Source organism: Phacochoerus africanus, chromosome 15 (assembly GCF_016906955.1).
Source record: "Phacochoerus africanus isolate WHEZ1 chromosome 15, ROS_Pafr_v1, whole genome shotgun sequence".
Taxonomy (NCBI): Eukaryota; Metazoa; Chordata; class Mammalia; order Artiodactyla; family Suidae; genus Phacochoerus; species Phacochoerus africanus.
The window spans coordinates 115,526,312-115,814,669 of NC_062558.1; the positions used below are offsets into that span (position 1 = coordinate 115,526,312).

The following is a 288,358-nucleotide window of genomic DNA, read 5'->3' on the forward strand; positions in this document are numbered from 1 at the left end:
CATACTTTTATTTTTGCATAATATAATAACCAGGCACTACAGTTTAAGGACATATCCAAAAAATATTTGTTCACTGTACAATTCTGAGTGCCTAATTATTGCAAGGCACTGTGCTAGCAGTATGGGAGATAGAAAGTAAGATGTGGTCCATATGCTTCAGATGATTAATTTGGTAACAGACCAAAAACAAATGCTTGGGTAGATATAAACGATCTGTCTACAATGTAGGATGTTACAATGCAGGGACCTGAGAAAAACTACAGATGTTTTATAAAATGGTTTGGTGTTTATTAGTCAGATAATATTCTCAGTTCTTCTCCTTGCAAAACCATAATTACAAATTCATTTAAATTTTCAGAAATATACTATTTGTGCTTGGTTTTCAAAGAATGTTATTTGGCGTCTGCCTAATAGTTAATAGTTATTTCCATGTATTATAAGTAAATTTTTTATTAAAGTATTATATGCAGAGATTTACCCAAAGCATAAGAGTACAGCTTGATAAATTTTTACAAAATGAACAGGGCCATGAAACTAGTACCCATATCAAGACATAGAATATTAGTTTTGGCTGATTTTGGGAGCGGGAGCTGCACCCATGACATGTGGAAGTTCCTAGACCAGGGATCCAACATGCACCATAGCAGTCACTGGAGCTGCTGCGGTGAAAATGCCAGATCCTTAACCCACTGCACGACAAGAGAACTCCTAGTTTTGTATAGTTTTATACCTTATACAAAAGGAATCATATAATGTGCACTCTTTTGGATCTAGCTTGTTTCATGCAGTTATAGGTTTGTGAGGATCATCTATGTTATGTACAGTTCATTCCTATTCTTTTTACAGTGTTCCAACATATAACTATTGCCCAGTTTATCCATTTTACTCCTTCCTGATGGACAGTAAACATTTCCCTTTTTGGGTTATTACAAATAGTGCTGCAATGAACATTCTTACATCTATTTTTTGTGAATATATGTTCACATTTCTGAGGAGTATATTTACTGGGTTAAGGGTATGCATGCACTCAGCTTTAGTAGATACAGTTAAAATAAGGTTGTACCAATTTAAATTCCTATCAACAGTAGTTCTACACCCTTACCTACTTTGTCTTGTTCATTTTAGCCATTCTGGTGGTTGTGAAGTGGAATGACATTTTGTTTCTAAATTGCCTTTTCCTGATAACTAATGAAGCTGAGAATCTTTTCAAATGGATGGATTTGGACCTCCTCTTTTGTGAAGTTCAAGTCTTGCCAATTTTCTGATGGCCTGTTTGCCTTTTTCTTATTTGATTTTGATGAGTTCTTCTCTATATTCTGAATACCAATCCTTTGTTGGAATATCTGTTACGAATATCTTGTACTCTGTAGTTTGTTTGATGTTTCTCCATTTTCCAGTTTTTATTGTGTTGTTTTGCTTCATCACAAACCAAAAAATTCTAAAGCTTAAACTAATCAGATAAAAAGCCAACTTGTAACTGTCCGGATAAAAGATCCTACTTTCGCTTGCTTAACTTGCCTTTATCATTTCTGAAAATGAATTTTACCAGATGCACAAATAAGAAGTACTCTTATGCTGTTTAATGTTCAGGTTCTGACCAAAAAGAAGACAACATACTTTGGTGGAAGTTCTCTCTCTATGATTGATTACCTCATCTGGCCCTGGTTTGAAAGGCTGGAAGCCCTGGGGTTAAATGAGTAAGACATTTGAATACCTTGTGCATAAATTGGGACAATGACAACTGGAATAGTACATATATTGACCTCTTTTATAAACAGTAATTAAAATACCTCATTCACCTAGCTTGAATGGGAACAAGCAGACAGGAGGGGTCTTGGACTTTCCAGGGCATGCTATCCACCCGGCCTCACCATTCTTCCCCCATCCCTGGGGGTGGGGAATTCTGTGCCATGGGGTAAAATGTTTTAAAAGCAATTTAGTCCTTCCCTCCTGGTTAAAAATCCTTAAGGATGTACATTTTTATAAGGATGTTATGCAGGACTGTGTGCCTAATGCCAGCACCCATTTATCAGCAAGAGTCCCGCACTCTTGTCCAAACTCCATGTTTTGAAGTTTGGCAGCTACCTTGGCTTACTCCCACTTCTTAGAGCTCAGAGCTATTCAGGGTAACATTTAGATACAATCTAACCAGAGAATACTAAGTATATAAGAACATATCAGTTGCCTTTTTTGTTCTCATTTAAGAAACCTATCAGTCTCTCAGTTTGGACAAGTTCTCACACCAAACTGAGCAAGTCACTTCACTCTAGTCTTAGATGCCTCTTCAACAGAACCAAGACCTCTCCAGTATCTTCCAAATCTCATATTTGATGATTCTGTGCACTTTAAATAAGTATTTTATAACATTTGTAAAAGGTTAGAAGAAAACAAAATGAAACAGCAGAGTGGTAATGATGATATAGAGGAGACTTTGCAATGCCTTCCTATTTAGCCTTGCTCACACCTCCATCCTTTCCATCTCTCACAGGTGTGTAGACCACACTCCAAAACTTAAGCTCTGGATGGCAGCCATGATGAAAGATCCGGCAGTAATAGCCCTCCTCATTGAACCAAGGACCCTTCAAGGTTTCTTTGACCTCTATTTGCAAAGCAGCCTTGAGGCCTGTGACTATGGGCTCTGACAGTGGCAGGAGTCAGCAATTAAGATATATCTGATATTTTCTTTCACTAATATGAAAATAGCATGCCTTTACGTTATCAAGTCCTCTCACGTCTCATTCTACCCACCTAATCAGGTTAGATACTGTGGCCTAAGTATAGGCTTTTCTCAAAGCCCTCCTGCAGAAATATAAACATATTTTCTAACTTAGGATGCTCAGATGACTCTAAGGGCTCTACGAGTCCATGCTAATGGACTGGATAATAAACTATAGGGTCACTTATTTAGAAGGCTGCTCCTGAGCTGGCCTCAGACTGTCCCTCCAGGCTTGCCTCTCATGGATGATCTCTTGTTCTTATCATTATGATCTCTTATTTTCTCTGATCTTTTGGCCTTTGCACACACATTTCCTCTGCTTGGAATCCACTTCCTCCTCCTCCTCCTCTTTACAAAGCTGATTCCTACTCATCCTTTAAGTATCGGTGTTCATTGAACTGTGTCCCCCAAATGCACAGGTTGATGTCCTAAACCTCAGTATCTCAGAACATGACGTGGTCTGGAAGGACCAGCTTTACTAAGTTGGATGAGGTCATTTAGTGTGGCCCTACTCCAACATGACTAGTATCCTTATAGAAAGGGGAAACTGGGAGAAAGCTACACATAGAAGAACACCATGTGAACATGAAGATAATTATTCACAAGCCAAGGAGAGAGGCCTGGCACAGATTCTCCCTTACAGCCCTCAGAAGGAACCAACCGTGCTGATACCTTGTTCTCAGATTTCTGGCCTCCAGAACTATGAGACAATAAATTTCTGTGTTTAAGCCACTCAGTCTGTGGTACTTGCTTCATGGTAGCCCTAGCAAATTAATATATCCATTGACAAATGAGTAAGTAAACTGTGGTATATCCATACCATGGAATAGAAAGGAACAAACTTCCCTTGAAACGCACACAGCAGCATGAGAGAATTTCAAAGGAATTGTGCTGCATGAAAAGAAGCCTGACAATGAATGAGTATATGATGGATGTGCAATTCTAGAAAACACAAACTAATCTAGAGTGAGGAAAACACATCAGTGGCTGCCTGGGGGTGAGCGGCAGGGCCACAATGGTGAAAGCAAGATGTGTGGCAAGAGCCAACAAGGAAGGATCCGAAGAAGCACAAGGAAACTTTGGGGGGGGGGGTGATGGTAGATTCATTATCCTGATATGGTGATGGCTTCATGGCTAAGTCAAAGTTATCATGTTGTGTATATGTACCTATGAGAAATTTATTATATGTCAGTTATACCTTAGTAAAGCTTTTTTTAGGGGTAACTGCATAAGTTAAATGTGGCTCTCTGAACCTAAACTGTTACATTTTTCTATGAGAAATGCTGGCATGTAAGCAATAGCCTCAATCATTCCTGGGACATTTTGTACTTCCCCTTAATAAGACAAATTTCCCCCAGAGGAGTTTATATGTTGATGAAAGAGTGAGTGCAGCTTTGCAGCTGGCTGCAAGAAGTGCCCAGCAAAGACCATAGGTGTGTCTTACACACAAGTATTTCCTAAACAAGAGGCAAATGGGATATGATGTTCTACTCTCTGAACATTCTAATGTCTCTAAAAACAATTACTTCAAACTGAGCTCTAATATAGAGAGAGACCTCCCTAATTTCAACATTAGTGGAAAATATGAAAATAATTCAAAGGTACCAATTGTTTTTTAAAGAGATGAAACTATGTACTTACCCATGTATTCTTTACCCAGCAAAGAAAATATAACATGTTAATAAAAAGAGAAAGATGGTAGTTAATCTCTTTTAGCTTTTGCTCTGCCAAATTTCTGCCTAAAAGTAGCAACTAGATTAAATTTATGATTAGGACTTTTATTCCTTCCACTTTTCCATATGCATAGCACCTTTGATAAAATCCAGAGGACAAGATTAAAATGTGACCCAATGAAAGGAATTCTGCAGAAGGCTGCAACTTACCAGAGGGCCAGTTCAAAGCTGGGAGGGAGGAGTAACTTGCCAGGTAGGTGCCACAGTAACTGAAGGAAAGTAAGGTGTAATCCAGAAGAACATTGCCTAAAATATAAAATCCATTACAAGGATTAGTCATCATGTTCAGAGTAACTATAGTTGTATAGTTAAACTTCCCATGCCTAATAATTTTCTGTAATTCAAAAACATTTAGCTCCTGGAATAAGAGATGTCTCAGCTGATTTCTAAATATGAACAGAAAAGTAAAAGCAAAGTTAAGATCTATTTTAAAAAGTTTTTAGAGTGAATTAAGACCATGAGGTCACTGTCTCTAGTGTCAAACTGAGCACACTGCACCATGTATATCCCCATGTATCCCACGTTGCTGTGGCTGTGGCACAGGCCGGCAGCTGTAGTTTTGATTCAACCCCTAGCCTGGGAACCTCCATAGTACACTGCACCATGTATGTCCCCAAGAACCATAAAATATTCCATAAATATATGAAACAAGGTAAGTTTAAAAGTTTTTCAAACAACTTGAAATACCTCAGGGTTTCTGTGATCCAATGGAGCATTATAGCCCTGTGCTTCTCAAGTTTAATGTGCCTATGACCCCCCTCTGGGGAATTTGGTTAAAATACCAATTACAATTCAGTAGATCCCTAATGAAAGCAGAGTTTTTTCATATATAACAAGCATACTAGGTGATGCAAAGTTGACTGTAAGCAGACCACAATTTGAGTAGCAGGGTTCTAGCCCACTTAATTAAATTCACTGTGATGAGCCTAATTCCTTCCTTATAAAGGTGTATTATCAAAAAAAAAAAAAGGAAATAAACAAACTGAAATTCCCACCACAATGAAAAAAAAAACCTTCAAAAAGCCAAGAAAACCCTTCATTTATAAGAGCTAGATCTGGGCACATCTTAGAACTAAATCCTTCAGTCATGGCAGAAGAAAGGTCTTACAAGATACCTTTTAATTTGGTCCTATGTCAATCCAGGAAAGTTGTATATGTAGATGAGGAGTCTTAGCCAACAGTCAGAGAAAGCCACACTTCATAAGGAATGTGAGTTTCCAGGATGCCCACAGTTCCATTCATAAACTTCAGTACAGTCCTAATTTCCATGGTAATAAGTATTATGCAATTCCCACAAGGGTAGCAAATGGTGCTGTCCTTGACACAACATTCTGCTTAGGAATCCTTGCACGCATCTAGGAAAAGATATGTCGCCATCAATAGATCATATTTCAAATTCTTTTTATTTTCTTGTTACTTTACTTTATTTATTTATTTTGGCTGTGGTCACTGCATGTGGAAGTTCCCAGGCCAGGGATCAAACCCTTGCCGCAGCAGTGACAATGCCAGATCTTTAATCTGCTGCACCACAAGAAAACTCTTCTTAGAGTTCCCGTCATAGTGCAGCAGAAACCAATCCGACTAGGAACCATGAGGCTTCGGGTTCAATTCCTGGCCTCGCTCAGTGGGTTAAGGATCTGGTATTGCCGTGAGCTGTGGTGTGGATCACAGAAGCAGCTCGAATCCCATGTTGCTGTGGCTGTGGCATAGGCTGGCAGCCGTAGCTCTGGTTCAACCCCTAGCCTGGGAACCTCCATAGGCTGTGGATGGGGCCCTAAAAAGCAGAAAATAAAATGAAAAAGTAAAGTAAAATAAAATAAAAGTCTTTTCTTAAAAAAAGCAAACAAAAATCAAGAAATCTTTGAAACACAAGGATTGTCTTTCCACACATCTAATCTCTTTTCACTCCCATTCTGCCCAAAACAATCTCAAAGATAAAAGAACACACGTGCCAACGGTGAGACCAGTTTGAGTGCAGGCATTCCAGAAACTTAAATGCAGATGGGAAAGTTCCATTAAGTCTAAGAGCCCTCCTCAGAGAGCTTTTCCAATGAAGGAAAACCTCTGTTCAAACCTGAGAAAATCTCAGAAGGATTTCTGGGGTCTTGCATGCTGGGAAAGAAAAAGTCAAAACAGAGAAAAGAGCTTGATCTCAATAGAAAACAGGGTGCATCCTGGGCCTTTGCTTTATAACTAGTTTTGATTTTAAAAATAAACTGTAAAAAACATCTTTGAATAGGACAGCTTGCTTTGTGGTTGTGAACCCAGAAGGAAAATTGCTTCTTTACAAAGATGGAACGTGTGTAGCCATATTTTAGATCAAACCAGAGATAAATGCAGAAAGGAAAAGGAATAAGTCAACATGAATAAAAAGGTCAGAACATGAAAGGAACATATTTTATACCATTAAATATTTTATACAGCATCATAAAAAGAATAACTTAACTGGTAAGAATAACAAAAATAATACACCCTCTGAAAATAAGTAAAATCTAAAATGCATAAATTGGTTAAAAAACAGGGTAACTATATAAATATGTCCTCACAATTTGTTACATCTTATTGATTCTTCAATATAGGCATTACACCATTCTAGGTAATGTGATAAACAATATGCATTTATTTATTATGAGATATATTTATTCTCCAGAGATTCCTTGTTTGTGTATCAATTGTAGATTTTTGGTTTGCAGTTCCAAAGGAACATATTTTAAAGTAAGAAATGTGTGGTGAATGTAAGCTAGATGGAGGAGTCTGGGGTGAGGGGAGCCTCTATCTCTATTTAATTATTAAAATATGCTTAAAGAAAAATGTCAAGGGAATGGAGAGTACAGCCGGGCTGGTGCAGGAGGCCCCGTGGAACAGAGTGCCGGGAACACTCTAGAATGTGGAAGGAACGAAATGCCAACTTACATCCTTGCAGATGCTTACGATCACCACAAATGCAAATAAACCCAAAGTCCACGGACGGGAGTTAAAGGGAAGGGATTGAGGTCATTAAGTTTGGGGAAAGTCACCAAAGACGTGGAAAGAGCTGGAAATGTGTTCAGTGAAAAAGGGGACGGAGTGGGGTTGGGGGTGGAGCGGAGAGCATTCACAGAGAACGGAAGTCTGCAGGAGGGCTTGGGGTTGAAGGAGAAGAGGTCGAATTTGTGGGAGAGCAGGTCTACAGGAGAGGAAGCTGCGGGTACAGCTGAGGGAAAAATTTCCTCAAGACCGAGTCAGTTAGGAGGCGGGCGACAGTGAACCTCACGGACGCGGCGCTTCGGGCTACGTCTCGTTCCCGGCCTTGTACCATGGGCCGTGAGCCTCGCAGCTGGGCCACCCGCGGCAAACGTGGAACCCAACTAGGGTCTGCAGGGTTATTCCGAAGCCCCAGCCCGCCCGCCCGAGTTGCCTCCACTGTTTACCGTTTTGTAACCCCTGCGCCCATTGGCTCTGTCCTTTGGGACGCTCATGTTTGAGTCAAGCGGATTGGTGAAAATTCTGGGGGTGGAGGGGTCTCGACGAATGGAGAGCGACGCGTGAAGCGCGGGGCGGGTACTGGAATGGCCCAGCCCGCGGCAAATAATTAACAAAGTTGCTAAGTCTCAGCACTAGAATGAAATGTTGAGGGCTGACTGTCCAAGATTCGTGCGGGTATAATTTTATATAATATTCAAATCCTCATCAGCTCCACTTTACAGAAAAGGAAAGGGAGGATAAGAGAAATAATTTCCTCAAGGCTACAAAGCTGAGTGGGATTTTTAAAGCCAACTCTAGAGGAAGTTCCCAGCTGCTGAGCAGCGGAAAGGGATCTGACTAGTATCCACGAGGATGTGGGTTTGATCCGTGGCCTCACTCAGTGGGTTGAGAATCCAGCGTTGCCCTGAGCTGTGGAGAAGGTCGCAGACACAGCTCTGATCCGGAGTTGCTGTGACTGTGGCACAAGGCCAGCAACTGTAGCTTTCATTTCACCCCTAGCCTGGGAACTTACATATGCTGTACCAGCGGCCCTAAAAAGCAAATAAATAAATAAATAAAGCCAACTCTAGTCTACATCTGGAGTGCCAAACCTTTAATTACTTTATTACACTTTCTGATGTACCCTCAGCTATTTCAAGGAGACAGACAGCTCCTAGAAATAACTGATGGGAAGGGCAGCAGTTTGTCCTTGCTTCTGCCCTCCCCTCTCATGCTCTCCCCTCTCATGCTCTCCCCTGCCCGCTGCCCTTTGCCTTCTTTCGTTCTCTCTAGACCTATCCTCTTCCCTTCTTTAGGTCACTCCTTTCCTTCCCATCTTGTCACCTTCTCTTCTTTTCATCCAGAAATATTTACCAAGTATCTCATGTGCTAGTCATTTGGAACTGTAAAGGGAAATAATCAATAAACGAATCTATCCTAGGAATGGAAAAGAATTTTATTTGAACCACACCGAGGACGATAAGCTAGGACACACAGATTCAAGAACCGCTTAAATTGCTTAAAATTATTCAAATTACATTCCTGAAAATCCACAGAAGAATGTTGTATCAAGTGGGTATATATGGTCTGCAAAAGCAGGTGGTACTTAGAAGGAAGAAAACTATCACAAGTCTTTCAACTCTTGATCTTCAACCAGCAGAATCAGTTCAGTTTAGCTCCTTCAGGTCAATTGCTGACAATTACAGCTGCAAAAAAATGTGAAATGCTCTGCCCTTTACCTGTGGCTAACAGCAGTGTGTATCCAGATGTTCATATACGATGCACACAACCACAAAGGGCTTGGAGCTGATCCAATGTGATGCAGAGCAGCACTACAGAGCAGTGGTTTCCTGGGACAGTACCTTTTGTTTTTAATTTCTTTCTCTGAGGAAGTTACTTTATTGATGAATTGGATCTTTCTAATCATTACAACAAATTGTTACACTTTTCGTACTAATTAGAGGATGAGCTATTCCAAATCAAAGTTCTCAAATAATCCCTACACCTGAAATCCTTAGTTTGGCCAATCAGAAATTTTGCCTGGCCAAGTTTAACTTTATAGGGTTAATTTCCATATCATTAATGTGCTAAAGACCTTCTAAAAATTAATTTTCTAAAAAAGTTAAGCAAAAGCCATGTTTTAGCAAAAATGTGGTCTATTTTTTAATTTAGTATCTATAATAATAACATTTATTTAACACTCATTCTGTGCTAAGAATGTGTTTGTTTTTTTGTTTGTTTGTTTTAGTCTTTTGTCTTTTTAGGGCTGCACCTGTGGCATATGAAGTTTTCCAGGCTAGGTGTTGAATCGAAGCTACAGCTGCCGACTGACACCACAGCCACAGCAATGCCAGATCCTTAATCCTCTGAGCAAGGCCAGGGATCAAACCCAAATCTTCATGGATACTAGTCGAGTTCATTAACCACTGAGCCAAGAGGGGAACTCCTGTTTTCTATTTATTAACTAATTTAATCTTTCTTCAGTCTCTATAAGAGAGGTATTAAGTTTTCACCACTCCATTTTACAAATGAGGAGATTGAAATACAGATAGAACTTGCCCACATTCACACATTACTAAGGGGCTATTGTAACTCATATGGTTTTATAATAAATTCATATGTTGAATTATGAATTCATAGATTCATATGTTGAAGCTCTATATCCCCAGCACCTCAAAATGTGATCTTATTTGAAAATAGGTTCATTGCAGTGCAGTTGTAATTAGTTAATTAAGATGGATGGGCACCAATCTGATATGACAGGTACTTTTATAAAGAAGAGACATTTGCACAGGAACATGCTCACAGGGGAAGACCATATGAAGATGAAGCAGAGATAAGGCTTCTATGCTCCAAGGAGTCCCAAAGATTGCCAGCAAACTGCCAGACTCTAGATGAGAGGCATGGAACATATTCTCTCTCACAGTCTTGAAAAGGTACCAACCCTGCTGACACCTTGATCTTAGACTTCCAGCCTTCAGAGCTGTGAGAATAAATTTCCTTTGTTTAAGCCACTCAGTTTGTGGCACTATGACATAGCAGCCCTAGCAAACTAATACAAGAGTGGAGTTAGGATCAAACCCAGGCAGGAAGGCTCTGAGATGGATTTGTTTATCACCTCACTCTGCCTCTCACAAGACAGAACTTATCAAAATAAAAATACTACCCAGCTCCCCCACCACCACTTGCCCTCAATAAATGGCACAGGAGTTACTAGCTTGAAAATATATTCGGACAAACAAAACATTGACTACCCTTTTCCAGTATCTGTACCATGTACCCTAGAATCCCCTCTTTCCCAACCTCTAAATTAAGAGGAGCTAATAAAGCAGTGGCTCTGGCCAGATGTTATTCATAGACTTGTGGACTAAATTCACTAACCCACCTGCCTAACTCTGAGTCTATTAGGGCTTCAATTTCTCCATATTTAATTTTTGAAAGCAGACCATCCTTCTGAGGTTAGCAATATCCAGATATGGGCTGTTTTCTTTGGGTGAAAATTAAAAGTGTAATGGACCAAGACTGTATGAGGCTGTTACTGTAGAAAAGAATAATGGGACATTCTTTTCCCTGCTAATAAAAAGGGAAAACAAAGTAAATGGCTGTGGGAACAGCAAAAACAGGCCTTAAGGAGTTAAGCAGCCCTAATTTTAACTGTTTTTAGCTATTGCTAATCTTTAGTTCATGTAACTAGATTTGTCCTTCACAGAGCTAGTTCCTTAATCACTCTCTGAATTATTTCCAGCACCTGGCATTCCTTTCTCCTCACACTCCCTTGTAGTATTCTTCATTTCAGAGAAGAAAGTCTCAGGCTGATAACCTCAGAGACAGCAGAACCAGTTACTGATCTACCTGATGCGAGCTGTGACTGGATGTTTTGTAGGAGGGAAAAGGATGCGAGGCTGACACAGCTTTGATCTCAATCACCTATCCCTAGGCAATGAGCCCTGACTCTAGGACTTCTTCCTTTTCCCAAGGATGGGGAACACAGTCTGTGACAATGGCCTACTGTGTTCCCTCTTCGCCTGGCAAATACATAAAGCTACTCTTTCTATTTCCTCCAAAACTCTGTCTTCATATTTTTATTTGGCATCAGTGCACAGAGGCAGCAGAGATTTCAGTAAAAGGTGACAGGGTGAGAGGAGAGACAGCAGCCTTCCCAGTAGTTATATTAGGCTAGTACCAACAGAAAAAGGAAAAGGCTCTCCAGGTGGCTGGGCGACCTGGTCTCAGGTCCTGGAAAAAGGAAACTCTGGAGAACATATTCTGGAATCCTGGGTGTGCACTGGGTCTGGGGCCACAGGCCCTAAAGTTAGGGAGGCCTCGGGGCAGAGGGAGAGCAGCGACCAGGTCGGAGTAATGTGAGGGCTGCCAGGGAGCACCTCCCTGCGGCCTGGGCACTGGCTGAGGGAGATGAGAGTCAGAGTCAGGGTCAGGCGCGGACCCCAGCAGGGTGGACCGGAGACCACCATCGCTCGGGGTCAGAAAAGGCTCTTGAGGATTTAGATCTTCTATTGTGCATCTCGAAGTGCGTGCACCTCATGGCCAGCATGATGAACTGTGGCATAACAGCCACCTGCGGTGTTTTAAGCCTCGCTCTCACTAAACCAGGAAGGCCAGCCCTGGGTGGAATTGCTCCAGGCGGGCATCTCCGCCGGCCGCAATCCGCCTCCAGGCGCCCGGGTTGAGGGCGGCGCCTTCCTTTAAGCGCTGGGTGAGAAGGAGCCTGTGTGCTGGTCGGGCCGCCACTGGGCTCTTGCGCGCCTGTTTGCTTCCAGCGTGGGCGGAGCGCGAGGTCCTGGGCACACCTCCCTAAAGAGCAAGTGTGCCCAAAAGTGGCCTTTCGGGAGGGCACTTCTGAAAGAGGGAGGGAGGGAGTGGCGACCGACTTCCCGAATCGCCGGGCAACTCAGGAAGCGAGCTCAACCCCTGCTGCGCCAAGATGTCTGGAGGATCAGCCAGAAGCCTGGGGAAGGGTAAGGCCGGCCCACCACGATCTGCGGGAAAAATCTGAGCGACCCTCGGCCACGTGTCCGGGAGCCGCTGCTCTGGAGCTGAGCCAGCCGGGGGGGCCCCCACCTGGGAGAATCGGCCCTGGCCTCAGCGAGCTAGGGCCAGGCCCGAGGTCTGCGGGAGGCCACGGGTCCCAGATACTCTCTGGGCTGTAACTGCCTCCCCTTCTCCCCAACAGGAAGTGCGCCCCCGGGGCCGGTCCCCGAGGGCCTGATCCGTGTCTACAGCATGAGATTCTGTCCTTTCGCCCAGAGGACGCTCCTGGTCCTGAATGCCAAGGGAATCCGGTGAGAACCAAGGCAGCAGCAGCTCTCCTCTCAGGCCAAGAACCAGCTGCTGCAGGCGGCGCGAGTGGGCATCTCAGACAGGGTCCCCACAGCTGCTTTTACTGCAAAATAAATTATTCTCAGACTTTTGGGGGACATGTAAAGCTATGAACCTAATTCTTTCCTCCGAGGGCAGTGGGAATGCTACAGACTCCACCAGTCTAGAACACCGCATTTAGATTAACAATTTAATGGATCCAGAAAGCTGGAGCTTCAGTAAAGTTAGTGATAGGCTGGGATCACTCGACTGGTATTCAGGTGAGGCTCTTTTAGCTCTGGTAGATTCCTGATTCCTGGTGCACTGTCTTTTCCCTTTCACCCCATTTCTCCATTCTTATCTGGCTTATTTGATATCCTTTCCTGTTATTCTGAAGATAAGATCCCTTCCTGAATTGTTGATTCACCCCAGTCCAGAGTCCAGACCTTGACCTTCCTCCTGGCAGAGTGCTGACTTAACTGTACTTTGTATATTTCTAAAGGTTGGATTGTTTGCTGAGTCACAGAAAGTGTCTATGCCTAAAAATTCAGACTTTGGGGAAGAGTCATTGAAACCTGTATGGTGATGACAAATGGGTTATCCGCAGGAAATATGCAAGTCACTTCAGTTTTCTCTGTTAAATATCCATTGTCACTACCTCTCTTCCAATGACTTTTGGAATCTGTTGCACAGACATTAGATGTGGAGGTTTAAAACCAGCCCCCATTCTTAAGAAAATCTCCATTTATGTGCTTAGAGTTCGTAAATTAATTTTAGTTTTCTAGGTGGAGAATTAGGCAAGCAATTCTTTTCCCTAAAAGAAACATAAGATGAGGAGTTCCCTTCATGGTGCAGGGGAAACAAATCCGACTAGGAACCATGGGGTTGTGGGTTCGATCCCTCGCCTCACTCAGTGGGTTAAGGATCCAGCGTTGCTGTGAGCTGTGATGTAGGTTGCAGATGAGGCTCGGATCCCAAATTGCTGTGGCTGTGGGGTAGGCCAGCAGCTGTGGCTCCGATTAGATCCCTAGCCTGGGAGCCTCCGCAGGTGCGGCCCTAAAAGGACAAAAGACAAAAAAAAAAAAAAGAAGAAGAAGAAATGTAAGATGTGCTCTTAAAAAAATAAATTATTTTTGGATTAGCTATCACTTCAGTAAAATTTGCATCTTATTTGAATGAAACTGATTCTAAACACATAGCAAAATACTCAATATTTGGTGAAATTTATCCAAAACTATTTTTATCCAAATACAGTAATATTTCCTGTATTAGTTAGTATTCATTTATTGCAAGAAAGGGAAATACAATTAAAATTTGATTTAAAAAAAAGCACCATATCTTCTGCTCATACAATTATAAAGTAAGTCCAGAAGCAAGACACAGCTATTATGCTGTGGCACTAAGTCCTGGGTTAGTGTCTTTCTGGAACTCTAGGTTGAAGACAACCCTACCTTGTTTACTGAGACAGTTTTCCAAAGGAAAACTGAAGTGATTATACCATGTACATGTGTGTATATGGAAGGTAAAGAGTAATAACAGCTGCTAAGTAGCACAAACAGAGGTCTACTATGTTCATGGATTAGTTTTGAGTCCCAGGAGATTTCCATTAGTGTAATTGATTTTACCACCTGATAGACTCTAATAAAGCATGGTTTTCTCTAAAGGCACATCTTCCAACTTGTTTGGCAGGGACCTTGACTTGTTGGCTCATGTTGCCAAGTTACCAAGATGCATGTGTGTTCTGAGAACCTTCTTTATTACAAAAGCCCAGTATTTACCTTTCTGTTTCATGGTAAAAAAAAAAAAAAAAAAAATTTCAGAAATGATAATTTCCTTGGCAAGGAGATTAGTTTTTCTTGCAGTGGCTTGTATCTGTGTGTTCAGTGGTCTGTAAGCACATGAACCTTTTGGCACACAGAGGCCAGTGTTCAATCCATGGCCGGGTGAGGGGTGGGGTGTTGCATATTTAAATCCTCAAGCTAAATGCTGTTCTAGCTACTGAGGTGGATGGGGAAATAGGAAATAAGAGCTGTTACTGTATATTATTTTTGAGTAAATAATATGTTCTATTGGACACTTGTCCAGTTTTGACAATTACATGAATCTGACTTTAGTGATTATATGAAACTTTCCTTTCTCTTATTTGCCCTAAAATCTCTCAGACAAGATAAGAGTTAGATCTAAAAACAGTCTTAATACAGCCTGGACTTCACCTGTTTTCTTTTTTATGGGTTTACCTAGTGTAATTTACCCATGTACATTTTTTTGAAAACATCAGCCAATGGAGATTTAATCTGAAAGGTTTTTTTTTTTTTTTTGATTCCCTTAATATTCTGGTAGAAAGAGAGGAAATTTCTTTCTTTTTTTTTTTTTTTGCTTTTTCAGGGCCATATTTGTGGCATATGGAAGTTCCCAGGCTAGGGGTTGAATCATAACTGTACTTGGGGAAAAAAAAAAAAAAGTAAGGAATTTTCTATTTAGATTAGCAAAAGGAATTGAATTTTATCATGTTGATTCTCAAGTAGTGGGGTGTAGACACAATTCAATTAGTTGCCTCATATAATATACAGTTAAAATACTTCTTAGCCCCACATGGAATATCTTACTAACAATCTTAAAGCATTTCCACCTATTTCTTCAACAAATACATACTGAATAACTATCTAAAACTGCTTATATTTCTTCATAGCATTTAAATCTATTTAAAATTTTGCTCAATTACATGTTTGCTTATGAATATGACCAAGACTCACAAGATCCCTGGTTTCATGGACCTTATATTCTAGGGAGGTGACATAATAAAAGTATAATTGAGCAAAGTGATTTCAAATACATACTAGTTCAGTGACGAACGTCATACAAGGAATATAAATGGGGCCAGTGTGGCCAGATCATAATGACCAGATGGAAAGTCATAGGAAAGAGATATTAACAGATAAGCAGAAGACAGATAAAATGGCATGCAGGGGGGTCTAGAGTTTAATCCTACTGCAGTGAGGAGCAGCTGAGGGCTTGTAAGCAAGCAGGAGGGTCACTGATCCAGTTTGCTGATCCAGTGCATGGAGGATGGACTGTAAGGAGGCCACTGTGGAAGCAGAGGGACCAGGGGGACTACTGTAGAGGTCCAGGTGGCAGATAATGTCCTAGACAAGGTGGCAGTGTTAAAGCTGAGAAGTAGATAAAGCCAGAATGTGATCTGGAGGTCTAGCTGACAGGTCTGGCTGACCCATCTGATTTCAGGAAGACGGGACAGAGGGAAGGAATCAAGGCTGAGCTGACTCCTGAATTTGGGGTCTGATCAGAGAGATAAGTGGGTGGTGGAACCAGTGAAGCTTTCTTCAGGAGTACAAAAGAAATGTTACTCTCTTGACCGTCTTCTATGTGTCTTTCAGGCATCAAGTCATCAACATCAACCTGAAAAATAAGCCCGAGTGGTTCTTCCAGAAGAATCCCTTAGGTCTGGTGCCAGTTCTGGAAAACAGTCGGGGTCAAGTGATCTATGAATCTGCCATCACTTGTGAGTACCTGGATGAAGCATATCCAGGGAAGAAGCTGTTGCCAGATGACCCCTATGAGAAAGCTTGCCAAAAGATGGTCTTTGAGTTGTTTTCTAAGGTGTGTGTGTAAGACATTTCAGTTCCCATTTGAAACACCTTTGGTTGTGAAGCTAAATCAGTGTTGTCACTCATGGTTCAATGATTTGGGAGTGGCAAACCAACAGGGTGATGCTCTTGTCAGCTCTGCCATGTGCTGCAAGCCCTTTCACGGTCTGGATCCTGTTTACCTCTCCAAAGGTATGCCTCTTCACTCTTCTGACCCGGTATATTCCTGCCACGCTGAATGTTTTTCTTTTTTCCAAACTTGCCACCTTCTTCTCAACTTGCTGGAAGACTCTTCCTCCTTCTCTCTCTGCCTGATTGTCTCCAAGTCCTCTTTGCTATGTAGTCGGCGTTTCTGTATAAGCGGAACCCTCAGACGTTGAGGGCTCACTTTACTGTGCCGATGTATACAACATCCTTTGATTTTGGTATGGGGGGGTGTCCTCAAACACCCACCACCCCCACAGAGGATACCAATGGACCACTGTACCTGCCCAGATACTCCTGTCTTCTAGAAACTTGTCCAGGCTGGGTTAATGCCCAGCTGTGTGTTCCTACATATGCTAACTTTCCCCTGTGGTAACTGCCTACCTTCTTGCCTGTGTGTTGCCCCTGGGCTATGACCCTCTTGAAGGTTGGGCTATATTTCCATCACTCTCAGCTCACTGCCTAGGCATGTGACCAGCTCTGCCACTTCCTAGTTATGTGACTCTGAGCAAGTATTTAATACTTTACTTCTGTGCCTCAGCCCATAATTTGTAAAATGAGTATGAGAATTGTTCCCTCCCCATAGATAAAAATCATCAGAGCAGAAGCCTACACAGCGAAAATACTGTGTTAGTTGTTTTAGACACATAGTGTCTAGCAGTTAGCATCTCCTGTGTGTTGGCAATAGCTCCTTGCTGACTGAGTTATTGGCATTACTGTAGAAGAGCTGTCTGTATTTTCATTAGCATCAATGTTACAGGTTAGTTTAAAAAATTACTGTATACAAGGAAGTGAAAAAATAAGGAAATGAATCAACAGTAGACAACAATAAAGGCAACATCCGGTTATATCCTGTTGTATAGTCACCTTGTCAGGATATATGTCCACATATAAAGAGATCTCTAATCTGTAGAGAAAGAAATGGTCAGAGAAATACCTAGAAGATGAGACCTATAGGGAGAATATATTGTTTAAGGAGACACTGCAATGAGAATCCAGTGGGGAAGGAAGAGGGTGTTGTCTGTTTGGCAGAATGAGAGTGGAAAAATACTAGAAATGGCTGCCATCAAAGACGGTGAAGAGGGAATATGGTATTTACAAGAAAGATGCTGGATTATCAAAAATAATAACAAGAGGTTGACTGTATTCTCTAGAAAGAAAATGAGCTAAAAGTTAGAGATGCCCACTGTTACTTTTCTGCTCACATTCAGGGAAGAGGTGGCCTTAGAAGCATATGACCCCACCATCCTGGCCACAGCTTAGCAAATCAGAAATGCCCCCAGCTGTACCCTCAGACCAATCATCTTCTCTCCTGGGGATTTGAAAGTGAGACGCAGAGACTAAGACAATGTATGTGTTAAGACTTTGGAACCTTGGAGACTTGACAAACAAAAGCTACATAAAAAGTGAATTTTTAGGAAAGCAAAAATTAAGAGCATTGCAAAGGGAATCGATATATGGAAAGTAATGTGGAACAGACATTTAGGAAGAAGCAGAGATGAACGTCCCAAATGGAAAAGTGGAAGGAAGGGCTGTCTGCCCACATCCAGTTCCAATGAAGGCAAGCTCTACAAACATGGATGGGGTTTCAGGACATTCTGTCTTTACAAGTGTCTGTTTACTTACACTGGGACGAGTGGACTTCTGTCTCTTGTGGCGACACACTATCAAAGACCAAAGTATTAAAACACACAAACTTCTCCATCACAAGTGGTAAAGCATCTGACACACCACCTGTCAAATCTTCAGGTCGTCAACCACTTTGAACTGTCTTCTCATGCCCTCCCCAAGGTATAAATCAGGAAAGTCTCTTCCCCAGCTCCCTTTGCACCTGGGGCTAAGGCCTGACAGCAAGGTTCTTTTTCTCAGACACACACATGGTATAGTTCAATTTTGAATTGAGCAATGTGGGTAAACAGACTTGGTGTGAGGCCCTGGTTCTGCTGGTGAGAGTGGCTGGTGGCAGAGCTCCTGGCTTTCAGGAACCAAGGTGGTTGCAAGGTTAAATTGCAGGGTGGCATTGGTTACCTCAGAGTTCAACTTCTGGCAGTGGCACAACTTTAGCATCCAGTGCTCAGCTCTGTGGCAGCAATGGGTGCTTCCCATCAGTTCAGTTCTGAGCATGACTTGGGAAAGTTTCAGCTTAGTTCCAAACCTGTTTGTTCAAAAGTCTCTCAACAATACTACAAGCCACTCAGGGTCCTTTTAAGACATTTTTGACTCAAACTCTCCAAAGAGGTTCTCTTATTTGCAGCTTATAAAATTCTAACCAATGCAGCATCTTAGGCTACAAAACTGTTTCTAAAATCAGGATGTGATCTCTGTGAACACAGGAATTGGTGCACTTTTGAGGTTTCTAGAACATCCTGACACTGGGACTATGAGGGTTCTATCATGCTTTTGTATGAGGGGGCTGAATAGTTAGCCTCACACTGATGAACTAAAAAATTATTTTCTGTCTAGGTACCGCCTTTGCTAATACGCTTTATTAGAAGGGAAAATGAGGCAGACTGCTCTGGCCTAAAAGAAGAATTACGTAAAGAATTCAGCAAGCTAGAGGAGGTAATCAATTGTTTCTCTTTGCTTTTATGGAGAGTAAATGGTACATTATATTCACTCTTGGCTTCCTTCTACTCTTTCCTTCTTTCATAGAATTATAGGTTTGTGAGGTTCATCTATGTTATGTGTAGTTCATTCCTACTCCTTGTATAATGTTCCAAGATATGGCCGTTGTAGAATTTATTTATCCATTTTATTCCTGAAATAGTAATCATTTCCTTTTTGGGCTATTATAAGTAGAGCTGCAATGAACTTTTTTTTTTTTTTTTGGCTGTGCTCATGGCATGCGGAAGTTCTCAGGTCAAGGATCAAACCTGTGCCACAGCAGGAGTTCCTGTCTTGGCTCAGTGGAAACCAATCTGACTTGTATCCATGAGGACACAGATTCAATCCCTGGCCTCTCAATGGGTTAAGGATCTGGCATTGCTAGGAGCTGTGGTGTAGGTCACAGACATGGCTCAGATCCTGAGTTGCTGTGGTGGTGGTAGAGGCTGGCAGCTACAGCTCCAATTCGACCCCTGTACTGGGAATCACCATATGCCACAGGTGCGGCCCCTAAAAGACAGGAAAAACCCCCTGTGCTACAGCATCGACCCAAGCCGCTGTAGTGACTCTGCAGTGGATTAACCTCCTGAGCCACAAGGGAACTGTAATGAAGGTTTTTATACCTATTTTTTTGTAAATATATGTTCACATTTCTTTTTTTTTCTTTTTGTCTTTTGTCTTTTTAGAGCTGCACCTGCAGCATATGGAGGTTCCCAGGCTATGGGTCTAATCAGAGCTGTAGCTGCTGGCCTACACCACAGCCACAGCAATTCGGGATCTGAGCCGCGTCTGCGACCTATATCACAACTCACGGCAATGCCGGATCCTTAACCCACTGAGCAAGGTCAGGGATAGAACCTGCGTCCTCATGGATGCTAGTCAGATTCAGTAACCACTGTGCCATGATGGGAACCCCTACGTTCACATTTCTGACTAATAAAATTACTGGTTTACTATTATGCATGCACTCGGCTTAGCAGATACTGTTAAAACATGGTTGTACCAATTTACATTCCTCTCAACAGTGATTCCACCTATACTTTGTTTTGTTCATTTTAAACATTTTGATGATTGTGAAGTGGAATGATATTTTGGTTCTAATTTGAATTTCCCTGATGACTAATGAAGTTGAGCACCTTCTCAAATGGTTATTGGCCTTTGGACTCCCCCCCCCACCTTTTTTTAATATGTGTGTGTATATATATATTTTTTTCTTTTTTTATTTCTAATGATTTTTATTTTTCCATTATAGTTGGTTTACGGTGTTCTGTCAATTTCTACTGTACGCCAAAGTGACCCAGTCACACATATTATACATTCTTTTTCTCACATTATCCTCCATCATGTTCTATCACAAGTGACTAGATATAGTTCCCTGTGTTTGACTCCTCCTTTGTGAAGTTCAAGTCTTGGCCCAATTTCTTGATAGGTGTTTTCATATTGATTCCCTGGTCTTCCTACATTCTGAATACCAGTCCTTTTGCGGGGGGGGGGGGGCATTTGTATTACAAAGATCTTTTACTCTGTGGCTTGTTTTATTTTTCTCTACTTTACAGTTTATTTTGATGATTGTTTTGCTTCATCCCAAACCAAGAGATCCTAAATCTTAAACTGATCATACTTGGAAAAGCTAACTTGGATATGTCACTTGCTTAACTTAACTTGCCTTTATCATTTCTGAAAATGAATTTTACCAGATGCACAAATAAGAAGTACTCTTATGCTGTTTAATGTTCAGGTTCTGACCAAAAAGAAGACAACATACTTTGGTGGAAGTTCTCTCTCTATGATTGATTACCTCATCTGGCCCTGGTTTGAAAGGCTGGAAGCCCTGGAGTTAAATGAGTAAGACATTTGAATACCTTGTGCATAAATTGGGACAATGACAACTGGAATAGTATATATTGACCTCTTTTATAAACAGTAATTAAAATACCTCATTCACCTAGCTTGAATGGGAACAAGCAGACAGGAGGGGTCTTGGACTTTCCAGGGCATGCTATCCACCCGGCCTCACCATTCTTCCCCCATCCCTGGGGGTGGGGAATTCTGTGCCATGGGGTAAAATGTTTTAAAAGCAATTTAGTCCTTCCCTCCTGGTTAAAAATCCTTAAGGATGTACATTTTTATAAGGATGTTATGCAGGACTCTGTGCCTAATGCCAGCACCCATTTATCAGCAAGAGTCCCGCACTCTTGTCCAAACTCCATGTTTTGAAGTTTGGCAGCTACCTTGGCTTACTCCCACTTCTTAGAGCTCAGAGCTATTCAGGGTAATATTTAGATACGATCTGACCAGAAAATGCTAATTATATACCATATTGGTTTCCTTTCTTGTTCTCATTTAAGAAACCTATCAGTCTCTCAGTTTGGACAAGTTCTCACACCAAACTGAGCAAGTCACTTCACTCTAGTCTTAGATGCCTCTTCAACAGAACCAAGACCTCTCCAATATCTTCCAAGTCTCATATTCAATGATTTTGTATACTTTAAAGAGATATTCAAAGACATTTGTGGGAGTTCCCATCATGGCTCAGGGGAAATGAATCTGACTAGTATCCATGAGGACACAGGTTGTATCCCTGGCCTCTCTCAGTGGGTTAAGGATCTGGCATTGCTGTGAGCCGTGATGTAGGTTGTAGACATGGCTCAGATCTAGCATTTCTGTGGCTGTGGCATAGGCCTGCAGCTATAGCTCCAGTTTGACCCCTAGCCTGGGAACCTCCATATGCTGCAAGTGTGGCCCTAAAAAAAAGAGAAATTTGTGAAAGGTTAGAAAAACACAAAAGGAGGCTGCAGACTGGTACTAATGATATAGAGGAGACTTTGCAATGCTTTCCTATTTAGCCTTGCTCACACCTCCATCCTTTCCATCTCTCACAGGTGTGTAGACCACACTCCAAAACTTAAGCTCTGGATGGCAGCCATGATGAAAGATCCGGCGGTATCAGCCCTCCACATTGAACCGAGGGCCCTTCGAGCTTTCTATGACCTCTACTTGCAGAACAGCCCAGAGGCCTGTGACTATGGGCTCTGATGGGGACAGGAGTCAGCAATTATGATATACCTGATATTTTCCTTCACTAAATATGAATAATAACATGTGAAATAAAAACATACTTTTCCAGTGCTCTCATTATCTCATTGGATCACCTTCTCTCATTAGACACTATGGTCTAACTGTGGGGTTTCCTCAGGGCCCTTCTGCAGAAATGTAAACACATTTCTAGGATGCTGGAACTCTAAGGGTTCTAACATAGAACATGCTGAAAACCTCTAAATCATCTCTAGTGAGAGCTGGACTTCAATCTACACTTCTAACTGCCCACAGGACATTTCTACTTAGACACGGTGTTCTCATTTCAAGAGATGCCCTTTCAAGTTTGTCTTGAAAGTTGAGAGACTTTGCTCATTCTGTCCTTTCCATCGCCTACATAATTCCATTACCTTTCTTATTCCCATTGTTGCTGCTGAAGAGCAGACCCACATCCACTCAAAGCCAAGGGACTAGGTGGCCTCTTACTTGTTTTCCCAGTCTCCAATCACTAACTCCTTCAAAGCCTTTGCTAGACACAGGTGACCCATATATGTAATTAAATACTGTGAAGACCTCATCCATCAATTGTGTATATAAGTCTGGATAAGTAATTCAGAAATATTAATGTCATCTTCTAGTCATTTCCATAGCCCACTGCACTTCTCACTATTTATCATATCACCTCCATGAAAAGGTAGGTCAGAGAGCACCATTTCATTCTACAAATGATTCAACTCAGTTCCTGAGGTTAAGTGAGGCCTTAAGATGCTGGCAGAAAGATATGGAGAACAATCACAGCACAAGGTTCTTACATCGAACTAGGGGGCTGTCGACCTGTCCTAATATAGTCTGGTTTCCTCTCTCTCTTTTTTTTCCTAGCGCCGCATCCGCAGCATATGGAGGTTCCCAGGCTAGGAGTCCAATCGAAACTGGCAGCCGGCCTATGCCACAGCCACAGCAACGCTGGATCCGAGCCGCATCTGCGACCTACACAACAGCTGATGACAACCCGGATCCTTAACCCACTGAGCGAGGCCAGGGGTCGGAACCACAAGCTCACGGTTCCTAGTGGGATTAGCTAACCACCGAGACACGACGGGAACTCCTCCTCTACTTAAAGAGCGCCTAACGGTCACCTAAGGCTCACCTCTGTTCTGCGATTAGGTAGATCGGGGTGGGCCAGGTAGTTCACATTTGAAAGGAGCCCCCGCCCCATGGTGATGCAGGCGACCAGGGGGCCGCACCCTGAGAAGCCGCTGATAACCGGTTGACTTCACAAACGGCGTCATGCTGCGCACCCTCGGCACCACCAACGCCCAGGCTCCGGGCCGACCCATCTCTGCCGGCGTCCGCCTGCCCCACCCAACACGCCCGGGTGGGCTGCGGGCGGACTTCAGTCGGATGTAGACCTGGGCGTTGAAGTGCCACGGCCGGCCACTCCCTGGCTTCCACTTCGGCCAGCCACCGACACCCGCCAAGACCCGAAACTTGGGGACCCAGGAGCCTGTAACGCGGCCTCGCATTGGCTCAGTTCGGCACCGCTTGGCTGGAACGCTTCTAAAGGCTTTGAGGATTGGCTGAAGCTCCGGGCGACGCGTCCAGTGGCGGATAGGATCGTGTTCTAAGGGGCGGGTTTCGCCTGGACCCCGCCTCCCCCTGCGGCCCGCTTGGCTCCACATCAGCTTCCGTCAGCTTCCGTCAGCCTCGCTTCTGAAGGTGCCTCCCGGTGTTTCTTTTCTCCAGCACAGGGTTGGTCGCTGAGGCATGAGTAGCATTTGAAGGGAAGAGGGGTTTGAGGTCTCTTCGGAATTTGGGGATTTTCTCACGAATTTGCGGACCCAGAATAGGATTGCCAACTTTTAAATTTGCCTAACACTTTTAAAAGAAAACCCAATTACTTATCTTCATCAAAGTTTCATCAAAGATTTTAACATTGGAAAAAAAAAAGAAAGAAGTACAGGTCTTTAAAGCGAATACCTTTAACTTAAAGGGGGGAAAAGCCATTAAATTGTTCTTACTTTGTGATTTGACTGGATACAGGTAAATACGACCCCAGGTCACTGTGGGCCCCGCATTGGGCACCACTAATTTAGCTAACATTATAGAGCACTGGCAGGCAGGGGCATTTTGTCCCCAGGAATGTTCTGTCTTGTCAGAACTATGCATCTTCCCAGCTATATTCAAATAATAAAAATAATAGCTAATGTGGAATGCTTACTAGGTAATAGAGGGGTGATAAATATTAAATGCTTTTCACCCAGTATTTGCAATAATTCTCTCCAAACCACATGATGTATTGGTGCCTTTAGCTCTGAATAACAGATGAGAACACCAAGGACAGAAAGTTGTGATTTGTCCAAGGGCACCCAGCTAGTAAATGCTGAAGAGGAGATTCAAATCCTGAATCTCTGAAGTCTAGTCATTCAGACCATTCTTGAAATGAGAGTTCAGGTATGTCTCTGCTCCAGTCTCTTTATTCATTAACTTTTAGGTTTTAGAGATTGAGCCAGATTGAGCCAGATTGAGCCAGGAGAGGTCTGTGTCCACTTGTTTGTTTGTTTGTTTGTTTTTGGTCTTTTTTGTCTTATTAGGCCCTTAACCCACCGCATATGGAGATTCCCAGGCTAGGGAGCTGTAGCTGCTGACCTACACCACAGCTCGAAGCAATGCCAGATCCTTAACCCACTGAGGCCAGGGATGGAACCCGAGTCTTAATGGATGCTAGTTGGGTTTGCTAACTGCTGAGCCATGATGGGAACTCCTGTGTCCACCTTTTTGACACATCACTCTTATGCCTGGGATATAATGGGAAGTGCTGACATTCCTCTTTGACTCAGTGTGTTTTGTTTGATTTTGGCTTATTTCAGAATCTTGAGAATCTGCCATTGCTTCTTCAAATGTTATTATATAAAACTTAAAATTTTTTCTTTGATACTTTAAGCTATAAAATAGGGATAGGAAAGCAAAATCAAGTAATTAAAAAGAAAGCCTTCTTTGACCCTGCTTTCCCCCGTGGAAAGATGAAATTCCTCCTTTGACAACTTAAGTAATCTTACGTAATGTCCCAAGGACATTAGAACACACTATTTCCTATGATCCCAACTTGTAAAAAAGTCCTGAGTCTAGGGCCATTTCAAAAAGAGCCCTTCTCATTTGTCTAACTCTTTACACTTTGTGAACAATAGTGGAACTCCCCGTAGCATAATCTATCATGTAAATTAGGCTTCTGAAATTTTAATAGGAATGTCCTCTAAGTTCTGCCACTATCAGAGATTGGTATGACAAAAAAATTTTGAAAAATCGCAAAATGCAAACCTTAATTCCTCTCCTCTTCACAAAACAGAGACTCTTGTGTCAATAGAGTGAAAGATTATTTCTGCGGTGGCATTGTTCCTAGAAGGCGCAAGTCATTATCCCCCATGGCCAAAGAGCCCCACATTGTCAAAACAGATCTGATTATATTTCAAGTAGCTCGAGAAATCAGTTTGGAGTAGGTTTAATACAGCCTTATTACCATCTATGTCTTGCTTGAGTGACTCAATATAATAGAGGTGTAAACATGATATAGTAACCTACAAGGAAAATTTGCAAAGAGGATTTCAAAGAGGTACTTACTGGGTTTTAAAGAAGAAGTAGTGTTAAGCTTAAAGGTCATAATTAAAGTCTTTCTAGGGAAACCATAGTGTTCAGTGGTAAGATTAAAAACCGTATTACTGAAATGTAGCCTATGGCATTCAAACTATTCAATTGGCATTAAACTGGTAATTGGCGAAATAAGTATTCTGTGTTGAATTTTAATTCTAATGTGCTTGACAAAGCTGAATTGCAGTGCTTTTTATCTTTATGGATATAAAATCAGAAGGCACTATGCTATTAAAAACATGTTCTTATTCACTAGTATTAGTCATTAATTTTGAAATACACTGAACTCTTACTACACTGAGGATAGCTGCCTACAGGATTTCATTCAATATGCAAAACCCGTCAAGTAGGTACTCGGTGTTCTTGTTTTATAGATGTGGAAGATGCAGGTCAAAGAGGTTAGAGATCTTGCCTAAGTGCCAAAGCCAGGGTTTGAATATAGTGCCATATGAGAACCTTGTCGTGATACTGCCTCCCTTCAGAGGAAAAACTCTTTCCATCCCTTTGTTCATTCTCCCGACTACACCAAATAGACTTGCATCTCAGCACATGACTTCCCAGAAACAGGTATACTGTTGACTCTTGAACAACATGGGTTTGAATTGCAAGGGTCTATTTATATATGTGGATTTTTTTTTTTTCACTGAATACATACCACAGAACAATATGATCCACAGTTGATTAAATCTGCAGGGGCAGAACCACGGATGCGAGGGCTGACTATAAAGTTATATGTGGATTTTCTTCTGTGTGGTGGATGTATCCCAAATCCCCTGGTTGTTTAAGGGTCAGCTGTACTTTTAATAAGCAATATTTCCCAACTCTCAGAGTTGGTTTCCTTTAGAAGGTGGGCATGAGGACACACAACATGAAAATATGTTCTCTTCTGGCATAGTAGAAATGTGGGTCCAGGCGCCTTTTACTTTACAAATGGAATCCTCATTTTGACTATTGCTAGTTCAGTCATTGTCAATACCAGGGATGGGCAAACTAAGGCCAGTGGGCCAAGTCCAGCCTGCTGCTCATTTCAATTCAAGAGCTAAGAATGGTTGGGAGAAAAATCAAATGAAGAATTATAATTTGTAACACGTAAAAACCATGTGAAACCCACCAAAAGTGAGCCTTAATGTAAATTGTGGACTTTGGGTGGTAATAATATTTCAATATAGGTTCGTCAGTTGTGAGAAATGTACCACTTTGATGCAGGATGTTGATGGTGGGGGAGGCTGTTTGCATGTGTGTAGGTAGGAGTTTAATGGGAAATCTCTATATATTCTGCTAGATTTTGCTGTGAACCTAAAACTGCTCTAAAAAATAAAGTCTATTAAAAATAGACCTTATATATGAAATTCAGGAAGTTGACACTGTAGCTCAGCAGTAATGAACCCTACTAGTAAACCATGAGGATTCAGGTTTGATCCCTGGCCTCGCTCAGTGGGTTAAGTGTCTGGTGTTGCCGGGAGCTGTGGTGTAGCCATGAGATGTGGCTCAGATCCTGCGTTGCTATGGCTGTGAGGTAGGATGGCAGCTCCGATTCACCCCCTAGCCTGGGAACTTCCATATGCCCAGTGGGTGGCCCTAAAAATATATATATTCAAATTCAGTATTCATAAATAATATTTTATTGGAACACATACACACATTTATTTATGTATTATTTATGGCTGTTTTCACCCTTCACGGGTAGAGTTGAATAGTTGAGACAAGATGGCTTGAAAAGCCTAAAATATTTACTGTCTCGACCTTTACAGAAAAAGTTTGCCCATCTCTGGTATAGATTAAGATCCTGGTTGGCGTGCTGTCTCTGGAGTCAAACTTCCAGGCTTCATAATCCTCCCTCTACCTCTTCCTAGTTGTGAGGCTTTTGACAGGTAACTTAACCTTGATAGCCTCAGTTTACTTGCCTTTTAAAATGAGGTAAGATAATAGTACTATTTTAAGGATTAAATAAATTAATACACATACAGCAGCAAATACATGTTAGTACAGTTTATTTTGATCTTTGAGAATTTAACATTCCTCATATGGCCTTCCCTTTTAGAGTCTGGATTATGTTTAAACTATTTGAAATACACTTTCTTTGGCATTCCCTAGAGATTAATGAACCTGAGTGGCATCCATGTGGATGTGGGTTTGATCCCTGGGCCTTGAGTTAAGGATCCGGCATTGCCGTGAGCTGCAGTGTAGTTTGCAGACACAGCTCGGATCCAGCGGCGGTTTCAGCTCCGATTTGACCCCTAGCCTGGGAACCTCTACATGCCTTGGGTGTGGTACTAAAAAGACCGAAAAAAAAAAAAAAAGCAGAGAGAGAGAACACTTACTTTTTTAATGTGAGTGTTCCATTTGTCTGATCAGTATTCATCTGGTCTACCAGAAGCTTTCATACGACATGGTTATATTGATTGTTTCTATTTTAGCATTCAGTTTGTCCTTTTTGTGCAAAATAAGCTCCAGAATAGTAGTTATCCTATTACTTTCTCTGTCTTTCAAATGCAAAACTGTCAGCATGGCAAATCAAGAACCAGTTTGTCTTTCCAATGCCAGATTTCTTACTGACATATATGCATTTTCTTTTCAGAGAACATTTTTTTCAAACATTTTTCCATTCTCCCCCATTCTTATAAAGTCACGACTTGCCATATCTCACATGAAATCACTCTGAGTGACTTAGGAAGGAACGTAGTTGAATCCACTCACTATTCTGAAGATTTTTAAAGATTCTTATTTAGCAGAAAAACATGTTAATACTGTTGGCCAAGAATTTTGGGTGGGTTGGAATTCCCAAAGGCCAAAAAGTGCCCATTCATGAGCTATATAATTAGATTCTGTCATTTTAATAAGGGGTATTTAGATTCAGCTAACATTTGTTGAGCAGCTATTATGTGCTGCGTCTTTTGGGGGATTTATATCTTTTCCTCTCCACGCTGTTACCAGCTTTAGGGGCCAAATCAATGAGGCAGACTTCGGACTTTTAAAGTTCTTCAACCCTACTAGCTGGTCACTTTGGGCAAATAATTTTATTTTTCTGAGATTATTTTCTAACTTGTAAAATAGGAAGAATAATAATAGCTGACTGAGCTGAATCATTAAGTCACTTTGAATGAAATGTAATCCTTTTCTTTCTTTACCTGTCAACCCCATAAAAATGCATTTATAAGCAATTCCCATTTTAGCTCTACAAGGTAAAAATTAAAATAATTATCTCTCCATCTACCAAATATTGGGATCTCAGCTTCTTAGGGTCAGAGCAAAGGCTAGCTACCTCCTTTATCTCATGTTGATGGAAGAGCTGTCCAAGGAGCCTCTGTATTGCTGGGCTGTTGGCAGTGTGTCCTTGGTAATTAAGAAGGGTCTTTTCTGAAATTTGTACTAGGGGTTGGAAAGAGCTCACAAATTTATCTTTGCCTCTAGGGATCTTGTTTCTGTTCATTACCAATTTTTTGTAGCTTGGGTAAAATCGCATAAATAGGATCAGAACTAGGGTGAGGCAGTGAGGGCACAAAATTTAATGAGACCCTTTTAGGGTCATGCAAGATCTTAACATCTGTAAGTTTTTCTTCTTATCTGCTAGATCAGGAAAAAGTTTGGCCTTATTTTTTAAAAAGCACTCCTTATACACAGGGTATGGCTAGCTGTCTTAGATATGCATAAGCGAGGGCTTAAAATGGGAAAGAAGACGTTAGCATCACCCTAGTCAATTTTTATTAAACTCCCTTGAAATAAGTGGAGATTCAATGCCCATACTTCACAGATTCTTGATGTAGAGGAGATTGAACCGGATGTTGTGCCCCCTGAGTTCAAAGCAAGGGGTACTTTTCAGGTTTCATCCATCCATTTCCCCCCCCCCCCCCCCGCCCCCGCCACTCCTAGTACTCCAGCTTCTGAATCTGGGGCTCTGTTTCTCCAGGTTGAATTATCCTAGCTGCCGTCCTGGATCACTTCTCCTCCGCCCCGCTAGGGCCCTGTTGCTCCAAGGTTGAATTTGGGGCAAGAACGGGGCGAGGGCACCAGAGTTCCGTTGTCCTTGGAGGCTGCGGTAGCAGCAGCAAGCCACATGGCCGCGACTGTGAGCGCTGGCCACTGCGCAAACATCGGGAGAACGTGACTGACGATGCCACCAGGACCTTGGGGAAAGGTGAGTCCTCTTGACAGCTGTCCACGGGCTGGGGGCACCATGTGGCCGGATGTTGGATCCCAGACTGGCATGGCGAGTGGGGACTTGAAGGGGTCCTCTGCAAAACAGCCACATGAAAGAAAAGAAAAAAAGAAAAAAAAAAAGTCCTCTCTGGGATTAGGAGGTGGCCCTCTTAGGGTCCTGGGGAGGGAAGTGAGCCTCTGACCCCATGGGCTAATCCTCCTCCTTGTACCTCCTCCGCCCGCAGGGAGCCTCCCCCCTGGGCCAGTCCCAGAGGGCCTGATCCGCATCTACAGCATGAGGTTCTGCCCCTATGCGCACAGGACCCGTCTGGTCCTCAGGGCCAAAGGCATCAGGTGAGAAGGGGGAGGCCTGCGCCCCAGACACGCCTGGGTATGTCTAACATCTGGGGGTGCCCTGCTCAGATTGCAGAGGCTCCCTGCCTCTTTCTTCCGAGGCAAAGTCAGTAAACGGTTAGCAGAGGGCAGGTTCTTGAGCAGCCTTGCTGAAATGTAGTCAGGTCTGTGCAGGAAACATTTAGGACAATTGAGAGCAAACAGAATGACGACTCTGGTGAGCATGTTTCTTCCCTAAGGCTTGTGACGGGCACTCCAGAGACTACGGAGGCCTCTGCTGACTGTTCCATGAACCATAGCCCCCACCCTACCCTAGACATCTTCAGGTCAAATCTCCTCTTTTTTCTTTGTGCTTGTGGCAGCCAACATTTTCTTATTTGCTTGTAGTCTTTTCTCCACACCTCCCAGCCACACTTCCACTGCCCCACCCCTGCCCCAGACACACATACACACACAAATGTAAGTTCTTGAGGGTAGGAACTTTATCTTTTATTCATGGTCTGGAAGAGAACCCAGCACATAGTAGGTGCTTAAAACTACTTTTTGAATAAATAAACAAATAGTTCCAAACTGTGAAATATAGGGATACTATCAAGAGGTGTCTGGAAGGGACCAATATATCTTAGAAATGGGTACACACCTCTCCAGAAGGATCTTGCAAGACTAGCTCCTGCAAAGGAGATTTGGATTTGGAAGGTATAGAGATCTTGCTGGGATTGGGAATGGCTGGATGGAATTGGCTCCAAGCTAAAGTGCTGAGAAAGTGTTTCTCCAGCCTTTTGACTCTGGGCTTGGAAAGTCCGTCCCTAGGGGATGACTTAAGAGTATCTGATTCAAGTAAAGAGATGCAGTGACTAATACAGAGATCTTTTAAATGAAATTATGTAATTCTGTTTTGTTAAGTGTATATGGCTTATATTTCCAGATTCTTCCCTTCTGCTCAATTCTAGTCGGCCTAACATTATCTTTTTTTTTTTTTTAAAAAAAAGAAAATAAAAATAGATCAAATTTTTTTTTTTTTTTTAATGGCCACACTCACACCACATGGAAGTTCCTAAGCCAGGGATTGAATCTGAGCAGTAACTGTGACCTATGCCATAGCTGTGGCAGCACCGGATCCTTTAAGCCACTGTGCCAGGGCGAGAATTCAGCCTGTCCCCCGTCACAGCAACCTGAGCCACCACAGTTGGATTCTTAACCCACTGCACCACAGCCAGAACGCCTAGACCAATGTTTTACTATAGTGACTAAGGAGCAGCTTAGGAACTGATACAAATACTTCTTTTTAAAAATTTTATTGAGGTATGATTGATTTAAATATTGTGTTAGTTTCTGATGTATATAGCAAAATGACTCAGATATATGCACATATTCATATTCTTTTTCATAATGGTTTGTTATCAGATATTGAATATAGTTCCCTGTGCTATACAGTAGGACCTTGTTGTTTATCTGTTTTTATTGTTTATTTATTTTATAGTAGTGTGTATTTACTAATCCCAAACTCCCGATTTATCCCCTTCCCCCACCGCCTTTCCCCTTTGGTAACCATAAATTTATTTTCTGTGTCTGTGAGTCTGTTTGTTTCATAAATAAGTTCATTTGCGTTATATTTTAGATTCTCTATATAAGTGATATCATATGGTATTTGTCTTTCTCTTTCTGACTTACTTCCCTTAGTGTGATGATCTCTAGGTTCATCCATAGTGCTGTGTATGGCATTATTTCATTCTTTTTTATGGCTGAGTAGCATTGCATTGCATATATACCACAGCTTCTTTATCCATTCATTTGTTGATGGATATTTAGGTTGTTTCCAAGTTTTGGCTATTATGAATAGTGCTGCTGCGAACATTGAGATGCATATATCTTTTCAAATTAAAGTTTTCTTTGGATATACGCTCAGGAGTGGGATTCCTGGATCCCATGGCAACCCTATTTTTAGCTTTTTGAGAACCCTCCATATGTTTTCCATAGTGGCTCCGTCAATTTACATTCCCACCAACAGTGTAGGAGGGTTCTTCACATCCTTTCCAGCATTTGCTATTTGTAGACTTTTTAATGATGGTTATTCTGACCAGTGTGAGGTAGTACCTCATTGTAGTTTTGATTTACATTTCTCTAATAATTAGCAATGCTGATTATTAGAGAAATGCCTGTTTCTTGTGCCTATTTTCATGTGCCTGTTTGCCTTCTGTATGTCTTCTTTGAAGAAATGTCTATTTAGATCTTCTGCCCACTTTCTGATTGCATTTTTGTTGTTGTTGTTGTTGTTATTGAGCTGCATGAGTAAATACTTGTTTAGGGCAGGGTTTCTCACTCTTGGCACTTTTGACATTTGGGGCCAGATAATTTTTATCTGTGTGTGTATTTGGTGACGGGGAAGGACTGTCCTATGCTCTGTTGGATGTCTAGCAGCATCCCTGGCCTCTACCCATAGGATGGCAGTAGACTCCCCCCAACAAGTTATGGCAACCAAAACTTGTGTGCAGACATTAGATAAAAATTTTCAAACCCTGGTGAAGCTTGGGGACTCTGAGTCAGACTGCTCGGGCTCTATCTTGGCTCTGCTACTTTTTAGTGGGTGATATCGGACAGGAGAGTCAACCTCAAGGAGCCTCAGTTCTCAGAAGGGATGTGTTAAGTGTTTTCTGTACCTCGTGTGTTCTTCATGATGATCCCCCAGTTTACCTCAAAGGGAATCCGGAGGAGCCAATGGGGTAAGGCATAAAAAACATTCAATGTAGCTTCCTGGATGTAGGAAGACAATGACCTCGTTATGTATTTTTCTTTGTACAAACCTAACTTAAAAAAAAAAACTTATTGCAAATTATACTTTTATAGATTGATGGCTTTTGCGTTCAAGATGAGCATCTACCTGCCTAAGCCTCTCATTTGTTTTTCTGTCTTGTTTCCCATTTGCTTTGTAAGACATGAAGTTGTCAACATTAACCTGAGAAACAAGCCTGAATGGTACTTTACAAAGCACCCTTTTGGCCAAATTCCTGTCCTGGAGAACAGCAAATGTCAACTGATCTACGAATCTGTCATTGCTTGCGAGTACCTGGATGATGCTTATCCTGGAAGGAAGCTATATCCATATGACCCTTATGAGCGAGCTCGCCAAAAGATGCTATTGGAGCTATTCTATAAGGTATACCCATTTTTTTTTTTTTTCAGAAAGCCACTTGCACTCAATTTTACTTTATATGTCTTGCCCAAGCTTTGATCTGTTTAAAAAGTCAAATCATTGATGAAATTCATTTGCTTTGATATATGTATGTGCCTTTAGGAGGATAACTGGTATGGAATTATAGTAGAGCAGTGGCCTCTGACATTAAAGTTTGAAGGCTTAGCCTTTACCATTTGAACTAGTAGTCTCAAGAGTTATGGTTATGACTGTAACTTGAGACAGGAATACTGAAAGGGTTGAAAACTGGTGATACTTTAAAGGGACTCTTCCTAAGCTTTCAGGTAAAAAAAAATATTGGGGTAGCTGTAAAAGGTAATGTGTACAGAAGAGAATTGTCCTTTAATGGGGAACGAGAGTGCCAACTGTTCAGGAAAATGTGAAGACGAGAGAAAGGGCGATATTGTTGATAATGGGAGAGAAAATGATGGAGAAATTCTAAGATAATTCTCTTTGAAAAGAAACAAAAATAATCAGATTTATAGCTGAAATCTCTTGAGCACTTAGAATGTGCCAAGCACTATTCTAACTGCTTTATAAAGGTTACCTCGTTGAATTCTCGCCCCTGCCCTTTAAGGTGGGTACTATTATTGTATCCATTTCTCAGATGAGAACACTGAGGCTTAGAGAAGGTAAGTGCCCCACCTAAGACTGTACATCATGGAAGTAGCTGACCAAATAAGGAGCACCAGAGAGTCCTCCTTTATAGCACCTTGTTTACCAGGGTGCTGTGAAGCCACAGAGATGGCCCTCAGAGGGAGCTGGGGAGCCTGGGTGTGGGAGCCAGACTAAGCTCCGGCTGCATTTTTAGGGAGCACTGGGTGCCCTAAGAATTCTCCACTAAGAACCTGTGTCCTCTGATCAGGTCCCACATTTGACAAAGGAGTGTCTGGTAGCCTTGAGATGTGGGAGAGAATGCGCTGATCTGAAGCTAGCCCTGCGTCAGGAGTTCTGCAACCTGGAAGAGGTACTAAACGGAGCCCCCTCCTGGACAGATGCAGTGGGAGAAGTGATTCAGGTCCCCACCCTGGTCACCCGGACACCCTCTGTTTTCACAGACTTTGATAAGTTCAGCCGCTAGTCATATGACTTTAACTTGTGGGTATTTGCCCCCCACTAACCTGCTCTGGAATTATTCTTAAAAATCTGGCAAAAAGTGGGAGAGGGCAAGTGATGAATTTCTTCCTTTCCCAGAATCACCACATTCCTTAGGTATCTCTGCATGGATTCTGTAGCTTCTGCCACTGAGTCCAGGGTCTGTATTGGTTAGGGATTTTGTTTGGCTGCTAGTAAAAGGGACCAACCATTATAATTTATCTTATAAGGATTTATGTTTACATACGCAGGTACCCACAGGTAGGGCAGTTCCAAGCTCTTTTGATGGCTTCTTCATGAAGACCAGGAAATGAGGCCTTTTCTCTCTTTCAGTTCTGTCACTTTCAGTGCAAGGCTTTTATCCTCAAAACAACAAGATAGCTGCTGAAACTGCAGCCATCACATCCAAGTTCCAGGTTGCACAAAGGACAACAGAAAGGGAAAAAAATGGCAAAAGACCCTACCCCTTTAAAGGGCTTTCCTAGAAACCCTACTCAATGACTCCTTAAATCTCATCGGCCAGAACTTAATTGTAAAGTCATAAATATCTGTAGGGAGAGGCTGGGAAATTTAGTCTTTTAGATGGGAATGCCCTGCATAAAATCAGAGTTCTATAGTTAAGAAAGAAGGGGAAAGTGTTTATGGGTAAACAAGGAGCAATCTCTGGTACCAGATCTTGCATTAATCTCTCAGTAATAGGGCTACTTACCTCATACCTCTAAAATTATCTGAAAGGTGGTTCTTTGACCCCCTTCATCTTTGTCCCAGAAACTGACACATTCCATTTATAGGTGGGTTGTAATTCTATTGGTAGCCAGAGAATGCTATTTTTATCCCCATAAGGGAAGACTGATTACTTATATTTTTCCATTTGACCTTTGATAAGTGGAAGCAGTTAAAATTATTTACAGTTCCAGCTGCCTATCTTAGATTTATACGGTTGCAGTATTTACACATGATGAATAGTCATGTGTAAGAAATGTCAACCTTTGGTCCTGAGAACACAGATTGTGGACTTGATACCCAGGAGGCAAGGAGGATGAGGTAGAAAGAATCTTGGATCCTAGGCTTGGATTTATCAGATTCCAGAACCTTCGGCAGGATTTGAGACCTCCTAGTGCCTTGGTTTCCACATGTACAGAATGAGTGTTTTAAAAGGTGTGTTCACAGAGCATCTGGGTTCTTGAGAGGGACCACCCAGTGAGGGGAGGTCTGGTGGGTGGTTCCAGATCCTGCTTCAGCTAGACCAGCCTATTTTTTTTTTTTTTTGTCTTTTTGCCATTTCTTGGGCCGATCCTGCGGCATATGGAGGTTCCCAGGCTAGGGGTCGAATCGGAGCTGTAGCCGCCGGCCTATGCCAGAGCCACAGCAACGCAGGATTCGAGCCGCGTCTGTGACCTAGACCACAGCTCACAGCAACACCGGATCGTTAACCCACTGAGCAAGGGCAGGGATCGAACCCGCAACCTCATGGTTCCCAGTCGGATTTGTTAACCACTGCGCCACGACAGGAACTAGACCAGCCTACTTTTAACACAGTGTTTATCGAGACACTTAATAAGATCGAATTTGGAGAGGGGTGGCTATGCTTTCAAAAAGAAGCTTGAAAGCTCTTGCCCATAGAGATTTTCAAAGTCTGTTTTTATCATGCCTACTTACCTGCTAACAGTTAAATGCTGGGCTACAGAAAGGAGCTGGGAAACAAAACCCTCAGAATTCAAAGATAATTGAAAACACATTTTGACCCCTCTCCCTCCTACTTTGCATTTGAATGATGGATGATCTTTGAAAATTACAGATTGCTAAATAAATGTATATAATTACAGTGGAGGTACAGTTCTTTAGTTGGGGTTCTTCCAAGGGAAGTGAACCTGTATTTTTGTGCCAGGCATGATGCTTCAGAGGCTTTGCATAACTCTCTCATTTAATCTTGTCGCTCCTCCTCTCTGATATAATAAATAGCATCAGTGAAAGCTACCTAAACCAGGACTAGTTAAGGACCACTGAGTATTCAGCATTGTTCTACCTGATGTGAATATGGTTTTTGTCCCACAAAATGTTAGGATGAATTATAACAACAGTGTAGGCAATATCAGAATCTGAAACGTGCCCACTGAGCTTGAATTATGTGATTCATTCTTCTCAATACCGATACCAGTATATTGACTCTAGGAGAGACTAGTGAAATTGAAACTCGTCAGAACAATCCTAATAGAGATTTCCCTCTCCATTAATAGAAATGACATGTACAACTTTTGACCTCAATTTTATATCATCGGAATTTTCTGTGAATTAAAAATAACTTAAATATCCATGGGTTTTTCTGAGTGATAAGCAACTCAAGATACCAAAGTATAATTTTCTACCATATTATTCTCAAGAAAATGGCTTAATTTAACTTTTGAGCCTTAAACTCTGACACTTCCTTCTTTTGGAATAAATGCAATATTTAACTATTAAAATTAAAAAAACAGGAGTTCCCATCGTGGCGCAGTGGTTAACGAATCCGACTAGGAACCATGAGGTTGCGGGTTCGGTCCCTGCCCTTGCTCAGTGGGTTAACGATCCGGCGTTGCCGTGAGCTGTGGTGTAGGTTGCAGACGCGGCTCGGATCCCGCGTTGCTGTGGCTTTGGAGTAGGCCAGTGGCTACAGCTCCGATTCGACCCCTAGCCTGGGAACCTCCATATGCCGCAGGATCGGCCCAAGAAATAGCAAAAAGACAAAAAACAAACAAACAAAAAAAAACAGTTTCGGGAGGAGTTCCTGTCTTGGCGCAGTGGTTAACGAATTCAACTAGGAACCATGAGGTTGCAGGTTCGATCCCTGGCCTTGCTCATTGGGTTAAGGATCCCACATTGCCACGAGCTGTAGTGTAGGTCGAAGACACGGCTCAGATCCTGCATTGCTGTGGCTTTGGAGTAGGCCGGTGGCTACAGCTCTGATTCGACCCCTAGCTGGGAACCTCCATATGCCGTGGAAGTGGCCCTAGAAAAGGAAAACAAACAAACAAACAAACCAGTTTCATCGAATTTAAAGATTTATTGTGCTTGTTATATAACCATATTTTCCTATGTTATTTTTACAATTCTTTGAGATGTATTACTTACTGCTGCTTTTATTATCAAACTAGCAGCTTCCTCACTTGCTGTCCTGTTTTGAACATTTTCTTTTTTTCTTTTTTCTTTCTTTCTTTCTTTCTTTTTCTTTCTTTTTTCGGTTGTTTGTTTCTGTTTTTTAGGGCTATATCCTCAGCATAAGGAAGTTCCCAGGCTAGGGGTCCAACTGGAGCTACAGTTGCCACCCTATGCCACAGCCACAGCAATGCAGGATCCGAGCCTGGTCTGTGACCTACACCACAGTTCATGGAAATGCTGGATCCTTAACTCACTGAGCAAGGCCAGGGATTGAACCCACATCCTCATGGATACTAGTCAGATTCATTTCCACTGTGCCACAATGGGAACTCCCTGTTCTGAACATTTTCATGAGTTATAAAACTGGTGGACTGCCCTTCTCTAATGGCATTTCCATCTTCAAACAGATTTCCTAGGCTTTAATCTCATTAATCGCAGCACCAATTAATGAGATTAACCATTAATCTCAGTAGCACTTTTTTTTTTAAGCTTTACATTTTTTTTTAATGTTTCTTACTGACTTTCATTTCAAAATATCACCCGAGCCCACCTTCCTTTTGTCTTTGTGGATTTGAATCTTGGCAGAACCTTTCAGTGTTCTTTTTGGGGGGTCCAGGGCCTTCATTCTAAATGTTTTCATTGCGGAAGTAATCTAATCAAGTCCAAGTGCAGTGAAGGACAGGATTTGGGCAGTTATCTTTAATGCTTTGGATTTTTGCTCTAACTCAGTCTTCCTGCCCTCATGAATTCTACATCCTGGGCACTGCCTGACCCCTACAAGTTATCATCAACAGTCAGTAAAGGAGAGTGAGAGAAGGGTAGCATGGATAACTCTGGAATAACACGAGGGCGAGAGAACCCGTCCAGTAACTGAGGCTTGAGCTTTTGGTGGTCACAGGACACATTAAGTTTTTAATTCCTGGCATTCAACAAACTACCTCTTGGCAAATAAATGCCGAGAAAAATGTCTGGGGAGACACACATCAGACTTCTACTAGTGGCTACTATTATGGCAGGGGGGTTGGGGGGTGGGGGGGTAGTTAGCACTGGGGTGGGAAAGGAAATGGTTCCTGGAAGGCATGGGGGAGGGAGAGTCTCTGCCTTTTACACTGCCTTCTGTGTTTGAAAAAAAAAAATTTTAGCAATATGAATGCACTTCTCTATTACATATGTCGTATTTAAAGATAGGGAAAAAAATCACTTTTCCTTCTGCATAATTTCCATATGTATATGCCATAGTTGTTTAGCCAGCACATTCATTAGGGTTCTTTAGATTGATTCATCATTTTGAATGATGCTGCCAGGAACTTCTTTGCATAAAAAGCCTTTTCACTATTTTAGAATATGTTGCTAGGCTGGACTTCCAAGAACGGAATTACCAGATCAAGGCATATGAACACTTTAGAGGCAGGAGCTAGATGTTGCTAAATTGCTTCCCCAAGCCTTTTTTTTTTTTTTTTTGTCTTTTTGCCATTTCTTGGGCTGCTCCCATGGCATATGGAGGTTCCCAGGCTAGGGGTTGAATAGGAGCTGTAGCCTCTGGCCTGCACCACAGTCACAGCAATGCCAGATCCGAGCCTGGTCTGTGGCCTACACCACAGCTCAGGGCAACGCTGGATCTTTAGCCAACTGAGCAAAGCCAGGGATCGAACCTGCATTCTTGTGGATACTAGTAAGATTCTTTTGCGGAGCCACGAGGGGAACTCCTCCCCAGAGTCTTTGCTGTTTGCCGCCCACGTGCTATGAGTGCATGTGCCCTTGGTACCATCTCCTTTTCACTGTTGGGAGAGTGCATGAAAGAAGATATTTGCCTGTTTTGGAAAGAAACAGTCTCTCTTTGTTCATTTAATGTGTATTTCTTTGATTGTTAGTGAAGTGGAAAATTTTCCCCAAAGTATGCCATCTCTTTGTGTTGTATTTGTGAAAATTGTCTGTTACCCATTTGTTTGTCAAGGGCTTAATGATTTTCCTTGTTGATTTTTTAAAAAAATTAGTCCTTATATGTATAAAGGATATTGGCCTGTTTTTAAGACACATTTTTTGCTTTAACTTATGATTTGTCTTTTTTGGTACATATAGAAATATAACATTAAAAATATTGTACTATAAGCCTTTCCTGTTGTGACCTCTTCCACTGTTTTTATACAAAAATCCTTGGAGTTCTCTGGTGGCCTAGTGGTTGTCACTGCTGTGGCTCAGGTCACTGCTGTGGCTAGGGTTTGATCCCTGGCCTAGGAACTTCCACATGCCACAGGCGAGGCCAAAAAAAGAAAGAAAGAAAATCGTCTTCCTCTTTGCCCCCTTCAGAGATTTGATAAATATTCATTTATATTTTCATCCACCATCCATCGCTTTAAAGATATTTATTTGACTTGTCAAGCCTTGGCCCATAGCTTTCCCCCCTACTGTCTCACAAGTACATTTTAACAAAGGAAGCCCATGAAAAGGATTCCAGGATAGAATTTTCAGGGTGGTCCTTTGACAAGTATTGACAAGTTGTGTTCTGAATCTTCATAGCAGACTCTGAGTTGAAAGTGATGACCAGAGGGAGGGGCGTGATCCCCTTGGATCCTACTTCTCAGGGGTCTTTCTAGGGAAGTGGTTTTATCTATGCTTTAACTTTGTTCTATACCCTTGGTTTGTTTTAAAGGGAATCCATTCGTTGTTGTTAGCGCAGCCTCAGCTAGAGTATGTCAGTGTGGTAGGGACCTGACATTTGAAATCTTAAGAACCTCTCCTTATGTAGTATGAACTCAGAAGATTTCTGCCCTGGAGCTGAGTACTTTGCTTCTGCTCCTGGATAAAGGACTGCATTGCTGATGTACCTGTAGGAGGCTTTGTGTATTTTATTGGGGGAAGGGGGGGTTTCTGCTTCTTCAGAACTATTTCCATCAAGAACAACCTCTTTCTCCTCCTTAGGCCAGGACAGCAGCACCTGCTTAGAGCCACCACGCTCTTCTGGTCAGAGACTCGGGATTTGTGGGCAGTGGTGTAAATGACCACAGGCAGGGCAGATGGCCGCGTCAAGCTTTGAAGTGCAGTCATTGAAGCTGCACCTGAGAGTCCAAGACTGTAGACTGAAGCTTTTTAGGATGCCTGGTTTGAGGACGTTTGTGATTCGCTTCTCTTTATGATCGTGCGCCCCGTAAAATGCCAATTTCTTTTTTCCTTGGTGAAGCTCTCGGAGGGGGATCTCGGCCGGTGCACTTCATAACAATGGCCACAAGGAGGCCTTCTACGTGCGCTCTAGAGCCAGCCTCCTTTCCTCCGCCTGAGGGAGACCGAGAGGCCCGCGTAGAGGAGCAGCTGTTTCAAGTTTTGTTTTACCAAGCAGCCCCTTCCTCTTCATTAGCGTGCTCGGTCCTCATCCCTTGTCACATCTAAGAGCAAGAGAAGAATATGCAGTCATTTTTCACTGAGCTGGAGAACAGAAGATTTTAAAAATAGGGCTTTCTACTATTCCAGAACATCAAATGGCTTTTCCTAAAATGTCTCAATTCTTAAGCTGAATTGAAGAAGTGGTCACACTTAAAGGACCCCTGAGGGCTTGAAGCTAGAGCCTTGGTTCCCTCCTCTGGCCTTAGTGTGACCTCCTGGGGGACGTGGGGGATGAGTGTTGGGGTGGGGTGGGCTGAAAGTCATCATCTTGAAGTAGCTATTTTTCCTTGCTTGAGGATACCAGGGATAATAGCTCTGAGAAAGCTATTAAGCCTTAAGAATGGCCAACATCATTAGATGTGGCAGGTGGGCGAATTAACCCAAAACGGAGTTTTTAGGAGTTCCCATTGTGGCTCAGTGGTAATGAACCCGACTAGTATCCATCAGGAGGTGGGTTTGATCCCTGGCCTGGATTATGGGTTAAGGATCTGGCATTTCGGTGAGCTGTGGTGTAGGTTGCAGACACAGCTCTGATCCTGCTGTTGCTGTGGCTGTGGTGTAGGCTGACAGCTGTAGCTCCTATTTGACCCCTAGCCTGGGAACTTCCATATGCTGCACCTGCGACCCTAAACGAAAAAAAAGAAAAAAAAAAAGATATTGTGTGTTAACAGAACCACCACTAAGTGGATTGAGGTATAGCCACAGCTTCCTGTTTTGTTTCTGATGACAGAACACCTAGGAAAGATAAGACATTGGACATTAAGACTGACAGTTTATTTCACCTCTGACTATCCTGAAATTTGTGAAAAGCAGCTAATTGGCTCTAAGCAAGGGGCTTAGTTGAAACTGAGAACACAGAAGAATGATTTTAAGTCAAGTTGCCTGAAGACCTTATCCATGGAATGAAACAGGAAGGAGAGAATTTTGAAAGGCTCTTTTACCATGGTTGTGTCACACCTCCAGGTCAGTTTGGTGCCCTGGCAGAGGCCATGATTGAGAGAGAGTAAGAAAGGGTAAGGTGGAAGGAAAGTTCTCACAGAGATGCTCAGTGTTGGGCCAGTCCTTGGCCAGAGAGGGAAAGAGGCTTTCAGAGTAGGCAGATTCTAAGCTTTTTTGCTGATTTCTTTTTAAATTGAAACAATCAGCAAAGAATTCACAAGGGACTTGGGGAAGCCTCTGTGATGAGAGTCCTCATACACACATATTTGAGGTTGAATGTCATGGCACTGACACTCAGCTGGGACTTAGGAGAATGGTGTTTTTGTCTATCTCTGGCACTAACCAGAGAGCCCCCTTACTTCTCCAGGATGGAGTTTCCTCCTCCGTAAAGCAAAAGTCTCTTATGCTTCCATGGGGGAGACAATAATCAGCTCACCAGTCTGCTTTCCTCTGCACTTGAGCTGCCAGGAAACTCAAGTCAAAGTCAAAGCTTTATTTATTAAGGAACTCTGCGGGAGCCTTGGCTTGCTATCTTGAGACCATTTTCCTTCCTTCCTTTGACTTTCTGTTCTAACTTTTATTTTCCCTGATCTTAGCAGGTTATTTTTTTCATGTTTAATATTTTAGTGGACATGTTTTTATACACTGCCCCTCTAATCCTTTGTATCATGAGTATGGTATAAATAAATGGAAAAATGGGAGTCACACTAGATGAATCCCAAAGATTGTTCCAGTACTGAAGTTCTGTGATTCTAAGGGGACAAGTCATTTCACAGGTCTGGGAGGTCTCAGGTTGGCAGACAAGGAAGCTCTCCTATTGAAGGTGAGAGGCAGTAATACACCTCCAAGGAGGGCAGGCCAGGGTGTGCTCATGGGTCACTGTGATGTGTCTGTAGAGGAGCCAGCACTTTGGATGGTGTTTGGAAGACAAGCACAAGGGAAGACTGCTTGTCTGTTGGATCTTTATGCTTTTCTGCTGGCTTCACAGCTCTTTCTTTCTTTCATTCTTTTTTTGGCCATGCTCACAGCATGCAGAAGTTCCCAAGCCAGGGATCAAACCTGCCCCACAGCAGTGACCTGAGCTGCTGCTGCAGTGACAACACCAGATCCTTAACCTGCTGTACCACAAGAGAACTCAAAAGCCTATTCTTAACTCCAGCCCTGGAGGTCCCTGGTGGCTTAGCAGTTAAGGATTTAGTGTTGTCACTGCTGTGGTCCCTGGCCTTGGAACTTCTGCATGCCACAGGTGTGGCCAACCCCCACCCCCCAAAACTCCAGCCCTAGGCTACATCATAGAGGCAACAAGCTGGCCTCGAATATGAAGAATCAAGCCTGAGTGAGAGAGATAAGAATATTGAAATCTAGATAAAGGCTATAGGAATCTAGATCTGTAGCTATAGGGAAGTATTTAGTTGATTATGTGCTATGTGGGTCAAAGAGAGCCTTTTGCTCAATTTAACTAGGTAACTGGCATCACAGTTTTCTCTTTGGGAAGACCCAGCCCAAAAATAACCTCTGCTGAGCACCGTTGCTTTCTAAATTTTCAAATGCCTTTTCCCCCCACTGTCTTTGGCTATCTGTCTGTCAAGAGTTTTTCTATTTTCAAGACAGTTCAGCATCTATCTGGATTTGTCCCATTTGGGAATGATAAATTCTTATTTTCTTATCTTTGTGTTCTTTTCCTTTTTATGGCTGCAAAACTGGCATATGGAAGTCCTAGAGATAGGGGTCAGATTGAAGCTGCAGCTGCCGACCTACGCCACAGCCTAAGCAATGCTGGATCCGAGCCACATCTGTGATCTACGTCACAGCTTACAGCAACGCTGGATCCTTAACCCACTGAACAAGGCCAGGGATGGAACCCAAATCCTCAGGGACAGTATGTCAAGTTCTTAACCTGATGAGCCACAATGGGAACTCCTGGAAATTTTATTTTAAACTTAAAAATAAAATTGTTGAGTGGTCAGCTTGCATGAACTTCAAAGAACTCAAAAAAAGAAAATATGATAGAAAGACGGTATTGGGAATTGAGCAGGCCTGTTAGATAGCCCTGCTGTTCCCTACCTCCGTTTTTTGTTTTTGTTTGTTTTTTTTTATTTGTTTGTTTTGTTTTTGGCTACATCTGTAGCAAGCAGAAGTTTCCAGGCCAGGGATCAAACTCACCCCACAGTAGTAACCAGAGTGACAGTGGTGACCAAGCTGGATCCTTAGTCTGCTGTGCAATCACGGAACTCCATTCAGTGTCTTAGTTTTGAATCAGTTTAGAGATAAGGCAAAAAATGGAAGATGTGTAGAGACTACACAGATAAGGTGGATCCTGGAGAATGGGGAATCACAACCGCAGAGAGTGGGAATCCTAATGGGGACCGTCCCATCCAGTTACCGGCAGTGCTGGTCAGAGGCAGCAACCCCCCTCCCCCAGGGGTGTGTGTGGCTGAGCTCATCCCCGGAAAGCTTAGCACTGGGAGGAGCCTGTTCTAGGTTGAGAGGCCTAGGCTGGGCTGTCTTTTCAAGTTCTCCAATGAGATGAGCTGCACTCATGCTCCAGGGTGGAAAGGAGGGAAGGGCTGAATGTGACCTGGAGTAAGACACGACAGGAGGTGGAAGAAACCATGGGAAAAGGGAAGAAGCATTCACCTAACAAACTGGAAGGGGAATCAAAGCCTTGGCTCTCTTTCTTTGGGAATTAATTTGATATTTGTAGTTAGTGTCCTGTTAAGTATGCTAGCAGAGAGGTAAATTAACTTGGTTTTGCTCTGTTTAAACTTTCAGATTCTTGGCTATCAGAACACCATCTTCTTTGGTGGAGACTGTATATCCATGATTGATTACCTCTTTTGGCCCTGGTTTGAGCGGCTGGATGTATATGGAATAGCTGAGTAAGACATTTGAGTTGGGGGGGGGGTGAATTCCTGGGATTGCCCTGGGTAATGGTGCTTGCAATGGTTTGTGTGCCATTTTTCCTCCTTTGGACATAGTTCACATGAATATGAAAGACAATCAGGTTTTAAACTAGGTAAATTTCCTTTTTAGAATGTATCTGTGCTCTTCTGCCACTAACTTCTGACCTGAACTTTATTCATATTCTGCTGATGAGACTGTATCCAAAAGCCCCCCATCATCAGCCCACCCAGTGCAGGCCAGTGGTGAATACAGAGGCAGGTGGAGGGTCTCAGTCATGGGGTTTTGGTGGCTCGTCTGCAGCTTCCTTGGTGGCTGCCCACCTGGTCCTGCTGTGTCACCAGCAGACACCACATACTTTACTCACCTTAGTTTCCCCAAAGGGTCCTCCCCTAGATGGGAATACCTTTAAACAAATAAATGACTTAAAAAATAATATATACTTTGTGTTTAAAGCAAGCAGAATGGCCAGCCACATGCCATGGGAATGTAGGGATGTTTGGGGTAGAAGAAATTGCCTGGTAGACTTAGGGAGAAGGCACAGGGACCCTGGGCAGAACATGTACTTTGTGCCCATGATGCTTACAGGAGAAACTGAACTTGAGCTGGCTCTGCTCTAGACCCCAGTGGTCACATGGTGGCTGCCAGCCAATTCTGCTGTTTGGGACTCAGGTCTTGCCGGGGTAGAACTGCCTGGACCTTCATAGTGCACAGGCTTGTGTTTCCCCGGGAGTAGACATCTGTGCTGTGCTTCCTGCCTAGCCATCTCTGAGGGAGGGTCAGATATAACACACTTGGGTATTTTAAGCCATGTCTCAACATAAACGTTACAAAAACCAGCCTGCTCTGGGGACAGAGTATTGAACCACAGGTTAGGAAACTTCATCCCTTCTCCTGGATTTTCCACTAACCAGTTTACTGTACAGGTGAGTCATTCTATAGATCTTGGACCTTGATCTATCTTCAGAAGTGCCCAATAAGCTCCAATATTTCAAGGTTTAATGATTTAAAAAAAATTTTTTTTTATTTTTTGCTTTTTAGGGGACCAGGTGAGGCATGTGGAGGTTCCCAGGCTATGGGTTAAATGGGAGCTACATCTGCTGGCCTATGCCACAGCCACAGCAACTCGGAATCCGAGCCACATCTGCGACCCACACCACAGCTCATGGCAATGCCGGATCCTTAACCCAGTGAGCGAAGCCAGGGATTGAACCTGCGTCCTCATCGATGCTAGTCAGGTTTGATAACCTCTGAGCCACAAAGGGAACTCTCCATAGGTATTTTTAACTGCAGGGCTAAAAGCAACAACATTTGCAATTATAAAGCACACATAGAAAACTAAGAAAACTTTATTGCTCAGATAAACCCATTTCTTGTAGCCTATAAATCTAGAAAGCTATCCATCCTGGCACCTGGCACCTTTGCAGATGCCATCCCCTGTAGTTGCCCTAACGCTTCTCTCCTGTCCCACAGCTGTGTGAACCACACCCCCGCGCTCCGTCTCTGGATCGCAGCCATGAAGCAGGACCCCACAGTCTGTGCTCTTCTCATAGATAAGAACATCTTCCTGGGCTTCCTGAATCTCTATTTTCAGAACAACCCTGATGCCTTTGACTATGGACTAAATTGCTGAAGCTCACGATCCATCTCTTCACCATCCAGAATTCCCAAGCATGCTGTGATTCTGCAGCAGCACTTGTTTTGGTAGGGCAGTCTATCTCTGTTCATTTTCTTTGAGGCTCCCAATAAACATGAGGACAGAATCATTTCTTTCTTTTTTTTTAGCCCCCCCCCCCCCCGGGGCATATGGAGTTTCGCAGGCTAGGGGTCAAATCAGAGCTGTAGCCGCTGGCCTACACCACAGCCACAGCAACACAGGATCTGAGCTGCGTCTATGACCTACACCACAGCTCACAGCAACACCAGATCCTTAACTCACAGAGCAAGGCCAGGGATTGAACCTGTGTCCTCATGGATGCTAGTCAGATTCGTTTCCACTGAACCATGATGGGAACTCCAAGAATCATTTCTGATAATCATTTGCATGACCTCTCTAGCCCATAGTGTCTAAAGGTTCTCTAGAAATCTTTAGTTGCCCAGTGCTAACGTCCGGGGACACTTTAGGAGCCTGTGTGCCTTCAGCCCAACTTACTGGTGCTGATGATGCTGTTGAAGATGAAGGCCACCCCATCACTGAGGTTTGTTACTGCAGTTTGACACCCTCCACAACTTCCTTGTGGGCGGACAGCTAGAGACGAGAAGGAGGAAAACACAAGTCCAAATACTCTTCAGTTGGCAAGTGAAAGCTGCAGTCCCTGTGGGTGTGCGGAAGTTTCATTCTCACTCAAACTTTGGCCGTGGGCCTGGGAGACACCGAGGGTCTTGTGACCAAAAGAATTCCAAAGCAGGAAATGGAACACCCATTATCACCCTGCACCAATGACGTCAGAATTTCACCGGTGCTGTCAGGGCTCAGGATGGCTCACAAAATGTTCTGTAACTGACATCCTGCCTTGAAAAAGTGCACTCACAACCCAGCCCAGTCTCGGGCAAAGGTCATTCTGTTGGATTTGCGTCACGGATGCTTTCAATTCATCCCAATGCATGCCTCTGGTTGCCTGTTGTCTACCAAGCCCTGGGCCATGTGGGTGATAAACACGGCAAAAATGACGAAGACACAGGACCACCTGATCTCTCTCCTTTTTTTTTTTTTTCTTTTTTCTTTTTAGGGCTGAACCTGTGGCATATGGAGGTTCGCAGGCTAGGGGTCGAATCGGAGCTACAGCTGCCGGCCCACACCACAGCCCCAGCAACACCAGATCCTTAACTCACTGAACAAGGCCAGGGATCCAACCTGCATCCTCGTGGTTACTAGTTGGGTCCATTTCCCCTGTGCCACAACGGGAACTCCTCTCCACTTGTCTTGGATGAAATTTTAAACCTAGAGCTTTGGAGCCGCTTGCCTTGCAGTGGGAATGTCTCTCTCTCTTTAAAATATTTTTAAAATTGAAGTGTAGGTGATTTGTAAGTTGTGTTAGTTTCTGGTATACAGCAAAGTGATTCATATATATATATATAAATAATATATATATATCCTTTTCTTTTTAAAGTGAAGGAAAAGTTGAATAATATTTGAGTCTTCACAGGATTATTAATATAAAGATTTACTCTCCACTCCAAGAAACTATGGAAATATTCTCCTTTTCTGATATTTATTCAGTTGACTCAAAAAAACCACTCAACTCCAGTTCGATTTCACAGACCCATTTCTCACACAATGAGAGAGGATCAATAAATAAACAAAATATGGAAGTTTATAAATCCACATTCTGACTACTCCTGATTAAGTCACAACATATTTTATACCTTAGTACCAAAATCTTCATTTTTGAAAATTAAAGTTGATTTACAATGTTGTGCCAATTTCTACTACACAGCAAAGTGACCCAGTCATACATACATGTACATTCTTTTTTCAAATCATACTATCTTCCATCATGTTCTATCCCAAGAGATTGGATATATTTTCCTGTGCTGTACAGTAGGACCTCATTGCTTATCTGAAAAAAAATATTCTTTTTCATCATCTTTTCCATTACATTTTACAAGATATTGAGTATATTTCCCTGTGCTATACAGTAGGTCCTTGTTGTTTATTTATATATAGCAGTGTGTGTATATACTATTTATGGTTTTACTTGGTAACTATAAATTTGTTTTCTATGTCTGTGAGTCTGTTTCTGTTTTGTAACTAAGTTCATTTGTATCATATTTTTGCTTATTTACTTATTTTTTTTGTCTTTTTGCCATTTCTTGGGCCGCTGCCACGGCATATGGAGGTTCCCAGGCTAGGGGTCGAATTGGAGCTGTAGCCACCGGCCTATGCCAGAGCTACAGCAACACGGGATCCGAGCCGCGTCTGCAACCTACACCACAGCTCGCGGCAATGCCGGATCCTTAACCCACTGAGCAAGGGCAGGGATCGAACCCCGCAACCTCATGGTTCCTAGTCGGATTTGTTAACCACTGAGCCACGACAGGAACTCCCGCATCATATTTTTAGATTCTGCATTTAAGTGATATATGATATTTGTTTTTTCTCTGCCTGACTTATCTCACTTATTAGTATGATATCTCTAGGTCCCTCCATGTTGCTGCAAATGACAATACTTTATTCTTTTTATGGCTAAATAGTATTCCATTGTATATATGTGTTTATATATATACCATATCTTCTTAATCCATTCATCTGTCAGTGGACATTTAGGTTGTTTCCATGTCTTGGCTATTGTAAATAGTGCTGCTATGAACATAGGGGTGCATGTATCTTTTCAAATTAGTGTTTTCATCTGTTCTGAATATATGCCCTGGAGTGGGACTGCTGGATCATATGGTAATTGTTTATTAATTGTTTAAGGAACTTTGATTTGTTCTCCATAATAGCTGCACCAATTTACAGGAATGCTTCTCTTGGCTAGATTCTGCTTCTTCCAGCAGCACCCACCACTGGAGATGACAAAAAGCCCCAAAGTATAGCCCAGCAGATGCCTTAGGAGAGAGGGACAGTCCTGTTCAATACTGTTTTATCTCAGGGTCTCAGGATCAGCCTGTTATCATTTCAGCTTTGGTCACACCAGATCTTTTCCCAGCCTCCAGCCATGCTGGGACCAGGCAGTGGCGGGAGTGATGTTTGGACTTGTCGGTGCCCAAGGAGGAGCTGTCGGCTGCTGCTGCCTCTGATTCAGCCCAAACCAGCCTATATCTCCCACGTCTCAGCCTGGCCCCACCATCTGCTGCCTCTGGGCGGATTTTGACTCATGTAAATAGTTACCATTGTGACTTCATGCCAGTTGGACAGAGCAAGCCTGCTTGGGTGGGGTTGGGGTGGTGGGGGTTGCCACCTGACTGGGCAATCTGCCCTGCCATCTGTTCAGGATGGGGCTCTCTGTTGCTATGGCACCCGAGCCAATGCAGAGTAAGGTCTGAGAGTCACATTTCCCTGGGATCCTCGCTCTGTTTCCATGGCCTCTCCTGGGACTCAGGGATTGATCAACTTTGCAGGTGTATATCCTGTGTGCTGCCCGGTATTTGGCATGGGACCAAGACTGCTGTTGACACAACAAATAGAGGGCTTGTCACTGGGTGGCCAAAACCAAAGATGTTCTCTTCTGGGGCTCCACATGCTAATTTAGAAAGCTTGGAAATCCAGGAAATAAAGGATGGAGAAAAGTAGGAAATTTGCAGGCCAGAACCCTGAAGCCCAGTTTGAGATGTGAAAGCCTTTCGGCCAAGCATGCTCTCTGCAGCTGGCCAGGGTCACCTGCACTGCCTTCCACTACTTCTGTCTCATTCCTGTATATTACCCATCTGAGCCACAGAGGAATCTGAGTTGTCAACCTCTGGATGAAACTAGAAGCATAGCCTGGAGAAAAGAGAAAAATAATGCTCCATGAGTTTTCAGAATACCCCTTCTTTTATGGGGGGGGGCATAAATAATATCAGGGTTAAAAAAAATCCAGTGAAAGAGGAAGGGGTCTTCCATCATCCCATGTCCCACTTTTAACAATGGGAGTGTATCTTATGAAAGCAGGTGAAATTTGTCTCCTATGTCCCGCAGATTGGAAAAAGAGAAAACTAGTGTAAACCACAGCATCAAAAGCACCTCCTTGTCAGAGATGATGTTCATTCACATCAGAACCAGAGGAAGTTGTGTCGACTCTTTACCTTAGAGGTTCTGGACTGGAGCCCATCTGGGCTGAGTCCAGTTACATCCTGACACAGTGGGAGGAGCATTGGGTGGCCAGGTCAGCTGGCAGTAGTGGTGGGTGGCTGATGGTGTGTAAAAGTTACTTGAAATTCTTTCTAGCTCTAAACTTCTCTGATGTCAGATAGCAGAGTGGATGTGAGTGTTAGAGTGGATTAAACCTGAATGATCAAGTCCAAGGTTAAGCCTCTTCAGTCCTGCAGGGACTGCCTGTGTGCACCTCCATAATGCTCCTTGGAGCTTTGGGGTGAGGGTGGGGGTGATCTCTCCTTTAATTTCTCACTTTGCATCCCACCTGGTCCACATTTCTATTGTCAAAGTCAGTGGTCTTCTTTTTGAAAAAAGATTTTTTAAAAAATTAAAGTATAGTTGATTTACTTTATTTCAATTTCTGCTGTATAGCAGTGACCCAGTCATACATACATACATACATACATATATATATATAGTATATGTATATATATATACATTCTTTTTCTCATATTATCTTCCATTGTGTTCTATCACAAGTGATTGGATATAGTTCCCTGTGCTATACAGCAGGATCTCATTGCTTATCCATTCTAATAGCTTGCATCTGCTAACCTCAACTCCCAGTCCATCCTACTCCCTCTCCCTCCCCCTCGGCAACCACGAATCTGTTCTCCATGTCTGTGAGTCTGTTTCTGCTCTGTAGATAGGTTCATTTGTGCTCTTTTTTTATTTTTTAAATGATTTTTAGTTTTTTCCATTATAGCTGGTTTGCAGTGTTCTGTCAATTTTCTACTGTACAGCAAGGTGACCCAGTCACACATCCACATACATTCTTTTTTCTCACATTATCATGCTTCATCCTAAGTGACTAGATACAGCTCCCAGGGCCATACAGCAGGATTTCATTGCTTATCTATTCCAAAGGCAATACTTTACATCTATTAACCCCAAATTCCCAGTCTATCCCACTCCCTCCCCTTCCCCCTCCCCCTTGGCAACCACAAGTCTGTTCTCCATGTCTGTGAGTCTGTTTCTGTTTTATAGATAGGTTCATTTGTGCCCTATTTTAGATTCCACACATAAGTGATATCATATGGTATTTCTCTTCCTTTTTCTGACTTACTTCACCTAGTCTGAGACTCTTTAGTTTCATCCATGTTTCAATGGCCTTCTTGATGGTGGGGGATCTTTGCTGCTTTGTCTCAGGCTGTCCAGTGGTTTATGTCAGCCTGGTTCCATCTGTTATCTAAAGTCTGCACAACCAACCAAATATCTAGCCTGAGATGTTCCAGCCGTGGTGCAGTGGGTTAAGAAACTGACTGAGTGGCTCAAGTAGCTCTGAAAATGTAGGTTCTATCCCTGGCCTGGCAAAGTGGGTTAAGAGATCTGGTATTGCTGCAGTTGTGGCTTGGATTCAGTCCCTGGCCTGGGAACTCCCATATGCCGTATGGTATGGCCATAAAGAAAAAAAAAAAATCCAGCCCAAGGGTCTTCTCATTGCTTAGCCTCCGGCCCCTCCCCAACCCCAGCCCACTGAGCACTGTGCCCACCCAGGAGCTCCACTCCTCATTTGTCTACATCTGTGAGTCCCTGGAAGGCTGGACATTTGGTCTTTTCAAACATTTTGCTCACATCTGGTTTGTCACAGTTCTTGAGGCTTTGCAAACGCTGTTTCCTTACTCTCTAATCTTCAGAGCAGCGGCCTGGTTTTTTGTTTTGTTTTGTTTTGTTTTTCCCAACTAGATTTTCTCTTGGCAAGTTCAGGTAAGAATCCTTCTTTGGGCAAAGAGATGGTGTGCCATGGTGGATAAAAAGGGAGCTGTGTTGGTCAGATGTAGCGGGTTCAAATCCTGGCTCTGACTTTAATTAAACTTCATGGACTAGTTGCTCAATCCCTCTGAGCTTCAGTTTCTTGTCTGGAACATGAGACCACCAAGTACGTGTTTCCTAGGGTCCCTGAACAATGATGGGGTCATCCCTGTAAGGATTTAGGACCTGCAGGGGAAATGCTCAGTGAATGGTGGGCAACTCTACTCTCATGGTGAGGCTTCTGTGGATGATCAGACATGAACTCTGTTTATTCTCCCATCACTTTGTCAAACAAGATGTACTACATTGCATGCAGCTTGATCCACAGCTTGGAATTGTTTTCTGGTTGCTTCATGTGTGCAGACTTAGTCTCAAATGACCTGTGAGCCCTTGGAAACCGGGCCTTTCTTCCCTCCCCTCATCTGCACTCCTCGAATCTCAAGCCTAGTGTCATACTGTGACTCTTGGAATTCTGCCATGTTGCTGCTGATGGTACAATAAATACCCTCTCCTGTGTTATGGAGGAGTACTCAGAATCCAGCTTCTCTGCCCTCTTGGAGCACATCACCACCTTCCATGGGTTAAAGTGTAAGGGATTTGAAATGCACACAGGTCTGCCCAGGTACCTGGCAGCTTGGAGGCTGCATGGAACACAAAGACACCTGGAGCTGTGCTGCTCATGGAAAATACTACACACGTGCTCCAGACAAGAACTACAGGAAACTGCCATGTCATGTCCACCACAACCAAGAATCCCCTCGCAGACAGATAGCAAAGGTCTCCAGTCCACTTCGTCAGTAGCAGACAGACTCCCTCAGAGGGCTGGGAGCCAACAAGAAAGAGGATTTACAGGCCTGTCAGCCAAAGAGGGCAAAACCACTAACGCAGGCTCTAACCACACTGCCCACACAGGGGAGCCTGAGCGGTGGCACCACCCCTCCCAGCAGCTCAGGCCTGGAGGGCGGGGAAGCCTTTGCTAAATCTGGGTTTATACTTGAGTATTTGGGTTATGCTCAAGGATTTAGAAAACCTCTCAAAGGATGTGTGTGTATGTGCGTGTGTGTGTGTGTTTCTGGGCATTTCTGCCCAAGGAGGAAAGTACTAGGATGAATACTGAGGAATCCTGTAAATAATCAGGGCAGAAGGTATTCTCAAAATTCCATCCTTAAATAAGTGGTCCTTGGCCATTCATGTGCCAAACAGAAGACACCCCTTTGGGGACTTTACCTGGAACACTGTCCGAAAAATCTGCTGGCAGCAGGGGATGAGGTACACACAGAAGTCCCAGGTGCAGTGGCAGTGGGGCTGCTTAGCCTGGAAGCCAGGGGAATCAGAGTTAGCTAGGGCTCTGCTGAGGGAGCCCTGGAGGAAGCTCTAATCTGAAACTGGTTTTGGGTATGTGGAGGACAGAACCTGGGGTAGAGCCAGAACAACAGAAAACCTACTGGTTATTGAGTGCTTGCTACATGCCACGTGATTTACATGTACTAAAGATACCTCAGAGTCTTTGAGGTAAGCACTAGTTACCCCATTTTACATATGAGTAAACTGAGGCTTAGAGATGAAGTAACTTGCCCAGATGTCACATGGCCAGTAATGGGCAAAGCCTGGGTTTGAATGCAGGCAACTGACTCCAGAGGACATGCTCTTAACCTCTGCACTCCTCTGCTTCCCTCTGACCCATACCCTCCTGCCTCCTGCCCTCCCTGCCTTCCCTTCTGCTTCCCTCTAGACTGGAACCTGCCTCAAGGCAGGAACAGTGTTTCACTTGAATTCTGTTTTCTTAGCATCTGGCATAGTGATAGCCACTCAATAAATGTTTTGTGAAGGAGAGAATACATGATTGGATGAGTGATGGAATGAAGGGGTGTATGCCTCCCAGGGAGCTCATTGTAAGGCAGCTGTCACAGCTGTTTCCCCTCTTTGCTGTCCAGAAAAAGCACCTGGTCTCTTGAGAATCAGGGATGCCCTGACTGGTACCCTCTCTTGGGCTCTGTTGTTGCTATGGCAACTACTGGTCTAGGCTCTGACAGTTCTGCAAAGGGACAGAGAGCAGAGGGGTCAGATGAGTCAAGGTAAGAGACTACTTCCTATTCTCAAACTGAGGCCAGTGTCCCAGACCCACTTTGGTCACAGATATTTACTGGGCATGCACATGACCCTAAGGTATGTGTGGAGGAAACAGGTCGGGCAGGTCATGCCCTGTACTAAGAGAGCCTCCAGAGAAGACAGACTCACATGCCACAGAGTGGGGGCGAGTGGGTACTTGAGGGACAGCCTTACCACCAATGGGGAAACCGCAAAGTAGGAATTTGGCTGTAAGGGGCCCTCCTAAGAGCAAGGGTAATAACTGCTGCTATTTTTGTTATTATTCATCAAGCCCTAAACTAAGTGCTTTACATGTGCCCTTTTCACTCAGTCTTTTCAATGGTTCTATGAGATGGACACTATCATTCCCATTTTACAGAAGAAACTAAGGCAAAACCAAGGCTTATAGAAATTATGAGACTTGCTGAGCTAGGACATGGCATAACTGGATTTAAACACAGAGCCCAAGTTCTCAGCCCCTGTGCCATCTGCACTGTCTGGAATCTCAGCCGCATTGGTCTCTGCACGTCTTGTCATGACAGAGGTCTGGGTCCCTCATGGGCCTCCAGTTTGAGAGGGCACATGGAGGACAAGGGCCTCACTTCCTTTACTCTCTCTGGAGCACTGACTACTCAGGCTGAGTAATCTCACTGCTTGTGGTCTTGTCTGGTCTTGCAGGGGTAGGGTTTCAAGAGCTTCTCTGTCTGGAGGATTAACAAATGCTGCAAGGAGGAAACGGATGTGTGGAGAGGGCTTCTTAGGAATCGTTCTGGTGGAAACTCTATCTTTCAAAAGGGCTGAATGCCACCAAGATCCTTGCCCCTGAATCTGTCTCCAGTGAAGATTTCTGCTGTTACCTTGGTTGGCCCTGACTTCTGGGCTATCGGGAATTGGGGACCTTGGAGTATGTATGGGCTGACTCCTTGTCTCTGGTTGGGAGACCTTGGGGGCTTCCCTGAGGTTCAACTCCTGAGTGGCTGATTCAGCACTAGCCATGCCTTTTGGGAGAGATCCAAGGCCATTATCAGCCTTTGGAAGCCCAACCACTGCCCCAAGAGACCTTTGGTCTAACATGGCTCAATTTTCTCCAGGAATAGGTGAACAATGTGGTGGTGGGGCTGTGAGTCATCTCTGGCCAGTTGGGAAGAAGGCCCAAGGGTGGCTTGTAACAAGTGGCAGGAAGTGGGTCTCTGCCTTCTATTTCTTCCTCTTTTTTTTTTTTCTTTTTTGACCATACCCTCAGCATGCGGAAGTTCCCAGGCCAGTAATCGAACCTACACTGCAGCAGTGACAATGCGGGATCCTTAACCCACTAAGCCACAGAGGAACTCCTCTACTTTCTATTTCTATTTTAAACAAAGTTACCCTAAGAGAAACCTTAAACATCACTGATGAGTGGGTTTTAAAGATACAGATGGGACTGAATTCTTTCCAACTCCCCACCCCACCCTGTCCTGCAAATCTCACCTTGCACTTTTAAGACCTACATTTTCCCTCTGAGAAAAGAAATATCTCTGAGGTTTATCTTGCTGGGAAAGCATTGTTGTTGACAGTTATTTTCTGTTTTTTTTCGTGGGGCTGGAAAGGAACAACAAAGAGATAGAAAAGGCCACTCACCTCTAAAGCAGGGGCCCCACATTGTGCAGGAGGAAATTAATCAGCCCTGAGCTTAGATGAATGGAATACAGGCATGTGGTGACAGAATGACAGTCGTGTTGATTTGATTTTCTTTGGGGAGGCGCTTCACATTTTCCTGTGTATAAAGAAAAAGTGTCTCCTTAAACTTTGTTTTCCTAGCAGCTAGCACATAGTGATGGCCATTCAATAAGTGTTTTGTGAAGGAGCAAATATGTGAATACGTGACTGGATGAATGATGGACGGAAGGGATGTGTGGATAACAGAGAAGCCTACAGCTCAAACCCAAAGCTGATCTGGCTACTCTCACATTCCCCTCAGAACCACATCGTTTCACTTTCAATTACTTACCAGCCTTCATTGTCCTTGGCCTTAGATCCATCAGACTTGTCTTCCTAATAGACCCAGTTCCTTGGGGACAGTGCCCTTCCTTTGTCTTATACTTCCGTTCCATAAACAGCATCTGACCCAAGATGGAACATGAGCTGTGCTGCTGAGTACTTGGTTAAAAATGCCTTTTCTGGAGTTCATGTCGTGGTTCAGTGGAAACAAATCTGGACTGGTATCCAGGAGGATGCAGGTTCCATCCCTGGTCTTGCTCAGTGGGTTAAGGATCCTGTGTTGTTGTGAGCCTTGGTGTAGGTTGCAGACATGGCTCGGATCTGGTGTTGCTGTGGCTGTGGTGTAGGCCAGTGGCTACAGTTTCGATTCGACCCCAAGCCTGGAAACCTCCATATGCCGTGGAGCAGGCCTAAAAAGACAAAAAAAAAAAAAAAAAAGAGCTTTTCCCTCACTCTGGAGTCAGGATAATTGAATATGTTCCAGAAGAAAGGGATTGTTCTTATTTTTATAGTAAGATGCTTGCTGGTGAATCCATATACAGCAAGTTGGTGAGCACAGAACACAGCAATTAGCAGGAGAGAATCACTTCAAAGAAGGCTTTTAAGAACTGAGATGTTTGCTAAAGCATTGTTTGTAAAAGCAAAAAAGTGGAGATGCCTCAGTGGTCCTCAGGGGAGGATGGGTAAATTAGGGTACATCTATCACACAAGGAGGTGATAAGCAGCTACTTTACAGAATAAGTTAAGTTAGAGGAGTTCCCCCTGCGGTGCAACAGGAATTGGTGGTGTCTTGGGAGTGCTGGGATGCAGGTTCGATTCCAGGCCTGGCACAGTGGGTTAAGGATCCAGTGTTGCCATTGTGGGTTAGGTTGCAAGTGCATCTCGGATCTGATCCCTGTCCCTGGATCTCCATATGCTGTGGGGTGGCCAAAAAGAAAAAAAAATTAAAAAATAAAAAAAATGAAGAGTGAGTTAGAGACAAATGTTCAAAAAAGATGTCCAAGAAAAGTTAGATGGTATGACGTAATTTACAGAAAAAAAGAACTAGAAGGATGCATCCACACATGTGATATGTACACACATAGAACGATTTTGGAAGGGTAGGCAGGAGACGTCCTATTGGTTGATGCTGGGCAAGTCAAGAGTGGGAACTTCATCTGTTACTTAATTTTTCTGTTAGTGGTTGAATTTTTTTATCATGACCGTATTGTTTTTGTTAAAAAAAAAAAAAGTCAGAAAAACAAGCTGTCTTTGGATGGCAATGAGAAAAGTGAAGTCTGAAAGTTGTCCCTCCAGGGTGCTGGGCAGGGGCAAGGCTGAGGAGGGTGAAGGGGGCGGTGAGGTGACCTGAAGGCACACACTTCCATCACTGGGTGGTTCTTGGCTCTCTCTGCTGGTGGTCCTCTGGCCAAACCAAACAACCTTCCCACTCCTTCCCCTGAGGTGGAGACCGGATGGAGCATGAGAATGTTCTGAATCACAGTCTGCAGAGGGACTTAAGTTGAGATTTCCAGGATGTTCACCCACTGTTGCCACAGCTGCCACCAACCCCACTCTGAAAGGGTGCTTGGCATACAGTAGGTACTACTTAAAGATTGCCTACCTCTGTTATGCTTTCCTATTCTCACTTCATGGTTCCAGCTGAAATGCTTTTCCTGGTCAATCTTGCCCATCTTCCAGAAACAGTATCAGGCAGCACTGTACCATGAGGCCTTCCCCGATGCCCCAGGTGTCAGGGATTCTTGGACTTCCAGCATTACCTGGAGGACTCGACAAAATGCAGAGTCCTATGCCTGACTCCTAGAGATTCCTCTGAAGTCTGCAGTGGGGCCCTGGAACCAGCCTGGAGGCATTTGGTACAGTAAGTGAACAGACTGCTGTGTAAAGTCTAGCATCCTTGGGAAGGAGAGTCCTCAGAGAAAGTTGTCCTTAGTGCAAAGGCCTAAGGGCCGCAAAGGACCAAAACTCTTCTGTTTTAAAAGACAATCTCTCTCCTTCAAGCCAAAAGCTTCATGTTATTCCTAATTCCCACATTCTTTGCACACATCAGCTCTGTGAAATAGGGTTTTGTGCTAGAATCCACCTTACAGCTGGTTTTCAAAGGCCCTTTTTGGAACTCTGCAGGCTGCCTCAAAGATGGGCCAGAAATATTCTATCTTGCTATTTTTTTAAAGTTTTCTGAAAGCATAAGAATAAAAAGGGAGTGAAAGCTTCTGCTTGTCAATAGGAAACCCACCCCCTCCCCAGTTCTGCCCTGGGAACCTCAGACTTCCTGAAGTTAAAAACAAACACCGTGACCAGTTTCTACTCTTTGCATGAATTTAATTCTTCCTTTAATATAAATAAGGCAGCATGAAACCCAAGAGCCCCGCCGCTTTCTGCTTCAGAAGCAGCTTTGGTGCATTAAAACAAAACAAAACAAAACAAAAAAACCACCCCATTTCGCCGCTGAGCTGTTGTCTCTCTATAAACAAGAGGCCAGAAGGTAATTTTTCAGTGGATTTTCTCCTGGAAGTGAAGGGGAGAGTCAGGCTTGGTCTTGGCTTGGGAAGGCTGGTTCTTGGTTGCTGGGGTCAAAGCATATTAGATGAGGATGATGATGGGAAAGGCAAGGCACGGATGACAATAAATAAGGAAATTCTCCCCAACTCTAGAAATGAATCCCTGTGGAATAGGGGCGCTCAGGGTTGTGGCTGGAGATCATGTGGGCCTGGGGAGGGGCAGACCCAGGCGCTGCTCAGTCCAAATCCAGTTTTGGGCTTCCACGCCCCATCACAGCTGAGCCTACCACTGGGGATTAACCTTGTCAGGCAAACCGTCCATCTTCTAGAACACTCTGACGCTAGGTGACAGCACCCCTGTGGTAGAGACAGGATCCTTTCTTCAGTTCATGGGGAGCCCGATGCCCCTGAGGAACTGGGTAGGCTGTCGGGGAGGCACAGCCAGCTTCAACTCTGGAGGGAAGAGCACTCATTCCTGCTTCCTCCTCAGCCTCTGCAAGGGTACCGAGGCGATGCCAAGAGAGGAACTCCCAAAGGGCCAGTGAAGCCGCAAGTGGAGGAGGGAGCGGCTTCCCAGCCCCGCCCGCCCCAACCAGGCCTGGAGACGGAGGCCAGCTCTGACCACAGGCTCTGGGGCCTGCCTGGGGACAGAAGCCCAGCAGTGCCAAGGCAGTCTCTCTCAGGTCTGAGGGCTGTGCTTGCAGTCTGTTCCTATGTGTCCAGTCTGCTGAGCCTCTGTCAGGTGCTTCGGGTGCTGGTCATCTGTGTGGCCAGCAAGGCCCATGCAGAATGGAGGTGTAGGTTTTGTGCAGTGAGGGGGCCCCACTGGAATGAAAAACCAAGGAGATTTGGGGGCCTTCAGATGGAGCTGGGTTTCTACAGCAGACCTTGCCTCCAGGTGTACCCTGGAAACTCGGATAGGAACCCTGAGGGAAACTCAGGGCTGCGGCCTCCCTCGCTCCTCACCTCTCCAACCTTCTTGAGCTGAGGCCACACTGCACCCTGACCCCAGCACCTCGGGTACCAGGCTCTGTCCTTTGCTCCAGTCACCCCATGCCCTTCTTTCTCTATCACCTTCCATCTTCAGTGCCCACCCTCTCACATCCTGGTGGTCAGGGAGACCAGCTGTGCAGGAATAACAAGGGGTAAGGGCTTTGTGATGTGTACCCAGCAGGGTATGTGGCACCCACAAGGTTCAGGACACAGAATCCTCAAGGAAGAGGCAGAGAGAAGGGGGTGCACCCTGAGTGAGACATGTAGCTAAAATAGCGGCCAATTTAAACTCTCTGCCACTGAGTATCCACTTCTGTACAACAGAGCCACTGGGGCCTTGAATCTCGAGGTCTTCTCTACAAACAGTATGAAAAAACAGCCCTGGTGGGGACCCCTCTTGCGCAGGCTGTGGACGGAGCGCGGTAAATTCCCACATCTGCTCCTATTAGTGCTTTAGTTGCAGATGCCTGGGGCCAAGGATCACTGAAAATAGGGCTGCAGGGTCTTAACATGGGTCCCTGTTAGCATTCCTGTAGCTCCTTTGTTGATATTCAAGTAAAGACTGGATGTGGGATGTAAAAAGAATTACACCCAAATCGATATTTGCATTGTCTGTAACTCAGTGTTCACAGAGCTCTTCCGTCACCTCAGCCACTGGTGGTGATCCAAAAGTAAGCTGCAAAGGGTTGGTCGGTACCCAAACCCAGACAACAGCTTCACCAGCAGGTCCCAATGGCACGAAAGCAAACCAGCTTTGGCTTGGAATTCCGTTTCCTCTGTGCTATAGGGTCTGGCTTCCCTGGAAGGCTGAGCCACGGCACCCTACAAAGCCCATCATTTTTCCAGGACAGAGCCTGTGGATATCCCCAGGGGTGTGGACATGTGCGATGCCCCTTGTCCTAGTCCTCTGGGTCAAGGATGCTCTATGAGATGACAGCTTTTTGGGGCAGGCTGGAGTGGTCTGAGGGGATATGGAGGGAGTACTCGCTAATGAGCACTGGGGCATTCTTGAGCATCTCATAGAAGGAGTCCACTGTCTTCCGGTAGAGACTTCGCTGCAGGACAAAGGGCCGGAAGAGGTTGAGAGGCTCCGCCCTGCGCACCGCCTCGGGGAGCCCCAGGGCTTCCGGCACCTTGCGGTTGCCGATGAAAAAGTGATGGAGCTTCTTCTCCAGCAGGCTCTTCTCTAGGAAGCAGAGCATCTCGTGCAGACGAGCATCGAGATGCCCAGCCTTCCAGTCGGTGGGCCGCCGGGCCAGCAGGAGGTGCAGCAGGGCGGTCTTCAGGTGGTAGTTGCCAAGCCCGCTGGGGCCGGTCAGGCGGCTTTGCTTGGAGAGCAAGAAGGAGACGATCTGCAAGCAGCTGAGGTGGCAGGAACCCTCCGGCAGTGCCTTCGAGGTCATCCTGAGGAAGTGGCGCTCGTATACAGCGAAGGACAGGAGCCAATCGGTGCTGGATGCCGGGGTGTCCCCGAAGGGCTCCCTGGGAAGGTGGGAGACAAAGTACAGGTCGGAATCGTCACACTGGATCACAGGAATCAGGTTGAAGGGCATGAACTTCCCCGAGCGGAACTTGATCTTGAGGGATCCCGGGGTGTCCAGTTGGCCAAAGGCCAGGTCGAACTCGTACTTGTGGGCAATGCAGTGCCAGGCTTTGGTGAGGGCCGTCTGGAACCACTTCATGACCCGCATGGTGTCTAGGTATGGAGAGTCTCCGGCGCACAGCAGGTCTCCCGCCTCACTGCCCGGCCGCCGCATCACGCTGTTCTTGCCGTGGAGGAGACACAGCATGTCTTCCCCCAGCTTGGTCTTGCCGCAGATACAGCCCAGTGTGTCCTCGTCTGCCCGGACCACCTTGATCTGGCCATAGCCCTGGCGATCCAAGGGCACGGAGCGGCCAGAGCACCAGAGTTCTGGGTGGAAGTGGTAGGGCTCTGGGGGCATGAAGGGCACAAAGAGGTCGCACAGCAGCGGCTTGTTCACCTGCCAGTTCTCGTACATGCTGTCCACGCCGATGAAGTCCTCCACCTCCATGTCTGAGTCTCGGCTGCACAGGCTCCTCAGTGCTTCCAGCAAGTCATCCACGAAGCCTTCCACAAACTCCCGGGTGCGGGCAGCGTCGGCTGTGGCCCCTCGAATGCAGCGCTCGTAAAAGTGGTCCAGCGTGGCCTTGTTGGGCAGGGTGAGGCCCCGGAGGGGGGTGCCGTCCAGGCCAGGCAGCTCATCTTCTTCCAGGCACTCGGGCGAGGGCCCGTCCTGGTGGTCCTGCCGCCACACCTCGATCACCAGGAAGAGGATCATGCAGAGGGTGCTCCACAGGTCCCAGGCTGCGCGGCTCTCGTTCTGCTGCTGGCCCTCCTCTGCTACCCGCTCCAGCGCCTCCTTCTCGGCTGCCAGCCGTGCCACCTCCTCCTCCAGGCGCAGCTGCTCCAGTTGCAGCTTCTCCTGGTGGGCCTGCATCTGGCGGATGATCTCCTCTTCGTTCTCGGGGACCGTGGCGTTCTCTCGCGGGAACAGCAGCGGATGGTTGATGATGGCGGTCACCACAACCAGACACACCCGGAAGAGCCCCAGCGCCATGGCTGCAGCTTTCCTGGGAAGAGGGAGAGAGAGACCGATGGTCATTCTGAACTTCCTTCAATGCCACTTCTTCTCTGGTGGCTCCCTCCCACCGACTTCTGCCCCACCCAGCTGATGCATGTCTTATGGTTCTTCCCCACCCAACCTGCAGTCTAGCCTAGGAAACAACTCCGAAGTCCCACACCAGCAATGCTGGTTAAACAGCCCGCAGTGGTGGACATGTTTCTTTCCACCCAGATTGTCCTCTTTCTGGTAGGAGTACCCCACTTTCCCTCGGAATCACACCTTTCCTACTCCTAGTCCTTATAGCTTGGCTGGGGATGAACCCACTCCCAGCTCAAGGGGTGAGCATTTAACCCAGACCCAAACTATTTCATGCTCCTCCTCACTGGCTACAGTGTTTGTTGCAGGATGAGCTGATGACCCTATTCCGGCCAGTGCGAGACAGAAGTAGGACCTGTTGGGACTGGTGGGGTTACCTAGGGTTGCTGAGGGAACAGGGTTACACCTGCCCCTGATGCCCTAGCTGCGTAGAAGAGGGGGGCAGAGGAGGGGAATCTGCCTGAGAAAGATGACAACATGTCAGGAAGCAGACGCCCTGGGCCAGCTGTGCCTGAAGCTGTTATCTCTGGACTGTGTATGCATATAAATCAAAACACTCCCTTTTTATTTAAGTCAGTTTGTGTTTTCCAACACTTGAAACCAAAACAGTCCTGCATAAGACATCCACTTCTCACCCCAGCGAATGCCTTCTAGCCAATGCCCGTTTCCTCAGTGCAGTATAGCATAGTGAAGATCGGGGGGGGGGGGGGGGGATTCCAAAGCTAGCTCTGTCATTCACTGATTAGCTGTGTGACCTTAGGCATGTTAACGCACCCCTCTGAGCCCCAGCCCTCCTTTCCTTACAAAAGGAAAGCCATAGCACCCAGATGGATGCATTGATCCATGCCAACTGCATACACAGCACAGTGAATGGTGCACAGCATAGGTTCACTGAACAGTAACTGAAGCAGTCTTGAGCCCTTATCTTCCCCCACTGTAAACCTCTCCTGATCTGGAAGACCCTACCCCAAATTCAGACACTGATCTCCTGGCTAGTCCTGGGTCTTTCCCCAGAACAGTCTAGGAGACAACCAGAGTGAATGAGTGATTGGCTTCCTTCTGACGAGTCCTCTGAACTTTAAATCTGACTTCTTGGGGTTCCCATCGTGGCTCAGTGGTTAACGAATCCGACTAGGAACCATGAGGTTGCGGGTTCGATCCCTGGCCTTGCTCAGTGGGTTAAGGATCCGGTGTTGCCGTGAGCTGTGGTGTAGGTTGCAGATGCGGCTCGGATCCCGCGTTGCTGTGGCTCTGGCATAGGTGGTGGTGGCGGGGCGGGGGCGGGGGGGGGCTACAGCTCCAATTGGACCCCTAGCCTGGGAACCTCCATATGCTGAGGGAGCGGCCCTAGAAATGGCAAAAAGACTAAATAAATAAATAAATAAATAATCTGACTTCTTTATTGGGAAAGGAGACATACCATTCCTCCAGGATAAACAGATTTTTAAGGAACTTTTAGGGAAGGACTAACCCCTTACAATACTTGCTATTCAGACTGGTAGTTGCAACACCTCTGGGAGTCCCACCCCAGACCTACTGAACTAGAATTTGCATTTTAATAGCATCCACATTAAAGTCTGAGAAGCACTTTCTCACACTATAAGCCTTATATTATACCCTCTCTTCTCCCTGGCAGGAATCTTGGGAAGTAACAATTGGCCTTTTCCACATTTGCCCCACCCACTCCCTGCTGGGACCTCAGCTAGGAGAACAAATGGTTTAAGGAAGTCATTGTTGGAGAACAAGAACCGCCCCCCTCGCCCTAATACATGCCAAGACGTGACAGAAGCCCCATTCCCCGACCTTGAATTTGCACCCTGAAAACCGCCTGTTCTGGTTCTCACCCTAATGGTGTCAAGAGGCAGGTATCTGCTACCAGGTAAGGACACCTCTGTGGTTCTACTGGGCAGGGCCAGGATGTACCTGGCCTGAGTTGCCACACTTAGGCAAAAGCTGCTCAGACGTGACTTCACCTGGTCAGCAGGAACCAGAATGTGGGGTGGCGGGAGGGTCCAGCTGAGCAGAATTTGGTGTGCAGAAAAGCTCAAGCCTCAGAGGTGAACTCTGAGGTGCTTACGCATTTCCTCTTGTGGAAGAAATGGAGGACAGAAGAAAGTGAAGGAAGTCTCAGACTGGAAAGGAGGTAGGGTGAGGAAAGAGTAGCCAGCTTCCCCAAGACAAAGGGCAGCTTGCTGGATGATTGCAGAAACATGTCAGCCCTGGTTTCCACATTAGAAAAACATCAGCGGAAAATTTGGCCAGGGTGATCCAAGGGAAAACTGCAAGGTTGGCTGACTAATGTGGATCGGAGTTTTAAGATACAGGCCTGAGTACTAATAATAGAATACCAGGCAGCAGACAGTTAGGAGGTAATTTGGGGGGTTTGAGGCCCTTCAGGGCCTCTGTACTATAGGCAGCCACACTTGGGCACAGCAGACGCTGACAAGGCACAGTAAAAGTCTCTGGCAATACCTGATTCCAGAGGTCAGTTTCTATGCCAGCTCAGGGTAGGAGGCCACCAGCTGGGGAGGGGTGCCGTCACCAAGTCCTATGACCGGGAAGCCCTCTCCTCTCTACCTGTCAGCTTCCATAGGGCTACCTGTGGACATCCTCATGCCTGCTGGGAGATGATGGGCTGTACTGGGGCAGGCAAGGCTCAAAACTCCAAACCAACTGGAGCAACTGGATACCGTGCATGAGGGGTTAAGAGGATGGACTCTGGAGGAGACAGGGTTAGCGTCCAGCAAGTGCCCCTGCTAGATAGTGTAACCTTGGACAAAGCATTCAACTTCTCAGAACCTCAGTCTCTTCATCTGTAAAATGGGAATAACACTTGCTGTTTTAAAGGAGATAATGCATAGAAAGCATTCAGCAAAGTGCTTGCTCCTAAGCAGTTTTTCTTATAAAAGGGTGGCTGTGAGCAGTCGAACCTGCCTGCAGGGGTCTGTGATACAGTGGGCCACACAGATGTCCCTACAAGGAACCCTGGCAGGATGTAAGGCAGTCCCAGGGACACTGATAACAGTAGGGTTACAAACAAGACTCAACAGGAGCACGGGAGAAATAGGAAGGAGACTGGGCTATAGAAGCAGACAGGCCTGGGTTTGAACCTTGACTCTGCTCCTTGCTGAGGAGTCGTGGGTGAGTCACTTAGCTTCTAGGGTTCCACTGCTCTGCCTGTGAGATGATGTTAATAGCAGGCCCTGCTTCTGGGTGGGGTGATGGGGGAAGGAGGGTTAAGCAATACCATCCATCTCAGGTGCTGAGCACAGTGCCTGGCATAGAGTAGGGACCTTACAACACCAGCTCCTTCCCCCTTGGCCTCTATGGGCCTCTTTTCTCACCTGTCACACACACCAGCCCTGCCCAAGTCCTGGGGTGGAGGAACACACGCTCAAAAGTGCTCTGAAAGCATAAAATCCTCCCCTAGGATTGCTGTCCCCTTGGCACGCCACTCAGTCCACCCTGCCCCCCAGCAAAGAGGGAGAAGCCTTTGGAGCCCTGAATCCTCCTGAAGGTGGAGCTGCTTCTGACTCATTCCCTGTGCAAGCCATCCCTTCCCTTCCAGGGACTGGATGGGATCCCAGCTGTCATTTTGCTCCCGATACCTTCTGCACGGTCTGGCTCTGCCTGAGCACCTAAGTGATGGAGAGCAGGGTGGCTGCTGCTCCGTGCCAGCAGGGAGTTCAGCCTCTGCTTCTTCCCCTCCCCAAACCAAGCCACAGGGAGCACTGCCGTGGGGGTCAGAAGAATGAGGGGAGAAAATCTGGACTTTTAGAGATCAGAGGGACAGGACAATACCCGGGAGCTTCTCACAAAACCATGGACACATGCATGCATGTTTGTGCACATGTACACACACACACACACACATACACGCGTGCGCGCGCGCACACATGCCTCACCAAAGGGCCCCTCTTCCCCTAATTTCAAGGATGTTCACCTCTGCCTTGGCCCAAAGCTCTCACCTCTACCAGGCCGCCCCATACATGTAGTCTGAGACGTCCAGTTGGGTTCTGCTTTGAAAATAAACCTGGGTCACTTGGAGGGTTTCGTAGGCGGCCTTGCCAGGAAGCAGGCAGGAAACCTGCCGAGTTCCTCTCCACCCCCACCCCTGCCCACAGACCGTGGCGGCCCTTGAAGGTCACGGCTAAACTTAGCCTGGCAAAGAGCCAGGGTCATGGGGGCAGAGGGCTGCAGGTGGTTGGCCTGGACCAATGGTTTACTCAGACCCTTACTCTGAGCCTGGCCCAAAGCCCCAGACCCTGGGGGAGAAATCCAAACTGTACCCTCTCTTCTGTGGGTCCTTCACTCTTGCAGCCCCCTAGGACCACTAGAATTAATTCAATGAATGCCACTGAGAGTTGGATAATAGTGACACACTTCTGTTTATCAAGATCTCACTAGGATGCACTGGGCACTGCACACAGTGACTCCTGTAAGCTTGTGGGTTGTGGGTGTGATCCCTCTTTCACAGGTGGGTTAACCAAGTCCAAGAGAAGTAATTTCCTAGTCATACGATTAGAAAAGGCACAGCTGGGCTGAGAAAGCCTACTCTGCCTCCACCAAAGCCCAAGTTCTGTCCAAGCTATAGTTACAAAGCACTACTGTGTGCCAGGAACATGCTGGGTGCTACAGGGCCCACAAAGATGAGTGTGGCATAATCCTCAGTAGTAAAAACACCATAATCCATGAGGGAGGCAGATGGCCACTGAGTACCCTCTCAGGGCAGGATGAGCTGGGGCATCATCGGCTGTGAGCAATAGGCTACAACATCGTAGAGGGAGTTTCATTGCTGATCTTTTGAGGGGGGATCTTCCTTGTCTGGAGACCTTCCCTGAGCCCACCTGCTTGGCTCCACATCCACCATCATACCCTCTCCTTCCAGACAGAATTCCTACAACAAACTGAGAAGAGGTGGAGACTTACTTACAAGGTGTTCATCAACACCCATCTGCCCCCAAGGGCTGGCTCACCGTAGCCTCAGCTGCAGGGACACTTTTCTCAGCAGCCTGGCAGCACCCCGGGACAGTGGTTCTCCAAAGGTGGTCACAGGTTTAGTGTCACCAACTTCCCCTGGGGACTTGTTAGACATGCATGTTTTCAAGTGCCCTCCCAGACCTGCTAACCAGCCATTCCAGGGGTGGGGCCAGAAACTCCGTCCTAGTGCCTCCTTCAGTCTTAGAACCACCCCTTTCAAAGCCAGGTAGGCCTCAGGGTAGGAGGAGGGTGGGGCTCCCGCAGTGTCACTGTAGCCCAGATCTCAGAGATTACTAAGGGTTTGCCCCATGCCCCTAGCATGTCAGATACAATTACCTCTGCTAATGAGCACAGCAAAAGTAGCTCAGGCCCTTCGTCATCTTCAGAGCCAAAAGGAGAGCTGTTGTGTGCTTACAAAATGGAAAAAGGAGGTGGACTGATGGCCGAGGAGGGCACTTGTAATCCAGGCCCCATGGGGTGACTTGAATCCCTTTCGTATTGCTTAGGGTCCCACTGCTTGGGACTCCTGAGAAAGAAGGGGCCAAGGGACCCAAACTGTCGATAAGTTTGGGCTGAACCCCTCCTGTGCGCCTGGCCCAGTGCCAGGGTTTCTCAGTCCTGGCTAATGAGATACACGTTGTTTGGGGAAAATAAATCTGCAAATTTAAGAAAGTCAGAATTTAGAGATGTGCTCATTTAAGCTCCATTTTACAGATGAGGAAACTGAGGCCTAAAGAGGAGACACACTTGATCAGGAGGGTGGGTGAAGGTGGAAGTGGTCCAGGCAGGCTAGACATCACCCTGTGGACCCTCACAGACAGGAGAGGTGTCATGAGGGGTGAAGTTTTCATTAACACCCAAGAGGAAGCTAAGTACTCCGCCTGTGTCTTGTCACTGGATTTTCAGATACCAGCTAGGTAGTTGCAACTTCCCCATCTTACGAAGAGAATGATGGTCAGGGAGGTTCCCTGAGTGGCCTCTAAGATGCCCTGGTCTGAGTATGTGATGGATCTGCCTCCCTCCCTCTGCCTCCCCTCCTCCGCTCTCCAGGAGCTGATGGGAAACTGAGTGAGTCTTGCCCACCCCCACTGCCAGTGGCGACCACCAAATCATCAGTTGGCTGTCCCTCAAGCTTCCCAGGCCTTGGAGAAATAGGACTGTGAGAAAAGAGAGGATGCGTGTGGAGCACGTGTTTGACCCTCAGTCTTGGTTTGGAACTTGGGCCCCAGGAGCAGCCTGTCTGAGCCCTGGCGGGGTGTTCCTCCTTGGTCCAGCCTGTCTGTCTCATCCCCGATTCCACACTTCTCTCTAGCAGAGCCCATGCCCCATGCTGGAGTCTGACCAGCTTCCTGGAAGAGTGCAATAGCACCCACCTTCACGGCCAGCTCAGGGGCCCCTTCTCCTGGGAGCCTGCCCTTTTTCGAACCCCTGCAGATCAGGCCACCTTCCTGCTCTTTACTGTGTCAGTTGATCCATCAGTCCTTGTCTTCCTACCTACAGCTCCAGTGAGGTCCTGAAGCTGAATATTGCCCCAACCCCCACCCCTACCTCCTCCAGGCACCACCTGAGGCTGTGCACCTGCAGGTACCCAGTGTGTCAGTGGGAGGTGGCTCATCACATCCTTGGGAGGAGACAGCTGGCTGTGTGAGTGATGGGACTCTACATACTCCTTCCTTGTGGCCTAACTCAGGACCAGGGGACAGACAGACTCTGGTTCCATAAGGGCAGCTCTGCAGGCTTTGGCTTCTGCCCTTCCAGGATGGAGCTCCTGGGCTGGAGAGGAGAAAGGCCCAGGGAGGGCAAGGCCACCACCCACCACTGAGGCATCTCAGGCTGAGGTCTCTCTTTATCTGCACCTCACGTGGAGATGGGAAAGGGGGATGGGAGAGAGACTGGGAGGGGAGGAGGAGGCTACGTGGCACTGGGGTGGGACCTGGGCACTTGCAGGGGAGGGAGGGGCAGGTAAAGAAAGGAAGTGAGGAAAGAGGAAGGAAGAGGACCAACAAAAATTAATTGAGAAAGTGGGTAGAAAGAGTGCGGTTCTGGGCCCTGAGGGCCTCCTCTTCTGAGTGTCTTTGCAGCATCCCTGCCTCCCCCAGTCACCTTCCACCCCTCCCCCAGCAGGTCCTGGGTCTTGGCCACCAGCCAGGCATACCTTCCTGGGATCTGCCACCCTCATGGCTCCTGGGCTCCTTCCCTTATCTCCTTCCAGCTTCCCGGGGAGCAGAAGTGGCAGTGGGGGACATGTCTGGAGCAGGAGTGGGGCATAGTCAAAGCTACCATATTGCATGCTCTGTGCACCCAACATGGTGCAATCTTTTTTTCTCCCCCAAGAGAAGCCAGAAATCTGAATTTTATCAAAATCTTTCCATTTCACAATACTGTCTACTCTTTCAAAAAAAATTTAAAAACCATGTGAGGCAAAGAAAATATCAGGGGGCCACCCAGAGCTGTGGGCCCCTGTCTGCAGCCCCTCACATGCCTCTTCTCTCCTGCCCACTGCCACACCCGCCTCCCCACCAAGCTTTCCTCAAAACTGCCCTTGACCCCTGGACTCTCTTTCTCACTCTCCTTCTTGATCATACCACCACCTTCTAGTCCCTCTGCCCCCAAGACCCCTTGAACTAACTCCTGGCTCAACTTGCCTCCCCAGTCCCAGTGCTGACTCTATTCCAGTATCTCCCAGTTGGTCCCAGCAGCCATCCTCAGAATAATTATAACCAGGAGTTCCTGTTGTGGCTCAGTGGGTTAAGAACCTGACTAGTATGTGGGTTCAATCCCTGGCCTCGCTCAGTGGGTCAAGGATCTGGCACTGCCATGAGCTGTGGCGTAGGCTGGCAGCTGCAGCTCTGATTGGACCCCTAGCCTGGGAACTTCCATATGCCACAGACACGGCCCTAAAAAGCAAAAAAAAAAAAAAAAATCAGTCTTTGCTAAGAGGTTTACACAGGCCTTCCCAAGGCCTCTCCAGAGACTAGGAGAAAATAGAAAGGGACCATGTGGCCTCATGGATATGCACTCAGCAGCACTCAGATTACAGACTAAGGCCTAGGGTCTGTAGGACCAAGAGCTGGATTCCCACTGCCTCCCCTAACCCAGGGGAAACCCCAGGAGTCAAGACTGGGCCCTGGTGGGGATGGGGGAGCAGGACAGAATGAGGGAGGGAGTGGAGAGGCAAGACCCCGCCCTCGCAGACCTACTGATGGGCCTGTGGGAAAGTGTACAGTGTAAGGGGAGCAGCCTTTCTACTGAGGTGAGCTCTGCTGTCCCCCCTGGCCAGACTGGCCAGACTCACCGAAGGTGCCCAGCCACACCTGCCAAAGCATGCATTTTCCTCAAGGTCCACTTGTGGAAGAAGGAGAAGTTCCCAAAAAGTCACCAGGATGCCAACCCCATCCTCTGGACCAGGGTCATGCAGCTGGCCAGCCCAGGTGCAGGAAGGACAGTGGGAGAGCCCACATCCTTTTCCTGTTCCTGCTCCTCCATCGCAGCTCATGCGTATCCCTTGGCGGGCAAGAGGAACGGAAGGCAGGGGCACCATCAAACTCCCAGGAAGGACAGGGTATCCTTCCATCCGGCCATGCTGCCTGACTTCCCCACAGCAGAGGGTCTAACCAACAGGGACTAGTGGATAATCACAGTGCCTTGGGACAGACAGACTGAGGCCTGCAGGTTACAGAGACAAGGAAGGGTTTCCCTAGCAGCCCTGAGTCAGGGCCCACCCTCCTTTTTCTCATCCATACTCCCCGGGGCACCTCGAATCCAATAGCCACTGCAGTGGGTTGAACAGCAGCCCTTAAAAAGACAAGTTCAGGAGTTCCCTTCATGGCTCAGTGGTTAACGAATCCGACTAGGAACCATGAGGTTGCGGGTTCGATCCCTGGCCTTGCCCAGTGGGTTAACGATCCGGCATTGCCATGAGCTGTGGTGTGGGTAGCAGACATGGCTCGGATCCAGTGTTGCTGTGGCTCTGGCATAGGCTGGTGCCTACAGCCCCGATGAGACCCCTAGCCTGGGAACCTCCATATGCCGCGGGTGTGGCCCTAGAAAAGACAAAAAAAAAAAAAAAAAGACAAGTTCAGGTGCTAACCCCCAGACCATGTGCATTGGACTTTATTTAGAAGAAGCGTTTTTACTGATATAATTAAGGATCTTGAGATGAGGTAGCTCTGGATTAACCTAAATCCAATAAGAAGGCTCCTCATTAAAAGACAGAAAAGGAGAAAACAAAGAGAAATGGAGGGGGGTAACAGAGGTCGGAGCGATGCTTCCAACAGCCCAGGACACCCTGGAGCCACTGGAAGCTGGAGGAGGCAAGAGAGGATTCTCCCATGGAGTGTTTGGAGGAAGTGTGGCCCTTCGAGGCCCTTGATTTCAGATTTCAGGCCTCTAGTGCTATGAGAGGGTAGATTTCTGTTGTTTTAAGCTGCCATGTTAGTGGTCTGTTACTGCAGCCCTGGGAGGCTGAGGGAGTCTCAAAGCACCAGGTACCTCCCCTCCCAGCTCCCCCACTGACTTTCCCATTTCCACTGGGCACCGCCAGCCTCCCCAGCCATTGCTCTGCACTAGGGCCTGGGGATTCCACATGGATGGGGCCCTCCCACCTGGCTGGCATGGACCTTTGGAATCAGCTCCTCTGAGCTCTCCCTAATTCCCAGCTCCCTCAGGTAGAACTGGCCCTGGAGGGCTCCCCTCCTCGCTGCAGGGAGTTCCTGGGCCCATGAGACACAGGTCCGAACTTTAAGGCTGATATTCAGCGCCTGGTCCCAGTCAGCTCTAGAGGGACCCTCGGCTCCCTTCAGGCCTGCCCCAGCCCCTTCAGGTTCTCAGCTGTCTTCTTAACACCTAGATAGACTGACTTCCCCACTATTCCTGCAATGTCCACACCTAAGCCTACCTACCCAATGGGCCTCACAGGCAGCCCATTTCAGAAACTGCTTCATGTCTTCCCTATCCTCCCCTCCCCCAAATCCTGAGACCAATCCTTTCTTAAAAGGCATAGAAGAACAAAGAGAGAGAAACAGCAGATTTATTAAGCCCCTCTGAGAGCTGGCAGGCATCTGGATCTGGTGCCTTATGTAGATGGTGCCTCCACAGATGTGCCCCTAGCAGGGACCCTGCTCCCCAAGCCTCTATTCTTAGCTCTTCTCGCCTGTGCAGCAGCCCCCTTCCCCAGGCAGGAGCCCAAGGTGCTGAAAGATTGAGCGATTGTTCAAGGAGACACAAGCAGGAAGAGAGCAGAGGAGCCAGACAGGCCAGGCCAGCGACTCTAGACCCTTGAGCACCCCATGCTGCTCTTTCATCACAGAGCACTGCCGACCTGAGTTCTGATCTTATCCCATTGCCTTCCAAAATGAGGGCTCCTCTAGGGCCAAGGCAGGCCTGTTTGCCTTGACATTCTGCAGAGCTCCAGGCAGAAACCAAACACAGGGCTGCCTGCTCATTGTGTTAAGGACACATGGGATCTTGGGGACATACTAGCTCACACACACTGGAGACACCACTTTCCAAAGAAGCCCCCTATAAATGTCCTCCATTCTTAGGAAGGATGCATTTTCTCCCTTGATCCTGCCCCCCGCCCGCACGACAGATTTCTAGACCTGAAATCACAGGGTTCATTTTAACACTAGAAGCACTGTGCTAACTATTTCCCAAGGAGATGGGCAAAGCAGCCCTCATGACTGTCAGATGCTGGTATGGCTTGAACTTGTGTTTCTTGGAAATTCCCCTCTGCCTGCAGGGGTGCCCATCTCACCCACCGGAGTGCCTACACGTCCGGACAAGAACACTCACGTCAGGGCAGGCAGAACAGGGTTCCTAAAACCTGTCCCCTGTGTCTCCTGTCACCTGATGTTTTCGACACCCCAGGCCTCCAAGCACAGCAGCAAAATAGCAAGACAAAGCCTACTCTTGCCACAGGGCAGGGAGGGCCATCTGCATCAGGGGGCGGGAAAGCAGGCTCCAGACAAGCTCCAGACAAGTGCAAACACACAGGCTTAGGGGAGGAGACTTCAGGGGGTGGAGCAGGAACCAGAGAGTAAATACAAAGGACAACAAAGAGTAGACAAGGCCTCCCCCTTCTCAGAGCTGAGCTGAGGAGGGATGGGATTCAATAGATGGCCAGGGCCCAGCAGCCCCCTCCCTGTGATCCAGGCATGGGAACAAAGAGATCCCAGCTCAGGAAGACAACCTGGCCTCCTAGGCATGTAGGGACAGACCCCGGGGGTGGAGGGGGGGGGGAGGGGGGGCTTTTCCTTGGCCACAGAAAGGCGGGTTCCCCACTCTCTCCCCTTCCCCACCCTTACTCCTGTTACTCCCTTCCTGGCTTAGTGGAGTTCTGGCCCCCACATGGTGAAATCCCAGCCTGTGCTCCCATCCTGGTCCCCTGAGGCTTGGGGCCCAGCTGGGCTGGAGAAAGGGAAGAAGCGAAGCACACGCTGGGCCTCCCCCTTCCCCGCTGCCACCCCCCCACACACACACTCTCAGTCACAAGCTCTGTGACTGCAAAGATCTAAAAACCCCTTTTATCTTAATAAAGGGGAACAACAAGAGACGCAAAGGCAAGAAGGGGGCCAACCCAGCTGTAAAAAACTTAAGAGCTTGCGGTCAGCCTCTTGGCTGTGCTCTCTGCTGCAGGGACCTGGGCTGAAAGCAGAGCTGGCGCTGGTGTTTGGCCTGTCCTCCCACAGCAGGGCGCATCACTCAGAGCAAGCCAGTTCTGCTCCAGGGGAAGCAGGGGGCCTAGGGAAGGCCGGGAGCAGTTAGAAAATGACCCCAGAATCATCTGTGAACACAGAGTCCCACTCCGTGAATGATACAAAACAACGACCTACCACCATGTGGTTTTCCAGCCACAGCGACGGAGTGATGATGAGGATGCCCTGCCCTGGCACCTGCCCGAGGCTGTGCCCAGCACAAAGGAGGTTCAAAGCAGTGATAGGTCAGCTTGGGGCTGGCTGTAAGCAGTCATGGATACTGCCAAGTTCACCCGGACATACTTCCACCCCAAGGTTGCCCAGAAAGAAAAAGTCCAAAGCTCTTCAGCTCAGAAGAGCTTAACACTTTGGAGAGGCTTAGTAGCGAAGGGGCCAAACTCTGGAATCGGAGGCCTGGGTTTGAATCCTGGCTCTCCTACTTGTTGTGACATCAGCACCTACTTGGCCTGGCAGTCACATAGTCATGCTCTGTAAAGGACATTGGTATTGGCACTGGTATTGGTGATGAGGCCAGGTCTGCCTCTTGACTTGTTAAATCCTGCTGGGTGCATCTTAGGCACTCCTCTAGGAAGAGGGCGTGGCACACATCCCTGCAGCAACTCCAGAAACCTGGGGACAGGGCTAAGTTTTCTCTACCTCCCTGTTTTCTTCTGCAGGCCCAGAAGGAGAGCAGGAAGCTTGGCACCTGGGAAGCTCACTGCTCCCTCCTGCCCATCTGGCAGCAACAACACTGAAAGGTCCTCCGCTCCTTCTGAGTGCTGAGGAGAAGCCAGAGCTGGTTTCTTTTCTTTCTCTCTCTTTTCTAAAAACGATTTTTTGGGCTGCACCTGCAGCATATGGAAGTTCCCAGGCTAGGGGTTGAATCAGAGTTGCAGCTGCCAGACTACGCTACAACCACAGCAACACAGGACCTGAGCTGTACCTGTGACTTAAACCACAACTTGTGGCAAAACCGGATCCTTAACCCACTGACTGAGGCCAGGGATCGAATCTGAATCCCTATGGATACTAGTCAGGTTCATAACCTGCTGAGCCACAACCGGAACTCTCAGAGCTGGTTTCTTTTTTCTTTTCTTTTCTTTTTTTTTTTTTTTTCGGTCTTTTCTAGGGCTGCACCTGCGGCATATGGAGGTTCCCAGGCTAGCCACCGGCCTACACCAGAGCCACAGCAATGCGGGATCCAAGTCATGATTGCGACCTACACCACAGCTCGCAGCAATGCTGGATCCTTAACGCACTGAGCAAGGGCAGGGATTGAATCCACAATCTCATGGTTCCTTAGTCGGATTCGTTAACCACCGAGCCACGATGGGAACTCCTGGTTTTTGATGCTCAGCATTAAAAGTGCAGGCGCTCAATGAATTCTTGCTGAATGAATGAATGAATAAGTGAATGACTAAAAGGAATCAGGACTGGGAACAGAACCTCAGTGCTTTTCCTCCCAGGAGCAGGAATTTGACAAGGGAGTGGAGTGGGCCGTTCTTGGATGAAGTAACTTGTACATTTTTTCCTCAGAGGCACCCTCCCATCAGAAAAGCAAAGCTCTAACACTGTAAGCACTTCAGGAAATGTGAGTAAAAACCCTTCCCGATGCTTCCCTAGAGACAGATCAGAGCCACTTTAGGTCCGGACAGCCTTCATCTAAAGGCACCTGACTCACTACTGACACTGACCAAGAAAAAGACCCAGGAATGAACATCTGACCCCCAGCTGCCTCCTTCCTTGACACCCACCTCCTTGCTTGAGAGCCTTATAGAAATGGAAGACACATGGAGGACTGACTACAGGGTTCGGTGCAAATTAGGCAAGAGACGAGAGAAACAGCCCTTGCTAGAGTAACTAACAATTCTCTTTCTGGAGAGCACCAGACCAGCCACATGCCTCTGACAGCCACAGGAGCGCAACCAATGCACTGCACTTACTGCAATGTAAGCATTGTGCGAAATGCTTTACCTCACAATAAACCTCTGAAGGAGGCCCTATTCTCATAAAGAAACAGGCACAGAGAGGGTAGGCCACTCATTCAACATCACAGAGCTGGGACTCAAACCCGGGACTGTCCGACTTTCGAGTCTCCCAACTTCCCAGGATACAGTGCTACTCAGTGACTTGGTATCCATGAAACATTAAATGGGCATCTATGGGCTCTCCTTCCCTGTACTGTGTTGGGAAAAGCAGGTTACAATTTAGGTGCTATCTGGGCATGAAGCAGTGAGTTAGACTTAATGGTGCTCCTTCCACCCAGAGATTCAAGGAGTGTAAACTGGGATATCTGAGCTGGCTTTTCAGCCAAAAGCGCAGGAAACCTCCTCTGCAGTGGGTGAGGAAAAGGGAGTGAGGGCTTCTCTGAGCCTGGGGGCTGTGTTTGGAGGGGAGGCATCTGGGAGGAAGAGGCAAACATGCATTGGGGGGATGCGGGGCGGGGCGGGCAGTGCTCGGGGTGGGTGTGGGTGTGGGGCTGTCTCCAGCCCAGGCATGCTACATCCCGCCTCCCTCAGGGACTCTCAAAGTCTCTGCAAACAAAGGACCTGTTCATGAACTTCAGGCGGGTCCTCTGACTGCTCCTAAGAAGGCTCTTGAAACAGGATCCCAGGAGAAGAGTTTGTTATGAGCACATGGTTTTGCACCAACAAGCAGGGCCAAAATTCTGACCACGCCGTCCCCTCGGTTTGATGCAGCTTTTAGGAGACCCTCCTGCATCTGCTGCAGGGAAATTACCCGGAGGGAGAAAGTCCAGGAGAGCTTCCATGGGAAGCTGAGCAGTAGTGAGTGTCCCAGTGTTATTCACCTGGAAGTGAGTTGGAAATTGTGAGCTTTGAATTTTTTTCTAGGGATTTCCATCTGAGGATCTCAAAGTGCTCTGAATATTACTGTCCCCATTAAAAAGACTGGGAGACTGAGCCCCCATCTGTTAATATCACAGAGCCAGTGGCAGCAGGAGGGGACCTGGGATTGGTGATCTGGCTGTTGCTTCTCCCCTTTGACACTCAAGACTTTGTGGGATTCTGTCCCTTGGCAGGACACCGTGGACACCCCTGGCTGTTCTAACACCACTCCCCAAATCTCAGATATAGCTCAGACACCCCTGAATTCCTTCATGAACTACTCAGGGGAGGGAGTTCCAGTTTCATTTAGTCCACCTAGAATTCCCTGGGGATGCCAGAGCTGGGTTAGAGGTGAACTCTGAGACCTTGCCTCTATTTCAAGCTGGTACCAACTCTTGGGTCAGTGGATTCCAGACATTCCTCCTCTGTGCACATTTGATCACAAAGCTCTCTGAGGACACGGAATCCTTAGCACATCTTAGATGCATACGAAGTACATACTCACTCCATCAATGAGTGAAGATTCCCTCTTAAGTCAGCCCCCATAGAAGGATGTGGATGCTCTTGTTTCTCACATTCCTTTGGGGGTGTCAGTGAAGAAGGGAAAGCCACTTTTCTGACCCCCCATCACTGCCCTGGCCTACTCTTGCACCACTCCCTTCACAGATTGATTCAGGCTGTGGAAGGGAGGCCCAGAGCCATGGGAGCCACAGAAACCCTTAGAAGTCTTGCTTTTTGCTCCGAGAACTAAGCAAGACAGCAGCTGTCAGCTCTGTGCCCTGTTCCCTTGAGGCTAGATCCAAGGCCCAAAGACCCTCCACCAACTGGCTCATGGCCCCACCCTCTTCCCTGGCCCATCCTCTGAGAAACATACCGTGGATGTCATACCTCCTGTGTTCCTTCCCTTCAAAGTGTGTCTTACAGTTGGGTGGTTCTTGGTCCTCCCTGTCCAACTTAAGGTGGAGGTGTTGCCTTGGGCAACAGTGATGTCACCTATGAGGTGCTTCCATTCCACTGATGTCACAGGGTAAGTCATATGGATGGAGGGGGATAGCACTTTCTACAGGACAATGTCACAGGGCCCAAACTGCTCAGGAGGATCCTGCACACCTCTGGGGAGCTCCCAAATGATCCTCCTTCCTCTCCTAGAGAAACTTCTCATCCTTCTCTTGCCTCTGGGTACCGATTCAGACCACACAGCAAACCTGACTTTCCCTCCCCCAGCAATGGTGGAAAAGTCAGGATGGGCAGCTTTGTCCTCAGCTACGAACGAACCACATGCAAGGGTACCAATGATCTCTTTCTCACCACCTGGGTCCCTGTGGCCTGGCCCTCTGCCCAGGCCTCAGAGGAGGGAACAGGGGCATTAATGGGGAAGTGAGCGTCCCCATCTGGCAGAGAATGTAGATGTTCGAATGACCTCTACTGTCTTTAAGAGCTCCTACTAGCCAGATGCTGCTCTGCGCCAGGCACTGTGCTCAGTGCATTCTACGCAGGCCCTGTGAGGGGTTACCCCCATTTTTCCTGACAAAATCAAAGCTTGGAATAGTCAAAGCACTTGCCCAACTACTGAGGAAACTTAACTCCTGCACAGTGGAGCTAGGACTCAATCTCAGTCTGCCCTACTCCAAAGCCCTTGTGAGTCATTCCTTCTTGGCTCTGGGGCACCTGGAGGCTGTGGCTTACTAAAGATGAGCCAGGTCTGGACTGAGAGCAGGAACAGTGCTTTAAATCCAGAGGCCAGTGGGGCAGGCCAGGTGGCTAAGGCAGCCAAAGCAAGCACTGCCTTAGGACTGCTTCACCCCCAGGCTCACACAGGGGCTACAGTAATTGGAGCTTCCATTTCCTCGAGCATCCGTGCTGATTGGGGACCATCAGCTCTACCTTGACTTCTGGTTGACCCATCCATCTGACCATCCCCTTGATTTGCACATAGCAGATAGCATTTACCCCTGTGGTCTGAACCTACAACCCTAAAATTTTATAGTGGTTCTTTAACTTGTGCAAATGCAACTCAATGTAGTTGGGAGCTAATGCTTATAAAGCACTAAATAAGTGAGTAAAGTTAAAACTGCTAAATTATGAAAGAGGACAGGGAGAAGTCCTACTGGTAAACATTGCACTGAAGGGACTGGCCAAGGAGATACATAGGAGTACTGGTCTACCTTGAGGGTATCTTCTCATTGGCAAGAGGGCCAAGGAAGCAAACAGAGCCCATGCTATGGGACCATTAGTCCCTTACTCTGATTTGAATCCAGCTTGCCAAGCACAAGCTGCCTTCTGATCCATGGTTTCCCATGTGGCTTGCCAGGTATCACCCAGTCTGCATGATGGTGACAAAGTCTCCTTGCAAATTGATACACAAGCAATCTTATTTGTATACCCACTTCTGGGAGCTCTCTTGAGATAACTCAGTAGCCCAAGTCCAAACCTTTCTAAAAACTGCGGAGCTAGGATTTCCCAGTGGGCACAGCTAAGAGCAAGACCCTGGGACAGGTGACATGATGTAGAGTAAACATCATCCTTCTGGGAAATGTGTTGGCCACCAGCCTACCCTTTCCAAGAGATATCATGACTTTCTCATTGGCTGAGATGCTTATTTTGTTTAAAATACTGTCTATAGAGTGTCTGTAATAAAATGCTTGATTCTAGCTAATTAAGTACTGAGATGTATAGAGTGAAAAATAAGAGATAATGTATATGCTGCTGTGAAATGGCATTCTGGAAAGGCTTCCTGGAAGAGCTTGGGAAGGGCATTTGCAGGTGAACACCACTGGACAGGATAGCATCAGGACAGCATGTTCAGAAATTTCTGCTATTGCCCATTGCTGCCCAGGTCAGAGGCCCTGTAGGGCCTTTTCCCTCCACACCACACCCAGGCAGCACTTACTCATCACCCTCATGCCAGGCGCCAAACTGGATTTGCCACCTCATACTACCAAGTAATTCAGAAGGCAAGCCATTGGAGGCTGGGGCCAGGCCTGCCTCTTTCCTTCCTTTCTTTCAGCTGCCAGATGAGCTTTTCATCTTCTTCCTTCTGAGCTGAGAGTGGGTATTACTTCCTTTGATAGAGACAGAAAAGAGCAATCTTTCTTCTTTCTCATGAGGGCCTCAATCAAACTAGCTTTTGAAGCTCAATCTACTTCTTGTTCTGTGACTGCTCAGTGACTGGGTCTTAGCATTCGAGCTTCCGAATATGTTACTTCTCGGTACCTTGGTTTCCTCCAGTATAAAATGGGGACATCAATACCTATGTCACTGGGCTACTGTGAAGATTGAATGAATTAATAGAGGCAAAGTGGTTTTCTGGGGAAAAAAAAAAAAAAAACTTGGCAAATGTTAAGCCCTCAATTATGGTTTATCAGGGCTGTTGTGTACGGTTGTATAGGTGGTATACTGATCAAATACACCTAACAAGGGATGGTGAGGATGAATCCAGCTCACATGCTGCCTGCCCAGCTATGTCCACCCAGATGAGGACCCTTTTTCTTTCTATTTATTTATTATTATGTTTTTTGCTTTTCAGGGCTGCACCTAAGGCATATGGAAGATCCCGGATTAGGAGCCAAATCGGAGCTCCAGTTGCCAGCCTACTCCACAGCCACCGCAAGATCAGATCTGAGCCATGTCTGTGACCTACGCTGCAGCTTGCAGCAACACCAGATCCTTACCCCACTGAGCAAGACCAGGGATCGAACCCACACCTTCATGGATACTAGACAGATTCATTGCCGCTGAGCCACAACAAGAACTCTGAGGCCCCTTTTTCTAAATGGCACTAGGGTGCCATCCTCTTGTAGAGAGGGAGCATCTGATTCTAATTCATGCAACTGATGGAACAGGCTAGCAGCAGCCTTGGAGGTTATTTATTATCAGCTCTTAGCATTTTCATGGCTGTGTCCCCCTCCCCAGCAGGTCAAGATTAGTCCCAGCCACAAGCAAGGTCCTGCCCCTAAGCTGCCCAACACACCTGGAGCACTTGTTCCTCCTCTAGGACACTGAGAGAGTTTAAGCCTTCCCCAGAAGCCCCCAGGGGGCTGCCCTCCCACCTCCTCATTCCTATTGAGGGGACTCTTCGCCCAAACAGGGAGCCACAGAGTCTCAGCCTCTGCAGGGACCTTCTCCTTCCTAAGTGTTGATGGCCACCTGTCTGCTGAAAGTGATGGCAGCGCATTACCTACTGAGCAAGTTCCTCCTTACTTCTGAGTAAGACCTGTCTCCTGCTTCTCCCACCCAGTATGCCTCGGAGGCAGACAGAGCAAGTCTTTTCCTTTCTTGGAGTGACAATGCTGGGGAGTCCCAAAGGCCATAGCCATGTCCCCCTGGGCTTCTCATCCTTGGGGAAAATATTGCCAGTTCATTCCCTTTTCCCTCACAAGAAGTACTTTCCAGAAGCTCCAAGGCATTCCATCCACTCCTTCAGACATGTGAGAACAGCGCTGTGAGGACTCCCACCCAGAGGAGCACCCTCTCTCTCAGACAGAATCCCCCCACTTTCTTTCTCTTGATTGACTCCCAGGGGATCCAAGAAGGGAAAAATTACAAAAACACGTTTCCTCTGAGAGGTTACCTTCTCAAGTGGGCAAGTTTGCCAGGAGCCTCTACTAAAAGTTCCTCCCTGTTCTTGTCCTCAGATAAGAAGTTCACACCCCCTCTGCTTTGTTTCCCTCTTGGGTGTTGCAGGAGCTGGGGAGGTGTTCTCCGTAAGGTGACAACTTCTGGGATGATGGCTTGAGGTTAAAAGTTCAGATCCTTGACCCCTGAAAGCTGGAGCTTGAAACTGCTGCATCTTTGAAAATTATGGAGATAGAGGATAGCACTTGAATGAAAGCCTTTCCATTGGAGAGTCAGTATAACCATATTATGGTTACCCACAAGTGGAAAATATGAGGGCAGGATGGCCTGGGGCAGCAGCAGCACACAGGGAATTAGCAAACAATGAAAGCCACTTAGGCACGTAGGCTTCGAAAGGAGGATGCGAAAGCTCGGCCTATTATGTTAATAAAGAGGTGAATGGCAGCAACTCTACCTGTCTATTAGCCATTTTCAAGGCTAACTTGACTGCACCCCAGCACAGATTAGCTTTAAGCCTCTCCGAGGTAGAACAGGTTTGTAAAAGGGAAGGGCCCTGGGTCAAATCCAAGGGAGGAATAGCAACAAAATAGGATTCTGAAACTGATTTAGGATCAAAAGACCAGGGTCCAGGATCCACCAGTACCTGATGCTCTTTCAGTTTTGAGGGGGAGGTTAGGTGGCTCTCACACTAGGCAGGGGAGCAAAAAGCAACGTGTGGTGCCCAAGAGGTGCAGTAAAATATTTTTCTTTCCTGGGAGGTAGCATGTATGGTTTTAAAGAGAAGAAGCCTTTTGGATGGGAAGCCCAGCCCTGGGGCTTCGGAGTCCCTCCACCAGGCAGCCAGGAAAAGTGGAGACAATGGGAAAAGGACGGGATGGGTTTAGGGGCCAGGTGGCAGAAACTAGCTGCAGCTCCTAGAGAAAGTTCTGAACAGCGTGGGGTCTTCTCCATCAACAGCCCTGAAAGAGGAAGCAGCGAGGGCTTTATCCGGCCCCAGCACAGCTTCACTAATTTAAACCAAGAAAAAGCAGGCTTCACACCCTCTCCCTGTTTCCAGAAGGGGAAAGAAGGAGGGAAAGGAGCGGGCTAGAGAGCAAGGAGACGCGGCCTTTTTGTCCTAGCATCTGCCCAGACGGTCGAAGGTAACGGACCGGCGAGTCCGCACAAACAACAGCGTGGTCCCGCTTCCGGCGCGGCGGTTCTGTGCGGCGGGGAGGAGGAGCTGCCGGCGGCGCGAGGCTGCAGGGAAGCACCCACGGTCTCCGCGTCTCGAGAGGGGTTAAAGCCGAGAGGCTGGGGCGCAGGACCCCGCGCGGCGCGAGGACGAAAAGGGAACCTGGGAGGACAGCCGCCCACCCCCACATTCTCTCGGGCGCCTTAACAGGGTCTCCCAAGTCAGCCCCAACCTGGGAGGCTGAGCTGGCGCCCCTCTTAAATCCGCCACCGCGCCTCCGCCTGGTCCCCTTCCTTCCTTCCAATACGCGAGATGCTTGGGGAGGACGCAGAGCCTCTCGGCTGCAGGCCAGGGACTTACGTTTAGTCTTGGTGTCTGTTCCCTGGCGCGGGAGGGACCGCGCGAGCCTCCGCTGCACGCGCGGGTCCCGGGGGCCCGGAATCGGCTGTCTGGCGGCTGCTGCCGCGGAGCGTCAGGGCAATTAGAGGGACGCGGGCGGTGATACCCCAGCCGGCTCCCGCCTTCTGGCCTCCATGAGCGGGGGCTCTAAAGGACTTCAGAGTTACTCATTTCCTGGATGTCAAAGAAACTTTTCCTCCTTATAAGAACAAAACACCCGCCTCTACTTTCGGCTGCGGAGTCTCCTTAAGGTGGACCGTGAGGGTTAGGGAGGGGATGAACGCCGGGTCTGCAGCGGAGGTTTGCCCATCAACCATCCCAGAAACTCTAGAGCGGACAGAAGAACTGGAAGGTGATCCGGAGAGATGGGATCTGGCTACAGAGTAAACTGGGGCTAATGGACAGCGAGTCCGGGGAGGACGCCCTTAAATGTCGGTCTCGGCCGGCGGAACGGAAAGGGTTAATTCCCTGCACGCCTTCGGAGCGTTTTCCCGCGACACATTTCAGATGCTGTGGAATTCCAGGGGCCACCTAGTTTCTCCTCTGGAGGGAAATATAAATCGAGACAAAACGCCAGCCCTTTTCTCTTTTACGGCTTGAATGGATTAAAATAACTCACCAGATTTTACGGTAAATGAAAGCACCGTCGCCTTTTCCTGAGTAACCAGACACAAAGGAGAATCACGACCAAGTGATTTTTATCTGTAGAGGGCGCTTTAGTGTCCAATGCCTGTTTACAGTTAGGATGTTAGACCCCTATTTTAGTCACCAGGGAACCGAGGTCAGGAGGGACAGCAGCGCCCTGGTCATACTTGATGGATTATGAAATCCATAACCTATTATCTTCTCTTTGTGACCTGCCCGAATTCCACAGCCAGTAGAAGTGGCTGGGAAGGGCTTGAATAAATCCTGTGTAAGTGGCTTTACGGGAATCGAAGGCCAAGAAGGGTACACTGGGAGGTCGTTATGAGAACACACTGTCGGAATGGTTATCCCCATTGCCACTGCTCTTAAGTGTTAGATCACCTTCTTCCTCTCCTCTGCAAGCCAGCCAAATAGCTTTAACATTCGCCTGGAAGACATTAGGCTGAGTCTGAAAGATAAACAGGCAATGAGAACAAGTTCTAAAAATAGACCCCCCTGGCCACTGGCCCATGTTAGTCTAGTTTTCTGGCTTTTGCGGCTGCTCACAGCTCTTTCCTTACACCAGGGACAATTACAGCAGAGTTTTAGGGGCTGGTGGGGAGGGGTGAGGAAAAGGGTGATGGGGGAAAACATTCGTTTTTTTTTTTTTTTTCTTTTTGCCATTTCTTGGGCCGCTCCTGCGGCATATGGAGGTTCCCAGGCTAGGGGTCTAATCTGAGCTGTAGCTGCCAGCCTATGCCAGAGCCACAGCAACGCGGGATCCGAGCTGCGTCTGCGACTCACACCACAGCTCGCAGCAATGCTGGATCCTTAACCCACTGAGCAAGGGCAAAGATTGAACCCGCAACCTCATGGTTCCTAGTCGGATTCGTTAACCACTGCGCCACGACGGGAACTCCGGAAAACATTCTTGAAAGGCCTGTGTTTTTCTAAAATGTCTGTATTTGTAAAATGTCTGTTTTCCACCAAAGCAGGTGGGGTAAATTCCTGAGAGGTGGGGACTACTGGAGTGAGCACCACTACAACGCCTAACCCTGCAGTAAGGATTTAGGGTTCTTTGTGGTGGAACACCAAAGTTAGTGCTTGAAGGCCCTCTGGGATCCTCATCCTGTGTGCAAAGTTGTTTTAGCACTTTCTAACTAGGTATGTATACTTATCTATATAAGCAACATTTATTACATTTGTTTTTTGTTTAAACCTGATTATTTCATTCTCTGTGACCTGACGGTCGCTTTCATCTCCCCTCTATTCTCTGCAAAGTCCAGGGTCCTAACCAGACACCTGGGCCATTCATGAACTGGCCTCTACTTATCTCACCAACTGCATATCTCATTCCATTTTTCCACACCAAACTCCTTGCAGTTCTTGGAAGGTGTGCTTCTCAGAATGTGATAATGAGTTTGTTTTTTCCCCCTTGGATGTTCACATGGGCGCTATCTTCTGCCTGCAACCTTCACCCCACCTCTTCCTCCAGCCTGTCACCCCAAATCCACACACATTTTTTTTTTTTTTTGCCAGGCTAATGAGTGCTTGGTCTTAAGGTCCACACATAGGTGAATTCTCCCATAGGAAGCCTTCCACTAACTCCCATACCTGGCGTTAGACAACCCCCTCACCCCAAAATATAGTTCTCGTAGCACCTTGTGCTTATTCTAGAAAGGGTTTTTATTTATTTATTTATTTATTATTTATTTCTATATTACTCAATGAATTTATTACATTTATAGTTGCACAATGATCATCACAACCTAATTTTATGGCATTTCTATCCCAAACCCCCAGTGCATCCCCCCACCCCCCCAACCTGTCTCATTTGGAAACCATAAGTTTTTCAAAGTCTGTGAGTCAGTATCTGTTCTGCAAAGAAGTTCAGTGTGTCCTTTTTTCAGATTCCACATGTGATAGCATTCGATGTTGGTGTCTCATTGTATGACTGACTTCACTTAGCATGGTAATTTCTAGGTCCATCCATGTTGCTAAAAATGCCGGTATTTTGTTCCTTTTAATGACTGAGTAATATTCCATTGTGTATATATACCACATCTTCTTTATCCACTCCTCTATCTATGGGCATTTAGGTTGATTCCCTGTCTTGGCTATTGCAAATAGTGCTGCAGTGAACATTGGAGTACATGTGTCTTTTCGAGTCATGGTTTTCTCTGGATAGATGCCCAGGAGTGGGATTGCTGGATCAAACGGTAGTACTATTTTAAGTTTTCTGAGGAATCTCCATACTGTTTTCCACAGTGGTTGCACCAATTTACAATCCCACCAACAGTGTAATAGGGTTCCTTTTTTCTCCACACCCTGTCCAGCACTTATTGTTTGTAGACTTTTGGATGATGGCCATTCTGGCTGGTGTAAGGTGGTACCTCCTAGGGGTTTTGATTTGCATTTCTCTAATGGTGAGTGATGTTGAACATCTTTTCATGTAGAAAGTGTTTTTAAAAGACAAGAAAGTACAGAGATTCAACTTCTGGGAACATGAGGGGCCAAGAAATCAGGGAACCTCTGCTTCAAACACAGAAATACTGGGAAAAAAATCAACGACTGAAAGAAAGGGGGATCTGAGTCAAGAAGAAGGAACTCAAAGGCAAATAGGGCTATTCCACATGACTATTAGCTTGAAGGCTAAGATCTCCACTGAGAGCCCTGCCTAAGGCTGATACCTTGGAAAGGCTCTTAGTAATTAGATGATAGAGGAAAAAATCTCCCACACATCCAGGCCACAGTAGTTTGTCAGGGGGCTCTGGATGAATTAAAAAAAATGTCTGCTATAGAAATTGAAAGCACTAACCTGCCTCCCTCTGCCACGCTTAGGTATGACGTCCCAATTTAGGCGAGGAAATCCTAAAGTCAAGAAAGAATATAGAAGCTTGATGGAACGTGATGGAGGATAATGTGAGAAGGAGAATGTTTGTGTATGTGTATATATTATATACATGTGTATATAATATATATATGTGTATATGTATAACTGGGCCACTTTGCTATACAGCAGAAATTGACAGAACATTGTAAATCAACTATAATAATTTTTTTTAAAAAAAGGCAAAATATAACAGTAAAAAATATATAAGCTGGTTCTAAGGGAGAGGGAGGAGGGAGTAGGACATACAGGGAGTTTGGGGGTTAATAAATGCAAACTATTACATTTAGAATGGATATACAATAAGTTCCAACTGTATAACACAGAGAACTATATCCAATCTCCTGACCATGATGGAAAATTAATTATATATAATATGTGTATACACAGACACACACATATATAAAGAATGTTTACATGTGTATGACCAAATCACTTTGCAGTGCAGCATAAATTGGCACAACATTGTAAATCAACTATACATTAATTAAAAAAATGCAAAAATAAATAAATAAAACCTGGTTGCAAAGTGATGACTGCCCTTGGTCCTGTCAGAGCAAATGCCAAACATAGTTGTTTATTCTGATCTCTGACAGAAAACAATTCCCAGTAGGAATTATAAACCCAACTAGGAAATGAACCACATCAGGGACTGAATCAGTAATTAACAGGAGAATTAGCTCCTTAAGAACTTGAGATAATATAATAATATAATTGCAGAGACAGAATGATAGAACATAGTACTATGAAAGACAGGAACATTTGAAAAAGTACAAATACAATATGTGGAAATAAAAAGTTGTCATTTACATTAAAAAACCTCACCGGTTGGAATTCTTTTTTTTTTTTTCTTTAGTCAGTAATAATATATTAGTAAAAAAATCCCATAAAAATAACTCATTAGAAAGGGAAAAATAAAGTAACATCTAATCTCATTTATGAATACTGCTTTAGAGATCCTGAATAAAACATTAACGCAGAATCCCAGCAGCCCATCAAGAAGGATCTTGCACCACAAATAGATCAAAAAAAAAAAAAAAAAAAAGATCATCACAAATCGATGCTGAAGGGCCATTAGAAAAAAATCCAGGAGTTCCTATTGTGGCTCAGTGGTTAACAAATCTGACTGGGGACCATGAGGTTGTGGGTTCGATCCCTGCCCTTGCTCAGTGGGTTAAGGATCTGGCATTGCCATGAGCTGTGATGTAGGTCGCAGACTTGGCTCAGATCCCAAGCTGCTGTGGCTCTGGCGTAGGCCAGCAGCTACAGCTCCAGTTAGACCCCTAGCCTGGGAACCTCCATATGCCACAGGCACAGCCCTAAAGAGACAAAAAAAAAAAAAAAATCCAGCATCCTAATATAGATAAACATTGTGTACTATGATAGAAGCAGAGTGAAGTTCAGTCCCAAAGCTAATATAATGCTAGATTGGAAGTACTGAAAACCTTTATGTCAAGGTTAGTGTGAGATAAGAATGTCCTCTTTCACCCCCCCCCCTTTTTTAGATTTGTCAATTAGGAATGTATTAGGTTGCAAGGAATTATAATTTTATGTGCATCTAAGACTACAAGAGATTTTAAAAAATAGGGTTTTATTTTTCTCTAAGGAGAAGTCTGTATATAGGCTGCTTTGGTTCAGTGTCTTCATAGTTTGGGAACTGGGCAAAAGTTATGCACATTTATTATTTTGCTAATTACTGCAAAATTGTCCTCCAAAGAAGTTTCACCAATTTGAACTATCATAGAGTATGAGAATACTTGTTTTCCCAAGCACTATCCTTTGCAGCATTGGCTATTTCTTTTTTTTTCTTTTCTTTTTGCACATTATCATGCTCCATAATAAGTGACTAGATATAGTTCCCAGTGCTACACAGCAGGATCTCATTGCTCATCCATTCCAAAGACAATAGTTTGTATCTATTAACTCCAAGCTCCCCAACCACCCCACTCTCTCTCCCTCCGCCTTGGCATCCACAAGTCTATTCTCCAAGTCCATGATTTTCTTTTCTGTGGAAAGGTTCATTTGTGCCATAAATTAGATTCCAGATATGTGATATCACATGGGATTTGCCTTTCTCTTTCTGACTTAATTCACTCAGTATGAGAGTCTCTAGTTCCATCCATGTTGCTGCAAATGGCATTATGTCATTCTTTTTTATGGCCGAGTAGTAGTCCATTGTGTATATATACCACATCTTCCTAATCCAATCATCTGTTGATGGACATCTAGGTTGTTTCCATGTCTTGGCTATTGTGAATAGAGCTGCAATGAACATGCGGGTACATGTGTCTTTTTAAGGAAAGTTTTGTCTAGATGTATGCCCAAGAGTGGGATTGCTGGGTCATATGGTGGTTCTATGTATAGATTTCTAAGGTATCTCCATGCTGATCTCCATAGTGGTTGTACCAGCTTACATTCCCACCAACAGTGCAGGAGGGTTCCCTTTTCTCCACACCCTCTCCAGCATTTGTTATTTGTGGACTTATTAATGATGGCCATTCTGACTGGCGTGAGGTGGTATCTCGTGGTAGTTTTGATGTGCATTTCTCTAATAATCAGTGATGTTGAGAGCATTGGCTATTTCTTAACTTTAATTTGCTTCTTTTATAGATTAAAAAAGATACCTCAATGTCTTATTGTACGTTTCTTTATGAATGAGGTTGAACAGAACATGATTACTGACAATTTTAATTTCTTTTTTTGTGAATAATCAGTAATAACTCCAACCATTTTTCTGCTGGCTTGGTGTGTGTGTGTGTGTGTGTGTGTGTGTGTGTGTGTGTGTGTGTGTAAGTATATGGAATTTTTTTCATGATCTTTGGTGCTAGACATGACTTCAAATTCCATAGTGGAAGGTGACCTGTGACCCATATTGGACCAACTGCAGGGCACCTCACACTGTACTTCACAGTCAGGAATGTTGGAAATTAAACAAACAAACAAACAAACATGGGGACAAATTTCCTGTTCACCTCCAGCTGTGGTTATTCTAGTATATGCAATAAAATACATGACAATGGTAAGATACAGGAAGCCAGTGCTAGTCATGATGGGTCTGATGGAATAAAAGCATTTTCCTTAATGTAGTCAATCTCTCACCATCCTGAAATCATGAAATTTTGAAAGATAATAAATAGGCTTACTTGGTACTTCTTTGGAACAGGCTGCTTTGCTGAAGCCTCAGAGGTGTCTGTTGTACAGGATGGATGATTTGCAGTTGGCTATTTCTTTCCTCAAGGTCTGTGCTAGGAAACTACCTCTCATCCTTTCTTGGAATGTTAGTGCCAGCAGGGATTTTAGAGTTTATTTATCAACAAAAATGAAGCACAGAGATGTTAGGACACATACTCAAGGTCACTTTGTTGATTACTGACAACATAATAGATAAAACTTATGTGATAGATATTGCTCTATGCACTTATATATGACAACTCATTTAATTCTCATAATAACCCCATATAGTGGGCATCATTAACATTCCCATTTGACAGATGAAGAAACTGAGGTCCAGAGAGGCTAAATAAGTAACCAGCCAGGATCACACAGCCAGTAAACTGGGATTTGAATCAGGAACATTTTTTTCTTTTGGCCACACCCCCTGCATGTGGAAGATCCCTGGCCAGAGATCAAACCTGTGCCACAGCAGTGACAACACCAGATCCTTAACCTGATAAGCCACCAGGGAGCTTCTGAACCTGAAATTTTGCTTCCAGAATCTTGCCTGTAAATACTATACTATATCTTTTTGTTCAAAGTAGATCCACTTCACATGTACGAGTACACTGAATTTCCCTAAGAATAAGATTTTAATAGAATATTTTTCAAACTTAAAAAAAATACATTTTAGGGAGTTCCCTGGTGGTGCTGTGGGTTAAGGATCTGACATTGTCACTACTGTGGCTTGGGTCACTGCTGTGGCGAGGGTTTGATTCCTGGCCCAGTAACTTCTGCCTGCTGTTGGTGCAACCAAAAAGAAATAAAGAGAGAAAATACATTGTATCTCAGAACCTACTCCACTTTCACATGTAATTATGTTACAATTGAAAGACAACTGGAGTTCTCCTCATGGTGCAGCACCCGTCATGGCGCAGCAGAAATGAATCTGACTAGGAACCATGAGGGTGAGGGTTTGATCCTTGGCCTTGATCATTGGGTTAAGGATCTGGCGTTGCTGTGAGCTGTGGTGTAGGTAGCAGACACAGCATGGATCCCGAGTTGCTGTGGCTACGGTGTAGGCCAGCAGCTGTAGCTCTGATTCGACCCCTAGCCTGGGAATCTCCATATGCCTCCAGTGAGGCCCTACGAAAAACAAAAAAAATAAAATAAAATAAATGTGTAAAAAAGAAAAAAAAAAGACAATTGCCTTAGAAATACTTTTTATTCTTACTACTTGTGATAGACTCTGGGTGTGTCCCCTCTTCTTTTTCTCCTTGTATCTCTTATCCTTTTTTTTTGAAAAAAATATGGGCCACCACTTCCTCATGAGTCATGATCCACAGTTTGAAAAAAAATACTTCTGGAGACTCTTCTAATTCACATCTCTGTTATGAAAGCTGTTAGGGGTTTGTACAAGTTAAATTTTCATCCTCACACACCATTTGGAGTAGGAAATGCTGTCAGATCATTTCTGTCAAGTTTATTTCTGGTCAGGAGGTATTCATCGCTCTCCCTATAGTTAATGTCTATAGGGTACACTGGGGCTTTAAGACAAATCACTATGCTGTAACCTTAGCAAAATCTTCATTCCCTCATTCATTCAGTAAATATTTGAGCACTTACTGTATACCAGACATAGTGCTAAATCAGAAGGTGGCAAACCATGGCTGGCAGCCTACTGCAGAACACCACCTGTTTCTGGAAATAAGGTTTTCCTGGATCACAACCATGCCTGTTCATTTACGTACTGTCTGTGGCTGCTTTTGTGCTTATGGTGGAGTCAAGTAGCTGCACAGAGACCACGTACGTAGGCTGTGAAGCCCAAAATATTTTTTAATCTGGTCCTTTATGGAAAAAATTTTCAGATTATAGTGCTAGATTCTAAAATACAACGGTATTTAAGACTGATCTCTAGCATCCTTGAGATTTGAATTGTCTGTTTTAGCTTAAACTGGGTTTCAAGAGCCTTTGGGGAGGCTGGAGGGGGAGGTGGCAAGGCTTTTTGCTTCCTTTGCATTGCTTCAGGGAACACCTGTTCACAGTAGATGCTCAGAGGGCATTTTTTGTTACTGAAACTACTCAGTAGATCTGGCAGCAGATATTGGAAAGAAAGCAACTTATCTACAAGGCAGAAAAGAGTTTATTCCTTTAAGATGGCAAAGCATTTCACTTTACAGATGCTTATCTTTGCTGCAATGAGAAGCAAATTGCAGCTTTTTATTGAGTATCTACTGTGCATCCGGCCCTGGGAGTTAAAAAAAAAGACTTAGTTCTCTGGCATGTGCATCAAAGATGGGAAGAGAAATGAGGTACATGGATTTTATAGTAATATTTAATACTTCTGCTTGGGGACCTGGTGTATACTTGGAGATGACTTTTTAAAACTACCTTAGAATCTTAAATATTTGTGCTCCAGTAGCTTTTAACAAGTCAGTGCATAAACTAACTGTATTTCCCTTCTCTTCCTTCCTCCCCCCAATCCTTCCTTCCTTCCTTTCTCCCTCCCTTCCATCCTTTCTTCCTTTGCTAAACTTTCTGTTTTGAATGTCTCTTATGGGTCAGGACCATAGCTATATTAAAGAAAAGACTGGTCCTTCATGTGGTGGGGGAAACATAGAAATAAACACATGATTACAATACAGTGTATTGACAGAGGGCCACTCAAGTTTTCTATTAAGACAAAGGAGATGTGCCTAATAGTGGAAGACTTCCTGGAGGAGGTGACACTGAATGGAGTCTTGAAAGAGCTCACTGGACAAAGAAGGATACATAGAATATTCCAGATAAGACACTGGCATATGTAAAGGCTAGAGGTATTTGAAAGTAATGGTGTTCTCAGGGGATAGTAGAAATAAGAGCACTGGCCCATCTTCAAAGGGATTTGTGCTATGATTTTTTTTTTCTTTATTTTTATTTTTTTGGCCTACAATTCCCTCTTAAGGTGCTTTAATTTTTACAAATTCTGTTCATTCACTTATTTACTTATTCATTCATTTATTTAGTCAATTTACTTATTTGTAGTGGGAACTGGTTGTGTGGAGCTTTAAGTCCACCAATCTTTTAAACCAAACTGGTTAACTTGTTGGTTCATATAATTCTTTACTAGCTCAAGGTTGGAAATCAAACTACAACCTTGGCCGGCTTCTTGGTCAAGAAGCACCTATGGAATAAACGAGCCTAGCCTGTCATACTGAAAAGGAATCTGACCTAGAGAAGTATAGTTACTGTTAAGCCAATAACATTCAAAGCAGGTAAGATGACTGGGTTGTGACACTGTCTCCTAATAAAAATGATTGCCTGCAGTGGCAGATCACCCACTGCTTCCACCTCGTGCCTGACCTTTCAATCTTCCTAATAAATCTGCCTCCTGTGGTATCAAGAGGAGAGTTTGTATGGAGACCCTTTGGGAATCGATGTCAAATGTTCTGTTAAGTTAGGTCTGTAGCAGGCTGGAAAAGGAGCAGATTAAAAGAATAAAATATGGTCCAAACAATTTTGGAGAGCACTAGCCAGCTGAGACTCTGCTCTGTCATCTAAGGGGAGCATGGGCTTGGCTGATAAATGATAACAATTTTCTGCTACACATGGGCTTTTAATCTTCCCAATAGCCTGGAGGAGAAGAGTTAGGTATGATGACTGGAGCAGTTTTTACCATGTTGTTTGGGGCCCCAAATGCAGTGTTTATATTTCATGGATACTAAATCCAGCAATATCACAAGGCCTGCACAAACAGGACCTGTGTTGGTCTTATTTTGTCTTTTTTTTTTTTTTTTTGGTGGGGGTGGGTGTAATAAATAGTAGAAACTTGCTGCTTAAACAAATAAGGTGAATTTGTTAGGAGGATGCAGAACTGAAGAGAGCAGGTGTTGCTGGGCCCCCTCAGGGACTATAACCAAGCTCTGAAGAGGCAAAAACAACCAAGGGAGCCCCTCCCCCAAGCCTCCTCTGCTTGAGCCTGTGGATTCTCCTTCTACTTCATTTGCTTTATTCTTGCCTCTACACAGCCTACCATTCTCTGCCTCTTCCTGGGTGTTCAATACTCATTTCCAAGCCCCACAATGAGTGGCTTGCAATTCTTGGTCCCAATTATAAATATCCAGAAAAAAAAAAAATGCATCATATGGGCCAAGTCTCTATTCCTGACTCTTTCAGCTGTGGCCTGAAGGAGGCAGGTAGGGACATCTAGAACTTTTTGGCCTCAGAGAGGAACCATTATTTCTGGGTGGGAGTTACCAGTCTCAGGGAAGAGAATTGTGGGCTGTGTAGACTCCCCCCACATTGCTTCTAGGACCTCTCTGATTAGAGGAATGGGTTTTGAAACTGAGCAGGACCCTCCTGGGCACAAGCCTTTCTCCCCCATTTCTTGTCTGTAGGAAATAGACCTCATTCAGCCTTCACGACCCGACTCTCCTGGAGTCCAAAGTCCAGGTTCAAACAGTTGCTAATCAAGGGAGGGAGAGGATGTGGAGACCTAGGAGGAGCAGTCAAGTAACAATAGTAGAGTCTTGGGGTAGGATCCCGGTCTTTGTCAAGCAAGATACACAACAAGCAGTGGGGAGGAATGGGACACTTAGAAGGAATTGAAAGAAACTTTTGTGGCCAGGATGAGTGGTGGGGGAAGGCACCAGAAGGTCAGTGAGGCCAGGTTACACAGAACCTTATGTCCTCACATCCTTATTTCAGTGCTCTCTGTATCCTGCCTTGGCCTTTTAAAACTTTTTTTTGTGTGTGGAGCTGGCCGTTTTGCTCCTTTAGGGAAGAGAGCCTTTCACTCCTTTATAGTCTCCACAGTGCGTAGGATAGGGCTGGACATCTAGTAGGTGCTCGGCAAATACATTAAATAGGTGGACTGGGACTGAGAAATGAGATTGATAGAAGTACTCTTTCTCTGAATTAGGGGCTGACCCAATCTGGAGAGTGTTTTTCTCCCAGAGGCTTTGAAAGATGAGGACTTTTGATAGTATGATGCCACCTAGTGCTCCTTTTTTATTACAACAACACAGGGGAGCAGGGTGGTGAGTAAAGTCTTCTTCCAGAATCTGGAAAATTGGAAATGGAGCATTTTCGTTCACCAGCATAAATGAATTGGTCCAGCCACCCATCCTCTCTTCACTCATCCAGCCTCGTTGATGTCTACCTGCATCTCTTCCCTGTGAAGTGAACACGTTCTTTTCCACCTCCAGTGGTTCCTTGATTTCTCATGTTCCATCTTTCTGTCCACACCATCATAAGTAATGCTTTCAGGTATCAGTGTCTAGATTTCCTGAGCACCTACATCACTTGCTGTCAACATGGCCTGTTGTAAATGATACCGTTGCATTGTGTTTGAATTATTTGTGGATTTTCCTTTCTCTCTTTCCCCCAAAGCCAGATTGTGAATGCAAAGGGCAGTGACTCTGCCTTAGTCACTTCTAAGATTCTGTATAATGATATCTCATCCATGAATAGAGACTCTATATCTGGTGGACAAACAGAACAAAATATGACTGAGGCATAATATTTAAGGAACTGGTGAGAAAGGGGGCAGATGAGTCAGATTGAACAAAACTGTAAGCCAAGCTACTAGAAATGAGATGGAAATGGAGCCGGCAACACAACTCAGGCTGACTTGCGGTTTCTGTGGCCAGCCTTGTGCCTGCTATGTGGCAGGTGCTTAAACAAAGTGTTTTCCAGACTGAATTGCTGTCACTTTGGCAGCCCATCTGTTTGTGAAGTGGTCCCTTAGGAGATTCCTAGGAAATGGAAAGACACATAGCCCCACAATTGATGCCAGTAGAAGATAAGGGCCAGCTAAGTCTAGGTCTTTCTTTATGGTTATGTACCTTGAGGAGTGTTATGAAGTCTCTCTGGATTATGATGTTCCCACAAGCTGGTCCCAGTGTGTAATCCGATTTCCTATAAACACATAAAGCAGCCTGAGTCGTGTTGCCGGCTCCATTTCCATCTCATTTCTAGTAGCTTGGCTTACAGTTTTGTTCAACCTGCCTCATTTGCCACCTTTCTTACCAGTTCCTTGCACATTATGCCCCAGTCATGTTTTGTTCTGTTTGTTCACCAGATTATAGAGTCTCTTTTCGTGAATGAGATATCATTGTACAAATGCTAATTTTCCCCAAGTTAATTCATAAATTCAGTGATGTTCCAATTAATATTTCTCATGAGGAACTTGAAAAACATCGCCAAAATTATATAGGGGTGATAAAGGTTCATGAATAGCTAATGCAGTTTTGACAGAGCAGGGATGGGGGTTCTGCCCTTTAACCATGCTGACTGGCTATAAAACCATAGTAATAAAACTTTGTGGTACTGGCACAGGAATAAACCAGAGAGCTCAGAACAGACCCATCTCTCTTTGGGAACCAAGATACTGAAAAATGGGCTCACTCCATTGAGAAAAATAAAACTGGGTCCTTATCTCACGCCATATATGAAGGTTAACTCCACATGGGCTAAAGAACTAATTGTGAAAAAGTAAAATTATTAAGCTAATAGAAGAAAATGAATACCTTTATGACCTTGAGGTTGAGAAGGACTTCTTAAATTATACTAAAAGAGCACAAAAAGATGAAGGGCTACACAATTAAAGATTATTGTTCTACTAAGGATATCACAAGCAGTGTGCCCAGTCTTTGCAAGCAGATTACTGTCAAGATTTTACAAAGATCTCTTGCAAATCAAAAAGAAAAAGAGCAATAGAAAATAGACACAGGCTGTAAACAGATAATTCACAGAAGGGGACCCCAAGTGGCTTATGAATGCTCATTCACTCTTAGAGAAATGCAAATTAAAACAAAAATGTGTTGACATGACTCCTCTGGTAGTGACAGAAATTAGAAAGTTGGCTAATTAGATGAGTCAGTATTTATAAGGCACTGAGAATAGTATCTGGCACTTAGTAAGGACTATATGAGTATTTATGAGTAAATAAACTACTGCATCCTGGTTAGGATAGGAGTGGGGAACAGAAATCCTTATACCACACACTGGAATATGGTGAAGGGCAGCAGTTTGGGTGTGCTATCTAGCAGTACTTGGTGAAATCAAGTAGCTAGGGCTTTCACCAGGCTACAACACACCTTTGTGCCACTGGAAAATATTGTCCACTGCTGGGCAGATAAATTTGGGTACCCTCGGGATAGTCTCACAGCCTGTAGGTTCATGGCTTGACTAAGGAACAGAGTTTTGTGGGAAGGAAAAGATGTATCTTCTGCTAGCAGGGCACATGACATAGGCAAGAGGGTAGGGAAGCTGTTTTTCAGCTTCCACTGGCCCCCTGGCTGAATATCTTTATGTAGAACAAGTTGCACAGCTGAATTTGATGTCCCTGTGCCTCCCTTATGGTTTCAATAGTCTCATGCTTAGGCTATATATTTCAGAAGAGTCCACAAAGTACCATGGACAAGGAAGACCACTGCTGAACTGTTTGTGGTATTGGACAGGTGGAGGCAGCGCTGGTATTCAGCACTTGAGAGATGGAAGTAAAATGTGTGGATGTCCAATATGGAATGCTATGTAGGTACCAGAAGCAATGAACTGGGGATTGCACCAACAAGTGCAACAGGGATAAAGCCTTAAAAAGAATGGTGAGTGAAAACAGTAGAAAATAAGATGATCCCTAAAGTCCAATGCCATTATTACAATTAAAAAAATGCACTAATGAAAATACTATACATTTTTCGAAAATATATATCCAAGCACTGTAGCATGACTTCCTATGGAGGCTGAGGATGAGGTGGGAGTAGGGATGGGATGGATAAAGGAGAAAAAAAAAAAGAGAGGAATCTTGCACGTTTCAGAGAACTCCAACCTTGCACTTGGAATCTAAAAGGGGTGGAAGAGGAGGGAGATAGTGAAAGAGAGGAGAGGGAGAAGAAAGGAGTCTCGGATACCAGGCAGATATTCACGACATGGCTTCACACACGTTTTTCCAGAGTGCCTCTTCCTCTGCCCCCTATCTTCCTCACCACTAGTGACTAAACCCTTTGGGGGCAAGGTCTGTGTTTTCTCTGCCTTAGTGCGCTCCGCCCCCCCCCCCCCCCCCCCCCCCCCCCCCGCCGCGTCCTGCGTATAGTAGCTATAGTCATAAGGGTTAGAATTGACTCTAGATTATTTCTTGTTCCCCTGACCAGGTCACCAATATGACAGAGGGCAGAGTGTGACTGACGGTCTTTCCTAATTCACAGCCCTCTGATTACAGACCGTCTTCTACGTATTAGTCCCCGGTTCTCCACTGACAGCTCCCAGGTCTTGCCCAGTGCCTCTTCTTTCTAAGATGTTTCTATCTTCAGCGCACAGCTTGGGACTCTTCCCAGTCCCCAAGAGGCACCGCCCTTCATCTTTGTGCTTCCGCCCCATTCAGAATATTTGCATACGACTCTGGGAAACACCGCCCTGGAGCAGGCCTCGGAGGCTCCACCTCTTTCGAACGTCCTCCGGCGCCGGCACAGGGCGTGGCGGTTGCCAGGAGACCGGAGGACGCGCCGCGCGCAGGGTTTCGCCCCCTTTTGGGGGGTACAAGTAACTTGGCTCTGTTTTAGATGCTGGGGGCGGTGCATAGCCCATTCCTCAGACTCCCGCCCAGTTTCCGAGACCTCCACCACAGCCTCTGAGGCCACCCACAGAGCCCGTCAGGATGGCCGAGGTCAGAAGTCGGTGCCCCTCTCTCTGTCCTCCCTTGCTCACTCAACCCCTCCCAGTCCCGTCGTATCTCTTCTACTGTAGACTTACCTTCTGTCACATTCACTGATTTCCAGTATTCCCCCAGTCAACACCCTATCTCCACCTGCAGCTTCACCCCCCCGCCCGTCCCCGGCCCCTGGCTCCCGGCCCCTGGCCCCCGTGCCCTTAGGCTCCGGCCCCATTATCTTTTGCCTCTCCTTCCATTGGGTGGACACCCCCACCCCACCCTATTTAACTGGTGCTGTGCTAAGCACAGTAGGAAATCAGTAAGTTCCCAGACTCACACAAGAAAGGCCCCACCCCTAGGTTTTGAGCCGTTATCTACAGAAGAGATAAACACAGAAACACTGATGTCTTGCTGACTGGGAGGACCTGGAAGAAGGCCTCATAAATATGCAATGTCACCCCTGTTTACCGGCCCTTGTCCACCTGTCACACCACAATTCCCTATCATCTGACCACCTGCTGTGACACATCTTCCTTAAGCTCTTCAGCCGGTCACCACTGCCCTGTGTTGTCACTGACCACTATTTTGATATCTTTAAACCCTCCATTTACTCCCTCATTTTGTAGCACAGCCCATCTTCAGCCTCACTGATGAGGGGTTAATTTCTGCAACCCTTTAATGACCCCTTGGCTGTTCTGACCCCTTGCAAGGTCCCTGTTGTCATCTGCCAGCCACAGTTCTGATCCACAATGACCCTAACCCAAATCCTTCATTGTTCCCTCAGAGCCCTTCCCCCACTCACCCATCACATAGTCAGTCCTAACCGGGATCAGCTTCGTAGTTTGTGAGGCTCAATGAAAGATGAAAATGCAGAGCTTCTTGTTAGAAAATTTATTAAGAATTTCAGCAGAGCATTAAACTAAGGATGGGGCACCTCTGGACAAGGGGCCCTGTGCAACTGCATAGTTCACATGCCCATGAAGCCAGCCCTGGTCCCAGCTTCTCTCACCACCATCATGCACCCACCTCTATTGCAGTTCCTTTTTTTTTTTTTTTTTTTTTTAGGGCTGCAGGTGCAGCATATGGAAGTTCCCAGGCTAGGGGTCAAATGGAGCTATAGCTGCCAGCCTATCCCACAGCCATGCTGGATGGGAGATGCATCTGTGGCCCTATACCTCAGCTCATGGCAACTCAGGATCCCTAACCCACTGAGTGCATCCTCGTGGATACTAGTTGGGTTTGGAACCCACTGATCCACAATGGGAACTCCTATAGTGATATATTTTTAAATGACAATATGAACAAATTTCTTTTGTTCATAAAAGTTTCTTTAAAAGTTTTCTTTTTTTTTTTAAATATTTGTCCATTCTTGTGCCAAGTGCCAGGTGTACAGGGAAAACCTTTCCTGCAAATAAATCATTAAGCTAGTGATCAAATGTTGACATTAATACCATTTACAGGGATGGAACCGAGAACATTGCCATGATAAATGTTTGTGTGTGTTCATGTTTAGCGTCAACAAGGGGAAAGCACAGAGCAGCAGCACCAGTCCTTAATAGGATTTTTCCTCCTTTGTGGAATTGCTATATTGTGCCCTTTGCAATAGTCTGCTTTTTTGTCAGGAAGAAAACCTCTGTTGAGTTTAATATTAGTGTTGATGTTGTTATACAAAATGTTATATAGATATGCTTGTGACTGTACATCTGTTTTTAAGATGTGGACTCCGTTTTGCTTGCATGTCATCTTCAGAAGTGTAATCAATAGTACAAGTGTTTTTTTTTAATTGACATATAGTTCATTTACAATGTTGTGTTAGTTTCAAGTGTACAGCTAAGTGATTCAGTTATACATACATATGTATTTTTTCTGATTCTTTTCCCTTATAGATTTTTATAAAAATTGAGTATAGTTCCCTGTGTTATACATTATGTCCTTATTGGTTACCTATTTTATATATAGTAGTGTGTATATGTTAATCCCAAGGTCCTGATTTATCCCTCAGTACAAGTGGTTTTGAAAGCCAGAAATGTGTAGACTTTCTCCATGTTGGACAAGGCAGGTTTGTCAAAGCAGAAAGTAAACTAGACTACTTACCCTGCATCTTCAGGGTGAACTTGAATTTTACTTTGCTATTGGAATTAGAGATTGTTTCAGTTTCTTTCTTTTTTTTTGAGGGGGTGGGTGGGGTAGGAAAGGATAACTTTACTGCTTTGCCAGGCAAAGGGGGCCACAGTGGGCTAATGCCCTCAAAACTGTGTGTCCCAACCTGGGGGGTGGGAGGTGAGTCTTATAGTCGAGGAGCAGGGCTGCTCATAAGGGTCAGGATGTGTGCAGGGCCTGCCTTCCTTCAATCTTGAGATCATCTGGTGTCAGGGGGTCTGATAGGCTAACTCCATCATTCCAACTCAATGCAACAGATGTTCAATCAATATTTGCTGAATAAATATATTAATCACAGATAGGCTAACTGCGAAAAACCCTCTCTCTGGAATGAAGAATGCTTCAAAAGTAGTTAACACCTTCCATTTGTTCGGGGTTTTAGTTCTGGTCTCAGGACTTGGTTCTTCAGAACTGAAGTTCAGGTTCTTTTTTTTCCATGGCATATGGAGGTTCCCAGGCTAGGGGTCCAACTGGAGCTACAGCTGCCGGCCATAGCCACAGCCACAGCAACGCCAGATTCGAGCTGCGTCAGCTTATGGCAACACCAGATCCCCGACCCACTGAGCAAGGCCAGGGATCAAACCTGCATCCTCATGGATACTAGTCGGGTTCATTAACCACTGAGCCACAATGGGAACTCCCCTGAAGTTCAGATTCTTTATGTCTCAGCCCAGAAGGAATTCGGTGAAAGGCAAAGTGATAGGTAAGAAGTAGACTTATTGAGGGAGTTCCTGTCGTGGCTCAGTGGAAGTGAGTCTGACTAGCATCCACGAGGATGCAGGTTCAACCCCTGGCCTCCCTCAGTAGGTTAAGGATCTGGTGTTGCCATGAGCTGTGGTGTAGGTCTCAGACATGGCTCAGATCTCATGTTGCTGTGGCTGTCGGAGTAGCCGTAGCTCTGATTCAACCCCTAGCCTGTGAACCTCTGTGTTAAATCTTTTTTGTTTGTTTGTTTTTTGTTTTAGCTAACCTGTGGAATATGGAAGTTCCTGGTCCAGGGATTCAACAAGCCCCAGCAGCAACCCAAGCTGCTGCAGTGACAATGCCAGATCCCTAACCTGCTGTACAGCAAGGGAACTCCCCTTCCCCCTCTTTTTTTTGTTAAAGCCCTTTTTGTATAGAATATCAAAGCATAATATTGCAAACATTAAATGAAACCTTCCAAACCTTATCAGTTCTTTGCTCAAAAATCTAAGCAGTTCCCTATGGCTTACAGAATAATCCACTCCATATTTCTTTTTTCTTTTTGTCTTTTTGCCTTTTCTAGGGCCACACCCACGGCATATGGAAGTTCCCAGGCTAGGGGTCTAATCAGAGCTGTAGCCACTGGCCTTTGCCAGAGCCACAGCAACTTGGGATCTGAGCCACCTCTGGGACCTACACTACAGTTCATGGCAACGCCAGATCGTTAACCCACTGAGCAAGGCCAGGGATCGAACCCGCAACCTCATGGTTCCTTAGTCGGATTCGTTAGCCACTGAGCCACAACGGGAACTCCCACTCCATATTTCTTAGAATATCATTCAAGGCCTCCAGTCTGTCCCTAACTCCCTATCTAGCTTCCTGTCATACTTCTTATACTTTAGCTAACTTGAGCTTCTTAACCATTCTCAAATTCTGGATACTTGCTTGGCCCTGAGCCTTTGGTCAAGCTTTGCCGTGGGTCAGAAATATCCTCCTCTTTACATCTACCTGTCATAACTCCAGTCTCCCTTTTGTGCTTGCTCAAATGCCACTTCCTTTATGAAATTTGCTTTAATTTTTGCTGCTGGGAGTAATTTTGTCTTCCTGTAGGTTCTTGTAGAACTTTGAATGTGTTCTGTGGCAGGTGTCAAATTCTATACTTCCATTATTTGCATGTGTACTCCATCAGCTCTTAATATATATTTTCTTATGGGAAGGCTGTTTATTCCTTACCTTGTTATCTCCTACAGGCTCCATCTTTCCAACTCAATGCAACAGATGTTCAATCAATATTTGCTGAATAAATATATTAATCACATGCATTCTTTTGTAATATTGTGCTGAAGGTAGTGAAGAGTAGGTGTATTAGTTGGCTAGGGCATCTGTAACAGTACCACAAACTAGGTGACTTAAAATAGCAGAAATTTATTGTTTCACGATTCTGGAGGCTAGAAGTCTGAAATCAAGATTTTGGCAGAGCCATGCTCCCTTGGAGACTGAGTAAAATCCTTCCTTGTCACTTCCTAGCTTTTGGTGGTAGCCAGAAATTCTTAGCGTTCCTTGGCTTGCAGCTGTATCAGTCTAATCTCTACTTCCATCTATCACATAGTGTTCTCATGTATGTGTGTGTGTGTGTGTGTGTGTGAATCTTTGTCTAAATTCCACCTCCTTTTAAATTGAGATATAATTGACATACAACATTGTATTAGTTTTAGGTGTGCAGCATAATGATTTAATATATGTATACATTTCAGAATGGTTACCGCAATAAGTTTCTTTATTATCCATTGCCACACAGTTACAAAATTTCCCCTCTTTTTATAAGGACACCAATCATATGGTGTTAGGACCCACTCTACTCCAGTACGACCTCAGCTTAACTAATTGTATGTGCAATGACTCTGTTTCCAAATAAGGTCGCATGCACAGTTCCTGGGCATTAGGACTTCAACATAACTTTCAGGGGAACACAATTCAACCCATAACATTTGACAAATAAGAATTCTTATATAACTAAGTCCTGGGTTCTCATCTTAGTCATGTCAGACTTGCTTGAGTTACATCTCTACATCTGGGCTGATATTTTTAAATAATTTGCTTCCCAGCGAACCATGGAAAGCAAATGTGGAGAAGGCCCATGACCATTGCCCAGGGGGCATTTCAGTATTCTTATGGAGATGAACTAGGTTAGTTTCTCTCTCTCTCTCTCTTTTTTTTTTTAGAGCCGCACCCATGGCATATGGAGGTTCCCAGGCTAGGGGTTGAATTGGAGCTGTAGCCGCTGGCCTATACCACAGCCACAGCAATGCAGGATCCAAGCTGCACCTGGGACCTACACCATAGCTCATGGCAACACTGGATCCTTAACCCATTGAGTGAGGCCAGGGATCAAACCTTCATCCTCATGGATGCTAGTCAGATTCGTTTCTGCTGAGCCACTATGGGAACTCCTTTTTTTTTTTTTTTTTTTTGACTGCCCCACAGCATATGGATTTCCCAGGCCAGGGATTAGATCTTAGCCACAGTTGTGGCCTATGCTGCAGCTGTGGCAATGCCAGATCCTTAACTCACTGTGCTGGGCTGGGGATTGAAGCTGTGTTCTAGGGCTCCAGAGATGCTGCTGATCCTGTTGTACCACAGTGGAAATTCCATAGGTTAATTTTTTAAGGGAAGCCATGGCATATTTTTAAGGAGAATATTCTATATTCTGGATGGCTTTAACAGTGAGTAAGTGTGATTTCATGGTGTCCAAAGCAAGATCTCCTTATGTCTGACCTCAGCACGCCATGGCTTCCCTCTGTCGTCCTGGGGGCAGTAAGGAACAGGCTAGGAATAATCTTAACATAATTGAAAATTTATTGAATATCTACTGTTTGCCAGGCACTTGGCTAAGTGTTTGCCATAAAATATCCCATTTAATCTAACCCTTAACACTATGTGGTAGGAAATATTATACTAATGCTAATATATACATATATATCGGCATCAGGAGAGGAGCAAGGAGGCTTCCCATCATATAATCTTAAATTGTCCTCTCGTCAGTGGCTTTTATTTTGCTTGTATGAAAGTCTTTTATTCACACATAATAACAGTCATTCCCGAGTAGTGATGGGGTAAATATTGCAATCTTCATGCCCATCTTTGCCCTTTTGAACAGGAAAAGAGTGAAAAACTAGTGCTGGAGGAAACCGCGTATGAAGAAATCGAAAGAGATTTTCAGGAGGTTCTCAATGAACTTTCAGGAGACAAAAGTTTGGAGAGATTTAGGATTGAATATGAGAAGCTTCACGCGGTCATGAAAAAGTCTTATGACAATGAAAAGCGTCTGATGGCCAAGTGCAGAGAGCTGAATGCAGAGATTGTGGTTAATTCGGCGAAGGTCGCCACCGCCCTGAAGCTCTCTCAGGATGACCAGACCACCATCGCATCCCTGAAGAAGGTGAGTGATTTGCTAGAAATGGAACCGATGGTGAGCTGCCATTAATGCAGCCCGTACCGAAAACATCATCCTTTCATGATACTTACTGGCAGCTCCCGGCTGGTAGTAAAAGAGTTATTAAGTGAAAATTTACATGATTCATATATTCATTAAGCCCAGGGAATGATGTTCATTTTCAAAGCAAATAATTAGCTTGAGTGAGTTTCACTATGCAGAAAATAGTGTAAAACCTAACTGGCTTGGTTTCTAAGAAATACTAGGTTAGCAAAAAGAATCAGCCATATGTAAGTGCAGTATTAGAAATCTCAGTATGTCTTGTTTGATGCAAGAGAAATGGTTAAATATCTCAGGATGATAGCTTGCTAGAGATATTTTCATAGTTCTACCTTTTCTGTTTTAGAAGAGATTACCTTGAGAATTTCCATATGGTAATTTTCAGGATCTTTCCTTTTATCGCCCCTTTGCTCTTGCCTATCATCCAGTCAGTTCCTTGCAATGGGAGAACAGGGATTCCGTCTGGGGGTGGGGATGGATACTGAGAGAGTGAGGCTTTGTTTTACACTTTATCTTTTCATCCTCAAGTGTGTTGCATTATTTTGAAGGTAAAACACAAACATGCCTTGTAGATTGCAGGGTGCTAAGAGGCTAAGATATTTTAATTTATAATTGAAACCCTAGTGTTCAGAAATAATTTACGAAATTTTTAGATAATTCCCTTGATATCATGTAGTTAAACATACCTCAATTTAAATGAATTTCCAAGACTAGTGCAAAATGTGACTTGCCTGTTTTTTTAGGAACCACTTAAAAAGTATTGGAGTACCAGTTAACTTACTATGTTATGTAGTTTCAGGTGTGTAGCAAAGTGAATCAGTTACACATATACATCTCTATTCCTTTTCAGAGTCTTTTCCCATATAGGTTATTACACAGTATTGAGTAGATTTACCTATGCTATACAATAGGTCCTTGTTACTTACCTGCTTTATATATAATAGTGTGTATATGTTCATCCCAACCTCCTAATTTATCCCTCCCCTCGATGTTTCCCCAGGAACCACTTTTTTTTAGGGTAGTTTTCTCTCTATTGTCATTTTTTCTCTATTGTTTCTCTCTATTGCCTCTTCTTCTCCTTGCAGAAGTACCAATATAAGAAGGCTTTCATTTATTTTATGATGAGAAAACTCCCCCACTTTTTATTGTAAATTGAAAACTGGAAATGGAAGTCATGAATTAATTACAATCTAATTGATAAAGTTGCTTTGGACAAAACTTCATATAATCTTATTTTTGTTTTAATAGCCTTCATTTGTTTTGCCAGAAATAGTACATGTGGTTGCTGTGGAAAAACATATACCATAAACTGATATTTTCTTTTGAGTCACTATGTTCTGTATTTACCCAAGGATCAACCCCTCCTGTTGCCCTCCCCCTCCCTCTCTCTCTCTTTCTCTCTCTCTCTTAATGGCATGAATGTATTAAATTAAATACTCTCTTCCACTCATTTTATTCCTTGTCAACATATAAGTAGAATATTTTTATCCTAAGCATATCGATTCATACCTGTATAAAAGGACTCATATTCCCTTTGATGAAATTTTGCGAGAAAATTAAGTAGCAGGGCAAAACTCGAGGCTGTTGCAATGTTTACTGTCCTTCATCCTTTTACTTCAATGGCTATAATTCACTTTTAAGTGCTTATGTTAATATTTCACATTGCATTCAGAATAGTTTTGCTTTTCCTCTTTAAGCATTTAGTGAGACGTCTTGGGCTTGGGTTTTTGGAAATGGGAATTACCAAGGCTGTTGTGTACAATTAGGTGACAGTGAAGACCTCATTGCTACGGATGGCTCTAAAGTTCACACTGCCATCCAGGAGCTCACTTAGGGCCTGAGGGCAAAATATGTATTAAATATGGAATCTATCAACAGCTTCAGATTAGGACTTGGATCCAAGGCTGTTCCTTCTGTAATAAAGCTTTTTTTTTTTCCCCTCCTATAAATCATCTGCACATAGCTTTAATTTTAGATTTTGTAAACCTAGCTCAACATCTTTATTAGAAATAATCCTACTAGTTATAGTGGCCCTTGCAGTATGTGAGCCTTATAGCCACATTTATCTAGGCAAATCCTTTTCCAGCACCCCTCCTTAAAACTGCTCTTCAGTACTGACTAGCTCGTTTAATGCAATGTCTGTATATATTTAATAGTGTGTAATATGTGATCATCTTTCCTCATAAATAACTTGTATATTGTAGCTGTTTTATTATTCTCTTTGTTCAGTCTGTCTTGCATTAGGAACCTAGTTTTGTTTTCTCATTGATATCCCATGGCCCATCTAGGAAATTGAAAAAGCCTGGAAGATGGTGGATTCAGCCTATGACAAAGAGCAGAAGGCGAAGGAGACAATTCTTGCCCTGAAAGAGGAAATAGTGAACCTAACCAAACTGGTTGAGCAAGGGTCTGGACTGTCCATGGACCAGGATAGCAAGTAGGTCATAACCTTCGTGAAGTGTATTGAACATGCTTTTGCAGAAGCCTCTTTCTTTAACAGACAGCCTGGGGCTTGCAGTACCATCTTAAACATTCTTTGTGAATACCAGACTCTCCTTTGTTGGGTTCTCAAGAGAGTTTTCTATTTACTGCTGTTTTTTCTTTTTCTTAATTTAATTTTATTTTGGCTGTGCCCTTGGCGTGTGGAAGTTCCCTGGCCAAGGACTGAACCCATGCCGCGGCAGCGGCAGCAGCAGCAGCACGTGCCATGGCAGTGTCAATGCCAGATCCTTAACCCACTGCGCCACCAGGGGATTCCTGTTTTTTTTTTTCTTTTTAATATTCCCTTTCTCTACACCCAAGAATTTCTAATTTGTGGTTATTGCACACTTTTGGTTCTACAGGAGCAGTGTTATGGTTTCAAAATGAGTAAAGATCTTAAGTTTATCTCTTAGACTTTTGTGTGGAATGGAACTGGCTGATTTTCTACCCAGCTTCTCATCCTCTCCCCCCACCGCCACCCCCACCCAGTCCAGCTGCCATGATTAGTCTCGTCACCATCCTTCCTATCTCCCCAGGTTCTAGGCCCGAAAACAGAGCTGCTCTTCACTCCTGCTACCCCTTCATCCCTTAAGATTACCTTGTTGACTCAGTCTTTGAAGCATCACTCCCCTCCTCCCTGTCGCCAGCCCTTCTGTTTGGTTTGAGCCCCCCTTCTCTGCTGGATTTAGCGGTAGGCTCCTAACGGTTCTCCCAGCCTTCCAGGAGACATCTCACCTCTTTACCATCTTCCATACCAGATATGTGCTTCTAAAACACGTACCTATATGCTTCTATCTCAAGCATAAACACCTTGGACAGCTACCATTTCTAAAGGATAAAGTTCAAAGGCTTGAACAGAGCTTTCCACAGATTGGCCCCAGTCAGTCTTGCTAGAGTCACATCCAGCAACACCATGCTTACTTACACCCCCATTCCTTTGGATATGCTGTTTTCATGTGCATTTGAAAAGACTGCATATTCTGATTTTTTTGAACGTCATGTCCTGAAAGTATCAAGTCTAACTTTTCCATTGTGTCATTTAGGATCTCTGTTGCCTTATTGATTTTCTGTCCAGAGGATCTGTCCATTGATGTGAGTGTGGATATGCTGTTTTCTATGTCAGGCATCCTTTTTTTTCTCTTCTCCACTCAGTAAACAACTATGCATCTTTCAACATCCATATCAAACACCATATTAAGCGTATCACTAGCAACATCTTTGTTCCAATCTCCTCCCCAGTCCGGACTCAATGGCCAAGTCGAAGAACCACAGTGGTCCCTCTTTCTATGGAACCAACACCTACCTCAAGTACAGCACCGATCACATTGTACTGAAATTAATTGTGCTTCTCTGCCCATAAGGCTGTGAACTCCTTGAAGGAAACCATCTATTTTTACTTCCCTCTAGGGATCTAGCACTGGGCAGGGCATGCAAAACCTTGCATTAATTAGTGAGTCAGGGATGAGTATACACTTCCTCAGGCATTTTTAACTGTATCCAACTGCTATCTAGGTTGCTTATGCTTTCTAGATGCATTTATCCAATGTTGATAGATAGTTCTAAATGCAGGTATTGGGGGAGGGAATAGTTAAAACACACCCAAGATGCAGTGTTTATTATAATAGACTCTATTTTCTTATTAAAGAGGTCATGCACAATCAGAGCAACTGAGAGGGAACTGATTTGGTTAGAGGGGACTTTTATGGAAATAGGAACATGATGAGGAGGAGAACTGAAGAAACCATACAGCCCAGAATTGTATCTTCGATGGTGCGTTTAGCTGTCTTTCTTCACAGGAACCTTAGAATTCAAGGTCTCCTTTCTTTTTTTCTTTCTTTTTTTTTTTTGCCTTTTCTAGGGCCGCTCCTGCAGCATATAGAGGTTCCCAGACTAGGGGTCCAATCAGAGCTGTAGCTGCCAGCCTACATCAGAGCCACAGCAACGCAGGATCTGAGCCACGTCTGTGACCTACACCACAGCTCATGGCAATGCAGGATCCTTAACCCACTGAGCAAGGCCAGGGATTGAACCCTCAACATCATGGTTCCTAGTCAGATTCGTTAACCACTGAGCCACGACGGGAACTCCAAGGTCTCCTTTCTGAAGAAGAGTCTGAATGCGGTTTTGAAGATTTTTTATTAAACAGTTATATCAAAGCTGTTGGTCAGTAAATATTGTCCACTTACTGTGTTTCTAACAGTCATTGGATGACTGTCAGCTGAAGTGTCCCAAATGCAAGTTCTCTGCTTTCTCATCTCTCAAGTAGCTGCCTTGCTCTAGACAAATTCTGCCGCACAGCTCATATCAGACATAGTTTTTCTACTTTCAAAATGCTAATTCTGCAGAAAGTCATGCCAAATCATATATATTGGCTTTTGAAATGCTGAGGTAACTAGTTTACAATTCAAATCAACGAATGTTATCACATACCCTCCAAAAACTTCAAATCCACCAGTGTTACATCGTACCTTTCAAAAACTGCATCGCGATGAATGATTTTCCAAATTTTGTTCTTGGGGACATTTTATCTGGTTGCGTCCCTTTGGGAGAAGCAAATCTCCATGGGTGAATGGGTAAAAAACAAACAAACAAAAACTGGCAATGTGTAGTGTTTGTCTACATTTATATTTCATTTTAGACTTTAGAGATGTGATATCTAATGGATATATTAAACAAATAATTTTCTAAATTGACATTTCCTTAGGGTTAATTACAAGAGTTGATAATAGCACAATCCTTTTGTTTTAACAAATTCAAATACTACAGAGATGTGGAAAATGAGTAAAAATAAGCATCCTCACAAACTCTCCCACCCTAAGTTCCACTTCTTAGAGATAACCAGTTGTCAATTTGGTGTCTGACTTTCTGGACTTCTATAAAAATGCCTATAGCGTGCATGCACATGTGTATGCACACACACACAGACACACAAACACACACAAACACACAAACATGGACTGTATTGCTTAAAAACAAGAAACGGGGAGTTCCCATTGTGCCTCGGTGATTATGAATCCAACTAGTATCCATGAGGACGCAAGTTCGATCCCTGGCCTCCCTCAGTGGGTTAAGGATCCAGTGTTGCCATGAGCTGTGGTGTAGGTTGCAGATGTGGCTCAGATCTAGCATTGCTGTGGATGTGGTGTAGGCCGGCGGCTACAGCTCTGATTTGACCCCTAGCCTGGGAACTTCCGTATGCCGTGAGTGTGGCCCTACAAAGACACACACACAAAAGAAAAAGAAAAAGAAAAAAAAGAAAAAAAGAAACAGTGTCATACAATGCACATTATTATTGGAACTTCCTCTTTTTGAGTTAACAACTCACAATTAGCTCTCCCCATCAGGACATAAAGATTTTTCTCTTTCACACCTGAACAGTGTTACTCATTGACCTGAAGTCTTTCCCTTGAAAACAAGCTCAGAGGATGACAAGAAGAATCCCTGAGTGGATGGCTGTATAGTCTGACTCCCATGTTCTTCTTTTTCAGTATCCGAGATTTGCTGAAGTTCAAGGAAGAAGTGACCAAGGAGCGAGACCAGCTCTTGTCAGAAGTGGTGAAATTACGAGAGTCCTTAGCTCAGATCACTGAACAGCAGCAAGATACAGAGCGGTCCAGGGAAGAGGCAGAACAGGCCATCAGCCAGGTCTGCTCTGCCATGGAGAGCAAGAAGAAGGGACATTACTTCCAGAAGGAGCTTTTGTCCTTCCCCAGACTCCCTTCCTGCCTTGGTCCTCTCTCAGATTAACTCCCTGGTGCCCAAACAAAGCATCCATTGATTGTTCTGCTTCTTTCTTTCTTTCTTTTTTTTTTTTGTCTTTTTTTAGGACCGCACTCATAGCATCTGGAGGGTCCCAGGTTAGGGGTCAAATTGGAGCTGTAGCCACTGGCCTACACCACAGACACAGTAAGGCTGCGACCTACACCACAACTCATGGCAATGCTGGGTCCTTAACCCACTGAGTGAGGCTAGGGATCGAACCTGCATCCTCATGGATGCTAGTCAGATTTATTTCCGCTGAGCCACGATGGGAACTCCCTGCTTGTTTCTTTGGTTTGTTTTTGCGAGAGTAGTTTTACTGAGTTGGTCTTCTTTTTTTTTTGTCTTTTGTCTTTTGTCTTTTTTGTTGTTGCTGTTGTTGTTGTTGTTGCTATTTCTTGGGCCGCTCCTGCAGCATATAGAGGTTCCCAGGCTAGGGGTTGAATCGGAGCTGTAGCCACCGGCCTACGCCAGAGCCACAGCAATGCGGGATCCGAGCCGCGTCTGCAACCTACACCACAGCTCACGGCAACGCCGGATCATTAACCCACTGAGCAAGGGCAGGGACCGAACCTGCAACCTCATGGTTCCTAGTCGGATTCGTTAACCACTGCGCCACGACGGGAACTCCTGAGTTGGTCTTCTTAATAGTCTCTGAGAAAGTCACCAAAGCAGGGAACTGCTTACATTTTTGGCCCAAGAGAGTGTCCCCTGAGAAGATCAGTGTGCCCTGCATGTGGGGATGGTGAAAGCAGTTTCTTTTGTATGGAAGCCATCTAGCTGAATCCTTCTGAACATTCTTCTGTAAAACCAGAAGTCAAATAGATAGTATACAAGTGCAGGCTCCAGGAGAAAAATGGGCCTCCTTTGAGCATGAGATAAGAAAGGTACTTTCATAGAATTTGGCCATCCATGATAAAACCATAGTACTCTGTTTAGCAATATCCAGGACTCATGGAAACCACAATTTCGTATTTAGGGTAGCTGGCTACATTTTATTTATTTTCTGTTGATGGAGAGTTTGGTGAGTTCTTTCCATGTTTGACTTCTCTAGAATTCTTGGCTTCCATTTTTAACTGGATTTTATACCTTTCTTTGTGGATTTGTTCCCACCATCAGGGTGGATGTTTGGTGCCAAGGCTTTGAAAAACAATAGAGAATACTTTTGAAAAGTTTGAATGCTGGGCTTCAAAGATGACTCTGCCACGGGAGACATGCTACTATGAAGGGACTGCCCTGGAAATGAAATATCTGAGAGAGGGAGGAACTTGGCCGGTTGAGACCTAGCCTGGCAAGGGGCTCATCTCTTTCCCTCTGTCCTTTCTGTTCCTATAGTTCCAGCAAGAAATCCAGCAACGTCAGAACGAAGCTTCGAGGGAGACTCGGAAGAAGGAAAAACTAGAGAAAGAGCTCAAGCAGATTCAGACAGACATGGACACCAGGCAGACAGAAATCAAGGCGTTGCAGCAGTACATGCAAAAGAGCAAGGAAGAGCTTCAGAAGCTGGAGCAGCAGCTAAAGGAACAGAAGGTATGCTGGGTGGGGCGGCACCATGGGTCCTGGCTGAGCAATGACCATGACTTTGGATTTTCTTTGGAAAGCAGCAAGCTGTCTTTACTACAGACGTTGATAACACAACATGTAGCCCTGCATTTGGTCTTTGAATGGCTCTTATAGAGAGAATGCCCTCCATCTCCACCCTCCTATCCTGGCCCCAGCAGGTTAATTTCTTTTTACCCTTTTATTGATGTATAACACACACACAGAAAAGTGTTTAAGTCACAGATATACAGCTTGATGAAGTTTCTCCCCTTGAACACATCTTTGTCACTTATACCCAGCCTGAGAAAATGCACCCCAGAACCCCTTGTGCCCCTCCCAGTCACTCTCTTCCTCAAAGGTCAGCTCTCTTCTGAATTCTAAGCAGAGGTGAGTTTTGCCTATTTTTGTACTGTGCAGAAATGAAATCATACAGGATGTACTTTTTTTTTTTGTCTAATGTCTTTCTCCTAATATCCTGTTTGTGAGATTCATTTATGTTGTTGCCACATAGTTATAGAACCACACTCTCCAATATGGTAGTTACTAGCCACATATGTCCATTTATATTTAAATTATTTAAAATTAAAGAAAACTAAAATTTCAGTTCTTCAGTTGCACCAACACCGTTTCAAGTACTCAGCAGCCATACAGGGCTGTATGGGACAGTGCAGATAGAGAACATTAAGTTCATTACAGATAGTTCTGTTGGACAGATCTCAGAAGACCATTCTCTCTCATCGCTCTAAGCTTTCCAGCCTTGGATATAACATGATATATTTTTAAAAATTTTTTAAAAATTTGTTTATTATTGAAGTGTTTGTTGAGTTACAATGTTATGTTAATTTCTGCTATACAGCAAAGTGACTCAGTTATGCACACACACACACATATAAATTCTTTTTAATTTTCTTTTCTGTTATGGTCTATCACAGGATATTGAATACAGGTCTCTGTGCTGTACAATAGGGCCTCGTTGTTTATCCATTCTATATGTAATAGCTTGCAGCTGCTAACTCCAGAGTCCCAATCCATTCCTCACCCACCTCCCTCCCCTTTGGCAAGCATAAGTCTGTTCTCTATATCTGTGATTCTGTTTTTGTTTAGTAAAGTTCATTTGTGTCGTGTTTTAGATACCACATATAAGTGATATCATGTGATATTTGTCTTTTTCTTTATGACTTACTTCACTTAGTGTGATAATTTCTAGGTCCATCCATGTTGCTGCAAATGGCATTATTCATTCTTTTTTATGGCTGTGTAGTATTCCACTGTATATGTGTATCTCCATCATATATATGTATCTTCTTTGTCCATTCATCTGTTGATGGACATTTAGGTGGTTTTCATAGCTTGTGCTATGAACATAGGGGTGAATGTATCTTTTTGAATTTAATTTTGTCCAGATATAGGCCCAAGAGTGGGATTGCTGGATCATATGGTAACTCTATCTCTAGTTTTTTGGAGAACCTTCATACTGTTCTCCATAGTGGCTGCACAAATTTACATTCCCACTAACAGTGTAGGAAGGTTCCCTTACCTCTGCATCCTCTCCAGCATTTTTTTTTTTGTATTTCCATGAAAATCTGATATTCATGATACCAATACCTTATAGCATTCATAAGTTGTTAAAAATAATAAGGAATTCTTTAAAAGTATTTAAGCATATAAAAGGATGTCAACAGAAAGTGAGTGGACTTTTTTTTAATCCATCATTTATTATTTGTAGACTTTCTGATGATAGCCATTCTGACTGGTGTGAACTGGTACCTCATTGTGGTTTTGGTTTGCATTTCTCTAATAATTAATGATGTTGAGCATCTTTTCATGTGCTTGTTGGCCATCTTAACAGATTTATTTTTAAGTTTCAAGGTTAGGAAACCACACTCAGTCTTTATGTTTCTTAAATATGGTACTTTTTAAAAAACATTTCCTTTGTAATAACAGTTTAAGGAAACACAAATGCTAGTCTGTCTTTTTTAATTTCTTAAAGAACAAATTCATGCCATTGAAAAAAAATCACTTATTGAAAATATATTCTCTTAGGAAGTTTCCAAAGTACTTTTCAAGCCATACATCATTTTTCCACTTAAAAAATTAGATATTAGGAGTTCTCGTCGTGGTGCAGCAGAAACAAATCCGACTAGGAACCATGAGGTTGTGGGTTCGATCCCTGCCCTTGCTCAGTGGGTTAAGGATCTGGCATTGCCGTGACCTGTTGTGTAGGTCGCAGATGCAGCTAGGATCTGGCGTTGCTGTGGCTCCGATGTAGGCTGGCAGCTGTAGCTCCGATTTGACCCCTAGCCTGGGAACCTCCATATGCTGTGGGTGCGGCCCTAAAAAAGGACAAAAGACAAAAAAAAATTAGATATTAGAATGCACTTATTTTTCAGTTTCTTTATTAATTTTATATAAAGCCAGAAATCAAATAGATAACGTATAATGTGCAGAATCCACTAGAAAAAACTTAGGCTTCTTTGAGCATGAAATTTGAGGGTTTTTGCTCATCATAATAAAACTATAGCACTGTCTATCAATACCCAGGACTCATGGAAAACAGTTTCATTTTAAGCATAGCTAACTATATTTTATTTAGTTTCTATTGATAGGAAGTGGGATGGATTCTTTCTGTGTTTAACTTTTGCTTGACTGGAAGTTTATCTATTGGAGTAAGTGACTTTGAAACCATCTTCCCTTTTTTCCTTTATTTTATTCCTTATTTTTGATATCGCTCCATCTCCCAATATTTTCTTAATGGAAATGACCTCCCAAAATATAACCCTTTGTTTTATATATTTATGTCCTTCTCAGGATAGAAAAATCTGACCGATGCTGAAGTCAGGCAGATAGAAATCATTCCATTGCTGCTCCATGGTTTTGACTTAAGATGGTTTAAGAGGAATTGTCTCCATGTTGGTGTTAGTCAATGGTTCTGTTCACGAAAAAGTTGTAGGCATATTAATGCCGGATTTGCTTCTGAAGATGTATCTTGTGAGCCCCACAGCCAAAAAAGCCTGTTTGAATCTCTAGCTCATTTGCAATGATTATAGCAATTGTTTCGTGTGCGAAGCCTGCCAAATGGCAAACAGGCATTAAAATATTTATCCACCACCTGTGAACAAGACTTCCCAAGGCTCCCAGAAAAAAAAATTATGCTCTCTGTGTTATTCATAAGAAGGCATCATTTCCCTCAGCCATTTAACATTCATCATATTTGAGTGCATTTGTGCTTTCACTGGAGAGAAAGAGCAGTTTCTGCAAAGACAAAAAAAGTGTGGTTGCCGTGCTTGTCCCAGGAGGTCTGCAGGGATGGCGGCGGGGGGGAGGTCCTGCATGGATGTGCAGCTACTGTAATCAGATTCAAACGCCTTAACCAGCTCGTTCTTCTGCATCTTTCAGATCCTGAATGAGAGAGCTGCAAAGGAGCTGGAGCAGTTTCAGATGAGAAATGCTAAACTTCAGCAAGAGAATGAACAGCACAGTTTGGTTTGTGAGCAGCTCTCCCAGGAAAATCAGCAGAAGGCGTTGGAGCTCAAAGTAAATAAATACCGAGTGACATATCTGTTCCCTGCTGGGCTCTCCTTCATTCCCCATTGATAAAGGCTGGCCGATGCTGTTGGAGCCTTTGATTGGATAAACTGTATTAGACTTAGTCCATCAGAGGCAGGTGTAAACAATGATTGCTTTATGCCTGGAAGCAGACAATTTGATAACTTCCATTCTTATAACATTGCAAACCTGATTGTCGATCATGTGATTATGCAAATGCTTTCCAAAGCAAGCTTAGATGTTCATGTTCATCTCTGTAATTCAAGTGACAAGGTGCTCAGAACTAGAAACCATTTACACGTGTGAGTGTTGAAGAAGTCCAATTATATATATTTTGCTACGTGTGTGGAGAAGGTGGAATGGGGGGGTGGGGGATGGATTAGTACTATGTGATATCTGCTCTTAGGACTGTAGAATCATGATTTTCACTTCTGTCCAAAGTAAATTTCAAGTCAGCTTTTCTGTTCTTTCTGCCCTCATTAAAGAGTGCTTGCAAATTAAGTTGGGATAACAGTTTTATTCTTGGGTACATACTGTATGCCTACATGCTTAGCAGAGCAGCTTTATGTTTATCACCAATTCTGAACAATTCATAAGCCATCCTCTGGTTTTATTAGAATACGGGGCATAAAATTACTGGCCAATCAGAAAAATACATTGATTCGAGTAGTAAATCTTAACAATTTTTGCATCACAGCCACTTTTGAGAATCTGATGAAAGCATGTCCGTGCATTTACATGTACACAACCCCCCCCCCCCACACACACACTTATTCGCACACCTTGTATTTGGTTTGTGTGCAGTCTTAGAGATTTACAAGGCTTTTCTGGAGTCTAACCATGGGATCTGGATTAAGAACTACTGAATTAGAACATCTTATTGTTTCAATTGAAAAGGACCATAGAGCAACTAGTTTGAACCTGATAGGATCTGAGACCGAGGAACATTTAAGCAGTCCAGTATGATTTGACTCAAAACCATTCTTTATGAGAATGCTCCAAAGCTGAAGCAGAAATGAAGCAACTACCAAAGGCAAAATAATGTATTAGTCCCTAAGGTGAAATTAAAGTGAGAAGACTTATGCCATTACTTCTCTCCTTTGATAACACGAATGGGGCACCTTGAAAGATGGAATATTTTTGTTATCAGATCCTGAACCTATGGGATTCTGCTTCTGGCAGTGATCTGAGGATAACATATCTGGCTAAGCGCAGTCTCCTCATTGTCAAGAACTGCAGATAATTGCTACCCTTTATTTGTAGAAGAATCACGAGTTGCTTTCTCAGCCATTTCTAAGAATGGCGAATTAAAAAAAATGAATTTAATTTGAATTAAAAAATTGATAGAACTTGAAATACATAGACAAAAATCTGTGTTTTCCTTTGCTAGAATTACTGTCTTCATACCTTTTGCCATCATGTAGACTTGCCTATTAGTGTTACTTTGTCCACCTTCCACATGTACAGTCATAGACTCATATACTCTGAAGAAAGAGGACCTCCTTTCTAATGTACGTAATTGCATCACAGTGGTCATGTGGGTCCAAAAGACTCAATTAAAAAAATTTTTTTTTTGCGCTTTTTTTTAGAGCTGCACCTGTGGCACATGGAAGTTCCTAGGCTAGGGGTCCAGTCGGAGCTATAGCTGCCCGCCTATACCACAGCCACAGCAACGAGGGATCTGAGCCCCATCTGCTACCCACACCACAGCTCATAGCAACACTGGGTCCTTAACCCACTGAGCTAGGTCAGGGATGAGCCCATGTCCTCATGGATACTAGTTGGGTTCATTACCGCTGAGCCGCAATGGGAACTCCCAAAACTCAAAATTTTATAACATGTTAATAGCCTTGAAGAGAGATCACTTAGTGAGTCTATGAATGTTGCCAATCAATGCAGCATTTGTACACAAATTTCACACATTTATGATACATACGATACAGCATTCTTGTTTGATTCAACAATTCAGTGAATTGAAGCCTTAAGACCTCAGTTTTAATCAGTTTTTTCATTATTTTTAGCTTATATTTTATTTCAGAGAATAGGCTTTTTCAATTTCCCTCAAAACCAAACAGTGTGTGTTTTGATTTAATTTCAGAGAATGACTTTACACTGACATGGAAAGAATTTTCTTTTATTGGTCCTGTGTTTACCATCAACCAGTCACTGACCCTTAATTTACTGAGTGTCCCTGGTTAATCCTTTCTCACTAATTACAGGCCAAAGAGGAAGAAGTCCATCAGATGCGCCTTGACATTGGGAAGCTCAACAAAATCCGAGAACAAATCCATAAGAAATTGCATCAGATTGAAGATCAAAAGGGAGAAGTGGAACAGCACAAGGAAACTCTAAAAAATCAGATCTTGGGATTAGAGAGAGGTAAACCAAGAAGCATTTTGTGCTTTGTTTTATTTGTTTTTAGATTTTTCCTGGGTGACTAATGTCATTTAGCAACTGCATGCCTCCAAACAGAAACCATGCCAAATGAATGCAGTAAAACAGCATTCAAACTGGTGATTAGATCATATAGAGGGGACATCATTTTGAATACCGTGAACTTTCTTATCTTAAAAAACTCTTCAATAGGTTGTATTGAGCTCAAAGTATTGCTCAGTGTTTGTCCATGGAGGAGTTAACCTCTGTATTCTTAGGTTTGGGTTCTATATGACCTTTTCTTCAGTTTTCTTTTCTTTCTTTCTTTTTAAACTTTTTTTTTTCTTTTAGAAACTGCTGCCAAGTCAACAAAGTCTCATTTATTTATTTACTTTTGCTTTCTAGGGCTGCACCTGTGGCATATGGAAATTCCCAGGCTAGGGTTCGAATCAGAGATATAGCCGCTGGCCTATGCCACAGCCACAGCAATGCCAGATCCTTAACCCACTGAACGGGGCCAGGGATGGAAGAAGTCCATCTTCATTGATCCTTAGTTGGGTTCGTTAACAGTGAGCCACAACAGGAATTCCTTCAGTCTTCTTTTCTCACAAAAGATATGGGGGAAATTAAAATGACTGTTCCCCATGAGCAGTATTTGAGATAACAGTGTACCCAGAATCAGTGAGACAAAAAATAAATGGCTTCTGACTCCTTTCCTCTATTAGTACTTGACCCTATGACAAACCCTTGTTTTACCCAACTCTCACACTGACCTGTGGATGGAAAATATAAGTGCCATGGGAGGCCATATAGCACAGAAAAATCATTAAGGATCCAAACTCTGGAGTCGAATCTGCCTGGGTTCAGATTCCACCTCTGTCCCATTTAGTTGGGGGATGAAATGAGCTAAGGTACAGAAAGCTCTTGGGACAGTACCTAGAACATAGTAAGTGCTTACTAAATGTCATCTATCATTTTCCAGATATATTATTATTTATAAAAGTAATAAGATTAATATTATCTAATTCTGAAAAAGAAAATAATTAAAAACAGGTTATACTAGTTAAATATGGTGTGGCAGAAATAGCTCAGAGATTTGGAGACAAAAAGGTCAGGGTTTGAATTCTGGACAGAGGATCAGGGTTTGAAATCTGACTATACCATAAAATGTCAAGAACACCTCATTGACCTCAGCTGTAAATCATTGACTGAGATAACATACATAGAAGCATAAACATGTACATCGACTCCCTGAAAGTTAAGCAAAATCAAGATCTCTAGGTAAGATTAGTAGAAATATTCGTTGCATTAAGTCTTTGAGAAGTGCAGGTATTTTTCTTTCTAAGACACCAAGAGATAATCTTTTGCCAGGGTACAGTTGTAGCTGATATTGATACTTTCTCCGTTTATTTATTCATTCAGTAAATTGAGTACATACTATGTGCAGGCTGCTTATAGTCTAGCATGGAGTTTATAGTCTAATGTCTTTAATGACAGATGTGGGAAAAAAAATAGGGCGAGTAGAGCATGTTTTGTAACTGGCTTACGGAATTTCAAAAAACACTCTCATATTAAAATGTCTGTATTTGTGCTGGCGAGAGTTCTAAGTTTTGAAAAAAAAATGTATCCTTTCAGCAATGAACCCAATTCTTCTTCCTTAAATCACGTTTAAAGAAGTCATCATATTCTTTTTCTAGTTATTTTATAGATATCGTTAACATTATTATTTCCTCTTAGGGAGCACTTCCTTTTGATGTGCCCTATCAAAGAGTGGCATTGGACATAATGGTTAGGAGCACGAGTCCCCCTGTGTTATGATTTCCTACCGCAAAATCCAGAAGACAGACTGAAAAATTGCCAGAAGTAGCAAGAGTTCAACAAGGTGGCAGGTTATAAAATAAATATATAGATATCAATAGCTTTCTTTCATACAAAGAATCAGTTACAATATATGATGGAGAAAACCCCTTTCACAATAGCAACCAAAGTAATAAAATACCTATGAATAAAGTTACCAAGATATTTGTAAGACCTATATATAAAAATCACTATAGAATTCTATTGAGAGGTATAAAGGAAGACTTGAAAAATGGAGAGATACACCAAGTTCCTGGATGAGAAAACTCAATATGATAAAGGTATAAATCTGTCCATATTAATCTACATATTTAATATCGCCAATAAGAATTTCAGTGAGTTATGTTGCTTAGGTCTTGAAAACTGATTCTAGAGTTCCTCCAGAAGAATGAACATATGACAATAGCTATAAAATTCTAGAAAGGAAGAGTGATAAGGGAGCATTTGCCTTACCAGGTGTTTAAAGGTATGATAAAGCTTCAGTAATCAAATAGTTTAGTGAGAATGCCTGAATAAACAGATCAATGGAAAAGACTGGAGGAGTTCCCGTCGTGGCGCAGTGGTTAATGAATCCGACTAGGAACCATGAGGTTGCGGGTTCAATCCCTGCCCTTGCTCAGTGAGTTAACGATCCGGCGTTGCCTTGAGCTGTGGTGTAGGTTGCAGACGCGGTTCGGATCCTGTGTTGCTGTGGCTCTGGAGTAGGCTGGCGGCTACAGCTCCGATTAGACCCCTAGCCTGGGAACCTCCGTATGCTGCGGGAGCGGCCCAAAGAAATAGCAAAAAGACAAAAAAAAAAAAAAAAGATTGGAAAGGCCACAAAAAGACCCACAGTTATCATCTAAGATAAAGTTGTCGTTTCATACCAGTGTGCAGTATGGATTATTAAGAAAATGGTGGTATGACAGTCAACTATTTCTGGGAAAAAAAATTCAAGACCAAATATAGGAATAGTAAAACCAGGATGGAGAGATTTAATGAAATTAAAGCAATTTTTTTTTTTTTAAGCAGCGAAAGTCTATATATGCAGGCAAATTGATTAAAATATTTCCAGAGAATTAGTATTCTTATTATCTTTAAGGAACTCTTACAAATCCACAAAAAAAGATAATTCATGAGAAAAATGGGCAAAGAGCCAATGTGGAGCAATTTGAAAAACAGAAATACAAATAAATGATCATTAAACATGAAAAAGTAGTCAACTTCACTACTAATCAAATAAATGTAAATTAAATATGGACATATTGGCTTAGAAAAATCTATCAGATTGTTAAAGATGAAAGAGACTGATAATACCAGTGGTGGTTTGGCTGTGGATTTAAATTGCCATTAATTTTTTGAGAGAAATTCAGCAGTAGGAGAGAAATATCTTTAAAAAGAAAATCACCTTTGATCCAAGACTTCATCTCCTAGAGGAACAGATGAATAGGAACTTTCACAGAATTATTGCTCATAATTGCAAACTTAAATGCATAAAATAAATAAATAAAAGAAAGCAATTTAAATGTTAAGATGGGAATTGACTAAATAAATTATGCATTTTTATACAGTGAAGTATGAAGTCATTAAAAATTCTGATGTAGATGTGCATTTATAATATAGAGAGATATTTATTTTATGTGTGTTAACTGTATGTAGTATGATTCCCGGTTGGTGTATGTGGTATATAAATATTCATATTTATAAACACATATATTTGCATAGGAAAAAGTCAGGAAAGAGACACACCAAAATCCTAAGTAGATTCTGATTGATTGGATTTTTTCCCTTTTGTTTATTTATTTCTTTTTAATTAATTTATTTATTTTTTCTTTTTAGGGCAGCACCTGTGGCATTTGGAAGTTCCTGGGCTCAGGGTCAAAATGGAGCTGCAGCTGCTGTCCTAGGCCATAGCCATAGCAACTCGGGATCCATGCTGCATCTGCGACTTAAGTAAGCCATAGCTTGTGGCAACGCTGGATCCTTAACCCATTGAACTGTAGTGGGGACTCCCCTTTTGTTTACTTTTGTTGCCAATTTCTTCCTGTATTTCTAATTACTTTATAATAAACAAGATTTAAAAAGAGCAAGGACGTTTTGGAGTCAGAGAAACCGAACTCCCAATCTCAGTCCTCTCACCTCTTGGCTGTGGACCCTGGGCACATGGCTCTCTGACCCTCAGCTCCCATCTGTTTAGTGGGACTGGAAGACCTACCTCGCCAAGTTATAATGAAGATCACGTACCACTCGACGAAAAGTAGTTTTATAGCTACGGATAAATATACAAAGGCGTTTTTATGTCGTTTTGGCTTTGGCAGTTTCCTTCTTAACGTTTTCTTCGTAATAATTATTATTTTTCTCCCTGGTAATTTAGAGGTGGAGGCTTCAAAGAAACAAGCAGAACTTGATAAGAAAGCAATGGATGAGCTTCTGAGAGAAAGGGACGTATTGAATAAGGTGAGTTTGTTACAGTAGCGCTGGTAAATAAATGTCTTTGTTTAGTGCTATAATATCTGCCTATAACTGGCTGCAGGGGGAAGAAAACCCTGAGGCAAACAGAAGTAGATTAGAATTAATAACAGTGCTCAATTTTCCTCTAAGCAGCTATCCACATTCCGCCATTCACTGGCTGTGACTTGAGACCACATTATCACCTGGGAGCACAAAGGGACTTTGGAGAATCAAACTAACAGGGGATTTCAGAGTGTCTTGTGGTTTCTGTTTTTATTGCTGGTGTGTTATTTGGCATCCGAAGCAGTTACTCAAAATCTCTGATTATAATATCTATAATCTGCAGTTTTGGCTAATCCAGAAAGCACAAGTGAGTGCCCATAAGATGTTAGCTTTCAGGTAGGTAGAGGATGGCTGGTTGGCTATATGAAGCACCTCTAACCCATCCTCCATCTTTTCAGGAGGGTTGTAGGTTTTGGTTTCTGCTTTCAGCCATTATTTCTCTTAGTCTTTGAGTTCCATAAGGTCCAAAGCTGGGCAGGGACTGGGGGAGCTTGAGGCCTGGAAATCCCTGCTCAAGGCAGACCCTCATCCCCTGTTCCTCTCCTTGACCCTTCCAGAGGATTCCTTCCACTTTAAGTCACTCGTAGGAGATTAACAGCTTGCAAGGATTTAGGGTAAACGTTCCTGCTCAAGAATTTCCTTTAGGGAGGAAAAAACGATGGGCCAGGTGTGGAGTGGGGAGGTTGTTTCTACAGCAGACAGCCTCGTGGCTTTTGGCCAAGACAGCTTCATCTCCAGCTTCATACAGCCTATATTTGCTCATTCTGAATTGTTATTATTTCTTTAGGTTTCCCAGGATGGAATAAATGTTAACAACGTAGATTACCCTGTAGTTTAAAATGGACTATTTAGGGAATTTCAGGAAATAGTAGAAGATTAGATATCTTTACATGCTGAGCACTCCTTAAGAAAGTCTTTTTAAAAAATTTTTCATAATCCTGGAAATTTTTCCTTTATTCTATAGATTTTTACCTGTAAATAATTTTGTTGGATTTAGATTTTTAAATTTATTTTTTTAAACTCATATAACATTTATTCCATTTATATTTATATATTCTAGTAAACAACCTATAGATATCCTGCCATAATAGGACAACTAGCATATTAAGTTTATACTTATTTGTTTGATTTGACTATTTAAACTTCTTCTTTAGGGCAGGGTATACTTTTACTTTTTTCCTGGTCATTGCATCCTCAGGGCCTGGCCTAGTGCCTGCTCCTCTGCAGGTGTGCAATCAACCTTTACTGATAATACGTTCTTTCCCCACTGACTTGAAATGCCACCTTCATTCATGAATAAGTGACATGTTTTTGATAGGCAGCAATATTAATATATTTTGGTTCTTTCAGTGTCATGTTGAAGTGGCTTTATCTTTCACAGAGCAAACGTTTAATTCAATACTTGAAAGTAAAGTTCACCTTTTCCGTTTCCTACATCGTCACCTGATCAAGGTTTAAATGTCCCATTGTTTTTCTTTTTTTTTTCTTTTTTTTCTTTTTAGGGCCGCACTGGCGGCACATGGAGTTTCCCAGGCTGGGGTCTGATCCGAGCTATAGCTGCCGGCCTACACTGCAGCCACCGCAGCCCAGGATCCAAGCTGTGTCTATGACCCACATCACAGCTCACAACAACACTGGATCCTTAACCCACTGAGCGAGGCCAGGGATCGCAACCTCATGGTTCCTAGTCAGATTCATTTCTGCTGTATCACAACGGGAGCTCCATAAATGTCCCATTTTTTTTTTTTAACCTGTTTATATTCCAGTGGTTTTCAGACCTGACTGCATGTCCGTATTGGTTAGAGATTTGAGAAGGGATTATCAGGTGCCTTACAGAACCCAAGGATACAGCTGGGCCCTAGAAACAATAGGAACCTGGCCTAACATTCTTGGGATACACAGAAAGCCCTCTCTCCCTCCACCACACTGCTTCCAGCAGAGGTGTTGCTTCATTTCTTTCTGGCAGTGAGGATTGCCTCTGTTTCCCGGACCATATGGCAGAAAAAAGCTATCACCAACAGCTCCCAAGTTGACATCTTCTACAGAGTTACAAAAGTCCCTGGGTCCATCCAGCTGTGGCTGGAGAAGCAGGCTCTCCAGCATGAGCATGACTGCCCTGGCTTCTTGGGCAGCCAACCCAAAGCATTTCCATTGCAGCATCAGAGATCACCAGGGCAGCTTAAAAAAAAAAATGTTGGAACCTGGGTTCTATCTCAGGGCCACTGAATCAGAATCGCTGGAATTGGGACATGGGCATCTGTGTTTTTGAAAAAACTGGATTAATTCTTTTTGAATGTGGTAAAATACACATAAAAGAAAACTTAGCATTAGTGACATTAATACATTCACAATGCTGTGCAAACATCATGACAATTTAGTTTCAGAATATTTTCATGGCCTGCAAAGGAACCTGTGTACCTGTTAGGCAGTCACTTCCCACTTCCCCTCCTCCACCCTTGGCAAATACTGATCTGCTTCTGTTTCTGTGGATTTGACCATTCTGGATATTTCATCCCTTTTTATGGCAGATTAATATTCCACTATATAGATATAGAACATTTTATTTATTCATTCATCAGCTGATGGACATTTGGGTTATTGTTACCTTTTGGCTTTCGTGAATAGTGCTACTACTATGAACGTTTACATACAAGCTTTTCATTTGAACACCTATTTTCAATTCTTTTGAGTAGATACCCAGGAGTGGTTTTGTTGGATCATATGTTAATTCTAGGTATTTTTTTTTTAGGGCCATACCTATGGCACATGGAAATTTCCAGGCTAGGGGTTGAATCGGAGCTACAGCTGCTGACCTATGCCACAGCCACAGCAATGCTACATCTAATCTGTATCTGTGACCTACAGCACAGCTCACGGCAACGCTGGATCCTTGACCCACTGAGTGAGGCCAGGGATCGAACTGGTGTCCTCATGGTTATTAGTTGGGTTCATTACCACTGCACCACAACAGGAACTCTGGTATCTGTATTTTTTATTTATTTATTTTTGTCTTTTTTGCTATTTCTTTGGGCCGTTCCCGTGGCATATGGAGGTTCCCAGGCTAGGGGTCCAATTGGAGCTGTAGCCACTGGCCTACGCCAGAGCCACAGCAACGCGGGATCTGAGCCGCGTCTGCAACCTACACCACAGCTCATGGCAACACCGGATCGTTAACCCACTGAGCAAGGGCAGGGACCGAACCCGCAACCTCATGGTTCCTAGTCGGATTCGTTAACCACTGCGCCACGACGGGAACTCCTGGTATCTCTATTTTTAATAAGCTGGTTTTACTTTATTTTGTAGTCAAATCCTGTGTGATATGATTAGGTTCAGATGTTCTACTTTTATAAGAAGAAGGCTAGAGCTGGGATGGAAGGTGACTTTGGCATCAGCCAGCCCTGAATTCAAATCACAGCCCTGTCACTGCCTTATTGTATGAACTTGTAGGCAAGTAGCTTAACTTCTCATTCTCTGTTTCCTACTCCTAATATGGGAACAACATAGCGCCCACCCCTTTTTTTTTGGATGCACCTGCAACATGCGAAGTTCTGGGGCCAAGGACCGAACCTGCGCCACAACAGTGACGATGTTGGATCCTTAGCCCACTGAACCACCAGGGATGTTGTCTCAGTGCATTTATATGTCCGTTTATAGTGCGCTGTGCCAACTGACATAAAAAGCTCTTAATAAGCTGTGGAAAATATGATTATTTTTATTCATCTTCCAAATAATGCACCTAATTATTTTAGGATTAAGGCAGGGAGTAAATTTAATAAAAATTCCCAAACATTTTGAGTAATAGGGCTGCTCTGTTGCTTTTGTTTTTAGAACATGCTTAAGGCGGTCAACGCGACCCAGAAACAGATAGACCTGGTAAAACTCCATGAACAAGCCAAGAGGAACTTGGAAGAAGAAATCCAGAACTATAGAGAGGAGGCTCAGAAGCAAAGAAAGATCATCTTTCAACTGGAAAAGGAGCGAGATCGGTACATCAATGAAGCCAGTGACCTTACTCAAAAGGTAAGGCACTCCTCTATGGTGTGGGTCGAGCATCAGCACCTTTTTTTCTGATTGTTACATTTCTGATCATTACACATTGTTGCAAAGATGAGTTATTCCAATTTCAGCTTGTGATTCACATGCAGATTTACGATAGTGGGAAACAAGCTTTGCCCGGAAATCAGCTTCTTCCCGTTTAGAGTAAATAAGTGCTGAGCAAATATTTGCAGAATAATGAAATGCATATGCAAAAATGCATATGCTCAGTCGAGCCCTGGCCCGACACATCTTCCTTGTAAAAGACCCCCAGTGATCCTCATACCAAGGATTGGGAGCCATTGTAATACAGCATATTTCTCTTCTGACTTAATCATTTAAGAAGCTCTGTTGATTACTGAGTCTGAGAAGACTAGCTGTCGGTTCAGGCATTCATACGCTCTGGCTTGGCTAGTCTGTTAGTCTCTGTATCAGTCAGATTAAGTCCTAACAAATAACCCTCAAGTCAGAGGTTTATACAACAGAGATCTATTTTTTGTTCACATTGGTGGCCTTTGAGGGCAGCCAGAGCCTGCTTCACATCCTCTTCACTCCAGACTGACTCTGTTGGGAAGTGCTGGCCTCTTACAGGGGGGAAACAATGTAATATCCCCTTTGCGATGCTCTCAGAGCTTAGCTGGCAAGGGAAGGGCACAGGGTCTGTCCATTTATATTCCATTAGCCAAAGCAAGTCACATGACCAAGCCGCACATTTCTGGGCAGAAGTGTGGTCCTGTTAAGGGAGGGACCCTACCTGGTGAGAGAGCAAATATATCTAAGCATAAAATCTGTTGCATCCTCCTACTTCTCCTTCCTGAGAATCAATCTCTCTCCACTCCTTTCTGCCATCACACTACCAGCATTGTTAAAAATTCCAGGGTGGTCTTATTATTACTCCCAGCCTTACAAACATCTGTTGTCTGTCGGCAACCTGGGCCAATGCTTCCTAATATTTTTAGTATCATAGCACCTGTGGAGATGAACATATCTACAGCATATGAGAGTGAGGGAGAATGAGACTGTGAAGGGCTGGAGGGGACTAACTCATGGATGCTAGTCCCCAGTTCCTGCCTGTCCATCCTGTGGATAGAGTGCATCAGTATTTTGGTATTTACCTGTAGCCATGCAAGACAGAGCAGCTGGTACATTCTGACTCAAGGGACAGAGTCTGAGCTCTTTGTTCTCCCTGGAAAGTCCTTCTTTACCTTCTCTGTGTGGAAAACTCCTATTCATACTTCAATACCCACCTCAAATGCTTATCTCTGGGGTCACACCTGTTTTGACTTCCTAGGCAGAGCTAGTCCCTTCCTACTTCATGGGTTTGTTGATATTTCTGGAATGGCACTTATCATCTTCTACTGTAATTATTCGTTTGTACCTTTGTTTTCCCTACTTTATAGTGAGCTCTTGGAAGCATTTCCAGAGAAATTTTTTTCATAATTTCCAGCATGCTGGTATATAGTAGGCCCTGAAAAACTGTTTGTTGAACAAATAGATAGATGGTGAATGATAAAAAGAGTGCTGCCACTGATTTGATGAAGGATTGCATATTTCTCTTTCCTTGTAAAGGAAAGATACTGGTACCAAGTTTTGCTGGTAATTGTTTTTCTGATATTTAACTGCACAAGTTTGCATTATGTCTAACCTAAATAATTTAACTGCAAGTTCTTTTTTGTTTTAAGTTGATTAATTAATTATTTTCCACTGTACAGCATGGGGACCAAGTTACACATACATGTATACATAATTTTTCCTTCCATTGTTGTGTTGTGAGGTAAGTATCTAGATATAGTTCTCAGTGCTACACAGCAGGATCTCCTTGTAACTCCATTCCAAAAGCAATAGTTTGCATCCATTAACTCCAAGCTCCCGATCTCTGCTGCTCCCTCCCCTTCCCACCAGGCAGCCATAAATCTGTTGCCCAAGTCCATGATTTTCTTTTCTGTGGAAAGGTTCATTTGTGCTATATATTAGATTCCAGTTATAAGTGATATCATTTGGTATTTGTCTTTCTCTTTCTGACTCATTTCACTCAGTATGAGAGTCTCTAGTTCCATCCATGTTGCTGCAAATGGCATCATGTCATTCTTTTTTTTTATGGCTGAGTAGTATTCCATTGTGTATATATACCACATCTTCCTAATGCAATCATCTGTCGATGGACATTTAGGTTGTTTCCATGTCTTGGCTATTGTGAACAGAGCTGCAATGAACATGTGGGTGCATGTGTCTTTTTTAAGGAAAGTTTTGTCTCGAAATATGCCCAAGAGTGGGATTGCGGGGTCATATGGAAGTTCTATGTATAGATTTCTAAGGTATCTCCAAACTGTTCTCCACAGTGGCTGTACCAGTTTACATTCCCATCAACAGTGCAGGAGGGTTCCTTTTTCTCCACACCTTCTCCAGCATTTGTTATTTGTGGACTTATTAATGTGAGGTGGTATCTCATGGTAGTTTTGATTTGCATTTCTCTAATAATTAGGGATGTTGAGCATTTTTTCATGTGTTTGTTGGCCATCTGTATATCTTCCTTAGAGAAATGTCTATTCAGGTCTTTTGCCCATTTTTCCATTGGATTGTTGGCTTTTTTGCTGTTGAGTTCTATAAGTTGCTTGTATATTCTAGAGATTAAGCCCTTGTCTGTTGCATCATTTGAAACTATTTTCTCCCATTCTATAAGTTGTCTTTTTGGTTTCCTTTGCTGTGCAAAATCTTGTCCGTTTGATTAGGTCCCATTGGTTTATTTTTGTTTTTATTTCTGTTGCTTTGGGAGATTAACCTGAGAAAATATTCATAAGGTTGATGTCAGAGAATGTTTTACCTATGTTCTCTTCCATGAGTTTGATGGTGTCCTGTCTTATATTTAAGTCTTTCATCCATTTTGAGTTTATTTTTGTGCATGGTGTGAGGGTGTGTTCTAGTTTCATTGCTTTGCATGCAGCTTCCAGGTTTCCCAGCAATGCTTGCTGAATAGACTTTCTTTTTTCCATTTTATGTTCTTGCCTCTTTTGTCAAAGATTAATTGACCATATATGTCATGTTTTTTTTCTGGGTTCTCTATTCTGTTCCATTGGTCTGTCTGTCTGTTTTGATACCAGTACCACACTGTTTTGATGACTGTGGCTTTGTAATATTGCTTGAAGTCTAGAAGAGTTATCCCTCCTACTTAGTTTTTGTTTCTCATTTTCAAGAATTGATCACATATTGTGGCACAAAGCTAGCCTCAACAAATTTAGGAGTATAGAAATTATTTCAAGTACCTTCTCTGACCACAATGGTATGAAACTAGAAATCAACCACAGGGAAAGAAATGAGAAAAAACCTACTACATGGAGAATAAACAACATGCTACTAAAAAACCAATGGTCAATGAGGAAATCAAGAAGGAAATTAAAAAATACCTTGAGACAAATGAGAATGCAGGCACAACCTTTCAAAATCCATGGGATGCCGCAAAAGCAGTGCTCAGAGGGAAATTCATAGCAATACAGGTCTTCCTCAAAAAAGAAGAAAAATCTCAAATTGACAACCTAACCCACCACCTAGATGAATTAGAAAAAGAACAAATAAAATCTAAAGTCAGCAGAAGGAAGGAAATCATAAAGATCAAAGAGGAAATCAATAAAATAGAGATTCAAAAAACAATAGAGAAAATTAATAAAGCCAAGAGCTGGTTCTTTGAAAAGGTAAACAAAATTGACAAACCTCTGGCTAGAGTCACCAAGAAGAGGAGAGAAAAAAACCCAAATAAACAAAATTAGAAATGAAAAAGGAGAAATCACGACAGATACTGCAGAAATACAAAAAACCATAAGAGAATACTATGAACAATTATATGCCAACAAATTGGACAATCTGGAAGAAATGGACAACTTTCTGGAATCTTACATCCTGCCAAAACTGAATCAAGAAGAAATAGACCAACTGAACAGATTGATCATTAAAAATGAAATTGAAGATGTCATAAAAACACTCCTACAAATAAAAGCCCAGGACCAGATGGCTTCACAGGCGAATTCTACCAAACATACAAAGAGGATCTGGTGCCCATCCTCCTTAAACCTTTTCAAAAGTTTGAGGAAGAAGGAACACTCCCAAAGACATTCTATGATGCCATCATCACCCTAATTCCAAAACCAGACAAACATACTACCAAAAAAGAAAACCATTGGCCAATATTTTTGATGAATATAGATGCAAAAATTCTCAACAAAATTCTAGCCAACTGAATCCAACAACATATCAAAAAGATCGTACACCATGACCAGGTGGCATTCATCCCAGGTTCACAAGGATGGTTCAACATATGCTAATCAATCAACATCATACACCACATTAACAAAAGAAAAGTAAAAAACCATATGATCATCTCAATAGATGCAGAAAAAGCATTTGACAAAGTCCAACATCCATTTACGATAAAAATTCTCACCAAAGTGGGTGTAGAGGGAACATAATCAAAGCCATTTATAATAAACCCACAGCAAATGTAATACTCAATGGAGAAAAATTAAAAGCCTTCCCACTAAAATCTGAAACAAGACAGGGATGCCCACTTTCACCACTGCTATTCAACATAGTTTTAGAAGTCCTAGCCAAAGCAATCAGACAAACAAAAGAAATAAAAGGCATCCAAATAGGAAGAGAAGAGATAAAAGTGTCACTGTATGCAGATGACATGATACTATATATAGAAAACCCTACAGACTCAACCCAAAAACTGCTTGAACTGATTAACAAATTCAGCAAAGTAGCAGGATATAAGATTAACATTCAGAAATCAGTCACATTTCTGTATACTAACAATGAAATATTAGAAAAGGAATACAAAAATACAATACCTTTTAAAACTGCATCCCCAAAAATCAAATACCTGAGAATACAACTGACCAAGGATGTAAAGGAGTTATATGCTAAGAACTATAAAACATTAATCAAGTAAATTAAAGAAGACGTAAAGAAATGGAAAGATATTCCATGTTCCTGGATTGAAAAAATTAGTATTGTAAAAATGGCCATACTACCCAAAGCAATCTACAGATTCAATGCAATCCCTATCAAATTACCCATGATATTTTTTATAGAACTAGAACAAACAATCCACAAATTTATATGGAACCGCAAAAGACCCAGAATTGCCAAGGCAATCCTGAGAAACAAGTTCTTAAAATATTATTTATCAACTACAATTTTTCTCTTATTTAATTCCTGACAGCATATATCAGTTGCTACAGCAACTCGTGTCACCTCTGGACTTCTTACTAAAAATATGTATGTCTTTTTGACACCTTCCTGTACTTCTTTCTTTACTCTCTCTCTCTCTCTCTCACTCACATACACACACACACACACACACACACACACACACACACACACACACACACACACACACACACACACACACACCCTCATGCCCACAAATTGAAAGTTCCTGTTCATGCATTCTGTTTCTAGGGAGTTGAGGAATAATACCAGGGGCTGGGAAGATGTCATGAAACTGATATTTTCATTTACTTCTAGAGTGAGTCATTCCAAATTTATCCTTTTGACCTAACAATTTCTTTTGTAAAAACTGAGTATGTGAAAAAATAAGAATGCAAAGATTTTATATAAGAAAATTCTTCAAAATAAATTGTGCAAATTTGCTAGGTACCGTTAAAATCATGTGCTTGAAAAACATTTTTGAAATGGGGAACATTGTCATGGTATGAATCTGATAAAAACAGAATGCAAAGTTATTTACATGGCTTGACCTAAGTTTCATCTGTGTGCAGAGGGAAAGGATTGGGGGCATACCTCACAGGGTGGTTGTGAGGATTAAATGAGGTGATATCTGCAAAGTATTTCAAACCATCTCTGGCACATGGTAAGTGCTATGGAATGTTTCATAAATAAGCAAGTAAATACATAAATTTGTTGATACACAGCCCAGAATTTTTGTTCAAAGTGGCATTTGAATGTAGCTATTTTCAACTTTTTTTTTTTTTACATGTCATAAGGTACAGACATAGATGAAAACTTTTTTTTTTTTTTTTTTCTCTTTAGGGCTGCATCTGTAGCATATGGAAGTTCCCAGGCTAATTGGAGCTACAGCTGCCGGCCTACACCACAGCGCAGCAATGCCAGATCCGAACCGTGTCTGTGACCTATACCACAGCTTGTGGCAACACTGGATCCTAACCCATTGAGCAAAGCCAAGGGATGGAGCCCTCATCCTCTGGATGCTCGTCGGATTTGTTACTGGTGAGCCATGAGAGGAACTCCCTAGATGAAAACTTTTAACAGCATCAAATGCTCAGTCTGACATAAAGCATCATGCTAAAATAGAAAAAAAGAGATTTGATGATAATTTTAAAGCCAACAGAGATGAATTGAGGAAAATCTACCTGGACTTCAACTCACAATCCCTTGAATTTGCTTCGTAAAAGAGAAGACCCAGAGTTCCTGTTGTGGCTCAGTGGTTAAGGCATCTGACTAGAATCCATGAGGGTGCAGTTTCGATCCCTGGCCTTGCTCAGTGGGTTAAGGATCCAGCATTGCTGTGAGCTGTGGTGTAGGTTGCAGATGTGGCTTGGATCCTGCATTGCTGTGGCTGTGGCTGGCAGCTACCGCTCTGATTCAGGTGTCAGCCCACCTTCCTGCCAGTCAGCTGTGTGCTCTGCCTAGCTAGATGGGCAAATATGGCAAACCCAGCCAAGTGGGTGGGCCATGGGGGAACTGGTCTTGGCTCAGTGCATTCTGAGGATGGTGGTTTAGGGATGTGACAGGGCAGAGAGAATCACTGTGAGAATGGAGCAGACTAAGAATTGCAGTTTTCCATAGGCTACAATGGCTCTGAGTGACAGGGGTTAGGCCTTTGGGCCTGGGAATCTTGCACTATCCTTAAATTAAGAAATAGAGATTGGAAAGTGAACAGGGCTCTGCACGTCACTGTTTCCAGCTATAGATCTGAAAGGGGATTCTAACACCACCCTGGGGACTAAGAGTTGGACTCAGCTTAGTAGTGCTGTTCCTAAGTTGCTGTAAATCCTGCCTTGTTCACGGATGAGTCGGGGAGAAGCAGCTGAATGGGGCCTAGGGAAAAAAATACATCTTAGAACCGAAGAAAGAGAATGGACCCTTGAAAGCCCCAGGGTAAGAGCCTGATTGAAAATCCCTCTAGAGCAAGATATTTAGGTTGGATGCTCTGAAGCTGCCATTTTTGTAAGTAAAGAACAGTTGACTCTTAGTGATATCCTAAGGTTCAACTTAATAGAAGAAAATGCAGAGAAAAGGTTTGGTTTCCTTCAGAGGTTATAAAGGTACAAAAATCAGTGCCAGGTTTCCTCTAGTGATATGAATTGTCTTTATAGCATAATGCTTTAATATTTGCGTAGATTTGAAAAGTGAGTCCCAATGAACCAGAGTGAAGGTAAGAAAAGTGACGGCAGCCGGGATGGAGAGGGGTGGTGGTGAGCAGGAAATGGGGGGGAGATAGGAGGGGATGAGAGAGGAGATTGGACGACATCAACCCCAAGGTCATGGGCTGGGTTCTTCCAGAAGAGACGACCAGTTCCCAGGGCAGCAATGATGGAGGAATTGCATAGAATAGGAACATCTGTTAGATTATTTTAAGTTCTTCACTGTGCTCTATACCTGAAACCTTTGGTGACAGTCTGCTACATCAACCCTGTGGTGGGATTGCAACTTTGTAGGGGTGGGCATGGGGTGGTGAGGTGTGTGAGGTAACACATTCTAGAAAAAGTGGTAGTATGTTCAAGAGACAGGTCCTAATCCAGAGTCCAGAATTCTATGGAAACAGGAAACTGAAGCCACAACAGATAGGAGAAATATAATTCTTCTAAGAATTCTTGGAGATGATAGGTGGGATGTTGGCCTTCCTAGCACAGAATGAAGATGCTAGACTTTCTGTTGTTGTGTTCAGAAATAGAGTGACCCCAGTAGGAGAGAGTTAGACAGTATCATCTGGGATATAATGTCCAAGATGATATTACTTCTAAGATAAACCATGAAGAAAGTGATGGATAAAATAAGGAACAATTAAAGTTCTTTGGTGGCCTAGCAAGTTAAGGATCTGGTGTTGTCACTGCAGCGGCCTGGGTCACTGCTGTGGCATGGGTTTGATCCTGGCCCTGGGAAATTCTGCATGCCATGGGTATGGCCAAAAAAAAAGCAAGCAATGGCAGATTTAAAATCACATTGAAATAAGTAAAGAACAGAATTGATGTGGAAAATGGAATTAGTGGAGTGCAAACTTGAGTAGTTCTCTTAGGTTGCAAGTGGGAAAAAAAGATAAAAATTATCAAAGAGAAGGGAAGACATAAGGACAGGGTATAGAAACCAACCTACAGATTGTTGGTCTCCTGATGGAGGAACTGAGCCCCAAATCAAAGATGTAATGGAAAATATTTTCTGGCGTTGAAGAATAAACTGCATATGCAGATTGACTGTGTTTCAGGCAAAATCAATGATAGGAGAACCTCATAGCAACTTGCTCTGGGAGAAAGCTCTGTGTGTGTGTGTATTGTTTCACCTACAGTGATGTAGAAAAATTACTACCTGAGAATCAGGCAAGAAGAAAAAGCAGAAGCCTGGTTGCCTTTTTTTTTTTTTTTTTTGGCTTTTTAGGGCCACATCAGTGGCATATGGAGGTTCCCAGGCTAGGGGTTGAATCAGATGCTACAGCTGCTGGCCTACACCATAGCCACAGCAACACAGGATCCGAGCCGTGTCTTCAACCTACATCACAGCTCAGGGCAACGCTGGATCCTTAACCCACTGAGGGAGGCCAGGGATTAAACCTGTAACCTCATGGTTCATAGTTGGATTCATTTCTGCTGCACCGTGATGGGAGGTCTTTTTTTTTTAAACAGAGAGAAGAGTGGAAGGAAATATACCACTCTGTGAATGCTGGTTATCCGTGGGTGGTAGGGATACAGATAGTTTTTGTTGTTGTTGTTGTTGTTGTTGCTATTTCTTGGGCCACTCCCGTGGCATATGGAGGTTCCCAGGCTAGGGGTTGAATCGGAGCTGTAGCCATTGGCCTACGCCAGAGCCACAGCAACGCAGGATCCGAGCTGTGTCTGCAACCTACACCACAGCTCACGGCAACGCCGGATCGTTAACCCACTGAGCAAGGCAGGGACCGAACCTGCAACCTCATGGTTCCTAGTTGGATTCGTTAACCACTGCGCCACGACGGGAACTCCGATACAGATAGTTTTAATTTCCCCTTTTGTGCTTTTTGTAGTTGTCAATTTTTTTGAAATGAATATGTATTACTTTAGTGTCTTGATGAAAAAAATATTAAAAAAAACTTGCCCTTCCTTCAGGGACCAATAAAAGCCTACATTTTTCCAAGGAGCTTTATAAAAGTGTTTTCTAATTACCCTCTGTATTTTGCTCCCCTCGCTGGCAGTTGAAGAAATCTGATGCTATTACTGTCATTGCATTTCTGTGTCCTGTCTCATACTATTTACAAGCTCCTTGAAGGCAAGTCTTCTTCAGTTTTGAGCTTCGTGTTACTTAGGAAATAGGTACTCAAATATTTTTTGAAAGAATGAATGGAAAGCATAGTTAGACATTGAATCAACTAGTCAAAGACTAACTTTGAGGTATCTACATTAAATTCTTCTTCAACAATTTCTTTATCACTGTGGATCTGCCCTAGTTTAAATTCATTTGAAATATGTTGCCATGAAGGACAATGTTATCTGAATTATCCTTGGCAATTTTAGCTGTGAGTGACTTCTGGCCTGGTTTCTTTTTCCTTGTGGGCTGCAAAAACAGTGTCAACATTTGCTTTCTGGTTTTTTCAATTTAGAGGGGAAAAAAAAAAAGGTGAAATCTAAGATGCTGAAAGCCCTACATGACATTTTGTTCATTTAACTTGGCATTTGCAAATGAGAAAGAAGGTCCCTTTTTAGTACCAGAATTGTGTGGCTGAGAATCCCAGACCTTTTCTTATGTGTTTTGTCTCAGTCAACAGGTACTATAATATTGCTGCATAATAAACAACCACTGAAACTCACTAGTATGCAAAAATTAGCACTTATTCCTCACACAACTGCAGTTGACTGAGGTCGGCCAACCTAGGCTGAGCCTGCCCGGGCGTGGCTTGGGACTGTGAACTGGGCCCAGTTTTGTTCTCCGTGTGTCTCATTCTCCAGAATGAACAGTATTCTCATGGGGAAAGGAAGGAATATTAAGGACAGACCCAGCCACATGAGCACATTTCATGGCTCTCTACTACCTAATGTTCTCTGACATCATATTGGCTATGGCAAGTCACACGTCTGGGCCCGCCTTCACCAGCACGGGCACCAGCATGGGCACCTCCCATGGAGGTGGTGGGAACAGGGAGAGGAAGAAAACATTCATGGAACCATAAGACAATCTACTATAGCGTTTCAGCATTTTTAATCTTCGTGGTTTTTCCTCTGCTGCAGGGAAACTTTATTATTCAGGTAAATCGAGAAGCACTGGGAATGTCATTACGAGTTTGGTTCACTGCATTTACTCTTTTCTAGACTTTTGCAAATTCTAGGTAAAGTCACTTCTCATTAATTATTAAATCTTGGGAACATTTGGCACATTGTGCACTTGGCTTATTTTAGGACCCCTTCTTTTTCATTCTAAATATTAAACATCTGGCTATTACCTCCCAGACATCTTATCTGCCAAAAAGCATTTTTCACTATGAAGCCTTACCTAGAAGTTTCTTAGCTCTCTACTTATTTACCTGTAACAGTGTCAAGCAAAGCTCTTCTAGACAGAGCTTCCAAGAAATGAATATGAATGTGTTTTCAAGGGCTTAAAATAAGTCAGGATAGCAAAAGTTGATCAAAGAAATATTGTTCACTGAGTAGGTACTTCATAATAAAATGAAGCTTCTGTATTTTTAATATTCATTTGAATTTTCTTATACAGATCATCTTTAACAGAGTGGAACCCGGAGAGAGGCTTCGAGGGGACATACACAAATTATAAACCTTTTGTGTTATAGTAAAAGAAGTATACCATGGATCACTGTTTTCCTATAGGATATAGTTTGATCCACAAAAAATCAAATTGATTTGTTAAGTGCCAATGTTATGTAATATCACATAATGGTAACCTCTCATGACAATCTATTAACATTTTTTGAAAGATTAAATTATGACGTGCTAGGTACTTATATGATGGCACCAATGTATATATTTTCACTTTTATCCTCATAATAGCTCTCCGAGGCAGATACTATATCCCTTATTTTATACCATAACATAATATGCTATTAAAAACAGATCTCCTCTGGAGTTCCCATCGTGGCTCAGTGGTTAATGAATCCAACTAGGAACCATGAGGTTGCAGGTTCGATCCCTGGCCTTGCTTGGTGGGTTAATGATCCAGCGTTACCGTGAGCTGTGGTGTAGGTTGAAGACATGGCTCAGATCCCAAGTTGCTGTGGCTCTGGTGTAGGCTGGTGGCTACAGTTCCGATTAGACCCCTAGCCTGGGAACTCCATATGCCGCAGGAGTGGCCCTAGAAAAGGCAAAAAGACAAAAATAAATAAATAAATAAATAAATAAAAATAAAAACAGATCTCCTCACTAAATTCGAGATAGAGGATAAAATAAGAAAGCAGGAAAAATAGAGAAAACTTAAAATTCCACATGCCTGGACACGTGGAATTTTTTTATTTTCATTTTTTTTTTTCAGAGAGTGTTCCAGTTTTGTTAAAGAGGTAAAGGCATTGTCAGCATTCAGACCCTTGAGATAGAGTAAAAAAAACTTTTTGAAAAGTTTATCGTACGGATATTTCATCAAATGCGAGTTAAAGGATTCCAAATTCAATGACCTACTTTTTCATCCTGCCTTAGTCTATATGATGTTTTGACTATGGCTGCAGATTTCCAGCATGTGTTATTGATTTTTATCTCACTCTTATTTCTATTGGCAGGTTGTTTTAACAGAAAAAGAAAAGGTAGTAGGTTATAAACTGAGTCTGCAGCCTCATAGTGCACTTGTAAGCATTTTCTTGGCTCCTCCGAAGCAGGCCTCCACATGCTAGGATCTCCAACCCTCTGGCTGTAATAATACTTTCGATATTTGGATGTGATTTATCTCATGAGTTGGTTTGAGGTATCTAAAGTGTAATCAATTAATTAAGCTTCAGACCTGTAGTTGGCATTTTACGTTCTCTAATATATGCTTTTCAACTGGGGACATTTTATTTACGAAGGGTTTTGCTTCTACTTAACACTCTACACGTTTTATGAATTTTCAGGATTTTGAACCTCTATACGACATTGGTTTGAATGATTTCTATCAAAAGAAATTGAGTTCCAACACTTAGAACTAAATTGCTTTGTGAGTTGTCTTCTCCCTTTATTTCAATACCTTTAAAGTTGTCATTGTCATTTAAGTGAAATACCCTTGATCTTCTTGGTATCATGATGGGTTCCTATTACTTCCAGCTTCAAGAATCCAGAAGCACATTTAATTTTGTGCACTCTGCAGAAAGATGGACCTTGCTAGCTGGGTGCCCCCCCCACCAAATGCCCTTGGCTGCATCCTTTCTCTGGAGCATTATTCTGTCTGTGCAAAGGATTATTCTTGCAATAGTATTTCTTGAATTGATTGAACAAGCAGTTTTTTTCTTTTCTCTGATGTGCTGCTTGGTATTCTGAATGCTGATGATGCCGTTCAAAGTATTTTCAGTCTATTCATTTCACTGGCCCCAAAGAAGGTGATCATGTCCATAGAAAGGCTAAATTTTAGGCTAAGATTGTGCCTTTCTTTAAAAAATCAAATAAGTAACAGATCCAGTAATGGGTACCTTATTTAGGTTTCACATTTATTCCTAACTTATACATTTCAGTTGCTAGTGGGGGTACCTTAAAAGGCTATTTGCTAGCCATTTTTAAGGATTCTAAAGATACAGGTCAAAGAAATGATGGAAGTGTTGCAGGAAGGGGGAACCCATTCCAGGGCCTGAGAATGGGTTTTTGACTAACACTTGGAAATGAATTGTTGGAGGAGACACATGTGCTGACAATGCAAAAGAGTCTATTGGGAAGTGGTGTCTGGGAGGAGAGCAGTAGGGTAAGGGAAGCCAGGAGAACTGCTCTGCCATGAGGCTGGCAGCCTCAGATTTTATGGGAATGAGATTAGTTTCCAGGTTGTCTCTGGCCAATCATCTTGTTTGGCCCATGTGTGGCCTGACTTAGGGTCTTTCCTGGTGGCACAGGTACCTCTTTGCCAAGATGGATTCCAGTGCTGAGGATTCTTGGAGGTTGGTCATCTCCTCCCTCTTTTTGGCCCCTCACGAATACTCCCTGTTGGCTTTCTGAGCGGCACCATGTTCCTTCTCAGGGTCTTCTGTTGTGAAACAGCTCATGCAAGCAGTTATTATTGTGCCTGGTCAAGATGGGTGGTTTCAGTCAGTGGTTCCCTAACAGAAGAAGGAACACAATACACAATTTCTTTTCATTTCAGATATATCCACATGCCTCTTCTCCAGATTTCCTTGTCACAGATTTTCTAAATCTGTTCCTTCTAGACTCCCAACCAATGATGTAAGCCATTCATTACTGAGTCTGTACGTCTCCTTACATTGGGCCATTTTCTTTCCACACAAAGTGGGTGATAGCAATTAAAAATAATAAAACAACAAAATTATGTGAAAATACTTTGAACCACTCTAGTTGCATACATTTAAAAAATTGGTTGAAATAGATAATTTTATCCAAAATATGTACACACATCAAGGCTCGATGCAAGGAGAAGCAGAAACTATAGAAAGATGGATAATCATAGAAGCCATCAAACAAGTTGAGAGAATTAGCTCCAAAGCAGTCATTTGGGGCCTAAGAATTTTAGAATTGAGTTCCTTCAAACTTTTAAGAATCAGATCATTCTCAGGCTATGTAATTTTATTTTATTTTATTTTTTGCAAATTTAGAAAAGTGCTTCTTGTGCACAGTGTATTTTTTGGGGTATTATTGATTGGCATTACTACACTGACATACCCCATGCCTTCTGCTGTGATAATGAATAAACAGTCCAGACCTGGGAGGCAGCTTGGTGTAAGTGAGTTCTTGGTGGAATGACTGGAGAACAAGAAGGAAGAGGTAGCTCTCACAAATTATGTAAATCCCAAATATTACCTGCTTAGATAAGATGTGTACCACCATCATCCCATTAACCTCCCAGTGTTTCTCTCATAACACCCTGTGCATGTCTCAGATTATTGGTTGTGTCTGTTCCTTGATTAGCCGTTTTATGTGGAGTCACCTTCTAGAGGTGAACTTGAGGCTAGGGAATGCATCTTATTCTTCTTTACAACTTATTCTTCTTTTACAGTACCTGTCATAGATGGGTCCTCAATGCATGTTCACCAAGTGAATGAATGAGTGAGTGAGTGGATGAATGAGTGAACAGAAGGATACTCTGCTCATTTTAAGAAACTAGCAGAAATCTTGATATTAAAATAGAACCAAAAAGAAAGCTGTACACTTAGGTCACTTATGAATGTGTATGCAGCATCCCAAGCAAACCAAATTCAACAGTGCATTAAAAGAATCATCCAGTATGACCAAAGAGGGTTTATCCTGAATTCGCAAGGATAGTTTTCGATTAAAGAAAACTATTGCAGGCGGTATGGAAATGTAAAGTGTTACAGCCATTTTGGAAAGCAATCTAACAATATCTATAAAAGTTAAAAATATATACATCTTTTGAGCCAGATATTCAACTCCTGGGAATCCATCCCAACAGAAATAAAAGCACAAGTGCAGAAGGACACATGTATGAAGTGTTTATTGCAGCATGTTTCAGAGTGGCAAAAAAGTTGAAACCAAGTGCCTGCCCATCAGAGAGGAGGAGTTGAGTATATGGTGATTCACTCACGTTGTAGGCTATCATGCCTCCTTCAAGGAGAATGAATTAGAGCTATTCCACCTGATTTCCAGCACGTATTTTTGAGTGATTAAAAAGCAAGATGCATGAACATCTGTAAGAGGATCCTATTTTGCTAAGAAATAAAAACCAAACCGTAAAAGCAAAACAAAGGAAAATAAACAAATCCTTCTATCTGTATATTTACTAGTTGAATAGCTGTGAATGCTATTACTTCTTTTGACTTCAGTTTCATTCTTTGTAAAATTGGGATGATAAAAATACACATGTCACAGGATTTTTGTGAAGATTAAATGAGTTAGTACATGTATAATGCTTGCTACTTAGAAAGAAGCTGAGACATATTAGTTATTATGATGATGATGACATTAGTAAACCTATATAGAATATATGGAATTCAAAGGAAAAGGTGAGAGAACACCTACCAGATTTTTAACCTGGTTATTTCATGTGTCAGTGTGGGGGTGATGTGGGTTGAAGGGAGAAGGAAGGTCCAAGCAAATAAGGAAAAGAAAATACATGTGTATTTCACATTTATGCATTTATTTAGAATTTAGGCACATGGGATTATGTATAAATAAATAAAACTAAAATATTTGTGAAAGGAAACATTTAGTACTAAGTGTATTGAATCAGTAGACCCAAAAGTGTAGCGCAGAATAATATATGCTAAAAAGGCATTTACTGAAATTTAATCCTATCCTCCTCTAAATATAGGTCTAAAAAAACTTTGAAAGGTGTTCATTTAAAGATCTAAAGGAAAATATATTAAACACCAGCCGTCATTAACTCTGATGGGAAAACATTAAAAGAAGGTTTCTTGGAGTGTATCTCCTGGGAAACAAGTTCCACTAGTGGAATTCAAGGATTTGTTAGTGTAATGATTTAGGAACATGATGCTCACAAGTAGCCCACACTTGAGTCACAATGAGTATCAACATGGCAAAGGGCAAAGTCCTTTTTGACCTTTAGGTTCGAGGTAAAATACTTCTTCTTTAGAGGAAACTTCCTTGGCCATCTTACTTCAAGTACATCTTGTTCTTTCCTTCTCTGTCCTATTGCTCTGTTTATTTCCTTCAACTGTAACCATTAATTAAGAGAACACCACTGAAATGCAGTGAGATATCCTTAAGAATTTTCTGCTTATGTATTTTAGCTCTTGTTTAGATCATAAACTCCATTGATTTAATCAGCCTTCCTTGCTAAATTTTTTTTTTTCTTAAGGAATTTTTGAAGAAGTTTGTCCTTAGAAAATTGATTTCTGTGGATGTTGCAGGTGAGAGTCATAATTGTGTAATTTCTCCTGTATGGATAGCTCATTGAGAGGTATTGGCTCTCGGTGGAATTTTGGGGCCTTGGTTTTTCAGGCTCGCAAAAAGGAGGAAGTTATTCTTGCATCTCATCTTGCTTAGAAGTGTTTTGTGCACAACAGAACACGTTTTTTATGAAGTCCTTTGGGTTATCCCAGATGGAGTGAGTTTGACATTGGCAGGACAGCGTTATGATTGCTATCAATGTTCAAAGGCCACTCTTCTTTCTCGTGGTTAACTTTATAAAGCCGTGCGTGCAGCCAAACGGCTAAGTTCTCTCTTATCCTTCTTAGTGCTTTGTGCCAAGATCTGTTTAAGCCTGTGCCTTTTTTTTTTCTTTCCTTTTTCAGTGGGTGGGGTGGTCAAGAGAGGTTTTCAGAATTGAAAGAATGTATTTCTTTTCCCTCTTGTGCTAAGCCCTCTTGCTTGAGCAGAACTCTGGCACAGATAAAGTATATGTTTGCCCATAATCAGCTTGGCTGAATTTCTGTGTTGTACTGCAGGGATTATATCCCCAGTCAGATTTTCTGATTGCTGGCATTTCTAGCTACCCCTAGATAAAAAAAAAATCTCTGCTTGTTCTGAACTGATAACCACAGATGGGCTATTTAACTATCTTTACTTCTTTCTCCTCTAGGTCCTCATGAACATGGAAGACATAAAAGTCCGTGAAATGCAGATTTTTGACTACAGGAAAAAAATTGCTGAATCAGAGACTAAATTAAAACAGCAACAGAACCTGTATGAAGCTGTGAGGTCCGACAGGAATCTTTACAGCAAAAATCTGGTTGAGGCTCAGGTAAGTGTAAAGACATTTTGATTCCTCCCCATCCTGGGTTTAAAGTGGTTTCTGTTATCCTAATGGCAGAATTTAGAGAAGGAAATATGGAATTCACCTGAAAGAGAAGATCAGTTTATATGGAACTGTCAGATTGTTTGAAATGGAAATGACACAACTTGATTGGATATGAAGATCATGGTCCTGCTTTTAATTATTACGTGGAATTGCTATTCTCCTGTTTCTAATTTCTAAAACTGCTAATAGCTAACGTGACTCAGAGGGGAGCAGCAAGCTCTCATCGAATTGCAGAGCTTTGCTTTGTAATCTTTTAGTTAAAAATGTTTGTTGTGGTTCCAATTTCTCTCTTCTACATTGAGGGATAAAGTGTGTGTGTGTGTGTGTGTGTGTTATCCATTATGCATACTTTATATCTATCTCATCAGAATATTTGGAGAGTTAATGCTATAAAGTACTTTGAGGTTGATGGGTATGAAATACGGAGGAACAGCCCAGTCATAATTGGTCAGGAGACCATTGTTTTGAGTGAGTCTCCCTTAAAAGCACTTGAATATGTGTTGAACCTCCCATAGGGATGGTGATGTCTGTTTAATTCACTTTCAGATATTTCTCCTTTCATTTTGTTAGGATGAAATAACGGAAATGAAGAGAAAATTGAAGATTATGACCCATCAGGTAGATCAGCTGAAAGAAGAAATCTCAGCCAAGGAGTCAGCACTTGTGAAGCTGCATCTGGAACAGCAGCGAATAGAAAAGGAGAAGGAAACGCTGAAGGTACAGACCATATAATAAAAGCAGTGGATCAGTAATCAATCTATTTGACCCACTTGGGGGCAGTCTGTGCTCACTGGAGGCAACAAGGGGCAGAGAGAACAACCAAGGCACCTGGAGGAATGACTCTACCACCTCCAGGTCAGGCTTCCCTAAGGGGAGTGCTTCCAGGTAGACAGGGAAGGGGCCATTGGAGATGCAGAGCATCTAGTTTACCTGTGGTGCCTGTCATGGTATCAGTGCAAGAGAACCTACAGTTTAGCAGTGCACAAGAAGCCCTGGAGCTTTCAGGCTCACTATAATCTCTTTGCATTTACCTTGCAAGTCCAACCCTTTGCCTATACCCATCCCTCTAAACACCTCCCTGGGCTTCTATAAGGCTGTTCTGGTAGGACCTTTGTCCCTCTGTCCTAATCCTTGTTTGCTTCATGTGCACATGCTATTTCTGCCTGCAGCATCACTAACTACCAGGTGACAAGCTTTGCCTTCACTTGATTAGCTCTTAACCTGGTTCACGGTTCACCTAGCTCTGTGAGTCTAAGAATCTTGCAGTTGGAGTTTCCGTTGTGGTTCAGCAGAAACAAATCTGACTAGTATCCATGAGGGTGTAGATTCTATCCCTCGCCTTGCTCAGTGGATTAAGGATCTGGTGTTGCTGTGGCTGTGATGTAGGCTGGCAGCTGTATTCTGATTTGACCCCTAGCCTGGGACCCTCCATATGCCTTGGGTGCAAGCCCTAAAAAGACAAAAAACAAAACAAAACAAAAAATTTGCAGTCACTCTCCCAGGGAATCACCTTTGTCTTCACACATTTTACTAAAATATATCCTTTTAATTATGCTACTATGATAATATACTTTTCACCAAAACACATACCAGACAACTACATGGTATCAAATCCTTAAGCCAAACATGTTTTACTATATACACATTCGCTAAACCTAAAGTATTTTCCTTTTCTATCCAATCCAGTAGATTTCCCTTCTAATCTACTTTTGACCAAAGAATTAGAAAAGGAATTTCTAAGAGAATGATGCCACTTTTATTTTTTCATTTTTTTGGGTCTTTTTTAGGGCTGCACCCATAGCATATGGAGGTTCCCAGGCTAGGGGTCTAATTGGAGGTATAGCTGCCAATTAGACCCTATCTTGAAAATGTGTATCTGGAATTGGACATGCCAAATTTCCTCTATTCCAAGATGCCATAGATTGAAATATGCACTCTCAGTTTAATAATAGCTTTTGTCAACTTAATGATAGGTCTTCATGGGAGTAGAATTACTGCATTAAATTAAGTTAAGGCACATTAGGTTTAAGAAAGATTAAAATGTAACAACAGTGCCTTTATAAAAAGAATATGGTAATTGATCTATTTACCTGTGTAAGACTTTCATCTCCCTGCTCTAGATTATGATAGAAATAATAGAAAATTCTACACTAAAGTTTATTTACATATAAAAAATGTATTTTCTAAAATTTGAAAATATCCTGCATCTTTGCCCTTATTTCCCTTATTCCTTGTTTGAAAGCATAGTTTTATAGAAGTTAGTTTATTCCACCCTGGAGTCTATATTCTGTTGGGGTTTATTTATCATTGGCTCAGTCAGAAGAACCTTATTGCAAACATGGCTTCACCCCTGGGCCTCACTGACCCATGTTAGCAAGGCTTCAGTATAACCTGATTTTGTACATCATTTTTGCCTTTCAGAGGATGACATTGATCCTCATCTCTTACTTTCTCAAGAGATTAATTATTACTGCAAAACGGGATCCAAGGTAGACAGAAGCCTCCTTTGGAATAAGCTATGTCCTATGCAAAAAAGCAATTATTCCTAATTCCTTAGTTTGACTTTGGTTAATGTTTGTTTCAGTTACGCCCTCCATTGTTAGACATCTATACACATAGCTCCAAAGAAGCTTTGTAATAACGTCAAGGACCATAGGGTCCTGTTTTTTGGTCCTGGGCCAGGAGAGTTGGCAGCTGGTGAACAAGAAAGATGGTTAGAGGGCTTCTGCTCTAGAGTCTGCTCTAATGGGGAATTCTAGATCTGAATAGCTTTGGGTCATCGATTATAGGAAGATGATTGCTTTAGACTGACTGTGAAACTCAGATGCTTTCCCCCAGCTTTTCCCATTAAGGCAAGAATTAGGAACAGAGAAGGGCTGCCTTCTTGATTTATTATTTGAGGTTATCCAAGGGTGACTTGCAATGGTGCTTCGACTGGATAATTTTGGCCTATCATTAAGCCCGTTTGACATTCTTTAGAAAGATATGACAGCTCAAATGTTGAGTTTCAGCCTCTTGACTCTGTAAGCCTAAAATATGAATCACGTTTATAGAGGTCCCTGGATTTTGTGCATCTGAAGTTAGCAAACCAAAACCCTGGAGGGAAGGGCAGATTTTCTAGTAACTTTGATGCACTAGAGGCTTATTATTGCGAATTCTACAAAGTATAATTCCTCCTGGAAGGGCAGGCCCTAGCCTGTTTGATAGACCATGAGATGCCTTTTGACAAGACAACCCAATTTACTACTTCTCCAAGCTGACTGATAGACAATTGCCCATTATAGGTCATCCCCACCCTCTCTTATCCCCCTCAAAAGAAAATCCTTGCTCTTCCAGAGTTTCTTTTCCTTTTCCAGTTTCTACCAGGCTCTACTGACGCCTCAGAATTCTGGACGTTGTCAACACATTATGGTTATGACAGAATGTCAGTAGTTCTCTGCAGATGCTGCTGCATCAGCCTTCATCTGCCCATTCTGTTGTAGTCTTGTTTCATCAACACGAAAGGGACCGTCTCATTTGGAGTGTCTGCTTGCAGTCCTAACAAGCCCTTGATTCAGTCTTGTCACCTCCCAGTCATCCCACATCAATCTGACAGCACTTTGAAGCCCAGTGAATAATTTAGCAGCAAGTTCTCCATGGCCAGAGCTCAGCATCACATTAGCAACTGGCTTCAGGGCACCATATCCTTGTCCTTAGTGGACTCTCTAGAATGACATGGATGGGAATTGTCGGACAGAGAAAGAGAGAGAGAGAGTGAGAAAGAGAGAAAGGAGAGGGAAAGAGAGAGAGAAAGCCTAATTATTCTCATGGCTAGAAGACTTCAGATGATTTTATTAGTTTTGCTAGGTATAAACATATGGTTTACATGAAACCTAGTTTATGCTGGGGTCATGTATGAACAGGTGACACTCCCTCAAGCATGGCTCTTGAGATGTAATTCATGCCCACAGCCAGATTGGATGATATGTATTTTGTAGGCACCTATCACGAAACTGTGTAATTGGAGAAGCAGTGACTAAAGAGTGTGTCCTGCCTTTGCATTTCCACTTCATACCACCAGTAACACTTGGATAGATACAATACCTTGGGTCCCACCTAGAACATTGCTGGATGAGCTTTTGGGAGCATGGCCATTGTTACCATCCTTCCTGGATGAGACATCTCAGATTTATAGCTGCTAAATGCATCAGACCCAAGGTATTTTGTTGATGTTAACATTTGCTTCCAATATCTAATGCCACATCTTGTTTACAGCCCATAAATTTATGACATATGGAGACCACTCAGAATTTTGATATATGATAAAAAAAAAAACCCACCAAGCAATGCCAAACACACGACTGGTTTTACATTTCAGACAGATACTTTTACACACCATTGATTGCATTTTAACATAACAGCAGTTTCATTTTGTTCTGCTGATGGATTCTGATCAGCTCCTGGCACTTAGGAACAGGGAAGTGAATGTCGCCATCTGGGAAAATAAAAGTTTTATTAAAGAAAGCAGGAGCCAAATAGGTATTTTATTGCTGTCTTTACTGTCACCTTAAGTGATTGTAGAAATAGAAAGGTTGGTTCTTCACTCTCTTTCCTAATAGGTAATCCCCCAAAACTGTAAATACTAGACCAGATCTTTTATCACTAAGTATTTCCTTTTGCTTTTCCTTGGACCAAAACATATTTCTTCAATGAACAAACAAAATGTTATCAAGGAAACCCTGAGTTTTGCAGTAACTAGCCGCCTTTAGTTTGTGACATTACATGTCAACTGCTAGATGCTCGGTTATCTTGTACTGTTCGGATAAGTTTTGAGCTATGGAATTAATGACTCTTGGTCTTCAGCGCTTAGAGGCAGTCTGTAACTAGAGTTGGGTTTAAAACATTCTGTTTTCCCAGTGACATTTCTAGGTGGATGGAGGTGAGGGAACCAATACGTCTGTGAAGGAAAAAAAATTATTTTTTCATTTCATTTGTTGATCTGCAAGCCATTGAAAAGTTGGAGCCTTAATATTGTCTCGTCCTTTTCCTTGTGATTTTGGGCATGGGTGAAAGCAGAGTTCTTCCTCCTGGTGTTTGATACCACTGGTCCTTCCTCTCTGGGCATGGAATCTCTCGAAGAGGTATTCTTCTTTCCTGTAATCTGATGAACTCAGTGGCTCCCCACCACATGCTCTATCCAGTGCATGGTGTACAAGTCTGTTCTCAGGTTGGCCCAACTGCTTGACCCACCTTGCCTCCTGCTTTTCCTCACCTAAGACCCCAACCCAGTCACACTGGGTGCTTAGCTGTCAGGTGAACATACTAAATCCTTTATAGTTTGTATGCCTTTGTTCATGCAAGCCTGGCCATTGGCTGTGCTACTGCCAACGCATACCTCTCCATTGTGGAAATAACTGCCATCTGCCAAAGCCCAGAAAGAAATAAGGACTTTCTTCTCCAAACCATGGAAAGAAATAGGAACTCTTTCCTGTGTCCTTCCATGTCCTTCTTCGTAGAGAGCATTTCCACACTGTAGTGTGTTAGCATTCCCACACTGTAGTGTGGTTGGTTATATTTGTGCATAGAGAGCATTCCACACTGTAGTGTGCGTAGAGAGCATTTCCACACTGTAGTGTGGTTGGTTATATTTGTCATCTGCAATGGGTGGTGAATCCCTCACATCTTACTCATCTTCTTTGTTTGACTTGGAGCTACGGTATGGAGAGAGCAGAGTGAGCAAAAGCTTTGGAATCAAAAGAGCTAGGTTGGAATCTCAACTCTGCCACTTGATAGCTGTGTGACTGTGGGCAAGTTGATTTGCTTTACTTGGTCTCTGTAATTGCATTTGTGTAATGGGGATAAGAGCAGCTATGCAAAATACCTAATATTATGCCAGCGATGTTGCAAGCCACAAATATACTTGTGGAATTGAAGCAGATGTGTCCCTTGATAAGAGGAATTTTCCTTCTGAAACTTACCAGTTCCTAGTACCCTGTCCCCATCATTCATAGGATTTCCATGTAACTTCAGAGCCTCCAGATCTGAGCCTTCCTAACAGCCGCAGTTTTCTGACCTCCTGTGTCATCAAGTCACTGTCTGTGTAGTGATAAAGATCCTGAAACATTATTGCCTGTACTTGTTAATATTTGCATAATATTTATGTATCTTATCTTCTCATATAAATTGGAGTTGTCTTAGGAGTAGGATGTAAATATGCTTTTACACCATAACAGCTCTTCTGTTCCATCAAGTTGTTTTATAAAATAGATGGTTAGTTGTTATCTGTATTAAGTTTTGCTTGTAATAGGCTTTATCTCTGCACTTGATATGCAGGTGATGTTAGGGCCATTACAGGAGCTGGTACATACAGAAGTGCCCCCACCTTACCCCCGGCCATGCTTACCTCCATGTCCTTCTCTGCACTATTTGTGAATTCTCCCTGAGTTTAGCTGGGAGGAGAACTGCTGCTGAATACCAATGAAGTCCCTGCTACACATATACAGAAAAATGATGGAAATCCCTCAAGGGCACAACTCATAGAAGAAACATGATCACCATAATGTGCACTGCTGTTTCTTCTCAGGTCGTGTGTGTGTGTGCGTGTGTGTGTGTGCACATGACTGTGCATGTGTGTATGCATGTGTGTTAAGCTTGCTTTGCTTGTGAGGGTAATCAAACCATGCTAAATGAAACGTCACAGGGCAGTATAAGAAGCACACTGTCCATCTAAATCTGGGCCCCACTGTCCAGGTTTGCGCTGTTACAGAGTGAAACTGGCCTGTATCTTTCACTTTTGTCAGGCCGAGCTGCAGAAGCTGAGACAACAAGCCCTGGAGACCAAACATTTCATTGAAAAGCAGGAAGCAGAAGAGAGAAAACTCCTGCGAATCATTGCCGAGGCTGATGGGGAGAGGCTGAGGCAGAAGAAGGAGTTAGACCAGGTAGGGGCATCTCCTCACTGGACCTGTTGAAGCTGCTGTTTGCTTCAACCCTTCGTGGAGCCTCATTCTTCTCTAAGCTCTTCAGAAGAACAGCCCCTGAGGCCCACCTTCTGTTGATTAATTATGAAATATCCGTTCATTTATTCAGCTCCTAGTTATGAGCACTTAGTGTGTGCCAGCCACTCCTCTAGGCTCTGCGGGTACACTGACCAACAAGAACATAAGGTCACTGTTCTCAGGGAGCTTACAATCTAGTGCAATATAATTGCTTGCATATGATTACAATTGATAATTACATAAATTGGGGGTTAGAAACAAATGCTTTTGGACATCTGGGAGATTGAAAAAAAAAGAGAAGTCAACTAGTGCAAGGCAGTAAGGATGGTAGAACTTGGAAAGAGCTAGCCTACCATAAATACCATTTAAATACTTATAAAGGGAGTTCCCATCGTGGCTCAGTGGAAACGGATTTGACTAGTATCCATGAGGATGCAGGTTTGATCCTTGGCCTCCCTCAGTGGGGTAAGGATCTGGCGTTGCCCTGAGCTGTGGTGTAGGTTGCAGACGTGGCTCAGATCCCTAGTTTCTTTGGCTGTGGCTTAGTCCAGCAGCTCTGATTTGACCCATAGCCTGGGAACCTCCATATGCCATGGGTGTGGCCCTAAAAAGACAAAAACAAAACCTTATAAAATAATGTGCTTGAGAAAACCAACCAAGCAAATACCTATGGCCTAAGGATGATTGGATTCTTATGGATTATTTGTTGTACTCTTTCCAACAAGACTGCAAACTTTTGTGTGCGGGGGTGCGGAATCGAGTGTTGGGTGTTTCGCAGGCTCTTTGCAGTGCTTCACTCCCTGGGTGCCTGGCATTGGATGGGTATTCATGGAATGATGCTGCCATAATGAAAAGTGGAACTTTTGGTCCCCTGGTGGCTATGCCCTTCCCTACCTTTGTAGGTCATCAGTGAGAGAGATATCCTCGGATCCCAGCTAGTTCGGCGCAATGATGAGTTGGCTTTGCTCTACGAGAAGATCAAGATCCAACAGTCTGTGCTCAATAAAGGCGAGAGCCAGTACAACCAGAGGCTGGAGGACATGAGAATCCTCAAGCTTGAGATCAAGAAGCTTCGCAGGGAAAAGGGGATTCTTGCCAGGAGTGTGGCTAATGTCGATGAACTCAGGTAATAGAAGACCCCTTCAAAGCTGAAAGGACTTTGTGTTCCTTCTGTTGGTCATTGAAGGTCTTTATCAAGTTGTATAAAATAATTTTTTTTATGTTGAAATTGTTAGCCACTAAGGAAAGCAACATTTCCATAATCCAGAATCTACATCATGCCCATTCAATGTCACACACACACACAAAATGAATTGGTTTTCTTTCAGGGGAACATACACCATTGCAAAAGGATTTTTTAAAAACTTTATTCTGGATCTGGAAAAAGAAATTTCAAGTCAGATCACAAGCACAAACTAGTTACAATTCAGAAAAAAAAATTCCCCCAATGAGCTCTTTAGAATTTCTTTAATAAGGCAGTATGCAGGAGACAGAGCATCAATATTTAAATTGAATCCCGGTAACATTTGCACATCTTTTTCTTGGAATTATATACCAAATAAAAAGAGGGAGAAATTTAATTTTATCACTATTTGAAAATGCTGTTTCCTTAGAAGGCGGCCAAATTTTATATCTCACTCTTGATTTATCTTCTGCAGCTTTCACTTGAGCTTAGTGCGCCTTCTTCTTGCTTTAAATCTTACATTATACAAGATCTACTTTCCCTTTGGGAAAACATCACCATGTTTTATATAGGCAATTGCAGGAAACCAAATAAGAGGTCTGGTGCTTTCTCAGTAGCTATTTTATTCTCCACAGACTTGTAGATGAACAGTATCCTTGACCACCGTGGGACAAGGACACAGTTTGGATCTACTTCTTAATTGAATTAGAAGATAGTTTTGATTTTTAGATGCAGTGAATATGTTCAGGAATGGCAAGGAAAGTTGCCACTGTCAAGGATAGAGCAATACTCTTTTTTTTTTTTTAAAAAAGAGTCACTCATATTTCAAATGCTGGAAGTAATACAATTCATTGTAGAAAACTTGGGGGATGCAGAAAAAAATATGAAGAGATTAGAAAAATCACTCAGTTTACTATCCAGAGAGACCACCATTGACATTCTGCAGACAAATGGATTTGTTCTAAGTAGCTGTTGAATGATCTTCAGGACCATCACTAAACTTGCCAGCCATGATTTTGTGTTTTTTTGTTTGGTTTTTTTTTTTTTTTTGGCTTTTTTAGGGCCACAGCTGTGGGATATGGAAGTTCCCAGGCTAGGGGTCAAATCGGAGCTGCAGCTGCTGGCCTATGCCACAGCCACAGCAACTCGGGATCTGAGTTGCATCTGCAACCTATACCACAGCTCATGGCAACCCTGGATCCCTGTCCCACTGAGCAAGGCCAGGGCCTCGTGGGTACTAGTTGGATTCGTTTCTGCTATGCCACAATGGGAATTCTTTTCCCATGTGTTATTTTTGTTACATGTACAAAAGACCAAATTCTACCCATTCTTGATCAACACTGCTGGTTTGTTGATCATAGATTTTAGCTTTATAACAGGAAGACACCTTAATGAAGATAGTGGCGGCAAGCAGGCATGCCTTCCAGTCTCACACTTACCCCCTACAAGCTGTGTGACCTGAGGCAAATCACTTATCTGAGCTTTAGACATGTAGTTAAAATCAGACATGAAAACAAACGGAATGTGCCCAGCGCAGAGTCTGGTACAAAAGAACCCACTGATAACAGGCGTTCATACTCTTGCCCCTTTCTGTTGATGACACTCTAGAAAATCGTAGTGTTAAAAATATGCTTTTAATTCTAAACAGCTTGTTCTGAGCTCCCTGTTGAGTGAACATCATGCAGTTAATTCTAATGGTTTGTCTTGCTAATGAGGGGAAGTTGTATTATTGGTTTAAATGAAGCAATTAAGTAAAAGAGATGGCTTAGTATTAGGAATCTGCACACTCGCAGCAGATGAGGATGGATAATAATATCCTTCTTGCCCATGTCAGCACAAGTGCTTGCCTTTTCTCCACCTCCCAGCAAAGCTTCCCCTTCACTAGTGCGGCAGCCGGTTCACTGGTTACCGTGGGCGGCTCTAGCACATTGCCTATTAGCTGGAGATTCCTGCAGATTTTTGAAGAATCTTTGAGCTAGAGCTAGTTCTTCGGGACTTCTCTAGCCATCTGTGTAATTGTGGAACATGAGAGAATAGATCTTTCCTAAATCGGCATTTTCCAATCCTGGCCGCACATTAGAATTACCAACAGGGGAGTTCCTGTCGTGGCGCAGTGGTTAACGAATCCGACTAGAAACCATGAGGTTGTGGGTTCTGTCCCTGCGCTTGCTCAGTGGGTTAACGATCCAGTGTTGCCGTGAGCTGTGGTGTAGGTTGCAGACGCGGCTCGGATCCCGCGTTGCTGTGGCTCTGGCGTAGGCCAGTGGCTACAACTCCGATTCAACCCCTAGCCCGGGAACCTCCATATGCCACGGGACTGACCCAAAGAAATAGCAAAAAGACAAAAAAAAAAAAAAAAGAATTACCAACAGGACTTTAAAACCTATGCAACCCAAGCCCTATGCTAGAGCAATGGAAGTAGAATCCATTTGGGGGTTGGGTCGAGGCAAAGGTAGGTTGTCAAACTCCCCAGGTGATTCCAGTATGTAGTCTGGGTGGTGATGCCCCACCTTAAGTGATGTCAGGTCCACCTGAGCCGCAGTTGCTTGCGTTCTGGCCTCAGACCTCGTGGAGGAACAGAGATTTTTCTCTCGCTGCTATGACAGGAGACATTTCGAAACATTAAACAACATATTGACATCCTCATAATTTACCTCCTCCCTGTTCTTTCCATATACCTCTAAATTCCTTGGATATCCAGAATCATCATTCTGAAGCTCTGGTACTTTTTTTTTTTTTTTTTTTAAAGCTAAAGCTGGGGGTTGAGCTTTGCAAGAATTGATATCATCTGTGTCTATAGTAGGGGGCTGGTCTCCATGTTCCCAAAGGCTCCCTCAGCCCAGCCTTTTAGAGGAGATGCAGCGTGTCCAGAGTCAGGTAAAGATAGGATAGTCAAGGAGCTCCCTGGAGACTCAGAGGGTTATGGATCTGGCGTTGTTGCTACTATGGCTCTGGTTCTATCCCTGGCCCCAGAATTTTCGCATGGTATGGACAGGGCTTCACAAAAAGAGGATAGTCAAATGGGTGAAGAATTTCTTGGCCAAAGAAAATTTGTCTTATTCAGGCAGGAGCTTTTTCACACACAAAGAGAATTCCTGAAGGAGAGGACAAGATGCCGAGCGCTGGAGGAGGAGCTGGAGAACCCCATGAACATACACAGATGGAGGAAGCTTGAGGTAACACCTGGGAGAGATTTGGGGCCTCCTCCTGCCCCCAAATCTCGCTACTCTTCTTGTCTTCTTACCTAGAGTACAAAAAGAGGCGTGGTTTTATGTAAAGCTATGCACTGCCACCTAAATGTAAGGCTGGATCAAATGGTTTTGTTTTAAAAATCTGGGACAGGGAGTTCCCATTGTGGCTTGGTGGAAATGAATCTATCTAGTATCCATGAAGATGTGGGTTCGAGCTCTGGCCTTGCTCATTGGGTTTAGGATCCGGCATTGCCATGAGCTGTGGCGTAGGTTGCAGACATGGCTCGGATCCAACGTTGCTGTGGCTGTGGTATAGGCTGGTGGCTTCACAGCTCCGATTCTACCCCTAGCCTTGGAACTTCCATATGCCTAAGGTGTGGCCCTAAAAAGCAAAAAAAAAAAAAAAAAAAAAATGCTGGGACAAAATCCTTTCTGCCTAAAGATGGCCCAGTGATGAAAGCTGTGAACTGCCCTTACCAATCGACATTTATTATTATTATTATTATTTTTTGTTTGTTTAAGCAATTTTTGGTTAACCAGCTGTTTTGTGGCTGCTTGTTGATCCTGGCTAGTTAATTGCCTTCAGGTGCATTGGGCACCAGCCTCTTCACCATCTTCCAATTGGCCTTTGTATCCTTTTATTTCCCAAAGGAAATATGGCTTTTGTGAACCAGCCCTCTTTTCAAAGAACTAGCATTGGGTTAGTCAAACTCCTTTCAGGATCTGGGGACACAGCCAAAGTCCCATTGGTAGGTGATGGATAATAAACCTAACTTTATTTTATGACTTCCTGATGACATTACCACCAGCAGATAGCAGTTTACAGATGAGCTCTGCTTACTCAAGAAAGAAAAAGATGCATGTGTCCTATAGTTAGTTGTTCCTGGCAAAGTGGGTGTCCAAAGTGGCTTCGATCAAGTGGTTAGGGTGTTGGGAGAATAGAGGTATGTGATATAAGAAAGAGCAAAGTAGGTTTTTGATTTTCATTTTTATTTTTTCCTTTAAATGAAGAAAGCATTAAGGACAATACATTCTAAATTATGTAAACATGAGGCCTGGATTTTAACAACGTCCAGTCTTGCCAAGTGAATGTGTGCCAAATCTATTTCCAAAATATGGAGATCCGTTGGCTCTGTTTAATATTTCTTAAGCAAAGTCAGAGTCAATGGAATGTCTCCCTTCACCTCTTTTGGACCCTGATTTATTCCTCTTCAGATGCCAAGAGTGGGTAGTTTACTAAACTAACAATGATATGGATGTGTCCGGGGAAGTGGAACTGAAGATTTTAAATCCATTTACTGTCACATTAGTTTATTCCATGTGTTTTCAAGCAGATCTTTAAAGTTTCCATTTCCATGTCAATTTCTATTTAAAAAATTAGAGAGTGGAGTTGAAAATATTTAGCTGCTAGATTAACTCAGAATGTCAGTATAGTTGAAAGTGAAGCTTTGGCTCAAAGTCTAGAGGATAAATTATCAATGTATAACTGTAGATCTTTGAATTGTACACAGCTATTGAAGGCGCATCAAAGCTTTATGGATTGATAGCGCCATTGGAGAGCTAAATGCCATGTTTGAGTTCTTCTGTCAACTATTAGCAGATGTCCACATTGCAGAAACTCCCCATCATAAGCTGTAATGGATCTTCTTGTTGACAATTATGAAAGGAGAATCCTAAGACTGAATGATTTAGGGAACCCAGTCTCATTTCTATGGAAACAGGAATGATGGTAGGGAAAACCTCAGAGCCTAGTAATTAAGAAGCCCAGGCTTTGAAGACAGGCTTATTTGGGCTTGGATCCAGTTCTGACCTTTCTCAGTGTGGGTAATGACTTCCTTCTCTGAGGCTCAGTTGCTTTATCTGTAAAGGGGAAGACAGTACTGTCTAATAGGGCTGTCGTGTGATAATGTATGAAAAGCCTTACTATAGTGTCCAAATCATGGCACAAAATCAGCTATGAGGTTCAGGAGCTACCATTATTGTTGTTGTTACTGTTTCCCTTAGTGGAATAAACGTATTCACTTTCCACTTATTGGCTAATTAGAGATAATGGATAAAACATTAGCCAAACCTCAGTCTGTTTTGATGATTGTCTCATCTGTTGTACTTTTTTTTTGGGGGGGGGTTCTAATTCTTTCTGTATTGGGTCTATAGCTTTGCAATAGATTTTAATGAAACAATAATTATTTTAATAGGGACCTCAGTGTTTGAAACTGATGTCTCAGCTGTTTTATTCTGTTCCCCTTAAACAGGCCAGTGACCCCAGTACCTTTGAGCTGATCCAGAAAATTCATACCCTGCAGAAGCGTCTCATCAGCAAGACAGAAGAGGTGGTTGAAAAAGAGCTGCTTCTCCAGGTAGCATTTCCATTTTCTATACTTGTGGAACAAGCAGATTTTCTCAGCACCATTGTCTCTAGGACTATGTTTTTAGAGTTAGCTATTTGGCAGTGTTGCATGCCCCCTTTTTAACTGTAGATGGCAACAGGGACCTACACACAGAGAACAACCAACCTGATTAATTGGTCTTTTATGCTCCATCGCTGACATTTCAAGAATTCTAGAAAATTAAGTTCAAGGCTAGACTTACTACGTTGGGTCATGTGAGCTCTCCCCACCCCGCACTTTTCTGCAGTTTGATTTGTTAAATTGTTTTATTTATTTTTGTTTTAAAAAGATTATCTTATCTACCACGTGGCCTATGAAGTTCCCAGGAGAGGGATCAAATTTGACCTCTGCCAGAACCTTTAACCCACTGTGCAGGGCTGGGGATTGAACCCATGTCCTGGCTCTGCAGAGGCACTGCCGATCCTGTTGCATCATAGTGGGAACTCCTGTTAACTTCTTTTAAATACTCTTCTTCATATCTTCATCTAATGTGAAATGCCATGATTCTGATTTTGAAAACCAGGTTTCACATAGAGCACAGATGTCCTCTTGAAGATTTGTGAGATTGAAACGGAGGGAAAGGTATCCTTTGAGGATTTTATGTAGTAAGTTATTCTGGAGCTATTAGGAGTGGTAACTTCCTCATGGGCTTGTATCTTTGCAAGTATCGGTTGTTCCCACTCTCATTTCCTTTATCACCATCATCACCATCCTGCCAGATACCATGCTGGTGGCTTTATCTCCTTGTCTCAATTCCTCTTCACATTTTGGTGGGGGTGGGAGGGGTAATGTCATCTCCAGTCCGTGGATGAGGAAGTTGAGCCCCAGGAGTTTGATGTGGATAAGAATGTAAACTCTGGAGTTCCTGTTGTGGCTCACTGGGTTAAGAACCCAACAGTGTCCATGAGGATGCAAGTACGATCCCTGGTCTTGCTCAGTGGGTTAAGGATCTGGTGTGGCTGTGGTGTAGGCTGGCAACTGCGGCTCTGATTTGACCCCTAACCTGAGAACTTCCATATGCTGCAGGTGCAGCCAAAAAAGAATGTAAACTTTGGTGTTAGATAGCATGGGTTGGAATCCCGCCTCTGCCAATTTGTAGCTGTGTGAGGCTTAACTTCTCTGCACCTGAGGTTCTTGATCTGTATCATGGGACAATAATAGAACCTGTGAAAAGGGACGTGGTCAGGACATTAAGAGGCCACCAGACTGATGGCTCAGGGTCCCCATCTTTGACACATGTCTTGTCGTTCCTGTCACAAGCACTGACAGATGCTCTTGGGCTGCCTGGATCCTAGCTCCCCAGGTATGGGGAGAGCACCAGTAAACTTTGCTCCTGGCCCATATCCCTGATTTCTGAGGGCAGCCCAGTGTGGGAAAGCCTGTGATCCTCCCCTGTAACAGCACTAAGCAGCACTAGGTGGTGAATTCTAAGATAGAAAGCTACTTGTCCCCAGGAATTGAACCATTTAACTTAAGTAGCTCCTTAGAAAACTAATTTGGTGCAAGGAAAGGAATGGCTTCACTCTAGGGGCTACACAGAACCTTGCGTGTAATTGTGCCAACAGAATTCATTGACTGCCCTTTGTCTTACCTGCCCAAAGTCATTGTCTCAGGTTCAGTCACTCTTGTTCAGCCTCTACGTGAGGAAAGCATGACATCTCAATGTCTTCGGTCACCATTTATCATGAATTAACTGCAGGAGTTCCCTCCTTTGCCTGGGCCCTCTGTGTGGCTGGCCTCATGCAAGGAGTGTGTCTCTGTTCTTTAGTTTTCTCTATGGTCCATGAACTTGGACATGGAATGTGTACTGGATGGCATTAAGAAATTAGAGTTGATGTAAGGTGTAATAGGAGTATTATGGTTATGTTTTGTTAAAAAAAAAAAAAGCCCATTTCTTAATAGAGACACAGAAGTGTTTACAAATGCCATGATGCATAGTCTGGGGTTTACTTTAGAATTTCCAGCAAAGAAATAAAGGGGGAAGGTGGGAAGACACATGGGTATGATGGTGGAGGACCAATGAGATTAAAATTGGCAAAATGTTTAAAAAAAAAAAAAGGCTGTGTGAGGATTGAAAGAGTTTAGTATTATGCTTGGCACATAGTATCTAATAAGTATGTGTAATTATTCTTATCATTTTTAATTCCAAAGCCCATAATCTTAGCCACTGGGTTACCATTGGTAAAAGCAGGAACTTCTGTTCCTGAGCAAGGGGTCATTGGCCCCTGCTCTTCTACATTCTGCCTTAGAAAAGATGCTCTCCCTGAAGTTGAGTGTGCAGGGAGTGGCCAACAGGGGTGTGCCTCTCCTCTCCCAGGTGGGCATGGTGGTTGAAGAGGGCAGACTTTGGAGTCAGAAAGATCTGCTCTTGAATCAGCTCCAGCACTTTTCATTTCATGACTTGGGGAGAATTGCATATATTCTCCAAACCCCAGTTTCTCCATCTATCAAGTGGGGCTAATAATATCCAGTTTCATTATAGGAGGAAGATACCCCATCAGAGCACAGGACTTGGAGATCCTGCTTTAGGGGTGACCAGTTAGTACACAGGCACTGGTGCCCACAGTCCAGGTTTTGAGATGTGACTTCATCAATGCCAGCCACAGGTCACTGACGTGCAGCTGCTAAGTGGCAGAGTGGGACATGAATGGGGCAGTTGGTTCCAGAGCCCACACTCCCTACTACTTCATTACCCTGCCTCTTCTGTTCTTACCACTTTGTCAGTTTTAATGGGAACCACATTTTGTGTTATGTCAAACATCTCTGTTGTAAGTTTGTTTCATCAACGGCTCTAACTTTATTGTTTCCCTCCTTCTACATACATTTGGGTTCATTCTGTTCTTTTTCTACCATGTTAAGATGGGCGGTCAGCTCATTAATGCTTAGTCTACTTTAGAAACTTTAGTTTCTTCATGTGGGTTTTGAAATGTGGCATTTTCATTGCCATTTAGCTCTAAATATTTTCTATTTTTAGGATTATTTCTCCTTCGAAAGTGCGTCTTAAAAAATATCCACTCTTTCTCCATTAGTAATTAAAAGCACAGTTTTTTGTTATTGTCTTTTTTTAGGGCAGCACCAACAGCATATGGAAGTTCCCAGGCTAGGGGTCGAATTGGAATCAGAGCTGCAGCTGCTGGCCTAGATCACAGCCACAGCAATGTCAGGTCCAAGCGGCACCGGCAACCTATACCGCAGCTCATGGCAACACCAGATCTTTAAGCCACTGAGTGAGGCCAGGGATCAAAGCCGCATCTTCATGGATACTAGTTGGGTTTGTTACCACCGAGCCTTAATGGGAACTCCAAAAGCACAAATTTAAATTCCCAAATGTATATTATTTATCTTTTGGTTATCGATTTCTCACTTTTTTTTTTCATTGTGGTCTATATTATACTGAGTCTTTGGGATTTGTGGAAACTTGCTTTGTGACCAGCTACCAGCTAAGTTGTCATTTTTTAAAAAAATTAAAATTTTTTTTTTTTAAATAAGTGATGCCTGTGTGCTTGAAAAGGATATGTATTCTCTAAGTGCTCAAGATTCAGGAGTTTCTGTGGTGTTTGTCATATGGACCTTGTTCATTGCCTTCTCCAAATTGTATGTTTCCTAATTTTTTCATCTACCTGCTCACTAAAAATTGGTTTGGAGATTTGTCTATTTCTCCTTGTAATTCTGTCATTTTTGGCTGTAAGTGCATTTTAGATTATGTTCACAGAGTGAGTAAAAGGTCATGGTTTATAATTCTTCCTGGTGAATTATTCCTCTAATGTTATGCAAGAACCCTCCTTAATCCTTAACTCTTTTACTTAAAAAATTATCTGATATTAATATAGCTCTACCAGGTTTTTTTAACATAATTTTTCTTTACTTTAAAATTTTTGGCGTCCTTATATTTCAGTGAGTCTCTTGTAATTAAAAAAACAAAACAAAACCCTAATCTGATATCTTTGTCTTTTGATTTGTGTGTTTAGTCTATTTATGTTTATTGATAATTTTAGGTTTATTTATACTTCTTATTGTCTATTATTTGCCCTTTTTTAATGCTCTAAAATAGTCTGATCCTGTTTTCTATTGGATTGAGGGTTTTTTTTTTTTTTTTTGTCTTTTCTGTCTTTTTAGGGCCGCACCCGTGGCATATAGAGGTTTGCAGGCTAGGGGTCTAATCAGAGCTGTAGCCACCAGCCTACGCCAGGGCCACAGCAACACCAGGTCTGAGTCACGTCTGCAACCTACACCACAGCTCACGGCCACACCGGATTCTTAATCCACTGAGCGAGGCCATGGATCGAACCCGCAACCTCATGGTTCCTAGTTGGATTTGTTTCCTCTGTGCCACAATGGAAACTCCTGGATTGAGTTTTCTTTATTCCCTCTTTCTCCCTCCACCAGTCACTTCTCTCTTCTCATTATTCCCTATTCTCCTTTTCTTGGTTTATTTGTTTATTTTTTCTGAAGAGGTAACACCACTCTGTAATTCTCCTTTTCTGATTTCCTTGAAAATTTAACATGCATAGTTGACATTAAGTCTATACAAATTAAAGTCAATCATTAATTATCCTTATCCTTCTTATAAACAATGCAGGGACTTGGAAGGTTTAACTCCAGTTACCTCTTACAGTCCTCCCAGGATTAGTTGTCATCAGTATTTTACAGTCAATGAATTATTTATCCAGATCTACCAAAATATTTACCAGTTCTTTTATTTTCTACTTCTTCATAACTTCATTTTCTTAGTTCCAGTTTCCATCTCCTTTTTGAAGTGCAACCTTTCATAATTCTTTCAATGATAAGTTTTTCAATGACTGACACTATCTTTTGTTTGAAATTTTTTTTTTTTTGGTCTCTTTGGAGCTGTACCTGCGGCATATGGAGGTTCCCAAGCTAGGGGTCGAATCAGAGCTGTAGCCACTGGCCTGCACCACAGCCACAGCAACACCAGATCCGAGCCACGTCTGCGACCTACACCACAGCTCACAGCAACTCCTGATCCTTAATCCAGTGAGTGAGGCCAGGGATTGAATCCTCGACCTCGTGGATACTTATCGTGTTTGTTAACTGCTGAGCCATGACGGGAACTCCTGAAAATGTTTTTTATTTGGGCCTTACTTGTAAATAATTAAGTTGAAATCCTATTTTCTATTTATTCTTTGAAGATAGTCTTCTGTGTTAGTTTCTAATGATGCTATTGAGAAGCCTGCTGTCAGTCTAATGATTATTGCTCCTTTTAAAGTATCTTGCCCTTCCTCCTGTTTGATTGTTAGAGTTTCTCTTTGTCTTCAGTGTTCTGGAGTTTTGGCACAATGTTCTTGGTATGAATTTAGTTTTCATTGCTCTGCTTAGGAGTCACTGTATTTCCTGAATCCACGGATTCCTGTTGTTAAAAAACGAAGTTCAACTGAGTAAATCTTAAAGATCTTCTTGGCTTTATCCAACAAGTCATGAATTGGGTGGCATTCCATCTAGCAGTTAGAAAGGAACTTCAAAGAGCTGTACAGACTGGAAGACTTTTCTAGACAGAAGTGGGTGGGACGAGGAAGTTACCAGCAAAGAGCGCATTGTCTCGGCGAGGTCACCTTCCTTTGGGGTTGGCAGGGGTTTTATCAGGCAGCTTTCTTTACTAGAGCTGACCAGCTAATTTCAGACTAACCAGTTAAGATTATATTTCTGGGAAAGGCTGAAACTGCAGTTGGGTAGGTATTAAGTCTCAATTTGATGACATGGGCTTAGCACAAGGACCTGCATTTTGGACCTTCAGTCTCTCTCTTTTTTTAAGTCTCTGCTTTATTCTGTTTTCTCTCCTTCTAGAACTCATTAGATCTATGCTGGATGTTTCCCATTCTTTTTTGCTTATCTATTGACTTCTTTGGTATTTTCTTCCATTTCTTGTGTCACATTTTCACAGCTTTATCTTTTTTTCTCTCTCATTACCAAGTTTCTCTCGAGATGTGCTTATCTGCCAGGAGCCATCTATCAGGATTTTATTTTCAATAATTTTTATTTTCTAGAGGCTCTTTTTCACATCTGACTGGTCTTTGTTGATAGTGTCTTGATCTTTTATGTTTTTATTCCTTCCTTTAGGTCTTCCATTAATGGAAACCTTTATTTTATAGCCTTTATCTGATTGTTCTATTATTTGAAGATCTTAGAGTTCCTTCCTATTGTTTATTGTGACTGCTGGCATTTACTCATGGTGGATACTTTCCTTTTGTGTTGTGATTTTGGACTGTAAATTAATTTTCAGACAGACTTTATTTCTGTGACTTAGGAGTGGTTCAGATTAAGGGTATGCCCCTTCATTTATTTCTGTAGGATGCCCTAGGAGATAGCATTTGCTTAGGATAATTTTTTAATGTTAAATTCTCACTTTGGGGCATCCTAGACTTCCTGGCTAATGTACATTAGAACTCTACCCCCCCCTTTTTTTTTTTTGTTTTTTAGGGCCACACCTACAGCATATGGAAATTCCCAGGCTAGGGATCGAATAGGAGCTACAGCTGCCAGCATATGCCATAGCAACGTAGGATCCAATCTGTGTCTGTGACCTATAGCACAGCTCAAGGTGATGCCAGATCCTGGACCCACTGATTGAGGCCAGGGATCAAACCCGCATCCTCATAGATGCTACTTGGTTTCGTTTCTGCTGCATTACAACGGGAACTCCTGAACTGTAAACTCTTTTGATAGAAGACCCATGAATACAAATTCTCCAGTGTAGCCAATTTTTTCTCCCACCCAGAGCCCAGGAGAGATAGTTAAGTGATTTTCTAATTGCAAAATGTTCTGTTGTGAGTTCGGAGAACTTCTCTAATAATTTAATAAAACAGGCGAAACTGAGAAACTGTCGAACTCCTTGTGGTCTTCCTGTCCTAGTGGGTGAATTTCTACCTATTATCTCTTTTCACTGAGGGTGTGACTCTTTTAAGTCCCTAACTTTATGTGGAGGAGTCTCAGTACCAACTACCCCCTTCATGAGGACTCAGTACCTCGTCTTTCATCCTCTTATGGCCATTAATATTCAAACCCCTATTCCGTGAGTCCGGTCCCTTGTCCCAGTCAGCCCCCAAGGGAGAGCTGCAGTTCTGTTTGTGGCTCTAATACACAGTTCACCCTTTGATTTTGACACTTGAGGATCAAAGTACTTGCGAACTCCATCTTGTGATTAAAAGGATGTGTTGTTTTGTTCAGCAAGCCCAGTGCTTTGTGGACCTTAGTTTTCAGGTTGTTTAATGTGCCTTAATGCCATAAACAGAAATTTCTTGTTTATGCTATCCCATAGGTTTCTCATCCATAAACCGAGACAGTAAGTATCCACCCATGGAATTGAGTGTAAGTTCACATAAATGTTGATTAGAGTATTTAGTTATTATTAACATTATGGTAATATTATTAACCAACAAGCATCTCCCCTCTCCCAGATCTCCCACATTTAACAGCCTGCCTCACTCCCCTCTGTCCAGTTCCTTGTTTAACCTTTCTTTTGGATGGTTGGGCTGCCCGGGCATGCTGTGTGTTTTCTTCCCGAGCTTGCGCATCTGCAGACGCCAAGCCTTGTTATCTTGGTGAAACCCCAGGTGCTCCACAGGGCTTGACAGTTTCTCAATTTCGCCTGTTTTATTAAATTATTAGAGAAGTTCTCCAAACTCACAACAGAACATTTTGCAATTAGGAAGATTTTTGGTTGAATTCTTCTGAGTATCAGAACATTTTTTTTTTTTTTTTGTCTTTTGAAGGCTGCACTTGCGGCATATGGAGATTCTGCTGGGGTCAAATCGGAGCTGTAGCCACCGACCTACACCACAGCTTTAAAACGACTGTTTAGTCTGTTCCATGGTGATGAAGAGCTCCTGTCATTTCCCAGGAGAAAATGTAAGGGAAGCCTATTTCCCCCCAGTGGAGTGTGAGTTCTTTGAGCAAAGGCACTTGTTAATTCAGTGCCTGATAGAGTACCAGGCACATAGGAGGTGCTCAATAATGTTGGACAGGCTCTTGGCCTAGGTAACGCTATTCACCCCTTAGGTCTGAGCTTAAATGTTCATTCCTCAGGCGTCTGTCTTAGATCTCTTGGTTAGGCCTCTTGGTACACAATCCCATACCTTGACATCACTTTCATACCATTGTCACACTGGTAATTAATGAAATAATTGCAGTTGTGTACTTAATGACTTTGGTCAACCATAAGCTTCAGAAAGGCAGTTCCTGTGTCTGCCCTAATGATTATTTTACTCCTTGTTCCTTGCCCACAGGTAAATATTTGTTTAGTGACTGACAAAATATTGCAAGAATAGTATACCTGGAGTTTCAGTTGTGGCTCAGTGGGTTAAGAACCTGACACCATGTCTGTGAGGATGCAGGTTCGATCCTTGGCCTCACTCAGTGGATTAAGGATCCAGAGTTGCTACAAGCTATGGTGTAGGTCACAGATGTAGCTTGGATCTGGCGTGGCTGTGGCATAGGCAGGCAGCTGCAGCTCCCATTCCACCCCTAGCCTGGGAGCTTCCATATGCTGCAGGTGTGGCCCTCAAAAGAAAAAAGAAAAAACAGTGTTCCTTCAGTAAGTGGTATGTTGTAGAGTCATTTGAGTTCTGTTTTTGAGCTCTGAGAGGTTATGGGAATTATTCTTCCTGTTGCCTTTGCATTTTCGTTGTTAACTTCTAACTTTGCAGGAGTCTGGAATTTACTGTGGTTCATGGATCTATAAGCTTGATACACACAGTCAGGGTCCTTTTTGCGTGCTGCGGCAGGCTGATTCATGTGCTGGGCTCCAAGTTCTCCCCTTGCTCAGGGTGACCGTGGACATTGTTCTTAAATGTGGCTTTACAGCTTCAGTGGTAAGAAAAAGTCTGTATTCTTGCCAGAACTGGAATCTAAAGTGTGGATGGGAAGAATTTCTTTTCCTTTCCCATCAGGAGACTCTCTTCTTCAAGGAAGCAAGGGCAATACAGGCCTAGTTGAGATGGGCCTCCTGTGGTCCTCTCCTTTCTATTTTTGCTCCATTTATTCCTCATCTCCTCCAAATCCCTCAGTAATAATGATTTCTTTAAAAAAAAAAAAAAAGCATCCGTAGGACTGGGCAGGCGTATGTTCCATGAGTAGCTGCTGTCTGTTCCTGGGGTGTCATTACATCACCATCATCGCATCAGTTGGGATTCCAAGTAATGGCATAAGGACTGATAGCATTAGAGTAGGAAGGGCTAATCCCTGGCTAGAGGCACTTAGAAACACAAGGCACATTTATAGCAGCTGGGACTTGTTTTGTCCAAGTGCTTAAATATAGAGTAGCAAGCTCAGATACCCTCAGTTTCAAGGCCAGACAGTGACACGAAAGAGCAAAGTGAAGTTGGTGCATCACGATCATAAATGGCAACCAACAAGGGCCTAAGAAGGAGCGTCAGAAGGGAGTGGAGGGGACTGCAGCACATAGCAGGCTCTGAGTCCCATCTCTAGGAAGCAGCTAACCTCACCCCAGCTAATTTGAGGCTCATGCCATCAAATCTTCATTTTTTCAAGAATAGCTAGAAACATGGTTTTTAGGCTCCCTATACTGAGTTTCAAATATTGGCGACTTTAAGAGCATTGCAAGGGCCTCCCAGAAACTTATCTGCCACCACCTCCCTTGGCCCACAGGAAGCTAGTTTGCTCCCTCTAGCTTCAGGCCTGTGGAAGAAAGAGACTTAAAGGAGAGATGACAGTGCAATCAGCTCTACTTGTTTCAATTTCTTTGATCTAGTCCTTTGTTATGATAACTTGATGGAAGTACACGGCGAAAATCAAAAGGGAAAGGAGATGAGGAGGGAGAAGGTGGAGGGGGCTGCGGGTAGGGTGACAGGTGGTGATGGACAGTCAGGCCAGTGAGGCTCGGCTTCTTGGAGGAGGCAAGCCAGGGGGCAGAGAAGCCGAGAAGCCAGGGTGTGTGTTGTGGGGGCAGTGGTGGGCGGGCTTGATGGAAGATACCTTCTCTCCTGCTGCTGATGACTGCCTTCATTTCATTTCACAAGCTTTTCGAAAACAGAAAAGCCTTCCCTGAATTGAAGAGACTAGGGGTTGCTTCCCGACCCTCTTGATGCTTGGGCAGCAGATGGCTGGCTGGCATCTGCTCAACTTACAGTTACTGTGCGGGGCGCTGCCTGTGTGCCAGGGTCACAGCCACAGGGCAGTGTGACCGGGGCTGTGATTCTGTGTAGGACTCAATGGGACTCTGGGTTCCCCCAGTCAGAGAATGAGACAGGAGCTTGAGTTCCGGGGGTTTGGGAGGTGGTCTCAGGAAGCTGGAGCCAGGGAGGAGGAGTGAGAGGGTTGGTCACTGCTGTGGATGTCTGAATTTGACACCACTGGTATTCCTCTGAGGAACCACAGTGAAGCCGCTGCGAATTGTCTTGTCAAAGGAAGGGAGGCTGGGACAATTCACCCACTCCCATTCCCCATTGGCTGAAGGTGCTCTGGCACTATCATGCTGCTTTTGAAAACAGGGTCCATCATTTGTTTCCATTCTGACCTCGGAGGAAGCCCTGGACCAAGGCAGAAAACCTAACTGCATGCACTTGAGGTGGATGCTGCCAGAGTGTTCCAGGAACCAATGGCCCTCCCAGAGCACCCAGCATCTCAGCCGCAGCTGATCTTGAAACAGGCTCAGGGCACTAAAAGTGTCCACCACAGAAGGGGAAGTTTTCCAATGGATCCTGAAGATCGCCAACCAGTAAACCCCTTTCCTCTGGGCCCCTTATCACTGAGCTTCTCATCCAAGTGAAAATCCAGCCGTAGAGGAGGAAATGGCTGTTTTGTGCACAAATTCCCATTTGGCCTTCCCCCGATTCTGCCTACTACAGCCATTCCACTTGATGGGCAGCAGCCAGATGACATGGTCAGGCCATATAATGGTTCTTTTAAACAATGGTGCCCTGGTTTTGTTTAGGTCCCAGTCATCCTTTACTGAGCACTGACTGTATGCCAGGCACTGGGCTTTACCCTGCACGGACTGCAGGGGTGATGGTGAACATGCAGTGAGCTCAGTACATGTTGGGCTGAAGTGACTTGGGATTCAGGGCAGGAGGTGAGACAATATCAGAGAGAGGAAACACACTTGACCTCCTAGAATGTTAGCACGGGACTGTCTTGCCCAGAACACTGAGGCATGTCCCTTAACATGCAGGGTAGTGACAGGTTAGTCACTACAGGGTGTTAGATGTGTGGGAGCAGCCTGCCTAATGGACAGGAACACCCCAAAAGGACCCCAGTAAGAAAACGACTTTGGTGTAGTTGAGATGTGTGTCGCTTTGCGAAATTGTCACGTGCATCCTCATTTGTTTCTTGGGCCTAGAGGTGTGGGGAATGGGCCTGTCCCTTGGATAAATAATTAATGAACTGGGCTGGAAACCACTGTTTCTTTCTTGGCATCTGGGTCCTGCCCTTTCAAGGTGAACTTTCTCTCTAATTTAATTTTATGACTGACTGGATGCAAGTCTGGTTTACTTAACTGTAAAACGGCTTGAACGATAGGAGGGTTTGGATGGATCTGTGCACGTTATTAGCTGTGCAGGGGGAGCAAACCTCACATAGCACATTTTTAGATAATTCTCTGGTAGGACCTTCATTTTTCTTGATCTTCTGATAGTCTTACATTTATTGAACATTTACCCTGGGTTAGACCTTGCTCTAGATGCTTCGTATGTGTATTATCTCATTTAATCATTGTCATACCCTAAGAGATAAGAGCTATTACTTTTCCCTTTACAGGCAGGAAACACAAGACAAAGAAAAGTGAGAGACGTGTCCCCAAGGTCATATATCTGGCACACTTTGGCAGTCTGGCTCCACGGAAAACCTTGGTCATTGATTCACCTTGTATAGACCACCTTGGTCATTAAAGGGGAAAATTCGCATTTCTCACTGCATCTAGAACCTTGCCACTCTAAGCATGATCCTGGGACCAACCAATGACGTTGGCATCACCTGACAGCTTTTTAGAAATGCAGAATCTCAGGACCTCCCTGGTCTTCATAATATAGAACCAACATTTTAACAAAACCCCTAGGCATTCAGGATACTGGTTAAGTCAGAGAAGCACTGGGGCCCTTTCTTAGCTCCAAAGCAAGAGCTGTGGTTCAGGAAGGAACCCCACAATTCCTGGTTACTAGGTGCATGGCCCGGCCTAGTTACCTAACCTTCATACACTTCGGTTTCCTTCTCTGAAACCTGGAGCTCCTCATCTTATCAGAATCCTTTGGTGGTTGTGAAGATGAAGGGAAAGAACGGCATATAGCACATAGCAGATACTCATGGTCATGATCATTGGCCAGTGCTCAAAAAATATCATTACAGCCAGCGCTCTGTATTCATAGATTCCACATCCATGGATTCAACCAACAGCGGATCAAAAAACTTAAAAAAATCCAGGAAATTCTAAATAGAGTAATTTGAACTTGCCATATTCTGGCAGCTATTTATGTAGCATTCGCATTGTATAAGTAATCATTTAAAGTATTCAGGAGGGTGTGTGTGGGTTAGGTGCAAATACTATGACATTGTATGTAAGGGACTTGACCATCTGTGGATTTTGGTCTGAAACCAATTCCCCATGGAGACTGAAGGATGACTATATTTGTGGTTTGGATCATGATTACCTCAAACTTTGGCCCTCCAAGCCCTGAGATCTAGGAGGAAATTGACAAATGAGTGCACCCAGGGTTTGAGGCATGTTTTAGAACTCCATAAACTCATGAAGGCTGCTGATGTTAGTATGAAAAGTCTAGAATGTTTCTTTCTTTATAATAGAGACATGAGAATCCTTGATCTTGTAAGATAGTAGCCCTAGAGCATTTGGCAGAAGCTGCAGAGAGTTTTGAAGAGTGGAGGAAAAGGACAATAATAGCTCCCATGTATTGCCTGCTGTATGCTCTCCCAGCTACCCTGTGCTAAAGCATTTTGCTTTCGCTGTGTCTGTAGGAAACCGATATTCGGTTGAGGCTGTTACTGTTTTCATTTTACAGTGGAGGAAACTGAGGCTTCTAAACACAACCTGCCCAATATTTTGCAGCTAAGAAATGGAGTTCCTGCTGAGGTGCAGCAGGTTAAAGATCTGGCACTGTCTCAGTGATGGCAATGGTGCAGGTTGGATCCCCGGCTTGGCAGAGCGGGTTAAGGATTGGGTGTGCCACAGTTGCAGCTCAGATTTGATCCTGGGCCTGGGAATTTACATTATATGGTCCATACTAAGAATAGTATTTATATATTTAAGTGGCTAGAAAAAAATCAAAAGAATACTATCTTGTGATATGCAAAAATGATAGGAGATTCCAATTTCAGTGTCCACAAATTGAGTGTTCTTGGCACACAGCCACACTCATCTACCCACCCATTGTCCATGATTGCTATAATGCTGCAACAGCAGAGTCGAGTAGTTGTAACAGAGACATTACGGCCCACAGAGACTGCAGCAGTTATGGTCTGGGCCTTTACATTAAAGACTTACTGACTCATCTCAGGAAACTTCACTGGAATTCAGAACAGAGCCTCTCGCCACTATTCTATGGTGCCTCCTCATAAAACCATGCAACATCCCATTTCCATGACTACTTCCCTCTGATGCCCCCAAATTCCAAAGGAATCATTCAGTTATTAAAGAAGGGCCTTAAGGCAGGGAAGGCAGAATTATAACATCATGTTCCAGCCACTGGTGTGTGATGTACACCAAACCTAATTCTTCTTTTTAATTTTAAAATTTTTTAAAAAGTGTTATTGATTTACAGTGTTTTGTTAATTTCTGCTGTACAGCACAGTCATGTATATATATATTTTTCTTTTTCTCATACTGTCTTCCATCATGTTCTATCCTAAGAGATTGGATATAGTTCCCCATGCTATACAGTAGGACCTCATTGCTTATCCATTCTAAGTATAATAGTTTGCATCTACTAACCCCAAACTCCCTGTCCACCCCACTCCTTCTCCCTCCCCACTGGCAACAACAAGTCTGTTTTCTATGCCTGTGAGTCTGTTGCTGGTCTGTAGATAGATTCATTTGTGCCATATTTTAGATTCCATATGTAAGTGATATCTTAGAGTATTTGTCTTTATTTTTCTGCCTACTTCACTTAGTACAAGAATCTCTAGTTCCATTCCATGTCTTGGCTATTGTGAATAGTGCTGCAATGAACGTAGGGATAGATGTGTCTTTTTGAATGAAAGTTTTGTCCAGATATATGCCCAGGAGTGAGATTTTTGGGTCATATGGTAATTCTATATTTAGTTTTCTGAGGAACCTCCATACAATTTTCTTTTTTTAAAATTTTAAATGATTTTTATTTTTTCCATTATAGGTGGTTGACAGTGTTCTGTAAATTTTCTACCGTACAGCAAAGTGACCCAGTCCCGCATACATATATACATTCTCTTTCTCACATTATCCTCCATCATGAATGACTAGATATAGTTCCCTGTGCTATACAGCAGGATCTCATTGCTTATCCATTCCAAAGGCAATAGTTTGCATCTATCAACCCCAAATCCATACTGTTTTCCATAGTGGTTGTACCAATTTACATTCCCACCAACAGTGCAGGAGGGTCCCTTTGCTCCATACCCTCTCCCGCATTTGTTATTGGTAGACCTGTTAATGATGGCCATTCTGACCAGCGTGAGATGGTATCTCATTGTACTTTTAATTTCCAAACCCAATTCTTGGTCGCTTTGTTGGCGAGTAACTAAGTGACCATCCCCCCCAAGCAGAGCGGAAGCTGTTGAGGATGCTTGCTTCCTGGAGAGATTGAGGGACTGGCAGCCATAGTGTAAGCTGAAGCTGTGGCCTAGAGGCCCATCTGCAGGCTTTTGTCCTGGTCTGAAATCAAAGGGAAGAGGCACGAGGTGAGAGGGGGTTACCTCCTTCCAGGCCTTGCTGTCCTCACCAAAGAACATGTGACGTGTTGGGGAGGCAGAGGAGGCTTCTCCCCAGGGTGCTCTTGGCAGGCTGGTCCTCCCCCGTCACCTCTTCCTGGGACTTCCTGGGGGCTTCCTGCTGTCCTGCACACGTGCTTCCATGCCAGGGAGGACGGAAGGGGCAATTGGAGAAGGGTTGTTCCGAAAATAGGATGCTCATGCTGGCCCTGCAGAGATGTGTGTTTGTCCCTGCAATCTGCCTGTGGGGCACCTGGTTTGTCTAAGACAGCTTCAGTGTCAGTGCCTAGAGAGGGTGGCACCTCACTTTTGATCTTGTAGCACATGGCAACTGTCAGTGTCTGGTGCATGTCCGAGTGCTCACCATGTGTCATATCTCAGTGGTTCCCACATGCTCACTGGGGGGTTGGGAAAAATCTGTATGTTCCCAATGTAAATATGCATTGGTTTATAAGGAGATGAGCATAATGCATCCCATAAAGCCAATTTTACTTTTCAGTTGAGGGGCTGCCCTCTTTCCTGTGTCCTTCTTTCTTGCCTTTGGAGATGCAAGATGTTGCTTTTGGAAGCGGCATTCTTATTTTGTTGTGCATTCCTTTCCTTTATGAAATGATTGGCAAAAGCCCCTGACAGTTTCCTGTTTGTTGTGCGCATGGATCCTGGAGCTGGGTGACTGGAGTTTGAGTCTTGGCTCTGCCACCAGCTCTGAAGCAGTAACTCAGTTCCCTCATTTAAGTGGGGGATAATCATGCCTGTCTCGGGGCTGCTGTCAGGGAGATTATATTAATATGTATAAAATACTTACAGTAGCCCCTGGCACACAGCAGACACTACATTAGAATTAGCTATTAGTCTTTCTCTTATTTATGTTAGAAATTAGCAAAAGAAGAAGCAAAATTATACCTCCACAATTTGAGGGGGAATTATTTTGGTCCAAGAAATCTAAAATCAGGAACTACTTATTTATCTCTTAAACTTTGCAACAACCCCATTTAACAGGGCAGGGAACTAAAGGTTGGAGAGACAGATGGGCCGTCAGAAAATGGCTCTGCCATTGCTGGCGCCTAAGAAAAAGGGCAATAGGAGTTCCCACCGTGGCTCAGTGGTTAATAAATCCGACTAGGAATCATGAGGTTGTGGATTCGATCCCTGGCCTTGCTCAGTGGGTTAAGGATGTGGCGTTGCTGTGAGCTGTGGTGTAGGTCACAGACGCAGCTTGGATCCCGCATTGCTGTGGCTCTGGTGTAGGCCGGTGGCTACAGCTCTGATTCGACCCCTAGCCTGGGAACCTCCATATGCCACAAGAGCGGCCCAGGAAATGGCAAAAAAGACAAAAAAAAAAAAAAGGCGATAGTACAGGGTTGTCCTAAACCCACTAGTCTCTATGGGAGCAGGATTTTAATATGCAGATGTTTTGAGCTTTTCTTAAAAATTGTGTTCAGCTTCATTTACAGTGAATAAGTTTCTCCACCTGTGCCCCTTCACACTTGCCTAAGTATATACTTAATGTTCTCAATTATCGTAGGCCTCATATTCCCTCTCACTAGTTCTCTATAAATGTGCCAGGAATAACTCCCCATTGCATTAGAGACCTGCAAGCTTTAGGAATTTCTTAAGAAAAGATCGGCTCCAGCAGGCTCCATTAGGCAGAGGTTAAAAATCAGTTTATACTTTCATCTGTAAGTACCTTAAACACGTGTGATTTCAGCCAACCCGAGGGGATAACACAAGGCTAGACCTTCGATTTGGTTGGGAAGGGTGATGTTCATGCTATGTGTTTTGAAACAGGTGGTTTTCTTTTCTTTTTTTCATTTTTTGTCTTTTTGTCTTTTCTTTGGGCCGCACCCGTGGCATATGGAGATTCCCAGGCTAAGGGTCTAATCAGAGCTTTAGCCACCGGCCTATGCCAGAGCCACAGCAACGCAGGATCTGAGCCGCGTCTGTGACCTACACCACAGCTCACGGCAATGCAGGATCCTTAACCCACTGAACAAGGCCAGGGATTGAACCCGCAACCTCATGGTTACTAGTTGGATTTATTAACCACTGAGCCATGACGGGAACTCCATGAAACAGGTGGTTTTCTAAGAGGCTGTCTTGATCGACTTCCTTCTCCTCACCTCTGGTTTCACCTCAATATTAAGAGCTGGGGTTGAGGGATTTTAAAGGCCAGACCCACCATTTGCCCCAACTCTGTCTTGACCACTTAAGATTCAAGAGAGAGAGAGTCTCTTGGTCCTCCCTGGCAAGTCTCCAGCCCAGTGGATAGAAGAAGCTTTTCATGGTGGACAGTGTAGGTGGTACCAAATAGAAAAGCATAGTGATTAAGAGCTCAGATTCTTGAGCAAATCATATTTGTGAGTCTAAGCTCACTCTCAATACTGTGTAACCCTGAACAAGCTACTTAGCCTCCATTCCTTTATTTTATTTAAATGTAGTCGGGAGTTCCCATCGTGGTGCAGTGGTTAACAAATCCGACTAGGAACCATGAGGTTGTGGGTTCGATCCCTGCCCTTGCTCAGTGGGTTAACGATCCGGCGTTGCCATGAGCTGTGGTGTAGGTCGCAGATGCAGCTCGGATCCTGCGTTGCTGTCGCTCTGGCGTAGGCTAGCAGCTACAGCTCTGATTAGACCCCTAGCCTGGGAACCTCCCATATGCCGCAGGAGCGGCCCAAGAAATGGCAAAAAGAAAAAAAAAAAATATATATATATATATAGTCAATTTACAATGTTACATTAATTTCTGCCATATAGCAAAGTGACAATTAATATTCTTTTAATATTCTTTTCTCTTATGCTTTATTACAGGATATTGAATATCAGTTCCCTCTGCAGTAGGATCTTGTTGTTTATCTATACTGTATATGATAGTTTGCATTTGCTAATCCCAAACTCCCAATCCATCCCTCCCCTTGACCCTCCCCTTTGGCAACCACAAGTCTATTAATCTTGATTTATAAGATGCATATGATAATAATATTTTTTCCTCTTTTTTTTCTTTTTCTTTTTAATCCTTTTTAGGGCCACACCTGCATCATATGTAAGTTTGTGGGCTAGGGGTTGAATTGGAGCTGCCGCTGCCAGCCTATGCCACAGACACAGCAATGTCAGATCAGAGCTGCATCTGTGACCTATGCTGCAGCTTGTGGTAATGCTGAATCCTTAACCCTATGAGTGAGGCCAAGGATTGAACCTGCATCCTCATAGACACTATATCGGGTTTTTAACCCACTAAGGCACAGTGGGAGCTCCAATAGTAATACTTTTTATGTGAGGTTTTTGTGTAGATTAAGATCATTTTTATCAAGCACATAGCCTAATGCTCGCACTTGATAAAATGTTAGCTATTATCATCATAGATTGTACTTTGGTTATAGATTTTAGAAGGATCCCCAAACTAGTAGCTTACAAATGGCTTAGTATAACAACTCAGCATTTCATAGGCAAACTCACTTTGGGGAATAATTGCCTAGACCCACCCATCCTTGGGCCAGCCTCTCACTTTCCCTCTGTGGTGACTGGCCCGTTAACTGGTGTGCTCATGAAATAGGTTCTACGATGATCTCAGTACCAGATAACTATTGCTGTATAATGGACCAGTCCAAAACTTAGTGCCTTAAAACAAAGTCATTTTTAGATCTTGATTCTATCAGTTGGCAATTTGGGCTGGGCTCAGCCAACCAGTTCTTGTGTTGGGCTTGCATGCACTCATTCATGTTTCTGCAGGCAGCAGGCAGGTCAGTAGGAGCTGGTTGACCTAGATGGCATAACTCACATGGACTGTGCTTGGTGCTGGTGGTTGGCTGGAGAGATGGAAGTGACAGACCTCATGTATCCACTAGGCTAGTCCAGGTTTATTCTTATAATGTCAGTCTCAGGGTTTCCAAGAGCAGCAAGAAAGGACAAGCCCCAGTGTGCAAGTGCTTTTTGGGCTTCCATTTGTGTTATGCTTGCTAAAGACCCATTGACCAAAGCAAGTCCCAGGGCAAAGGCCAGAGTAAATGGGGTGGAGGGCTGTCTAAGATCATGAGACATGCGGTCATTATTGTAGCCATATACCAACAATGTCCTTTCTTCGGTGGGTCTGAGGGGAAACACTATGCATTTAAGCATTCAAATGGTGTAAGATTTCTTTTTTTAATCCTTTGTCAGATTTGGTATTTTAATATGCCTGGCATCTGGTCACTATCCTTGGATTTTATTGCTGTCATGTTTTTCTTTAATCTTTTATTCCCTTTATTTGGGAAATTATAGTTTGCTGCAGGACATAGTTCTTTTTATAGGAGAGACAGCTGTGATGTCATAACTGAGCACACTTCCTTAGGGGTATGCATTCATCCACATGCATTTGAAAACACAACCCATAATCCCATTGGTTCATTTCTATTTTGGTCTCTGACTTCATATCAAGTAAGAGCAAATATGTGAACCAAAAATATATACATTGATAAATTAGTGTTTAAAAATGTTATTTACCATTTTCTTTTGATTTCTAGTTATTGAGCTCTAATAGATGAGGGAATGTTAAAAGAGAAATTTATTTTTTTTGCTTTTAACTCAGTTTTATGTTTATAGTTGTACAATGATCATCACAACCCAATTTTACAGCATTTCCATCCCAAACCTCTAGCCCATCCCTCCCCCTCAACCTGTCTCCATTGGAAACCGTAAGTTTTTCAAAGTCTGTGAGTCAGTATCTGTTCAGCAAAGAAGTTCATTGTATCCTTTTTTTAGATTCTACATATAAGTAGTAGCATAAGATGTTTGTGTCTGACTGACTAACTTCACCGCATGATAATTTCTAGGTCCATCCATGTTGCTGCAAATGCCATTATTCCGTTCCTTTTTTATGGCTGAGTAGTATTCCATTGCATATATGTATTTCATCTTCTTTATCCATTCCTCTGTCAACGGACATTTAGGTTGCTTTCATGTCTTGGCTATTGTAGGAAATTTCTTTCTTTTATAAGGGTCAGTTCGAATTAAATTCAGTTTCACAAAACCAAATAAGAAGTAAGTTTTTGGTATCAGAAACCACTCAAGTTTTTTCTTTTTTTTAAAGAGCAGTTTAAGCAGGGTTTTTTTTTTTTTTAGTAAAAACAAATAGCAGTAATATGACTAGTAACTTAAAATGGAAATAAATAGATTAGAGTCCAAACAAAACATTCTCAAAAAAGAATTTCTCAGTGGAACATTTATATTCTATTGAATCTGTACACAATTATATCTTACTCCCTAAACAAAACAGATTTCCAGTGATAAATGTTTCTGGACGGCAGCAAGATGCAGTTCAGTTCATTTCAAGATGCAGATTTATTTGCGAAATTACCAGAAAATAGTTGCCAACGAGAACCTGGGGGAGTCCTATCTATCTTGAGCTGCTCTGCTGGTGTTTCACCCAGAAATATCTCCGAGATAGAGGTGCTGTGCTTCTTACAGGGATGAGGAAAAACTGCAGCTGGAGCAGAAATTAATTTGTATTTATAGTCCAAATACCTACATGAATCCTTAATCTGCTTTTTTTATGATTTTAGGGGGATTTATAGAAGCATTTAGATTGGAAGAAATCTCTAGTGGGTCATCAAGTTCCCTCTCCTTATAATGGCAGTACTGATTTTATTACCCTTAAAGCAGCTCTGATAGATGGGTGTCAAGCCTGGCTCATGTTTCATGCATTTAAAAATGTATATTCCCTACACTGAGTGTATTTAATGTGTAGGAGACAGACTGGGAGCTGCCTATATGCCCAGGAGGCCTTTTCTGAGTTCCTGATGCATAGTCTCTTCTGGAACACATGCCAAATATGTAGCATATTAAGCATTATATTGGTGCCATCAAACCCAGCTTGCTTCAGGCTTTTAACAATTGGAAACATTCTCCCCTGTGTGTATAGAGACCTGGTTGTGCTCTCTGTTCTGAGATGATAACAGAAGATTATTCCCTCCTATATCCTGTTGTCCTGCATATATCTCCATGGATCTGCCATCTCCCCAGTTAAGAAAGCCTGCTTGGAAGACCAATTATGAGCCAAAAGGTATTTTGAGGTATATAATATCTGCAGAAGTTTGTGAGACACAAAGCGATATAAGATGTGGTTCTTATCAGCAAGAAATTTATATTCTGTTTGAGAAGATTCCTGAGATGTATCCGGGAAGAAGTGAAACTGGTCTTTAGGAACAGTGTGTGAGAATCCAGTCCAGGGATCAAACCCACATCCTCATGGATACTAGTTGGGCTCATTGCCACTGAGCTGCAATGGGAACTTCCTTATGTATTATTCTGAATCTTCGCAATCATTTTTATTACTTATGCATTAGGCCAGTTTTGCAAATAGGGATTGAGGCTCAGAGTGATCAAGTAATATGGTCAAGCTCACAGAGCTAACCAGTGGTAGACTTGGGACTCAAACCCATGCAGTCTGAGGTAAGAAGTGAATCCTGTATTCTAGCCCAGGTTGGTTGGCCTGCTGGGATATTGTATAATGTCTGCAGGGTATTAATCAGTCAGGGATGTGACATAGTAAAAGCGATGAGAAGGAAAGGCAGAAAGGGACACGTTAGGGACTGGGGCTGAAGGGGCAGCTAAGGGATGGTTATAATTAGGGCCCAAGTCATTGAGGATATTGGAAAGGGACAGGTATTAGAGCTGAGAAAAAAGTAAACCCATGAGATCTTTAAAAGGACCAGTTTATAGGACTTGGAAATTTAATGTCTGTGAAAGTCAAAGGAGAAGAGTCAAAGGTGACTTTCAGTTTTTCCTGCTGGACAGTGGTAACTCCCAGGCTGGGGCAGCTGCTCACTGGCTGGGGGCCCATTAACCACATCACACACCTCCTGCTCCTACTCTTCTGCCATCTCCCCTCCTCCCCATCCACACACTCAGAACTGACCAGGCTAAAACTTGGACCATAAGGCTCTTTACAGAAGGTGAAACAGAACAGAAGGGGAAACCTTAAACAGAAGGTGAAAACAAAACAAAACAGGAAAGAAACTCCATGTCACATAGGCTGGCAACAGTTACCATCACAGAAAAATGATGGACGCCAGTAATTCTTTTCTCCCACTTTTACTCTTCTGGATTATGTCTCTGGTGAGGACTGGCAACTAGGGTGAAAGAAAGCTTTTCCCCATTGTGTATTCAAATGGGTTACTACTGGCACGTTGGAAAGCTGTTGATTTTTTGCATGTTTATTTGTATTCAACCCATCATACCAAATAGCGTCTCAGTTAGTTTTCTGGAGTTTTTATTTACTGACTCATTGCTTTGTTTGTAATATATGTTATTTTAAAAATTAGTTGGCATAACAAAAACAATGTTGGTTTTTTGAGTATCTGTAGGAAGGATGGAGTGCAAATCAGAGAGGCTAAAAAGAGCATGAATGGCCAGGAAGCTATTGCAGTAGAATCATGATGTACTGATGCTCAAGGAAATTGAAATAGTTATAAGAGAAAATGGGCTGGCCTAGTTATTGTGGCCCTGGGCACAAAAGATGATTTCCAGGCCTCAAATCCGAAGTCTGGTAATCTAAGAGTCACCAGGAACTTGACTCTGTTGTTAGTAGAGTTTGAAGTTTACTGTCATCAATTTATCTGAAAAGAGGTAAGAAGATGGAAACTAATTAGAATTCTCAACTTATAAACAGCTCCAGGAATGTGGATTTAAAAAAAATTAGCAGGTATTTTAATTTTCTTCAATATCACCATGGTCTGACTCTTAATAGTCTACCTAGAGGCAAAACATCACATAGTAATTACAATTTATAATTTTTTTTTACCTGTTAACAAAGCAATTTTCCATGTATTGTCTCATTTGGTCTTCAACAAATCTGTGAGATAGATGATAAGAGAAGTATCTAACATTTATCCTGCGAGTTACAGTTTGCAAAATCCTCCCTGCTATATGCCCTCATTGAATGCTCACACTCATTGATTTCTAACATGCACCTGAAAGGTTTGTCTGATTGTGGCTTTCTACACACTGACTTCCTTTTCTTACTTTGAAAATGAAACTCCCCACAGAGAATGTCCATCCTTGCCTTGTCCGTGCACTGACCCCCTCTTCATTTTTTTAAAGTTCTGTTCAGGGAGAACGTTTTCTTTGCCCCTTCCTCACAAGAGAGAGGTAATGAACAGAGGTGGAGCAGAGAGAAGCTGAGCAAGCAGATTAAGAAGGGAAGACCCGGCCCTGCAGAGGATGGTTGACCAGAAGTCCTCTTGGCAACACTGAGGGTTATGGAAACCTTGGTGTGTGGCCTGTCTTTGTCTTTCCCCCAGAGTGAAGCCAGTGGAGAAGGTGGTGTGAGGGTGCGTAGTGTGCTGTTTAGAGGATGACATTTCATAAGCAAACATGCATACACACGTGTAGAGGCTCCCATTCTGCAGCTCCTCTCACTTCCTTTGATTCCAGGAGACGGAAGGGGAAAGCTCATTTGACTATTTGTAGGATCTTTCAGTACAATGTGTCCGGTTTTGCAATGGGACTTGGAGGGCATCTCGTAGAGGCCAAAGGAGGAGAGCGTTTCATGGAGGGAGTGGGTCATCACTGTTGGCATCTGCCAAGAGTAGGGCAGAGGGAAGGAAGTTTCCCACTGGTGCCTTCGAGAGTCCAGTTCTAGGAGGTTGTTGAGCATAGAAGCCTGGCCACCTAGGGCTCAGAGGGGAAGAGACGGTGAGAAAAGGGAGGTAGTAGACTTGGGTTACTTGTAGAAGACATTTGGCTATGAAGCGTTGGGGAAAAAATTAAAAACATACATATAAACTGTTATAAAAGATTATTCAAAGAATTTAGAAACAGACTAAACTATGCAAGACCTCTGTCCCTTTTTTGCATCCCTGAGTGGCATGGAGTGACAGGTGGTTTTTCAATCCTTGATAACCTTTTCTTTTTGTCTTTTTGTCTTTTTAGAGCCGCACCCATGGCATATGGAGGTTCCCAGGCTGAGGGTCTAATCAGAGTCATAGCTGCTGGCCTACACCACAGCCACAGCAATGCCAGATCTGAGCCGCCTCTGTGACCTATCAGACAGCTGATGGCAAGGCCAGATCCTTAACCCACCCACTGAGCGAAGCCAGCTGAAACCCGATGGTAGTAGTCAGATTTGTGTCTGCTGCACCATGACGGGAACTCCACCCCTTGATAAACATTTTAGAAGTGTTGAGGTTCAAGTGGATGTCAGGCATGAGTGCAGAGAACTCAGAGAAGAGGAGAGCTTGAAGGTGGGCATGGTGTGTAAGTGGGTGTGGCTATAGCATGTGCTGTTTTATGTGTGCAGGTCTGTGTCTACATGTGTTTATTCCTACATACATCCTGGGAAAGAAGAGGAGGGCATCCAGCTCTTTACTTGATATGGATGGGGAGGAAGAGAGAATATATTAGCACTGATGTCTTTTGATGAAGATTAGGGTCTCTTAGGACACCTGTCTGTTCAGGTCAAGTCATCTGCAAAGAGTGTGACCAAGATGAATTTGGGAGTCCCAAGGAAGGAGGTCTGAAGGGGCTGCTGAGGGGGTGATGGCTGAGGATGTTCACAAGACATAAAAGTGAGAATTGCGGAGGAGCAGGAGGGAACACATCAACGTGCATGGCTTGATTTAGTAATGGCCCCACTCGGCATGTCCTGGGTGCCCTCCTGCTGTGCCAGGTGGCCTGGGAGCTGAGCAATTGGACAGTAGGAGAGGGGGTCTCCTGGGTGTGCTTGTCAGGCTACCACAGGGTCTCAGAGGAGGGAGCTGAAAGTGTAGAAGGTGTGGAGAAGTCTTTCCTTCCCCCACCTCTACCCTGGGATCAGAACTATAAAGCTAGGAGGAGGCTAATGGGCTGAGTGGAGCCCACCGTTTGAGTGAACAGGGGTGGAGAGTGAAGGAGTGAGAGAAATGATAGGTTAGGAGCCTGTGTTCACAGAGGGGGAACGTGGAGTTGGAGCATTTTAAAAGCCTGTTCTTGGACTAATGATATTCATATTAAACTGGCTGTGGAATTTCAGGTATGAATTTCAACCAAGATAAAGAAAACAAAGCAAAACAAAAACCAGTGCCTATAGTGGTATATCAGACTCTGTTTCCAGAATTTGTTTATAAAATTTTCTGTGTTATTAGGTCCCTTAGTGCCATTTCTGAATGTCATTGTGTCCCAAAGGCACTGATTTAGAGAAGTCTGGATTCCTCTTTATAGAGACTATTATGGATGCTCTCTGACTTGTGAAAGCTTTCTATTCTACTAGGCCTGATATATCCTGAATTTCTCCTAAGTGAAAAAATGACTCAAGGTACCTTTTAGTACCACCCCTCACTTTTGATTTATAAAATCTGACCTCTTAGTATGTTTAGCTATGCTTGTTGACCCTTAGAATAGCGTTGGCTGGTTTGAACAGGAGACCAAATATAGACCTAATTTTTTCATAGCCTCTCCTCTCCTCTGCCTGCTGCTGGCTTTGCCCTCTCACTGTCAGCCCCTCCTCTATGCTTGGAGGGAGGGGCCTGTCCTTGTTGGAGTAGTTCTCTTGGCTTTTGAGATACTTTGTCATGGGAAAGGAGAAGGGTGGATAACAGGCAGCACATGAACGATGTTTATTTAGGAATTTGAAGTCAAGGCTCTGAGAGTAGCTGCAGTTTATGAGGGAAAGTGGATTTTAAGAACTAATGTAGATAATACATCCCCTTCACGGTGGTTGATACCAAGGAAGTACTGAAGTTACTTTGGTAGTTCTGAAATTACTTTTTGGTAGTTTTCTTTGACCATGGTATTTCTCCTTGACTGGAACACGAGGGTCTTAGGGTCAACAGGACTACGCTAGACTCATCACTTTCTTGTCAAGAAGAGACTGCATTAGAAAGAGGGCAACCCCAGGACCACTGAAATAACATGAACTGATACGTTGATGATCCTCTGGGGCAAGAGAAACATTAGAAGCCTGACAACAAAATGTCGTTTCTTTATGGCTGTTGTTTTTCACATTACCCATCTCACCTCATGGTCTTCTTTTGGAAATGAATCTATTTTGCATTACAGAATTTAATACAAAATTTTCCACTTCCTTAAAATTTTATTAAGTGCCTTGTGGAACAATTTGCGTAAGGTCTAATTTTCCAAGTTGTCGGCTGTGCAGCATAACGACCTCGTATTTTTTCATTTAGTTTCATGCCATTATTTATGTAAAGAGGTGGTTGGTTTGCATGCAGATTAGGCAAATGTGAAAAGTGAACATGTTTTTTTCTTCTACCATTTTAGATCTAAAACAGCATTGTTTTTCTATTTTATTGCTGTCTCATAAAAATGTACTGGGGGCCATATTTGTAAATTTTTTAGCAGCCACAATAACAAGGTAAAAAGAAATTAATTGTAATAATGTACATCATTTAATCCAATTTATCTAAAATGATATCATTTTAACATGCAATGCATTTTTGGGGTACTAAATCTACAATATCTAATATATATTCCACACTTACAGAACCTATCGGTTCAGACTACCCACATTTCAAGTGCTTGATAGCCACATATGGTAAGTGCCTACCATATTGACTGGCACCTATATTTGCTTTATGGCTATGATTACTTGAGTATCAGTTTGACTGCTAAATTCTTCTTTATGATTTTTATTTTTTCCATTATAGTTGATTTACAGTGTTCTGTCAGTTTCTACTATACAGCAAAGTGACCCAGTCATATATATATATGTATATATATATATATTCTTTTTCTCACATTATCCTCCACCATGTTCCATCACAAGTTACTAGATATAGTTCCCTGTGCTATTCAGCAGGACCTCATTACTTATCCACTCCAAATGCCATAGTTTGCATCTACTAACCACAAACTCTCAGTCCATCCCACTCCCTCCCCCTCTCCCCTTTGGCAACCACAAGTCTGTTCTCCAAGTTCATGATTTTCTTTTCTGTGGAAAGGTTCATTTGTGCCATATGTTAGATTCCAGATATAAGTGATATCATATGGCATTTGTCTTTCTCTTTCTGACTTAGTTCACTTAGTATGAAAGTCTCTAGTTCTATCCATGTTGCTGCAACTGGCGTTATTTTGTCCTTTTTTATGGCTAAGTAGTATTGCATTGTGTATATATACCACATCGTCTGAATCCATTCACCTATCGATGGACATTTAGGTTGTTTCCATGTCTTGGCTATTGTGAATAATGCTACAATGAACATATGGGTGCATGTATTTTTTTCAGTGAGTTTTATCCAGATATATGCCCAAGAGTGGGATTGCTGGGTCATATGGTAGTTCTATATTTAGTTTTCTGAGGTACCTCCATACTGTTTTCCATGGTGGTTGTACCAGTTTACATTCCCCCCAGCAGTGGAGGAGGGTACCCTTTTCTCCACACCCTCTCTAGCATTTGTTATTTGTGGACTTGTTAATGATGGCCATTCTGACCCTGTGAGGTGGTACCTCAGAGAAGTTTTGATTTGCATTTCTCTAATAGCTAAAGTCTTTCTCATTTACTGAGTATGTTTGTATAATCTGCGTGACAACACTTATTTGAATGGCAGAGGTTATTTAGTCCTTTAGATGAATTAATCATTCATTCTTTTCATTCACTCATTTTTTTTTGTTGATTCACTCATTCATTAGGTTCTATTTCATAGCCTAAACTTTAAGAAATGTTGTAGAGTAAGGTAAAAGTGAATTTCTATATATTCTTAGAAGGTAGAATATAGCTTTTTTATTTTGACTTTTTTCAATGAATTTTATTACATTTATATTGTACAACGATCATCACAACCCAATTTTATAGCATTTCCATCTCAAACCCCCAGTCCATCCCCCCCACACCCCAATCTGTCTCATTTGGAAACCATAAGTTTTTCAAAGTCTGTGAGTCAGTATCTGTTCTGCAAAGAAGTTCATTGTGTCCTTTTTTAATATTCCACATGTAAGTGACAGCATATGATGTTGGTGTCTCACTGTCTGACTTCACTTAGCATGATAATTTTTAAGTCCATCCATGTTGCTGCAAATGCCATTATTTCTTTCCTTTTAATGGCTGAGTAATATTCCATTGTGTATATGTACCACATCTTCTTGATCCACTCCTCTGTCGCTGGGCATTTAAGTTGTTTCCATGCCTCAGCTATTGTATATAGTGCTGCAATGAACATTGCAGTACATATATCTTTTTTGAGTCATGGTTTTCTCTGGATAGATGCCAAGGAGTGGGATTGCTGGGTCAAATGGTAATTCTATTTTTGGTTGTCTGAGGAATCTCCATACTGTTTTCCACAGTGGTTGCACCAATTGACATTCCCACCACCAGTGTAATAGGGTTCCCTTTTCTCCACACCCTCTCCAGCATTTATTGTTTGTAGACTTTGTGATGATGGCCATTCTGGCTGGTGTAAGGTGGTACCTCCGGGTGGTTTTGATTTGCATTTCTCTAATAATGTGTGATATTGGACATCTTTTCATGTGTTTTTTGGCCATCCATATGTCTTCTTTGGAGAATTGTCAGTTTATATCTTCTGCCCATTTTTTTATTTTTATTTTTTTTTGGTATTGAGGTGCAGAAGGTGTTTATAAATTTTGGAGATTCATCCCTTGTCAGTCAATTCACTTGCAAAGATTTTCTCCCATTCTGTGGGTTGTCTTTTTGTTTTGTCTAGGGTTTCCTTTGCTGTGCAGAAACTTTTAAGTTTAATGAAGTCTCATTTGTTTATTTTTGTTTTTATCGTCATTATTCTAGGAGGTGGATCTGAGAAGATGTTGCTGTGATTGATGATGGAGAGTGTTTGAGCTATGTTTTCCTCTAAGAGTTTTATAACAAAAGTATCTGGTCTTATATTTAGGTTTTTAATCCATTTTGAGTTTATTTTTGTGTGTGGCATAAGGAAGTGTTCTAATTTCATAGAATATACCTTTTTAAAAATACCACCTGTTTTTTTCATTTGGGGAAAAATGCTAATGCAGAAAAGTAGAGTATAATAGAAAAAAACACACCAATACTTATTCAGAATGGTAAATATTAATATTTTGTCACATTTGTTTGTTTTTTTTTTTACTAAATGAATTTTACTATATTTATAGTGGTACAACAATCATCACAACCCAATTTTACAGCATTTCCATCTAAATGCCCTGCCTATCCCTCCAGCCCCACAACCTGTCTCCTTTGTTAACCATAAGTTTTCCAAAGTCTGTGAGTCAGTATCTGTCCTGCAAAGAAGTTCATTGTATCCTTTTTTAAGATTCTTCATATAAGTGATAGCATATGACATGTGTGTCTCACTGTCTAACTTCATTTAGCATAATAATTTCCAGGCCCATCCATGTTACTAAAAATGCTGGTATTTCTTTCCTTTTAATGGCTAATATCCATTGTGTATATGTACCACATCTTCTTGATCCACTCCTCTGTTGATGGGCACTTAGGTTGCTTCCATGTCTTGGATATTGTATACAGAGCTGCAGTGAACACTGGAGTACATGTATCTTTTCTTTTTTTTAAATTTTTAAAATTTTATTTTTATTTTTATTTTCCACTGTACAGCAAGGGGATCAAGTTATCCTTACATGTATACATTACAATTACATTTTTTTCCCCCACCCTTTGTTCTGTTCCTGGATTGGAAAAATCAATATTATAAAAATGGCCATACTACCCAAAGCAATCTACAGATTCAATGCAATCCCTATCAAATTACCCATGACATTTTTCACAGAACTAGAATAAACAATCCAAACATTTATATGGAACAACAAAAGACCCAGAATCGCCAAAGCAATCCTGAGAAACAAAAACCAAGCAGGAGGCATAACTCTCCCAGACTTCAAGAAATACTACAAAGCCACAGTCATCAAAACAGTGTGGTACTGGTATCAAAACAGACAGACAGACCAATGGAACAGAATAGAGAACCCGGAAATACACCCTGACACCTATGGTCAATTAATCTTTGACAAGGGAGGCAAGAATATAAAATGGGAAAAAGAAAGTCTACTCAGCAAGCATTGCTGGGAAACATGGACAGCTGCACGCAAAGCAGTAAAACTAGAACACACCCTCACACCATGCACAAAAATAAACTCAAAATGGCTGAAAGACTTAAATATACGACAGGACACCATCAAACTCCTAGAAGAAAACATAGGCAAAACACTCTCTGACATCAACATCATGAATATTTTCTCACGTCAGTCTCCCAAAGCAATAGAAATTAGAGCAAAAATAAACCAATAGGACCTAATCAAAATGACAATCTTTTGCACAGCAAAGGAAACCAAAAAGAAAACAAAAAGACAACTTTCAGAATGGGAGAAAATAGTTTCAAATGATGCAACCGACAAGGACTTAATCTCTAGAATATATAAACAACTTATACAACCCAACAGCAAAAAAGCCAATCAATCAATGGAAAAATGGGCAAAAGACCTGAATAGACATTTTTCCAAAGAAGATATACAGATGGCCAGCAAACACATGAAAAAAATGCTCAACATCGCTGATTATAAGAGAAATGCAAATCAAAACTACCATGAGATACCACCTCACACCAGTCAGAATGGCCATCATTAATAAATCCACATTTGTTTCTGATTAAAAAATAGAGTAGATCTTTCAGATTGGGTGAAGTCTTTGTATATCTTCAAAGTCCCATTTTTTTCTTGCCTTTCCTAGAGATAATGACTATCATACATTTGTTATTTATTCCTTCAGTTTATTTCTTTGCTTTTACTGCAAATTGATGCATCTGTAAACAACACAGAGAATTACTTACACTTATACACATGGTAATATAGTATATGTATTATTATTCATTTTGTTATTTTCCCCCCTACTCAACATTATATTTTTGAAAAATATCTGTAATGACACACCTAGATGCAACAGGTAATTCTACTGTATCCTTCACCATATTTATCTACTATATTTATATTTTTTACTATATACATATTTTTTACAATGGACATTTAGGGCCCCCCCCCAAACTTCCACTATTATAAAAGTACTCCAATGAGCTTTTCTGTACAAGTCTCCTTGTACCATAGGTGAGCATCCCTCTAAGGTATGTACATAGAGTTTGGAGAAAAACTTTCTAAGTATAATATCAAAGGGAGAAATCACAAAAGAAAAGAGTGATAGCAAATAGCTTTGTCTACATGAAAAGTTTGAAACATTATTAGTATAGTGTATATTTGTGTATATTGAAAACACTTTAAAAATGGAAAGACAAAAAAAGAAAAAAACATTTACAACAAATATGGTAGATAAAGGGTCAATATCTTCAATATGTAAAGATCTTTCGCAAGTCAATTTAGAAAAGATGATCACCTCAATGAATAATTTGGTAGAAAACTTAAAAAACTCACAAAGGAAGACATACGAATGGCTAATAAATATATGACAATGTGATTAGCATTATTAATCAAAGGAATGCAAATTAAGTGAATAATTATCCTTTTTCTTATCAGATTAGCAAAGACGAAAAAAATATTGATAATGCCTTGTGCTAGTGAGAATGTGGGGGTAATGAATACTTTTATACACTGTGGGTAGAGTTTGAATTGATGTAAAATTTCTAGAAGAGAAGCTGGTGTTACGTTTTAAAGATCCTATAATGTGCAAACTCTGAGACAGAATTTCTAGTTTTTTAGAAATTTAATTCAGAGAAAATAAATCAGTCGTGTATAAATGCTGTGCTGAAGATGCTTATTGTAGCATTAGTTATACCATGCATAAAGTTCGAGATGGACCTGTGGGGAATAATGTGTCTTGAACTGAAGAATATGACTAAATCAACCCAAGGTTAAAATACCCAGCAACCAGGTATTGCTGTTGTTGCTCAGTGGAAATGAATCTGACTCAGATCTGTGAATATGGAGGTTTGATTCTTGGCCTCAATCAGTAGGTTAAGGATCTGGCATTTGCCATGGGCTGTGGTGTAGGTTGCAGACACAAGGCTTGAATCTGGCATTGCTGTGACTGTGGTGTAGGCTGGCAGCTATAGCTCCAATTCGACCCCTAGCCTGTGAACTTCCATATGCTGCAGGTGTGGTCCTGAAAAGCAAAGAAACAAACAAATAAACAAACAAAAAGAACCCCCTCCCCCCCAAAACTCTGTGATAACACCAAGGATGCTATTCATCTGAGGAAACTGGAAAGTCCTCCTGAGGAAGTTACATTGAGCAGGGTCTCAAAGGATGGGTAAAAGGTGTTTAACCAGGGGTGGAGGTGGGAATAAGAGAAGGGCTTTCTGGCCAAATAAGTGGCCCATACAAAGGCAAGGAGGCTTAAAAGAATCTGGTGAGTTAGGGAGTGACAGACACTTGGTGTGATGGGCTCACAGGGAACGTGAAGAGGAGCAGAGTCCAGCCAAGCCCTCTCTACTCTGAGCCCATCCTGTGATGTCATGGTTCTATTTTTGCTTGGAAGCTCTTTAGGATTTAATCACAAAGTCTAAATTACTTGGAGTTATTTCAGCTTGAGTATGTAATTCCATCAGAGTATTTCTTGTTTTAAAATTTAATTTGGCTTACTCAAAACTCTGCACTTTCTGAAGAATTTTCCAAGTTAGCAAGATTTCCCAGAGGTCCCTTTCACCGGCCACATTACATGTTTTAATAACTTGATTGTGTAAGATCCTTTATGCAGCAGCTGTCGTTGTCAATGTACAGCTACACAGCAGCTCCATTCTCCCCTGACCCCTCATTCACTCTGGTTTGGCTGGTGAATGAGACTGGTGGAGGGAGGCAACAGATTGGGAGAAACCAAGGGTGTTGTGGTTCAGGCTTGGAGTCACACTGACCTGGGTTAAAGTCCTGACTCTGTGATTCATAGGTATGTGATCTTGTGAAAGTTCCTTAGCTTGGCTGAGTCTCAGTTTCCTCATCTGTGAAATGGAGTTGATGTATGAGATTTGCACGGATAATGTCTGTAAAGTATTTTTTAGTGTCTATGGTATATGCTCCATAAATATTAACTTTTATGATGATCACCATTTTAGTTGATCTTTTCCTGTCTTTTCCTATTAATTCCCAAGATCCTGTGTACAGTAGGTCTAATTAATTTTTTTATGCTCCTACTATTTCCCTTGAGTTTCCTATCTCAGTGGCACCTTAGTGAGAGGAAGCTGGAAGTTCACTGTCTAATCTGACTTTTCACCCCAGGGTTAAAGGAGAAACGAGGCCTCAAAATCTCTTCCAAGTTAAACAATTTAGACAGGGCCTGAGGAGGGATCCACTTTTAGAACTAAGATATACATGCTTGATTAGAGAATGCCCCTAGGCTATCTATCTCTAGAACCTCAACATTCATGTACCTCGTTTGCCTTCCCCTGAACAAACCACCAAGACACAGGGGAAAAAAAGGTGTCGACCCAGATAGGTGGCCTTTGTAGATGAAACCCTTGAGCCCTTGGGAAATGATGGACCAGTGTTAGTTAAGGGATCTCAGGGGCCTTCCTTTTTAGGGTCGTCCCTTCTCTGATTCCCATGGTATTGTTTGGTCCCTGTCCAGAATTCTTATCACAACATTGCTGAGTCACTTGATGTCTCTCTCATTAGATGCTTAATTCCTTGATAACCACACAATCTCCAAGAAAGAATATGGTTCTTTTGGAATTAGGTTTGATTCATAGCTCTAGTACTGATGACCTTGGTCAACTTCTTAACCTATTTCCTCATCTAGAAAGTGAAGATATCCACTCATTTAAAGAACTGTTATAAGTATTAGGTATAATTCATGGAAAATGACTGGCATTTAGTAGTCACTTAAAATGGTAGCTGGTGACAATGAGAGTAGTCATGACAGCAGTGATGATGTTGCCAGAGTATTGCATGGTGCCAGGTGTATTCAAGACCATATGTTGAATGGATGGTTGGATGGATGGACGGTTGAATGAATTTATGTTTAACTAAATGCGTAGACAATTCCAGTGGACTGGTTTCAACCCTTGTCCTTGTTGGCCTCAATTATACTTGATCTTATCAAACACCCACTATACTTTCCTCTTCCTTTAACTTTCAAGGCTCAGAAGTTTGCTGATATTCCTCCCTTGCCAACTGTTTCTACTTCTTTCTGGGCTCTTTTTCTTCTCTTCTTCTTCCCTAAATGTTAACCATTCTCTAAGGCACATTTTTGAATGTTGCTTTTACTGCTTTCTCCCTCAAGGATCTTGTTCTTTATTAAGGCTTCAGTTTTCACTTTTATGTAGATACAGTCCCTGGTGGCTAATCTAGACTCCCCTGCATTCTGGGTTCATAGTTCTTAATTGTTGTGTCTCAAAAGGATGTCCTATTGACTCACTTCTTAAAGTTGAACTCAATGTCTTCTTCCTGCAGCCAGTTCTTTCCATGGCTTGTACCCATGTTCATGGGGTGGTGGCTTTTCCAGGACTCTTGAGGCTTGAAATACCAGAGGCATTTCTGACTCCTCCATCTTCCTTCCACCATGTTAGTTGCTGAGTCATGTAAATTCCATCTCCACATGCTCCTGCATCTGTTTCTAACTTTACATTCCCCCACCAGCCCCTGTCTTGATTTAGGTCCTCATTTCTATTATCTTAGACCTTATTCTTCAAAGTGGAGCATGTAAGACATCCACTGAGTGTTGGGAGAAACTATTAGAATTTATATATGTATATATATACACACACACACACACTTTTGTGTATATAACATAAACATTTACATATATATGTATATACACACATTTAAATCGTCTTTAAAATGTTCTATTTTATATATATATCTTATAATGTAAATAATTACTAGAGTAGTACATATATACAATACATAATAATATATTATTTCTGTAGTAATAAGGTATTATCCACCAAGATATCCTCAATGATTTCTATTTCCTATTATGCTGCAAAAAAATTCATCTGCCTGTCATTCAGGGCACTTCTATAGTCCTCCTTCTAGTCTAGTAAAACCATCCCTGACAACCTCCCTTGCATACTGGATGTTTTTATGTTCTCACTCACTCCTTCACTTTATACCTTTGCTTGTATTTTTCTCTTCTTTTACTTTCCACTTGCTATGAGAAGCAGCACAGGTGTTACTTAAGATCAAAATGGATATAGCTCAATCTTTGAAATGTTCAGTTCAAGTTTCTGCTACTTTCTAGTTTCATTTGGGTAAGGTACTGACACTTCTGAGCCTCAACTTCCTCATTTGGAAAATAGGAATAACAATTTCTTCTCAGGTTTGTTGTGATGAGTTTTTGAAATAACACATGTTATTAACACGATGCCTTGCATATCCATAATACCTATTCTATAAATGAGAGCCGCTATTACTGTTTCTGTTACTCCTTTTCTTTTTCTTTTTTTCTTTTGTCTTTTTAGGGCCACACTCATGGCATATGGAGGTTCCCAAGCTAGGGGTCAAATCAGAGCTACAGCCACAGCCACAGCAACCCCAGATCCGAGCTGTGTCTGTGACCTACACCAGAGCTCATGGCAATGCCAGATCCTTAACCCACTGAGTGAGGCCAGGGATCGAGCCTGCATCCTCATGGATCCTCGTTGGTTTCGTTAACCACTGAGACAAGACGGGAATTCTTGTTACTCCTTTTCCAGTGTTCTTTGTCCAGTTCTCTCAAATTGTGAGGTTGTGCAGGAAAACTGTCATAATATATTCACTAATGAGCTTGCCATTTATATGTCTATTACTACTCAGACCTCCTAACCAGCATCATGTGACTAATTCCTGCATCATGACATCACTGGTCTCTCATATTCAGTAGCATTGTCTAATGTTATTAACGCCCAACAGGAAATGCAAATATAGTGCCAAGCCGTTGAAAAGTAAAGTTGTAAGCTTTGCAAAAGATGTCAGATCTCATAAAGTCAATGCAAGTGATATTAGGAAAACGATGGAATCATATGCAAAGGCAATGACAAATCAGCATCTGGTAGAAAAGAGAAAATTGATCAAGTAATGTGCAAGTCTCTCAAAAGAGAATGTTTTAAATATCAAAGGATTAAGAGGGGATTTGGGAGAAATTAATGAAGGCTTTGAATATTTCTGTCAAAGGAAGTCTTTTAAAAATAATTGGTCTGAGTACTTAACTAAGACACAAAAAACATTAACCATAAAAGAAATTATGGATAAATCTTTCCACATTAAAATTAAGAATGTCTGTTCCTTAAAAGAAGTCATTAAAGAAAGCAAAGCACAAACTTTATATATCTTTATCCAGAATATATAAAGAATTATAAGTCAATAAGGAAAAGACAACTCAGTAGAAAAACAGGAAAACAATGTATGCGAACAGACATTTCTTAGAGGAGGTTCAACCTTATTTACGCTAAGCAGAGACATGAAATATACAACCATACTAAGATACAATTTTGCTGTTACTAGAGGGATGAAAGTTAAGATGTTTGTAGTTTTCTATTGCTCTGTTATAAATTATCACCAATTTCACAGCTTAAAGCTCTGAAATTTTATGTTACACATTATTTTATAATTTTGGTGATCAGGAGTCTGGGTATGGCTTAGCTGTGTCCTCTGCTGAGGAATGCCTGAAACACCAAATAGTGGTAAGGATGCAGATAAGTGGGGATCTTTTTATATAATGCTTTGGAAAATAATTTTACATTATCTTACAAAGTTGAACCTTCATACATCTTTAAGATGCAGCAATTCCACTTCTAGGTTGACATGTGGGAACGACTTGTCTTTGTGAACTAGTTAGTAATTATGCATAAGAATGTTCAGAGAGGAGCTCCTGTTGTGGCTCAGCGGTTAACGAGCCTAAGATCCATGAGGACCCAGGTTCGATCCCTGGCCTTGCTCAGTTTGTTGAGGATTCGGCGTTGCTGTGAGCTGCAGTGTAGGCTGCAGATGTGGCTCAGATCCCTCACTGCTGTGGCATAGGCCAGCGGCTTCAGCTCTGATTCAACCCCTAACCTGGGAACCTCCATATGACGCAGGTAGGCCCTAAAAAGACAAAAGACCAAAAAAAAAAAAAAAAAAGAGAGAGAGAGAATGTTCAGAGAAACGCTGTTAGTAAAAACAAAACCCTGCAAACAACCCAAATGTCCACTAACAGGGAGATGGGTAAATTGCGGAGGTGTCATCTGTTCAGGTGAACTACATGAACAGAAACATACAATGACACCAAGAAAACTAGATACACTTGGATATATATTTATAAAGCTCAAAGCAAAGCAAAATTAAGTAATAAGTATATGATAGAACTATATGAAAAAATCCGGGGAATGATGAGATTCAGAATGGTGTTTACCTTGACTGATGGTGGCAGTTGTGTAGGCCCAGGGATTTCAGCATTGATAATGTTCTATTTCATAGGTTGGAGGATGGATTCATAATGAGCATTCATTTTGTTATTATGCTTTGTAGTTATATATGGTATAGATATCCTTTTGTATGGTTGTTATAAAAATTAAAGAAAATATTATATTTCATAAGTCATACATGAAGTCAAATTTACAGTAAAATAATGTTATGTTAAAAATCCAAGTTTAAATTATTCTAGTGAGTTAATACATTATTATAATCAAAATGTAAAATTTTGTAATTAAAGTGTAAAATGTAAAATTTAAATAAGACAAAATAGGCTTCTCTGTATGAGTTTTCCAAGGAAAACATCTCATACAAACTTTTTTCCTTACTATTTATTATGAAAAAAGGTCATATTTCAAGTGACTTGACTTCAAGTGGCTTTAGCTCTTAAATTAGTCCTTCCATAGTGAGGCTCTTCTCTAATTCATGAATACAAATATTGTTACTGCTACTAATACTCCCACCAACATCCATCTGAACTATTTCCCTCTGTATGGTCCACCAAGTGGGAATCACCTCTTTTTTTGAACCTTCCCACACACTGCACACCACCCCTCCCCACTCTCTGTGGACCTCACATTGTTCTGTCTTGCTTTATGACATAGTTATTTGTCTTTCTTCAGCTGATGGTAAGCTCCTTGGAGTTTTTACCTTACTTATCTTCATATGTATGAAACTGGCACAAGTAATATGCACGGTATTGGTACTAAATAAAAACTTAATTGACTTGGATTTTTTTACACCTTTTTCACTACAGGCTTTAAGAAAAGTCAACACTATCATTATTTAACACATACAGATCCTTCACATACATTAAGCTGCTAAGGTACAAGGGTAAAACAAGCCAGCATTTGTGGTAATGGAGTTTAGGCTGCTCTAGCCGATTACATCTTTGTATAGGACTTCATAAACATATATTTACTTTTGGAAATAATTTCCCTTGTGAAAAGATCTATTAAGAAAGTTTGTGTTAAAAACAAAAGAAAAAAAGAAAGTTTGTGTTGCTTATATCAGGAAGCACCAGAACATTTATTGTTACAGAAATGGTGAAGGTTAGTGCATGCAAATTTCTCATATGCCTCATAAAACACTTAATCATCTATATCTGAAGCCGAGAACCACTGTGTAACCAAGTAGTTCCCTGCTCACAAGGAACTCAGCTGTGTAATTCTGTTTCATCCCAAATCCAGCATCCCCCATCCTCTCCAGGGGGCTTTACCACTTCATGACATCATAAACAAGATAGGTCCAGAGTTCAGCTTGGCTGACATGTTTGTTATAAAGCTAATAAACAAGAAAGTCCCAAGGTATCAGCCATTATTTTTTCCTTTTCTAAAGCTAGATAGAAATGTTATATGTTTACAAAGTTTCTCATTTACTTTCCTGCTAATGAAAACAGGCATTCCTAGATAAATTAGGCAGTGTTCCGGGTTCGCCTTTATAGAGAAAGGGAAATAATTTGGTGTAAATTTGTAAGTCTGGGTTTAGTCTTTTGTTAAAAATTGTGGTTGGAGGTGGGAGGATGGAAAAGGCCTGAAACCAAGCAAAGAGGCAAAAATGTACTGCATTTTTAATTATGGAAGAGGGTTATGTGTACAATTAGAATTTCTGTGTTTAAGGAGGCTGTGAGAAAGTCAACACATTATTTAGTTGAGGACTGTAGTTTGAGTTGTGTTTGCATTTTCACACATATGTATCAGTATGTATGTGCACATATTAATGGAGTTTTCAGAGCCAATTAACTGAATACATTTGCAGGTCTTATGAATTAAAAAATATTTGAAATAACTCATACTATCAGAAAACCACTATAAACATTTAACTAAAAAATCAAGTTTGTACAAGTGGTTTCTTAATTATATACAATATATGCAATGAACAGGTTTAGCTCGAATCTATGAAATTTATTGTACTGGCTCCCTGGGGTGAATTACATACAAACTCTGTAAACAGGAAGATGATACCCAATGGTCTAATTCAAGTAAAAGTTCTTAACATAAATATACTTTACCTCTATTATGTGTCCTATTAAGATATGATTGGCATAGTTTGCTGACAATATAATTGCACGCAACAAAAGTACGGAGCCCCAAGAATGACTAGAACACAGTAGCAGTTGTGAGGGATCTGTAGAAATATCCACTGTGGTTCTGACCTTAAAGGCTTGTAATTCAGTTGGAGAAAAAAAATGGATTCATGGAGATGAAATACTGAAGTAACACAAATGGCATCTGTTGACATTTTGGAAACAAGATTTTCTGTTCTGTGAAGTAGGCTTCCTCAGGAGTAGTGGTCATGGGATTAAAAAAAAAAAAGTCAACTTCATCTTGAACCCATTGGGTGATCAAAGACAAGATGGGGTCTCTTTCCTTAGAGTGCGTGATAGCCAAGCATCTGAGAGGGTGGCTTTTACCCTGGTGGGTTCCTTTAGTGTGGGGCTTTGGATCAGGAGGAACGCTGCCTGTTTCACATGAGTGAGCTAGTTCACGGGGTGAGGCGATTTTTCCCAATGCTCGCCCAAGCAAATTGATGAATCTGCGGTGAGCAGAATCAATGCACTGGCATTTGCCAAACTCAGATTCAGATTAAAACAGAATAAATTAGTTCCTCTTAGTCAGTTATCGCCTCAAATAGGTGAGTTGGGGAAGAAGAGTGTTAGGTGTGCATTGAATGTGAACTACCTTCTGTTTTCAGCTAAAGATGCAAAGCAGAAGAGGGGATATGGAAACAGACAGTGAATACAGAATTGTAACTTGGTGGGGAAAGGAGTTCTGTGAGCAGCTCAATTTCTTCCTCTGAATTGTATCCAGAATAGCACTGACTCTTATTTACACAGACGGGTTCAGAATGTAGACTTTTAATTTATTGTCAGATAAAATAGATACCTGAAATCTGAGTGATTCCATATCTGGAGTTCCCAGTATGAGGTTACAGACTGTCACCATATAATGACAGTATTATTTGAAGCTAATACTGTAATTAATTTCTTACCACTCTACTCAGCCAGTGTTGACAATGAGCTGTGCTGTTATCCAGCATAACTTGGCAGAGACTCTTGCAGCAAAAGAATCCATAACCAAAGAGTCCATAACCACGTCTGACAGTCTGTCCAACCAAGAGCCTGGGATGTCTAGGAAGGGAACATCATTTCAAGGATGGACGTAGTGTGGTTAATGCTGTGCTCAGCCAAAGAGAGGGCTAGTCTCTTGGCATTAATAGCCTAGCCTTTTTTCCGCTACAACTGTTCATAAAGTAATTTAAAGACTGAGGCATGCTACAAAGTAATATTGATGTGCATTATGCACAAACTCTGAATAAATAAAGAAGTGCCAACCTGAAGATGCAATCTTTTGTTGGTAGGGAAATAATAAACTATTTATGATTTTCTTATGATGTTCCATTGACATATGGTGCTTCTAACCTAGTGACAAATTAATTGACTTGGTTTAAAAAGAAATGGATGCGGCTTAATGAAGAAGGACAGGATATGTATTACAAGGCAGCTGGTTCTGCCACCGCTGGCTTATGGAGACAATATACATCGGACAGCTAATGAGTCTCTGTTGCATAAGATAGATTCTCTTTATAATAGAATTGCATGCTTTGTCTCTAAATGGGGTTATTATACACACCATTGCACAATGTTTGAAGAGCTTGGTTGGCCCTTGCAGAGGGTTAGGAGAGAAATAAATTGGAAAACAATCGTACTTAAGACCTTCAATCCATCAAACACTCCATATTTATCTAAATTACTAGCACGTTCTCCCCACACACAAATATGTGTGATATACACAGTTAGAATGTTAATACTGACCAGCCTTCACTTCAGTTTTATCAAAATTGGGGTTTTCCGTTGTAAGCGGAGACCCAAATTCACACTGGTGAAGCCTGGGAGTGCATTTCAACCACTGCCTCCATCCCCTCTCCCCGTGTTCTTCACACATTTCACTGTCTTCGTCCCTGAAGTCTCATTTGGTATTCTTTCCACCCACCATGAACCCACATGCATCACTTGTCCAGGGTTATTTAACTCTCAGAACTCTTGGACTTTGGATACTCAGGCAGTTTTCATGGTAATTCACTCTGTTTCTTCACTTTGCTCTGTGCTTGTGGGCCGTTACTGTTCACTCACTCAGTTATGCTTTAGAATAAATCCATTTCAATGCAGTCCACAGCCTTGAAAAAAAAAAACCCAGGGAATTAAAGAAGAAGACAGGATAAGTGGCAACATGGTTCGCTATGTGAAGATTCCAGGTCTCGTTAGGCATCACGGCAGATAGTCTAAGTCAGCAGAAGGGAGAGCCGAGTTGTGTCCTTACCTCTGATACCCTCTCACCTGGCTTTGGACCTGGCTCCATTCTCCTACTGATGTTACCATGTAGCTTTTAGGAATTATGTAGCTCGGTTTGATCCAGATCTTTCAGGGTTATAACCCGTCTTCAAGCCCCAGAGGAGGTGTTGCATGGAGAAAGTGATCCTTGGGTATCCTCATGGGGAGGTTTTTGACTTATCGAGGGAGTTGGACACACCACGCATTCCCGTTGACCTTGGGATTCTCACCTGTGAGGTGAGGTAAAGACGCTTGCTTCTTCCAGCCTTTCTCCTGTATTTCCTTCCTCCCTTTCTACCGGGAGCAATCGAAAAGACTTAGTGCCTGTGAAACTTTGGAGGGTTCTTGGAGCAAGGTGGTCTTTTCACTTCGACGTTGTTGTACCCCTGACCAGATTGCTTCCTCCTCATCACTGGGAGGTTCTTTCCTTTTCGACTCAACTCATACTCTGGGTGCAGAGAAAGATGAGGTGAAAGAAATGGACAAAACGGTTTCATGGGCTTCTCCACATCCTTATTACCCTCTCCAAATTGAATCTTGAAGCCCTGTCAGAAGTGTTATTTTTCCAACAGAGCAGGTGTTAAGTGACCATAGAAAATAAACTCACCTCCTGATACCGTTCTCATCACTTGCTATATCCATTTACCGGGAAGCTTACATTGCAAGGTGTGACAGGACATGTTGTACAGCAAAGGAAAATCACCACTTCATAATTCTGTTTGTTCAACTTTTTTCTTTGGTGCATGATTTTGGATTTTTGTCATTTCTGGAATTATATCTTAAATGATGAGTATTAGTTGGAATATTTGTTTCTCCAGAAGCTTATCCCATCCAACTAATTTTTAAGTTGCATACATTCTTTTGAAAGTAGAGCCATGTTATTTGTAATAAGTGTTCTATAATTTGGCCAGGGAAATGGAAAAACAAAAACAAATGGTTAACTGTGACTGGTTAATGACATTTCTTTTATCTCTTTTTTTTAAGATGACTTTTATGTTATCTGGCAAAACCAGATTCTTCGATGACAATGTTAAGACTACTTAGCTCTAGGTTAAAATGAGTTTCCATCTGACTGGGTGTTTTATTTGATGAGAGGGCTTTTACTTATATTTTTTCCTTTAACATAATTAATTACCTTAAGAAAGTAAATGTAAAAGTACAGAGACAAGCAGACACACTAGTTTTTTTTAGTGTTCATTTACATTATTGCAGTTTAGAGAAATTGGAATCTAGAATTGAGATACCTTAGAAATAAATCTTTGTTTGTATGTAATATCTTTAGTTTAAGGATCTGAAAACATGTTACAAGCAATTCAACTTCAGGGTTTATTGGATTGATTAAGTTATAGAATTATAATTTCCTTTGGGATCCTAGGAAGTCCTTTCTTTTAGTTCTACAAATTTGCATATCTTAGTTTTCCTGGATTTTTACCTGCTTCTCAAACCATTTTGAGGTCTCCTTTCTTCCCATCTTAGGTTTTTTAAAAGACTCACTTTATTTACTTCCTGCTTCTGATTTGTTTTCCAACCTCTGTGTCTTTTGCTCCCCACATGTTACTCCAGCCTTGTTGACGAAGGTTGCTTGGTCCTCACAGTCCACCACAGCCCATCACAGAGGCTATTTTCCATCCTTTTCTGGTTTCTTCTCTTTACTCTATTTGATGTCACTGACTATTCAAATCATTCCTCCCATTCTATTTTATTTTTTTTCTCTTTTTTGGCCACCCAGTGGCGTATGGAGTTCCCTGGTGGGTAATCAGATCTAAGTCACAGCTGTGACCTATACCGCAGCTGCAGCAACACTGGATCCTTTAATCCACTGTGCCAGGCTGGGGATCCAACCTGTGTCCTGGTGCTGCAGAGATGCCACCCATCCTTTTGTGAGACCCTGGAAACTCCCATTTCTTTCTTTTTAAACCTTTTCTTTATTTGGGGACACTCAATTACTCTCCCCCATTCTCTTTCTCTGGGTCTTTCTTACTTACCCATCCCTTATATACAGTTGTTCTCAGATATCTGATTGTTCTGGCCTTCCCTATAAGCCATCCCAGTTGATGGATCCACTGTCCTGGCCATGTCCCACCTCTAGTTCCAACTTGCTTGTCAATTCTCAAGTCTGAGACCTTATTTTCACCTCCTCTTCTAGATATTCCCATAGGGCCTCAAACTAAGTCTCAGGAACCCACTGATTGTCAGAAAAGAATGTAGTGATAGTTTCTTTCCCCTGCCTCTACATCCTCCCCTCCCCCAGCCTCCCTGCCTCTATTGCCTTGACCCTCCAGCCTCCGTGGTGTCCACATTAGAGACTTTGAAGTCCTCTTGGCGCCTGCTCCTCCCTTCCTCACTTGTCTGGTCATTCACCAAATCCTCCTGATTCTATCTCAGAAATGTCTTCACCTCTACCTGCTTTCCATTCTACTGGTCTTAGGTCCAGCTTTCTCCATCTTCTGCTTGTACTGGTGCCCTGAGCAGTCCCTTCATTGTTCTCTGCCTTCCTGCTCCAGCTCAAGACAAACCCAGGCATAGTTCATCTTTGACTCCCAGGTGCCTAAAGGATGTGGTCTCAAATCATATCTCCTGTGCCAACCTATGAGCCCAGCCCTTTCTGCTTCTCCCTCTTTCTGCCCAGTGCACCTGCCAAACTGGACTCATCCCTCCCATGTTCAATCACTGAATCTTGGCCTAAAAAGCTCTTATTTTCTCTCTCTTCTTAGGGAAAACTCCTATTTATTCTTCAAGGGAAAGTTGAAGAATATCTCCCCCAACTCCTCCAACCAGTATTAGTCACTCCTGCTTTTACTGGCCAAACACTTTGTCGAAATCTGTCACTATCCTCATCTCTCAGTCCTGTGATCATAAATTTAGGTAGAGTGAGACTTTTCTTCCTTATTTGTCTTATTGTTTGTATCTAAATGCTGGGCACATCTTGGGCCCTTGATGAGTGTTGGAATGTGCATGACTCTTTAAAATTGAAATATGGCTGATGTACAATGTTATGTTAGTTTCAGGTGTACCGCGTAGTGATTTGACATTTGCATACATTATGAAGCCATCATGACAATAAGTATAGTAACCATCTGTCCCCACACAAAGTTGCTACAATATTGTTGACCATTTTCCTTATGCTGCATATTATATCCCTGTGGCTTATTTATTTTATAACTGGTGGTTTGTACCTCTTAATCCTCTTCAGCTATTTCTCCCCCCCAACCCCCTTGCCTCTGGCAACCACCTGTTCATTCTTCATATCTGTGAGTCTATTTTTGTTTTTTTTTTTTGCTAATTTTTTTTTTCAGATTCTACATTTAAGTGAGATCATATGGTATTTATCTTTTGCTGACTTATTTCACAGAGCATAATACCCCCAGATCCATCTGTATTGTTACAGATTGCAAGATTTTATTTTTTTGTGTTAATATTCCTTATATACCTGTAATTACATCTTTATTCATTCTTCTATCAATGAACATTTAGGTTTTCTCTGTATCTTGGCTATTATAAACAATGCATCAATGAACATTGGTATGCATATATTTTTTTGAGTTAGTGTTTTTATCTTCTTCAGGTAAATACCCAGAAGTGAAAGTTATATGTTGTATGTCAGTTCTATTTTTAATTTTTTCAGGAACTGTTTTCCAATTTACAAATTGGCTGCACCAATTTACAATCCCACCAACAGTACACAAGGATTCCATTTTCTCCACATCCTCAACAATCTTTGTTATTTGTGTTCTTTTTGATGATAGCCATTCTAACAGGTGTGAGGTGGTATCTCATTGTGGTTTTGATTTGAATTTCCCCAATAATTTTGTGATGTTGAATGTTGAGCATCTTTTCATGTGTCTGTTGGCCATCTGCATGTTGTCTTTGGAAAAATATCTATTCAAGTCCTTTGTTTTTTTAATAGAGTTTGAGGGTTTTTATTCTGATATTGAGTTGTATGAGTTCTCTGTATTTTGGATGTTAATTCCTTTTTGGATATATCATTTGCAAATATCTTCTCTCATTGAGTAGGTTGCCTTTTCATTTTGTTGGTAGTTTCCTTCTCTTTGCAAAAGCTTTTTACTTTGATGTAGTTCATTTGTTTATTTTTGCTTCTGTAGCCCTTGCCTATGGATCCAAAAAGATATTGCAAAGACCAGTGTCAAAGAGTTTACTGCCTATGTTTTCTTCTAGGAGTTTTTATGGCTTAAGGTCTTACATTTAAGTCTTTAATACATTTTGAGGTTATTTTTTGTACATGGTGTGAGAAAATAGTTTACTTTGATTCTTTTGCATGTGCCCTTTCCAGTTTTCCTAACACCATTTATTGAGGAAGCTGCATTTTCCTCATTGTTTATCCTAGCTTCCTTTGTCATAGATTAATTGACCATATAAACATAGGTTTATTTCTGGGCTCTATATTCTGTTCCATTGATTTATGTGTCTGTTTTTGTGTCAATGCCATATTGTTTTGATTACTGTAGCGTTGTAGCATAGTTTGAAACCAGGGTGATGTGTTCTTCTTTCTCAAGAATACTCTGGCTCTTGAAGAGTCCATACAAATATTAAAATTACTTGTTCTAGTTCTGTGAGGAATGCCTTTGGTATTTTGATCGATATTGCATTGAATCTGTTGATTGCCTGGGGTAGTATGGTCATTTTTTTTGTCTTTTTGTTGTTGTTGTTGTTGTTGCTATTTCTAGGGCTGCTTCAGTGGCATATGGAGGTTCCCAGGCTAGGGGTCCAATCGGAGCTGTAGCCACCGGCCTACGCCAGAGCCACAGCAACTCGGGATCCGAGCCTCGTCTGCAACCTACACCACAGCTCAGGGCAACACCAGATCGTTAACCCACTGAGCAAGGGCAGGGATCGAACCTGCAACCTCATGGTTCCTAGTCGGATTCGTTAACCACTGCACCATGACGGGAACTCCTAGTATGGTCATTTTTAACAATATTAATTCTTTTAATCTATGAGTATGATATATCCTTCTATTTGTGTCACCTTCAATTTCTTTCATCTGTGTCTTATTGATGTGAGTATAACTCTTTAACCTCTTTTTTTAGGTTTATTATTTTATTCTTCTTGATGTCATTGTAAATAGGACTGTTTTCTTAACTTATCTTTCTGATATTTCCTATTAGTGTAGAGACATAGAATAGATTTCTGTATGTTAGCTTTGTACCCTATAAATTTACTCAACTTCTTTATTAGTTCTGGTAGTTTTTTTTTTTTTTTGGTAGCATTTTTAGGGCTTCCTATATATAGTGTTATGTCATTTGCAAACAATGAAATTTTATTTCTTCCTTTCAAATTTAGATATATAGTGCTTATTTTTCTTGCCTGATTGCTGTGGCTAGGATTTCCAATACTATGTTGAATAAAAGTGGTAAGAGTGGACATCCTTGTTTTGTTTCTGATCTTAAAGGCAATGCTTTCAGCTTTTCATCCCATTGGCTGGGGGTTTGTTGTTTATGGGCTTTGGGATGTTGAGGTATTTTCCTTCTATATTCTTTTGTTGAGGTTTTTATAGTAAACAGATGTTGAATTTTGTCAAAAGCCTTTTCCGAATCTGTTGAAATGTTAATATGATTTTTATTCTTTAATTTGTTGTGTTGTATCACATTGACTGATTTGTGCATATTGAACCATCTTTGCATCTCTGGAATAAGTTCCACTTAATTATGGCATATGATCATTTTAATGTATTGTTGAATTTGGTTTGCTAATATTTTGTTGAGGATTTTTCCATCTATGTTCATCAGTGATATTGGTCTATAATTTTCTTTTGTTTGTGGTGGTTTTGCCTGGTTTTAGTTTCAGGTTGATGATGGCCTTGTAGAATGAATTCTGGAAGTATTCCTTCCTCCTCAAATTTTTGGAATAGTTTGAGAAGAATAAATGTTAACTCTTCTTTAAATGCTTGGTAGAATTCATATGTGAAGCCATCTGATCCTGGATCTTTCTTTGTTGGGAATTTTTTTTTTGTTACTGATTAAATTTTTTTATTTATCTGTTCATATTTTCTATTTCTTCCTTCCTGAAGCAGTCTTGGGATATTGAACATTTCTAGGAATTTAGTCACTTATAGATTGTCCATTTTATTGGCATATAATTGTTCATAGTTTTCTCTTATGATCCTTTATATTTCTGTGTGGCTGTTGTAACTTTTCTTTCATTTCTGATATTTTATTTACTTGGATCTATCCCCTCTCTTTCAGGCTATATATGTCTTTAGATCTGAAATGAGAAATGAGTCTCTTGTAGGCAGCATAATTTGGGTCTTGTTTTTGTATTCTTTCAGCTACTCTATGTCTTTTGATTGGAACATTTAATCCATTTACATTTAATGTAATTATTAATAGATATGTACTTATTGCCATTTTGTTAATTGTTTTTCTTTCTAAAAAGTTTTTTGTTCTTCTTTTTCTGCTTTTTTCCCTTGTGATTTGATGACTATCTGTAGTGTTACGGTCAAGTGCTTTTCTCTCTCTCTCTCTTTTTTTTTTGTCTTTTTGCCTTTTTTAGGGCTGCTCCCACAGCATATAGAGGTTTCCAGGCTAGGGGTCTAATCGGAGCTGTAGCTGCCAGCCTGTGCCAGAGCAACAGCAACAGGGGTCTGAGCTGCATCTGTGACCTACACCACAGCTCACAGCAATGCCGGATCCTTAACTCATTGAGCAAGGCAGGGATTGAACCTGCAACCTCATGATTCCTAGTTGGATTTGTTAACCATTGAGCCATGACAGGAACTCCCTTTCTCTTTTTTTAACGTCTGTATCTTTATAGGTTTTTGGTTTGTGATTACCATGTTTGTATATTATGTATCATATATATATGATTATTTTAAGTTGATGATCTCTTAGGTTTGAATGCATTCTAGATTTTTCCTCCATACCATGTTTAATGTTTTTGATGTCATATTTTACATTTTTATGTATCTCTTAACTACTTATTAGATAATAGATGATTTTTTACTACTTTTGTATTTCAACCTTCCTACTAGCTTTGTATGTTGATTTATTACATTTACTGTGATGTTTGCCTTTACCAGTAAGATCTTCTCTTTCATAATTTCCATATTTCTAGTTGTATCTATTTCTTTTTCACTTATAAAAGTTCCTTTAACATTTCTTATAAAGCTGGTTTAGTGGTACTGAACCCTTTTAGCTTTTGCTTGTCTATAAACTCTCTACTTCAAATCTAAGCTATAATCTTTCTAGGTAGAGAATTCTTGGTTTTAAATTTTTTCCTTTTATCACTTTGAATATATTGTGTCACTCCTTTCTGCTCTGAAAAGTTTCTACTGAAAATCCAGCTGATAATCTTATGGGAGTTCCTGTGTATATAACTAGTTTCTTTTCTCTTGATACTTTTAATATTCTCTCTTTATCTTTAATTTTTGCCATTTTAATTACAATGTGTCTTGGTGCGGTTCCCTTTGAGTTGATTCTGTTTGAAACTCTGTATTTTATTTTGCAGGTTAGGGAAGTTTTCAGCTATTATTTCTTCAGATATTTTCTCTGGCCCTTTCTCTTTCTCTTCTCCTTTTGGAACCCTCATAACACAAATATTATTATACTTGATGTTATACCAGAGGTCCCTTAAACTGTCCTCACTAAAATTTTTTTTCTTTCCATTTCTGCTAGTCTTGTCTTTCAGTTTACAGTTCCTCTATATCATCGAATCTGGTGTTGTTTCCTTCCTGTGTATTTTTTATTGCAGTTATTTTATTCTTTAGCCATGTTTGATCTGTCTTTATATTCCCTTTGTTGAAATTTTCACTGTGTTCATTCATTCTTCTCCCAAGTTCAGTAAGCATCTTTTATAGTTATTACCTTGAGCCCTTTGTTTATAAGATTGCTTATCTATGCTCCCTTTAGTTCTTTTTCTGAGGTTATGTTTTGTTCCTTCATTTTCAATATGTTCCTCTGTCTCCTCATTTTTCCCAAATTCTCTGTGTTTATTTCTATGTGTTAGGTACATCAGTTAAAACTTTTCCTGACCTTGGGGAAGTTGCCCTATGTAGGAGATATCTTTGGGGCACACTTCCCTCTGGCAACAAGAGCTATATGCTCTAGTGGTTCCCTCTTTGTGGACTGTATGTGTCCTTCTATTGTGGCAGGGCTGATTACTGTGGGAAAATTGGTAGGTGAGGCTGGTCTCTGGTCAGGTTGGCTGTGAGGCCTTTCTTCCTACAGTGGTTGTGAGTCCACTGGAGGGCAGGGTAGGCTTCCTGTGTGGTTGGCCACACAGTCTGGGGATCATGAGGCTGCTCCCGGCCCACTGGTGGGTAGAGCCAGGACTCTATGTGGCTTGATATATGATTTTTTAAAATTTATTTTTTAATTGAAAATTTAATTAAAGTATAATTGATTTACAATGTTACAGTGTTACTATATATATACACACACACACACACACATATGTGTGTGTGTGTGTGTGTGCTATACAGCAGGACCTTGTTGCTTATCCACTCTAAATGTAATAGTTTACATCTATCAACCTTGAACTCCCTGTCCATCCCACTCCCTCCCCCTTGGCAACCACAAGTCTGTTCTCTATATCTGTGAGCCTGTCTCTGTTTTGTAGATAGGTTCATTTGTGATATATTTTAGACTCCACATATAAGTTATATCATGTAGTATTTGTCCTCATTCTGACTTACTTCACTTAGTGTGACAATCTCTAGTTGCATCCATGTTGCTGTGAATGACATTATTGTGTCCTTTTTATGGCTGAGAAGTATTCCATTGTATATATGTACCACATGTTCTTAATCCATTCATCTGTCCATGGATGTTAAGATTGTTCCCAAGTGTAGCTATTATGAATAGTGCTGCTCTGAACATAGGGGCGCATGTATCTTTTTGAATTGTTTTGTCCTGGTATAAGCCCAGGAGGAGCATTCCTGGATCATATAGTAATTATATTTTTAGTTTTCTGAGGAACCTCCATACTATTTGCCATAGTGGCTGCATCAATTTACATTCCCACCAACAGTGTGTGTGTGGGGGTTCCCTTTTGTCCATACCCTCTCTAGTATTTGTTATTTATTTATTGTCTTTTTGTCTTTTCAGGGCCACACCTGTGGCATATGGGGGTTCCCAGGCTAGAGGTCTAATCAGAGCTGTAGCTTCCAGCCTACACCTCAGCAATGCCAGATCCAAGCCGCATCTGTGACCTACACCACAGCTCACGGCAATGCAGATCCTTAACCCACTGAGTGAGGCCAGGGATCAAACCTGCAACCTCACGGTTCCTAGTCGGATTCATTTCCGCTACGCCGTGATGGGAATTCTGCATTTGTTATTTGTAGACTTATTAATGATGGCCATTCTAACTGATGTGTGAGGTGATACTTCTTTGTAATTTCGATTTGTTTTTTTCTCAGGATTAGTGATGTTGAACATCTTTTCATGTGCTTGCTGGCCATTTGTATGTCTTCTCTGAAGAAATGCCTGCTTACATCTTCTGCTCATTTTCGATTAGGTTGTTTGTTTTGTTGTTGTTGAGTTATTGTTGAAGTTGTATGAGCTGTTTGTATATTTTGGAGATTAAGTCACTTGGCTTGATGCATGATTGAATGAATCTATGGGTAGATGTGATCAGGGTGGATCTGGGATGGATCTTAGGATGGTCCCAAATCATCCTGACATGCTGCTAAAGGCACGTTCCTTGTCTTGATGGGGTTGTTTATCTCCATTTGTGGTTATGCTCTCCACCAGGAAAAGGAGAAACTGTATGTGGAACTAAAGCACATCCTGGCACGTCAGCCTGGGCCCGAGGCTGCAGAGCAGCTGCAGATCTACCGCCACACACTGCGGGAGAAGACCAAGCAGCTAAAAGTAAGTGGCTGGCTCTCTCCTGGCTGAGGGATGGCTGAAGGACTGCCACACTCTGGGAAACACCCCTGGACAAGTCCACTGACTCGACACAAAGAGCCGGTTTCCCAAACACCATACTCCATTGAGGTCAACATTTTTAGTCCCCCAGTCCTCGGAGGAGCAGGGAAAGCCCCAGCACTACTCCTCTGCTCCTAGACTAAGAGACCCCATACTTCCTTTCACCAAAGAGGGAGATGAGCCAGTGGAGAAAGAACTGGGGAGAGAATGATGACAATGGAATGGAAATTTGGGGGTTAGGGTTTGTGTGCTTTATCTCAAGATGACTTAGAGGATTTGGATGGTGGGGAAGAACAGAGGACATATTTTAACACCATTGCCCACTGAAGCAGACCACTGTGTCAAAGTAGACTTTTGCTCTCCTATTCCACCTGAAATAAATGTACACAAAGCCCAGACACTCCTCTGTCCTCCAGGGCCTTGCTTCATGACCTTCTATCAAATAAGTAGCCATGAAAGGGCAGTAAAATCATTTTAGGTTTCTGTTAGAATAAACTCCCTTCTCGATGACATAAGAATGTCATCTGGAGAGATGGAATATTTCACCCTTACATGTATCTTTTTAAAGTTTTCTCAAAAAGTTTGTGTTCCCACTATATGTTTAGCTTTACCTCTTAAGCAAGTACTTAGATATTCCCAACATGTTAGGGCAAGTTTATACACACACATGAATGAAATGTAGTACATGCCAGCTGAATCTTGGCACTTACCTGTGAAATGATGGTAATAATCACTGCCTTTCTACCTGGGGTAAAGTAGATGCCATGCTACTAATAGAGTACTAATCCTTTCACAAATAGAATGTTGTAAAATCGCATCCTTTTGCTTAAAAAAGGCAGATGAAAACAGAAATGTAATGATAGCATTAATTTTCAACTTATCACTCTAAGCATTCATTTCGCATGAGTATCCTGAGACATAATTTGAGTTTTGCAGGAGGCATAATCTTTTGATTATTGTCATCCCTTTAAACAATTGAATATATCAAACAAAATAAAAACTTCTTTTCTCAGGGGGTGGGTGTAGATTTTAAAAGCAAATCTCTGTCTTCATAAGACTGCCAGAAGGGCACACTTAGCGCTGGCTTGCATTCAGTGGTTCATGGGAGACTTTTGTTGCTTTTAACCCTTTATCTCTGGATATCCAGATTTTTGCTCTGAATGACATGTAATCCCTGCTGGAAGAGATTCAGAGGTGGGTAACCCTAAGCCTGCCCACCAATATGTCCTCATTATTGGCACTCTTCTAGGATATTCCACATTCATTTTTTGGAAACAAGATTTTTATTCCTAAGAGTTTAACTGTGAAGACAGATTCTCCTCCAACATGAAAAGTATATTCTTTAGCACATGATAACATACTCAGAATCCTTTTCATGGCAGTTAAGAGGAAGGAATTCAGAAGCAGATGAACACCTAAAAGATAAAGACCCCTTTTTTACACAGATTTTTAAAAGTAGGGAGCTAGAAGAAAAACAAATCGAATCGTCTCCATGCCCCTTAGAACAATAGCCTCCCTTCTTTTCCCTTGACTTTTGTTGGGGGTACCCCTTGCTTTGGTGGGCTTTACACATCCATTCAGATGAGTAAATGCCATCTTTTCTTGTCCGGCTTGAAAGAAATAGCATCTATGAACACAAGAGTGGAAGAGGCAGGTAATTAGGCTTCCCATTGTGGTCCCTCATGGCATATTCTCCCATGCAGATGCCATAGTCCCCTGCTTCTTAGTGCTAAGTGTCCCAGGGCTGAGATAAACAGAGAACCTGTGAATAGTCCCAAAAGGCACAGTAAAGAGGTGATTGACATTCAGCAGAACAACACCTTGGAAAACACATAAATTGAATGGCTGCTTAGTGGTGGTGGTGGCATTATGAGTCTGAATAATTTTTACCATAATCCTCGGATGAATATACTCCCTAGTGATGACTTTTCTGAAAGCTTCAAAAAAAAAAAGGCTTTAAAAGCAAGTTTATACTGTATATCTGGGCTTTTTTCTGCTTCTACGCATAATGTTCTTGAAACCCATTACACCATTTATAGGTGCGCCTGTTTACATGTGCCTGATAGTTCTCCTTTTAAGCAGGGGAATGAGGTTTCATTAAGTTTGTCACTGGATTATAAGCCTTCAGATCTCCATCAGATTTTTACCCAGATACAGGCCCTGAACTGGTGTGCGGATTAACCATTAAACCTGGACATGGTTTTCTATCTCTAGCCTCACTGAGGTACGTGGCAGCAGATTACAAAAACTTTTTTCAGAAAAGACTATTGTCTCACTGTGTCTCTTCTGTTAATGCTGCTTTATTTGTCACACTAGGTTTTGTCCTCAGAATTGAATATGTATGAATCACAGAGCCAAGAATATAAGTACGAGATTGAGAAACTTACCAATGAACTGCTGAATTTAAAGAAGAAATACCTTGCTCAGAAACGTAAAGAATACATTCAGAAGTAAGAATTAGTCTGGTGTTCTCCTAATCTTATTGTGCCAATTAACTGCTGATAGCAAAACAATTAGGGGCAGTCACGGAGTCACAGTAAATGACATTCTATGGGTCACTCAGTGGGTTGGTGTCAGAACAAGATAGGTGTCTCGTCTGATACTGAGACCCCCCTTGGGACCCTAACAGGGATCCATTAGTACCAGCTCACTGGTGGATCTCATGTGAAGCAGAGGAAAACTAGAGGATTGAAAGTCAGGTTTGGTTTTTCACCCCCATGGGCATTTCAAGGACACAGTGAAAGAGGGTTTGAATGCATCCTCCTATGATTCACTGATGGCAGCTATTTAAAGTAGCTGAATGCGAATTCATTTGCCAGTAAAAATCTACCCTTCTTGTAAGTCAGAATATTCCCCCGTTCCACATTTAGAAGCCAGTTCCTTGGTAGACTAAAATACTGCTAAAACTTGTACCTAATTTAGATGGGTCTGACTTAATGTTCGAGTCTAGCAACTTAATCTGATTCCAAATCGATGATGAGATTCATTAAACATGCATGTTCCCAGGTTCCATTTCCAGATATTTGGCTTCAGCAGGTTCTGGATGGGCCTCAAAAATCTGTAGTTTAATTGCTCCTCAGGTGTATTCCATGCACACCAATGTTGGAGAACCACCAATATTAACGATGTGAATTAAATGAATGTTGGAGTGGAGACTGTAGTTTCCGTGTGAGGCCAGTGTCTGGCTCCATGGCCTTTAAGCTCTTTGAATGCTCGCCATTGTCAGTAAAACATTTTGAATTTACACCCCCCCCATATATATGCATGTAGTTTTTAAAAGAAAATTTATATTTTGGAATAGGTTGTTTGTTTGTTTTTTTTTGTCTTTTCTAGGGCTGCACCTGCAGCATATGGAGGTTCCCAGGCTAGGGGTCCAATCAGAGCTGTAGCCACCAGCCTACGCCAGAGCCACAGCATTGCCAGAGCTGCATCTGCAACCTACACCACAGCTCATGCCAACACCAGATCCTTAACCCAATGAGCAAGGCCAGGGATCGAACCCGCAACCTCATGGTTCCTAGTTGGATTCGTTAACCACTGAGCCACAACAGGAACTCCAGGAATAGGTTTTGTTTTGTTCCTTTTTTTTTTTGCTTTTTCAGGGCCACACTTGCAGCATGTGGAAGTTCCCAGGCTAGGGGACGAATTGGAGCTATAGCTGCTGGCCTACACCACAGCCACAGCAACATGGGATCTGAGCTGCATCTGGGACCTACACCACAGCTCGCAGCAACACTGGATCCCCGACCCACTGAGCGAGGCCAGGGATCAAACTCACATCTTCATGAATACTAGTTGGATGCATTTCTGCTGTGCTACAATGGGAACTCCTGGAATAATTTTTGTTTGTTTTTACCTTCAGTGTTTTTTAATTTATAAAGTACATATAAGCACTATTGTCACTTTGTAATTATTAGTAAAGCAAGGTTTTTAATTTTTAAAGATAACTTTTTTTGTTTTTTTTTTCTTTAGGGTGTACCTGTGGCATATGGAAGTTCCTGGGCTAGGGGTTGAATTGGAGCTTCAGCTGCTGGCCTACGCCACAGCTATAGCAATGCCAGATCCAAGCCACATCTGCGACCGACACCACAGCTTGCAGCAACACTGGATCCTTGACCCACTGAGTGAGGCCAGGGATTTAACTTGCATCTTCATGGATACTATGTTGGGTTCTTAACCCACTAAGCCACAATGGGAACTCCCCAGAGATAAAATATTGAATCTCCAGTATCTTCTTTCCACTTTCCAGTGGGTCATTCCACTCATCTGTAGAGCTCATGCACTTCGTTCTAGAGACCAGTGATGTAGTTCAAACAGTTATAAGCTGCTGGCCTGGCTAAACAGTGAATTATCTTTCTAGAGCTAATTAACCTCCCTGCCTTGTCCCTGGGATTTGGCCTCATTTCCTTTGACCTTATTGATTCCTTGCACCACACACACAGTTTTCTGTACACAGTGCGGTGACTGACAGAGGGCCTCTGTCCTTCCCGGTGGCCCATCTACTAGAATTGTGCTGTCCCTCATCCCCTCTCCCCCAGCAGCATGCCAGCGGCTCTTTTAATGAAAGTGAATTACAGTTACATAAAATTAGGAGTTTAGTCCCTCCATTCCACTGGTAACCTTTCACCTGCTTAGTCACCGCACGTGGCTAGTGGACGCCTCACGGGGCAGCCCAGACACAGAGCTTGTCCACCACCACAGAGCATGCCATCGGATAGCGCTGCTCTCGAATCTTTTTCTTTTCTATGAATCCTCATTCTTTTTAGCCCCTCGGACCCGACTAGGGTATTGTTAGTGGTTCCATTTCGTTGGGATCCATCTAGTGAAAGGGGACAGAGAAATATGAGTTCATAGGAGAAGAACAAAAGTAAAAGATTGAGGAGCTGAAGGAAAATACACCGAGGCCAGAACAAAACTGCTGAGATGGTTGAGACTGGAAGGAAGAAAGCTGATGGGAGTCGTTAGGATGGTCTATAAATACATTAAAAAGATCATATAAAGGAGACATTATTCCCGTCAGTCAGTCTGAATCAGGCCAGAAGCATTAAGCTTAAATTCCTTCGGAGAGGAAAATGTAGGTTATTTAAGGCAAGAGAGGACAAGGTGGGGAGTGCTGCGTGCATCTAACAACAGGCAGGAGGTGGACAAGTTGTCAGAGTACTTGAAGGAATCTTCTTTGCTGGATCCACTCAAGGCGAAAGCTTTTGTCCCATTTCTGGCGGATAGTTTTCTATAATAATGAAATGAATTCTGCTAAGAGACAGCTCGATTGATTAACCAATCCTCTACAGGTTCTTTCCAAATGGTATAATTGAAAATAATCTCTGTGGATAGGCTGCTCACATATACTCTGTATAAAAGAGCAACTCAGATCATTGTTACCTTTTTGCCTTTTTTCATTTTTCCGCGAGCACCATTTTTATCATGCTCCTGACCTGCAGTCCCACCCACATGCCTTAGGCTCCCCTACTCTGGGCCCCCAGCCTGGTCTGGAGTCCGAAGTACAAGTCATATTCTTTTGCAAAAGGTAGCATTCTCTTTCCTGAGGTGAATCGTTTCTAGTTGTCATATCTAATTGTTTTTGGTCTTAGTAGTTTGCTCAATTTTTATTTTTAAAACAGGACTCCAAAGATGTTTTCCCTAAGATCTCTAATTATACAGTAGGTAATTTGCATAAGTTTAATACACCTCTGCAGAACACCCGTGTGTGTGTGTGTGTGTGTGTGTGTGTGTGTGTGTAAGTGTGGGTATTTAAAGAAAATCTATGCAGAAGATACACTCCAGAATTTAGGGTAGAACTTCCTTTACTGCCAAATGTACTATCTCCTGTATCTTCTCCAGATTTTCCTGTATCTTAAATGATATCTAATAATAACTGCTTCTTGTCTAAAGTTATATGAGGAGTTCCCATTGTGGCTCAGCAGAAATGAATCTGACTAGCATTCATGAGATTGCAGGTTTGATCCCTCCCCTTGTTCAGTGGGTTAAGGTTCTGGTGTTGCCATGAACTCTGGTGTAGTCTGCAGATGCCTGGATCTGGCATTGCTGTAGCTGTGGCTTAGGCCAGTGGCTACAGCTCCCATTTGACCCCTAGCCTGGGAACATCCATATGCTGCAGGTGTGGCCCTAAAAATACAAAAAAAAAAAAAAAAAGTTACAGGAAAATTTGTGTTTCATAAATGTCTAAGTTTGATGAAGATACCTTGTGTGTGTGAAAAATATTTATGTTTCCACTGAAACTTTGGAGTATAAACATTGATAAATGATTAATTAGTCATTATAATTGAGCCACGAGAAAGATTCTTCTGACTGATCTTTGGAAGTAAACAATGCTTTTAAAAACAGGAAGGTGGAGTTCCCGTTGTGGCGCAGTGGTTAACGAATCCAACTAGGAACCATGAGGTTGCGGGTTCGCTCCCTGCCCTTGCTCAGTGGGTTAACGATCCGGCGCTGCCGTGAACTGTAGTGTAGGTCGCAGAAGCGGCTCGGATCCCGCGTTGCTGTGGCTCTGGCGTAGGCCGGTGGCTACAGCTCCGATTCGACCCCTAGCCTGGGAACCTCCATATGCCGTGGGAGCGGCCCAAGAAATAGCAAAAAAAAAGACAAAAAAAAAAGCAGGAAGGTGATTACAAGTCAGGAGCCTCTAGTCCAGCGCTTGAGCTATAATGAGGGCTTCTGTCTGTATTTAGATTAACATTAGGAAGGCATATTTAATTGTGCCTTTGCCTAATTCTATGTGTTATCAATAACCCCTAATTAGATTTAAACAACCACCTTATCTAAAACTGAAAGCTTTGATCAAAGCAGTTTTCAGTGGATAACTCACATGAAGAACTTAACATCAAACTTAGAAGAGGAAAAAAGATAGTATGGAAGTTAACTTTCACCTCCTCTCTTACAGGAACAAGGACAGAATAGGCATGGATGATGCCTTCTCCATGGCCAAACCCACTGGCCCTCGTTTCACTGGGGGCGGATTTCCCCTCAGCAAATCATCCAAGATGAAGTCCTAACTGGAGGCTGCTATCTGGGTCCAGCCGAAGAGCTCACGTAATTCACTCTGGAACATTTTGGAGGAATCACTTTGAAATCCCTTGGATCTGACACTTAGGGAAATCAGTGCTCAGATGCCAGGATGGAAAGAAATGCAGAACTACCGTAGCCACGTACGTAAAAGAGTGATGATCTTCTCTTAGTCCACGTGGATAATAACAGAATGTAATTATATCCATTCAATGAAGCTGACCCATTGCACGAAGCAGATATTTCATCAGTACCACGCTGACTGATTTGAAATGCACTTAGACAGTCTGTATGAATGACACTTTGGATCCTCATTTCTCCATTATTGACATTGGTGCATAGATTTTTATATTTTTTTAAAAGAAATTTTTGAAATGCAGTGCATTCTTATTAAGAAGAATCTAATTACTCCTCATTAACAAGCCATTGATGCGATGGAAAAAAAGGACAAACGCTCAAGTATTTAAAAAGTGTTTTGAGGGAGTGATTTCTACATGGAATTTCTTTTCAGGCCTGGGGTATGAAAATCTATTCCAAAGAGACACACTAATAAATACTTGATCATAAAAAATAAAAAGAACCTTTGTAGAGATTTTGATCTTTGCTTTGGTAGAGTATGCAATTAAAATTTAAAACCACTGTGAGAAATATTTAACACAAGGATTTGATTCAGAGGAACAAAGGCTGTAAAATGAAGAGTTTGGGCTGGTATCCTCTGAAAGTCTGTCCTTCCTAGACCTCCCACTTGGAGAACACAGTTACACAGGACAGGGATCTGTTTGGCTTCCAGGCTGCAGGCCAACACTTTGAGTCACTGAATCCCTGGAATTTTCTTTGTTGTTGAAGCCACAATTACGTGGGCATCAGTTCAAAGTTCCCTCGTTTAGAGTGTTTGTTCAGTAATGTTATGTGGGACACTCTGGCCAACTGTCTCACAATAACTTGACCTCTGTAATTTAAATTTTTTTTTTCTTTTTATGGCTACACCTGTGGTAGATGGAAGTTCCTGGGCTAAGGGTCACATTGGAGCTACAGCTGCTGGCCTACATCACAGTCACAGCAACGCCAGATCCAAGCAGCATCTGCAACCTGTGCCACAGCTTGTGGCACGGTTGGATCCTTAACCCACTGAGTGAGGCCAGGGTGGAACCTGCATCCTCATGGACACTATGTTGGGTTCTTAACCTGCTGAGCCACAACAGGAACTCCCTGACCGCTGTAATTGCTTCACATAATTGAGGAGTAAGTAGTTCAGGGATAAGCAAAGACAGTGTAAGTGGATCATTCCATTCTTGCCACAGGACTAAGATTCCCACTGGGAGGAGCAGGAGACTTAAAGACCCCAAGGTGTTCAGATTATCCAGAGAAGTGGGATTTTAAAGGGATCTCCTGTGTTCTGCTGTGCCCCTCGGTTCACCACCAGAAGCAGACCCAAGATGATGATGACCTTGAAAGCAACTTATTATGAAGTGATCCAGGAAACATGCCATGAGTGGGGAAGTGGGGCTGGGAAGAGAAAGAGACCAAGCTAAAGTGCAGTGTCAAGCTCTATAGTGAGAGACTGGCTGGATCTTGTGGGGAGCTTTGGAGACAATGTAACCACATCTCAGAGCTGTCCATATCAGGGTAGGGAGCTGGGATATTTATATCCCTCATTCTTCTAGTCATTGATTAAGGACTTCTCTGGAGGGGTCCTTCTGGTCTTCCCTGCCTGTAGGTGAAGCAGCTCTCAGAATGAGAATGGCAGTGGCTGACTGTTGGAAGTAGAATTGGTTCAGGGCTGGAGGAACCGAGTCAGGCAGTGTCATCCTCTCTTGCTTCTTCCACATGATCCCAGTTGAGAACTGCAGGTGGAAATCCACCTGCAGTGGAGCTGGTGACCCTTTGATGATGTGTGATCATCAGCAATTTGTGTACCACACAGGAGTGTAAGGATGGTTATGTACCAGGAGGATTTTCTAAGAACACGTTAAACCTCAAGAATCACATTTCCATTTTTGAAAACCACTGATGATGTCTTCCCCCAGAGCCAACCAAATTCTGTTTAGACAAAAGTCTTTTACAGGTTTGGTAAGACAAAGCAGTTAGGAAACATGTACTGCACTGGAGGGTTCCCCATCCATCCAGGGACATTTTGAAGGATAGCCATAGCCAACATCCTTCTGCATTCTTAGTGGCTTTATCAGAAGTTCACTTCTCCAGGGAAATGGGATCTCTGATTCTTGATCTAACCAATTGTGGCAAAGACTAGAGACAGATAAATGCCAGGTTCAAATCCCAGATCATCCTAACAATTGAGTTGTTTTGAGAATTAAATGAGTAAATGTATGTAAACTTAGAACAATGTCGGGCACATAGTAATTGTTCAATAAATATAATTACAGAAGAGATACCTTATGTTTTGAAATTTGAGAATTTTGAAGAGATACCTTATGTTTTGAAATTTGAGATTCTTAGCCTCATTTAGAAGGTGGATGATGCTAAAATGTCTGGATAAAGCTAGATTTACTAATGTAATTTATAGTTAAGTATCTTGCAGAAATGCTGTGTCAGGGACCTCAGGGAAACTTCTGTATAATTTTCTTATATTGTGATCTGGGGACAGGTCCTTCACTTTCAGGAGTCAGAACTTCCAGAAGGAAAGACCTGGGAGACCTCTAGCTACTGTCTTCTTCCTGCTTCTCTCTGCATAATGGAAAAGGGTGGTCAGCCTCTGCTGATGACCTCTGATCTTGGTCCCATGAGCCCAGGTCTTGTGGGCTCTGGGAGCTGACACAACAATTCTGTAAGCTCCATAAGCTTATGTTCACATAGAGGAAGAGTGAATTAAGGCTAGAAAAGGTGGAAGCTACTGCTGCTGCCTCTCATTTACTGTACATCCTGACAGCCCAGGGTATTATAAGCAATAACTATTTAGGTGCAGGTGTTGCTACTGTAGCCACAATACAAAAATGAGCTATTAAAAACACTGAGGTTTGCAGATCATTAAAGATAACTGTGAACTCACAGTGGGCTAAGGTGCTTTTAGAATCACAAATTCGAGGTGCATTGTAAAGCAACATTAGGAGATTGTACAGTAGCATCATTTTACCCCAGGGTTTTGAGCATTTTAGAAAGAAGTCATGTTGCTAAACCAGTCATTGACTCTTGACTGGGCTGATGGGGGAGCTGGTATGTTTTCTCTGTTGCTAGAAACATGATAAAGGGAACTCACTGGTTGTTATTTGCTGATCATATCTTCTCAGCAATTGGTCTTATAGCCATGTTTTTATTGTGCTTACCTCTAAAGAAATTGCTCAGAGCAAAGGTTTGTTGCTGTGGTAAGCCATAGAGATGGAGGTACTCAGGGAAAGGCAACAACTCTCCCTGTCATGGGCTGCAATTTTGCTGTAAACATGTATCCATGGTTGATAATTATTGTTTGATTTCCTAGCTCACTCAACCAGATTCTGAAGTTTGACCTGGGCTAAGATACCCATCAGATTATGTCATGACCATACTATATCATGACTTCAGAGCAAAACGGCGTTTCAGAGCCTGTGCAATTTGAGGAAAGATTCTCTCTTAAAGATAATCAATTGTGTGGCGGTCTCATTCTACTAGGAGCAAGGAGAGGGCATTTTAAAATATTAAAATGTTAAAATAGTTTAAAAATATATCTCACTATTTTCTTCGTAGTAGATGAGAGTTATTGTTATGGCATTATCCATTTTTAACTTCTAATTCAATGCTGTTTTAGTATATCATTTCTCATATCTATTATTTAAAAGTTCCATTAGGGTTTTGTGACCCATTAGAATTTTATAACAGTATGAAAACGTGGTATCAACAGGGCATCATTTTTCTTGAAAATAGACTTTTATTAAACATAGACTTTCCCACTTATTTTAAAGTACTTGATTAAAATACAGATAGACAATGTGAAAATACGAATAAGCAAAAAGAAAAAGGGCATCAATAATCCCACCATATATTGATAACTATTGTTTTCCTGGGCTAACCCACATCTCATTCACCTGGGTTGGCGGAATCAGTTGTGGATACACACCATCTTTTCTGACTGGTTGGTGCTTATAATTCCCAACTGTTAAATATTTTGAATATCGCCCTTGAAATACTACTGTTTTTATAATTTTGAGTGTATCTTTCTAGACATTTAAAATAAGTATTTATAGATATGTTTCATTTTAAAAAATCAAAGATATAATTGAGATATAATTTACATTTAATAAAAGCACATATTTTAAGTATACAGTTCGGTAAGTTTTGACCAGTGCATATGCCCATGTAACCACGACCACAGTCACCAGACCCCCATCCCGCTTGAGAATGCCTTTATACCCCTTGGCATTCAATATTTGTAGTCTCCCTCCAGCCTAAGCAATGATGGGGTCTGCTCTTCATCGTTATATACTGGTTATGTCTTTCTTAGATTTCATATAAATGGAATCATGCAGTAGGCACTCTTTTGCACCTGGCTTTTTTTAATGCCGTAATTTTTATTTTTTGAGGTTCTCTCATGTTGTTATGTATATCAGCAATTAATTCATTTTTATTGCTGAGTAATACTCCATTATATTGCCAACACAATTTGTCTATTGATTGACCTGTTGATGGGAGTTCAGATCTTTTCCAGTGTTTAGCTATTATGAATAGAGTTGCTGTGAATGTTCATGTACATGTTTTATGTGAACAAATATTATCATTTCTCTTGGATAAATACTGAGGGATGAAGTTGCTGGATTAATTCAAGGGTGAGTGTATATTTAACTTGATAAGAAACTGCTAAACTGGTTTCCTAACTGATTGGGTCATTTTACATTCCTACCAACAATGTGTGTGGATTCCAGTTACTCTAATTTTTCTCAGTGTTTAGTATTGCCAGTATTTTTTTTTTTTTTTTTTTTTTGCTATTTCTTTGGGCTGCTCCCATGGCATATGGAGCTTCCCAGGCTAGGGGTCGAATCGGAGCTGTAGCCACCGGCCTACGCCAGAGCCACAGCAACGCGGGATCCGAGCCTCGTCTGCAACCTACACCACAGCTCAGGGCAACGCAACACTGGATCGTTAACCCACTGAGCAAGGGCAGGGACCGAACCCGCAACCTCATGGTTCGTAGTCGGATTCGTTAACCACAGCGCCACGACAGGAACTCCTAGTATTGCCAGTATTTTTTTAAGCCATTCTATTGGATCTTTCGTGATAGCTCATTGTGGTTTGAGTTTATATTTCCTGATGACTAATAATAATCATTCTTTTTTGTGGGCTTTTCGTCATTCATATGTGAAATGTCTTGAAATCTTTTGACCATTTTTTAATCTTCTTATTAGATTGTAAAAGTTGTGTATTCTGAATGCAAAACTTTGCCAGGTATATGTATTGCAAATATTTATACTTAGTCTATGGCTTACCTTTTCATCTTCTTAACAGTGAATTTGGAAGAGCAGGCCTTTTAAATTTTATTCAGGTCCAATTTAGCCTTATTTTTCCTTATGTAGTTTGTACTTTTCTTATAGTAAGTGATTTTTGCCTGTTCCAAGATGGTAATGATTTTATATCTGTTTTTATCTGTAAGCTTTATTATACTTTTAGTTTTTATGTTTATATTTATGATCCATTTAGTGTTCATTTTATGTATGGTGTGAGGTTAGAGGTTCATTTTTGTTCTATATGCACATCCAGTTGTTCAGGACCATTTACTGAAAAGGCTGTCATTTTCCATTGAATTACTTTGGCATATTTGTAGCAAATCAGTTGACTTTATTTGAATAGTTCTATTTATGAACTCTATTCTGTTCTGTAGTTCTATACCTATCTGTTTTGATAATACTAACCTTATACTAAGTCTTGAAATTTAATGGTATAAGATCTTTAACTTTTTTCTTTTTCTTTAGAAATGTCTTTATTGTTCTAGGTTTTATCCATAATTATATACAGCTTAGAATCAGCTTATCAATTTCTACAAAAAAACCTGCTGGGAGTTTGGGATTGCATTGAATCCAGGGATCAATTTGGATAGAACTGTCTTTTTTTTTTTTTTTTTTGGTCTTTTGTCTTTTTAGGGCTACCTGCCGCATATGGAGGTTTCCAGGCCTGGGGTCTAATTGGAGCTACAGCTGCCGGCCCATAAGCCACAGCCACAGCAACGCCAGATCTGAGCCTCGTCTGAGACCTATACCACAGCTCATGGCAACGCTGGATCCCCAACCCACTGAGCGAGGTGAGGGATCAAACCCACAACCTCATGGTGCCCAGTCGGATTTGTTTCCGCTGTGCCATGATGGGAACTACATTTTTTTTTTTTCATTTTAACAATATTGAGATTTTTCAGTCTGTGAACATGGCGTATGCCCCATTGATTTAGATTTTTAAAACATGAGTGACATTTTGTGGGTTTCAGTGTGCAGATATTTCACATATTTTGTTAAATTTATGGCTTATTATTCTGCAATTTCTGATATTATAAACAGTATTTTAAATCTTATTTTCTGTTTGTTATTAGTATGTGGAACTATATCTGATTTTTGTATATTCCTTTTGTTTCCAAGGATGTTGTTAAATTCATTTGTTTTACAGCTTTTTGGTTTTCCTTGGGATTTTTTTTTTTTTTTTTTGTCTTTTTGCTATTTCTTGGGCCGCTCTCGTGGCATATGGAGCTTCCCAGGCTAGGGGTCGAATCGGAGCTGTAGCCACCGGCCTACGCCAGAGCCACAGCACCACAGCTCAGGGTAACGTGACACCGGATCGTTAACCCACTGAGCAAGGGCAGGGAGCGAACCCGCAACCTCATGGTTCCTAGTCGGATTCGTTAACCACTGCGCCATGACGGGAACTCCGTTTGCTAAGAATTTTAATCATGCATGGACATTAAATTTCATCAATGTTTTTTCTGCAGGTGCTGAGATATTCATATGTTTTTTTTTCTCGTTTATGTTACTGTAGTGAATTAGGTTACCTTTCAAATGTTAAACCAACTTTTCATTCTTTGGGTAAACCTTACCTGGTCATTTTTATACATACCATTTTTATATAGTGTTGAATTAGATTTGCTAACATTTTGTTAATGCTGTTTACAGCTATGTTCATCAGGGGTATCGGTCTGTAGTTCTCTTTTCTTATACAATATTTGTCTGGTTTCAGTTTCAAGGGTTTGCTGGCCTCATAAACTGAATTGGGAAATGATCCTTCTCCACACTTTCTTGAAATGTTTAGTGAAGATTTGGTATTTCTTCCTTAAATATTTTATGTAATTTACTATTAAGGTTAACAATTTGGTATTATTTCTTCCTTAAATATTTGATTTAATTTACTATCTGAAATCACATTTTTTCCTTGTGGGAAGATATTAAATAGATATGAGGTTATTTGGATTTTTTGTTTCATCTTGTGTTGCTTTTGATAACTCATGTCTTTCAAGAGTTTGTGTTTTCATATAAGTTGTTAAATTTATTAACTTAAAGTTCACAATATTTTTTTACTACCCTTAACTTTGCTAGTATCTGAACAGATACTTCTTATTTTATTCTAGATACTGGTAATTTAAAGTGTTCTACTTTTTTTTTTTCTTTTGAGAGTCTAGGTAGGAGTTTAACAATAAAATTTTGTTGATATTTTCAAAGAATCAACTTTTTTATTATTAATTTTTCTCTATTGTTAGTTTTTATTTCATTGATTTCTGCTCTAATGCTTAGTATCTTCTCTGTTCTACTTTGGGTTTGATTTTCTCTTTCTGTTATTTCTTAAGGTGGTTGATTTTAGCCCTTTCTTTTTTAAAGCTATACATTTCTATCTAAGCTCAGCTTAAGATGCACCCCCATATCTTAATATGCTGTGTTTTCATTATTATTCAGTCTAATTTCATTACTATTCTGCTTTCCTGTATAACTGGTTTTTTGACACATGAGCTTTTTAGAATTATGTTTTTAAATTTCAGAAACATTTGAGTGCTTTTCTAGACATCTTTTTGTTACTAATTTTTAATTTAATTATGTAGTCATCAGAGAACATGTCCTGTATACTTTGAATCATTTCAAAATGATTGACATTTTTTCCATGGGCCAGAGCATGAACTGTCTTGATGACTTTCTATGTGTATTTGAAAATAATGTGTATTTTGCTTTTGTGGGTTGGAGTGTTGTATAACTGTCAATTAGGTCAATTTAGTTCGCTGTTGTCTTTCAGGTCTTCTAAATTTTTACTGGTTTTCTTCCTACTTGTTTTATTGATTACTGAGGGTCGAGTGTCAAAACTCCAAATATGATTGTGACTTTTTCTATTTATGCTTTCATTGTTGTCAATTTTCATTGCCTGTATTTTGAAGCTTTGAAATTAGTGCATATACATTTAGGATCTTATTTTTTTGATAAATTGACCCTCTTATTATTACAAAAGACCTCTATTTATTCCTAGTAATATTATTTGTCTCAAAGTCTGTTTTGTCTAATGTTAATATAGTCACTCCAGTTTTATTATTATTAGTGTTTTTATATTACAGTTTTTCACATCCCTTTACTTCTAAGCTATTGGTATCCTTATATTAAAGTATATCCATTGTAGTTAGAATATAGTCGGATATTGCATTTTTCCTTTTAAGTTCAGTATGGCACACTTGCCTTTTAATTGGAGGTATTAGACCAATTATATTAATGCAGTTATCAATATACAGTTTAGTAGGTGTACAATCTTTCTTTTGGTTTTGGTTTTCTCTTTCTTTCTTTCTTTCCTTTTTTTTTTTAGGACTGCACCTATGGTATATGAAAGTTCCCAGGCTAGGGGGTCAAATTGGAGCTGCAGCTTCTGGCCTACACTACAGCCACAGCAATGTGGGATCTGAGGCACATCTACGACCTACGCCACAGCTCATGGCAGTGCTGGATTCTTAATCCACCAAGCAAAGCCAGGGCTTGAACCAGCATCCTCATGGATACTAGCTGGTTTTGTTACTACTGAACCACAATAGGAACTCTCTGTTTTCTATTTGTCCCATCTGTAAATTGTTCCTCTTTTCCTGTCTGCTTTTTTATTGTTTTCTTTTTAGCTTTATTGAGGTGTAATTGACAAATTGCAAGATATTTAAAGCTCACAACATGATGATTTGGTTTACGTGTACATTGTAAAAGAATTCTCCGCATTGAATTAATTAACACATTCATTACCTCACATATTTACCTTAATTTTGGGGGGTGGTGGTGGTGAGAACATTTTAGTTCTATGTTCAGCAAATTTCAATTATATAATACAGTTTTATCAACTATGGTCACCGTGTTAGACTTTAAATCCTCAGGCCTTATTCTTCTTATAATAGAAAGTTTGTACCCTTTTTACCAACCTCTTCCTTTGTTTATTGTTATATTGTTTTCTGGTATATATTTTTTCCGATTGTGAATCTGCAAATATTCTTATCTTTTGTTCACGTGAATTTACAAAATTTATCTTAGGAGTTCCTGTTGTGGCTCAGTGGTTAATGAATCCGACTAGGAACCATGGGGTTGTGGGTTCGATCCCTGGCCTTGCTCAGTGGGTTAAGGATCCAGCATTGCCGTGAGCTGTGGTGCAGGTTGCAGATGTGGCTCGGATCCTGTGTTGCTGTGGCTCTGGCGTAGGCCGGTGGCTACAGCTGTGATTCGACCCCTAGCCTGGGTACCTCCATATGCTGTGGCAGCAGCCCAAGAAATGGCAAAAAGACAAAAAAAAAAAACCCCAAAAAAACCCATAAACAAAAAAACAAAACACAAAATTTATCTTATAAAATCTTATACTGATTTTTAGTATTTTAGTATTTTTTAGTATTTTGTTGTGATGTTCTTGGTGTGGTTTTCTTTATGTGATTTTCTCCTGCTTGGAGGTCATTGAGATTATGGGATTTGTAGTTTTCATAAAGTTTGGAAAAAATTTGGCCATTATTTCTTTAAGTTTTTTTCTTTCTGGGGTTTCTATTAGATAGTTTGCTAATATCTTATGGCATAGATTTCCCTATTTTCAGCCTTTTTAAATTTTGTTTTGTGATTTTTTGGAGTAGAAACTCTGGATAGTTTCTATTGCTATATCTTACAGTTTCACTAATATTTCTTTGTGTAGTATTTATTCTGTGGTTAAACTATTCAGTAAATTTTATTTTTTAGATATTACATTTTTCAGCTTTAGAAGTTTCATTTGGTTACTTTTCTATCTTCCATCTCTTTTCTCTTTATGTTCATGCATTCTTTATGTCCAGGAGCTGTTTTTATTTTTACCATAGCTGTTTTGAAATCCCTTTCTACTAAATACATCATCTCTGGTTCTTTCTACTGACTGAGAATTTTCTGCTGGTTTGGTTAATATTTTCCTGCATCTTTGCAAATCTGGTAATTTTCTTTCTTTCTGTCTGTCTGTCTCTCTGTCTGTCTTTTTAGGGCTGTACCTGTGGCACATGGGGATTCCCAGGCTAGGGGTCAAATTGGAGCTATAGCTGCTGGCCTATGCCACAGCCACAGCAACACCGAGTCATTTCTGTGACCTACACCTACACCACAGCAATGCCAGATCCTTAACCCACTGAGCGAGGCCAGGGGTCGACCCTGTGTCCTCATGGATCCTAGTCAGGTTTGTTTCTGCTGAGCCATGACGGGAACTCCCACAAATCTGGTAATTTTCTATTGGATGCTAGATATTGTGAGTATTACACTGTTGAGTGTCTGGATTCTGTTGTCTTCCTTTAAAGAGTGTACAAGTTTGTTTTGGTAGATAGTTAAATTGCTTGTGGATTACCTTAGAGCTTATTCATATTTGACCAGTTATTTTTAGACTTACAGAAAAAGCACAAGAATAGTACCAAGAGTTCCTTGATATGCTTCACCCAAATTAAGCAACTGCTGTTATTTTATTACATTTGCTTTATTCATTTGTCTGGGGTTTTTTGAACTCATTTAAGAGTAAATTGTAGAGATGATGCCTCTTTATTCCTAAATGATTCAGAATGTATTTCTTTAAAACAACAAACTCTTGGTACATAATTCTGATAAAATCAATCTCAGAAAATTAACACTATATAATAGCATTTTCTAAAATAGAGACTTTATTGAAGTTTAACATGTTACCTCATTTTTATTCTTTATGGCAAATGAAAATCCAATATTGTGTCTTACATTCAGTTGTCACATATCTTTAGACCCTTTTAATCTGGAGTGGACTGTGAGTCTGTATTTCGTGGCATTGAAGTTTATTTTTTAATCTCATTTTAATTTTGTTCAGTATTCTTATGGTTACATTTAGATCATGCAATTTTGGCAGAAATATCAGAGAAGTGATGCCGAGTTCTCATTACGTTATATCAGGAGGCAGATGGTCAGTCCTCTAACTTAACAGGTTAAGTTTAATGGCTTGGTTAAGGTGATATTGCCATGTTTCTCCACTGTATATTTACTTTTCGATTTATTGCAACTAATGAATATGTAATAGGCAAATAAAATAAGACTATCAATATTCTTTCCTCCTTAGACTTTACCCACTAGTTTTAGTACTATTGATGATTCTTTCCTGAATCAACAGCAGTTAAAATATTTTGCCAAATGGTGACTTTTTTATTCTATCATTCCTTCTCCATTTGTTAACTGGCTTTTTGCTCCCTTGCTTCTTCCCTCCCTCCTTCTCTCCTTCTTTCTTTCTTCCTTTCTGATATTTATATTTTCTAAGAAATTTGTACAGGGAGTTCCCATCGTGGCTCAGTGGTTAACGAACCCAACTAGTATCCATGAGGATGTGTCCCATTCTGTGTGTCTATTGTATTAAAAAAATTGTACAAATAATATGATTATAATAAACATATCAATTTAAAAAAATGAACAAAAATCTTCCAGAATCTGAGCTCTTTGACAAAGCAACTATTTCCATTAAGATTTCTTGTTTAATGATACAATGGCAATTGAAAAATACTCAGTCAACAGTATGTTTTGAATTTCTACTGTATATAATTTATCATGCTAAGAATTTTAGGAAATGTCCTTGTAAATTTTAGAATTTTTCAGTTTTCTCCTCTTCACCTTTGAGGTCCTTTAAATTTTTTCCCCCAGCTATCCTTCCTTTCATTCTATCAGGTAAGAGAGCATGTCTCTACTATTTCTCTAAGATTAATCCCTCCATCTTTGCCCACAATTCTGTTCCCTTTCTTGTCTTATAGACTAGGACAGTATTCTGTGTCTTATAAATAGACAGTATAGTGGTTAAGAGCACACAGGTTTGGGGACCAGATGGACTTTTTAATTTGAATCATATCCTTCCAGTTGTAGATGTTTGATCTCAGGCTAGTTAAGTAGCCTCTCCAGCCTTTAGACTGTCATTTGTAAAGTGGGAATAATAATAGTACTCATCTCATAGAATTATTATAAGGACTACAGGAGACCAAATTTGATATTTACACAGTGCCTGGCATGTAGTAAGTGCTCAATCAGTGTCAGGTTTAATTACTATTATCTAAAAATCATCTCCTTGCTCCTAAAAGTAGCCTGGAAAATTTAAAAATATTCTTCCAAGTGGTCAGTTGAACAGATAATAAACATCATAAAATATGCTTAGTTGTTTGAATGAACTAAGAATCCTCCTTGGATTGCAAAGCCTTCTATTTTGCTCTTTAAATAGATGTTAGAAGATTGAATGACTATTAAAGTACATTGTACCGAAGTTCCCATTGTGGCTCAGTGCTAACGAACCCAGCTAGTATCCATGAGGATGTGGGTTCAATCCCTGGCTCTGCTCAGTGGGTTAAGGATCTGGCATTTCCATGAGTTGTGGTGTAGGTCACAAATGTGGCTCGGATCCCATGCTGCTGTGGCTGTGGTGTAGGCCGGTGGCCGCTGCAGCTCCGATTTGACTTCTAGCCTGGGAACTTCCGTATGCTGCAGGTGTGGCCCTAAAAAGCAATATAAATAAATAAATAAATGAGACAGAATGCTAGGGATTCTTTGCTCTAGTTCCATAATAACTTTGTTCTCTTCTATTTGAATGAAGATAATTCCTTTTCTTCCTTCTCATTGTAACAATGCAAGGGAACTTAATAAGTGTAATGATAACAGGAATAGCCATCATCAGAAAGCCTTTTAATAACCTTAGTGCCCAGGCGACACCCCAAGATCTTTGAGAGAAGGATTCACATTCTCAAACCTGGTTGTGCCTGGCAATTGCTTGGGGAGCTTTCAAAAATACTCATTTCTGGTCCCTCCCCCAAAATTGATTTTATTGGCCTGGGTATGATGTTGGCATCAGGATGTTTCAAAGCTCCCATGTGGTTTTGATGCACAGCCAGGCTTGAGAACGGCTGTTTTACACATAGTGTCTCCTCCTTGAGAGAAGGAGACCCATACAGGCTTGTTAGTAAGAGAGGAAGCAGCCTCCTGGGTCATGGAGCTTGATTTTCAGAGGCAAGACATGAACTGATATGACTCTTCGCCTAATCCTATCATGGCCCTCCTCATGACGTTGAGGTTTTCGTCGATCTCTGATGCCCATCCCATTCTCCTGTTATTCATACTGACCCAACCCCCATCCCTCTTTGACAATTCTTCCAATTATTTAGTCTTGAAATCTTGATTTTCAATATTCATCTTATTCTTTCAGATAATATGCTCTAGAATAACAATTGCAACTGTTTCCCAAGATCACCAAGCCTTTCAAAACTTAGACTCTGCTACTTTGTCACTATTCATCCCTTTTCTTCTTTTCCCTCCTCATGTGGCTTAGATTTTATGGCCTATGGTTACTCTTGTTTCCTTGCAAACACTTTAATCTCCCTTGATCTTTCCCTTTCTTCAGTAATAGAGTGGCATGTCTCCAAGTGTGAGAATGCTCCCTTTTTATCAGCCTTCCCCACCCCTTACCTTCTGAGTTTTAACTCATGGCTTGCTTCATGCTTAATCAAGAATGTTGAAGCCATAATCTCTCCACAAACAAACCTATACATCTACTTGGAGCTTTGCCTATCATCATATCCCTCTCACTAAATATCCCCACTGCTATAGAAGGTGAACCTCTTCCTGTGTTCTGGATCTCATCTCCTCACTTTCTCAACAGCTTGCTGTTTCAACAAGTTTTAATGCCTTTCTTTTACATCACTGGTCTGCCTACTCTACAGGGTCATCATCATTAACTCATACATATTTACCAGTATGGCCCATTAAAAACAGCAATCTTCCTTGATTTCATATCCTCCTTCCACTCATATTCCAGTATCTTTTCTTTCTTTTCCAGAAAATCTTCTTGAACCCCTTATCTATTCTTGGTTCACTCTTCAATTCTATCCAATCTAGCTTTAGTTTCCAGCCACTCCTCTGGAAACTTTCGAGTCAGTAGAAACTTTCCTGTCCTAATCTTATACAGTGTCTCAACAGCATTTAACCCAAATAACTACTACTTCTGCTTTGAATCACTCTTTTGTAGTTATGCCTCCGTATGAACTTATATAATGCTTTCCTCATGATTAGACTGATGTTATAGTTTGGGGGGAGGACTGGCACAGAGGGGAAATGCCCTTCTAATCCCTGCACATCAAGAGATACATGACAGTCATGTCACATCATAGATGATGTTCACCTTTATCATTTGGTTAAGATAGCATTTTCCAGTTTTCTCCCCTGGAAAGTCACTAATTTCCCCCTTCCATACTCTGTTCTTTGGAAGTGGTCGCTAATTCTAGCGCAACCTCAACCCATCAAGGGAAGGTAGTAATTAAGTTCCACCAAGGAAGATATTTTTTTTTAAATCCCAGCTTCTAGATTAGGAAATTGAGGCTCAGAGCATCTGAGTGAATTTCATAAGACCATATATGGATGTATGAATAATGATATTTGCTGTTTATCTAGGTACCTTACAACCATACACCTTGTATTCTTTCAGGCAGTCTTGCAGAGGGATTAGTTTGGTCAAAATGACTTAAAGAAAACCTCCAAGTGAATGCAAATATATGCTCTCAGCAAGACACTTAACCATTTTTGTAGGCCAGCGTATAGGTCAATAAGAATAAAAAGAAATCTCGAAACTGTGTTTTCCATTGTTGTCTCAACTACCACACCTCTGGTCCAGAGAAGGTTTTAGAGAAGTGAATTCCAGCTTGTATTCTGTGGTTTGGATCTGGGCTGGCAGATGTATTTCACTTAGCCTACATGATGTTTAAAATTACTTTCTGACTTGGTTGTCAGCTTTAAAAAACTGGGAAATTTTACATACAGATCCCAATTTCATGCTTCACTTGAGAATTTGGGAGCTCCAGCAGCACTGGATCTTCATTTATCTGTGACAAAGTTCACGTGGTTCCAATTCACTGCCAGTCCCCTTGGATGAGCTGCACTTTGGTTCCCCAGAATCCCACATAGGACTTTTGACTGGTGCCGCTGTTTGAGCCCAATGCTCCTGCTAAGAGGGATGAAATCACTGTCTCTAGTTAGTTGAGGTGCTACAAGTTAGAATGGACATTGAGGTTGTCTGTGGGGTCCCTGAGTGTGGAACCAGCATCAATGACTCAAGTTGTAGGAGATGATCTCCAGCAAACATAAGGCAGAATGGTCTGTAGATATTTGCTGTCTGTAAGTGCAACAGGTTGCCTTAACTCTGGTGACCTTGTTTTACCTGAAGTGTGGAAGCAGGCAGGGAGAAGATTGTGTATGGGGCTATTGGAGAATCTGTGCACTGGAGAAAGTACAGAGCAGGCACATGAGGAGAAGCACTCCCAACTCAAATGTTATGAAATGCTGTTTTTCTAAAGAATTAATAAACTTGATGGAATGGTAATGCTACTCAAAAAAGTAGTTATACCTTATAACTGATTATATAGGAAAGACACACAAAAGCTCTAAATTAAACAAAAATGTGGGAAGCAAAGACTACAGTGACCTGACTCCTCGAGTATATAATCTACAGGGGTTGGTGAGAAGTGGACAGAGATGTAGGGAGAAAACTGGGCCATGGGACAAGGTAACTGGACCACCAGCAGCCTGGATATTAGATGGACAGAGAGAGAGTGGAGGGCAGGGATGGAATGATCCAGGTAAACGAGCAGTCTACTTATGATTAGGCAAACTGCCTGCCAGGGATTTATTTTCTGATTGAAAAACTTTGACTTTCTTGAAATAAAAGGAAAGCCGGGTGTAATATAAATTATTTATATAACCCCTCCTAAACACAGCCTGCTAAAGATGTTGTGGCGTCATAGATGAACTGACAGCAGTGGGATTTTTAGTTTAGGTGGCTAAATCCTCGAGTGCGAGCTGTCTTTCTTGTTTGTCACCATCAGAGAATGTTCCAGCTTTGGCTTGAGTTGCAGGGTCAACTTTGGCCACCTTCCTGGTGTTACCCAGACTTATGTTGTTACAGTAAGTTAAGTCGTTTAGTCTAAGGCTCTTTATGTTCACAGATGTGAAGATTTGCCTGAGGATGCCTTTGGCCTCTGTGACTCTTTTCATCTCTGAAAAGGCCTGGGGAAATCATTCAGAAATTAATTTGGGATATTGTGTTACCAAATCAAGACAGGGAGAGCATACCTATCCATCAGGTGGGCTATTACCCTAACAGTGATGGAGACATTAATCTCCTTGGCATCATTGATGTTTGTGATGGGAAAGGAATGCTTATAATACCTAACTATATCTTCCTGTACTAATTAACATGTTAAATGACAGTTGTGTTCGCACCTTGTCATTTTTGCCAAGGAAGAAGAAAAAGAACAATTTTGTGCAGTTCTCTGAAGATTTAGAACAGGAATCTTGGCTCTTGTTCTTACTAGATTTCAGGACAAAATAAAGGAGCGAACTATTCCACTTGTGCTTGGTGGCTTAATAGAAAAAAAAAATTAATGACTTTTATCTTATTTTGGCTCAGACGCCTACCTGAGATATGATTTGAAATAACTTTCCCATTCTCGACTCGCCTTGTTGAAGACCTGGAGATTTATCAATATCTCACAACAGCAAAGAACACTGCTCAGTACAATTTGATACAGGCACTGTTTTCTTCTCCAAAGAGCCATCACAGATCTTTTTAACTTCGATAGATTCAAACAAGATTTATACTTCATAAACATGTGGGTATCCAAATCCTCTTGTTATTGTTAAGGAACAACAACCACAAAATCCACACTCTCCATAAGCCAGTTTTGTTTTCTATAACCTCTAAAGAAAGATTTGTACTTTCCCCTGTCTGAGACTTAGAAGAAATAAACCCGGTTTGGACCAGCACCCCTACCAGAAAGCCGTGTCTGAGAACAGGCCCTGGGGCCCTGTAGCTTTCCAAGCATGAATAGGAAGGACTCAGCAAAGTATCGAGAGTCAATTTGTCACCACTGCTTTTTTTAAGTAGGTAGCAACTTATGCTGGTGTTTGTCTTTCTGGAACATCGGTGTGTCATGCTGTTATCTAGTCAGAGACATTTTTACTATTTCCTTATGGGATTTATAACCACAGGGTTTATTTCCCTACTGACATTTAGTGTTACATTTTAAAATTATGCCTACCTGACACTTCAGGAAATTTCCTCTGAAGAGGTTGTATTTAAGCCAGAAATGGCCAGGCTCATCCAGAACCTACTGCTCAGCTGCTACTTTCTATGCAGTGGAAGGACTCTTTAAGTTAAATTGACTTTACGCTTTTGGAGTTAACTCTACCTTCTATTTTACTTTTTTCATTTGGCTTGTTCTCACTTGGCATCCCTTTCCATTGCCTGAATGTTATTTTGTAGTTGGTGCAGAAAATGTAGTACCCGAGCATTGCACAAGCTTATCACACGTGTGATGCCTACAAATGTGCATGCTACATGCAGCCACAGGGCATGGCTAACAAGGACACATAGGGGTCATGGGAGGAAGTATGGGATAGAGTCAAGAGACTTGGGTGAAAGTTCTTCCAGGGACCTGATGTATTCATTGATTTCCCATCTTCAGAAATGTGTAGGGTTGTTGTAAAGAGACTGCTTGAAACAAAGCATATAAATCAAAGGAGATGAATGGGAAATGTTAGCCTATTTCTGATTGATAGCTGTTTTCCTTGGGAAATATATCAGATTCAGGGTCCACATGAATATTATGAAGCTTGGTGTTCAATCATTTAACAGTTTTACATCTGAGAAGCACCAACATCCTTTAAAAATTGTACTTCTTATTTGATCAGCAGTCCTACCTCTTTTAACATGAGTCTGGGTATAAAAGTTTAAAATAGTTTTGACTGACATGTATGTGTATTTCCATATCTGTGTGACAAAGGACTCCATGAAAAGTACTCTCCTTTACTAAGGCACTTTGATCCTATTTGAAATATTAAGATCTAACTTTAAGCTATTTCAAAGATCTGATAATTTCTACTTTTATTCCCAACATAGAAATGACTCCTTAGGCAGTCCCCAGACCCAGCTGGAACATTTCTGCTGCTGTTCCCAGGAAGGACACATCCCTTTCATGCTCAGTGTGGATAGTTACTGATTGCATCAATAGACAACCCCCCTCATGTCGATGATAGAAAATGCTCTGGGTTTTACTTAGCTGCTAATGAGTAATGGCCCTGTGGCTGGCTGCAAAGGTGGCCAGCCACCACAGGGCTATCGTGAGAAGGCAAAAACATTTTTATCCTCCAGAGCCTTGGCTGTTGCCTTCAAGTTTTGCTAAGAAGAAACTGGCTGTTGCACCAACACCTCCTGAGGCTCTGAAACTCAGAAAAGAGTTGGTTGACTAGCATGATTGAACGACATTGTCATTATTGAAAGATACAGCTATTGTCTTTCAATAGGATGCTTAGCCTCTTCTCTCTTTAGCAGCAATATTGACTTGAAAAGCCAATTTAAGTACCCCCAAAAGTTACTTGGTGCATTATAGAATCAGAGTAATGAGATTAAGAGGTTTTTAGCATTATTTTTTCCTTTTTAAACATTACAAGCAATACATTTTTATTACAAAGAATAGAAAATATGATATAAAGAAAAAAAAGGAGCCACACTGTTTAGAGATAACCATTGCTGATATTTGGGTGTATAACCTTCCAAACTTTTTTATGCCTCCTTATTTAGACTTATAGACCCTAGGGCTTGAGGATAATTCATTCTTTTAGAAACTTAAGGTCCTGCAAGAATAATTGTTTTCAGATTTTATTTTGAGCAGAGGCAGGAAAGGAAAGATCTTGTTCCTATAAAACCAAATCTTTTGCCAGATACGTGGATAGATAGATGGATGGCTGGATGGATGAATGGATAGATGGAGGAGTTGTTTGGTGGCTGGCTGGCTGGCTGGGTGGGTGGAAGAAAAGAGAGATGGATAGACTAATGGGTTATTTGGAATGAAGACAACTTAATCTAACCAGAAGAGTTCATGTTGAAGTTGGGAAACTTCCTCTGGGTGGGCAACATTTTATTTGCCATCATCCTGTCCTTGGGGGAACTCCCCTTTCCCCTGCTCAATGTGAATGGTTAATTTTTTTTCTCTTTAGGGCCACTTGCCATAAGGAAGTTCTCAGGCTAGGGGTCGAATCAGAGCTACAGCTTCCAGCCTATACCACAGCCACAGCAACACCAGATCCAAGGTGTCTTTGACCTATACCACAGCTCATGGCAAAGCAGGATACTTAACCTGTTGATCAAGGCCAGGGATCGAACATGTGTTCTCATGGATACCAATCAGGTTCATTACCACTGAACCATAACAGGAACTCCTAGTTAATTGTTAAATGTGCTCTATGTATTCCCTCTCCAGACCTTCTAGCCACATGTGGGCCATGTATGACCCAGTCTGAGTGAATCATATTCTTGCAACCCCTTGGATATGATGATTAGTTCAGGGGTGGGCATGTGATCCCAACAGGGCTTATCAGAGTTTTCCCTAGAATTGATATATGAACTCTAGGATAAAAGCATCTTTTTATACTGAGGTGGCTCAATAGGGAAAATTGACAATAAGGGTAGCCTGATGCCTTCTTGATGGCCACATGGCAGAGAGCCTATTCAAGAGCAGGGACCAGCAGTACAGAGATAGACACAGGGAGAGAGAAAAGGGGAGGACTCACACACACAGAGGGGAGAGGGAAGCTGAGAACAGTCTCTCATCAGTGAGTTGACATTGTTTGAGGCCTTGGATCCTGCCATCCTCAAAATTTCCAGCTGTGTTTGCCACTTAAACATTTCACTTTTGGTTAAGGTAGTTTAAGCTTGTTTTGGTCAAATATAACCAAGAGTCAAAAGCTCTTCTCCATCTCCTTGGAGACAGGGGTGCTGTCCCACCTAGTCTCTCAACACAGGACCTGACTCACTCTTCTTTTTTTGTGCTCAGGGCATAGCTTTTCTTCTTTTCATTTTGGCTTGGACATTTCAGCTCCCAGCCCTGCACTCACTGTGATGATGGGCCCATATCCTCCTGGGAAAAGAGGAGCCCAGAGTGCTCCTTAGGAGCCCAAGGTGGAGCCTGTGACTTCTCTGACAGCTGACCGGGTCAGAGGGGTATGGCAGGCCTGGTTCTGATTAATATGCCTATAAAGTGGAATTCTGGGACTGACCTCCATTCAACTCAAGCAACACAAAGATAATTGACCTTTGGAAACTGCCTTTGGCAGTCTTTTATTATTTTTATAGGAAAGTCCTGCAAACCAATTACATCTCACAATGGGCCTTTTATGGTGCTATTAGTTTAATGCAGCTTTCAGAGAAATTAGTCCTCAGGGAGCCTGAAATTCTAGGAAAAAAAAAAAAAAAAAAGCCCTCCATGGACTTATTTGACTTTTGGATTAGCAGGAAAGATGGATTGATAGCATGATATTCCCTACGGTAACTTTTGGCATTTTGAGCCATCTGACCAAGGTACCACGTTCCCGCTTTGGGCCCCTGGTGTCTGCCCCAAGCAAAAGGAAAAAAATAAATTTAAAACAGGACAAGGTGGCTCTTTAAGGAAGTCAGTCTACAAATCAAAGAGAGTTTATTCCTCCCTCAGTCTAAGGTTAAAGAAGAATGTGAGTGAGAAAATTGAAATAGCACTTCTTTTTAAAGTTCTGTTTTTTCCTGAATGAGAAATTACAGATGTCTATCTCAGATCCTGCTGGTGGCTTCTGCACCTCTCCCCTTGACTGCAATTATTTGCAGAGTGACAGTCCTAGGGCCACTGTCATGGGGCCAGGCTGTAGGTCTGGGCTGCAATAGAGGAGGCAGCATCTCAGCAGAGTCACCAGGCCCCCATCCCAGGGATCAAGGGCAGGGAAGCCCTGCAGAGCATAGTGGAGGGAGGGAGAGAAGCTAGAGGTGATAAGAGGACCAAGGTCTGGCAGGATGCCCTTCCATTTCCTGGGGTCCCATCGCAGGCTGACTAGCCAGCTGCTCCCTAGGACACAGAAGCGGCTGCAGAACAGGTCTGTGCAGAACGGAGGGCTGAGTCGCTTGCCCACCAAAGCTGCTTCCCCATCAGCCCAACCCTGACCCTTGAAACCCCCAGCCCTACCTGTCCTTGTGTCACGTCGGTCTGCACTGGGAGCTCGCAGTCCCTTGTGCCCTGTGTTCTTATACTCTTTCTCTCTCAGATACTGTTTTCTCTGGCTCTGACCTTATTAGTACCTGCCCACATGCCCTGGACGCACCCAACCAGGGCTTTTTTCTGCAAGCACCTGTGACTGTCTGCCTGGGGGCATCCTATAGCTGTAGAAGGAATTTGCTGAGCCTGAGCAGGTGGGGCTGAGATGCTGCATCTCCCATGGGAGCAGCCCTCAATTACTTATGTGAAGGTGCTGATAGGCAAATACCCAGGGTCCCTAACCTGAAGGGTGGGACAGCTCTAAAGTTTGTTCCTCATCCTCTGCGGGAGTTCCCTGTGCAGTTGTGACCCCCATTGCCCCCAGTGGTAAACTCCCTGTTAACATGGCTCAATACACCTCCTTCCTCTTTTTTTTTTTTAGGTTTTCATTTTTTCTATTATTGTTGATTTACATTGTTCTGTCCATTTCTGCTGTACAGCAAAGTGACTCAGTCTTACGTATATATATCTCCACATTATCTCCATCATGTTCCATCACAAGTGACCAGATATATATACAGGAGGATCTGATTGCCTATCCACTCCAAATGCCATAGTTTGCATCTATTAATCCCAAACTTCCAGTCCATCCCACTCCCTCCCCCTCCCCTTCAGGAACCACAAGTCTCTCCTCTAAGTCCATGAGTTTGTTTCTTTTCATAGAAGGGTTCACTTGTGCTGTATATTAGATTTCAGATATCAGTGATATCATATGGTGTTTGCCTTTCTCTTTCTGACTTACTTCACTTAGTATGAGAGTCTCTAGTTCCATCCATATTGCTGCAAATGGCATTATTTTTTTCTTTTTTATTGCTGAGTAGTATTCCATTGTGTTCATTTATCATATCTTCTTAATCTATTCATCTGTTGATGAACATTTAGGTTGTTTCCATGTCTTGGGTATTGTGAATTGTGCTGCAATGAACATAGGAGTGCATGTATATTTTTCAGTGAAAGTTTTGTTCAGATATATACCCAGGAGTGGGATTGCTGAGTCACATGGTGGTTCTATATTTAGTTTTCTTAGGTACCTGTTTTCCATAGTGGTTTTACCAATTACATACCCACCAACAGATGTAGGAGGGTTCCCTTTTCTCCACACCCTCTCTAGCATTTATTATTTGTTGACTTGTTAATGACAGCCATTCTGACTGGTGTGAGGTGGTACCTCATAGTAGTTTGATTTGCATTTCTCTAATAATTAGTGATGTTGAACATTTTTTCATGTGCCTATTGGCCTTCTGTATATCTTCATTGGAGAAATGCCTATTCAGGTATCCTGCCCCTTTTACTATTGGGTTGTTGATTTTTTGGTTGTTGAGTTGTATCAGTTGTTGTATATCTTAGAGATTAAGCCCTTGTCAGTTGCATCATTTGAAACTATTTTCTCCCTATTTTTTTGTTTTTTTGCCGTTTCTTGGGCCGCTCCCATGGCATATGGAAGTTCCCAGGCTAGGGGTCTAATCGGAGCTGTAGCCACCGGCCTACGCCAGAGCCACAGCAACGCAGGATCCGAGCTGCATCTGCAACCTGCACTACAGCTCATAGCAACACCGGATCGTTAACCCACTGAGCAAGGGCAGGGATGGAACCCGAAACCTCATGGTTCCTAGTCGGATTCGTTAACCACTGCGCCACGACAGGAACTCCTCCTTCCTCTTCTATTGCCTCCCAGAGTCTTGTCTCAGAGCCTGCTTTGGGGCTGGGACCCTAAGGCAGATCCATTTTCTATCTCAGCACCACCTCCCTCACCGTGCATCTAAGACCTGGGGTGGCTTGTCCATCTTGGGCTCTTCTTGCTCCTTTTGTTACCTCGAACTCATATGATTTCTCAGGGCCTATTTTGGGCTCTTCTTGCTCCTTTTGCTACCTTGAACTCATATGACTTCTCAGGGCCTATTTCAAGGTCCTCTGAGCAATGCCCTGGCTTGATTCCTAGATCCTTTCTGGGCCCATGTGGCTGGTATTCTTGGGTTTGGGATCAGTCCTTGAGTGAAAGACATGGAGGCTCATTTTGAAGGGAGAGAGAAATAGAAAGAAAGAGAACACCTCCCTCTTGAGGGAGGGCAGGAAAGGGTAGTGAAAAGTCTACCTCTGGGCACAGTACGTAGGGCTGTGTCTCTAGAGAAGTACCAGAGCCTTGGGACTTATGGCCACCACCCCGGGGAGCTGCCCTTTTGATGAGTTTCTTGTCCTAACACTTGAACCCACCAATGAACTGGCTTTAGTAGGAAGTGGGGCCGGGCCTCCCCTCTCCCGCCCATTAATTGCTCCCTTTGGAAGCAGCAGCGTCTTGCTTACAAAGCAGAAAGCCTGGCTGCAAGTGCTGCCTGTGTGGCATCAGGCAAGCTGTTTAATCTCACTGTAGCTCAGTGTCCTTATCTGACAAATGAGGCCCATCACGTTCACCTCATAGGATAGTTGCAAAGAGTAAATAAGAAAATGTGATGAAGTGCTTAGCAGAATGCCTGGCATGTAGTAAGAGCTCAATATCGCTAGCTGTTATTATTAACCTGGCATGTACTGCCTGGTTTTGTTCATTATCTTTTGATATTTTATATCCCTGAAGACAGGAGGCACACGGTAGCATCTTTCTTCTTCACGGAGTGCACGGTCTGGGTGTAGGAAGTGCCTAAAAGGATACATGGGTTGGAGCCAGGTAGGGTAACATCCTGCCTGACTCTTGCTCTATTCCTCTTGACCTTTAAGGCATGGGGCCACCTGGGGGTCTGGTTGTGGCTGGGGTCCAGGCTCATCCCTGCATTTCTAAGGATGCAGCCTGTGATGATGAAACCATTTCATTGGCAGCCTTCACCATGCTTCAAACCTAGAGGCAGTGTGGGGGCCGCTGCCCCAGGAAAGGCCAGGGTAGCCGTGGGGTATTTTGCACTCGGAGGGGCAAAAGCATTTCAGCTGAACAGGTCACTTAAATGTCGGTGTTATCTGCTGCTTCCCCTTCTGTGTTCTAGACAGATAAAAGATAAAAGAGCCAAGGTAATTGTGGAGATGGAGTGTCGCTGGCAAATGATCTGAGCACAAAGACCATTTCCGGAGACAGATGGAGTGGAGGCTACGGTAATTTTTCTTGAATCATGTTTAAAGTGGCACCGTCTGAAAACCAATTCAGCAGGAGTGCTGCTTGGAGGGTCCAGGGCCACCTGAATTTTGAAAACATTAAAGCCCAGTGAAGCTCGTCGGTGACAAAGAGAAGAAGTTATTCCCCAAATAGCCTGGTATTAAGGGTGGCCTGGTGAGGGAGTTGATGGTCACCCTGTGGGGAATTCCACCCTTGCAGCCTGGGTGCCAAGCGCCGATGTGAAATCACCAGTGAACCTGGCAAAGCTGCCCTCTGGATTGGCTTGATTCCAGGGCCTGGCGACTGCCCAGCTATGGGTGGGGTTAGCTGAGTTCCCTGGGAGGCTTCCTCCTTCCTCATTTGGTCAGTTCAAGGGCATCATGGCAATGGATTTGAGAAACCAGGCACTGTGGAGTTTGCATGTGCTGGCAGTGTCCTCGGGCCCAGTGCCAGCTCTGTGGTGGAGGAAGCAGTTGGGGGACTTCTCTCCACTCACTCTCAACCTGCTAATGAAGGAAGTAATGGGCTCTGAAGGTAAGATGACAACATCTTAGGGGATACTTTGCAGCCATTAAAAACCATGTTGTAGAAAACTACCTAATGATTGGAGGGAAGAGTCATGATACATTACTAAGGGAAAGAAGCGGACCACAAAAACGGCGTGGACATATGCTCCTGATGTTTGTTTAAAAGATTACATGTGTGGACAAATATGCCAAAAAAATGAATGAAAAGACAACTAAAGCATTATGTTATTTACACATTTTTTTCCCTCCTTTAAGTCTCTCTATAGTTTCCAAATGTTCTACAATGGGTATATATTTCTTTTATAATGAGCAAAAGATATATTCAAATCACAACATACATTCATATAGTCTTTAAAATATGTGCTTTCATTTGACCCCCATAACAGTTCTGCAAATGAAGAGGAACAGAGATTCCCACTTTACAGATGAGGAAACTGAGGCCATGAGTACATCAGGGACCTGAGTAACATGTTGCCTGTCTTGTAAGTCCCTGAGTCCAGGGACCCAAGACTTGTATACTCTAGTTTGAGTGTTCTTTCCACTGCATATTAGGAAGTTGGAGATAAGCCAGTTGACAGTATCTGCCACCTCATCCTGGAGATCCTAAAATCGTGTCACTTCCTTAGGAACTCATACCCAGATCCCTGGTGGACCAGGTGCCTCTGCTGTGTGCTCTCAGAACCAAGTTCATTCTTTTCTATGTGGTCCAATGCAGCACCTACTGCGGCTATTTAAATTTGCTTTGAAGATAGTAAAAATTGAATAAAATCAAGCATTTAGTTCTTCAGTCACATTAGTCACATTCTAAGTGCATACCCGCTGTATGTGTCTGGCCGCGTCCACCTATATCCATCATCCCAGAAAGATCTGGGCAGGCTGTTCCCGATTGCTCAGCTCCCTTGATGATGATACAGCTCTTTGTTCAGTTACTATTGGATTCATGTCTGTTCCCTGCACAAACTTGCAAAGTCCATGAGGGCAAGCATCACATCTCACTGGCTTCCTTCCCCCAGTGTCTCATCTGGTCTTGACACACAAAAATTGTTTAGTTGATACCTGGGGAATACTTTTCACTGTTTTAGGATGAAGTCTGCAAGCTTTAGCATGGCTTGTCAGGCTGCATAAAGCAGCCTGGTCCCCTCACCAAGCCCCTTCCAAACACTCTCTTCCTTGTCTTCAACCATCTGGTTGCCCCAAATCCCTTTCAGTTCCTCGGATATCTCATTCCCTCTTGCCACTGAGCCTTCTCAATGCTGTTCCCTCTGCCTGTAGCATCCTTCCCCTACCTCAACTTTTCCTGGGTGACTTTTTCGTCCTTCAAGTTCAAGGGTTAAAAATGAAATGTCTCCTCCTTCTGGCTGCCTTCCCTGGTCCCCTGAATCTGGTTAAGTGGCTCCTCCTCCATGCTCTTAAAGGACCCTCGATCCCCCTCCCTTTAGCATATTCTAATGTAATGGAGTCTTAATATCTTTATCTCTCCAGCTGGTTTGGAAGCCTCATGGGGCAGAGGCTGTGTTTCTTTTATTCACCTTCGTGTCCCCCTGTGCCTGGATCACTGCCTGGCAAAAAGTAGTCAATCGAGAAATGCTTATTGGGAACCCCCTATGTGTCAGAACTGTGTCAATCACTGGGAGTACATTAGTGGACAAGAGAGACAAGATTCTGATATTTAGGGGCTTTTCCAGTCTTTAGAGCCTCACAGCTTCATTGAATGGATAAAGAACTACAACTGCATCTGATGATATCGGCTATTCTTGGGAGGTGGTGATTTCTCTGGCCCTGGAGTGAAGGGAACAGAGTCAGGGCAGATAGAGAGGGAGGGACATCTGCACTGACAACTCCAGGCGCTAGGGCAGTGGTTTCCATAACAGGGTGTGGGGGAAACTGGGAGAGGTATCTCCCAGGGAATGTGTGCCTAAATAACTCATTCTTTTTGAGATTTTACCCCCACCCCCAGAATCTGTGCTAGAGTGTTCCCGGTAATAGCATGATTTACTGCACATGTAGTACATGTCATTTAGAACACCACCTGTTCTAAGGGCTTTGCACACATAATTCATCTCATCGTCTTAAACCCTCTGCAAGGGGGTTACCATCCCCATTTTACAGATGAGGACACAGAAAGGTAAAACAACTTGGCCAAGGCCACCCAGCTAATGAGTGGTAGAGCCAGGGCTGGAACCCAGGCCGTCTGTTTTCTAGGTCCTCTCAATCACCGTGCTAAAGCCTGATGAGAGGGTTCTGCATGTCTCAGGTGGGTTGGGGCAGAAAAGATTGAGACCCACTCAGGTGGAGGGCTGCCTTAGAACTCCGAGATTCCCTCCAGTTCTGAGGCTCGCGGTCTTAGCTTACATTGGTCGGGAGATGTGACTGCCACCCGTGACACCATTCAAGAATGTTCCAAAGCAGGGCACAGCCCGGATCTTATTTGGTGGCCCAGACTGTGTGAGACCAGGTGGGATGGAGGAGCAAGGAGGAGGGGGGGTTTCCCTGGAATAAGCAGGGCGAGGGCACAGGGACTCGACATATAGTTGGCTCCAAACTTAGAGGCTGGGCACAAAGCGAGTTTCTCTGCATGTTGCAGGAAGGGCTTGAGCCCACTGTTGTTAATTTGTCATGGAGTTATGGAGCATCTTCTGTGTTCCAGGCACTGTGCTGACTGCTAAGTGCATAATGGGAGCAGAACACATCCAATCCCTGCCCTCATGGAGTCCAATGAGGGATATTGACAGCAACCAGTTTATTAAACAAATGAGTACATCACCACAAAGGGAGAGACATGATCGAAAGGGAAGAACATGAACATGTTTCTTTGGAACACTTAACAGAAGCCCAGGCTGGCTGTGACTAGGGATGGGGGGGGAGCTCAGGGAAAGCCTCATTTCCAAGTGTTGTTTAAGCTGAAAGATGGGTGAAGAGTTGAGGTTACTTGGTTAAACGGGGTGACCACAGGGATTCTAGGTAGAGGGTTCTGCAAAAGTCCTGTGGTCAGAAGGAGCATGAGGGATTCAGGGAGTGAAAGAAGGCCAGGATGGCTGGGGTGCAGAGCAAAGGAGGAAGGTAGCTCAGGCCTAACTGGAGAGAGACTGGGGGCCAGAACATTCAGGGCCTGTATGGATGGTGACCTTACCTCTTAGTTTTTGGGAACAGTCCTGGCTTGATTCTGATTCCCTAGTAAATTAGTAATAGGGTCCCCCCTCCCCTTACTCCCAGCACAGCCTTTCTTGGTTTGGATGGCAGAATATACAGTCACCTCCTCCGGCCACATTAAGGATTGCATTCTTATTCTGAAATAGGGGATGTCATTAAAGTGTTTTCAGCAGATAAGAGCCTCCCCTGACAGTATCAGATTCACGTTTCCCAGTTACGTGTTGGCTGGGGATGGGCGCCAAGTGGGCAGGCAGAAAGCTAATTAGGAGACAATTGCTATAGTGATGGAGGAAGAGTTGCCTTTCATTACCAGTGGAGAAGACTACACCCTTCGGCTCCATTCCTCGCACCCCCCCGCCCTGGGAAAGTTCCAGAACTCAGCTTTAAAGGAGAACCACTTGCCACTCATGAATTGTCTGGGTTTAGAATTCCCTGGTCATCAAGTGACCTTGCACCATGCAGCATCTTAATGAGTAGGGGGTCCCTAGTGGGATTTCCTGAAAGGCTAAGGACTTCATGCCCATTCTAGAAAAAGCACACATAGGTTTCCCCAAATATCACCCAAAGGCCACTAGCACATGGCTGAGGGCTTGTCACCAGGGTCATCTCTCTAGGGTCCAGTTGTAGGGACAGTGTTCTGTGCCAGGGCTGCTTGATGGATATTATTGACAGGGGAGATTCTGGTGGTAGGTACTCATTTCCCTAGAACCTGTCTTGGATTTCAAGTGAGGTACCAGAATTTGAGAGGGATGTTCCCAAACCACTCCTCTGTGGTTATTCTCTCCATCTCTCCATTTCTCCATCTCTCTCTCTCTCTGTCATTTTCTCTGTCTCTCTAGAGCTTCTACTTTGTTTAAAATCTGTGTTAAAGTACTATTATTCCTCCTGCCAGCCTATTAAAGCTGTCTGAGCTTGCCTTCTTTTTCAAAGCTTCTCAAGTCTTTTCTTTTGGTTGGTGAAATGAAAATGCAATTATTCTAGTGGAACATTTTATGTTAGATGCAATCTAAGAAAATGGCTTACAGAACTGAGGGCTCATTTGGAAGTAGCTAGGGCTCGGAGGGGAGAGGAGGGGGAAGGGAGCCAGCACAGAGAGTACCTTCTCCAAGGGGGAAGGGGAAGCCAAGCCTATAAATGCCTCAAGTTGCTGGGTGGCTTCTGAATAAGTCAACACGAATTGAGAACCCTTTTTAGTGCTCTTATCCCCCAGGATTTTATTTTATTTTTGTAGTCCAGAATTATGCAGCTCTTTAACAAGATGCCTCTCTCTCTTCTCTTCCTTTTATTTTCCCCTATCTCTCTTGCTCTTGATTTTTTTTCTCCACTTCAAGTTTTTACTGCTTTCAAGCTCCAACCAGGACCTCCCCTTTCTCTAACACCCACACACTGTGCATCTTTGGGTTGTGAGTGAATGCTCACAGCATGATACAAAGTTTTCAGCTTACCTACCTCTTAATACTGGGGCTCCAGCAGGGGGTGGAGGGCATTCAGCTCAGCTTGTTTCTAAGGGGACATGGAGGGGAGGACCAGCTCTGAACATCTGAACAAGGACGAGATCCCTGGGGTCATCGTGCAGCTCTTTTCCCAACTGAACTAGATAACTGCTGACTCTGGGGGTGATGAGTTAGTGCCCAAGGGAGCCTCTGCGACCCTCTCCTCCAGTCTTCTCAACATCACAGAAGTAGGAATGGGAGTCCAGGGAGGTGACCTGGGGGAGGAGGAATTCACACACCCCCACTGCCAGACTCCCAGTCCAGTGCTCTTTTCCTACTGGGGGAGAAAGAGAGTCTGGAGGGCAAAACTGTCCTGGACATTTCTTGAGGCACCATTTTAAGGACTTCATGGAACCCCATGGGAGCCATACTCTTTGTCTTCTTACAGAACAAAGGGCCAACCAAGGGTCAGGATTTGACTCAGAATACTTTCTGTTCTCAGTAGCTAAGTATATGGATGACACTGGACCGGGTGCTGCAGATGCCCATGAGGCCTGGCAAGTGAAGTCAATGAAGATAAAAAAGCAACAGGGAATGGTGGGGACTATGGAAAACTGAAGAGTACTTGCCCTGACTGAAAGGGGCAGTGGCTGCCCAGTGCCAGGCTTGAGTTCTGACTTTTCAAGAGGGACTAGAAACCTGGACTTTTAAAAATAGAAAATTGAATGTTGAAATATTGGCTGTATTAAAATATGAAACCCTGAATTAGTCAGACAAAAATGCTCTTGTGACCTGAGTTCAGGCCATTCTTGTGTGGATTGAGTGTAGCTTCTGCTCTAGGCACATTGGCTAATCTGGGTTGTGGTAGGAAACAGGACAGTAGAAGCCAAGGACACTCCGTGTTGACATGAACATTGGCTGTTTCCCAGGGCATCCTTTTCTGCCATTGTCCTCAAACAACTGTCCTAGAAAGGAGCAGAAGTTATACCAGAGTGCTCTGGCATTTCTGTTTTCAGAGTGGAGGGCTAAATTTAATGCTAATGGAACTTTCTATCCTATCCAGACAGCAAGGGATTAATAGGGATCTTGTTGAAAGACCTGATAGGACTCTCAAACACAACACTTAAAAAAATACTGCTAATTGGGGGCTTACTATATGCCAGGTATCACACATTAGCTCATTTAGTCCTTATAATGACCATGTGGGATGAATTATCTTTTAAAAACTTTATGGATTGGGGTTCCCGTTGTGGCTTGGCGGTAAAAAATCTGCCCAGTATTCATGAGGACATGGGTTTGACCCCTGGCCTCTCTCAGTGGGTTAAAGATCTGGCGTTGCTGTTGCTGTGGCTGTGGCATAGGGTGGTGGCTGCAGCTCCCATTTGACCCCTAGGCTTGTTCAAGAACACACAGTAAGTGGCTTTCTCTTTTCTTTCATTACCTCCCACCCCAAAGCACATGCACACATGCACACACTCACTCTATGTACAGATACTAAGACTTTAACAGGTTATTCTATTTTGATTCCTAAGGCTCCTATAAAAAAGCTACTTTCATATCTTACACAGTTTTTCATTAGTGATAACTATCCTTGCATGAGCTCACCTTTCCCATGAACTGTCGTTTATTGGCTTGGCAAGGGTGTCAATGTTTGGTTGTACTTTATTCTCCTTCCCAGCTCTCAGAGGAGAAATGCTCAGCCTGGGAGATGACCCAGCCTGTCTTGTGGCAGCCAGAGAGCTGGCAGCAAGCAAGGAGCGAGCATAGAACAAAAGTCGCTCCATTTCCTATCTTCCTCTTCCCCTTGGGTATAAGCCAGGCTCTCAGCTCTCACTCCTGTCCTTTCCCTCTGTGATGAATAGGATAAGCCTGCCACCCCCTCCCCCGCCCCGCCCCGCCCCGCCCCGCCCCCAGTAGTCTATCCCTTCTTCGGTCTAAGCTGCAAGCCCTGGCATGGGGTCAAGTGCATGGTGGGAGCTTCACACCCTGCTGCATGAGTGTTTGATTATGGTCAGAGTGTGTGCTGAAGCTTGGGAGAGAATAGCTGTCATATTTTTGCAAAGAGGTACACTGTATTTTTTTAGGCAAAATCAATTTATCTTAAAGATCATATATGTGTTAGGAATGTAAGTCCCCGGGAGTTAAGTAAAGGGAAGAATATTGTAAGGCTATCAGCCTGCTGGAATCCAAGTAAAATCAAGACAATTATGCCACAGGAAAGGTGGGAACCAGGCTATTCCCAGGGCAACAGCAGCAAGCAGAATTCCCTGACCTTGCGTTATTGAGACTCCATTAGTGTGATTCAGCTGAACTTCACTTCTGATCTGCTCCCATTTGTGGCTGAATTTCAAAGTTTCATTTCAAATTCCCAGAAGGGACAAATCAAAGGCCATTCCTTGGGCAAGATAATCACTATTGACTGAGTCAGTTGTGGACAGGGTGGCCCTAAATGGTTATGCCCCCTATGGTTTTACTACAATATTATCATTACAGCTAAGATTAGATTAGAATGCCCAGAAGGGGTGAGGTCATCATTTTCAATGCATCTCTCCAAATGCCTTTGCTCTAAATTTTTAAAATTAAAAAAATAATTTAATTAAAACAATCACAATGCACTTGCTGATGTGGGAGCCAAACAGTTTCTCCTCCATGGGTCAAAAAATGAACATGGGAGAAAATCAGAGTGAAGATAGCCAGGTTTCTAACCTGTCAAGAATAGGACACATCAGGGTTTAGATTCTGACTCAGACCTTGGGCTGTTCCTTATTTCTTTTGGAAAAAATTGACGGTAACAATGTAGAATGAGGGATGTTTTTGTGGCAAATCTCTGAAACTGGAATAGTAATGCCTCTGTCTTGAACTATTTAAGAATATCTTGGACAGTGATGGGCATACATGTGTAATAGATTCTAAGTAAATGGTAATTGTGGTCATCAATTCCAGGAGGCAGGGATCACCATGTACCTAGAACTAAGTGCAGAATAAAGTTGTTAACTACATAACAGATAACCCAGCATGGCCCAATGAGAGCAGAGAGTGGGTTGCATGGAACAGACTCAATGAAAGAACAGAGAGACAACCAGGATTGGTAGAATAAAATGCTGTCAGAAAATGACCATGGCAAGTTTTCAAAAACACTAGTGAGTATAACAAATTTATTAATAAAAGAGAAAATGGAACCACATAAAATACTCAGTCAAAACCACATAATAACCAAAAAAGTGGAAGACAAAAGGAGGATCAAGTAACAAGACAATAAATAGAAAAGAGTAATAAATGTGGTAGGTGTTAATCCAACTATGTCAATAATTATTTTGAAAAACAGTAGTCTAAATGCACTGATTAAAAAAAAGAGAGATTGTTAGGGTAGATCAAAAAAAACAAGACCAACTGTATGTTGTATATAAGAAACTTTTTTTTTATTTTTATTTTTTGTCTTTTGTTGTTGTTGTTATTGTTGTTGTTGTTGTTGTTGTTGTTGCTATTTCTTGGGCCGCTCCCACGGCATATGGAGGTTCCCAGGCTAGGGGTTGAATCAGAGCTGTAGCGACCGGCCTACGCCAGAGCCACAGCAACGCGGGATCTGAGCCGCGTCTGCAACCTACACCACAGCTCACGGCAACGCTGGATCGGATCGTTAACCCACTGAGCAAGGGCAGGGACCGAACCCGCAAACTCATGGTTCCTAGTCGGATTCGTTAACCACTGCGCCACGACGGGAACTCCAGAAACTTTTAATATAAAGACCAATTTTGATTAAATGAGTGGATTGGAGTTCCTGCTGTGGCTCAGCAGGTTATGAACCTGACCAGTATCCATGAGGATGCGGGTTTGATCCTGGTCTGCTCAGTGGGTTAGGGATCTGGCGTTGCTGTGATCCCTGGTGTAGGTTGCAGACAAGGCTCGGATCTGGTGTTGCTGTTGCCATGGTGTAGGCCAGCAGCTGCAGCTGTGATTCAACCCCTAGCCTGGGAACTTCCATATGCCACAGGTGTGGCCCTAAAAAGCAAAAATTAAAAAAAAAAAAAAAGTGGGTGAAGGAAAATATACCAGCTAACACTAACCTAAAGAAAGCTGGAGTAATTATTTTAATCTCAGAGTAGATTTCAAACTCAGGAAACTTATCAAGGATAAAGAGTCAGTTTTCAGAGTTCCCATTGTGGCTCAGAAGATTAAGAACCTGGCATAGTGTCCATGAGGATGTGGGCTCAATTGTGGCCAGTGGGTTAATGATCCAGCATTGCCACAAGCTGCAACACAGTTTGCAGAGGCAGCTCAGATCCAGTGTTGCTATAGTTGTGGTGTAGGCCGGCAGCTTCATCTCTGATTTGACCTCTAGCTTGGGAACTTTCATAGGCTGCAGGTGCAGTCCTAAAAAGAAAAAAAAAGTCAATTCTCCAAGAAGATATGGCGATCCGTAACAATTGCTTCAAAGCTGACAATAGAGCATCAAACTGCATGAGGCAAAACCCAATAGAATTGAAAAGAGAAATAGATGAATCCACTATCATGGCTGGAGAGTTCAACACTCTGTAAAAAACTAGCAGATCTAGCAAGCAAAAAACCAGTAAGGATATAGTTGATCTCAATAGTACCTTCAACCAACTGGATATTATTTATCACTCAGCAGAATACAGATTCTTCTCAACTTCACATGGAACATTTACCAAGACAGACCACAATCTGGGCCATAAAATGAACCTCGATACATCTGAAAGAATAGCTATCTGCTCTCAGACCGCATTGACATTAAACTATGAATCACTAACAGAAAGATATATAAATGGAAAAAAAAATCTCAAAGTACATGGAGGTTAAACAACATACTTTTAAGTAACATATGGGTCATAGAAGAAATCTTAAGAGAATCCTAAAAATTTTTGAACTAAAAGAAAATAACACAAATTATCAAAATTTGTGAAATTCAATGAAAGAACTACTTAGAGGGAAACTTTATGAAAGTCAATGTCAAGAGAGTGAGAAGACAAGCCACAGACTGGGAGAAAATATTTGCATAAGACACATCTGACAAAGGATCTTTATCCAAAATACAAAAAGAACTCTTAAAACTCAACAATTAAAAAAAAAGATTTAAAAATTTGCAAAAACCTTAATAGAAACTCACCAAAAAATAAATACTGATGGCAAGTATGCATATAAAAAGATGTCCCACATTGTGTCTCATCAGGGAAATGCAAAATAAAAACAATAAGGAAATACCACTGCACACCTATTAGAATGGCCAAAATCCACACTGACAAGACCAAATACTAGCACGAATGCTGAGCAATAAGAACTCTTTTTCATTGATAGCAGAAATGCAAAATGGTATACAACTTTGGATGATGATTTGATGGTATTGTAGAAAACTAAACATATTATTTTTTTCTTTTTTTTTAAATTTATTTTTTCCCACTGTACAGCAAGGGGGTCAAGTTATACTTACATGTATACATTTTTTTTCCCCACCCTTTCTTCTGTTGCAACATGAGTATCTAGACAAAGTTCTCAATGCTACTCAGCAGGATCTCCTTGTAAATCTATTCTAAGTTGTGTCTGATAAGCCCAAGCTCCCGATCCTTCCCACTCCCTCCCTCTTCCATCGGGCAGCCACAAGTCTCTTCTCCAAGTCCATGATTTTCTTTTCTGTGGAGATGTTCATTTGTGCTGGATATTAGATTCCAGTTATAAGTGGTATCATATGGTATTTGTCTTTGTCTTTCTGGCTCATTTCACTCAGGATGAGATTCTCTAGCTCCATCCATGTTGCTGCAAATGGCATTATGTCATTCTTTTTGATGGCTGAGTAGTATTCCATTGTGTATATATACACCACATTTTCCTAATCCAATCATCTGTCGATGGACATGTGGGTTGTTTCCATGTCTTGGCTATTGTGAATAGTGCTGCAATGAACATGCGGGTGCATGTGTCTCTTTTAAGGAGAGTTTTGTCCGGATAGATGCCCAAGAGTGGGATTGCGGGGTCATATGGAAGTTCTATATATAGATTTCTAAGGTATCTCCAAACTGTTCTCCATAGTGGCTGTGCCAGTTTACATTCCCACCAACAGTGTAGGAGGGTTCCCTTTTCTCCACAACCCCTCCAGCATTTGTTATTTGTGGATTTATTAATGATGGCCATTCTGACTGGTGTGAGGTGATATCTCATGGTAGTTTTGATTTGCATTTCTCTTATAACCAGCGATGTGGAGCATTTTTTCATGTGTTTGTTGGCCATCTGTATATCTTCTTTGGAGAAATGTCTATTCAGGTCTTTTACCCATTTTTCCATTGATTGATTGGTTTGGTTTTTTTGCTGTTGGGTTGTATAAGTTGTTTATATATTCTAGAGATTAAGCCCTTGTCGGTTGCATCATTTGAAACTATTTTCTCCCATTCTGTAAGTTGTCTTTTTGTTTTCTTTTTGGTTTCCTTTGCTGTGCAAAAGAAAACTAAACATATTCTTAACATAAGATCCAGTAATTGTACTCTTTTGTATTTACCCAAAGGAGTTGAAAAGTTATATCCACACAAAATCTTACACATGGATGTTTATAGCAGCTTTATTCATAATTGCCAAAACTTGGAAGCAGCCAAGGTGACCTTCAGTAGGTGAATGGATAAATAAACTGTGATGCATCCAGCAGTGAGCTATCAAGCAATGGAAGGACTTGGAGGAAAGTTGAGTGCATAGAAACCAATCTGAAAACATTGCGGACTGTATGATTCCAAATGCATGACATTCTAGAAAAGGCAAAATTGTGGAGAATGTAAAAAAGATCAGTGGCTGCCAGGATGAATGGGGGAGGGGGACATAGTGGAGCACAGAGCATTTTTAAGGCAATGTAAAGACTCTGGGGGGTTCCCATCCTGGATCAATGGTGACGAATCCGAGTAACATCTGTGAGGATGCCGGTTTGATCCCTGGCCTTGCTCAGTGGGCTGAGGATCTGGTGTTGCCATGAGCTGTGGTGTAGGTCGCATACTCTGTTCGGATCCCGCTTTGCTATGGCTGTGGTGTAGGCCAGCAGCTGTAGCTCTGATTTAACCCCTAGCCTGGGAACTTCCATATGCCATGTGTATAGTCCTAAAAAGCAAAAAAATAAAAGACTCTGTATGATATCATGATGATGGATACTTGTCATCAAACATTAGTCCAAATCCATAGACTGTACACCACCAAGAATGAACCGTCGTGTAACTATGGACTTTGGGTGATGGTGATGTGTCATAGGTTCATCCTTTGTAATAAGGGTACCTTTCCAGTAGGAGATACTGATAAGGAGAGGGGCCATGCATGTGTGGGTTAAGAGGGTACATGAGAAATCCCTGTAACTTGCCCTCAATTTTGCTGAGAACCTTAAACTACTCTTAAAAAAGTCTTAATGCAAGAAGTATAGTGACACTATCATTGACTGATTAATAAGAATCTCTGGGATATGGGTTGGGAGCTTTTTTTTTTTAAAGTTTTGTTGAGTGATTTTGAAATACAGTCGGGGATGAGAAGCACACTGGTCTTAAAAAACAATGCTGAATTTGTTCTAATTTTTCTTGATTATATTGATTTCCTTGTATAAATCAATGAAATGTTAGGGGTCTCAGGTTTTCCTAAACCTCGAGGTGTTGTAAGGAGCCTACCTAAATATGGATAGGCAAGATGACACCTTCTAATTGGTTTGTCTTACTGGTCAGAAAGATGCTGGGGTTCCTCATTTCTGAGTGAGATAGACAGTGAGAGGAATGGCAGTGCATCTAGAGAGCACTCACCAGGGGGTAGGCCCTGCTAAGGACCAATGTCTGTGACCTCAACTGATAATCATGACGACTCTTTGAAGTGGATCCTGTATCATGTGGATGGAGATTGGTTAAGATAGGAAAACAAATGGTTAAGTGTGTCTTGAGACATCAGCATCAGCACCCTAGGAGAGATCTGGTGGGGAAGCAAGCTCCTACGGCTCAGCCGGAGCCTGGAGGGTAGAGAGGGTATGGGCCACCCTTGAGGTGTTTGCTCAGCCCTCAAGATTCCCATCCAGAATCCCATCCAGGTGTGAGGGGAGCGCAGTTGGCTAATTAAGCTGAAAGCAGCATTAGGGAGCCCAGGGAGGAAATCAAGACATCTGTTCCCCTGCTTCTCATCAAGTGGCTCCTTTGTGTTGCTTCTTTGTAAGAATGCCACCCCCCACCCCCTGCAACCTGAAGGGCAACATGGGCGGGGGGAGGGTGCAGAGTGAGGGCCCTTAACGGAGCTGTGACCAGCCCCTCTCTCCTTTTCCTTTCTCCTTCTCCATGCGTTCTGCAGGGCTGAGCTTCTTATGAAGCGACTACCTTTGGTAGAGCCAGTCCCATTTCTATTTGGGAACAGCAGGTAGATCTGATTTTCTTTTAACCCAGTGGATACAATTTGCAGCACCCCTCCCGGGCTCCTGCTTCATTTATTTATTTTTGTCATGTAAAGAGAGCGACTTTCTACATTTCCTCTCTAAGGAGGAAATCAAGGCCGTGATCTGGATCACAGAGGGTGATAAACAAAATGAAATGCTAACAAAATCCCTTCATTCGGCCTCCTGTGCCTTAGGAACTCAGATGCAAGCACCACCGAGCTCTTCTTAGGGACATCTGTTGCAAAACCCCACAGAAGTTCAAAAGTATTTGTTTCTTCAGTTTGGAGTGAAGTCAGAGATTGGACACACATGTTTACTAACATTCGATGTGTTCCCAGCCCCCTTCTGTCACCCAGCTGGGGACTGCGAGAGCAGGCCAGAGGAAAGGAACTGACTTTCATATGCTGAACACATATTAAATACCATTCAGTGAGCCATCAGTTCTATATATTCTTATTTGGTTATTGTTCATAATAAAACATTAAAATTTACAGAGTGCTTATATATGCCAGGCACTATTCTAAATACCTTTTAATTCTCACCTATTTTTTAAAATTGAAGTCTAACTGATGTAAGGTATTATATGTTTTATATATATATAATGTAGCAGTTCACAATTTTTAAAGATTGTACTCCATTTATAATTATTATAAAATATTGGCTTCATTCCCTGTGTTATACAACATATTCTTGCAGCTTATTTTATACGTAATAGTTTTTACTTCTTAATCCCCCAACCCTGTATTATCCCTCCTTCTTTCCCTCTCCCCACTGGTAACCACTATTTTGTTCTCCATGTCTGTGAGTTTGTTCCTTTTTTATTATACTCATTCGTTTGTTGTGTTTTTCCACATGTAAGTGATATCACAGTATTTGCCTTTCTCTGACTTATTTCACAATACTCTCTAAGTCTTGCAAATGGCAAAATATTGTTCCTTTTAATGGTTGAGTAGGATTCCACTGCATATATATCAAAATATTGTTCCTTTTAATGGTTGAGTAGGATTCCACTGCATATATATATATATATATACCACATCTTTATCCATTCATCTGCTAATAGACACTTAATTACTTCCATATTTTGGCAATTATAAATAATGCTGCTATGAATACTGGGATGCATGTATCTTTTTGAATTAATGGGTTTTTTTTTTAAAGATATCTACGCAGGGTGGAATTGCTGGATCATATAGTAGCTCTATTTTTAGTTTCTTGAGGAAACTCCATACTGTTTTCCACAGTGGCTGCACCAATTTACACTCCCACCAATAGTGTAGGAGGATTCCCTTTTCTCTACATCCTTGCCAATGTTTGTTACTAGTGTTCTTTTTCCTGATAGCTGTTCTGACAGGTATGATGTGGTATTTCATTGTGGTTTTGACATGCATTTCCCTGATAGTTAGTGATGTGGAGCATCTTTTCTTGTGGCTGGTTGACCTGTCCTCTTTAGGAGGATGTCTATTAAGGTCTTTTGCCCATTTTTAATTGGGTTATTTGTTTTTTGTATCCTCTGTAAAGGATAGCTGACTTCAAAGTGATATCCTCAGACTCAGGTCTCTGATCCTAAGCCCATGTCATTGTCACAATGCTATATGATGTTTCCTACTGGGTATATTTTAAACAGGTGAGTTGTCATAACTCTCATAATGGCTATTACTACCATTTCACATACAGGTTAGGCAACTAAGTAAGGCCCAGGAAGATGAAGAAAATTAGGTAGCAGGTCAAGAATACTCCTATTTTGGGGTCTCGCTGCTGCTGTTGGATCAATTATCTATTACTCACTGAAGAGTCTGAATTTGCATTGGTTCTGTTAGTCCTTAAGAGACAACATTTCTGCTCACTGTTGTGTCCTCAGCACCTAGAACAGTTGCTTGGCGTGATAACAATCTGTAGGGTGGATGAATTCCAAAGCCACGTACTTTCTGTTTCTTTACTTCACTATAACCTTTAGGCAGGATTGTCTGACAGGAAGGCCCCTTGTCCTGCATGGAGCTGTCCAACACCTGGGCCTGTCCTGACACCTTTGTGAGACCTGCCCCCTCTGGGCAGCTTCCGTTCCTGACTTTCACTGCCTGCCATATATCTTTTAATTTGGAAGCTATGGAAGGAAATAAGTGAAATAAATAAAGATACACCAGTGAAATACAAGCTCACCCAAGCTTTAATGAATTTTAATCTTCAGAAATACTTGGAAACCACTATAATTTAATATTTCCACCAACGTCCAGAAAGTGCACGAATATATTTATTAAACCTAAATCAGTTTTTCACAACCAGTAGACGTCTGTGATGTCCTAAGCCAGGACACATCAAAGGAAAGATGTACTATACAAGGTGAAAAAGAAACATTTTATTCTCTGTATAACCTGGTGTCTAGCCTACTGATCACTAAGGGAAGAGACAATTTTTATTTCTTTTGGGATTTCCTGATGCGTCCATAGCTGGTTAGACATTCCCTAACCTGTGCGGACCTGTTCCTCTCTGGGCCTGTCCAGTGTCTTTTTCAGGACATCATCTCTCTCTTTCTTCCAGGAGACTCTCAGTGCTCTCTGAGAGACCCCGGGGAATAACAGGAGCCTAAATGCTTTCCTTCTCATCTGAACAAGGATTGACTTCTCCTAGCTGTCTCCTCCAAGTGGGTGGTGGAACCAGATACATTTGGTTTATACTTCTAGCTCAGTCACAAGCTGAGTGAGCTTGGGCAAGGCATTAAGCCGTGATTAGTATTCCTTTTTAACTTGAGAAAGAGAGATTGAAATCTAACTCTCAGAGTCGCCTTATGAGGACAAAGGGTCCACTGACATAACTTACCTGCAGACTACACTGACTGTGTGCCCTGGGAGGGGTCTGAGAGTACAGCCCTCACTCCAAAGCCTTCTGCTCTATTTTAAACATTTCTGCAGAATTGCATTGTATTCCATGATATATCCGTGCTTGTTTTGCTATCCAGTGAGGCCCTCTGCTCCCCACATCTTTAGATAGAGAGCTGATATCCCAAGATGATGGTATGTGTGCATATCCTGCAAAGCTCTGTGACATTTGGCATCTTCTGCCTGTCACCAGCACCCACTCCTCTTCCAAAGGCATGGGTGTCTGAGGAAGCAGGGAGGATACCATGCCCAATACTTGCTAAGGCCTCTGTAAGGTTACTTGAAAACAGTCTCTGGAATTAAGGCTGAGGAGATCAGCAGGTAAAGGGCTCTTTGGGGAGCATCTGTCTGCCCTTGCCCTGCCCCTGGACCTGCTGGCCTCTGCTTCTACGTGGTGCCAGCCTCCCCTCTCCCCCTGAGGCCTAGCACTTGCTGCTTATTGTGTTTGTCAGCATTTCTCCCATGGAGCTCAGATTGACTAATTAGCCTTCCCTGCCTGATTGCTGAAGCCACAGGGCACAACTAGGCCAGTGTTTTGCACAAGGCATCTGCTGAGGAAAAGCAAGGCCACACTCTTAACCCTATCTTGTCAACTCTGCATCTGCAGGTGGGTCTATTGTCATATGGGGCATCTATGGACTTGTGTGTAGGTGGATGTGGGTACATACTTCCATTGCCTTGAAGGATGTGGGTTGTGGGGTCTGCTCACGGAGCCAGTAGATATTTACCTGGATGGTCAGGGCTGGTTGGAATACTTGGGTAAGCTTTAGCCAAAAATGCTCGTCAATATGGAGATAATTTAGGTCGGTGGCTTTGGGTAACTGAAGCTATTATCATCATTTTGACGCAAATTCTATTATTATTATTATTATTATTTTGCCATCTAAGTTGGCCTTTTGGTTTGAAAGAAATCAGTCAAAAAAAAAAAAAAAAGAAAGAAAAAAGGTCAGGATGGACATCAGATGGTTTTCTTTCTCTCAAATGCATTGCTGGCCATTGCAGCCTGAGGTTGAAAGTGGATCGTGTCATCAGTAATCCACTATGCTTTCCTAGGTTGCACTGCCTCCTGATGATGCAGGACCCCGACCCTTGCCAAAAGCCCCTCAGGTATTCCTGATGTGCCCAGGGAGGGTCTCATGAGAGCTCACAAGTGAGCTTGGTCAGCGGCTGCAGGCTTCTTCTGGGCACTGCTGCTGCGGGGCCAACTCTGTATGCCTACCTCTGCTCGACTTTGATGTGTCCAGAGGGCAGAGCCCCGATCCCTGCCTCTATCACGTCTCCCAAGAAGCACCACTGTCTCCTTCCACAAGCACTGGTCCTCCCATGGAGGCATCCCTGATGCCCTGGGGAACTTTGGAGGTGCTCGTGTAGGGCAGTCCAGGGCTGAGTTAGAGGAATGGTTATCTTCAATCTGTGCCTCCCCAAAGCCATCCTGCCTGCAGCTGCTGCCTTGAGGAGAAGTCAGGCATTGGGCTTTTCAATGTTTACTCAGGGTCCTATCTCCCCAGGGGATCAGGATAGTGTGAGATTAGAATCTGGGCAATGGTTTCAAACCAACTGGAGTTTAAAACCTGACTCTCCCCTTCAGTAGCTGTCTATGCTGGAGAAAGTTCTTTACTTCCAGGAGCTTCAACACCCTCCTTTGTGAAATAGTACTAAAACGGTAACTGACTCAGGATTGTTTAAAGGCTACATGAGTTAATGCACATAGAACTCTGAGTCTGTAATAATGCTCTGTAATGTGAGCTGATTAATTAATTAGCTAATCGGCCCAGTACAGAGGCTGGGCAAGAACAGGGCCAAGTGACAGATTCTACATGATCAGCAGAATTAAGCCTCATTTCTCACCTTGAGGAGTCAATACTTGGTCAAGTTTTTCCCTATTTCCCTCTTTCTGTAGGACATTCATTGCCAGGAAGCTTTCTCAGTCCTTTTAATGATCTCCTAGACTGAGTCAGCAATTCTTCAAACATTCCACAACATGTTGCATCTAAGAGTTGATACAGTTTAGCTTAAGGATGGGACCATGCTCTCTCATTCACCTGCTTGTATCTATCTATGCACCTCAGCAAATGCATATTTATAAGCAAACACATATTTCTAAGTATATAACACAACAAATAGCTTTATACACCTATTATACAAAACAGATATACCACATATATACATATACATACACACACATTTATGTGTATTCAAACACACATGCATCCATGTATGTATGCATCCACACAGAGAATTACAGCTACTGAGTGCTTTGACTTTGTGACTTCAAAATCTCCACTGTGAGAAGTTATGTAGTGTAGTCTATGAGAAGAGGCTGATAAAGGACTCTGTTCCCCATGCTCAAGAAGACTTATCTGAGTGGAACTTGGACTTGGATGGTCTAGTCTCTCTATTCCCAAAAGCAGGAATCTCCAGTAGACCCATTTGGGCTCCAACTTTCCTTTCAATGAGCCTGTTTTCATTTCCTTCATCCCCCCAGCTTCTCTACGGTAGGACAGAACTTTCTACCACTTAAAGGACCTGTGATGCTATTGAAGGAATTAATGGGCTCAGGTTAATAATGAACCCAGGCAGAAAGAGACTTGGTCTTGGGTGTGGTGTTTGGGTATCTCCTGGGATTGCTGGTAGTTTTGAAGTCTTCAGCAGTACTTGGGTATGAGAAGCCAACACATCCTCGAACCTCCTCTGACCTCTTATTCTCAATCCTGGCCTGACACTCTAGTACTGTTTGTTCTACTGGCAGAGGCTGAGAGTTCTGAGTGAGAGCTTCTCTAAGTCAAGAATGGTCCAGAGAAGCGATTGTGTCTGCTAAACATGTTCCCAGCCACTTCACCACCTCTGATTGACACTCTCCTGTAAGTGTTCTAGATTAGACAGGCCAAGGTATATGTGCAAATCCTTTAGTACTTCATGAAATTCTATTCCTTCTCTCCTACCCAAGGGAGCATATGCGTGGGTGTTCTGAGGAATCCTTGAGAAAGTTCTACACAAAGGACTTCAAAATCCCTGGCAATGACCATGTGACAGAGTTTTTCTTTCTAAAAGGTACACAGGATACTAATAAAGTATGACCATTGTTCTCAATCAGGGTAGCCCTAATTAATAAATTATTAATAAATTATGACCATTATTCTTAACAATTAAGACCATTGTTCTTAATATAGGCTACTGCATCCTATAAATTATCTACACATCTGCTTTGAGGGAGAATGGAAAACTCCATGTTTGGAGTCTCATGTTTAGGCAAAATTTTATACATGCTAAACATACATGGGTGCGTGCACACATGTACATGCAGTTTCTAATAGATTAAGAAAAAGTGGTCCCATATATATATATATTTTTTCTTTTTAAGGCTGCACATGCAGCATATGCAGTTCCCAGGTTAGGGATGGAATTGGAGCTATAGCTGCTGGCCACAGCCTATGCCACAGCCATGGCAACACCCATCTGAGCTGCATTTGTGACCTACATCACATCTGCGACCTATGCTGTAGCTTGAGGCACTCTGGATCCTCAACCCACTGAGCGAGGTCAGGGATCAAACCTCACAGATTCTATGTTGGGTTCTTAACCTGCTGAGACCCAGTGGAAACTCCATAGTAACTTATACTTTTAAAATAAAGAATGTTGTAATATAACCTCAGCATGAGGTTTGATCCCCTTTAGGGGCCCCTAATCTTTTCCTGGGATCCCCACATTGAATGTTTGCAGGAGTTGGGCAGAGGGCTGTGGTGTGAATCAGACTGTGGTGAGGCATTAGAGAATGTTGTACACAATCCACGTCTAAAGACAATCAAATAAAACCTTAAAAAACTCCTGTCCAAGCTGCATGCAAAGCAATGAAACTAGAACACACCCTCACACCATGCACAAAAATAAATTCCAAATGGCTGAAAGCCTTAAATATACGACAGGACACCATCAAACTCCTAGAAGAAAACATAGGCAAAACACTCTCTGACATCAACATCATGAATATTTTCTCAGGTCAGTCTCCCAAAGCAATAGAAATTAGAGCAAAAATAAACCCATGGGACCTCATCAAACTGAAAAGCTTTTGCACAGCAAAGGAAACCCAAAAGAAAACAAAAAGACAATTTACAGAATGGGAGAAAATAGTTTCAAATGATGCAACCGACAAGGGCTTAATCTCTAGAATATATAAACAACTTATACAACCCAACAGCAAAAAAGCCAATCAATCAATGGAAAAATGGGCAAAAGACCTGAATAGACATTTCTCCAAGGAATATATACAGATGGCCAACAAACACATGAAAAAATTCTCCACATCGCTGGTTATAAGAGAAATGCAAATCAAAACTACCATGAGATATCACCTCACACCAGTCAGAATGGCCATCATTAATAAATCCACAAATAACAAGCGCTGGAGGGGCTGTGGAGAAAAGGGAACCCTCCTACACTGTTGGTGGGAATGTAAACTGGTACAGCCACTATGGAGAACAGTTTGGAGATACCTTAGAAATCTATATATAGAACTTCCATATGACCCCGCAATCCCACTCTTGGGCATCTATCCGGACAAAACTCTACTTAAAAGAGACACGTGCACCCGCATGTTCATTGCAGCACTATTCACAATAGCCAAGACATGGAAACAACCCACATGTCCATCCACAGATGATTGGATTAGGAAAATGTGGTGTATATACACAATGGAATACTACTCTGCCATAGAAAAGAATGACATAATGCCATTTGCAGCAACATGGATGGACCTAGAGAATCTCATCCTGAGTGAAATGAGCCAGAAAGACAAAGACAAATACCATATGATATCACTTATAACTGGAATCTAATATCCAGCACAAATGAACATCTCCTCAGAAAAGAAAATCATGGACTTGGAGAAGAGACTTGTGGCTGCCTGATGGGAGGGGGAGGGAGTGGGAGGGATCGGGAGCTTGGGCTTATCAGACACAACTTAGAATAGATTTACAAGGAGATCCTGCTGAGTAGCATTGAGAACTTTGTCTAGATACTCATGTTGCAACAGAAGAAAGGGTGGGGGAAAAATGTAATTGTAATGTATACATGTAAGGATAACCTGACCCCCTTGCTGTACAGTGGGAAAATTAAAAAAGAAAAAAAAAAAAAACACACCAAAAAAACCCCTCCTGTCCAAACATGAATGTATTCCTCTCAGCAAGAAACCACCAGGCTCTTGGACCCCCATGTTCTCCTACCACCCCTGACCTCTCCTGCCCCTGATCTCTCCCTGCTCTGTGTCCCCCATGCTGGGTGTCTGCAGTGTTCTGGTTCTTCCTCTGTTTTACCTTCTCCAGTTACCTTGTTCAATTTCAACTTCACTAATACCTGGCTATGTGGCCTGGTGTTAGAAGTCTCTGAACTGCACTTGCCTGATGTATAAAACTGGAATCATGATATCTCTGTCATTGGTTGTTTAAGGATACAGTGATAATATTCGGTATTGAGCATAGTGCCTGTCATTTTACATGTGTTTAATAAGTGCCAGTGGTTATTTTTATTGTTATTCATATTAACCATTCATGTATTCATCACACATTGTCCCCTGTGTCTATACATCCCTGTTCACTGACACAGCAGGAGCACAGCACCCACTAGCTGAAGGCATCAAGTCAAAGGGAATAGATTCTTCCTGAAGTCACGTGACATGGCATGAGTCCACACTCACCCTACTTGGGTCAAAGGCAAGCTCCAGGTTTGGAAAGTCCAAGAGCAAGCTGGGATTTGGGGAGCAGGCATCAGGTACGGCTGGCTAGCTGGACACTGGCCTCATTTGGGTCCTTGGCTTCCTTCTGAGTCCAGCCTGGACTACTCTCCAGATCACAGGGGACCTCTCACATCCGTATGTGGAGTGGAGAGGGTCAGGGTCACTCTGCATACCTCTGTGTCTGTAGGGGGTGCTGCCACACAGCCCTGAGCCTGGGAATTAGAAGTGAGAGGCTCTGGCTATTTAAAAGTCCTGAGCAGGTTCAACCTCTTTTCTATTCTTATGGAGATCCTGGGTGGATTGGGGGGGCGGGGGCAAGGGCAGCCAGCTCTTCATTCTCCCTGCCTCTCACACTCCTGTGCTGGCCCCTAGAACCTGCTCCAGCTGCAGTGCCCGCCACCCTCAGTGCAGCCTTCTTTGGACTGCTCAAAACCTCTACTTTCAGCCCTCCCTTTCCTTTCTTTTCTGCTAATGATTTTTGTAGTTAATGAGGTTTTTCCCCCCTGTTCTCTAATTACATGACTCTGGGGTCAAATTAAGTAACCATCCAACTCTCTATTTATACACCACTGGGCTTTGCAGCTCTTCCTCCCAAAGTTCTCCCATGACCCCTTTATTTTTCATTGCTGCTGCACACAAAGTGTAACTTGGAGAATATGATTATTTTGTTAATAAGGAGTCTCATATGTGAAGAGACACTGCTGTGGAATGTGAATAATTAGCAAAACCATTGTTGGGATCCTTGGCCTTGAGATCACGTGTTTGGCAGCTCAGTTAATACTCAGCTGGAGTTGTCTAATATTCTGCAGAGTTTTCTCACAGGTGTAATGGAATCTAAGAGTGATGAGGGCTGTAAGGAAGAGTCCCTTCTTGTCAATCATATTGATCACAGACCTCTGCCTCTCAGTCAATGTCTTCTTGAACATGGGTTGAACTCAATATTGTGTTGTTTGCACTAGGGAAGTGTCAGGGGGAGCTTTAAAGGAATAGACGTCCAGGATCTCTGGGCATCTGAAGGTACCCACCAGACTCTAGCATGCAGCCAGGGTTGAGAACCGCAGCTCTGGGGAAAGGGAGGAGAGTGTGTTCCTCGCCTTCTGGAAGCTTAGTGTGCAGAGAGTACCTGTTGTGTGCTACACAGTGCTGGACCCTCTGGCTGCCTTTAGCTCACATTCTTAATTCTTTGCCCAGACTGAGTTTCTTCAATTTTAAGCATAGATGTAGATTCTCAGGCTCAGAGTCAAAGTTAGACAGTCAGGGAGTGGCTGGGCTAGCCTCAAACCTAAAAATCTCTGGCTACAAAAACCACAACTCTTGTACCCTGTCAAGCTATTTATGCCAGAAAAAGATACAAGGCCATGCATAATTAAATGCCGCATCCTTAATTTGGATTCAGTAGGCATCCATCCATCTTTCTTTCTTTCTTTCTTTTCCTTTCTTTCTTTCTTTCTTTTTCTTTCTTTCTTTCTTTCTTTCTTTCTTTCTTTCTTTTCTTTCTTATTCTTTTTCTTTTTCCGTTTTCTTTCTTTTCTTTTCTTCTTCTTTCTTTTTTTTCTTTTCTTTCTTCTATTCTTTCGTTATCTTTCTTTCTTTCTTTCGTTTCTTTCTTTCTTTCTTTCTTTCTTTCTTTCTTTCTTTCTTTCTTCCTTTCTTTCTTTCTTTCTTTCTTTCTTTCTTTCTTTCTTTCTTTCTTTTCTCTTTCTTTCTTTCTTTTTTCTTTCTTTCTTTCTTTCTTTCTTTCTTTCTTTCTTTCTTTCTCTCTTTCTTTCTTTCTTCTTTCCTTCTTTCCTCCCTTCCTCCCTTCCTCCCTTCTTTCTTTCTTTTCTTCTTTCTGGCTGCACTGGATGCACATGGAAGTTCCCACACTGCTGGCCTATGCCACAACCACCGCAACACCAAATCCAAGCCATATCTGTGAACTACACTACAGCTCATGACAATGCTGGATCCTTAACCTACTGATGGAGGCTGGGTATTAAACCCAATCTTTATGGATACTAGTTGGGTTAGTTACTACTGAGCCATAATGGGTTTAGTAGGCATTTAGGAAGGAGAGGAGGAGATGAGTAGAGTTTGGAGAACTCAGCCCTAATTTGCTGAGAGGATGAGATTAAAGTGGGACTTGACAGGTCCCTGTGATGAGCTTGGAAAGCAGAAGCAGATAATATTTCTTCTGTTCCTGGCCAAAATGAAGGTTTAACTTATATTCCCAGGTTTAACTTATATTTCCATTATAAACAGGTGCGTGTTTGGGGGGAGAAGGTGGATGGAGTTGACAACTTGCTTTCCAGGCTGGGCCTCCTGGAATTTGTGGTCCTCTAGGGGGTCATTTGCATCCTCTGCTTTGCAGGTTTAGAACTTCAGCTTCTGGTATGGGTCAGGCAGGGAGGTTCTGGGAAATGGGTTTGCTGTGGCCAAACAGGATTCTGTTCTCAGGGGAATGCAACCTATAGTGGAGGGTCCATGAGGAAATGTACACCAAAGGCCTCTCCAGCCACGTGCATCTGCAGAGAACATTTCTCCTGGGATGGGTGGGGAGCAGTGTGAGAAAGCCCCTATCAGAGATGAGAATATTGCCTGGGAACCCCAGAAGAAGAGGAAAGGGGGTTGGATTTTCACCAGGAATAGTGTCACCTGTTTATCCTAAAGGTACTATTGCCTCATTCAGAACTGTCTGTTATTAGAAGAGACTAGCCATTCCACTGAGCAGGGATACCTGAAAACATGCTTTCTTTTGTCTTTCTGCTCTCTTTCCAATACACGATGAAAACTTTGTCAAGGCAGTTTGTAATTAATTGGATACAACTTAACATGTTTTTTTTTTTTTCCCATCTCGATAGATCTCTATTTTCTATTGTGGTAAAATATACATAACACAAAATTTGCCATTTTAACCATTTTTAAGAGTACAGGTCAGAGGAATTAAGTACATTCACATTGTTCTGCAACCATCACCATCCTTCATATCTAGGACATTTTCATCTCCCCCAAGATGAAATGCTAACTGCTCATTTCCCCCTCACCCAGTCTCTTACATTTTTGATGGGACTTGAGAAACCCTAGGAAATATCTCAAAGGAATATAAATCTGACCTGGACTGATATTTAAATACAGTCTTAGACTTCCCCTTCATAGATGTTGATCCCTTAGGTCTGGAGAGAGGTCTTGGGGTCTGAGTTTCTGTGATTCTGATACAGGAGGCCCATGGATCTCAGAACTTGATGAGGAGGATGTTCCTTTGAATCTGGTCCACCAACACTCCCGCAGCCCTAAAAGCCCACTTTCACCTAATACTCCTCCTTGACTGATGAGGAACAGAGTAATGCTCCCTGGGCAAAGGATTCAGATGTGGGATTCTTCTCTCTTCTCTCTTGAAACTCCCTGGCTTCTTTCCTGATGTATGAAGAATGTCAGCTTCTGAGACTGTGAAATATTTACCTTCCCCTCTTGGCCTCCTTTATAACCACTTTGCTGCAAGGCTGTCTTCTTGACAGTCCCTTGAGGGCTGTAGGATGGGGTAATTTAAAAGGACTTGTATATTTCCATGGACCAAAAATTGGGACAATTCTAGAAAAATCTGAGCTCCTGGTGTGTATGCTTGTGAACACAGATGCTCACATTTGTATATCTACTCTGTTAAGTCAGTGGTTCTCAGCGTGGTGTCTCTGAGCCAGCATCATCAATGTTACCCTAGAAATTGTTACAAGTGTAAGTTCTTGGGTCTCATGCCTGACCCACTAAAATTGGGATTAGACCCAGAAATCTGTGTCTTAGTAAGTCCTCTAAATGGTTCTGAGGTGCAACAATGTGTGAGAATCCCTGCTTTAAATGCATTACCTAACTTAACCCTTGAAAGAGTGCAGAAAGAATCCCCATTAAAGAGAAGACAAGGAAACTTAGCAAGGTTAAAGATAAGGGGGTTTACTAGGTCCCTCCCTCAAATCCCAATGCCAACTGATTTGGGGATTCTGGGGATCCTGGTCAATAGCACTCTTGCACACTTCCTTGCATTTCTAGCAACCACCTGTTGCCTAGAGAGAAGAGTTCCCAGGACTTTGCAAATACAGATGGAGAGAGAAGGACAAAGAGGGTAGAAGAGCATGCAAGTCGGAGTAAAGGGTTTGGTGTCTGGGGGCAATTTGTACAAAAAGCTGCTGGGAAGCATCTTTGCACATTGCCTCCCTTTGTCCTGTATTTAGCCAGCTTGCCCTCCCCAGAGGGGACCCTTGGCTTCCTTTGGCATCAGCAGATGGCTGTGCTCTGCAGGAGGTGGCAGCCAATGCTTGGGAAGCATCATCGCTCAGGGTGGGCTTGCTCTGCGTGCGTGGCAGGGTCAAGGGCAGCACAGAAGGCCAGCTGTTGGCTCCAGGACCTGCAAAGATCGGCGCCATTTGGTCTCGGCTGCTGCTTTCCTGGACCCCAGGGAACTGCCACGCTTACCGCTTGTAAGCCAGCTGTTTAGGGCGCCTCTGAAAAAGCACAAAATCCTCACTAGCTGTTTTTCTTTATCCTTTAATGTTTGCTTTGATTAGTGTGAAGTTTGCTAATGGAAAACCAATGTGTCTTTCTGACTCTGGCTCTGGCAGAGAGGTTGCCTGGCCTAGGATTATTGTCTTACATTTTCTCCTCGTCCAGCCTGAGGTTCAGATAAGCAGGGGTGAATTCATCCAGCAATATTAGGGGGCACCAACTCTGTGCCAGGCAAGGCTCTAGGTGGTGGGGACACAATGAGCTGACAGACCCTGCCTTCATGAAGCTCGCCTTCTCGAGGCAGACAGAGACTTTCTTGTTTGTGATAAATAGTATGCAAATGATGAAATGGAGAGATATGGTGTCAGATGTCTGTTGCTGCATGATGCAGCATCTTATTTTTTAAATTAAAGCACAGTTGATTTACAATGTTGTGCCAATTTCTATTATACTGCAAAATGATTGTCATACATATATATATATATATATATATACAATCTTTTTCTCTTACTGTCTTCCAGGAGAGATGGGATATTCCTGTGTTATGCAGTAGAACCTCATTACTTATCCATCCTAAATGTCATAGTTTTCATGATACACCATCTTAAACCTCAGTTTGCTAACAATTCTACCATCAGGGCTGACCCAGGCAGGGTGGCTCTTTTGCTAATCTTTCTGATGATCCTCTGTATGTCTGCATTCAGCTGGCAAGTTGGCATTGAGCTGGCATCAGCCAGATCAGCATTCTGCACCCACCCCCCCTGGCTTATCACCTCCATGTGGACTCAAGGCATCTCCCTTTCCATAGCTTCTTCACTTGGGCTTCCCAGGAGTGGGGCTGGACTTCTTACACAAAGGTTTCAATCTTCTACAAGCACAAAAGTGGAAGCTGCCAGGTCTTCTTAAGGCACAGCGTCATGTATACCACATTCTTTGGTTAAAACAAATCACAGGATCAGCCTAGATTCAAGGGAATAGGACTGTTTAAGGCATGGTTACCTGGAGGCCTGAGAGGTCAGGGATTGCCTTTTAAAGGGTTATCCCAAACATACCAGGCTAGATGGTGGTTAGATGATGAGAAAGGCATGGGGATGTTAGGTGGGCTGGCTGGGGAAGCCCTCTCTGAGGTAGCATTTGGGCTGAGGCCTGCCTGATAGCACGGAGCCCTTTAGATGAAGATCTGGGGGCTCAACTCCAATGCTACCTCCTCCAAGAAGCCTTCCTGATTTCCTTGAGATGAACCTGTATATGTGTGTATTGGAGTGCTTAGTGCATTGTTGAGATGATCTTGGCAAGCTGAGAGCTCCTGATGATGGGAACAAGTTTTACAAGTTACAGTATAACTTTCTCTACCCTAAATGTGCTCTCCTCATCCTCTGCTTCCCAGGCTAGAGCTGGATGAAGACCCTCTTTTTCATAAGGGCTGGGGCAGGGGGAGAAACAGAGGAAAGAAGCTGGAGGGAGGAAAATCAGGTGCCTCCAGGTCACGGAATCCGTCATCAATCTGCAAGGAGGGACCAGAAGAATGGCACTGAAAGAACAGCCTGGGGACATCTTTCTTCTCAGATTGCTTCTTGGGCACTTTAAGAGCAGACACTGACCACTGGTCCTTTGCAAGGGTGAATGGAATATGGGACTTCTGCTCCAAAGAAGTCCTTTGTGGCCTCTTGGGGGCCAGTGTTGTAACAGCAGCTGTCAGTTTGCTTCTTGGGAGGGGGCAAATATGTGGAAGTTTCGGGAATGGTTTTCAAATGTTGAGTGTCTTGTTAAATGCCTGAAAACAGCCCCTTAGGATTTTTTGTTACTTTTGGTTATAACAGTACAGATAACATCAAGAGGGATTGAACCAGAACTTTCTCAGAATGGGATCCACAGACCAACTGCCCTGGAACCCCTTGGGAGCTTGTTAAAAGGCAGATCTCAGTCCCAGTTCTGGACAGATTGCTCAAAATCTGTGGGAGATGGACTTCAAGATTACACATTTTATAGCTACTCCCCAATGATTCCCGTGTTCATAAAATCTCAAGAGGAACTGCCTCAAACCTTCTGTGACCACTGATGCAGTTGTGAGTGAATCGCTTGGAAATGAAGAATAGAATCATTCTTTGAGGTCCAGCTCCAATGTTACCTCCTCCAAGAAGCCTTCTTGATTTCCTTGAGATGAACCTGCTCACGTGTGTACTGGGGTGTTTAGTGCACATCGCTAAGATGACCTGGTGACCCATCCTTTGCTCTTGGCAACCTGAGAGCTCCTGATAGTGGGAACAAGTTTTGTTTGGGCTCCTGTCCGTAGTTCTTGGCAGAGCACTGGCACAGAGGAGGCGGAGTGAGTGCTTGTGGTGAGTGAATAAATGAATGCAGGGACTCTCAAGAACACCTTGTATAATCCACTCTTTTTACAAATCAAGGTTTGAGTGCCTACAAGGTGAGGCGACACCTCAAGGGCTTAATTCTTATAGCGCAGAGCTGGTACCCAGGCTTCTGGAATCCTCATCCAGTGCTTGTTCCTCTCACCAAGGCCAACTTCTTCCTTCCAGTGACAGACATTTCAGTTTCATTTAGAAATTAAATCCTGACCATTTTCCTTCCCTCCTCCTACCCTCACTGAGTGGTGTGGAAGGAAAGTCATATCCAAAGCAGATCCTTCTTTGCTGTCCCCATTCAGGCAGGGCTGAGAACAGAGGCAGGACTTTTGCAGGAAGTCCTCTGAGAAGCACCTGGCCCCTGGCTCCAGCAGGAACAGGCTTCCTCTGCTTCCCTCTGCCTTCCCTCAGTTCTTCGCCTGCAAACCCCATTTGGACTCTTTGGAATGAATGTCAATGGCTGCTGAGGATGCCTCCCACTTCATTGTGGGCAGCAAAGGGCTCTGAGTGGGATTTGCATGTTGCTTATTACAGTTGATTCCATCTTTGGAGAAAATCATTGATCCATTTATAACTTACAGTAATTTGCAGAGCAATTACCTTCTGGCATCTCCTTTCTTTCTAAAAATGAGTTGTTATTTTTTTCTATTTTTTTTTTTTTGAAAGAAAAGTGGTCTGGGCATTATCCATGAAGGACCAGCTTCTCTGTGTGCCTGAAGAGGTACATGGATAAAATCCTGCAGGGAGGGAACTGGGACCTAAGCATCTTTACATCTTACTTGGCTCCCATACATAGTAGGTGTGCCATCAGTCTTTGGCTGAAAGAAGAGATTAGAAACACTCTGGGCATCTTCTGGTTCTAAGACCTTCCTTTCTTCTCTGATGTGTGGAGCTGGGTGGTGGTACAGCTTTTGGAAGCAGGCTGTCCACGTTGGAATCCTGGATCTTCCTTTCCTGCCTCTGTAACTTTGGATAGACACACCTTTCTGTACCTGGCATTTCTCATTTGTGAAATGGAAAGGCTAGCAGCATTTCCTTCCCTGGATTTGACCTAAAGATCGAATGAAATGATATGGGTGTAGTGACTGGCTCACAATAAAAGTTAAATTAATGTTATAGACGACCTTTCTTTAAGTTGTTTGTTATGATTCAATAGGTGAATTGCCATTTTCCACCTGGACACCCGAGAGACAAAAGAAAAACTCTGGTGTGGACTGAGGGTGTTGGCAGGTAGAGGATAACCTAATTTCCTACATGCATGGCCCAGGGAGGGGGTTTCATTGGGGGAGGGAATGCCAGGCTCTGCTGACCTGCCTGAAGGAGTCACATGAGCAGAGGGAAAACAGGGCTACCAGAGGGTGTTAATTTAGGGAACTGGGGCATAGTGGAAAGAGTCTTGGATTTGAGAGTCAAAAGTCTTGGGTTTGAGTCATGGTTTTGCACTTACTGTGTGATCTTGGGAAAATCACTCCCTATCTCTGAGCCTCATGGGGGAAAAGGGGATCCTGGCACCAACCTTTTAGCCAGGACCAAGACTGAATAAGAACAGTCAGGCACTCACCTCAGGTACAAAATTTAAGTTGGGAGGCACAGAAACCTCAGTTACCCAGATAAATAACATTTTAATATATATGTAAAAAAACCAAACCAATGCATTCCATTCTGCTCACACAGACACAGCCCTGAGAGGACACTAGGGAGCATGTCCTTTCCTTGGGCTGCCTGTTGTGGAACTCCTGTTTAGAGGAATGGTTCTCTTGGTGTGGTTCCCATTAGCAGCAGCAGCACCACCTAAGACCTTATTTAAAAAAAATTTTTTTTTTAAATTATAGTTGATTTACAATGTTTTGTCAATTTCTGCTATACAGCAAAGTGACCCAGTTTTACACACACACACACACACACACACACACATTCTTTTTCTCACATTATCCTCCATCATGTTCCATCACACGTGATTGGAGACAGTCCGAGAACTTATTAAAATGAAAATTCTTCGGCCTCATCCTAAGACCTACTGGATCAGATGGAGCCCAGAAAATTGCTAGTGAGCCCTCTTCTTGGGGAAGGAGGCCTCCTCTCTTCCATTTGGAACAATGTCCCTGTAGTCTTCTGACACTTTTGGTTTGCAATGAAAGTGTCAACTTTATAAGGGTTAGCAAATGGCTCCCTTTATCCTTCCAGCCCCTGGGGACACCTCCCTCCACTCCCACCCCTAGTCAGTATGTAGATTTTGAATGAGCTGGAAATAGAGCTGTAGTGAGAGAAGGTATCATGCAAAAGAACCGCTTCTGTTTCTCTAGGCTTAATGCCATGCTCAGTTGTCTTTAATTTTCTTGTCAGAGCAGACAGGTTAAATATCCTATCTCCTTCACCCACTGCCAGCATCACCCTCAGAGTCTTGGCCTGCTAAGCTTGTGCTGTAGTTAAATACGTTTTATTTCATTTCTTTTAAAAGAACCAAGAAAGAGTAAACATGTTGTTTCTTTTCTTTCCCGTTTAAGTAAATATCTTTCTTTCATTTCTAAAAACCTCCTCGCTCTGCTAGGTTCGCACGAATCCCATCAACTCTTAATTCATGCATCTTCAGAAAAGGCATTAGAAAATAATTGCTCTGCCTCTCCCACTCCTCCAGCTAGTCTAGCTAAAAGCCATTTCTTTTTCTTTCTTTCTTTTCTTTTTTTTTTAGGGCTGCAACTGTGGCATACGGAAGTTCCCAGGCTAGGGTCGAATTGGAGCTGCAGCTGCTGGCCTATACCACAGCCACAGCAATGTCAGATCCAAGTTGTGTCTGCGACCTACACCACAGCTCACGGCAACACTAGCTCTTAATCCACTGAGCGAGGCCAGGGATTCAACCTGAGTCCTCATGGATACTAGTCTGGTTCGTTACTGCTGCAACAAAACGGGAACTCCCAAAAGCCATTTCTGAGTGAAAATGCTGTCATCCTTTGGTCAAACACATAGCTGGGGAGTGTTGGGTTGTTAACCCGTAATTGGTTAATTTGTATTCTGCAGGTTCCATTCCTTCTCTGTTGACAAAGGCAACTTTCTCTACTAACAGCTTGGCCCCGGAGGCAGAAATGTGCTGTATCTGCGTGCTATCCACGAGGTGAGCACTTGACATATAGGACATGGGCAACTGAAGAAGTACATTTTAATTTTTTAATTTAATTTTTATTAATTTAAATGAGAAAAAGCTTTATGAGGCTTTGGGCCACCGTCGTGGACAGCACAGGTCTATGAACAAGTTGACTCCTGATTAGAAAGAAATGACCCTCAAATGCTGCTCTGCAGAAACCTTGGACACCTGGCAAAATAAGTCTCCACTGGGGGGAGTGAAGAGAGATGGTCGGTTTCCCTGAATTACTCCAGAACCCCTCTCCACCAAGGGGACCACTGCTTTCAGGTCCTAGCCCGTAGTGTTCCCTGAGCACCTCGGCCACTGGGTGCCAAAACATAACTGGGGGGAAGGGTAGGTCCTGCAGTAGTGGGAGAGCCTGAGCCACAGGTGGGGAGCTCTTGGATTGGCAGTTCAAGTCCCTGGAACCTCAAGACTTTTGAGCTTCTTCCTTAGCTTCTCTGGGTCTGCTGACTCCTCTGGAGCACAGGCCCATGGATAAGCTGCATGAAGAGCAATGAACCTGAGATGCCTTGCCTTCCAGGCTGGGATGCTGTCATAACCAGGGAAGCTGGTGTTGGAGACAGAGTCCAATCAGGAAAACAGATGCCGTGAGTTTTTATAATGCTGTACATTTAATGCAACCTCATGGAAAAGCCTCAAGCCCAAAGGGAGGGTGAGGCACCACAGAGATTAGCAGCCATGGGATGTTCCTCCCTAGGCTGGAGGGTCAAAGGGAAGAGGTGGTCTTACCAGAGCCCAGGAGTAGGAGCAGGGATGCCACCTGATAGAAACCGGAGCTGTGGGGCCCGGGTTTCTGATGGTAGCAGGAGCCAGTTGGGGAAAGAATCTGTGGCCATAGCCACTTCCTCAGATAGAGAAGGAAGCGGAGATACTCTGCCTTCTCCCTTCCTCTGGGCTCTGGTCTCCCATTGGCCAAGCCAGCCAGAGGACAGCTGACTCAGGAGCCAGGGAAGGTTCCTTCAAGGTCTTCTGTTACTGAGGACAGATCAGAGGAAGGGCGAGGACTAGTCCAGAGTGTGTGTGTGTGTGAGTTTAAGATGTGAGCCTCTACTGTTTCCCAAGCACACAGTTACAGAGGCAAGAAACATATCCTGTTTCCCCCTGCTCCCTGCCTGGTCCTCCCTTCCCCCCATCACCCCTCCCAATGTACCCAGTTTGCAGCATACCTAGAGGGGGTGTCCGTGGTATTGAAGAAATAGACTCTTAGAAAGGATGCTCTAGGGAGTTCCCATCGTGGCTCAGTGGCTAACGAATCCGACTAGGAACCATGAGGTTGTGGGTTCAATCCCTGGCCTAGTTCAGTGGGTTAAGGATGTGGCATTGCCGTGAGCTGTGGTGTGAGTTGCAGACGCGCCTTGGATCTCGCGTTGCTGTGGCTCTGGCATAGGCCGGTGGATATGGCTCCGATTCGACCCCTAGCCTGGGAACCTCCATGTGCCACGGAAGCGGCCCAAGAAATGGCAAAAAGACAAAAAAAAAAAGGAAAAAAAAAAGGATGCTCTAGAGTGCAGGGCAACATGGGTGGGAGTGAGGGTTTGAACTGAATTATTTTTTTTAATTTTTAATTTAATTAATTAATTTATTTTTTTTGTCTTTTTGTCTTCTCGCGGCATATGGAGATTCCCAGGCTAGGGGTCTAATCGGTGCTGTAGCCGCCGGCCTACTCCAGAGCCACAGCAACGCGGGATCCCAGCCTTGTCTGCAACCTACACCACAGCTCATGGCAACGCCAGATCCCTAACCCACTGGGCCAGGGATCGAACCCTCAACCTCATGGTTCCTAGTAGGATTTGTTAACCACTGCGCCACGACGGGAACTCCTGAATTATTTTTTTTAATTGTGAATTATTTCTTAAAATTTTAATTAAATTAAACAATTTTACCACAGTTACAAAAAATCCATACAGGGAGTTCCTGTTGTGGCTCAGCAGGTTATGAACCCAACTAGTATCTGATGGGGGTTTTTACCCTGGCCTCACTCAGTGGGTTAAGGATCTGGCATTTCTGTGAGCTGTGGAACTTCCATGTGCTGCAGGTGCAGCTCTAAAAAAGCAAACAACAACAACAACAAACAGCAACAACAACAAAACCTCCACATAAGATAAAATTTACCATTTTAGTCTTTTTAGGTTCAGAGGCATTAAGTTAATCCACACTGTTGTGCAACCTATTATCTCTGGAAGACTTTTCATTTTGCAAAACCCATTCCCCTTCCCCCAGCTCCTGGCAACCACCACTCTACTCTGTCTCCTCTATTTGATGGCTCCAGACACCGCTGAATTGAATTATTTTTGAAGTGACTGCCAGCCTGGAGTTTCTTCGATTCAATCTTTAAGTGTGTAGTAGAATGTCCCTGCGATTTAAAACAAAACAAAAAAGAGCATCTGGGTAGGATTGCCGTGGGTGGATTTGTTCCCTCAGAAATAGGAGGAAAGATGTTCAGAAAGGCCTGCTGTTGACAGGGTGGACTCTTTCCGGGTGGCATTCTCCTGATGGGTGTCCAAGAATTCATTCCTGTGCAATCCGAGTCTGTTAGGTTGCTGCCTTTTCCATTAACCAGGATTAGTGGACAAAGGAACACCAACAGGATCCCCTGGATTCCCTGGCGTTCCAGACACAATTTCTCTAGTCCCATTGTGGGACAGCCACAGGATTTCCCTTTGGATCTGTCACCGTCCCCAGGTCTGTCTCCCCACAACACAGGCTCTAACCCTCTTTCCTCCCTGTTGGTTCAGCAGCATGGGGAATGGTTCAGCCCCATTCACTGCATCCCTGACTGAGGTTCAGGACATGCACGGGAGTCTGTTTGGATGTGTGTAAAATGCTTAGTCTGGTTGTTGTCATCTGTTTGTACAATTTGCATAGCAGCTTTCTTTGTAATAGCCGAAAACTCTGCGGTAGGGAGAATTCTAAGATAGTCTCAAGATTCCTGGCTTCTAGGTTAGATGTACCTTTTCCCAACTATTCAAACAATAATCTAGGTGTGACACTGAATTAACTTTGCCAGTATTACTATGGTCTCCAATCAGTTGCATTTAAGATAAGGAGATGATCTGGGTGGGCTTGACCTAATCCCACAAGCCTTTTAAATCTGTATCTGAAAGTCAGAGACTGGGAAGGGCAGAGATTTGAAAGGGCAGAGGGTTCAAGCAGGAGAAGTTTTCCACTATTGGCTTAAACATGAAGGGAGTCACATGGCAAAGAATGAAGGCAGCCCTAGGGACTGAGAACAGCTCCTGACTGACAGCCACCAAGAAAAAGCAGGTTGAGTCTTCCAATTAGGAGGAAGTAACTGGCAGTGGATTTTTCCCCAGAGACACCAAAAGGAAACATATTCTGGCTAAAACCTTGACTTCAACCTATGATTCCTAGAGCAGAGAAACCTGGCCACAGTGGGCCTAGGCTTCTGACCTCTATAGCTAAAAACAGGAGTTCCCACATGGCACAGTGGAAACAAATCTGACTAGCATCCATGAGGACCCAAGTCTGATCCCTGGCTTTGTTCAGTGGGTTAAGGATCTGGCGTTTCCGTGATGGTGGTGTAGGTTGCTGGCATGGCTGAGGCTGTGGTGTAGGCCAGTGGCTACAGGTCCTCCATGTGCCAAGGGTGTAACTCTAAAAAGCCAAAAAAAAAGCCAAAACCAAAACCAAAACCCTAAAACCAAACAAGTGGATATTGTTTTCAGCAGCTAAGGTGGTAGTAATTTGTTATGCGTCCAATGCTTAGTTTTTGATGAATGTAAAATGCTTTAGTAAGTAAGCCTACTTACTTACTAACTTACTTCTAAAGTAACTTATTTTTAAAGTAAGTTCTCCTTAAGTAGAAAGGGCTGGTGTTTATTATCTAACTGAATTCTTCTATCATCATTTCAGGGTAAGTGGTTCAGGTATTAAGACAATTAATTATATGATTAATTGTGGGATTAAAAATAAATAAATCTATGAGGACATGGAGTCTCAGAGTGGATGGTTGACAAGCCCAAAGCCCCCAGCTTGTTAGTGCCAAAGTTGGGACTAGGGTCCAGTTCTCCCAAACTTGAGCCTGATGTTCTAATTCTATGTCTGCACTCCTTTAAAGGTATTTTAAAATTTCAGGAGTCCCTGGGGAGGGCAGGGTATGGATGAATATCCCTTCCTGGGCTTTTCTAGAGCCATGAGATCTTATCTGTCTAGATGGGGGGCCTGTTCCTTGGTGGGAAAGCCACCACCAGCCACAGCTACAGGAGAATCTGGACAGGTGTCTGCAGGAGTTGCCAAAAAAAGATTGGTGCTGCTCCTGCTGGCACTTGCTACCTGTATTTCAAATCAGAGCCTGACGATTGATACGCTCACTGGCAGGAATGGGTGGAGGCCCAAACAAGGGGTTCTCAAGGGAAGTCTGTTTTCATCTGCCTTATTCAAGGAAACTCCTACACCAGAGACCAGGACTGTCCCTGTTCCAGGTGATTGTGTGGGACCTGAAATAGGCCCCAGGTTATGGGTGAGATCTAGGCCCTGGAGTGGAGACGCAGGTAGGGGAGGGGAGTACGGCTTGGAGGGTTCGAGCTGGGTTCTCTGAAGTGCAAAGACAAAGGCGGGCCTCTCTCCCTGGACACTGATCCATATGTACCTCCACCGCAGGTTCTGACACGGGCAGGGCTGCCCCGTGGGGGCTCCCCTTGTGCCAGAGGAGCTCTGGAAAGTTCCAGCTGGAAAGGGCCTCAGAGGTATGTTAGTTCAACCCTTTCACTGTCTGAGGAAGTGGGGGTTGGGAACTGGAGTTGCTGTATGGGGTGGGGGTGGGGCCCAGCCACAAGATGGCAGAGCCAGGACCAGAACCAAGAGTGCCATGGCAGATGGAAGACAGGCCATGTGTGGTGGAGAAGCTGCTCTTCTAGAAGCTCTGGGCAACCCTTCCCTGTTAGTTTGGAGAGAGACTTTTAGACGTCCCTTTTTATTTTGACTGCTTATTGGGAATTTGCAATCTTTTGAACATGGAACCTACAGACCTGATTGAGAGATAGGTTGAAATAAGTAGCATAGATGGGTGGGTAGTTAACACAAGTAGAATGCATGGGCTTAAGAGTAGATTTGGAGTAAGACTACTCTGCCTAGATTAAAATCTAACTCTACCAGTTGCTGGCACTTGACCTTGAGTAAGTCGCATAATCTCACTGAGCTCCAGTTTCCTCATCTATATGTACTGGGGATTGCAACAGCCGATAACTATCTACTACTAAGAATTGGTGTGAGGATTAAATGAAATCATGCATAACACCTGGCATATTAGACACACTTAATGCACTAAGGATTACAAGTGACTTCTTATTTGTGCAGGTCAGCTAATTGGGATGTTGCAATGATCTGCCTCGTTTAACTCATCAGAGTCATTTGACTTCTTTGTGGAAAATACATATTATAATTAAATGCAAAATTGGGCAGCATTTACCATCCCCTTTCACTCTCCAAACCTTCTGAGATAGTGAGATATTTGAAATAATCATCGGGTATTTATTAAGCACCTATGGCATGCTTGGTTCTGGGTTACAGTCTATCCATGAAGTAAGAGAAAGAGAAGACTTAGTCCTTGCCTTTAACGAACTTGAACTTTCAGGGGGCACTGCCTGGCAGGGTGAGACAATATATGAACATGTTCTTCCCTGAGGGGGTGGGTATGTGTACTGTTTCGGGGTGGGTGGGGTTTGAGATTCAAATCTTTCCATTAATTTAAAAAGATTTTTTTATTTAAGTATAGTTGATTTCAATGTTATGTCAATTTCTCCTCTATAGCAAGTGACCCAGTCATCAATATGTACATATTCCTTTTCTTAAATTATCTTCCATCATGGTCTATCCTAAGAGATAGTATATAGTTCCCTGTGCCACAGAATAGGACCTCATTGCTTATCCACTCTAAATGTAATAGTTTGTATCTACTAACTCCAAACTCCATTAATTTAAAAAAAAACAAATTTTAAATTTTAGAACACTTAGCTTTATAGAAAAATTGCAAAGATAGTAAGAGAGCATTGGCTGTATACTCCACATCTAGTTTCCCCTATTTTTATAATTTTACATTAGGATGATACTTTTGCTTTATGCAATAAACCAATATTTATACCTTATTATAAAGTCTATACTTTAATCAGATTTCCTGTGTTTTGGCCTAATGGCCTTTTTCTGATCCAGGATCCCATGCAGGATACCGCCTTGCATTTACGCATATGTCTTCTTTGGCACCTCTTGGTTGTGACAGCTTCTCAGATTTTTTTTGTGGTGATAACCTTGATGGTTTTAAGAAGTGCTGGTCAGGTGTTTTAAAAAATATCCTTGGGGAGAAACTAGTGAAAGATGCCCTTCTCGGATAGACTGAGGTTGAAATACAAGGTTGAGGGGAAGAGGCAGTTCGACCTACCCCACTGGGTAGACAGAAGGTTGTGAATGTCAGAGGGGGCAGCTGAGCAATGAGGGCTGAGGAATCAGGGATGGCTTATGCAGAATGGGACTTGCACTGGGCTGACTTATGTTTTGGGAAGGAGGTTTTGGAGGGGCCAACCTGACATTTCCTCAAAGACACAGCCTCTTTTCTGTCATAACTTTGGTAACCAAGTTTTTGGGAATGGGATGACATTGGGCTGCCTCACACTGAACTTGTCAGAAGTGTTTGTGTCTCCAGGGTGGGCAGGAGAGGAGGTCACTGGCTGGGGCTTGATGCAGGCTGCTCCAGGCCTGGCATGATCTGCTGGGGGCTCAGAGGAAGCTCAGGGGGACAGGCGGCTGAGGGCCTGCCAGGCAACGGCATTAATTAGGAGGCTGACAGCATTGGCAGAAATGTTTGGGACATGACACTGAGTTGTTTTTATATTATTTACTTACATAATATAAGCAAGTTAGAAAACCAATCAGCCTGCTCTTCCAGTCTTTGGGTACAGCTTGGCTGGAATAACCGTGGAGCCTGTGGAGGAGGCAAGGTCAAGATTCAGGGTTAATTTGAAGGGACCAAGAGGTCAGAGACATCTTCTCAGGACTAGGTCTTTCTATCCATGTATCTACACATCCGTCCGTCCGTCCATCCATCCATCCATCCATCCATCCCCTGTGTGTATGGGCAATGTTTAGGCCACAGCCTCAGTACCAACTGAGCCAGTCTTTACGCAGCCAGTCCAGCAGACTGATTTTTCTCACCCGCAGGTCCCTTCTGCCTCTATGATCAGCTGGTTAAACACCTATTGAGTTCCTACCCTGGGCCAGTCCTGTGTTAAATCCCAGAGGGAATCAACTGTAAGTAAAAAGACAGCCCCATACTTAAGAATCTGTCCCTGTAATTGAGAAGAGAACATGTTCACTCTGAAAACAATATGTACAATTGGAATATGAAACAATTTGGTGATCTGTCTCTAGCACCCATCCTTTTCCAGCAAAGGAGGAAATGGGAATGAAGTGGGGCTATTGGGAATATTATTATTTCTTTTTTTCCCTTTTCTTTTTAAGTTACTCAATGAATTTTACTACATTTATATTGTACAATGATCATCACAATCAAATTTTATAGCATTTCCATTCCAAACCCTCAGTACACCCCCCCCACATACCCCAACCTGTCTCATTTGGAAACCATAAGTTTTTCAAAGTCTGTGAGTCAGTGTCTGTTCTGCAAAGAAGTTCATTGTGTCCTTTTTTAAGATTCCACATGTAAGTGACAGCATATAATGTTGGTGTCTCACTGTCTGACTGACTTCACTTAGCATGATAATTTTTAGGTCCATCCATGTTGCTGCAAATGCCATTATTTCTTTCCTTTTAATGGCTGAGTAATATTCCATTGTGTATATGTACTACATCTTCTTGATCCACTCCTCTGTCAATGGGCATTTAGGTTGATTCCATGTCTTGGCTATTGTATATAGTGCTGCAAGGAACACTGGAGTACATGTATCTTTTTGAGTCATGGTTTTCTCTGGATATATGCTCAGGAGTGGGATTGCTGGATCAAACGGTAATTTTATTTTTGGTTGTCTGAGGAGTCTCCATACTGTTTTCCACAGTGGTTGCACCAATTTACAGTCCCACCACCAGTGTAATAGGGTTCCCTTTTCTCCACACCCTCTCCAGTATTTATTGTTTGTAGACTTTTTGATGATGGCTATTCTGGCTGGTGTAAAGTGGTACCTCATAGTGGTTTTGATTTGCATTTCTCTAATAATGAGTGATATTGAACATGTTTTCATGTGTTTTTTGGCCATCTGTATGTCTTCTTTAGAGAATCATCTGTATAGATCTTCTGCCCATTTTTTGATCAGATTGGTTTTTTTTGTTTTTTTTTTGGTTTTTTTGGTGTTGAGGTGCAGAAGGTGTTTATAAATTTTGGAGATTAATCCCTTGTCAGTTGATTCATTTGCAAATATTTTCTCCCATTCTGTGGGTTGTTTTTTGTTTTGTTTAGGGTTTCCTTTGCTGTGCAGAAACTTTTAAGTTTAATGAAGTCCTATTTGTTTATTTTTGTTTTTATTGTCATTTGGAGGTGGATCTGAAAAGATGTTGCTGTGATTGATGATGGAGCGTGTTTGAGCTATGTTTTCCTCTAAGAGTTTTATAGTATCTGGTCTTATATTTAGGTCTTTCATCCATTTTGAGTTTATTTTTGTGTATGGTGTTAGGGAGAGTTCTAATTTCATTCTTTTCCATGTGGCTGTCTAGTTTTCCTGGCACCACTTATTGAAGGGGCTGTCTCGTCTGCATTATATATTCTTGCCTCCTTTGTCATAGATTAGTTGACTGTGGGTGCGTGGGGTTAATTCTGGGCTTTTTATCCTGTTCCACTGATCTATATTTCTGTCTTTGTGCCAGTACCATATGGTTTTGATGATTGTAACTTTGTAGCATAGTCTGAAGTCAGGGAGCCTGATTCCTCCAGCACCATTTTTCTTTTTCAGAATGTCTTTGGCTATTCTGGGTCTTTTGTGCTTCCGAACAAACTTTAAAATATTTTGTTTGGGTTCTGTGAAAAATGTCCTTGGTAATTTGATAGGGATTGCATTGAATCTGTAGATTGCCTTGGGTGGTAGTCATTTTGATAGTATTGACTCTTTCAATCCAAGAGCATGGTATGTCTTTCCATCTATTTGTGTCATCAGTGATTTCTTTCATCAGCATCTTATAGTTTTCAGAGGGGGAAATTATTATTTCTATTGCTATCTGAGAATAAGAAGGACCTTTTAAAGTTCAAGGATGTTCCTGATTACAGCTGAGTCCACTGTGGATCCTATGAAAATTCTTCCAGGATATCTGCCATGACACAGGTTCCCTGGTTTCATAGGTAAACCAAGGCTTCCCAGGGTTTTTCTGCTGTTTGTTGCATAAGCCCAGACTTTTTCTTGGCCTGGCACCTCCTGGCCCAATCTGCTGTGAACTAGGGTCTCTGAGGAGTTCCTTGTGGTCCCAGACTGCAGTAGCAGTCCTGCTCAGTGATGTCTGCCTGGGCTTTCTCTACCCATGGCAAGCCCAGTCTGACCCCTGAAGGGAGGATGTACTTCTCCTGTGTTCGTGACTTAAAATAATGAGGCAGTTGTCTCAGCAAGAGGAGACAAATAAATCACTAGGAAGAGTTTTTCACAGGTCAGCAGGTTTGGGGCTCAGATACATGAAGATGGAAAATTGCTTTTTATTCTGAGTGGGGACTGGGGAGGGTGGGGCACCAGGCCTCAGACCTCCCTATATCTAAGTCACATTGTTCCCTTTTCCAGAGCCCCTCCTTGGGACAAGTGGAGAGTCTAGGGCTCAGCCCCCACAGCCGCTCTTGACCCCGAAACCTCTCACACATCTCTGAGACCTTGAGCCACTTGTTACTGCCCATTGGAGGGGCTTCTTCTAATTCATTCCACAGGGTGCCCTACTGACCTTTCTGCTTTCCCCTCTGCTCTATTCCTGATGTCTCCCCATCTTCCTGATTTTGTGTGGGTTGGTACCCCTCTGCTCTGATGATTTCCCCCTCTCAGCTCATCTCCTCCCAGCAGCCCTCCCAGGCATCTCTCTGCAGTAAGTATGACACTCCTGCCTCCACCCCTCCCAGTGGGCCATCTCTCAGTGCTCCTTAGGTAGCTGTCCTGTCCCTCCAACAGGGTTGAACTTCCTTGGGGAGAGGAAATTTATCTTAGTAGCCAAGGGCCATTATGTCTGGGATTCGACAGACCTGCCCTGTGCTTGAATGACAGGTTTCACCTTCTCTGTTGAGGAGGGATCCACTGGCACAGAGAATGGGATTTGGAGTCTGGATTTGGGCAGCTCTGTTTAAATCCTGGTTCTCTCACTTTCCCCTCTGGGAACTTGGAGAAGGCACTTCCCTTCTCTGAGGTTCCTTTTCCATCCTTGTAATGGGAACAAACAAGTTCAGTATTTATCTCATCAGGTAGTTATGAGGACAAAGGGTTAGAACGCTTGTAAAGTATAGGACAGGTCCTGGCACAGAGATTGAGGTAACCAGTCTCAGATCAGGCAGCTTCCTCCTGTATGCCCATGGGGCTTGCACAGTTCCTTTAAAGTGCTTAGTTAAACTGACTAATGAGCCCACAGGCCTGTGTGAAGGAGCCCCTCCTTTGGGAAGAACAAAAGTCTGGGTCTTTATAGGCATCTCTGGCTGAAGCCATTTGCTGTGGGGTAGGACTGCTGGCCTCACATGCCTGCAGCTGCATTGTCTTCCAAATCCAACTTCTAGGAGTCTGCAGAGTTGAGGCAATGCTGAATTTTCAAGTAATACACTCCTAAATTCTCAGGGATATCAATCAGGGAAGAGAACAGAATAGAGCTAAGGCGGGCATGCTGCTTGCTTAGGGTGGAGTACACATGCTGTAATGAATGACCCCATTGTCACGAACAAACTCAGTTGTGGCTTCCTCCACTGAGACCTCTCAGTTCCTGCTTTACCTCTTCAAGGAACCCTCCCCAAGACATCTCTGCTTGCAGGAGCTGGGAGTGAAGAAATCCAGGCTTCCTACCCTCAGGCTGACACAGGGGAATCTCCCCCTGCACCGGGGTTGGGGGGACACTCATGCCTCCTTACCCCAGTGTTGCCTCCCCCAGGTGCCCTCAGGTTAAACCCTTCAGAATGCCACACAATAGCCCCATATCCATGTGTTCATTCAGAAGGAGGGGCTGGGATGGGGAAGAAGGGAGAAGAAACAGGGGTGCAAAATTGTGTTATAATGTCATCAGCCTCTTCTGCCATCTGGCAGCCCGAACAGCAGCCCTTCCTGTAGAAATGAATCAATCTCTGGGCTTTCTGAAAGGATGGGTACACTCAGAACAATGTGCTGTGTGCTGTAGCCATAAGGCGACAGGACCCATTGATGGAGCATCTTCATGGCCCTGTCCACTTCTGAGAGATGCAGTGTTTATCCTCACAACTCAATAAGGTAAATGCTATTATTATTCCTGTTTTTCAGGTGAGGGAACTGACACATTAGAGGACCTGACCTTTAATAGCAGCCTTGCACTCCTTTGCTTTCGGGATAGTTACCTATGCCCTCATTTTAAAGGAAGGGAAATCATAGTTCAGAGAGTGAAAGATACCTGTTCAAGGACACAGAGCTAATAAGAAACTTAACTGGATTAGGATGCATGTTGCCTGGCTCTAGCCTACCCTGGTTCTGTTTCAGAATCAGAATTGTCTACTCCATTATCTGAGCCCCCAGAGAGATGGAATCAGGAGGGTTTGTGGGGCTCTGGGCTGGTCATTCAGCAGGGTTTGTAGGGAGATGCTGATACTGGCTGCTGAGGCTGCTGTGGCCAAGATGAAGAGGTCGAGATGTGAGGCCAGCACTGAGCCTGGGCGTCTTGCCAGAGCTGCCAACACTAACTTGCATTTTGTCATCTGCATCTGCTCCCTTTGCCTGATTTAATACAACCTTAAATAATAATGGGGCAGGGGGGAGAGGGAGTGAGGGAGAAACAACCCCAGCCAAGATTTTGTGTAACAATCTCATCAAACCTGGTGTTTTCCCTTTGCTATTTGAGGAACAATTTCTCCTCTGATGTAAACTTTTTTTTTTTTTTTTTTAAATGATGATTCTAGCATGAGCGGCACCAGGAGCTGCTGCTCCATGCTTTCCTCCAGCTCCCTCTGGTCCTCAAATGGAGGCAGAATGGGGCCTGTAACCATGGCAATTCTCTAATGTTCTTCTTCTATAAGCCATAAACATAGGGGGAGTCTTCATTATGGCTTCTTCAAGGAGGAAACAAAGCCTCCCTGACTGGGGCAGGGCAGGGTGGCAGGGAGAGGGAGGAGAGGAGGAGAGATTTTAGATTTTTTTTTCTGTAGAGATGAATTGCTTCGAATTGATTCAGTCCAATGCATGGTTCCAGCAATGAAAGAAACAGCTCCAGGGCTGGGCACAAAGGAACTGCTTCTTAAGTTCTGTTAAAAGGTGGAAGAGAAAGAGGCAGGGACAGAGTGGTATGGAGGGGAAAGAATTTGGGGAATTGTGAAGGATAAAGCTGGGTGGCCAGATGGGCCCACATTTTGCAAGGGTTTCGAGTTCTGCTGACCTGTCTCATAGGCTTCTTGGGATCAAGGTGAGGTATGGATTGTCCTACCTGAAGGCTGGCATGGCATCTTATTTTCCTTGTATTCCCAGTGCTGGACACCTTGTCTCTGAATTGTCAGCATCAGTATTCATTGAATAAATGAAGGAAGGAGTGAATCAAATTTTTTAGCTTCTTGGTAGTGGTCATAATTGTACTGAGAATATAAACTGATAAGGGCTATGGATTCTTACTCCAAAATCGTAGTCATGAAAGCACACATTTTCTGTGTCATTTCAGACTGTTTACAGACTTATGACCATCCCCAGACTCCGCAGTGAGAATTCCTGGCTGCTTTATCTTCTTGATGCTCTTGAGCACTTGTTAGTTTGAATCATCAGCAAGAAAAAGGTCTACTATGCTACCTTGGTCTCCCCAACATAACCAGGAACAGATGGATCTGAAGAGGCAATCTAGTTCCTAATTTCCAAGTTCTGGGAAGAGAGTTAGAGTTCACCCAAACTCTTTGGAGCCTGAGGGGTTCATGAAAAATTCCCCTCTAGACACCTGCACACACAAAGAGAATTCAGATCTTCTTCCAGGGAAAGGTGCACAGTGTAGACCTTGACCTGTAGCCTCTCAGCATTTTTGTTGCCCTTGGGATGGCCACATTAGTGCTGTTTGTTTCATATGGTTTTGGTGTTGCAAACTGCTTCTACTGATTTCCCACAGTCATAAACCATGCACCTTCACAGTGGGTGAACATCGCTCATCTATTCTGAAAGTTTTAAGGACTGCTTGATCTGAAGGTAGAGAACTGTGTCTTGTTTGTCCTTGGGTCCCCAGGGCTTGTCAAGTTTAAGGGTCCTGATACAGGACTGGATTATGTGACCTCTTGATTTCTCTTCAGCACTGTCATGCTAGGAATCCAGCACCCCATGCACTCTTGGTATCCAGTATATGAAAGCAGCTTATATTATAAAAGAACACAACATTAGACATCATCATTGATCTTGGACTTCTTGCTCTAGGCTGGAGAGCTAAGGCACCTTTCTTTTTTCAACCATCAAAATCATTCTTGTACCCAAGATGCTCCCTGCCCTGCAAAGTATTCCTTGACTTGCACAGATAGAATGTGTCACTTCCTCCTCTCTTCCCAAGTTCTTGGCTTCATATTCCAATGTTACCTCTTTACAGACTTTTGTTGTTATTGTTGTTGAATTGTTAATTCCTGGATGGTAGAGACTGGATTGACTTCAACATGGTGTCCCATAGTGTCTTGTGTGTTGTGGAAACTCAGCAAATGTGGGGCTTGGTGAATAGCAGATAGTTCACTTACTATGGGGTTGGGGTTACCCCTCTTGATATCCGTAACCCAGACTGTGTCACTTTGCAGTCCCTATCACAAGGGCAGATAACACATACCTGCTCTTCAGCATTGAATTTGGTCATGGGACTAGCTTTGGCCAATGGGATGCTAGCAGATGTCATGCAAGCAGATGTCATGCAAGCAGAGGCTTGAGATGACCTGGTGCCATTGATACCCTCTTGTGTTTTTTTTGTTTGTTTGTTTTTTTGTCTTTTTGCCATTTCTTGGGCCGCTTCCTGTGGCATATGGGGGTTCCCAGGCTAGGGGTTGCATCGGAGCTGTAGCCACCAGCCTACGCCATAGCCATAGCACCGCGGGATCTGAGCCATGTCTGCAACCTACACCACAGCTCATGGCAATGCCGGATCCTTAACCGCCTGAGCAAGGCCAGGGATCGAACTGGCAACCTCATGGTTCCAAGTTGGATTCATTAACCACTGAGCCATGACGGGAACTCCCTCTTGTGCTTTTCCTATCAGCCAGCTCACTCCTGACCCCAGGATGAGGATGAGAAACAGAGTTGCTCCAGCCAACCTGCTGAGTGAAACATAAATTCCTATTGTTGGGTGCCAGTGGGATTTGGGGATGGGGGTTCATTCCCAGCAACAGTTATTGAAAACAACGACTGCCTTGAGATGTTAATAGTTTTTAAGGGATGACATGGACATTTTAGAAAGAATGGAACATTGAGATGTGACTTGAAAAAGGGGCTGATTGTTCTCTGGATGGAAGACTGAATGGAGGTGGAGGAGGTGTAAAAATTTTCCCAAACATCTTTCTCTCTTTACCAAGTCTGTGGCCATTAAAACCTGAATGATGATAGCTTTTGTGGGAAGGAAAAAGAAACTGGGCTTCTTTAAAGAGCTGCACACTTCCCCCATAGTTACAAAAGCTGTTGTTTCTGTGCGTAACTACAGCATAAACTAATGTGTGTGTGTGTGCACACGGGAGCATGTGGATTTCAGGCAAAATCTGACTTAGATGCTTTTTAGAAAATTGGACTTTTCCATCATTCTGTCATGGGGTTCCTGGGCCAGCTCATTGCATTACCTGTGGCAGAAGGGATGGGACACGAAAAGGGAGGGAGCCTAATTCAGTTTCTGTGCTTGCCTGTGACTTGAGCGTTTTTACATAATGCACTCTCTTCAAGACCTGGAGGTGATGATGGCCAGACTTCTCACCCACTCCTAGTGCACGGACATTCTCCAAAGAACTGGAGCCTGGTGCTGGGGAAAGGAACTGGAGCACAAAAGTCATCCTGCAGGGTCCTGTGTCCTGCAGGGACAGTAGTTTTTTACACATGAAATCTCTGTTATCTACCACGTGCCAAGTACCTCTGGGTATAAAAACAACCCCTAGTTCCATGCTCTCATGGGGTTTTTGATCTAGGGGGAAGATAGACATTGATGATTGTTCACACAAATACACGTGACTTTATAATCGTGAAGGGGTGGCATATAGAGCTACATGGGCTATGAGAGCTATATGACCTTGGGACATCAGAGATGGGAGATGATTTCTGAAGCCCCATCCTGCCAATTAAAAAGCCTATGCCAG

At 42.7% G+C, this 288,358-nt stretch overlaps 4 protein-coding genes and 1 long non-coding RNA gene across 13 annotated transcripts; 3 read left to right on the forward strand and 2 right to left on the reverse strand.

Moving 5' to 3' along the window:
- Positions 1–12,096: 12,096 nt before the first annotated feature.
- GSTO1 (glutathione S-transferase omega 1) lies at positions 12,097–22,247 on the forward strand. Its single transcript, XM_047761590.1, has 6 exons — positions 12,097–12,368; positions 12,584–12,692; positions 16,101–16,323; positions 18,978–19,076; positions 20,857–20,963; positions 22,001–22,247. Exons 1-6 carry the CDS (start codon positions 12,335–12,337, stop codon positions 22,152–22,154), a joined length of 726 nt encoding a protein of 241 aa, XP_047617546.1. The 5' UTR covers positions 12,097–12,334; the 3' UTR covers positions 22,155–22,247.
- A 1,018-nt stretch (positions 22,248–23,265) lies between these two features.
- On the forward strand, positions 23,266–46,688 carry LOC125116240 (glutathione S-transferase omega-2). 3 transcript variants are annotated; one of them, XM_047761273.1, is made up of 7 exons: positions 23,266–23,903; positions 29,704–29,931; positions 30,179–30,287; positions 33,219–33,441; positions 34,343–34,444; positions 44,797–44,903; positions 46,399–46,688. In XM_047761273.1, exons 3-7 carry the CDS (start codon positions 30,229–30,231, stop codon positions 46,556–46,558), a joined length of 651 nt encoding a protein of 216 aa, XP_047617229.1. In that variant the 5' UTR covers positions 23,266–23,903; positions 29,704–29,931; positions 30,179–30,228; the 3' UTR covers positions 46,559–46,688. The 3 variants fall into 3 exon arrangements, with proteins under 3 accessions (XP_047617229.1, XP_047617227.1, XP_047617230.1); XM_047761271.1 differs by having other exon boundaries at positions 23,266–23,870; XM_047761274.1 differs by lacking the exons at positions 23,266–23,903; positions 29,704–29,931; positions 30,179–30,287 and adding an exon at positions 32,819–33,007.
- LOC125116241 (uncharacterized) lies at positions 40,539–56,816 on the reverse strand. 3 transcript variants are annotated; one of them, XR_007132288.1, is made up of 4 exons: positions 56,547–56,816; positions 53,699–56,312; positions 47,078–47,173; positions 40,539–41,087 (listed from the first exon to the last, which is right to left on the reverse strand). It is a non-coding gene; the product is annotated as an uncharacterized LOC125116241 (long non-coding RNA). The 3 variants fall into 3 exon arrangements; XR_007132287.1 differs by lacking the exon at positions 47,078–47,173; XR_007132286.1 differs by lacking the exon at positions 40,539–41,087 and having other exon boundaries at positions 46,901–47,173.
- A 2,025-nt stretch (positions 56,817–58,841) lies between these two features.
- ITPRIP (inositol 1,4,5-trisphosphate receptor interacting protein) lies at positions 58,842–83,568 on the reverse strand. 4 transcript variants are annotated; one of them, XM_047760374.1, is made up of 3 exons: positions 83,342–83,568; positions 81,803–82,021; positions 58,842–62,622 (listed from the first exon to the last, which is right to left on the reverse strand). In XM_047760374.1, exon 3 carries the CDS (start codon positions 62,607–62,609, stop codon positions 60,954–60,956), a length of 1,656 nt encoding a protein of 551 aa, XP_047616330.1. In that variant the 5' UTR covers positions 62,610–62,622; positions 81,803–82,021; positions 83,342–83,568; the 3' UTR covers positions 58,842–60,953. The 4 variants fall into 4 exon arrangements, with proteins under 4 accessions (XP_047616330.1, XP_047616329.1, XP_047616331.1 ...); XM_047760373.1 differs by lacking the exon at positions 81,803–82,021; XM_047760375.1 differs by lacking the exons at positions 81,803–82,021; positions 83,342–83,568 and adding an exon at positions 78,107–80,814.
- Positions 83,569–98,547: 14,979 nt separating this feature from the next.
- On the forward strand, positions 98,548–216,876 carry CFAP58 (cilia and flagella associated protein 58). 2 transcript variants are annotated; one of them, XM_047762055.1, is made up of 18 exons: positions 98,548–98,691; positions 104,678–104,959; positions 107,302–107,450; positions 110,983–111,139; positions 112,589–112,783; positions 116,192–116,329; positions 118,561–118,720; positions 122,925–123,007; positions 126,893–127,084; positions 143,948–144,109; positions 144,737–144,883; positions 150,946–151,086; positions 152,046–152,269; positions 155,391–155,502; positions 157,770–157,874; positions 209,100–209,219; positions 211,593–211,726; positions 216,178–216,876. In XM_047762055.1, the coding sequence occupies exons 1-18, from the start codon at positions 98,683–98,685 to the stop codon at positions 216,287–216,289; spliced, it is 2,622 nt and encodes an 873-aa protein (XP_047618011.1). In that variant the 5' UTR covers positions 98,548–98,682; the 3' UTR covers positions 216,290–216,876. The 2 variants fall into 2 exon arrangements, with proteins under 2 accessions (XP_047618011.1, XP_047618012.1); XM_047762056.1 differs by lacking the exon at positions 211,593–211,726.
- Positions 216,877–288,358: the final 71,482 nt, after the last annotated feature.

Coding starts and splice junctions, on each gene's coding strand:
- GSTO1 (XM_047761590.1), top strand. CDS start 12,335: ATGTCTGGAGGATCAGCCAGAAGCCTGGGGAAGG. Junction 12,369..12,583: donor AGCCAGAAGCCTGGGGAAGG/GTAAGGCCGGCC, acceptor TCTCCCCAACAG/GAAGTGCGCCCCCGGGGCCG. Junction 20,964..22,000: donor GAAGCCCTGGAGTTAAATGA/GTAAGACATTTG, acceptor CATCTCTCACAG/GTGTGTAGACCACACTCCAA.
- LOC125116240 (XM_047761273.1), top strand. CDS start 30,229: ATGAGGTTCTGCCCCTATGCGCACAGGACCCGTCTGGTCCTCAGGGCC. Junction 33,442..34,342: donor TATTGGAGCTATTCTATAAG/GTATACCCATTT, acceptor TCCTCTGATCAG/GTCCCACATTTGACAAAGGA. Junction 34,445..44,796: donor AGTTCTGCAACCTGGAAGAG/GTACTAAACGGA, acceptor TTAAACTTTCAG/ATTCTTGGCTATCAGAACAC.
- ITPRIP (XM_047760373.1), bottom strand. CDS start 62,609: ATGGCGCTGGGGCTCTTCCGGGTGTGTCTGGTTGTGGTGACCGCCATC.
- CFAP58 (XM_047762055.1), top strand. Junction 107,451..110,982: donor TCCATGGACCAGGATAGCAA/GTAGGTCATAAC, acceptor CTTCTTTTTCAG/TATCCGAGATTTGCTGAAGT. Junction 116,330..118,560: donor AGAAGGCGTTGGAGCTCAAA/GTAAATAAATAC, acceptor CACTAATTACAG/GCCAAAGAGGAAGAAGTCCA.